At 39.1% G+C, this 219,202-nt stretch overlaps 1 protein-coding gene and 1 long non-coding RNA gene across 10 annotated transcripts; one reads left to right on the top strand and one right to left on the bottom strand.

The window, feature by feature from the left end:
* Nucleotides 1-2,026: 2,026 nt before the first annotated feature.
* anks1b (ankyrin repeat and sterile alpha motif domain containing 1B) lies at nt 2,027-192,663 on the top strand (the record flags this gene model as incomplete). 8 transcript variants are annotated; one of them, XM_036149151.1, is given in 26 exon segments in its annotated part: nt 2,027-2,179; nt 5,072-5,215; nt 15,049-15,124; nt 18,052-18,153; nt 23,756-23,878; nt 26,068-26,255; nt 34,875-35,006; nt 51,527-51,683; nt 67,780-67,916; nt 85,383-85,569; nt 110,444-111,072; nt 112,650-112,772; nt 115,509-115,578; nt 119,560-119,666; nt 135,118-135,216; nt 139,220-139,372; nt 167,946-168,053; nt 170,048-170,251; nt 172,483-172,608; nt 177,174-177,245; nt 178,764-178,847; nt 180,725-180,862; nt 183,493-183,660; nt 187,612-187,734; nt 190,295-190,386; nt 191,433-192,663. In XM_036149151.1, coding segments are annotated over 26 exon segments (3,744 nt in total), but the record flags the coding sequence as incomplete, so codon positions are not given.
* On the bottom strand, nt 191,673-216,816 carry LOC110368963. Of its 2 annotated transcripts, none has more exons than XR_004933140.1 (3): nt 216,694-216,816; nt 193,101-193,161; nt 191,673-191,778 (listed from the first exon to the last, which is right to left on the bottom strand). It is a non-coding gene; the product is annotated as an uncharacterized LOC110368963 (long non-coding RNA). The 2 variants fall into 2 exon arrangements; XR_004933141.1 differs by lacking the exon at nt 216,694-216,816 and adding an exon at nt 212,961-213,199.
* Nucleotides 216,817-219,202: the final 2,386 nt, after the last annotated feature.

Raw genomic sequence — 219,202 nt, 5'->3', positions numbered from 1 at the left:
CTTATTCTACAACTCGTGTCTCCTTTTGTGTGAGAGTGCAAATGCTGAGCTCCCAGGATTATGAGATGAAGTTACAGAGACTGAGCTCATCCTGTGAATCAGTCCATCAGCGTTACTGCAGACGATGTTGGAACAAATGGTCTCTCTGCTCCACCTGCTCTGGTCAGATTTCTGTCTGTGCATCCACACATCCGTCTTCTCCTAAATGGTCTCTTGATTTTAAAAGAGCTAGTTGAGTCCGGTTTGATTTGCCAGCGTTAACTTTATTTATGCCACGCTCGTTTGAGGGCTTTCCTGCTCAGCAGCCAACCTGCAGCAATGAACCGAGGTCCAGATGATATTGAGAAGCTGTCGGACTGCGCGTAATGGAAATATATAGCCCAATCTGAGAGCACACAGGGAGGATTTTTTCTCTTTTTTTCCCCTCCACTCCTCACCTCCTGTTCTGCTTCATCTGTGTCCTGTCACGCTGAGTCTGAGCTCATCTCTGTGTCACTCTCCTTTCTGTCGGGGAAATCACATTTTTCCAATCCCAAGCGGAGCTCGTGGGACACAGCGGATCCGAGCGCGAAGCTTTATTGTCCATTTAAGGCTGCGGGGACAAACGGGTCAGCACCAGCAATAGCTTCGGTTCGTGTCCGTCTGGTTCCCGGATCGCATTTGTGACGCTCGTTCCGTCTCTGCGCTTACTTTCTGGATTTTTATAACTTTAGAGCATAAACAAACATAAACCGGCCTGAGGTCAGTCATCAGTGCAATCCCAGAGGAGAATTATCTATCTATTACACGCTATACACTTAAAATGTAATAATGGAGGCACTGAGTTAGCAATGACGTGTTTAACTTTGTGTTGAGTGTTCACATCTACACAATTAAACGAGATTAAAAGGTTTGCCCACTGACACACACAAGCACTGTGTTTATCAGTCAAATTTGGGTCTGAAGGTTTGTAATTTTTTATCATGGCCACCCTTAACCCAGCAGAGCTGTGGCTCACATCCATCTGCTTCTACAACCTCCAGGAACAGTATTTAAGCAATTTATGGTTTATTATTTATGCTTTTAGAAACACTTTGCTGCTACCTTTGCTCTTTCTGGCTAGTTTTATTTAAGGCTGCAGCACTGCGGTGCCTACCAAGAATGTGGTTGATAGATGCCTTTTAGAGAGTGAGGACTTGGTCCGACATCCTCAGACTGTCCATGACCTTTAAAATCCACAATTGGGCAATAAAAAAAGGAAATGATCCATTTGTGAATATTAATATTAAGTCATGATAGGTTGTCATGGTAATTGCTATTAAGCGTTTGTCTAAGTTTGGTCTCTTTTTACTATTACTATTCATAAACCTTTTATAGCTTGTTTGTTGCAGCTATTTTATGGAGTAGATTTGGAGTTTTAAAGCTTTTATTTTAAATGAAGCTACACAATGCATTTTAATTGGTTAAGAACTTTTTATTGTTTGAGCTTTTTTTAAAAATTAAGATAATAAATGACTTCAGAGTACATCAGCTCTGTTGAATGGCAGCAAACCTGAAGGGAAAAAGTTGAATTTGAGCCAAATCTGAAGAAAAACATGCTTTATCCTAAGGGGGCGTACATATTTTCATTTGGGAGCACCTAAATAATCCAACATGGTTTGAAAGCTTTCTTGGAAACTGCAGACAGGTGCTTCTAAATGAGGCTAAAATCTGCCTGAAATCCCTTTTGTCAATAGGGGCTCAGATAAATCTAACCGTTTTTTCATCCTCTGTGTTCTTGCTCAACAGCTGAACTATTCTTGTCCTCTTTCAAAAAACCTATCTGTATTCTTTGCTGTTCTTCTCAAACCATCAGCACCTTTTCTTTCTAACCTTGTCTCCGGCTCCATTAATCCTCCAACGGTCCGTTTCTTGTACCCCGACCTTTTTCTTTTTCACCCCTAAATCCGCTCCACTACCTCTATGTCTCCCCGTTCACCCATCATTGCTCCCATGATTCGTATAACCATCGCTGCCCCTCTTGTAACATTTTCCTTCTCTTCTGCAGAACCATGAGAGGGAGACACCGCTCCACTGTGCAGCACAGTACGGACACACTGAGGTGGTCTCTGTGCTTCTGCAGGAGCTGACTGACCCGATGATGAGAAACAACCGTCAGGAGACCCCTCTGGACCTGGCTGCACTTTATGGACGCCTGCAGGTCAGTCACAATGACGTTTATCTGTTGTATAAAAATAAGACCGACTTTTACCGGTCTGCAGAGAGAAATATACACATCCGTCTGTCTCCAGCAGTCGCTGGGCACGAGGCGGGGTACAGGCGGCCGGTCCGTCAGCCATACATCTGCAACACTTTTCAAAAAGTATTCATGCAGCATTTTTGTTTCAGGTTTTATCCCAACCACTAAAATGTATTTTATTTTGGATTTTGTGCATTATTGCGACGCTCCGTGTTGACAGGAAAAGGATTCATGGTTTTCAGATTTTTGTTATTTTTTGCAAGAACCCTCCTTTCGCTGCAGGTTCAGCTGCAAGTTTGTTCGTCTTTGTTCCAAATTTGCACATCTGCAGACTGTTAATTTTCCTGTTTCTTTGTAAAATAGCCTTGAGCTCAGTCAAATTGGTGAGCATCTGTGAAGTTCTCTTATTAGGTCTTGCCACAGATTACGTTATATTTTTGTCTGGGCTTTGACTGGGCCGTTCTAACAATTGTTCAGGGTCACTATGCTGACCTCTGTTACAGGTCAGTTAAAGTATTATAAAATATTTTTCTTCCATTATTGTCACGTGTTAAGCTCCATCCATCTTCCTATCCATTCTGGATACTTTATCTGCTCCAAAAAATTAAATAAATCAATAATATATATATATATATATATATATATATATATATATATATATATATATATATATATATATATATATATATATATATATATATATGAATATATATATATATATATATATATGAATGAGATGGGCACCGTCCCTCCTTATAGTATGAGCAGGTTTAGACCTGGATTTTGTGAATATTTCTACAATTGTGAGTTGACTATTGTGGCAAACGACACACAGAAACACATTCAAACTGAAATGTTTGAATGTGTGTGTTTGAAAACTGCCACAAATGTCTAGCGGTTTTCTAACCCAATCACTCGTTCTTTTGCTAAGGTAACTGTTGCTGCAGTCAAGCCACGCAGGTTTGCCTTTTGTGCAAATGAATAATTTATGAAGGCATCGTGGTAGTCCCCTTTCTGCATTATAATGAAGGGAGCTCCCCGCGGTGGAAGCTTGCTGCTGAAGGAAGATGTACCTTACACTGAGCAAAAGTTTAATTTATGTCTAAGACTCTCTCTTTGTCACAGGCTCATTTAGAAAAACATGCATATTTAAATGTGAACATTTCAAGAGCCATAAAAAAAAAATCCCTCAGATTTGATCAAACAACCTCAGGTTCTGCAGTTCTCAGCACTGAAGATGATTTTGATCTGACATTTAATGCAAGAACAGTGAACCACATCCACATCAAAGTTCAGTGTGTTTGAGCTGATAATGCAAAAAAAAAAGAAAAAAAAAAGGTTTTCATCTTGTATGAAAGGGGGTTTCTAGGATTTAACTTATGCTTCTGTCTCTGTACCCTGCTCATCTCTGTCCCAGGAGAATTTTGGCCAGTAAAGTTTATGACGCTGATTATTGCAGTTCATGTAAAAAGGTGAAATTAATTTACTTGTTGTTTGCAAAGAATATTATCTGTTAGAGTAATAGCAAGCTAATGAGCTGGTACAATAGCTAAAGCAGCATCACTGTCAGTGTGCTGCTGTTCTTTATGACTGCTAATATTTTCAAACACCTTGTTTCTCTGCCTGGTAAGCGAGAGGAAATGTGTGGCATGAGCTTTCTTTCTGCCAGTAGAAATGGTTTGATGGTCTGTTTTAGCATTTTTTTTTAAGCCATGGCGTTTTAAAATCTTGGTATCTTTATACTAGTCACCATCCCAAGCCCTTTCTCTAATTCCCACATGATCATTGGTGTTGTCAGCTACGAGCCGGAAGCAATTAAAGAGGGAAATCTGTAAAAATCCTTATATAAGCCATTTCTTTAGCCAGCTGGCCAGCAGTGCACAGCAACAGATGGGAGAACAAAAGCCCTCTGCTTCTCTGTGGTCTATATAGAGAACATTCAGGTCACTTAGCCACTTTCTCTGGATGGAAATCCTTTGTGAGCTCCTATCTTACAAAGTATTAGACCAGTTAGAACATGACTTTGCCTGTTGTAACTGGTTTTTACTTCAGGTTTTTTTTTTATATATATGAACCTGGAAAGGGTTTCATTTCTGCTACTTGATTTTTATAATGTGTCTTTAATATCACTATCATATCGATTTATATTTAAATTAAAAAGTAAGCATGTTCCTCGCAAACAAAGCAGCGCTAACCTTCCTCTTGCTGTGTCCAGGAAATGCAGCACTAAAATACAGTAAATTTGAGCCAGGTGCACATTTGTAAGAAACAGAAACCAAGTTATCAAAGTAAGTGCGCCTTATAGCTCCATCAGTGGCTCCATCAAAGAAATACAAAGAGACTGGGCCAGGCTACTTTAGAGGAAAGAGAGAAAAAAAAACTGGGCTTCATGTGAGTCCCATTGTCTCTTTATAATTGGATACATGGGTAATCAATAGCACTATGAAGTATTCAGAACTGCAGTCAAATACTAATCAAGAATCAAGAATATTTTATTTGTCTTTGGCTACTTTGGTTCACATTACACATAATGAAGGCAAAAAGTGACAAACAGGCAATGAACAAGGGTTACATTTTTTTTAGGGTTCATGAAAGTCACAGATAACAGATAATGAAGTAGCAGGGTGCTTATTGAACAATGATGATTTGAGGCTTCGTTTACAACAATGTGCAAATAGATATTCTGAGATGATATTGTGCAGTAGGCGGTAACCTTAAGGTGATTGTAACGTAATTGTCGTGACACAACACAGTGTGGTATGTGGTTATAAAACACTTCTTTCAGAACCAAGAAGAAGTTTGGCATTTTTTTTGACCAGTAATATTTGTGTTTTTTTTTGTTTTTTTGCACAGGTGGTGCGCATGTTGGTGAGCACTCACCCAAACCTCATGACGAGCCACACCCGCCTTCACACTCCGCTTCACCTGGCCGCACGAAACGGGCACCACAGCACGGTCCAGACCCTGCTGGAGGCCGGTATGGACGTCAACTGTGTGGTGAGTTAAACTCCACTGGGACTGCGGTTGCCTTCCATCAGCATGAAGGGATGCAGATACTTGTCTAAATTGTCTAATATTGTCTGTTTTTATAAAACAAAAAAGTCCACGGAAGGACAAAGCTGTGATTACGGGGACTTCACCATCACTTGATTATATGATGAAATTTGACCCAGTTAAAAGTGAGAATGTAATTTAGTTCAATTGATAATGTAAACTTACTGATAATTGTGCTTTTTGATAATAAATGCAAATGCCCTATTGCATCATTTAGATGCCTATAGATGTCTTGGTGGTTAAAGTTATTTTTTCACATTAGTTTGCGAACGACAATAAACCTGAGACACAAATCACCAGCGCTGAAAACAGGGCATCAAATAAAAAGCTGGTAATTACTGGCTGGGCTAAAAAAAATATTTTTTATTTGACAAATGTTGTAGTTTAGCTTCCTCTATCAGCTTACATATGACCCTATGCTTTTTATGTATTTAGTTTTTTTTATTTGTTTTATTGTATTGTATAAACAACGCTTGTTATAAATCAGAGACCTGCAGTGTTGGTATTAATTGTACAGCCTTCAGTGCTAAAGTCAGCTTACAGGGAATCTCAATGATTTACATCTAATAAGTTGTTTATATAAAAGCTACCTTAGTACCTTGAAACATTACTAGAGAGTGGTTGTCTGAACTTAAAAAGAGAACCAAAATAATCTTTTAAATAGTTACTGAATTGATTCTTCTATTAGATAATTAATGTAATTATTAAATGAAAGAAGCATCACTTTAAACCATGTATCTATTTACATGTAATTACTTTGGGTGCTGACAGTAACAGCTCCTAGGTTTAAATGATACTAGGGGTATAATGTTAACGTTTGGGTGTTAACTTGACAGAATCAGCTAATAAAGACATCATCAGGCTAATTGACAGCATAAAAAGCACAGAGGAAGCCTCGTCCACGTTTAAATCGTTTGTAGGAAAGGTAACAGTGACAGAAAGAACATAAATGACCTTTAAACACAAAGTATACTGTTCCCAGCTAACCAGTAGTGGCTAACAATGATACAGTTGGCTTCTGCTTCAGGACCTGCTGTCGGTGCTAAACTAAAAGACTAAAAAGTTCCCTTTTTTTTTTTTTTTTTTTGTCTGGACTGCAATTGATTACTCTGATCAATGCATATTACTGAAAGCAGGAGTGGGAAATAGGAATGAAAGTGGATTCTTTGTTTGAACTGGAAAGCAAACTAAATGCTGTGGGGAAATCTTGGCTTTATTAGCTGAGGTATTTGGTAAGAATTAGGATCAGATGGTAATCCACGGTTTGGTTACATCCCGGCTGGATTTGTATGATTTACTGCTCCTTGGTGTCTCCCAGTCGGCTGTAGGTCACTTATAGCGGGTCCAAACCACTTTGGCTCGGTTCTAAATGGGCGAGAGAACGGTGAGCCAATTTGGGCCTCTCTAAAGTGGCTGCCAGTTCATTCTATGACCAAGTTTATTCTTCTTTGATTAGTTTTTTAATTTTCTTAAGTCCGCCGCTCCATTTCCTCTCTCTGAACTGCTACAGTTTTACACACCTTCTTGATCTCTGTTTTAAAAACTCTTAAAAACCTACCATTACTCCCTGGCTTTTAACGAGTGAGCTGTTTAAGGCAACTTTAATCTGTTATATTTTTCATATCTGCTTTTATGTCCGCTTTATATTTTACTGGTGTTTATTGTCATCCTGTTGGCTTTCTGTAAAGCACCATGGTCGAGCTTCTTGTTGTTTTGAGAGTGCTGTAAAGACACATCGGTATGGTAAACCTGAAGTGGATAATTCAACACTGGAAAAACAATCCTTATGTTGCTCCAAAGTGACAACACTGGCACGGCTTCCTTCAAATGGGCTCTTTAATAAACGCCGTGAAAACTACAGAAATGAAGACAAGCTTTAGAAATAGATACATTTACAGAAAGTCAGGTGACACATACTTTAACAAAAGTTACCTCGTGACCGCCTGCCACTTCGGAGGTCTTTAACAGATTAATTCTTCGTTGTCCACTCTAAATTAAAATATTAAGTAATTAAAACACCGTAACCAATAAATTTACAAAATATTACAAACATAAATACAAGTACCTTGACAGCTACAGGAAATACGAGACTGCTACTTGTAGCTCTTTTCCAGATTTCTGCTCCTTCTCTCATATGCAAATCTCGCTGCCTTTCTTATATACGCAAATCTCGCGATAACTTTCAACAAATAGTTTGAAAAGAAATAAAATACAATAATTTTACATAAACCTCAAAATGTGAACTAAACAACTTAAAATACATTATCTGAAATAAACATACATTTTTTCCAAGAAATAAATCATTTTACTGTCACTTACACCTTAAAATGCAGTTAGAGATTTATGAGGCTTTTTTATTGTGTTTCTGAAAACAAACAACATATATATATATATATATATATATATATATATATATATATATATATATATATATATATATATATATATATATATATAAAGTTTGTTTTATTTGTAAAAACAGTATGATAACTAGAGATTTTGTTATTTTCCCAAACACATTGATGAAATCTTGTTTTACCGAGCCAAATGTGTATTCAGACCCCTAGCAATGGCAAAAAATAAAATCTCCTGAATTGAAATGTGCAGATAATTCAAACTGAACTAAAGGTCAAAAGAAAAGAAAAATGTAATTTAGTTCAATTGATAATGTAAACTTACTGACAGTTATGGTTTTTCATAATAAATCTTATATCGTAGCGTATTTACAGGCTATGAGAAACTCATGGAGTCAAATCAAAACATTTTTTTTTTTAGAAATCATAACTTTAGGGCTGGTCTTTGTCTCTATCCGTGTCTTGTCGTCACCCATTGGGGGAAACAGTTGGACTTCTTAAAATAATGTACCATGACAAATGAAACATGACTGTAAAGGCATCACCATTTACCTGGATAAATCTTTTAATATCCCCTTCATCTTGCATTTGTGCAATTGAAGAAATGAGAACCTGCAGACGTTTGTGTTTCATGAGAAGTCAAAGGCAACAGATTAGCAGTCGCGGCGCGTTCCTTCTTTGATACTCTGCGTTTCTGCTTTCCTCTCTGAATGTGTTTCAGCGTGTAAATGCTCGACAGACCTCACATGGTTTGGTAGTTTGAAATAAATAATTGATTCTGAGGAAAGGGAGAGAGGAGGGAAGGACAGAGTGTTCCTGAGGGGGTCCTCATAGTTCAGGGTCTCTTTACATTTATATGAATAGATATAGACGTTTACTGGGTGCTCACATGATGCTTGGAGCGCTCTGCTGATGTGACTAAACAAATCAAACATGGGCTTTTGGTTGTTTCAGGGTCATTTAGTTGGAAAGAAGTCTTTTTAAAATCTTGCTGTGGTTTATGACTCTCTTGAATCAAGTCTAATTCTTTGTGGTAAACCAACTGCACAGCTTGGAAGAGAGGTCAGTTTGTCGACAATGTGCCTCGACAAATCAGTGATAATAAACATTAGAGTTTGGTTACAAGTTGATTTTAAGTTGATTTTTAGTTTGACAAAGATGATTTATGTGTAAAACCGGTTAGGTTCAGTATTGAAACTAATATCTTAAAGGAATTTACAGATGGGGAGTAAAATGTGCATCTACCTACTTAGATTAACAGAAATGTTTTTCCCCACACACTTACAAATGTATACATTTGGATCTGAGGCACCTTTCCTTTTCATTTTTCTACCTTGATTCTTTTGTCTGTTAACTTGATAATTTGTCTGTTTGGTAGATAGCAACACTCTTTGAATAGGAGTTTATTTATGCAATGTGTTCTATTGGAGCCGCAATCGGCACAAGTTCCACAGCAGGGGGACCTGCTGGACTCTGTGCAGGATCCTCAACCTTTCCACATTACAATCACAAAGTTTAGTATATATTTTGGGGATTGGTCAGTTCAGGGTAATGTTAATTGTTGGTTTTCTGGCTCAAAGTATATTGCATGTGGGTCAAAAATTTAAAATTTTGGTCTCATCTGACCAGAAAGCCCTTCTGCCATGGCTAGGTCTCTTATTTACGTTCACCATGAATGTAAATAAGACATCATATGCCCATTCCTATTTCTTTTGGTATTCTTTTGATCCATTGTATATATGAAGATTCACTGTATATAACTGAATGCACCTTTTCTACTCTGCACCTTCTTGTATGAGCCGATGTGGCAAGTGAATTTCTCCATTGTGAGATCAATAAAGCCTATCTTATCTTATCTTATCTCTTATAAAATAGTTTTTTTTTTATCTTAATGGGACTTCCTAGTTAAATGTAAATACAAAACTAATTTCCTGATAATGGTAAACTGAGGTAATTGTGCATCCCCACTTCATCTGCTGTGTACCTTAGGCTACATTGACACAGCATACAAATTTGACCTTAATCTGATCTTTTTGCCCATATTCAACTTTTAATGTCAGTGTGAATGGCTGATTTTTTTTTAACCCCCTAAAAAAATCAGATTTGTACCACTTATGGTGCTAAATTGGCTACTTATTGTAATAGCTGTGCTGTTTTTTTTCTTACCTTTGTCTTGTTATGATGTGGTCTTAATATTGTTTGCTCCCATTACTTAACAACTTCATAATAACACAGACGCTGATATCCACCGCTATGTTTTTTTTTTTTGGTACACTTCTAGTAACGGTTACTTCTGCAAACAGTGCACTGTTGTGTGACGTCTCCCTTGTCCTTCTGCTATCTGCACATGCGGGTCTCTTTGGGGCCTTGAAGTGTTCAGACAGAGGTCTGATGGTGATCGCATTCAATTAGTAGTATGAACGACCACACAACAACAAAAATCATATTTCAGTAAAAAAATTGGATATAAGCATCAAGACGTGCAGTGTCAGCATAGCTTTATGAATTTGTTTGTTCACAAGTGTTGTTCATCAAACATCTGAGTCCTTTACAGCAACAGCTGGAGTTATGCTGAGATTAACTAACTTAATTTACCAAATAGGTGAACTGAAGCAAATGATTGCATAGGCTAAAGGTGTGAGGTTAAAGGGGCGTAATACTAATCTACATCCATCTTTTCTGGCTATTTACAAAAAGTGTTGGAAACCACATTATTTTCCTTTTAATTTCCTAATTATGAAATATTTAAAGTTTGTCACCTAAAATCCCGATAAACTGTGTTGAATTGTATGGTTGTTGCATTTTAAAATGTGAAAAGGTGCAAAGACATACAATTGATTAAAAACACAACTAAAGATTTATGAGGAGGAATGGAGTGACCTTTGGTATTAAATTAAACAAATAAAAAAACTAAATAATATGTTAGGCTGAATAAGTCCAAACACCAGAAATGTCTTTACAAGTTTATTGATTGTTGTTACCAGTAAGATCCACAGGGCGCTCTAATTTTAACACTTGCTGGTGGATGTTCTTGTTTTAAACTTTAGATTATTTTTCACCCAATGTGCTCCGGTTCATTGATCATAAAGATATGTGGAGGAAAAATGCTTCAAGGGATTTATTACTCAGACAACATAAAAAATTCAAGTAGCTGCTGAGTCTGAAGCAGCATAAACAAGGAGATATAAAACTTTTCTCACCAAACTTGAGCTACTTAGAAATTCTACAAATCTCAGAGGAAGCTTTGAAAAGCCTTAAAAGACAGTTCTTTTTTGTTTGTTTCATTTCCCCTTTAAGGCAGGAATATCCAAAGTGTTGCCCGGGGGCACTTTGTGGGTTTCAGGACTCTTTTTGCTGCCCCCCTGCAATTCAAGAATGATTTAGACCCACCGGCAAAGGTGGTTGATGCAGATGGTGAATTTAACTTTTTTTATTAGTGCAAAATGATCACAGAAAAGTTAGTTTTCTTGTACTTGAAAGCATTTGTCTGTTAATAACCACACTTTTTACATTCTCTTTAATTTTATAGTATTATAGTATCTGTTTTTTTACTCAAAATCAGACTTGGGGTCACCAAAATCTGCTTTTAATTCATTCAAAAAAACTTGCCAAAAACCAGCAAGGATTTTCAAAGAAAAACCTGATTAAAAAAAAATCCTGTTTTTATTGCTGAGCATAGACAAAAGACATTTTAATGTTGTTTTTTTTTTTTTTTTGAGCACAAAAAGTTTCGGCACCCCTGGTCTAAACTCTGAAACCCTACTATTCAACTTGTCCAAAGTCCATCTTCTTCTACTTTTCCACAAAAACATATCGTATAATTATAGTTTCTTTAATTGGTTAATTTAAAATGAAGAGTGCACATCAGGTTTTCTGTTGTTCCCGAACAGATCATTCAGATTTTGTCTGTGTATAAATTACAGAATCATCTGCATACGGTGATTTCACACATGGCATTTTTGCACTGTAGATGAAACATATGCAGACTGTCTCATTGTCTCCCTGTTTTTACATATTTAGCCGTTGATTTCATTCGACGTACACATGGTTATTTAGGTGCATTTCATCTTTATTAGAAGCTGCTTCAACATGACCTGCTGAAATTGTGAATGATCTAATGTGGATTCCCTGATTCAGTGACATTGAACTCATTAATGCCTCCTTCAGTCCTTTCATGTGTGTCTGTGAGTTCATGCACTCTAATCTGAAGTGCAGGGGTGTTTCTCAGCAGAGATTTGGCCCCAGGCTTCATGTGTCTGCTGAAGATGAGAACTACAGTCTTCTCCTCTGCAGAATTCACCGCTGCAAGTTTATCAACCCTGTTATGAAAAATGTTGCGAGGCTTAAATACATTTCCTCCTTAATCTGTAGTCTACACTTTTATTTAGTTGAAAATGCAAATAAACTATACATTTGTGCTTGACAATCTAAATCTTGTCAGAATTTGGCTGCATTTAATGAAGTCTTTCTAAAGCTTTCTCTTTAGATTCTTTTAAAATGATGTTGCTGAAACTGCTTTAGCTACAGTTCAGAAAACTTGCTTCTGAAGTCTTGGAGGAAAGGTGCACTCGTGGTTAGAAAGCTTGGTTCTTTCAATGTTACATCATTGGTTGTGTCTTGTATTTAAAAATCCTAGTTTGTCTATAAAGGGAGATGCAAGTAGGTGACTTGGGTCAGAATGGAAAAGACAGAAATCGGCTAAAAAGATGCAGTGTGACACACTAAAACCGCCCTGCTGGTGTGTGTGATGCGTCTCCTTTTTAGCAAATGATCATACTCTGATGAGACTGATAAACTGTGTTTTAAAATTGACTAATATCTGCTTTATTTAATAGACTAATATCTTTTTTATTCCTGACATAAATTGTCCCTATCTGAAAGGAAGTTTTGCATGTGAACAGTAGTATAGGTCAGTATGTAGGTATGGGTATGAATGAATAATGTATGCAAGCAGCACGGTGTTTCTTTTTCCCCTCCTGTCTGTGTTCCCATACCTCTCTTTCTCCTGTCCCTCTGTTATCATTATAACAGAAGAAATACCCATGCAGGATCCCTCTGTATGCCGGGCAGGTAGCCAACACAGAGTAAAAGTCGTAGATTTTAACAACAGCGACAACACAGAGCAGCAAGTGTTTGGGTTATCTATGCAGAAGGTGTGACGCTCCAGCGTTTGTGCTCGTATATCAGCCGTGATGCGCGTTAGACTAAATAATGCGATTCGTGTGTTACGTATGGCTGCGATAATTATGTGGACATACTCAAAAGCTCAGCTGGAGTGATTGCTGTTGACAGGCTGCTAGTGTTTACTCACGCATCTCGTTTCAGCGCAGGCAACAGATCAGACTCTTCCCCCCCCCTGGTTTTCAATCGCAGGAAACTCCTCGAGGGTCGGAATCGCCTTTTTTGCTTCCTCATGACATCAGAGTATTATCGGCGAGGGAAACGGGACAGGAAGTGGTGTGGGAAGTTGAAAAGGGAAGGTCATATGTGTCAGAAGAAGGGGCGGCTCCCTTCCTGTGCCACGGCCTCCTCTTTAGCATGGCGTTATAAGACTGGCTGCAGAGACGAGGTACGCTTATTGAAGCTGCAGCCTTCTTTGTTGGACCTGTTGCAGGCTCAGGATTATTAGGATCCCACACATTGGTTCGTTTTTTTCCCATGCCTCATTGGTAATTGAAGTGATGCTTCAAGAGAAACCTTTGGGTCACAGTAAGTTTGATCTGCTGCAGCGTTGTGTTCAATCCGCAGGCCTGGCTGCCGTCCAGATGATTTGTCTTCATTAAGGCTGGGAGTTTGGTTCAAGGCGGCGTTTTCATCCGTGCTGTCAGGATGCCGACCATGAAGGATGCAATGTATTTAGCTGTTGGGCTGCAGACACGCCTTGTTGTTTGTGTGTTAAGATTGTTTCCAGTGATGACTGCTGGTCAGCATGTTTGATGTGCAGCTGAGACCTAGAAATCCAACCTGGACAACATTAAGACCCTTTGTTGCATTTGAAATCGGTCTAAAAGGCTTCATACACCTGTAAAGTAGTCAAAACTTTAACTAAAAGGCTTTCTTCTGGTAAAAAACTAAATATAAATGTTATTAAACAGAATAGTACCTTTACTTTGTTTCAGAAAAATCGTACTTAAAATCACTTGTAGCCTCATAATGAATAGCATATGTTGGATCTTCTAATGTGACTTAAAGCTTTGTGTCACTTTGTGGTTAAAAGGTTCACATCATTGACCACAAGATGCCACTCTTTGCCAGAGTGTTCAGTGAGATTTAGAGATTTATACCCTTAATGTACATTGGGGGACTTTGGTCCTTCATTCGACCTCGTCTGTCACTTAAATTAAAGTACCGGTGCAAATAGTATAGTTGGTTTAAAACACAAAAATGTTTAACACGAGCAGATAAAATATATATTAGCATCCATTGCCGGAGAGAAAGCTGCTTCGAGAGACGAGTACACCTGCATCTCCAGAGTGTTCTTACGGGACAGTAATTAATATTTTTTACAGTGAGAGATTAATGACGGTAAAAAAAAGCTCCTGATCAGCCGAAGAACCCGAGGAGCTTGAAGACAAATGCACCAAGTGAAGATTGCGTTGCAGCTAACACGGACTTTAGACTGTTTGGTTTTATGTTTGTTTTGTTTGAACACAACGAATGAAATAAAATTTTTAAATAAAAATAAATAAAAGTCAACAGATCAGAATCACATGCATCGATTTTTCTCCTTTTGAGTGGAGATGCACCTGATTTTTTTGAGATACTGCACAAGCAGAAGAAGGTGGTTTTAAAGACAATGTGTACTGACAAGGCTTTGGTCAAAAAGGTCCGCTAGGTTCCTCACAGTGGAATTAGGTTGACTATATATTATTATTTAAATTATGGGAGCAGCTTTTCACTTACACAGGTTCAAGAATTTCATATTGCAAACCTAGTTTCGCCCAAAAATCCCCAATTTGGTGTTAAAATCTGGTTTAGACGTTTAAATCTATGCTTTTAAGCTCAAGATAATAATTATTGTTCACAGCATCACCACAAACACCAGAATCTGCAAAACTCCACAGCTTTTTTTTGTCAGGGAGAGCCGTTTTGCCCTTTATCTGCCTCCCCATGCTGATTTCATTGTGTTGCATCATACCGGTAGTATTATTCGTGCTGAAGGCACACACCATAGAGTGGGTGAAAATGGGACATTTCTACACTAGTGTGTAATGGTGTGAAATCGCTGCATAACGTCTTTAAACATTTAAACTGGGAGCTAAATTATTATTCATATCAAATTAAAACAGTATATTTTGGTCGTGTGTAATCACCGTCTCTCTTTTACGTCGGCTTCTCCCATTCAGGTCTATTTCTGTCTCTGTTTTCAGTTGTAAAAGTTATGGAATATTAACGCGCACACGCTCTCTCCATTTCCTGCAGACGGAGAATGGGAGTGCCCTTCATGAGGCTGCCCTTTTTGGGAAGATGGATGTAGTCCGCCTTTTGCTTGACTCAGGTTGGTCTATAAATACGCTGTAATAAAACAAGTACCGTGCTTTTTATGGGCCACTTGTGGTTTCGTTCTAACCTGCAGTCAGATGCTCCATGTGTTTAGTCTTTATGTAGATGCTCGTGTAAGTTTTTTTTTTTTCTTTCCAGTGGATTGAAGTTAAACAGTTTGCTGGATTCTTCTGTACGGTAGAAATGTTTTATAATTGGCTTTTAGAATCGCTCTCTACCTGTTTGCTCTTCAACCAAAACAGCCGGATGTGATCTGTTAAAGACACTCGGTGTGCTGACGTGTGACGAAAAACACGTTTTATGAAAATTAAATACATTTTTAAGGCTACCTTCACTTGTGAACAAGACGCCAACCTACTTAAACTCCTCTGCTTGAGGCAGAGACTGACGCCTGACCCAGAGGGGGCAAGCCACCCTGTTCTGGTTGATTCATGCCAAAGTCCAAACACCTAAAACCACATTATGATGAAACAGTAAGTTAAAACGTACACCACTGTCTGGACAATGTGGTCCTTTGATCGGCCTGCCATCTTTCACCCACTTCCCTGCAGCGCTCGCTGCTTCCTGCAGGACTTCCTCCGGGTGGCCACGTTCCTTCTGGCCGGGGTTACAGTAAATCAACATCCTGGATTGTTGTCATGAAGCATCGGACTTCCTATCTAAAACTGTGAATAAGTGTGCAAACGGGAAGTAAAGATCTCTTCTTAACATCCCACCCCCTGCTTTTCATCACTACACTAGCCGCTTCTTAGTTACAGCTTTCTGCAGCGAAACATGATTTTCTCTGACAGATTTTACAGATGCTCGGTTCTCTTTGAAATGTCATTTAAAGTTCAAGCAATGATCAGCATCAATGTGCATACATTGCTTTGCAAAAATAGTCATACAGGCTGAACTAAATTCACACCTTGTCACAATACAACCAAAGACGTCCTTCGTATGAACTTTTATTCAGCCCCATTTTACTCAAAGACATCTAAATGAAATCCAGTGCAACCAATTCAATTCAATTCAATTAAATTTTATTTATATAGCACCAATTCATGAAACATGTCATCTCGAGGCACTTTACAAAGTCAAAATCAGTCAGATTATACAGATTGGTCAAAAATGTCCTATATAAGAGAACCAGTTGATTGCTTCAAAGAAAGAAAAAATTCACTGTCATTAGGGGGGGAAATGGAGGCCTGTGTGTAAATAAAGCCGTTCTGTAAAGGCCGAACACATCGGTGAACAAACAGCATCATGAAGACCAAGGAACACACAAGACAGGCAGGACTGGATTCATGAGAATGAAGGTCCTTGGGCCGGAGCCTTACGCACGTTTATTTTATGTCTGCAGTTTGCATTGGATTGATACACGTCAACTTATAGGTTTATAGGCTGTTTCCACATAAAATAGGTTTTTAAAAACAATCCTTTTATTTCTTTTTTTGAAGTTCCTTGTAAATACAGCATGCTTTATATAAATGTCTGACATGTTATAGCAGATATGCCCTGCTTGTATATACCAAATCAATGCGATTATTGAAATACACTCATATGAAAGGAAGAGGCTGGGAGCCTGGCCTTAAAGCTTTCTGTCATAGGATCCCCGTTTTCAGATGGTGGCATGTTATTTATCTGCATGAAATGTAAGGAAATAAAGCACTTGACATAATATGGGTTTATATTATTTCTTTGGAAAGGGTTAGGTTAGAAAATAATCCCCCGAACTTTGAACTTAGTCCACAGTGACAGCAGAGTTTTACCTTACTTATGATGCGTTGTGGCAAACAATAATTATTGAAAGAACTCCTGTTTAGTTTGGCCCAAACCCAACTCAAGGCCCGTGGGCCGAATCTGGCCCATCAAGACAATTTATCCGGCCCTCAAGAGCCAAAAAACCTATATCATGTCACAAAGTAGAGGCATATATCATTTTAAACTGTATAAAGTGGCTAAAACTATGCCTCTGGTAGAAAATGTTGATTTTTTTTTTTTTTTTTTTTTTTTTTTTTTTAAACTGTGTAGTAACAGCCTCCTGCCACAACCCATTAAACGACCCAGAATTGTCCAAAAAGAAAGTGATGCAGAATCATGAGAGTTTAAAGTGTAAATCACCCCAATATAAACGTTTTTTTTTGCAGATAAACTGTATAAACTGGCACATAGGGTGCTACATTTATGTTACTGTGTATTTTTTATATTTCTATATGAACTAAAATTAAATTATGAAAAGTATCATCTATACACGTGCAACCAGCACTTTTAATAACTTTATGATGTCAAAGTGGCCCAATATATAGAAATGGGCTTGACACCCCTTTTAGTTTTAATATGACAAAATATGTTATGGTTGTATAAATTGATTTGCAAGATACTGTAATTATAACATTTCATACAAATTCTTAGCACATTTAACTTTGTTCCCTCAAAATAAGAAAATAGGAAAAGAATAACAGTGGAACAGGCAACAGTAAGACATGACAGGAAAGTGACAAACATGTTCCTGTCATTTTTAGCTTTATTCATCGTTTCAGTCCTGTTGAGTCAAGAGACTTTGGATTTGCACTCGTTCAGGACGAAAGTCATTTCTTTCTGTAAAATTGTCACACAGTTATTTTTATGCACAAAATTAAGGTTCTTTGATTTTAATATTTTCTAATAATTTGTAATTTCTCACCTTCTATTGCCTGCAGTCGTAAAATTGGGTATTTCTGTGGTAGCCAGTTACTTGAAAATCAATTATTTTGTGACAAAAGGAACAATCATATAAGATTTGAGGCTCTAAAAACATTCAATCTAAGGGCTCCTCAAAGGGTTTTATTTTTAAGTCTGTTCTATCTTAAGTAAAACATTTGTAACGCTGCATGAGGGTTTGTCAAGTGTTATATTCTCACTTTAACTGTTGTGTAAATGTGTTTTGCGTGTGAACGTCAGGGATAGACACCAGTCTGAGAGACAGTCAGGGGAGAACAGCGCTGGAGATTCTCAGAGATCACCCAGCGCCCAAGTCCCAGCAGATAACGGCTCTCATTCAAGGTAAGAGAAGCACGCCGTCACCTAGATCTCCTGATAATGTGTGCTTGTTGCTGTCCCACAAAAAAATTAATAAATAAAGAAATGCAGTTAATTATTTCCAGATTCAGGTGCAGAGTTAGTTTTTTTTTTAGGTGAATTAGTGCTGGTGTTACAACTTCAAGGTTGCCCTGGATCTCTCCAACATGTATGTGCCCAGAGATCAGCGGCTTCTGCTCGGCTTTTATTGGCTGTAGGGTGACAGTTGAGATTGAATTTGCTGAATGGTGTGGACATATCGAGCTACAGAGCAACACAGGCTGCAAATATGACATTGTGACCTTTGGAAGTGGACGTGATCCAACTGAGAAATCTCATTTGTCGAGGAGGTTTGTCTTCCCTCTGGGAAACGGGGCAAGTTGTTCTGATATCCGCAATACGGCATTCCTTCCACGTCTCTTAAATTGTCTCGCAGGCCATGCCGTGACATGAAAAAGATGCTATCAGTAGGTTTCTGGGTCGTGTAAAGCAGTAAGCTTAAAGCCGCAATCAGGCAGGAGAGTCATATTTAGTAGGAAATGCACTATCTATACTTTGTGTAGAAAAAAAAGAATAATTGCAGGAGCGTGAAGAGCAACCTCTGTTCCCTTTTAATCTTTTTTTATTTAACTTGTATGCTGGCTGTCCCAATGTGGCGCCACTTTTTGGACCGCATGTTCAAAAAGTGGCGCAGCGATTCAGCGTTTTACTTATGAACAGATTTATAAAATGATCAAATTAATTACAGGATTTGTAACTGATCATGAATGTCATCAAGTTGCAACATTTGACACATTAAGCGCTTCAGTTCAAAGCAAATTTGGTCGAATCTTTTGACAGACGATTATATAATTATGAACAGCTTTCTTCTTATGCCGCACTCGTAATTTCCTACAGAGAGTGAACACATCACAAATATAAAGCATGCAACTATGTTGGGAAAATAGTTAAATATAGAGCTATGTTTTACAGAACACGGCCAATTTCTTCTGTAATGGAAATAAAAGCTAACTGTTCTGCAAAATAGGCTTTGGTGTTCAGGATGTTTAGTTCATTTAAATGTGAAAGGCTGGTTCTAAAACAGTTTTTGTGGGTGTCAAAAGACAATATATAGTGTTTTACACTATATATTGTCTATATATATTATATATATATATTATATATTTATAGAGTGTTTTTCTCTTTTTACTTTAAATTGACCATCATTCAACAGCATAAATCATTAGTTCACTAGTGCATAGATTTTATTTTTTTTTGCATTTTTTTTTATTTTCTTCAACCCATCCATTAAAATTCCTGTTTTTGCTCTTGTTTTCTGGGTTCAACCGATGATTGCTAGTGTGAATTTTCTCCAGTCCCCAGGGATCCAAAAAATGATATCTTCCAAAGACGGTGCACATTAAAACGCTGTAATTCTGCGGCTTGGAGGCCCTCTCTGTCTGTCATTGTGAGAGCTGTGGGGTGTATATCGGGCACGTAGTTATCGTTGAATTAAAGCAAGAGAGATAAAGGCATAGAGAAACCGAGGGGCGGTTGGACGAAGAGCGCACGCCAGAGCCAAAATCTACCACAAATGAGGTTTAATTAGGAGGCGAAAAAAGTAAAGCAGAGACGCGGGAATGTGACGAGCTGGCAACAAAACTGATAGTTAGGCAGGAACACACAATGCGATGGAAGGAAGACAGCAATTTAGAGTTAAATGTGCGAGAATCATGGATGAAAACAAAACAAGCCGTCACCATTATGTCTGTCACTCTTATGGCACCTGTATTTGTTTTAAAGAACATGTAGTGTTAAAAACACGACCATCAGAGAATAGACTCTAAAATACCTCTGTTAGTGTATAAATCCCTGAATACCTTAGCACCTAAATACATCACAGACTTGTTATCAACCCTCCAGACCACTAAGGTCGTCTGACTGCAGCTTACTCTGCAGAACCAGAACCAAATATGGAGAAGCAGCATTTAGATGCTCCACTTATCTGGAACCAACTTCCAGAAAACTGTAAAAGTTCTGAAAACCTTATTTCTTTTAGATCAAGGTTAAAAACACATTTGCTTTTAGCTTCCATTTTCCCATGTTCTATTTTGTTTAATTTTTTCTACATTTTATTCCAACTTGCTTTTATTCTGTTTTTATTTTCCTATATTTTAATCCTGTATAGCACTTTGCGTTGTTTTCATACTGATAATAAATTTGCCTTGCCATGTCTGTACATCATTTTTAAATGATACATAAACTAATTATTATTGATGGAAGAAACACGACTATTTTTACTGGTGTTAAGATAATATGCCATAGTATTACAGAGAATTATATTATATTCAGAGAATGGTCCGAAAAAGAGAGAATATCCAGTGAGGCAGTTCTGTGGGTGCAAATGCCTTGTTGGTTGCCAGAGGTCAGAGAATGGCCAGACTGACAGGAGCTGATAGAAAGGCAACAGTAACTATAAATAACCACTCGTTACAACCAAGGTACGCAGAAGAGCGTCTCTGAAGACGCGTCAAACCTTGAGGCGGATGGGCTACAGCAGCAGAAGACCAGACCGGGTGCCACTCCTGTCAGCTAAGAACAGGAAACTCAGGCTACAATTGGCTCAAAATTGGACAACAGAAGATTGGAAAACCGTTGCTTTGTCTGATGAGTCTAGATTTCTGCTGCGACATTCGGATGGTAGGGTCAGAATTTGGCATCAACAACATGAAAGCATGGATCCATCCTGCCTTGTTTCAACTTTTCAGGCTGTTGGTGTAATGGTGTGGGGGATATTTTCTTGCCACACTTTGGGCCCCTTAGTACCAATAAAGCATCGTGCCAACACCACAGCCTACCTGAGTATTGTTGCTGACCATGTCCATCCCTTTATGACCACAGTGTACCATCTTCTGATGGCTACTTTCAGCAGGATAACACACCATGTCATAAAGCAAGAATCATCTCAGACTGGTTTCTTGAACATGACAAGGAGTTCACTGAACTGAAATGGCCTCCACAGTCACCAGATCTCAATCCAATAGAACACATTTGAGATGTGGTAGAACAGGAGATTTACATCATGGATGTGCAGCTGATAAATCTGCAGCATCAGTGTGATGCTACCATGTCAATATGGACCAAACTCTCTGAGGAATGTCTCCAGTACCTTGTTGAATCTACGCCACGAAGGATTAAGGCAGTTCTGAAGGCAAAGGGGAGTCCAACCATATATATATATATATATATATATATATATATATATATATATATATATATATATATATATATATATATATACTGGGTCTCAATTCAATTGAGAATCAGTATATATATATATATATATATATATATATATATATATATATACTGGGTCTCAATTCAATTGAGAATCAGTGTATATATATGAGCTGGAGCAGTTTTCCCATGAGGGATGTGCAAAACTCCCAGAGGCAAGATGTTGCAAGCTCATGGAGACTTATCCAAAGCCACGTGCTGCTGTGATGGCTTTACTAATTACTAAATTTAGGGGTGCTACACAGTTAGGCATGTTGAAGCTTTCTGTTTTCTTCCTTTTTGCTACAACATTTAGAAAAAACTCTTCAAAGTTGTGGACATGTTCTGTAAATGAAATTAAATTTTAGTTCCACGTTATGAGGCATCAAAACTTGAAAAAATAGTGAAGGGGCTGAATAACTTTGCAAGGCACTGCATATGTGTGTTTGTGTAGTGAGGTGAAGGTTGCCATCAATACTAGAGAAAGTCCTGACCTAAGAAACCCTGCAGATTTCTCCATAATTAGGAGAAAGATACTGGACAAAGGTTTTAAAAGGGCTCATAGCAGCGCTGTACAGCAGCAATAACATGAAGATGGACACCTTTACTTTTACTTTTACATACAAAAACATCCAAGAGTGTCTAAAACAGAGAAACAGAAGAAACCACAGTAGTGGCAGCATCATTCTGGGTTACTTGATGTTTTTTTTTTTTGTTGTTGCATAGGGTGAAATTATAAACGGTGCTAAAAATTAGACAGTTTTAAGTCAAACTCTACCGGTGTCTGTAAGACAGATGGAGAGACGGTGTTTATTTGTCACCATCACATTGATTCCAGGTCTACTTCTAATTTAAGATGGAAAGGAACGCCTGGGATGACCTGTTAAGGGTCCAGAAACTTTAGTCGACTGCTATCCTCACAATCTGATTAGTAAACATTGCCAAGTCAAGATGTGTATTAATGACAGACTTATACTAAAGCAGCCTGAAGGCTGAAATTAAATAAAACTGCAGCTTTGTCTTACATTTTCTCAGTTTTTCCATTGATGTGTGCAGCCAGCATGGCAACTAGAGCTAGAGCACATTTTGAAATTGTGTTTGATGATGTTGCGTCACAAAGATCTGAAAATTTTAGCTTTTGAGGCCCTCTCTGTTTTCTGCACTTTATAAAACTGAATTTACGTTTTTAATAATTCAGCTTTTCAGGCTCTGAGTGAAGCAAAAGCAACCAAAGATGCATCTAAATGGACCGTTTTGTCTACTTAACTGGGCGTCCCTGTACTTATCATGTTTAAATACAGGGATGCTCCGTTTGTGCTTCCTGCTACTACTTTATGAATAGCCCAGTGTTAACAAAATCTTCACATAGATGCTTTTGGAGGAATCTGAGCATTTTGAATGTGAAAATTCACACTGTAGTAGATGTCTGTCAGAAACGGTGACCATCAAAATCTGATCTCGCCAAGCCAGGGGTGGATAGATGTGGGCATCAGCATAAACTGGAGCCTGAGTCTGTTTGTGTATCAGAGGAAGGAAGAAAAGGAGAGGGGGGGGGGGGGCACAGCTGTGGCTGGGTGAAAGGATCAGCTGCAAGCCATTTCCTGTCGGAGAGGAGATGGAGAAGGACACACATGCAGATGCAACGGGGTTGTAGCAGCTGAGGCCCGGTTTTCTGGCACATTGTTTACAGGACACCATCCATGCTGCAATTTCACTTAATAATTAACCAGCTGGCAGCAACTGGTTGTCATTACTCTGCATTAGTTAGCCACATTCTGCTTGATTTCTGCAGGTTAGAGAGAGAATCTGTGGCAAATACTATGTCCAAGATTTTTAGTCTTGAAATTGTGACTCATACCTGAATCCTTATATCGTGCTTCATGACTGTGAAGAGAGCTGGCCATGTTGGCTCAGCTCTCTGTTTAGGCTGTGACGGGACTCAGGCGTCTGATTTCACCATGTCAGCACTGTGGGCTGCTAATTTCTCAAGTAATTGTATTAATGATCCAGTGCTTGTCCCTGGATTTTTCCTCCTCCTCACTCGCTCCAGTTTCTTTTTTCCACATCCCTTTCCAACTTTTGCTCCACAAAGAGCAGAGAGCGCCGCTCGCAGAAGCCGTGAAGGGATTTCTGTGGCATAGGAGAAGGTGCGACTTGAATGCGGCTCAAGCTGTTTTCCATGCAGATGATTGCTCTCGTGTATTGATCCAGGAAAATAACTTAAGAATCTCTCGCCCAGTCTCGCTCCTCCACCGCAGTCGCTTTCAAACGTCTGTTCTTTCACCCACTGGACCACCTCTCTGTTTACCACCCTGTATCGCTGCCTCTTTAGAGTACATGATCGACGAGATGGAGAGGCTGAGTATTTTGGAAGAACCGGTCCGGATGTGTCCTGTACCTGCGCCTCGGACCTCCATCCCCTCACCTGCTGCCTCGCCGTCCCTCCGACACAAGAGTAAGTCTAGAAAAGTCACAATTCAATATAAACGATGCGTTGAAACATTCACAGCTCCTTTCCTCCTACTACATATTAATAGAAAGGCATCCACATATTTTTGGGATAGTAATGATCATGGAAGAAGGATGATTTTCTTTCTGGTGAACCATCCAACGTGCTTTTAATATCCTATTAAAGGACCTGATCAGCCACATATTACAATTATTCAGCAGTCAGTAGACTAGGATCTGGTTTAGTAGCAAGGGTCGACTAGCGGCATGCAGTGAGGCTAATGCTTTATTCTGCTTTCCTTGCCTCCTTTTCCATCAGCGTCTGACTCAGCATGGATTAAGACAGGTACGGCCGATTTAAAGCACTTTTCAGAAAAGGCAAAAAGACATGAACGGTCTTCCATTCACATGGAAAATGCACTGCGACCAGCCATGTTTGGGAAAATTAACATTTCCTCCCAACCTGGTGGAGGCTACAGGTCAGGGATCCACAAAGAGTTTAAGCCCCTCCCTTCAGGTAGGAGATACGGCCTACCAAGGTGTCGAATCTCTTTTGTCCCTATAGTCACTGGTAAGGTCACTATCTAATTGCTGTATTTTATCCTTAATTTTAACTTCAAATTAGGCTTTATTGTTAATTTTTACTTCAAGTCTTAGCTCCGGTCTTTTATCTTTTGCATATATGTTTTAGAACGATCTCCTTTTAACTTTTATAAGTCGCTTCTTATCCTTCTGTCTTGTCTATTGTCTGTATTGTTTGTGTGATTGTGTGATGGCTCCTATTATTACTACTATTACTTGCTGAATATGAATTGTCCTTCGGGGATCTAATAAAGGAAGGTTTAAAGTCTAAAGCAAGCACAATGAGGAGGTTGACCTATAAAAAATAGACTGTGTCAAGTTCTGTGGTGCATTTGAAAGTGAAAGCTCAGAAAATCTGTGTTTTTACAGGATTGGTGGATTTTTACCATTATTTTCAAAACCATCCCAGACTTCAACCACAGAGTTATTGAGAAATTTGGTTCTCTCAAAGATAGGACGGCAAAATGTATGCATTAAAAGTCGAACACTGTTTCTTTTACTGCTTTCATTCATGTAAATACACTTCAGTGATAAATTAGTATGTTTTGTCAGATATTGTGAATTGGCGGTATTTAAATAAACTAAATTGAAAACCCCACCAGCCAGTAAGAACTGGATCCATGCATGAGAATATTTCAGTAGAGCTGGAATATATCAGTGGACAAAAAAAAAAAACGTATCATATTTTTACTGTGCTGAACGGTTTTGATAACTATCTTAATAAAGTTTCATATGGTATAGTTCAGTTAGTATAGATAGTAGCTGTTTCATCAAAGTGCAAATTACAATAAATCGTTAAACAATGATAACCAATTATCTAAAAACTTAATTCTTTTAGGAATTTCAGGGCTTTATGGATTGAGAATTTTTATATATATATATATATATATATATATATATATATATAAATAAATTAATAAATAAATAAATAAAATGTATCAGTATATTTGTATTAAAATCCCATTGGCAGTAATGTTTTAGAAGTGGAAATATGTTTAAGTGCAACCAGAAAATAATGCAAATAAAATTCATACTGCTGTTTGGAGTCTCTTCTCCTCCTTATAAAATGTTTAGATAACATTTTACCCACATCCTAGGACACGTGTATTGACTGTTATTGAATTTTAGGGCCTATCTTTATAGTTATTCACATTTTCTCTTATATACGTATAATTGAATCGCTTTCTTTCCCACCACTATATTCCTAAAAGAAAATGCTAATTGTATCTGATTAACACAAATACATATAGGCTGCTAAATATTCAAAATGCTTTTTATTTTTAATTTAGTTATTTTTAAACGGTCATAAAAATCAATTCTTAGTGAACAGTTGCTGCTCACCAGTGCAGCCATGTGTTAACCCAGTCCAACACTGCCCCCTCTGTTAGAAGTAGAGCATAACACGTTAATTCCCTGCTCCACTATTCTGCATATTCAAAGACTGATTGAACAGCAAAACAGACTGAAAACAGACACATTTCTCCAATGGGAGACAATAACGTGAAATAAATATAGACCTTTGTTAACTTTTGGTTCGTTGCAAGACATATTTTCTTTGCCTTCACTCTCATGGTTTAATCCTGCTGCTTAAACTGCTTCCCTCTCCCTCCAAAGATGACGCTGTGACGAGCGAGCTGTCCAAACTGCTCCACGACATCAAGAGGTGCCGGGACAGGGACTACTCCTTCGAGGAGCTCTGCCACACCATCTCCTCCCACTCCATGGACAGCTTCGGCAGCGGACGGCTGTCTGACGAGGAGCGGCCGGACCGACCTAACGGCACCCTAACTAGAGTCAGCAAGGTACTTTTTTTTTTTTTTTTTAAATTAGCTGCTGGATCATACAGATGCATTTATTTAGAGCCCAGGCCAGAGCTTTCCATCCACTCATTATGGGCATGAATGTGGTATATCGGAGTGAAATGAAAATATAATATATGTAGAACTGCAACAAAATAAAAAAAAAAATTATTAGATTCACTATTTTGAATTTGTGTATTATCTTGTAAGATCGGCTAGGACAGGATTATAAAGACAGGCTGAAATGATTTATAGACTATAACTACACTGCAAAAACGGATCTAAAAATAAGCAAAATGTCCTTAAACATAGTGTTTTTGCCCTTGATTTGAGCAAGTAAATAAGATCATCTGCCAATGGAATGAGTATTTTGACCCCTAAATTAAGATAATTAGACATCCTGCACTTGAAATAAGATGGAGATGAATTGTTCCTATTTTAAGTGCAAAAATCTTAATCTATTGGCAGATCACCTTATTTACCTGCTCAAATCACAGACAGAAACTCCTATCTTTAGTTTGGTTTTTGCAGTGTAATATGTGGATACATGTCTTTCAGTGAGTTGCAAAGAAAGCAGGCATGATTTGTCGGTCATGTCTCTTGCTGGAAATGTGAGCGTGCCTTTAATCAGCACCAGTAAAGCTCATTTTATGTGCTGTGAATTAATACAATAAGCTAATCTAAACTTTTGGCCCAATCTCAAACAAACTGAAAATGTATTGAATATTTGGAGAGGTATTGTTGATTTAAATTAACTTTAAAAGCATGCCAAAAAGAGGGAACAAACATGCAGTGAGAATTAGAAAAAGCTTCTCTGCACCTTCCTAATATATCCAAATATTAGTGGGGGTGTTTACATACATATCCACATATAACACTATGTATGTATAATATTGACCCTTTGTGATTAAGAGGCAAATTCACACTAAATGTCAGCTTGGGTAAATGCATTAGTTTAAAAAAAGTCACTGTTGTGTGTTTTGATTTTAATTTAGTTCTACGCTTGAAGAGTAAAGGTTTGAATAAATCTTTTACAACTTAAAATTAGTACAAAAACAAGCTCCTGCTCATAGCGGGATGCATATGTGCTGAAACCTTGTACATTAAATAGGCATATCCAAAAGTTTAAAAGTAAAAGTAAAAGAAAATCCCTGGAGAATAAGTGTGGAACCTCACTGACACGTGGGACTGGATTGTGTTGCACCTATTTGCAGTTTACGGGAGGAAGAGGTGTACGATAAACAGATGGCATCTGAAAATCCTCCTTTATGTTGTGCATATTTAGCCCACACTTCACATATCATTACGTGGGCAGGAGGAGTGTTTTTGTTTCCTGTGCAAATTGAGATTGTGAGTAGAAACGCTAACCTGTACAGTTTGTATTCCTTGGACTTTCCAAGATGCAGACTGCACTGCAAACAGGGAACTAAATGTAAATAAAGTCTTCTTGAAATGAGTGTATTTGTCCTTTATATGAACAAGTAAATAAGATTATTTGCCAATGGATTACAAATTTTCTGACTTAAAATAGGAACAATTCCTCTACAGCATCTTATTTCAAGAGCAGTATATTTCATTTTCTCAGTTTAGGGGTCAAAATACCCATTCCATTGGCAAATAACCTTATTTACTTGCTCAAATCAAGGACAAATACCCTAATTAAAGATGACTTTACTTACTTTTAGTTCCATTTTTGCAGGGTGCAAACTTGAACAGTGCTTCCATGCACTATCAGAAGGATGTTTATAGGTTATAAGTTGATGGATACCCCCCCCCCCCCTCCTTTATTTGCATCTTGTAAAACACAGTGATCTGTGATCTACATATTTTTTATTGATGGTACGTCCGCCATATTTCAGCTTGGTTTACACTTGTCATCATTAAGGGTCCAAAGGAGAGATGCTTTAGTCCAGAGTTGTTGGGTTCTCGACTTTAAATATCTGGCGGCAGAGATGGTGACTTCTATTTTAGACTCTGCTGGAAAAAGCAAGAGATGTCAGATTCAACTTATAATAAAGACTTGAGACTTGACTTGGACTTGTGGTCTGAGAAATTAGTTTTAGTAGTTTTTATCTCATGTGATGAAGAGAGAAAGGAGGCTGGTATGTGAGCTACGGATTGCCGTGCATATTTTACTGTGATGTTGGTTTGCTGGTAATGGCCATATTAGCTGCAGCTTCAGAATATACCACATGAATGTCTCTCCCAATGAACGCTGTACTAAATTATTACTATTTAAAGAGAATACAATGACAGGGATAGACGGGTTGTAACTCGGTCGTTAAAGGGACAAAAAGAGCTTTGATTCACTCAGAAATTCCATCTTAATGTACTTTAATCTCTTTCTATTAATTTTTAGAGCATAAATTACATTTGATCAATTTTCTAAATAATATAAATCAGCCTTTAGCAGATTTCTTGACAGAAAATTATGTTTTTATTAACAGATAACTCTGAACAAATATTAAAATATAATTTTAAAATGTCTTTGTGGTAATTTAGGTCTAAGGACAAACAGTAAAGGTTTGGAATCATAACGTACAGCATGCAGGGCTGGAGGCGACTTAGTTGTTGTGGATTTGATAAGAAAACATGTAATTCAGTCAACTCTTTAGCTTTATTGGAGTGTAAATGTTGGTGGAATAGTCTGAAAGCTGTGAAATGAAATGATGAAATCCTTTCCACTGTTAAGGTCATTCTTTATTAATGAGAGCAGCCTTGTGTCCCTGCCAGATTCAGAGAAGCTGCTCTTAACGCATCCAGATAATAGGTTCCTGTTTTAGTTAAGCAAACTCAAAAACATCGAACTATTTTGCATGTTTTTAACTAATTGTTTTAGCATGTAGCATCATTAGCATCATTAACTGCAACAGCATCCTTTGTGTGTAAGTTCTAGGTTGGATATATTCCTACCCTGGCTTAAACCCTTATAACAGGTTGCCTACAGTAAGCTTGAATACATTTTTATGCCTCATAGCTGATGGAGGGTAAAAGCTCCTAAAGATGAAATAAAGCAACTTTCCATAGTGCGGCTGACTTGAAGCCTGTTGCCTGAAGCTGACTGATTCTCCTCTGTAGAGCTTTGGATGCCACTCCTCAGTTTTTACTATAAAAATATGAGATAACTAAACATTAGCAGGAAGACATCAGTTATTTATTCAGCAATTTCTTCATTTTAACTCTTAATATATCTGATCAAGGTGATACACGTGTGTGTATATTGGTTAGAAACATCTGGTGGTCTACAAATTTCACGTATATGTTAAATACAATTACATCTTTTGTTATTGCTAGATCAGATCCGCCCCATCTCTAGTCAGCATGCTGCTGATTGTCCTCTTCTTAATGAGGGTTGTACTTTCTCTGCTTCCCCAGCAGAGGGCGGTATCAGACAGATGCCAGAAAGCTGTTTAGTCAGTTCTTTCTCCAGTTAGGAAACAACTTTGGTGTGTTTGTTGAACAAACAGCTGCCCACAGCCTGCGGATGTTAGTTTTTTTCCCTTCTCATTCTTAAATACTGTAGTTTCCTCCCTGTTTGCACTCTCCGTCCCTAGACTTGAAAACTGATCACACGTGTTTTATACGAGCTGATCAGAAAGCTTCGGCCGTGAACGAGAGGCTTCACGCGGATCATCCGTCACCCCGATCTCCCTCCATGCCCACACAGAAAGCCGTGCGTGTCTGTGCTTTCTGCTCGCTTTATTACAGCATGTCTGTTTTGATTATTATCCTTTGGTGGAGTATTGTGGCACTGATCAATAGCTCATCATTTTCCCATTTCTGCTCACTCTGAATGGAAGCCAAATTGTGTTTACCTACAGCGAAGCATGCACTGAGACCATGAGGCCCACACACCTGAGCACGAGCAGTGAACCCACACACACACACACACACACATGCACCTCGGGTCATTTAGGCGGTAATTATCTCCATCCATCTTCTTTCCTTCTCTCAATAAGCACCAATTTAGATTGTATTACGGACATGCTTGGTGTGTGTGTTTACGTGGCCCCCTGGGCTAGTGTCTGGACATGTTTCCAGGGCCATTAGCATGTGATTTAGTGAGGCCATTAGTCATAAATAAAACTCAGAAGAGCTCTCTGACATGGCAGCCTTCTCTGGCTATGTGCAGTCAGAAAGAATACAGGTGATTCTTTTTAGTAGGTGGACCTTAGGGCTAAAATGAGAAGAAAAGATCAAAAGGAAGATGCAGAAGTCCAGAAATTTGGTTCGTAAATAATATTTTTACTTATTGATTTAAGCAACTCTCTAAGATCATGCTGTATGATTATAGTATTGTCTTCAGTGATTTGTACGGTGGCCCAGATGGTTCAGTGAAATACAAGATGCTTATGTGCAGTCAAGGTAGCACAGACAACTCAAAGTTTGAAACATGTTTCTAAATTCTGGTCGTTTGTTCATCATAAATGTAAATGCTGATGTTTAAATTTGATGTTTCTTTTAAAGAGGTTGCTCAGAACATCACCTGATTATTATAATTATTTTTTTGTTTCTCTGGGATTAGTTAAAATGCTGTGGTGCCACCTAGACAGCAGACAGTGGGCACCACGGCACCCAGCAGACTGGAGCTCAGGCAAAACATATATTACTAATAATTTCAGAGAGGAGGAGACCGCTTTTGATCATGTGCAAAGATGTTTAATTATTACTACTACTTATCATTTACTTTTGTGTATTTTCTAGTACACCAGTTTTTAATTGCACATGATGACAGTATAATGAAGCATTGCTTTTCAACTTGGTGCATTACTTATCTGGTAACTGTTAAAAAAACTTTCTGGAGTCTCTCCTGGTGTAGCCTCAATAATCTCATTTTCTGTCTAGGGACTGAATGAAGATCAAATGTGTCATCTGAAAACTATATTTGGTTCTCACTGTTTTCAGTTTTTTAAACTGAAAACCTTGTTTTTCAATCAGAAACAAATACTTTTTGTTTTCCTTATGAAATAACCAGTTTTAAGTTTTTTTTATGAATAAAATCTTTAAAGGGTAACCCACCCCCAAATCAAGTATTTATTTATGTATTTTTGCCAATAAACTATTAACATGGCAGTCTTATAGTACTGTCTACATATCCCGGTCATTATTTTGACAAATTAATTGAATTCCTGCTTTTGTGTCTAAAATCGTCAATGTGGCGCCTCCTAGGGTTAAACGGTGGTCTTGCATTGAATTTCAAATTCATATCGCTATTGGTTCAAACATTTTTGTGAAGTAATTTGGAGTAACATACATCAGTAGCTCTGCTGCTGTGGCAATATGGCAAGCAGTTTTAACAATTATTTTAAATAATAATTGAATGTAACCATTATAGAAATCTACAAAGTAATTTTGACTAGTTGTAATGTCACTGGGACTTGTATGAATTGTGATTTAGAATAAAACATAATTATGTTGCAGATGTCAGTAATTAATATCCAGCGATTAATATTAATATGTAGTGATTAAATGTTAATCGTCTTGCCATAGAGAGTCAGCTTTATTGTTCATTTTGGCATATATGCTGAACATACAACCAAATTAAAATGTTCATCCTCATGGACTCACGGTGCAAAAAACCACCAATATCTAAAATACAAACAAGCAGCGAATAAGCAATAAAATAGGCACAGGTAACAGAATCCAATAAGGTAGATGAATAAAGTGGCTGGTACAGTCCCCGACTTGTTTATATTTTTAAGCCTATGTGTTCATAAAGTGCGCTTGTTTCATACATAGAACACGGGAGAACCCTGGAGATGACAGGATCTTATTAGTTGAAAGGGAGGTGCAGGGTTTGTGGGTGGAGGGGGCAGAAAGGGCAGGAGGGGGCATTCCTGGGAGAAAGCTGAGCTTTCTCACAGCTCGATGAATGCGGCTCTTCTTCAGCCTGCTGGATCTGGCCTGGAGGCTTCTCAGCCTCCTTCCTGAGGACAGCAGGCTGAGGAGGCTGTGAGATGGGTGGGTGGGGTCGCTTGCAATCCGTAGGGCTTAGTGGGTGAAGCAGGTGTTGCAGATGTCCAGAGGGGAGGGGCACAAATTATGTGCAGGTTGTTATGACAGGACCAGGTGTCCACCTGTACAGGATGGTGCCACAATGTGTCCCAGTGCTCTGGACAGCTTTAGTTTCTGGAGGAAATGCAGGTGCTGATGGGCTTTCCCAGCCAGTGACTGTCTAAGAACAGCATCGGAGCATAAGAGTCCTTATTGTCCAGGTTTGTGAGGGTCATACCCACAAACCTGGTGTGGGGGGTTGTGAGTATGACCACAACCTGGGTAGAAGGGGAGTAAATTGATGACAAGACAAGTCAAGGTCTTATTTAAAATCAAATGTCTTCTTCTTTCCATCAAATGAGCCAAGATCATTTCTAAAAGGTTTTATGATGTGGACTCAGAGCATGTTTGCCTTCGAGGCTTTGACAGCCCGTGTAATATTGATCAGCTTCGCAGCCCTCCGATGAATAATTAAAGAGATCCTTCATACTGAGCACAGTCTGACATTAGGTTTGTACTGTAATGAAAGGATACACCTCCCATCCATGCGTATGGTGCAGCATGTGTATACGGGCACTGCGGTCCGTTTCAGATGGATCAATACGCGGTTGTTGCAAAGGGTCGTCTGCGCCGTACGCCGACCTTTTACTTTTAGCTTTACTCCTATCTGTCATTCCATTCCGTTGTCCTTTGCGGTCTTAAAATGTTTTATGCACCAATGCCCCTGCAGCTCTCCTCTCCTTGTGATCATATTTTGGTTATATTCTCTTTGTGCAACCTGCTGGGCTCCGTGCTCAGCTGCATGGTGTGGTATCAGGTGGGCTGTATCCGTCCTAATGCACCTCACTGCACAGAAGTCATCCACACACAAGCAGAGTCAAGCCCCCAAAGAAAACCTTGTGTGTGTGTGTGTGAATCGCTGCATCATCCTGCTCTTTCCCGCTTTGTCTCACAGACTGTATTATTTTGTACAGAACTTTGACCCATTATATTTGTAACTCCACCTTCTCACTTGCTTGTAAGATTACAGGGTTTCAAGGTGCAAAAGCATTCACAGTCAAGAGACCACAGCATTATAGATCTGGGTAAATTGTTAAGGACGTACTGCTGAGAGGTGAACTTCCATCCCGGTTTTGAGTCTTTTGCGACCTCTGATGTGTTTTCTTCCAGTATCGCCCTGAATTTATCCACATCCACCTTCCCGTGAAGTCTTATCCGCCTCCAAGTCCCAGCAAAAGAAAAGCATCTTCAAAAAGCTTGATGGTGCATCTACTGTGCGTCACTATAAGAGTCGCTTATTCAGGATTATGTGCTCCTCCATACGTAACGTAAGCCTGGAAGCAGCAGTTTGATCTCATGTGATCACATATCAGCTGACATCAGTAGCCGTTCCTACATGAGAGCCCCTTTAGGGAAGTCCCTGCTGTTGCCGCCCCCAAACTTATCAAAATATAAGAAATATGCTGGGTTCTGAGGTGGGATAAAAACAGGAGGTGCATACTCACTGCAAAAACAGAACTAAAAATAAGTTACAATTTTCTTTAAATGAGTGTATTTGTACTTTATTTGAACAGGTAAATAACATTATCGGCCAATGGAATGAGTAATTTTACCCATAAAATAAGATAATTAGATATAATGCACTTGAAATAAGTTGATGCAGATAAGTTCTTCCTATTTTAAGGTCAAAAATCCTATTCCGTTGGCAGATTATCTTATTTACCTGCTCAAATAAAGTACAAATACACTCATTTCAAGAAAATTTTAGCTTATTTTTAGTTCTGTTTTTGCAGTGCTCCCCATTGACTGTACATGCATGAAAGCAATAGAAAACTTGCTCAAGGCGCAGCTAACAAGTTGTTTTTTTTATGTGGTGCTTGTGCTGCCCTGGGCAAGTGCCCTAATGACACATGTCCAGAACTGCTACTGGCCAATCACTGATCAGTGCTTTAAAAGGAGAAATATGATGCCAGTTATTGTTAGTTTTAAATGTTAGAAAAAACAAAGAAACATGAATTATAAGAATACTTGATAGTGGTGTGAATTAGTCAGGATTTGCATAGCTTCCATTCATATTAAGGGGTCTCAGTCTCCCGTCATTCGGGGCAGCTTTTGTATTTGGATCTGCTTCAATATAACTGGATCAGATATTTAGATCAGGAGGAGAGGTAATTCAGTTTTTTGAATCTGGGTCTTTTGAATCTTGGTCTTCGGATTGGGATTGTATTGAAAAGTTGCACACTTGACCCAGAGGACTGGAGCTTGGGAAGACCGATCTAACAATGTAAGTGTTCAGTTGCAGTCTTTGGGAGCAGGTGGTTGTTATCGACGTTTCTCTGCTTTGTCACACCTGAGTAAAACGAATGGGTCATTAGCAGGCCTCGGCAGACCTTAAGGAGATGGTAAAGAGATAATAAGATCCATCTGAATCAACTGTGGTTAAGCAAAAACTCATGTAAAACATGCTGGCCCTGAGGACTCTCACTGTGTTAATAATGGGTTACCATGTTCTGATTCCTCACATTCCGCAGTAACTGGATTGTTAAATACTTAATTTTTTTCATTTTACCGTATCATTTTGGGTCACACCTCTTAAATGTAATGGTTTCCCTGGCTTTGTGCCAACAGCGGCCCACCCCGCCTCTCGCTGCAGCAGTGGAGGAAGACGAGGCAGAAAAGACGTGCGGCCCCACGGGATTCTGGGAAGCTCTCACCCCGTGCAACGGCTGCCGCAACCTCGGCTTCTCCAGCGGCTCTCAGGTACCGAAAGACGACACAACTCCACTGTTCCTACAACTTTACACTGATTCCCCCCCGTGTGCACGCTTTAGAAATGAGAAGCTTATGGCGGATCGTATAATATTCATATGCATTGAGCATATGTTTGTTGCACGGTGGGGAAGAAATTAGGCAGAGTAGTTGAGTGAAATGACAGACGGGTGTGCTGGGTGAGTTTTTTTATTTTTTATTTTTTTCACCGGTTACCTTGGGAACACAGTGAATAAGACTCTCTCTCCTGACAGTTCTGAGTACTCTGCAGAGTTTTCGTTTATTTCTTTCTAAAAAAACAAACAAAACAAAGCGTTTTTTATTGAGAGCAGCACTTAACTCGTTTGTTTGAATAAATAAACATTCAAATATCTCAAATCCAAACAATTCATTAAAGGTTATTCATTCCTCTGAGGGGCATGAATACTGAATATTGCATCAGAAAAATAACACAGAACAATGGGACCGTGACGCTGAGGGCTTTACGAACGGCTACTGTTCCTACCCAGTCTGCTCTGCATGCATCGCCTTTAAGTGTGGTTAAACGTGCTTCGGTGAGTGTTTAGTGGTTAAATGCATGCCAGCGTTAGCAGCAGGACACCTGACATTTACGACACAACAGACCCTGTGTCTTGTCCTCTGGCAGCCCGACTAGCAGACTGGCTCAGTGCCTGGAGAGGTTCGCACCTGCACGGGTTTGTGTGTGTGTGTGTGTGTGTGTGTGTGTGTGTGTGTGTGTGTGTGTGTGTGTGGCCGTTTGTGCTAACGTGGTGATGTCTTGTAAAAGAGGAAAGGAAAACCTCTCTGCCTATTAGTTTAATTGTGTGGAAACATGCAACGTATCATCAGATCTGATCATCATCTAGAGTCCCAGTGGGTGGATCTGTGTGGGAGAGTTTTATAGAGGAGGAAGAGGAAAGAAAAGTGAAGGGGGGGGGGGGGGGGGACGAGGTTGGCGTTGCATAATTTGGTTCTGCTGATTTGCTCGGTATAAATAACGTGATTCATAAAGCATCTGAAAAAGGTGTAAAAGTCAAGAATAAAATGTGGAGATTTTCTTGGTCTCTAATCGTGGAGAAAGACGAACATTTCCACAGATCCTTCCCATCCTCGGTGCCTGAAAGTTGGATCCATCCACCCACCAGTCCATCCTTCTGTCAGCTTCTCGATGCATTCATCTGTCTCTCCATTCATCTCTGCCTAACAGAAGGTGGACATAAAACAAGAGTAGGAACCATGCCTCGTTGACAAATTCAAATATGCTTATACGTATTTGTTTAAAAGCTCACAGTTTACTTTGCATTTCTGCTTTCAGTGTCTTCAATGCACACACGTTTCTGGTGGTCTTTACCTGTCGGTGCCAAATCCCTCTCTGTCCAAAAGCAGAGTTTACAAGTCTAAGATTTCATTATGTCATATAATGATGATGTTTTTTCATGTTGGGTCAGAGAGAAGTTAATTATTTAGTTTTTATAAACAGCGCATTAGAGCGCATACGCTGGGAGAGCACAGGATCCAAGATTCAATTTGTTCATCATTACACAACAGATTGCATAATGAAGTTAGAGGCGCTCTCCCTCCGGTTACTTGACAGAAACCTTGCAAACAGAAATACCAGGCCTGAGAGTAAGTCAGGGAATCAAAATTAACATCTGGAACAACTTTGTCGCTGCTGGGAACATTCGTCGGGGTTTGGACTCCCATGGGAACCTGTTAACATACCGGGAGAGAAGGTGAACACTGCAAAAACAGAACTAAAAGTAAGTGAAATTTTCTTGAAATCATTGTAATTTTCCTTGATTAGAGCAGGTAAATAAGACTATTTGCCAATGGAATAAGATTTTTGCACTTAAAATAGGAACAATTAATCTCCATCGTCTTATTTCAAGTGTAGGATGTCTAATTATGTTATTTTAGAGATGAATTGTTCCTGTTTTAAGTGCAAAAATCTCATTCTATTGGCAAATTGTCTTAACTACCTGCTCAAATCAAGACAAAATACACTCATTTCAAGAATTTTTTTACTTATTTTTAGTTCCCTTTTTGCAGTGAAGCAGTGGCGAAAAATAAAATCAGTCGTGTTCTCATGTGAGACCAACTCACCCATGTCATAGGCAGAAATCACGGGGGTGGGATGGTCTGCTGGGGTCAATATGAGGCAAAATTGTTCTGTCCTTCCAACAGATCAACAGAGCAGGGGTCACCAACATGGAGCCCGTGGGTGGAGCCCGCAAGCCTGTTCAAAAAATAGCACAAGCCTCCAGTGAGCTGCATTTAAAATGCTGTTTTATTCAGTTGCTCTTCCTTTTTAATCACACTTGTATTTACATAGATTTAAGGCATTAAAAACAAGTTTATATTACATGATGTTAAAGTGAGCTCTGACCCTTGTGATTTAAAAACAAAGCAATGCATATAATTGTTCTCAGATACTCCAGTGCACAGAAAGGAGCTTAAATGTCATAATTTATCTGTAGGTACATGTTCTTAAATCGGTGTTCTTCCCAAATCACTCACCTATAATGATACAGAAGATGTTTTTTTAACAAATTACCATCACCTTGACTCTCCAAAGACACTTACCTAGTACATGGGAAGCTTTATCATTTGGTTTGTAAAGGACTACGACTAGAGTAAACAGGCGTCATCTTCTGCTGAAGATCTTTGATGATGGAGGAGTTTACAGAAGCGGCCAAGGCTTCCTCCCATCCTCTGTTTTTGACTAGGAAGAGGTGATAACCAGGGTTTTTTTAATAACTGTGGCTCCTGTTATCTGCAACAAGAGTTTCTGTTCTTCTTCATAAACAAACTGCACCGGTGCAGCTTTGTGCTCAGCTCTCTCCCACAGCCGTCGGCCTGGGCCAGAGTTGAGCCCTGAGCAGCTCCCATCAAATGCACTGCCAGTTCAGGTACATTAAACACTGTCCCACTGTGCAGATGTCAATTTAGCTTTGGCATTGATCAAACCTACATCCACTTAAAAAAATTACCCACATTTGGGGAGTGCTATATGCTAATTTCCTCAACTCACCTAAATAAATTACAAAACATTAGGAATAATATCCTTTTGACAGATGAGACATTTTTGACCGTAATTGCCCAAAAGTATTTGGAGAAGCCAAAACCACGTTGTCAACTTAAACACATCATATTAGCTGTATAAAACGTTGTTTATGATACATAAGTAACAAATGAGTGTACAGACAAGCCAGGCAAGACTTACTGCTTTTTTTTACAGGCCCAATAGAGGAGGCAATAAAACTAAAAACAAAAGTAAATTAAATAAAAGGAGTGGGATAGCGTAAAAACAAGCTAATACCTGTAACATCTATAATTAAATGAAAAACAAAATGCACAACTACAAAAAGCACAGATAAACTACTGGTTGTATCTCTGACATGTTTCTGGCTAAGCAACAGAACCTCCCAAACCTCCCAAACCCATCTAAAACCTCCCTTCCCTGCCCCCTGACTGCTAAATTAAACATTGCCGAGATAGGAGAGTAATGGCTGCCAGATTCGATCAAAATCATTCATCTTGGCATAAATGGCATATGAAGTGAGTTTGTAAACTCTGAGCCACATCTTTAATGCAGGAAAGTCTTTGCAATAGTCAATGCTCACAGTATAAGACATTTTTTTCTGGGCGAAACCCTTTGCTGCTTTAGATATCTCAGTTAATTACTATTGAACTTGGGTTAATGTTAACCTCTAGGGCATTTGCCTTTTTTGTGGCACAAAATCAGCCTTCTTAATAACCACCTTAAGTCAAAGTATTGCTTTCATGGCCAACCTGGAAGTCCTCTACCCAATACTTCCTAGCGCGGCGGGGGAGTGATGATTTTTGTGTGGTTTGCTGCTACAGGAATTGCATTTTGCAGTCCATGAACCCTGCTGTATGACAAAGTATTCTAAATTAAAATATAAAAGCCTCTCCTTGACAGCTCAAGATTGGCCCAAACTGGTTTGTGCAAGCGTTGAAATTACGTTTGCGAAAAGAAACCTTTGAAGTAGCTCTGCGTTCTTTTTACAGTGCACACATGTCACTTGTTCTTGTTTGTGTGTTACATGGAGACAAACTGGCCTGACTAAAAAAAAAACATTTCCTGTTCAGAGCTGTCCTCACCATTTACAGTATTTCTCTTGTCATTGACTTTAGAAAGCTGTCAAATTCTGAGTGGGGGTTTCCCCATTTGACGTTAGCTTTGTGAAGAAGATTGATTAGAAAACCTTGAAAGCAGAATGAAGTCATAGACAATGGAGAGAGCAATTCTTTTTTTTACCACTTAAGAGAAAAAGATTCAGATACGAGATTGGCTGAGTTGCCAGGCAACAGAAATTTAATAGATGCCAAACGTGGGATGTCCACATTTTGAAAAGAATAAAAAAAAAAAAACCTGAGCCACATCAGCACAGGTGCGTCAGAGAGCTGCATGCATCAGCTTCTCCTGACTGTCTCACAGTTTAATTTCCATTCTCCTTGCTTTTCCCCTTCATTGGTTTTCTCTCATTTTCTACCAAACTTTCCTCTTATGCAGTCCTGTTTTAGTAGTTCAGAGCTGACTTTTACCGTTTACAGCCTTGGTGGTTTTAAAGATCAAGGGCAGGTCATATGAGCGCAGAATGAGACCATGAGCCGTCGAGAATCCTTGAAAATGTTAAAGATCATCAAGGCAGGTGTCTCTTAAGACCAGGAGAGCTTTCTCATTTATTTTATCTAGCAGCTTTAGATCATAAACACACACACATATAGGAGCAGTGGAAAGAACATTATATATAGTCTTTTAAATGTGTTTAAAAAACAAACAAATGTGTGCATTTGCTTTAATCTAACTGCCCTTAATAAAATCTAGGGCAATAATGGTTAGGTTATAAAAGAATATTCCCAAACTGTCCAGTCCATCATCTCAGCATTAAAAAACAATACGGCACAACTGCAAACATACTCAGAAATTAGAGCTGTACAATTTTGCCAAAAATCAAGATGGTGATATTTTTCAACCATAATTGCAATTTAATTTGAACATTTCTTTGCATTAACCACAAGCAACAACGGCCTGTGGATAAAGATGTTGGTAACGGGCTATTTAAAACAGCCAGGTTTCTTTATCAGGGGCTGTGGTGCAACCCCTGATAAAGAAACCTGGTCGGGCATAGCGGTCCTGCTGCAGGATTGTTGCCCTCCTGTGTCCTCCTCCACGTCTCCTGATGCACTGACCTAACTCCTGGTAGCGCCTCCATGCTCTGGACACTACGCTGACAGACACAGAAAACCTTCTCACCACAGCTCACATTGATGTGCCATCCTGGATGAGCTGCACTACCTGAGCCACTTGTGTGGGTTGTAGACTCCGTCTCGTGCTACCACCAGAGTGAAAGCACCGCCAGCGTTCAAAAGTGACCAAAACGTCAGCCAGAAAGCAGAGGAACTGAGAGGTGGTCTGTGGTCACCACCTGCAGAACCACTCCTCTATTGGGGGTGTCTTGCTAGTTGCTTATAGTTTCTGCCTGATGTCTATTCCATCTGCACAACAGAAGGTGAAATTTATTGTCAATCAGTTTTGCTTCTTAAGTGGACAGCTTGATTTCACGGAAGTGAGATTGTCTTGGAGTTACATTGTGTTGTTTAAGTATTCCCTTCACATTCTGAGCAGTGTATACAGATTGGAATGCACCAAAATAGGCAAAAACCTCGATGGTGAGAATTCTTCTGAGAGGCACTGAGGTTGTGCAAAGCTGGTAGAGACAAGCAGCTAGCATTGTCATACAGAGTATAGGCTAAAGCTTGCTTTATGTTTGACACATTCGCGGAGTTCACATGGTTAAATGACGTCGTTTTAGCTTCCACGCCCATCCGTACACCCGAAGGTTTCCTTTCCGTGCACATGGAAAAAATTTTAACTACGCAGACAGTCCCGCCAGAAAACATGGTGGACGAGCAAGCTCTTCTTCTGGCCAGAGGTTCGTAAATATAGATATTATGATTCGGCCCAAAAAGATCAAGTGTTAACAATTCCTGCACAGAAATCACAGCTAGTCTTGGAAAAAGGTAAGAGGCTTAAATGTAGAAAACAACTGTGTTTTCTACTTGTACGTCATGTGGGGTGTAGTACACTTGGCTTAGGAGCTCATCGCTGCCCTCTAGAGGCTAGGAGAATAATACTACTTTAGAGGAACAGCCACATGCAGCATAAATGCTGCAGACGTTGTGTCCTCATGTGTCATTTCTGTGCCGAACCTACGTCCGTCAAGCATAAAGCAACCTTAAGAGGGCTAAATGCAAATGCACAACGCACTTTTCAGATTTTTTGTTTTCAAGAAAAGTTTAAATCGTTGTATTGCTATCTTTCCACTACATTATTTTGTGCTACTTTGTATTGGTCTGCCACAAAATTAACAATAACATCTATTAAAGCTTGTAGTTGTCACAAGACACGCGGGCATGAATACTTTTGCAAGACAGAAGAAAGTATTTTTGTTGGAGTCTTTTCAGATTTCAGTTGCTCTTTGAATTCTAGTTCTCTGTTTTGGTTATTAGACATTCCTGCAGTTTGCTCTGAACAATATTATACCCCACAGGTTAGACTAAATCCTGTAATTGTTGTATTTTAGTGCTTTGATTCTCATTATTTAGCAGTTTTCCTTCATCACTGATCCTTCTCTCTGTGTGCCGTTGAACTGTGCAGCTCAGAGTCCACACAGTGTGCTTGTTGATGGCATTATTGTCTGGAGACTGCAGCTTTCTGCTGTCAAAACAACCTTCAGCACACAAACACCTCTAACCGTTGTCTTGAGAGCCCTGCTAACATGGATCAACGATATGCCTGCCTTGAAGCTGATGGTCTTCTTCATTACCGTCTAGTTTAAAACCAACTGGGGTTTGGATATATTATTCCCGAGTTGAAAATTTGTTGTTTTATATCGTAACTCTCACACAAAAACAGCCTTTTATCCACTTTTCTAACTAAAAATATTCAGCTCAGTCATATTTCTGGTGTTTTTACAAACATCAGTTTTTTAAAGTCTTGCCAGATTTTCTAAATTCGATTTTGATCAGGACTTTGACTGGGCCATCCTAACATGTAAACCATTGCTAGACCACCATCCCAGCCTCCACCATGCTTCACTATGGGGCGGCTGTGATCAGTGAAGTGTTCATCCTGATGCTGTCTTCTTTCTTTGCTCTTTCATGAGTTGACGCTAATTTAAATTTTCTGTTAAAAAACATTAAGGATTCAATTTTGTGCAAATGCTCCGTACAGGGGCATATGTTCTTTTTGCACAAAAAGTCTTTATTTTGCAATATTTCTCCAAAAATAAGGGAGTTCAAAGGTATACCTCATTAAATCATGTGCTACTGTATAGTCAAAATAAGACTGCAAAACAAAAACGCATCAGCTGTCAAGCTGTGCTGGTGGTTCATTATTAAGGTGTGGGAATAGTTGATATAGAGCCAACGGGAGCAGTAAGAGTCCTCAGAAGATATTTTCTGGCATCATTACTGAAATATAAAAGCAGTCTCTTCTGAATAAAAGATAGGATGCTGCGTTTAGCACCAGCTTAAATATACTCCTTTATACAGGAACATAATTGACTCCAGGTGTTCTTTAATTTAATTAAAAAGTATAGCTTTTATTTGTTGGGGAGATGAACACGGCAGGACATCTATTTTAAAATGGATTAAAAAAAGAAAACATGTTTTCACTTTCAGTTAAATTAAACTTTTCATGCTCGTCCTTACTGGGGAAAATTATTTAAGGGTAATTTTATGAAGTCATATGCGAAGCTTTGAACGCATCACTGCGCATTGAAATATGGCTCAACTACAAAGCTGCCAAAACATGGCCCGTGTCAACTAAAACAACAAGTAGGCCTGAGTAGAGTGGCAATCACCGATGCAGCCTAGTGGGCCTGGCAGCTCTGGAGGAGCTCCAGAGATCCAGAGCTCAGGTGGGAAAATCACATTAAAAATGCATAAGTGAGTTTGACTTTGTTGAATTTGCATAAACCCCGAAAAAGGTGTGACCCGTAGTTGCTGAGGCACCACAGTGTAAGCATTTTGCTTTATTAAAAATTTAAATAATTGTAATAACCTTCATTTTGATCTGTGTTTCAGTCAGGGCTTGCCTTGGTTGTAGTCCCATACGATTAGTGAGGGCTCAAGAGGGTCCATTGTCCTCTGGCGTCCGCCCCTCCCTTTTCTCTCTAATCAAATGTTCTCCATGAGGAAATGCCAGCAGATTATAGCATCTATTCATATCTGATGGCCTATGAACTCAGAACTCAGTGTAGAGGTTGGATTCTAACTCCCAACAATTGCGGGTCTGATGGAGGCTGAAATACAGGCTGGATTTAAGACTCAAAGATAGAAAATCTACACATAATCAGAGGAGAAGCATACTTCCACTCTGGGTTATCACACAGAAAAACACACAATTACAGTGTGGTACAGGACGGAAGGATAATCTTCAAGCTCAAAGTATGCAGAAAGCTGTCACATGATCAAACAAGGCATCTCCTGCTGCCGCGCTGCATTTTTGCTCGCATATAATCAGAAACTGTTTCATGCAGTCCTGCAGTCACATGCACGGGCGGCGTCACAGACACTCAGATGTTTAATTTGCCCATAGCGCTCGGATGGGAGCTGCATACGAACTGCTAATTAGTGGCCAGAGGAGGCCTCTGTTTGTCTGCTCTCTTCCTGTGTGCCTCAGAAACAAGCCTCTCTGTGTCCCTATCTCTGCCCTGAAAGATATAGAGGGGGGAGACTGAGAGGGCTGTTTTATTTCGAACCGCTTAGGGCTTCTTTTAGCACATTTAGAAGCTCAGTGATCTCTTCAGGGCTTAGAAGGAGCAGCAGCAGCCAGGAGAACCATCAGATTACCAGGTAAAGTGGCTGAACATGTTTTTTTTTATCTTAAAGTTGGAGTGCAAGGGACTGGAAATCAACTTCAAATTTTTTTATTAAAAGATTTTGTCTCTCTTCTCTCAGACTTAACTTGGTTTCTTTAGGAAACCGAGCCTTGTGTGTCTATACTCGCCTGTTGTTCCTGTCTTGTTGTTTTTTTTTTCTACATTTGTGTATGTGAGGAAATCCCTACTCCCTAACTCACTGCACTCCCACTTCCTCCGCTTCCCTTCCTCGGCAAAAACTCAGTTTTCCTCTTCCCGCTCTGTCTGTCCTGTGCTCATCTCCGTGGGATTCGCTGACACAAACCTCCAAAGTAAGTGTTGAGTTGGCTCCTGGTGTCTTTACTTCGGCTTGTGCTTTCTGCTCTTTTCTCTCTCCGTTGTCTTTCATTTTCTAGAAAAAACGTGGCCACTTGACCCATTTTTGTCCTTCTTTAATGCTAACTCAACAGGTGAGGTAGGAGCTGGAGATAGATTTGTTCTTTTTCAGGAAAAAAAAAACATTTAGAAACCTCAGATTTACTACAAACCCCCCATAAATGTTTATTTAATATAAATCCCTCCTCAGCTGGAATTACTTTGCACTACAAATGCTTAATTAATTTCCTGTGACATTTATTGAACCCACCAGGGTTCCTATAATAACAATCCTTTCTTCTAATGCATTTTAATACAATTAATATTTTATGTTAAACCAGGATTGAACATCTTAACTCTGTCACTTCCTCTCTAATGTAAAAAAAAAAATGTGTTTCTATTTCTTCTTGACTCTCATTTGACTTCCTGTAGCTGTCTTAAGCTAATAACTTCATTTGCTTTGAAGGACAACGCCCTCTTCCACTGCGTGCCGCAAAGTAATCTGCTGCATTTCCTGCCTCGTTTGACCTGGTGACACAAGTTCACGCTCACAAAAGAAATCCGGCGCTTTGTTCGTCTTTTCCCCATATTGAAGAGCTTTTGAATTTGTCATAAAAGTTTATAATTTCTTTGGGGGAGGGGGAAAACTTCTTGTAGTAAAAGTAACTTCTAAGCGCTATATTGATTACCTTGACATAACAGAGCTGATGAATGAGTCATGATGTAAACATGAGAGGGGGAAAGTTTCATTTGTTACTGAGCAAATTGGTTCGGCTGAGAGTAAAGTTAAGCTTCGTAATGGGATAATTAATTTAAATAAAGAAATAATTAGTTTAACTTTCATGTCTCATTGTAGAGAATAGAATAGAATAATCCTTTGTTGTCCCACAGAGGGCTGGGGAGTATATTTGGAAATTAATTATTCATCTTTTAACGCATGCCCGCGACAACAATACAACTGCTGGAGTTCTTGATGGATTAAAAAAAACAAACAAAGATGGAGCAGAAGTTCAGGCTCCATTTTTATAGCTTCACAGCTCTGCTTCATGCTGTCGTGGTTGCTGGATGGCAGAAGTTATGCTGAAGTAAGGGCGGGAAAGGTGAAGGCTAGACCGTCCAATTTCACAGCCGCTCACGTCCAGCCTCAGCAATCACTGCCACCGAAGGACCCGGCCAGTATAGACCGGGTCTATAGATCGATGGGTGAAATTGTTTGTCTTAAAGGTGGCTTCATTAAAACATTAATCCCAATGCAAATAAAAAATAGCCTACACTTGTACTGGTACACGTCTACTTCAGCTTGTCCAAAACTGGGTCAATGGGGCGGCAAACTCAGCAGAGACAAACTTCCTTTTCCGAGCACGAGACGTTCTCAGGCCAGCTGACAGACATAGGCTACGTTCACACCACAGGGAAATACGACCCAAATCCGATCTTTTTGCACAAATGCAACCCATATCTGTCTTTTTTTCACGGCAGTTTGAACGGCCCAAGTCCGATTTTTTTCACCCCCCAAAGAATCCGATTTGTGGTACTCCCATATGTGGTACTAATTCGGATACGTATTGGATTTTGTGTCCACAGTCAGAACGGTTATGTTGCATTTTATGCGTCTTTCGCTTCCTTCTCTTGGCTCCAACTACACATCCACACATAGCAGCATTTAGCGCTCCATAAAACACTGTTGTTAATATCAGTGCTGCTTTCTTCCTACCTCATCTTGCCATGATGTGGTCTTAATATCGTCGGCTCGCATTGCACAACCGCTTTCAAATAATACCAAGGAGAGATGCCGGGCGGTATCCGCGGTTTTAAATTATTTTTTTTAAACAAAACTTTATTGAACACTTCTAGAAGCAACTACATTCACCGTTACTTCTGTAATCAGTGTGCTGATGTGCGTCATCTCCTTCTCCCATCCCATCCGCTTTGTGGTCTTAAACCATTCAGACAGAAGTCTGATGATGGTCGCGTTTGAGTAGTATGAAAAAAAATCAGATTTCAACAAAAATATCAAGACCTGATGTGTGAATGTAGCCACTGTGTCTCCAGCGTGTCCTGGGCCGGACCCTGGACCTCCTCCTGGTGGGACATGCCTGGAATACCTCCCATAGTTGGAGTCTAGGGGTCATTTGAAACATATGCCACTCCCCCTCTCGATGTGGAGGAGCAGAGGCTCTGCTCAGAGCCCCTTCCCGGATAGCTGAGTTCCTTACTCCTTCTGTGGAGGAGGCTAATTTCAGCTGCTTGTATATGAGATTTTTTTTTAGTTCTGAATCAAATTTCATGACCAAAAGTGAGAGCAGGAACCTAGACCAGTCTTTGCCTTTTTGGCTCAATTCTCTTGTCACCACAACGGATCGATGCTGTGTACTCATTAACTAAAGTGTTCATTTAGCGTTTAACCAAAATCTTGGTTCTTGTACTTATATTTGAGTCTCTACTGCTCTGGAACCTTCTTGGTTTGACTCAGGGTCAAAGATGTACAGTTGGACCATTATGCATCTGTTTGCAACTATTTTTGCATTTATAAAGTGCAAGTGTATACATTGAGTTGGGGTACTTGGCCAGATACAGCTTATTTGCATAAAAGCGACAGAGTTCTTAAACAGCTCATTCTTAAAATAGCTTAAGATAGGCAGAACCAGGAGGTGAAATTTCATTATCTAAGAATAATTTTATGTAATAAATGTAATGAACATGTTTTATATAGCCTATAGACCTATCCTAACTTGTTTAAAAGGAAGCATAATAGGTCCCCTTTAATTACTCTCAATATAAATCTTAGTTTAAGTCTGTAGCTATTTGGTTGCCACTTCCTGACTTATAAAGATTATCCCCCTTCGTCTGTTATTTGTTTGTCTTTCTCATTTTGACTGAGATATTTTTCCCTGTGTTGAATTATAAATCATAGTTAATAGAGACTGATCAATTAAAGGCTTGGAGAGTAGCCTAAATAAAATAAAATAAAAAAATACATGTAGAAGTACCTTGAATTTCTTCCCCACCAAATAAACTCAATTAAAAGTTGGATTTTTTCCCCAAAATTTACAGCCTCGGGTTATGTTGCTGTAAGAAAAGATTTATTTATTTTTAGGTTTTCTTTTTTACACCATTAGCTGGTGTGCCAATATATGTTGTATCTGCACCATTGCCCATAGAGATGTCATAAAACATTTTGTACCTCTTCCAGTTTAATGCATAATTTATTCTTGACACAATTTTTCTAACATCTCACATATTTACTTAACAGTGGAAATTCCACAACAATGAAATAAAATTTGAAAACAAAAAACAACTTTAGTGTCAATAGTCTAAATTAAAGTGGGATTTACTCAAAAAAAAAATCACTTTTTTTTTGTTTATTACCATTATCTTTTTAAAGGAAATTTTTTTTTTAACTTTAAGCTTAGTGTATGTATGAAATCTGGGCCTAACCAGTCTGTCGAGCCGAATCAGTGTCAGCTCCGGCCGGCTACATTTGGAGCGAAGGCATATAAGACGTCTGACTGGATCACCATTAGCTTGTAATGGCAATCTAATTGAGTGCTGATGAAGACGGCAAGCGAGAAGGGGGAAAAAAAGAGAAAGATATGGCTCTGAGAGTTTGTTGGCTTTTTATTAAGTGCTCTGTGAAATACATTTTAGATTGAGAGCCAGTGATGTGAAAGAAACCATCAACGGACTGATTGCTCTCTCAGCCAAAGTGATTTATGTTTTTGGAGTGTGCTCTCTGGAAGATTTATGGCCTGGTGCAATGTGGGTAATGTAGTAGCAGATAATGACAAATAGACTAATAGGTTTTGAGTAAGGAGAAGGTGAAGGAGGTGATAATGGAGTCATTTCTATAATATATTTAAACCAATGGTAGGACGAGTTGTAACCACACACAAGTTGTCACCATAGTGACATGGAAATCACTGATCCTATTAGGAAGGTGGCAACATGAGCAGATAGCCAAGAGAAACTCCAGAATTGTACTGTTACGGGAAAAAGGATGTCCAACGGCGGTGTCACAGGGAAGAGAATGTTTTGTCTTGTTGGCTGAAATCACGCTGTCTCCTGTAACCTTTTCCCCCGCTTCACATCGCTGCTGTTTTTCATTCCTTCCCCGTACACATCTGCCTCACTGATAAGGGACATTTGGGCTTCGGCTCACTCCCAAAGCCCTTTGGGGCTCAACCTTTTCACTGCAGCTGCAGGAATTTGCATTGTGAAATCCTCCTCTAATATCCCATGAATAAGACTGTTACATAAAGGTCCAAAATAAGCATTTAGTTATGGTGCACTTTTTGTCGCGTTACAATCTCAAACCTTGTGTTTAATTGACATGTTTTATGTTAGACTTACCAAGTAGTGAGTAATTGTAAAGTTTAATGAAAGGGATGCGTGGTTTTGAATTTTTTCCCCCAAGTGGTAATCTGAAAAGTGTGGAGTGCAAATAATTGAAGTCAATACAGCAACTTTTTTTTCTCCAGTTACAGTCGCTTATTTTTTGGTATGTCTCTATGAACATTAATGCTCATGTTTTAAGGCTGGGTTTTAAAGATCAGGGGTCCAAACTTTTCGGTACATGAGCCAAAATTGTCAAGTCAAAGGAACTCGAGAGCCGAAAAATTAACACTTTCTTTTCAAACCAAAAAATGATGTTCATGTTTTACCTGCTCTACAAAATATACACATTTTTAATAAATTTGTCAGATTTTTTTGTTGGAAATGAATGTGTAAATCATTGTAGATACAAAATTTAAAGGGTTTTGCTCATTTGTTGTACTAAAAAATATTAATCCAGTTTGCCAATTATTTTGAATAATTTAATTAGACTTTTAACAATAACACATTTTACTCCTTTTGGCCTAGCAATATAAGAACCAGTTGTTCTTTGAAAACACAAATTTAATAATTGAATTCAAAGCAGAATTTAATGCACTAAAGTTTGCATTAGAGTAATTAAATGTCACTGGATAGATGTTACAATGAAATTAAAGAGAATGTCAAAAGTGTGTTTATTAAAAGATGAATACTTGGTGTTGTACTTAGCATTTTCAATTGTAGTATTTTAACTTTTCTGTTATAAATTTTGCCCTAATTAAAAACTAAAATCTTCCATCTGCATCGGCCACCTGTGCTGATGGACCAAATCTTTCTTGAAATGCAGTTTGGGGGGGGGGGGGGGGGCACCCAAAATCAGTACAGGGGCCACAAATGGCTCCTGGGCCGAACTTGCCTGGCCTAGATAAAACAGGTTTGGTCGTACAGTGTGTGGTGTCCGGTCAGACGGCAATCACAACACGCCACATATAAACAGATTTCACTCGGGATCATTCAGATGACAAAGGAGAAATCTTGCAAATCCCCACAGGATCAAACGTGAGTTCAAAGTAAATAAACATGGAGGGTGAGGAAGAATAACGGCGATTGGTTGTGGACTGATTTTAACGGAGAAAAAAAACATAAAAAGAAAAGGCGCTGGTTAAAGGAGTGGAGAGAGCAGGATGAGTTGGTGGGGAGGGGCTGATTGGCTACACGTCACATTCAGCAGGCTGCATGATCGTTTGTCTTCAGGAGACACCAGACACAGTAGGATATTCGGACAAGCCAATCCCACATGTTGAATATCCAAGATTTGAGGTCATAGTGGTCCTGACGTTCCACCGAGCAGACCCGATCGCTCTTAGCACACCACACACGGCAGGAATATCTCTTAAGATTATTTTAAGAGATATTCAGATAATCGTCGCCTCTCATAAGGGGAATATCGGGTCAAAAATCGGGACAAAAATCCTGCTGTGTGAGCCTTTACTACTGATTCTCAGTAAGATTTAGGACTTAACTTTGTCTACGTCATAAGAATCTGGTTTGATCTAACCATGCTGTGGCAGCTCTGGCTGTATGTTTAACAATGTATTCATGCTGGAGGGTGAACATCTGTCCCAGCCTCAAGTCTTCTGTAGGCTCTAACAGATTTTGTTTTAGGATTTCCTTGTTTCTCCATCAGTCCTCCTACCATCTCTGCCCAGCTGCCCAGACCCTGCTGAAGAAAAGTAACCCCGCAGCATGATGCTGACACCTTTTATGTTTGGTCCCATCTGACCACAGGACCTTTTTCTTCCAACAAATTGCCATGAAGGCCAGATTTGTGGAGCGCATATCTAATAGCTTTCTGTTGGCACTGTGTTTGGAAATTGCGCTTCATCCTTTTTTCTGGTATTGTTGGAGTGGCAGTCTTAAATCTTTGAATATTTTTTGAATTATCAAACAGTTTTTCTTTAATATGCAAGTGTAGATTAAATTTACTGGGGGGTGAGAGCGCAGTTTAATCGACTGCTAGTGAATTTCTGTCCGGTCTTGTTAGGTAAATATTATATATAACCGTACTAATCTTGTATAATTATGCAAATATCAGTGCTGGATGTTTTTGGTCATGAATTTCATGAATATTTGAAGAAAAATAAAGTTTTCTGTCAAGCTTTTTCAGTTGCTTTCTGAAGCTAAATAGGAGTTTGGATTCATCTCGTGCATTCATCTTGAGGTTTTGGGGAATATCAGAGATCTTTTCCAAAAGTTATTGCTTCTTTTTTATTTTTTATCAAAGCATGTGATGAGACGAGACACTGAAGCGTTTCAATAGCGATGGATCAACAGTCATGTCTTTCATCTGTATAAACAAGCCCTCTCCAGCTTAAAATTCGAATATCCTAAGTTTTTTTTTATCCCTTATTACCAGATACATCATATTTTAAAAGTGCATGGTTGTAATCTTGGGAATACAAATGTTAACGAATAAAACAAAGAGCGAGGAAAGTTCAAACCTTCTCCAGGCCTCTGTTTTAGGTGAACTCTGGCCCAGAAAGCTCATGATAATCCAACTGTGTGAAGACGTTTGAACTCGAATGGTAGCCTTGAGCTGAACTGAGAGATTACAGAACTGAGATGTTTGGCTTGTTTTTCAGAAGGAATGCTGTTCAGAGAACCATCTTAATGCACTCTGATGTTTTGCTGTCTGCTCCTTGGATCTTTGTTTTTTGTGCCAGATCCATTTTCATCACTGCGATCTACATTTTAGCTTTAGTTAACGGCATACTGCAGCATGTACTGTAATTACATCTGTTTGTACCCATGATGGTGCTTGAAAATAAATGATGGCATTGGAGAAAAGCCACCAGGGAATTGTCCTGGCTGCAGCCTCTGATATGTTTTGGGAAAAGGATGAACACCTCTGTGTTTCTCTTTGTCTTTATCCAGGATTTTAAGCATTCAGTGGAGCTGGTCACCTCCCCATCATTGGATGTTTTCCTGCCTGAAGACGAGGACAACCCGTACGAGTCCGTGACCACCGCCGTCACACGCAAACCTTGCTCCCTCGAAATCAACCACCGGCTCAACGTCTGCGCCCGTAACGGTAAGAGGAGACACTTTGTAGCTTTTCTTTGCCTGTTGTGCAGTTTAAAGTTTACTAATGAATTAATGGTACACAACTTTCCAAAAATTTAACTGACAGTGCTCTGAGGTTAATCTTATGCAAACGTAATTCCTGATGTACAATGAATTATATTTATTTATTATATTTATTAGGTTCATATCAGTTTACATTAATTTAACAACCTTAATCTTACCACACTTTAAATAGAAAATCTGTAAAGAATAAATAAACTCCCTGAGTTTTTATCAAATTCAGGCTTAACCACTTCACATTATTTTTCATGTATTTTCCATCGTTACATTTTAGGAAAGGAGTTGCTCCATGTACATCCACATGTGCAAGGGGATCACTTTTTAGATTTATGAAAAAAAGTTTGACAGAATAAATGTGAACATCTAGGCAGAGGCTGGTTGGAAGTTCTCCCAATATGTTTGTGAAACTACAATTTCATGTAAAACTTGATCTTAATGCTTTTATTTAAAAAAGAAAAGGAAACATTATCCATATTGCTTCTAAATTATTACCACATATTGATTATTACTGTTTATTCTATCAATAGTATTTATCTTGGTACATAAGCTTAAGCATAAATAGAATAAAACCTATTGAAACTACTAGCCATGTTTTTTGTAACTGCATGTACTACTAACACTTTTGCTCCTCAAAGAATAACACCAGGAGCTGATAGTACCCAGTTAAATATTCACTATTGGCTTCTTTCATCTTTCTGGAGTCAGCTGCTTAGCAGAAATGCGTGACCGAAAATATTTCCAAGCATATGAATTTGTCTTTTTGTTTGTAAGCAAGGAGCAGGAAAGAAATGTTAGACATGTCTCTCAAGTCAGCTGACCGATTCTGTACAACAACAGGTTGGGGAGGGGTACGGGCAGTGCTGCACTACTCCAGAACTTTTTTTATTAGGACTTTTAAACTATAGAAATGGTATGGTGTACAGCTTAAGCACTTTGGAAAGCATAATATATTCAAACTTAAGGTTGTTCAAACAGTCATGCAGGGACGGCTCGTTTTCTGATATCAAGGTACATCAAAGTCCCTGATCTTTTGCTGAGCCCTACAGTTTTTGTTTTTGAAGTGATGCATGAGCACTGGCTGCAGTTAGGGTTCTTACGAATGCTTGAAATTCTTTCAAAATGCTTTGTTTTAAATAGTGTTTTGATTGCTACAACTTTGGATGAAGTCTTACTTTGCTTGAAATATTAACAGATTTTTTTTTGTTTTTTGCCTCTTTCCACGTCTGCTGACCTGTACACATTTTGCGCAGCAGCTTATTTAATTCTGATCCTGTTAAAAGCATAACATACGTAACTACGTTTTCAAAATAAATTACTTTGTTGAATAAATATATGAAGTTTTAGTTTTTCTACCAAACATGAGAAATATTTGGAAATCTTTTTACCCTTTTATGGGGACACATATACATTTACATCTAAAAAAATGTATTTCACGAAAAGTTCAATATTTTTTGTCACTCATTTCAGAAAGGGAAACTTATTTATGCAATGAATTCAGTAAACATTGTAATTTTGATGATTCTGGCTTATAGGTAATGAAAACACAACATTTTGTGTGTCAGAAAATTTTATTCAGAAGGCTACACAATCATATAGAAGACTGGATTGACAGATGTCCGGAAAACAGTCACTGACTCCTACCACAAGGAGGGTATGCCACTAAAAGTAATTGCTAAAGAAACTGGTTGTTCACAGAGAGCTGTATCCAAACAAACATATTGATGGAAAGTTGAGTGGAAGGAAAACGTTGGAAAGAGAACATCAATTCCAGAATTTATGGGAGCTTCAAAAGGGGTCGAATAAGTCTGGAGTCGGTGCATCAAGAGCAATCAGAGAAGTCCGAAGTGTCTTACCTTGGCTAAGGACTGTAGCGCAGTAATACAGTTAGCATTTGGATGTGTGTACATAGATTTATTTATTTCCAGGACATTCTCACCCTAAAATATCTGTTCTTCCCAGCATTTCTAGCAGCACAATTGGAGAGTTGATAAATAGGAATTGGTCTTATAGTGGCAAGTGTTTTTGCTTCATTACATCTACAATGTTAATCCAAATAAAGAAATCCTTGTATTTTTCACACTTTGTCACTGTTTGACCAAATAATCCCTGCTGCACTTCCTCAGGCAAACAGCCTAATTCAAAAAGTAACCACCTTCATTGTGCCCATTTGCAACTGGGGGACAATTATGCAGCAAGCCTGATTTAGCACAACACCTGCAAGATGTGCTAATGCGGCATCTGACTGAGACTGCGGGGTGACTACACTAAAATCAGACAATAGAGTAAAAAAAACTTTGCATGGCCATTGTTTTACTGAATATTCTGAAAAAATGCATAAATATACTATTCTTTAATAAATTATTTTGCCTAACACCCACAAACTTTGCTAATTGGCAGTTCTTTGGCCTTAAATTGCTGCCGTGTGAAACCAAAGGAAAACCTACTTTGCATGAGAGGAAAAATATCAAAATGAGTGCATATACTACTTAGCTGTATTGAACGAAGAACTGAAATCCACATCTTGAGCAAATATATTTGACTTAAGAACAAGTATATGCAATATACACCTAGCAAGGTGTTGCAAAAACGCACAACTTCACGGTTAGAGTACTTGAAAAGTAGCTAAAGGTGTAAGAACTCTACTCTTTGCTAGTGGAGTTGATAATTGATATTAAAGTAACATTCTCCTTGACAGCAGTGTTGTGGACAAACTTCAGTAATTAACAACCAAACAATTCACAAACACTCCCACGACTTTCAAAAAAAAAAAAATGTTTTATGGGTCCTTGAACTCTAACTTTCCTATGGCAGCTAGCTGTGCTAACTGTCACGAGCAATGAGTAGCAGCATAACTATAGAGGTAGATCAGGGTAACTTAAGCCACTTTAACTATAGGCTTTGTCAAAAAGGAAAGTTTTAAGCCTAGTGTTAAAAGTAGACAGGGTGTCTGCCTCACAGTACCAAACTGGGAGTTGGTTCCACAGGAGAGGAGCCTGATAACTAAAGGATCTGCCTCCCATTCTACTTTTAGGAACCACCAGCAGACCTGCAGTCTGAGAGCGAAGTGCTCTGATAGGAACATACGGGGTGATATATGATGGAGCTTGATTATTGAGGGCTTTATACGTGAAAAGGAGAATTTTAAATTATCTAGAAAAGTAATAAACATCAAAACACGTGATCATATGAATTAGATCAAACAAGCGTGGTTTACTTAATAATTATTTGTTGGAATACTATTTATAAATGTGTTAATGGTGTTTTTAAAAGTTTTTTTTCCTTCTTTAAATCAGATATGTGTTTGACTTGGTATGAACTCATCCTCCAGTTTTAACTTTCTCTCCACATCGTCTGCTCGTCACGTTTGGTCTGCTGCATTGTAGTTTAGGCACCCACAATGCACTCTTCCCCTTTCACTTGTCTCCCATAGCAAAGCTACACACCGCAGGTTGTCAGGGCAACTGCCTCCCTGCCTGGTGAGTCACCTGTACGTTGCCATGGGAACTGTCTTGGTAGTGACATGTCAACCCCCACCCCCACCCCCCCTCTGCCCGCTCCCCCTCCCACCGATGGAACAGTAAGAGGCTGCCACAGAGGGAAGTCTCATCCCATGTTTTTTTGGTTGCGTCCTGATTGGCCGATTGCGTTGTCGTCGATTTACGGTCAACAGCTCATGTGCAAGAAGCTGAACGTTGGGCGCTTCCTGTCAGTTTAAGAATATGTTGGTGGAAAATTGCTCGACTGACGTAAGTGAGCTGTGTGGGTGCTGTTTGTTCTCCGCTCTCTAAGTGCTGTCTTACCTGACCAGAGGGGGAAGAGAGAGAGAGAGAGGTATGGGAGCCTGAGCTCCCAACATGAGTTCCTGCAGAAAAATGTGCCATAAATCCTTGCTGCCTGCACACACTTTGTTCTTGTAGAGAAACGTGGTTGGTGCAGATTGAGCTGATGAAATAGGAGAGCGGTATTAGGCTGCTACTTTTACATAAATTTGAACTTGTGACGCAGCGTGAAGGAAAATCCTGGATTTCTGCTCTCAGCTCAGTTGCATTTCAAGCAAAGCTAGACATGAATGTGAATCTGCCCCCGAAAGGATGGATGTGATGACAGAGCAGCATGGAGCCAGTAGGTTTGAGATGTAAAGGATAAAAATATACATTACAATGCAAAAAAAAAAAAAAAAAAAAAAATCACTTCCACGTGAACCAATTATTTTCTTGGTCTGAACACTCCTTCTCTGCAAGGGTTACGTAAGATGATTAACTGGCCAACACAAAGCAGAGCACATTACTGATGTCGAAGGACAAGCATACCTGGTTTTAAATGATTTTTGCTGTGAATTTGCCTCCTTTACTTTTATTCCACTAAAGAAAATCCCTTACAGCCCATTTGTAAATAGGTTGTAAATCAGCACCCCAAGATTAGGACATATGTTCTGTACCGACATCCCCAGGCAAGGGGAGGATTCTAAGAGAAGCAGCAATAAGGCCCGAGATGCCTCTGGAGGAGCTGGAGAGATCCACGGCTCAGGGCACTCATTAGTTGTTACCCTTATTAAAGAACGGCACGAGGAAAGCCATATGCCACAATTTTAGTTTGTTTCTATCCATGCTTGAGACACAACAAAGATACGGAAGAAGATGCTCTGCCTAGATGGGACCAAAATTAAACTTTTTGTGCTATATGCAAAAACTGGTAGGAGCATCATGGTGTGGGGTGTTTTTCTTCAGCAGGAACAGGGAAGGGGCTAAGAGCTTATGGGAAGATGGGTCGAGCTAAATACCTGGAAGTAAATCTGGTAGAGGTTCTAGAAGCCCTGAGACTGGAGCATAGGTTAATCTTCCAGAAGCAGACCTTAAAGACACGGACAGAGCTGTATTTAAATGGTCCAGATCGAGGCATATAGAATGACCCAGCATAAATCTCTGCAATGCATCGTAAAAGGCACCAACAATCTGACCCAACCACAGTCTGTGAGACAGTTGTTTTGCCAGTTCTAGATGAGGTGATGCAGGAAAGGGTTAAAAGCAGAGACAATTATTACAGTATTTGTCAGAAAATCACTTACGTTTTGTCCTGATACAATTATGTGGGGGGAAAAAAAATTAGATTTTATGCAGAGATGCAACATTTAAGGTGAATATTTTCTGAAATATCTCATAGGTTTCTGTGCAGGAGGAGTTTTTTTTTTTTTTTTTTTTTTGCAGGTGTTGCCTTCAGCTGCATTGCCACAGTTCTGGAGTCTCTGAAGCTCTTCTCTGCCTCAACAATCAAAGCAGCTTTATTGTATTCTCTTTGCTCACTGTCGCTCAGTCCAGCAGCCATAGAAACACCAGGGACCTGTTGTCACTGCATAAGAAAATCCTGTTTCCCGAGCTTCTCACCACTCTGATGGAGCCAGTCCTGCTTTGGATGCTGCAGTATTTATGGGAAAGTTGCTTCCCTCTGCACCACACTTCCTGCGACTTGACAGCCCGTCGTTCCTGACAGGAAATGAATGGAATTATGGTTCTTTGTGATGCAGCGTATATTGGGAGCCGAGTTTTTTTTGGCTTAATCCTCCCGACTGCATGAGTTCTAAAGCAGTCATTAAGTAAATTAAGCAGGGATTATACTTTCTGCATGGGATGGATTTGTTTCAAACAAGAGGATCTATTTCTGCCGCATTGCTAGCCTGCAGTTGCCGTTAGCCCTAATTAGTCACAAGCTCTTCAATTATTTCACATGCACAGGGCGTAATGTTTGCTACGATAGTAAGGATGTTGAGCCTTTTTCCAAATGAAGACCACAGATCCATAAATAGACGGATCATATTTATTGGCTGTGTTGTGCAATAATGTTTTTTTTTTTTTCATTTTACCCCAAGAATTGAGGATCTTTTATCGTTAGATTCTTTGTTTTGAGTTGGAAATATTTCTAACATTTTTAGTTTTGACTGGAACTTGTCTCAAAATTAGTTACGCCTACTGTGTGTAGTTAAATCTTTAATTATTGATTGGAAAGCAGCAAAACACTTTAAAATTTTTGCCGCACACCGTTAGGCCTGATAATTGTAGAGCAGTTGTGAATTTTCAGGTGGAAATTGCTTCTGAAACCCTCGGGGCTTAACAGGTTTAAGGGAGAAGAAGACAATCCTTCGCTCACTGCTTATCAAAAAAAAAAATCCCCCAAAACGAGGAAAAGGTGACATTTTCCGGTCACAGCTGTTTGCACTTGTTTGTAGCTGCAGCGTTAAAGACTTCCCACCCACATAAACTTTCCCTGGCTCTCCTCTGCGGTGGATGAATCTGTGATGCTGCCGCTTCCTGGCTCATTTATCCCACTTTGGTCGACACTTGCGGCTCAGTCGGGCTAATGGCAGCTCGTAGTAGCTCTGGGCTCTGACATTAAAAATGTTCGGGTCCATTGACTTGTCGGAAGAAAAAGCAATAAAGTGCCGTCTTCACTGGCAGCCAGAGGAAATCAGCGTGGAGGACGGTTTAGCACACATTCCCGCACTTTAACTCCACATTTTTGCTTAGTTTTTTTAGTGGAGGTTCAATTAAGTGTTAAGTATCTTATTTGAATAAGGTTGTTTTGGCTATTTGCAGTGATCTATTTGGTTAAAAGTAAAAAAAAAAAAAGTTTCCATAAACCTCCTTGTACATTTTCCTGACTTTAAATCATGTTCTCATAATGTATATCGATGGTGAAAAAAAAAAGGGTTTCCCCCAGGATTTGATCAAAAGATAAGCTTTAGAGCAGGGCTGTGATTTGGTCCACATGCACACAGAGTAAACATATGAAGCGTTGTCAGTGTGGCACAGCAGTAGAACTGACAGCCCGAAGAACTCATCTCGACAGGTTTCATCTTGTGAGGCACATATGAATACAGCATCTGATTAAACACTTGTCAGAACCAACCGTTCACTAACTCAGACATGTTTGAGAAATCTCAGCTCTCTCCGACAAAAATGCTCTACAACTCTGATCCACTGGAAGCTTTTAAATGCTTTACGCTTTACCAGTATGTGTTTTGACACTTTGAAGCCTTCCTTGGAAGATGTATACTGGGATACTTGAATTAGACGAGTTTTGGTACCTGACCCTGTTAATTATTTGTTTTATGGAATTGGAGGAGACTTAAAGTCGGAGGTTCTTTAGGAATTAGACATGCAAGGCTCTTTGATCTATGCCATTCATTGTATGAGCATCCAGACTGAGAGTCTTCTTCTGGCAGCAAGTCTTTGTACCCTTTCTGCAAAGCAGCTTCAGCTGCAAGCGATGCAAATGAGTAAATGCACTGCAAAAAGGGAACTAAAAGTAAGTCCAATTTTCTTGAAATTAATGTATTTTCCTTGATTTAAGCAGGTAAATAAGACTATTTGCCAATGGAATAAGACATTTTTGCACTTAAAATAGGAACATTTCATCTCTATCATCTTATTTCAAGTGCAGTACATCTAATTATCTTATTTTAAGGGTAAAAAAATACTCATTCCATTGACAAATAGTCTTATTTACCTGCTTAAATCAAGGAAAGATAAATTACTTTCAAGAAAATTTGACTAACTTTAAGTTCCCTTTTTGCAGTGTGTGAGTAAAATCCCGCTCAGAGCTGAACCATATTTTAGGTTAGAAGGCAGGTTTTTACCCAGATAGACTGAATTCTCCAATTAAATTAAAAGGGGCTTAAACAAAAATATTAGTTTTGTTGTGTCTGCATTTACTGTATGAAAGTAGGTTATTTCAGCTTGTTTTTGTTGTTTTTTACCCTCTACCAGATGTTTGTTTTTCAGTTGAATCCCACATGATGCATCTAAAGTTAAAGGGGTGGAGAGTTTTTCTTTACATCTCAAAAAGCTGACAGGGTGTGTAGACTTCTGAGATCCGTGCAGCTGTTCTATCAGGAGGCTCTGGGGTCGACCCATGACGCGGCGGAGGGATAATGTCTCATGTCGGGTTCAGGGATGATTTTGTTTCCCTCTCAGGTTTTTTTTTAAATGTGCAAGAGGAGATTTCTGTTCCTCTGCTTTGGTTTTTGTGCCATTTATGATGCTCTGGATAAGCAGCAGAAATGTGATGGATGAGCACACTCCTGTAGGTGGTTTATCACAGCCTCACACACACATGCATGTGAACTGGAAGGTTACACCTGCTCACACATAAACACACGTTTTCTTAGAGGACGCAGGTATTTCTGAGCAGTGAACCCCGGGCCGATCTGAAGGAAATACAGTTGCACACACACAGCCGCATCATCCATCCATCATCAAAGCCTCAGTGTTGACAAGCTTATATATTTTCAACCGCAAAACCCTCAGTATCTATATTTATCCCTCTGCTGCTTCCCTCCTTTTGTCTCGTTCACATTTTGGCCAGTTTTTTTTTTTTTTTTCTGTTTACACCCACATTAATCATTGATTCAGCCACAGGCAGTTGCTGGATGATTGCATGTCTGTCTGCAGCGCGGTGCTTGTGGCTCCTTGATAAAACCTCTGCATGGGTTTGCATGCACAGAAGACCAACAGGCACTCCTATGAGACCGTGATGTGAAGCTGTCGTTGCAGGAAAATGAAGCGTCTCTGCCACCACAATGGTACAACTTAGCATTAAATGGACCATGGTGGCAAACCTGCATGTTTTTACGAGGCGGTGCCTTGCTAAACTATTTACATCCTCAAACTTTTTCTTATTTTGTCACAAACTTCAATGCATAAGCAGATCACATCAGGACCGCTTACTTGGAACATGGTTATTTTGCATTTTGAAGGAAATCTGCACTTTCTACCCCCCAGACATTTAGGTATGTGTGTTCTGATTGTACCAACACACTCAGATCTAGTGATGCATGCGGGTTCATCCTGAAAGCAGATGGCCAGGTGCTAAAAGATCATCATGAGACTAAAAGCAGGCACTTCCTACTGTTAAAAACAAAAAGCATGCCTGCACGATCAGAAACGAACCGCACAAGTTTAACTTTCAAGGAGAGAACCTTTGCTCACTTAAAAACGGAGAACACACACCAAAAGAGAGGAACTGTTTGGGGAAAAATTAGAAACAGTATTTCTGAAAAAGAAGAAAGAGCTTGAAGTGTGATGGTGTTGGCAGCAAGTGGCCATCCGACCGTCATAAAGTCCTATGTGAGGTTTAGCATGTATACAGAAGCTGAAACAGGACTGGCCCACGACACTTTTAATGCTGCATGGCAACAACTTTGAAGATATGTCAGATGTTTTACTGTAAAGCAAGCAATAAATGGGACAAAATACCAGATTAGGAGAAAACTTCAGCGTGCATAACTGTTCACTCCGTAAAATCAGTACTTTTTAGAGAAATCTTTTGCAGTAATTTCAGCTGCACATGGCTTTGGATCGGTCTTCATGAGGTCGCCAGGTCTTGCCTCAGGGATTTTTGCCCATTCCTCAAGGCCAACCTGCTCCAACTCCTTCATGTTGGATGTGCTTCACATGGGAGAGACTCTTCTAACATCTCCCAATTCAAAGTAAGCATTGGGGCAAACTTTCCTTTAACAGATGTCAGAGACCTGCAAGATGGCTACAAGAAGCATCTTGCTGAAGTTACAGCATTTCAGCAAACTCTTTCCTTTGCCTAAAAATTCACATTTTTAATGGTTTTCGTTTAATGAATAAAATGGTTCATATTTGTTAAAGTGCAAGCTAATCACTTAATTTCCCAGAGACATAAAAATCAAATCAACAAGTGAATATTCAGTCTTTTTTTATTTTTTTGACATGACTGTACCGAGATCAAAGTATGTGCACCCGTTCACTGATTTGGTGACTTTTTAAGGCCGTTGCCCATCATACAAGATAATGTGTATAGCACATTTCAGTAACAAGACAATTCAAAGTGCTGTACATGAAATCAGCATAAAAATAGAAAACATACACACTGCAGTGGAATAGTAGCAGCAGGTTAAGAAATAAGACAAGTTTAGCAAACTTCAAAGGCAACTCTATATTTTTCTTACCTTTATTTAAAGGACTTCAGGGTTTCAGAACTTTTACAGTGTTTTAGAAGTTTGTTCCAGATATGTCAAGCAAAATAAGTAAATGCTGCTTCTCCTTGTCTGGTTCTGGTTCTATGAATGCAAAGTAAACTTGAGCCAGATGACTTGAGGGGTCTGTATGGTTGACACACAGTGACAGCGGTGCAGGAGCTTTGGAGTTCGTCCTGCAATTGGCGGGTTGCTGATGTATGGCATCCTCACCTCTGTCAGTCTGCCCCAGGGCAGCTGTGGCTACTAACATGGCTCACCACCGTCAGAGTGTGAATGGGTGAATGACTGATTGTAGTGTAGAGCGCTTTGGGGTTGTCTGACTTAAATAAGTACAAGCCATTCACCATTTTACACTGATAACAAGTCTGTGATATATTTAGGTGCTAAGCCATTCAGTGATTCATAAATATATAGTCTACTTATAGGCTAGTATTTTAAAGTCTAATCTCTGAGATACAGGGAGCCAGTGTATGGACTTTAGAACTGGGGTTATGTGCTCTACTTTCTTAGTCTTAGTGAGGATGCGAGCAGCAGCGTTCTGGATCAACTGCATGTGTCTGATTGACTTTTTAGGCAGACCTGTGGAGACACTGTTGCAGTAATCAATTCTACTAAAGATAAATGCATGGATTAGTTTTTCCAGATCTGAGACATTAGTCCCTTTATCCTGGAATTGTTCTTCAGGTGATAGAAGCCCATTTTGGACTTGTGTTTAGATGCTTTTGGAGGTTCAGGTCTGATACCATCACTACCAGATTTCGGACCTGATGGGTGGTTCCTAGCTGAAGCTGTGAGCTAACTTTTAATCTCTCCTCTATTGGTCCAAAAATTATTACTTCAGTTTTTTTTTTTATTGAACTGTAGAACGTTTTGGCACATCCAGGCATTGATTTCTTCTAGGCATTTACTCAGTGCTTGAACTGATTTATAGTCACCTGGTGACATGGTGATGTAAAGCTGTGTGTCATCTGCATAGTTATGATAGCTGATGTTGTTGTTGTTGTTTTTGATCTGAGCTAGAGGGAGCATGTAGATATTGAATTGAAGGGGATCCGGGATGGACGCTTGGGGAACCCCACATGTGATTTTTGTCATCTCTGATGTAAAGTTACCTACTGACATAAAAAGGTCTCTGTCCTTTAAGTAGGATTTAAACCAGTTGAGTATATCTCTCTTTGCAGGTGTAGAAGCAGACTCAGAGGATGTTATGTGGTCTTTCCCTTTCATCTCCTCTTTCTCTTTCACCTTTTCTCCCTTTTAGCATTTTGTCTCATCTGTTTCTCTCCTTTTTTCCCCTCATCTACCTTCTCGTTTCTGTGTCCATTTAACATGAAATAGTCCCAACAGAAAATCTGATAAAGCTTCTTACATATATAAATCAAACGGATCACTATGGTGAAAGCAGCAAGGTTTCACTTGTGAGAGTAAAATCTGTTCGGCTCTCTTTGGCATTAAGACAACAATTCTTAATGTTCTATCGCCAGACAGGACACAAAAGAAATAGTTTTCCAGGAACTCTGACAGAATGAGTGATCAACTGTGTCGAATGGTAAACTCGGGTCCAATAACACTACATTACAACAATGTTTAATTTTTCAGATTTTTCAGAAAATACAGATAACCTTGCACTTGACAATCAAGCACGGCAACATATTGCTATTATAATGTTGTTTGCCGGTGTAATGTGACAAGGTGTAAGAGGCAAAGGGATGTGAATACTTTTGGCTCATTCTTTAAGTAAACCTTTTCACAGATGTTGCATCTAATGTATGATGTGGTTTCACTGAGAGATATGTCACCGTGTGCGCGTTTGTGTGTGAACCGTTCCAGCTGGATGTCGCACCGTAATTGGATGATCCTCTGACCTCTGATTGGATCTTTGTAGGCAGGTAGCAGAAAACCGCAATTATATTTGTGTATGTATTTCGCCAACCATGCCAACACCATTGCAAGAAAGTAGATTGGCTTAATTTCTGTGTTTTCCAGCAGACTCAAATATGCTTTGACTATTTCATCAACACCCTCCACAGTCCTTCCCCCTTATCTTCTGTTAAATGGCCGTACACTGCGGAAATTAGCTCTAGACTCATTGGCCACACACGCTGCATCTGCATGTGAGTTACAGCCCAGAAAGACATCGCTGCACTGGCCAGTACTTGTATTCTCCTTGCTATGGCTCACAGTGGATTGCTTTAATCAATTTAATATATTAATCAATGTGAATGCAGCATAATCTAATAGTTAATTAAAAAAAAAAACCTTGAAAAAATGTATTATCTGCAAAGTGTGCAGCTTCTGTTGCTCCATTGCATCTTCCTGAAAAGCTTTAAAGAGCCTCTGTGTATGGAACCAGGGAGACATCTGGTTCATTTATTGAAAGCCGATTACAGGCTGCAAGATTGTCTCCCTGTAGCCTGTTGCGGATGTTTGACTTGATCAGTGGCGGCTAGTGATACAACAAACTTTCATCTGAAAACTCTACTTGAACACAAATCCTTTCAGTCACTTACCTGCGGCTGGATTTCTAAATATGGTCCGCTTTTTTTTTTTTCCCGTAAAAGCTTAATGAATTTATTTTGTAAAGGCATGACATCATTTTCTTTTGCTGCACTGTCTTGATGTAGTTGTTGTCAGCCTCTTCCAGCTGCATCCATATGTTTAAAGGACATGTAAGCTGCTAGGGGTTTGACTTTGACAATTATTGTGAATTCATCTGATTGGATCAAAGACGAAACAAAATCATTTGCTGATTGGCTGATGGCACAGAGAGCTGGACCTGGATGATAATCTTTAAGTAACCGATTAGAAACCAGCATGAAGTTACTTGGAAGCCAAAAGTTTAAGAACATACATACATGGCGCCACTTGTCACTGAAACGTATGTAATTAGGCCTACACAAGAAAAACTAGCCCAAATAAACCCAAAATGGAATGGAATGAGGCGGCGCCCTAGCGCCCCCTAATAACAAGCCGCCACTGGTCTTGATCTGCAAATACATTAAATGTTAGGCTTTAAAAGTGTTAGCTAATAGCTTCAAGTAATGGTAGCTTAAACAGCAAATGTCATGGTGAAAAGTATTAATTACCCCATTCAGAGTGGAAAGGTCCCTCTCGCAGTTGACACTGCTAATTGGGAGCCAGCAGGTTGAGAGTTTTATATAGTGTGCCAAAGTCCACATATTCTGAGGCGAGGTTGGAAGGAATGGCCACTTGGGTCTTTTTCTAAAAAACATCTTTTAAATTTGGACATTTTTAAGTTACCTTGCGTAAACCAGTAACCCATGGTTCCTTGAAAGAGGTCCGTTCTTTTAGGGGCATTGGCAAAATCTACACGGAGACAAAACTTCTCTACCAGCATCGTTAGGTTTGTCTGCAGCTTCGTCAGGAAGTTAAGCTGCTTGTGGACTTTCTATTTCTTTTTCCCTCCATTTCCCTATCTTATCTGTGTTTATCTGTTTCTCTCCATCTCTTTATTTGTTACATATTTGCTATGTTTACATGCTTTGCATACATCCAGTATAGCGACATGGGAAGTAGTGCTTCTCAAAGTGCAGAAAAACATCTCCCCACCACAGCCTTATGCTATCATGCCAGTGATTGCTAGTGTGGTGGGTGGAAGCTTGCAACGCGTTAAGCGTAGAGCTGAACTCCTGTTTTTTCTTTCCTGACCCAGTCCACACAACAGAGGATTGCTATGCCAACGCAACTGGTTCAGCTTCACTCTTCCTCTCATTTAGAGCCGCTAAAAACAGCGCTGAAATATCAGGTTTATCAGTCGTAACATTAAACTCTATACATACACAATATTTCCTTAAATGATCAGATATGAAAAGTTGATTATGGCTTTTTGGTTATAAAATCACTTGATTTTCCATTGTCATGCTTGAAGGTGTTGATTCAATAAAGATCTCTGCATTCCTTATCCAGGACAGGAGTTTCATCCACTAAATGCAGAGGCTTTCAAGCACCAAATGCTAGTACTTTTATTCTGGTTGTCAAAGAGGGGCTGTTTTAGTGTTTTATTTATTTTTAAACACAACCAGTTTGAGAACTGTTTAAATTTGTCCAGAGTCAAAAAGAGTAAAATAGCCACAGTTTGAGTATGCTATACGGATGATTTATATGTAAAAATCAAGTTATGTTGTAAATCAAATTTACATCACATTTAAATATAAATCAATGTAAAAATTAGGTGCTAATTTCAGCGGTTTGTTGATGACTTGTAAACATAAAAGTACTAAGACCTGACTAGTATTCAAGTAGATAATGGTAAATATTTTGTTGTGAAATGTCGAGAATGTTTTATTCATTTGAGAAAAAATCTGGCAGGTTGAGTGTAGAAAATGAAAGTAAAAATAAAGTGAACCTAAAATGCAACAAGACACATCAAAAGAAGATAGCAAGTCAAAACTTCTAAAATAAATTAGATACTCAGATAAAGCACTGTTGGCCTTCAGTGATCTTTCTAAACCAATTAAGGCGGCATTTAATTATTTTTTTCCAATCATCAAAAGTGATAAATGTTATTGATAAATGTTAATAACAATATTCTATATGTAATAAGCATTTTAGCAGCTTTAACACAGTGTTTTTCTAATTTAAATTAGATCTATTTGACTCCAAACATATCACATAAAATTGCTCCTGATGTCTCTATGTGCAAAATCCCAAAGAGACATTTGTATCTTTTTACTTTTGTAGTGTTTAATTAATTCAAGTTGAGGCGTACAGGTCTATAATTCTGGGTGGTCCCTGAAAATAAAGTATGCTCACTCCATTGCAATATATTTACTTTATTCTGAAATCTACTGCAATTCACTGAAATTTTCAAGCTGTATGCAAAATGAAATTTTGTTCTGTGCGCACTCTGTGCATACAAAATGACAAATAAAGTTGTCTAAGTCTATAAATTATGTAGCAAATTGCTACTGCTGTAATGTAAAGACATATGAAAACATAGTATTTTTGTCTTGTCATTGAGACGGTCATACTGGAGCATACTTAAAGTCTAATCTGGGTCCTCAGCCCTTCATTCATAAGTATAAAAAATATAAAAAATCATGCTGAGTAATTGTTAAAGAGAAGGCAATGCTACCTTTATTTGTGTAGCTCTTTCAAATAGAAAACAGTTGCACCTGAGTGCTGGTCACATAAAGTGAAATATATTACAATTAAAATAAATTATGAAAACACATGATCTTAAGCCTCAACCGAGTCAAAAGCTACAAATTAAAAGTGTACAATTATGCTTTTCCACAGAGGATTAATTGTAAGAGATAATAAATTAAATTTACAGTATATAGTTAGATATTCAAAAGAAAATGATATAATTATTTCCCTAAGATGCAGACAACTAAGATTTCTTGATGATTTCCTATCATTGGGACATTACAATGGATCTGACTTATAGTCATTTGCTTTTAACGATATTCTTAAACAGATGAATATCATTGGCCATACACTAGAATGAGACAACATATCTCCTAAATGTGGCCCCCCACAGGTAACATATATAAACAACATGGGCCCTAAACTTAGGCTTTGTGGAACATTTACATTTTTGGATGTTAAACCAATCTTTTGGAACCAATTTCAATGGTCAAAGCCACAGAAATAAGGGTCAATTCATTTTAATATCATCAACGCTGCAAAGGCTGCATGTATAATGAAAACAGTATGGGGTCCAACATAGTAATGTGGCTATATTTCTGCAAAATGCTTTTGCAAATTGAGAGGCACAGAAAACATTTGACATTTATTAAGGATGCCAAAACTGTTCAACATGTTCCTTGGTCCAACACTGTTGGAGACTTCATTATATTAACAGAAAAGGGTTGGATGAGTGTTAGATGTACTTTCCTCCCTTTTTCCCCAGATGTTTTAGTAAATAAAAAATACTGAAAAGTTTAGAAAATATGAGAGAGAGAGAGACATTGCTGTGGAGAAACTGGCTCTACATCCAAATCCTTTTATAATGAACTTTGGGAACAACCAACCAAGTCTTTGCTCTGTCTCTCTACCTGTACCCTTCTCTTGCTCCAAGGTCACTCGTCCCATGCAGCCTTGAGCGAGGAGGAGCACGGTAACCATGACGACTGCTCCACAGGACCCACACCAGACTGCTCGCCCCCCTCCCCGGACACGGCCCTGAAGAACATCGAGAGAGTCATCCGCCCACAGGTGAGTGTGTGCTCGCACACTTATGAATGTGTTGTAGGTCGCTTGATGCTTTGTTGAGGATCCCAGCATCCTCCCACGAGCATCTTGAACACACACACACACCCACACAAACAATAGTAAACAGCTTTCTTTATTTTTTGAAATTGAGTATTACTAGTAGAAGTCTTACATTTTATATTTGTGCATATTAAACATCATACACTGCAAAAACATGTCTGAAAATAAGTAAAGTTTTCTTGAAATTAGTGTATTTGTCCTTGATTTGAGCAGCAAGTTTAAATTATCTACCAATAGAATAAGATTTTTGCGCTTAAAATAGGAGCAACTCATCTCCATCATCTTATTTCAAGTGTATTTTGTCTAATTATCTTATTTTAGGTGTAAAATACTCATTTCATTGGCATATCATCTTATTTACCTGTTCAAATTAAGGACAAATACACTAATTTCAAGAAATTCTTACTTATTTTTAATTCGGTTTTTGCAGTGTAGACTGTGAATGAAAACCAATAAGATGCTAAAACTAAAAGCAAAAGCATGAACGCAACCTGTTTCAATAAGGGATTGATGTGCAACATCTGCCATTAGGGATGAACATCTGGCTGTTTAACTGGTCTCAGCGTTCCTACATGGGTTTAAACAAGCGGATGTGAGTGACACAAGTATGCAGAGCATCATCTGAGAAGCAAAAGTACGACTATGCCTCCTCTGTATTATGAAATGTAGTCAGGGAACGGACAAACTTGTTTAACCTTTTAGCAGCTATGAATTCATTTTAAAAACAGGCAAGCAAACCATAGCATTTAACTGATTCTTACCTGCACCAATGATTTGCATGAATTGACTTTTTTTAGGAAGGTGGCCATTTGATTTGAACTGGCACTATATAAACTGAATAAACTGACCTAGTGGCAGCGTATTCTTGGCATCTCAAATATCAATGTAAAAATGGATGCAGATACAGATTTTGCTCTAGATGTCATCGTACCAAGGTTTTAAAAGAGCACTGAGGTGGAACCAGCCTGTCTTGCCAAATTTTTGAGAACAATTGCAAAAAAACTAAAATTCTGGCAGCATTCATAATGCCATTGTAACTTTTAACTTCAGTTCTGATCAGCATTCTTAGCCATGCAGTTGTTGTGTGAATCATAGGATTAGTGAAAGGAAGCAGCTGAAAGTCTCAAATTTCTCCACATTATTTACTCTTGAGGATAAAACGGTGCTTAATAAGTATAGCTGTTGAAAAGATATTCTAAAGTCACAGAACATCATCAACCTAAGAACAAATCCATCTACTGTGTAGAACAATTGGCAGTGGCAGCCTGCCACTACATTGGTCCATATATGTTAACAGTGTTTCCGTCATAATTCTATTCAATTTTATTCATATAGCGCATCAAGTCTTGACAAGCACCATTCCCTCCTCCTGAAAGAGCGTAGAGCCACAGGGAGAGTTGTCTGTATTGTTGATGACTTTGCAGCTTGCAGCTGAGCTACTACAAAAATGTTTTTGTCTCCTACCAGGGAAAAATATTCTTATAAATATTCTTAAGATTCAATATTCTTTGCTTTCCTAAAGTCCCCGTGTTCTGCTGCCACCACAAGGGGGCGTTGCATCCCCATTAGCCATCCAGATCATCCTAAGCGCATTAGCTTGGAATTTAATTCAATTCAATTAAATTTTATTCATATAGCACCAACCCAGCAGATTGCATTGTCCGTGGCTTTGCAGCAATCCCGCATACTGAGCATGCATGAAGCGACAGTGGAGAGGAAAATCTTCAGCGGAAACAGAACCAGGCTCAGTGTGAACGCTCAGCTGCCTCGACTGACTGGGGGTTAGAGAAGACAGAGCAGAGACTCAGACACACTCAGACTCGCACACATTGATCCAGGAATCTTTTCTGTTAGATGGTAATAGCAGATGATCTCCCTCTCTGGATTATGTCACAGCTAACAGAACGCCAGACCAGGTGTACCTTCTGTGCAGAAAAGAAAGATAGAAGAAAAAGTTAAAAGTTGGTATAACAACAAACAATGTAAATTGGAGAACATTTGGAGAACTCAGCAGAAAGAGGAAGATAGATCCTCCAGCAGCCTAAGCCTATAGCAGCATAACTACAGAGGGTAACCTCAGTCACTCTATAGAAGATTTGTCAAAAAGGAAAGATTTAAGCCTAGTCTTAAAAGTTGACAGAGCCTCACGGACCAAAACAGGTGTTGGTCAAAAACCTTTTTTATAAACTCTGTTTTTAAATCACAAGCTTAGAAAAATGTGGGAAATTTTAGTTGGGAATGTGTCAGATTTTCGAGATCTTAGGTTTTCTAACTCTATAATATGATAAAATCAGTCAGTAGTTTAATATATTAAGTGAACATCCAGCAAGTTTAGCGTGGACATTTATAGTTTAAAGCGATCCAGGGGAAACGTGTAAAGAGATTATGGCAGGGTTCATGTTCCTCAGCTGATTTGACAAAACAAGAAATGACTTGCACTTGCAAGTGTAAAGCTAAACAAAAGATACAACATATTATTTTTTTAGTTGTCCAACATGTACTGTAGCACTCTGCAGAGTAGATTGATGGGTTGTTTCCTGTCATGAATAACTCATTTCAAACCCGGTGATTTAAATGCAACAAGTCGGCCTCATTAGTGACTTGAGCTAAATTTATTCCTCTCACTTCTAGCTCTGAGTAGATAGTATCAGATACAGGGGAGCGAACGGATGCTTCACACCTTGATAATTAAAGGCAGTTGTTTTCTCACTGAGTAGACGATGTGACACATAACATTAAAAAAACATCCGACTCAACTCCCAGTTCACTGCAGGGAGTCATAATCAGACTGTTTGGCACTAGAGCTTCGAGAATAAACTTTAACAGGCTACAATACAGCGGTGCAGAAATCAGAATCAAAGCAGTTAGGACATGTGTCCCATCACTGACCATTAGATTATGGTCTTAATTATTGCTAAAGTGAGGCACAGTTCTGCTAATTGATAGTCATTAACAAAGCAGTAGCATTTTTTTTGCGCAGCTTTCAAGGTGGTGAGCCAAAATGCTTCATGCTCCAGAAAGCCCCGTTTGGTTTATCGTATCTTCACAAAATTAAAATGTCACAGTATGTCCGATTTATTCTGCTGTCTTTAAAAAACAGCAGTTTTTCTGATAATGTACCGTATTTTCCAGACTATAAGTCGCTCCGGAGTACAAGTCGCACCAGCCATAAAATGCATAATAAAGAAGGAAAAAACATAAATAAGTCGCACTGGTGTATAAGTCGCATTTTTGGGGGAAATTTATTTGATAATATACAACAATAACAGACATGTCATCTTGAAAGGCAATTTTAAATAAAAATAGAACGGAGGCAACAACAGGTTGAATAATTGTACGATTAGCTTACGCTACATGACACAACTGAAAACGTGCCTGGTATGTTAACATAACATATTAAAAGCTATTCAGATAACTATAGCAATAATAACATGCAAAGAAGTTAACCAAAGCGCCCGTGTCACTCCAAATAACTAAAATCCAGTGAAATCTTCATCCTCGGTGTCACTTTCATGTAACTCTGTTAACTCCGGAGGTAGAAGATGCGACACTTCCGCTTCTACGTCGCTTACGTCTGATTCAACACAGGCCTAGAGCGCCCTCTTGCGGTTTGGTGTGAAAATAACAGGTGTAATGATATACCGGAAACAATGTGTAATAATTTCACACATAAGTCGCTCCAGAGTATAAGTCGCACCCCCAGCCAAACAATGAAAAAAACTGCGACTTATAGTCCGGAAAATACGGTAACATCTCTGAACGCTCTTTACCTTCTGTTTGGTCGCTGCCCGTCTCTTGAAACGCCTGATGCTGAAGACTTTTCTGGATACCTTAACCGCCTGTGACCCAACTGTGAGGAATTACACTCAAATCTTAAAGAAAATGTATAATAAAGTTGCTTATTCACGCAATTATTTTACAGAAGAGTTTTCAGATTTGGGACAGGACTTTTAAATTCCCCAATAAAGTCCGTGTTCTCCTCTTCCTCTGTTGTTCTCCCACCCGGACCTAGCTTTGCCACGTTAGACTGATCACATGCCATGCCCAGCAGGCCTCTGTTCGCTTGAAGTGTGCATAATCAAGAAGCACCAGAGTTCAGTTTTATAGCTCATAATTAATACTCTAGAATTCATTTCAACTGGTTTAAGTGCTCCCGCTGGCAGTTTCACCGGTTCACACTTTCAGCACACACACGACTCACAAGCCCAGATAGGAAAACAAGAGCGGCTGTATTCATTCGGATGCATATAGATGTGGTGTAGTAGCTTTCTATCTATAAAATGTAAATATTAATAGGCTGCTGTCTGACTCCTAGAGGGAAGATTCCAGTAAAAATATGGATTTCATGGCAGCTTCTAAACAGGATGACCTCGCATTAAGATTTGATTAAATTATTTACGCAACAGTTTTAACATTTATTTTTCTCCATGTTTGGCCAAAGCCGCAGATTATGGCCTGGAAATGGGAATTAAACACACATATAATGCAGGGTACAATGTTTTGTTCTACCCTTTTGGTACAACTGTCGTTAAAGGCTGCTGCATTTCTGTATTTTCAGAACAAAATCCTGCTTTAACCGTTCAACTGAGATAACACAGCCACTGACTTAAAAAGCAAACATGATCACACAGGCTATGTTGCTGGAACCCAAATTCTTCATGTTTTACTCATTTTTATGTCTTTATCCTTTGCTTCTTGTCCAAACTGTCAGCTAGACATGTCAGATCTCCAAAGCCTCATGTTCTGAGCCCGACTGAATGTGAATCGCTGAGTTAAAAGGCACAGAAAGAGGGGATGGCCTTAGATGACTGCACAACATCATGGGGTTATCAGCTTCATGCCCACTGGCTCTGTGTCCTACTTTGCTGCCCGTGTGAATCACTTGAAAGGAGGAAAAAAAAAAAAACCTTTCTTGCTCATGAGGCAGTTTTTGATTATGGGGAGCACATGATGGAACTCGTGTCTGTGCATCCAGAGAAGGAAGCTGCAATCCGAGGAGATCTCACGGTCTAATAAGATACCAAAATCAATCTACATAGTTAATGGGGCTTTAATATGTGTAAAATCTTGACTTACAGTCAAGTGGTAGGATTAATCGTTTTTTCATTTTGATTTATTTGCTCAAGAATGAAATTTTAAAAGTTTGATTATCTAATATGTGTAAAAAAAAAAATCCCTGAAAGTTGTTTTATGAGTTTGTTTAATAATAAAAAAAATAGAATAATAGTTATTGTTGAGAAACAACATTATAATATATCCATCCAAGTATTGTGTTTTGCTTATTGTGGACAACGTAGTGGGAGCAACACTAAAAATCCTTTTTGGCCCTGAAACCCCCCTGGAATAAATTGGAGAGTGCTGTTTGGGGGAGGGATGCTCCCAGTCTGGACTTTCTAGTACAAGTGGATTCAAACATTTATCAAACAGATGCGTCATATCATACCATGTAATTCAAAGAAGTAAATAACGTAGCTGCCAGCCACTGATTTGCAAAGGTAAATGGGAACCTTTTCATGGAGCCTGGTTGAAATTACATGCGGTCATAGCTTTGGAAAATCAGCAAAACATAATCAGCCTCATATGATTCTGTACTAGTCTGGCAACGCATACAAGCATCTAAAACTCACAAAACACATTTAATTACTAGGGGTGTGTCTGTACGCCACTTAGGGGTGTGTAAATACATCGATCCACATCAAAATATCATTTCAATGATTAATGATCCAATTACGTCAATGCAAAATGAAAATATTGATCCGTATCGTCATTTTTAAGATACGCCTTTATTTTGGTGATCTTTTCTTTCTTATTATTTTAAAATAAGAAGAATGATTTTTTTATTTAAATGCCTGATACCTGTAAGAGCATAGAAATAAAATGGTCAAATAACGTCAGGTAACTTTTAATGGTTATGTTGATTTGGTGTAAAAATTTTGTTTGTTTTAAAGGATAAAGTTAAAGAAAAAATAAATGTCTTACTTAATAAATTGTATTATAGTTTTTTTTAAAAAACAAACAAACAAAGAAATCAGATTTGCCAAATTTGGTAGACAGACGACATAGTATGCAACAAGAGGATGCCATAAATAACCAGAAGTATAACTGCAGAACCACAAGCCTCTATTTGAGGGTGTTTCTTCAATTAAGGAGAGTCAATGTATCTGTGCTTGCACACTGTAGTCTGCATTGCACACTTTAAAAGGAAGCGTTACCCCCTAGGAAAAGGCCTAGTGGCTGTGTGAGTAAGTGGATAACCCCCTCTGATGCGTGAACACAGTGATGCACAAACTCCAGGGGAGTTCGAGATAAGGCAGAACAGGTAGAAACCGGCCCTGAAGGGCAAAGATAAGATGTTTGTGCAGAGTTTGAGAAGATACGCAGACACAAAACACTCCACGTAACACAGGAGTCACATACAAATGTAGCTTTACCTGACTACACCATACTTTCGTTATTAACTTTATGATTATAAAGTTAATAACACACCAAGGTAGTGACTTCTGGTTGATTTTTATTTATGGATACCAAAGTAAATTGGTAAATGGAAGACATTTGAATTCAATTCACACTTTTCTAATGTAATTGTATAATTACTTACTGTACTTGTGCTGCTCCTAGACGTATAATCCCAATAAAATCCATAAAATTAACCATAAACGTGGACGTAATGAATCGAACAGTCTGAATACTTTAGCTGGCCTTATTGTTTGCAGCATCTTTGAACTGTAAAATGGTCCAAGCCTTAACATATTTTCAAGTTCCATTACAATCGAGTTTATTTAAAATCCCAAACTAAAATCACGTCATCAGCCTGGTTGGTTGCTATTCTGCTTTAGCTGGAGTATTACTTTCCATGTGAGAATAAGCAGACCTGTTTGTGTTTTTGTGCACAGTAAAAAAAAAAGAAAGAAAAATCTGTTTTTCCAGCCCTTGCCCCTCGCCTGAGGAGAGACCGCGGCCGTACGCAGCTAATTGAACAGACTCAAGCTAATGCTCAAAGCTCTCCAGCGGGAGTTAAAGTTCTGAGCTGTTTTCTGGCATTTCCCACCCGTATTAAAGGATTTTGCGTGTAGCATTTTGATGATTTCAACAAATCAGGGGGCTCATAGGCCTCATTAGTTTTGAGCCGAGAGATTTGGTAGCCTCAGCCGGCCCCCGTGCCGCATTTTGAAATATTCGCAGCCATAAACTGTGGAGGGAAAACCGCTTTATTGCTGTGTTGGAGCAAAAAGGCCAAATACTATTTGATGGAACCAGGCCGTATTGAAGCTTTCTGATCGAGATGACGAGTAAAAGCTTTATCGGGATTAAAGAGCACATAGAGGGGATTAGTAGGGGAATTATTTTGGTGTGAAAACAATGGAAATGCAACAGATTTTTCAATGTTACACCGGATCCTTATAAACTCACGCTGTTTTCCCTTTTTTTTTAAATGAATGAGTAAGTTATCTAAAGGGATATAACTGATCAAACCTTAACAATCAGTTGGTGGATCAAGTATGTTTCCTCATCCATGAGGTCTTCTAGTAGAGTTGTAGGATTCTTAAACAAGGCAACAGGAACAGTGCTTTTTTTCCTTTACCAGACACTGATCTCGATGTACCGGTCCGTCTACGTTCCGACGCTCACCCTATGGTGATCCCGGATACAGGTAGCCGGGCTCAGCCTTAGAGATAGTGTAAGGAGCTCTGTTATCTGGGCGTAGCTCAAAGTAGAGCCGCTGTTTCTCCACATCAAAAGGAGCCAGTTGAGGTGGTTTAGGCATCTGATCAGGATGCCCCCTGGATGCTTCCCTTTGGGGGGTTTCCGGACACATCCCATGAGGAGAAGACCCCGGTGAAGACCCAGAACTCGCTGGAGGGACTATAAAAAGTTGCAAAATATGAAAATATCACAATGGATTTACACTCATGCTCTAAATATTTGAGACTTAGACTTGACCTAGACTTGTGCTATAAACATTTGAAAAGTATACTATCGCTACGTTCACACTGCAGATAATAATACTGAATTACTTTCTTTTTTTTCCTTTTTTTTTAGCCTTTATCTGACTAGGATGAACTGTTTACGTCTGTAAACCTAACTGCATGGCCAAAAGACCAATAACAATAAGTTCACGCCCAGCATGCTTTGGTCCTGGAAACATGGAAGAAATAGTTTTTATGGTTTAAACTTTAAAGCGTCCTGATGGAAGCTGGTGCTGAGGAGGAATCGCACAAATAAAAACAGAGTGAAACTCTGTATTCTGGCATTTTAGGGAGCTTCGGCTGCCGATTGAGCAGAGCTCTGTTTTGATGCGGTGATGCAGCCAGGAACGGTGTGGCAGGGATGTCAGCAACTTTAGAGACAGAGTTCAGAACTTTAGGAAGCATCGCTCCTTTCTTACCGCATGCTGGGAAATCTCTTCGTCATGTCGTGGCCGTGCACCACGTCCAGTTTGGCTTAAATAGACATTTCACTTCATATATTAGTGAGGTCTAACATCTCACTTTCCCTCTACTGAGCGGCCGCCATCCATAGTTGAGTCAAATGTGGATGGAAAGTGACGTCAAGGTCACATCAAATCGCTTCGGTTGTTCCCACTAGAGTCGGATTTAGGAGCACGCTTAGAAGTGGCTCAAATCTGACATGAAAAAAAAATCCCACATGGGCCAGATCTGAGCATTCACACTTCGTTCTAAAACTTTTAACCTGGTGGATTAGTGTTCCTTTAAGGCTCATTTTGAGCAGATAAAACATGCAGGTTCCTGAAACATTTCCTGTAATTGAGTTTTTAACGTCGGTAATGAGGGCTTTTTAGTGAGACGTAGCATTGTTTTTGTTCATAAAAAGAGGAACGAAAAATCTCTGTGCTCCAGTGCAAGCTACCTTTCAAAGATCAGGATGATTTTTGATTAGCTGAGAGGTAAGCATTTAGCGTGCTTAGCTAAATTAGAGTGCATTTAGTGGGGATGTATTGAAAGAAAAGGGCACAGGAGCGACACATGAATGTGGACATGCCATGTCAATTTACACACAAAAAAGAAACTTGATAAAAAATGTTTAAAGACAAGAAAATAAGGTGCAACACTGCAAACACAGACTAAACTAAACTAAAAATGAGTAAACATTTTCTTGAAATTTGTGTATTTGTACTTTATTTGAGCAGGCAAATAATCTGCCAATGGAATAAGATTTTTCCACTTAAAATAGGAAGAACTCATCTCCATCAACTTATTTTAAATGCATTATATCTAATTATCTGATTTTAGGGGTAAAATTACTCCTTTCATTGGCAGATAATCTTATTTACCTGCTCAAACCAAGGACAAATACACTCATTTCAAGAAAATTTTACTTATTTTTAGTTCTGTTTTGCAGTGAAAAAGTGTGTTTTTGTGGATGTTGGGATACAAATTAGGGACGTGGACAGGAGAACAAAAGACATGAATAGTGATCCACATCCATCCTGATTAATGTTAATTTAATCAAAAAGAAAGTTGCCTGAGACGTCTAGAAACATAAATTACCACCATAACCATAAACACACTAACCTTTCAGGCGCCCGCTTGTATTTATCGCTGGCATTAAAGAAGACACGATTGAAATAGCAGTGATTTACAGTAAAGTTGTCTCTTAATGCAAATGCAAAATAAATCGTGTTTCTGCTGTGATTAAATTTTTGCAGCATTGTCAAAAATGTCTGAACATCTGATCAGCCTGATTCCACGCTAATGATCGCAGTCTTCACGCGTCAGCCGCGTTCGCCTTGTCTTGTTCCTCTTCCAGGTTTTTAAGGCAGCGTTGATTAAGATTTTCCAAAGCGCGTGTCATTTATTAGCACCCAGCCACATTAGAAAGAAGTTAAACAGCGTGTTTTTCCCCCAGGGGACGATGTTACAGCTGAGGAAGAAGGTTTCTCCTGAACCTGCGTCAGCCGGGGAGGAACCTGACTGCACTGTGCGCTCCGTCACTGCGTGTGCATCTGTGTCTAAGCTCATTAATCCCCGTCCAATCGGCCATGACATGTTCATTAGCCTGCCGCCCGTTTGCATTGTTAATGCCAGGCTTCATCCAGGGCGTCGGTGTGTTTTCAGGTGTGTGTGTACATGTTGTGTAGTGGAAGAGTTTAATAAGCTCGGGTCCAGAGCGAAGACGTGGAGGCCGAGCACACAGAGGAGGCTGAAAAGGGCTGTAATAAAGAGAGGTTGCGTTAAACGTGTCAGGAAAAATAACCTCGCAGTGTCGAAATCCTGCTTAAAAATGGCACAAAACCGCAGCGCAGTCACCAGGTTGGGTGGTGGTTTGATAAATTGTGTCCTTTGTTGTTCAGCCTGAGGCAAAGCAAAGACCGCAGCAAATAGATTAAACACCAGTTCGAATGAGTAAAAGTGAATTATCACTTTGTGGTGTTTGCATATTTCCTTTGTAATAACGCTTAATTTGCATCTGATCACTAATCCCTCGGTTAAAATGTAGCTCTTGGATATAAATACTTCAGCTTCACATTTCATAACCAGCAAGTAATTTTGAAGTGAGAGGAAAATGAGAGTGCATTTAATTCAGTCTTATTTCAGCATCTAAAAAAGATTGCTCTTAATTTAGCTCCATCCATCTTCCCATCATATCCAATAAGCTTCCCTGTGCACCATGTATTCGCTTCATTGGGACGGTGCATTCAGGTGAAGTTCAACTTTGATCTTTGAGCTCTTTCTTTCGTGTCTCCAGGCTTGTGGCAAATTCAGTCATTTTCTAATTTTTTTCCCTATGTTTTATCTCAGTAATATAAAATCCTTCAGGATTTGCGGTTGTAACATAACAAAATGTGACAAAGATCAAGGGGTGGGAATATTTTTCGAAGGCACCGTATCCGTGTTTTCATCCAATAAAAAGATGAATGTGTTAAAGTGGTGTTTTGGACAGCAGGCTTGTATATCCTCCTGCTCTGTGCCGACTCCGGGGGGTTCCCCCTGGGCCTCATATATCATTGTCATTATTCCCTGATGCCTCTCTGCATTGTTGGGATCTTGTCTGGTTGATGCATTGGGCCTTTAAACATCCCCGGTCTCCTGTTGGTTGCTGCTGCTCAAGTGATATTCTCCGAAAGGGACAGAGCTGTAAAATAAAAAAGGAGGCGTTTATTGCTGTGCTGTGCGCTGGAACATCAAGCTGTCTTTGATTTGTCTCTGTGCTCCGGATGTACAGCGCGTGCATTACATCTTCAATATTTCTATTCGTGGCAGGTGACAGAACGGAATTGCAGGACCAGACTTTATTGATATTGATTAGATTGAGATCTATGGTGTTTGTGGGCCATTTTATTGGATCTGTATGACATTAATGAAGTTTGAAGATGCAGGGATGGCATGGGAACTGTTAAGTGCAACCTGGTGACGCTTAGGCTTGCCGCTTTCTTTGGTTGGACTGGCCGCCCACAGATCTAGGCGAATTGTGCAAAAAAAATAAAATCTTATTATCTCTGTTGAAGATAAACTCAACACTTTTTGCTAGACGATAACATGCCTTATCATCATGAACAATATTTTTACTGTGGTCAAACCTGCTCTGGATTCATGAACTGAAAGAAGTGCCTAAAACTGTCCATTTCCAGCAGAATCGATGACAGATGAATGGCAGCGATCTTTATCTTCCTTATCTTATTCCTTTCACCCCGTGGTGGTTTGTATGAGTGACGTTCGCCACATATTGATGAGCATTCATATTTGTAAAAATGAGAAGAGCTCTTTTGCAGAGCAAATATAGATTAAAACATGTGGGAACAGGAGTGGATAATATAATCAGGGGGAGGATGACCTGATTAAAAATATGAGCTCTGATAAAATATACCAACACGTTTAGTTGCTTTTTCAGCTCCGTTGATATTGACTGAGAAGCCAATAACAATCCGTAAGAACCTCAACACCAAAAGTTACCTGTCCTGAGTCCTAGTGTCATCCTCTGGAGGAAAACGGCTGCTTATAGGTTGCAATATTATAAACGTGCAAAATCTGCAACTACTTTATGCTGATGCAGTAAAATGAGCAGACAATGTTCTTAGTGGTGGTCTTAATTCATTGACATTTGTCTTGGTTCCTCATCTGTTTGTCAAAGATGGAAAATCAGCCACTGATTGGGAGAAAAACCCATTTCACTTTGGGCCGATGTTCAGAACACGCACACTTCATCTGATAAGATATGATAAGATAAGATAAGATAAGATAGACTTTATTGATCTCACGGTGGAGAAATTCACTTGTTACATCGGCTCAATAATCAAAGGAAGGTGCTAAAAGGAGGAAAAGGTGCATGAGGTATTTACAGTGAGCCACATATACAGTGGATCGAAAAAAATATAAATAAAAAAAGGAAATAAAGCAGAGATTTAAGATGACTTATGTACATTCAAGATGACTTATATACATATGGATTTGACATTGTACATTAAAGTGGTACCAAGTAAAGAACAACAGTGAGGTAGTGAGATAACTCTAACAGCTTAAGTCTCTTATTTAACAGGGATATTGCACCGGTTATTGCACAGGGTATTAAATAGTAATTGTAAAAGTCATTACAGTTACAGTGCAGCAATGTAAAGTCTGATGGCAGCAGGGATGAATGACCTGCGGTAACGCTTCTTTTTACAGACAGGATGTCTAAGTCTATCACTAAAGGAGCTGCTCAGCTCCACTACAGTCTGGTGCAGGGGGTGGAAGGTGTTGTCCGTGATGGATGTGAACTTGGACAACACCCTCCTCTCAGCCACTTCCTCCACAGAGTCCAGAGTGCAGCCCAGGACAGAAGTGGACCTTCTCACCAGCTTATTCAGTCTTTTTCTATTCCGCTCTGCACTGCCAGGAGCCCAGCAGACAACAGCGTAGAGGAGGGCTGAGGCCACCAGAGTCATAAAAAGTCTTAAGCAGGGGCCTGCTCACTCAAAAGGACCTCAGCCTCCTTTCTGGCCCTTCTTGTATAGAGCGTTGGTGTTATGAGTCCAGTCCAGTTTATTGTTGACGTGAACACCCAGGTATTTGAAACTTTCCACAGTTTCTATGTCCTGCCCCTGGATGTTCACAGGTGAGTGAGGTGTGGGTCTTCTCCTGAAGTTGATCACCATCTCCTTGGTCTTACTGGTGTTTAAGCACAGATGGTTCTTCTCACACCAGTCCACAAAGTCCATGATGACCGACCGGTACTCCAGCTCGTTCCCCTCAGACACACAGCCCACAATGGCCGAGTCATCAGAGAACTTCTGAAGATGGCAGCTGTCCGTGTTGTAGGTGAAGTCTGAGGTGTAGAGGGTGAAAAGAAACGGAGACAGAACGGTGCCCTGGGGGGACTGACAGCCGTTCAACCGCACGTACTGAGGGCGGTCAGTGAGGTAGTCCATGGTCCAGTCAGCCAGATGTTTGTCCACCCCAGCGTCCACCAGCTTCTCCCTTAGCAGCACCGGTCTGATGGTGTTGAAAACGCTGGAGAAGTCAAAGAACAATACTCTCACAGCGCTCCTGGTGGTCTCCAGGTCTGTGAGCGCCCGCCAGGGTGGGGCTCACCACGGTGCGTAGGTGATTGAAGGAGCAGCTGCTGACTGTGCAAGAGACTTCTTTGAATTTTGCAAGGACATGTCCTAAGGTGTGTGATAATCAAAACAGACAAAAAAAAAGTAATTAGTTAAACTGGAAATGAGTTATGAAAAAATACTACAGAGTGCCCAAAACACACAGCTTTACTGCAACTTCCTGGAAGTGAAGCCCACAATCAGAAGCAACAACACAAGAAAAAGGGTTAATTTGTTGACTCAACATTGACTCCTGCTGCTGCCTGACTGCCTTTTATTTCTCCTGCATTTCCTATTTTCCAGGCTTATTACTTTTAGTTTTTTAATGCCCTGACTCTTTAATGCCGTCCTTTGTTTATCTGGATGTTCCCCTTTGTTTTTTCCTCCTTTATCCAGACGACTAACACCTTCTGTGTTGATTTATCTTTTTGCAAGAGTTTCATAATCCTTTCCACTGTTTAACCCGACTGTTGTCGTGTTTTCTTTCAAGGTGTCCAATCGCTCATTTAACTTCATTTGCATACTTAGACCTGCAGTTGTATTTTTTGCTCTTCAAAAAATAAATTACATTCCAGACCTGACTTAAAAAATTGTCCTATTATTACAGAGTAAATTATTTTTTTAGAAGAATGTTAAACAAAGCTTTAATATCCTTTGTGTAACAGTTTCTGTTCTTATTTTCATGAGTAGAAGTAGTCCTTGTTTTTATAGCCCATTAACTGCGTAAAAACAAATGCGCATATGTTTATTGGCTCTATAATCCAGTCGAGACAGTCAAATACAGCACACTGCTGCTGAATGTGTTAGATTTTAATATAACCGGTCCATAGATCTGGAGAATAGGAATTTTGTTACACTGCTTTACATTAAGTTTTACGTTTTTTCTTTCCCTAATTGCTATAAACCATCTTCTTCTCAATCTTTCTTTATCTGTTCTCCATTATTTCCTCAAATGTCTGCTCTCCATATCAATATTGCTCCTCCTCCCGTTTCTTTCCTACTGATACAGTCCTTCAGCTTTCAGTATCTTCTTTTTAGTCTCCTATTTTCATCTCTGTCTCTGGTCCAGCCTCTTTGCTGGCGGTTCATTTGCTCTGGTTTCTAATTTCCAGTCCGTCTATCGAGCGGCTCTATTTCAAATAAATGGTTCTTGGAGAAGAGCGTCCTCTCTTCCTCCTGTCACCGTTTCCTTTAATCCCTTGAGTTCCTTCGCCTTCCCTGAGACTACACCGAAGGTTTCGCGAAGGTTGTCGCGTTTCCGTCTCTGAACGTCTCTGAATTTTATTTTACCTTCATGGCACACATGCCTGCAGGGTTTTAAATGTACGAGCTGTTGTTGAGGCGCAGCAGCAGGTTTTTGGGAGCCGCTAATACCTCATTATGTAAGACGTGTTTGCCAGATGCCAATTTCATTTGTCTTCATCTTTGCTGTTGCTTTCTCTGATGTAAATTAGATTCCGGCTGTTAGTGCTATTTTGCTTCATTGTTTGCAGTCGTTTCATCTCGTTTGTTCTGCACATAGCTGACAAAACACGAATATTAAGGTTCTCAAGCTTTTTAACTTATGTACAGACAAACATGTGCATTAAAGATCTTTTAGTAACTACAGTGCTTGATTTGGACCAGCTACATGAAGAAATTATCATTTCTAAACTTTATAACCAGTTGTTTGTTTGTGCTGGTCCATTGCTCGGCTGTTTGATGTGATAAATACCTTTCGATGCATTGTAGTAATATTAAAATGTCTTTATTGCGTGTTCTAGACTATTCAAATTAGGCTGTTAACTGCAAAAGTAGGGTGGTTAAATAGCTTTCAAGGAACTGATTAAGCAAGTTCACTAAATCTATTCCCCCTGCCAGCGGCATGTTTTGCCTCAGTAGATGGAGAACTGCGACATGAGCTGAGATGGAGGTACATTCAGCGCTGTAACGCCGTCAGCTATGACAACATGAAGGATTACATTACATTGTTTCCTGCAGACTCTGTTGCACCCCAGTGTTTGATAACTTCTGGATAATTAGGCCTTTTTATTATCTTTGACTTAGCCGTGTAGGGCAGCTGAAAATGAAGTGCTGTTTGTTTTGCAGATTGGTAAAATGTATTAAAATCATCTAGTCAGCACAGGGTTAATAGTCTAAATACTAGCTGCAATAGTATTTAGTTTGGTGTTCCAAATGTTGCACCTAAACTACATTCCTCTTTGTAGATGGTTGTTTAGTGAATAGTTGTTGTTGTTTTTTTTTTTTGCTATTGAGCATCAAAACCCAGACTTTTTTTTTTAGGATCATTCTCCTGATATTAAGCAACCTGTTGTGTCTACGCTTCAACCATCTGACCTAAACTGGAAACTGCAGCAACACCTCAATCAATCAATCAATCAACCAATCAATCAATCAATCAATCAGCTTTATTTCTAGAGCATATTTTAAAAACCGCATGGGTGACCAAAATGTTGTACATTAAAACAAGAAAAGATTAAAAAAACAAGTAGAAAACATACACATGGTAAGTTATTCCATAACTTAGGGGGAGAAACAGCAAAGGCTCTGTCACCTCTGAGCTTCAGCCTAGATTTAGGGACCGTCAGCAGCAGCTGATCAGCTGATCTAAGGGGTCAAGGGTGGGCAGTAAGGCTGAATCAGCTCACATAAATATGGTGGAGCAAGGTTGTTCAAACATGTAAAAGCAAATAACAAAAGCTTAATATTAATTCTGTAGCACACAGGGAACCAGTGAAGGGACGCTAGGATGGGTTAGGGTTAAAAAACGAGCAGCAGAGTTCTGCAAAAGCTGCAGACGGGCTAGAAAGATTTGACTAATGCCTATATACAGTGCATTACGGTAATCAAGACCAACTGTGATAAAATGACAGTCAAAACTGTCACTGTATATGATCACGCCAATTAAACATTTACAAGGACTAGAAAGAACCAGAAAGAAGAACAACACCTTCACCTCACCTGACATTTGCAGCTGCACAAGGCAGAGGACTCCTGAGGAAAGGTTGGCTAGTTAAGATGGCACAAAGGTTTTACAATGACAAAAAGTATGTTGGTGATTTGTTGCAATGTCAGGATTTGCCAAGGCAGCGTCATGTTTGTGGTTTTCCTTTTCTTCAACTGAACTTCAAACTGACCTTCTAATTGAAACATTTACAATTAGATATTGTAAATATTCAAACAGGACAGTGTTCGCAAACACACATCTCACTCGTTTTGGGAAAATGCAGTCTGTTATTGGCTTATGGTTTAAAGACCTGACTTGAGCAACTTTGAAAATATTTTGACCGTGTTTCAAAGTCGGGTCTGTGCCAGTCAAAAACAACCACTTTAGATAAACTCTGCCGTTTCTGATCAGAAGAGTGGTGAAATGTTAAGCCAGAAACATACAAGAAACATGATTATGGCTACAAAAAAGCTTATGGTTCAATGCTTAGGGGCATTAAACCAAATGTTAGTGGGGGTGATTATATTCAACCCTGTGGGATCCCTAATAAATTCAAACCTGTGCCCCCAGTTCTTGTTTTCCAGTTATCTATAGTTCCATGTTGTATATTCATTCTTGCCTAAAAGATTTAGGGTTCTAGTAAAACTATAAAACCCAAGTTTATTAACTTTCATGCTTATGTAGAGCGAATGTAGCCTTTATTTTGGAAGTGTATGACTGAATATGTGTTTTGTGACATTATACAGCCCTAAGTGCTGCATAATGTCACCTATACACCCAGACATCATGTCTGTAAAGGTTCAGGCAGCACCCTCATTATTAAACATGGTGGGAGCAAATATGTATTTCCTGCTTAACCTGTTCAAAGCAACAACACGTTAGGTTTCATCTCACTAGACCTTGTCTCTATTTTTTTTTTTTTGTTCAGCCCAAGCAGCGCACCTCCTTGTCGTCTTCTCTGGATGTCCAGAGGCCAGTCAACCACAGCTGTGAACCCAGTGAGGTGAGCTCCTCTCTGGGCTACGCCAGCTTCAGCACCAGTCCCCCTGCCAGTCCTCCTCTCAGCCCCAACCAGGAGGACTCTGCAGGGTCCAACGACGACTGTCAGCTCACAGGTACAACAGTGGTGTCGACGTTTCAAATTAAGCTTCACTTCCCTTTATGTCATCAGAGAGGCTGTGCAGACGATCTGTAGATGGTAGCCTTCACTGTTTTAGTTTATCTTAAAATAATTACTTTATCCTGGGGAATGTCTCAGGGAATGAGTCACATTAATTAAATGTGGATGGACAAAGAATAAAGAAAGATTAAACTAGTACACTCCATATGTTTACCACCTGCCGACTTTGTGATTGTATTTTTAAGTTGATGACTTAAATCACTTTTATCTTTAAGGGTGATTTTTTTTTTTTTTTTCCCCCTCCTCACTGCTGTTCTTGTTTCACTGCATCTTTGTTGCCAGAGTGAACATAGAAGCCAATCTCTTTCAGCCCGAGGACCAAATGAGACTTTTTTTTTCCTTTTGCCCTCTGTGTCAAGGAATTGAAATCATATTTCTGCTCCTGTCATACACACCAGGGTAAGCCCAAAAGGCAGGTAAACACCTTACAGGCAGAAAGCGAATCTCTAAAAGAAATAAATCTGCCCTTGGATGGACTGTGGAGGTTTCAGAAAGCTTACCATTCAGACTGGATAACTCAGTGGGGACTTGGAGATATGTTTTACAGTAATCAATAATAATAATAATAATAATAATAATAATAATAATGTTCCAGAAGTAAAGAAACCCAGCCCTAATTTACTACACTAAGGAGTGATAGAGGTCATATGTAGACCGAGCTAGCTTTATCTACTCTCAGGAAATAAAGTTTATTTTATTGAGTAACCGTATCACTGTCTTGGGAAAATAGGCTTTGTGTTGTTGAAATCAGATAATGATATACAAAATTAAATTAGTTTTACTTAATTTGAATTGCTATAAGGTCACTTGGGGTTGATGAATAACAGTAATGGGTCAATCCTTCCTACTTGGTGTCAACTACCAACATATTTAAAAAAAAAATGAAAGCGTCTTAGGGTGTCCAAAAAGCGCTATATAAGTTTGATGTATTATTATTATTATTATTATTATTATTATTATTATTAACATTATTATTATTATTATTATTATTATTATTATTTACTGTTTTTAAATATCCTTTTCATTTTATTGTAAATTCAAAATGTATTTGTAGCTATACTGATTATTAGCTTGATATCTTGAGAAAACAATAATCATTGTTGTAAGATGTTGAAGTATCTACTCTTGAGATAGCATCACGCATTATCTGAGATTTACTCCCAGAGGTAATGAGTAGCAGATATCCCTCTTCCCAGCAACACAACCCAGCTTATGCTGGAGGGGGGCAAACATGTAACTTGTCCAGCAAATCTTTCCAGCAAATTCTTTATCAAGGGATTCTCCTTCATGTGGGATGCACTGTACCTTCAAACGGTTCAGCTGATCCCTTTTGATTTGAAGGAGTAGTATCCCATGGATGATGGAGTTCCTCAAGTCCAAGGTTGATTCATTTACTGAGGAAGCTCATTTGGCTGGAAACTCATTCTTTTGTTCATTTCCCATATCTCCCGACCATATATAAGGGGTGGAATGTTGACAGGCTGGTAAACCAAGAGCTCTGCTTTTGTGCTTTTGCTTTTCTTGATGTGGCCATATCAGGAATAGTGTGCACGTTACTACAGACGGTGCCCCAATGAGTTTATACAGCCACCACTCCTCATCTCTTGTAAACATCTCTTGATCTCTGCCTCAAACTCCCAACCTGAAGGGACCAGTCCTCATTTCTTTAATTGATAATCACATCCTCAGACTTATTGTAGCCGCCTCTCATCCCAGCTGTTTGCCATTTAGCTACTTGAAGACACCAGCAGACCGGATAACGTCACGACCACAGGCTACGTTCCCAGTGCAGGTCCTAATTCTCAGTTCTGTTTTTTTTTTTTATCGGATGTTTTTATGAGGTGGTTCAACATTACTGTGTTGCCTACATCTGACTGTAATGTGAACTGTTTTACTAACCCGCATGCACAAAAGAACAATAAAGTCTTCCCACCTAGCACGCTTTGGTACAGGAAACATGGAAGAAAAAGATTTTAATAGTTTAAAGTGTCAACAGAAGCCATTTACTGTCAGCGGGTGCTAAGGGGGAAATGCATGAATGAAGAAAGAGGGAAACTCTGTATTTAGGCATTTTACAGCGATATATCAGATATGAGTTGGATTTCAGAGACACATGTGATAGTGGCTCAAATCCGACTTGGAAAAATCAGATATGGGCCAGATCTGAGCATTCCTACTGGCCCTAAAAAGCCTGACCTGATCACTTGACCCCCAAACAATCTAGATTGGGCCACATTTGAATGCAGTGGGAACGGGGCCATGAAGTAGTTTTTTTTCCCACTTGTTTTCCATACACTGGAAAATGAGTTGTAGCTAACAATGACACTTTTCGCAAGTAGTATACAGTAATACTTGAAAAGATATATTATTTAATATAAGCACATGCACTTATATTAGCATGCTAACAACAGCTAACTGAAGTTAATATATTATTTTTAGCATGTTTGGCTAACATCAGCTAACACCAGCTGCTATGCTATTAGCATCTTATATTACAGAATGAATTAATGATGCTTTTTTATTGTACTAGGAAGTCTCAGTTTTTTAGTTCTCCGTTGGAAATACAAGGGTCTTGATTTCCTGTTTGTAAAATGCTGGTACATTCTACACTAGAACAGAGAAATTTCTCCTCTCCCCTTGTTCTACAAGTAAATAATAATTACATCAGTGTACTGTGTACTCAATGGACTGGTAAAATGAAGACTATTTGATATTTAAAATTCTGAAATAACTCTTAAAATGTTCAGTGTACTGCAATTGATGTCCAGTGTAGCCTATGTTTTATTAAGTTTTTGTCTATTCTGTTTTCTGGGAATTTATTAACAAATTAACAGCTACCAGTTTGACTAGACAGAGTTATTTATCAAGCAAAAAAAAAAAAAACAACATTTTGTAGCTCTTGTAAAGCAGATTTTCCAGGATTGAACCATTTGCCAACATTTGTTCTTCTATTAAATTAGATAACAAGATTGTTCTCCAAAGCGAAACTTTACCACATATCTTAAAATCAAGGTTTAAAAATATCAGCAAAAAAGTTCTGTTGGTTCAGTGGGGAGTCCTTTATGTTGTCAAAGCAGATAAAGCGTTGTTGGTTCCGTCTAATGAGGCTTGTTCTCCCCTGCTGAGTCTGAGTTTCATCGCCAAATGGAATAATAGCAGTAATGAAATGAGGTGGTTTCACCAACAACAGCCTAACGATTAAGTCAGTCATTTTAGGGCTGCACACAAAGACTTTTCAGTAAAACGGTCATTTTTGTTTAAAAAAATAAATTAAAAAAATTAAGTAAATTTAAAATCCTGCCAAGCAACAGATTTCATTTTCTGTCAGAAACCTTTGCTTCATCGTCAGATTTACTTCTGACCTTCAAGTCATTAGTGTCATTTCCTCATCAGGCTGCTTGTGTTACCATAGCAGTGGGACTCTCTGTTGTCATGGTGAAGCGGTGGCCTTGGTTACACTCGTTAACTAGTGACGTAATCATAGTACTTTGGTCTCTCACCTGGCTTTCAGTCCAGCTGTCCCTCACACCCACCGCTATCGGGCAGAAACAGAGGAGTGGCAGCAGGGGAAGTCTACCCAGCAGGTGTGTGTGTGTGTGTGTGTGTGTGTGTGTGTGTGTGTGTGTGTGTGTGTGTGTGTGTGTGTGTGTGCTTGTTTCATCCCGCTGCAGTTCAGAGACCCTGCTGGACTTTGATCGGTGTGGAGTCTGAAATGAAAGAAGCACGTCATCAATCCACGTGTGTGTGTGTGTGTGTGTGTGTGTGTGTGTGTGTGTGTGTGTGTGTGTGTGTGTGTGTGCGCGCTGCAGACACACTGTGACTTAAAAAGAGTAAAACCTTGAGACCCCTTCGGCTTTTATTCCCATTGAAGTACTGCAGAAGTATTTGTGCAACAACGTGTTATTTCCCCCTTGAACCCTCTCCCTTCTTGGCTTGATGCTGATGTCTTCTGAAGAGCAAATATTGCTCAAAGTCAAACATTTCCTGCTCTCACTTTCAACATCTTGCCTACGTTTTCCGTAGGAATACATTTGAAAAGAAATGCGTTCCAAGTCCCACTCGAGCAGTTCTTAATCCCCTGTAACCTGTAATGGCATTAATGTGTCTTTGGTGTATCGCTCTGTTTTTTTTTTTTGATCTGCATTCAGTTAATGGGATCTGGGAATATGCTAATGCATATCTTACATCTTGGCTTCACCAGTGCTCCCTCAGACTCTCTCTCCATGAAGGAAAAGTGAGAGCTCAGCTCCTACAGCAGAGGGCAAAGAAAAGAAAAATAAGGACATGTGCTCCATCTGAATACCTCTAATTATAGCTCCTAACTCCTGCATTTCACCTTTTATGAGTTCAACAGTAAGAGCTCTATCGTGGGGAGGAAAGGAGCTGTATCGATTTCGGACAGCCTTTAACTCCAACGTCATTACGTGCCATAAACGCACATGGAAACGCACAAGTTTATACGGCATGTCACGCAAAGGACTATGGGATACCTTAAGGCTCTTTAGCGTCTGCAAGCCCAGGATGTTCCTAAGCTAAACTAGCTGAGAGAAGAAGCATACAGGCTCCTTTTCCTACTTCCTTCCTTACTGATTACACTATTCGGACCACTGAAGCACTTCAACTTTAGCTAAAGAGTCCTTGCCCAAAAGAGGGACTCAGGTGGATTTATGGACTTTCTGACACAGGTGACAGGAATGTCAAAGTAGAGCGGGGCAAAGCAAAAAAAAAAAAAGTGCATGAAACATTTTAGGAATGCGCTCTGAGATCATATATGATTTTTTTTTCATCTAAGAACAACTTTAGTTATTCAATAAACATGTTTTGTTTACATAAAAAGCTCAACACTACAGACTATTATCTGGGTTTTCCACGTAGTCTGGAAAGATTTGCAGTTTGAAGTATTTTCCTGTAAAATCTGGACTTACGTTTGTTGCTAAGTAAGTTCTCTTCCCTCAGTTCATCCATCAGTCCAGACATAAATTCATCTATTGTACGTCTAACCGCCATCAGACCATCCATACATGTACATCTATCAAGCCTTTCATTTGTTCATTAATTCAATAATTCATTCAATTATAAATCAGTTTGTCAATCATTCATCCAGCAGCTGGAAATATAACCTTCCGTCTGGCCCTCTTTCAAGCCGTCCTTCCATCATTTCATCAATCAATTCAGCCATAAAATTGTATTTAGAAATGACTGAAAAAGTGTGAGAAGTGTCAGATTAGACAGGAACAATGTCTGCATCTGCAAAAGATATACCTTTAAAAAATCATATTCTAAATAAACATGTTTGGGAAAAAGCCGGTTAAGCTCTGTTGTGACCCCACTGTAGTAAAATCAGCCGAATTACTGTTTGACTTTTAATGAAAAAGATAAAATTGAGCTTTTTCATTTTATATTGAGACTCTGATTGTTTTCTGAAGATTTTTCATTTTGGTTTCTTTCTTGAGCTGACATTCTGTAATTTGCCCTTTTCCAAATTTAGTTAACATAAAAACATAGAAAAAGGCCTATCCCCTGGACCTAGCACCATTTATTTGATTAGGGTGGTTATTAAGGTTCTTACATGAAAGCCTCACTGAGCAAGCATGCCTCTGCATCCAGTGTACACAAAAGCAGATTCATAAAAAGAGATTTTGATTATATATGTTTGGAAAACTAAACATTCTCCTCAGATAATCAAAAGAGTCAGATTTCATAAAAATCTGTAAATTAGCCTTTTCTTGAAATGTCATCATCATCAAATTTGTAAACCAGCAGCACCTCATTATTTACCCCCTTATTTTCTTAGTGCACGACATAAGGAGAATATTAATCAGCCATGCAAATAAGCAAAAAAACTCAGTTGGGGCACTACTGAAATGGCTGTGTTGTTTTTCTGAGGCAGCACCGGTCCCGACCCAGAACAGAAGGGCGCCCTGGGTCAAAAGCCATATGAGAGCTCATTTAAGAGGCTATATTAAAAAATGTCCCTAATTAGAGTTTTTTTTTAATTGTTCAATAAACATATCCTGTTTTAACACATTTCTAATTATGTTAGCCAAGACAACAATGGACAATTTGTTTATAATGTCCATTAGACATGTAGCTTTATTTAAAAATTGCTGCACAGGCATTGAAGAATAGAAAAAAACAGCAACACCGCTGAGAAAAAGAGGGGCAGTGTGGTCATTTTTGAATTTCATAAAACACATTAAAACACATAGAATGATGCAACATAAATTTAAGACCAGCGTTGTTTAAATGTTTAGGACATCTTGGGTCGGACGTGTTGCGTTTCAAGGCACATTAATAGCTAATTTGTTTTTAGAGTTGGATTCTGGGAAAACTTTTTAAGTAATGAGGGGGATTAAAAGCAAAAAGTTATATTGATTCAAATCTAACTGTATAATACCTTATGGTATGTACATGCATGTCTTATCTCCACCTTTCTCTCACAGTTTGCTGTCTAAGCTTCCTGCACCAGGAATAGATTGACACCTATTTATTTATTTATTTATTTCGATTAAATTTATTTTTATTTTTTTTCACAATTTTTTCCCCCCCTCCCTCCCGTTGTGTTTTCTTCTGCCGCTCTGCTCGTCCCCCCCCCTCTGCTCTCTCTACTTATTAGCCATGTAAGGCTCATTGTTGGGTAACCATGGTAACAAGAGGCTAACAGGGAGAAAAGAGACGTAGACGGAGCGAACAGAGCCGCGCTACATGTATGTGGGTACAGAAGACAGAGTCTCGGGATTCAAAGGATGCCAGTGAAAAAAGCGAGTGGGTGATGGTGGAGAATGGGAATCTTGTGTTGCAAGGGGGGGGGGGGGGGGATGTGAGAACTAAAAATGAGGACAAGGAAGTGAGGAATTGCTTTTGTTTTTCTGCACACCATATAAGGTGCTTCCTTCCTTTCCTTGCCTTCACATCTGTACCTCTTCTTCTTATTTCTTTCCCTAAAAGCCTTAAACCAATCTTCAATATACACACTACAGACCTGAGCCCTTCAACAGTTTATGCTGGTGTCAGCCACCTGCGTAGGCTGCTGGACAAAAAGTAGCCCTATTTATAACCCAATCCTTCACCAGGGCTGCTGTTTTGCTGCATAACTCAGCTTTATGCAATCCTGGCCACAGACATCTCCTCAGTACCCAATGCGGTGCGGTGTTTATGCAGAAGCAGTTGCAGTCCATGAATTATGCAGCACCCCCCTTCAATAAGTCGGTGACAAACACGCGCCAACCTGCAGGTGTCAATTTGTTTATCTGGAAACAGTTTAGTTGCTGAAAACGTCACAGCTTCTTGTGGGCTCGCATTTTATTTCGTGTGCGGTTGTGCAGCAGTGTTGCACGGGCGCGAAACATTTTAGCCTTTAAATATAGACGTTAACCTTAAGAGTGCACACATTTCCTTCTTACTTGGGCTTTTTGATTAACTGTCTTGGGTTTGATTTAAATGTTACGTTTTAACAGAACCAGAGGCTCGTCGTTGCTTTGCGATGATGCAGTTGATGTTTGTTGTGTATCTGGGGTGAAAAAAGACGCGTTTTTTCGTTGTTGAAACTGACCACCGTAGTTAAAGACGGAACTGGAACGTCATTCTTTTAATGCTCTTCCATAAATGTTAGCTTTGAATTAGGAAAATAAACTTAAATACATCTTGTTGCTGTTGTTTTTGCCTTTTGTAAAAGGCAAAAACTTTAGATTTTATTCAACCCTAATTTTTCAGTGTTTGCTTTATTTGCTTTTATCACGGTCATCTTTTTGGGCTGAATCATAAAGATGTCTAATTATGAAAGTTTTCCAAACTGTTTTATGGCAAAGAAATCTCGATGTATATAAACTTGTGACTTTAAAGAAAGTAAAATAAATGTTGTTCCTACATTATTCTGGCAATTAGCAAATTACTGGAAATTATTTCAGTAACTTCCTGACCTAAAATGGGAAAAGGCTGTCATAATATTAAACAATGGTCCTGTGCAGTTACATATCCACCGTTTTTTGGTTTTCTTTCTGTGCCTCAATGCTCACCAGACCATCTTGGGCTGAAAGTGTAATGCTCCATACAGCCTGTGAGAGTCCCCTAAATGATGAAGTGACTTTTAGCTGAATTAGTCAGAGTAGGACTAGTTCCCATGCAGTGTCAACCACTCAAACTCTCTTTCACATCCATCTATCAATGAGCATTTATCAATGCATCCAAATTATCTCTGTAGTTAAATATAATGGCAGGGCAACATACAGTGCCTTGCAAAAGTATTTGGCCCCTTTGATCTTTTTGACCTTTTGCCACATTTCAGGCTTCAAACATAAATATATAAAATGGTACGTTTTTGTGAAGAATCAACGAGTGGAACACAATCATGAAGTGGAACAAATTTGGCGCGCAAAATTATTCAGCCCCCTTGAGTTAATACTTTGTAGCGCCACCTTTTGCTGCATATACAGCTGAAAATCGCTTGGGGTATGTCTCTACCAGTTTTGCACATTGAGAAATAGACATTTTTGCCCATTCCTCCTTGCAAAACAGCTCGAGCTCAGTGAGGTTGGATGGAGAGCGTTTGTTAACAGCAGTTTTCAGTTCTTTCCACAGATTCTCATTTGGATTCAGGTCTGGACTTTGACTCTGCCATTCTAGCACCTGGATATGTTTATTTGTGAACCATTCCATTGTATATTTTGCTTTACGTTTGGGATCATTGTCTTCTTGGAAGATAAATGTGCGTCCCTGTTTCAGGTCTTTTGCAGACTCCAACAGGTTTTCGTCCAGAATGGTCTTGTATTTGGCTCCATCCATCTTCCCATCAATTATAACCGTCTTCGCTGTCCCTGCTGAAGAAAAGCAGGCCCACACCATGATGCTGCCACCACCATGTTTGACAGTGGGGATGGTGTGTTCAGGGTTATGAGCTGTGCTGCTTTTATGGCAAACATAACTTTTTGCATTGTTGCCAAAAAGTTTGATTTTGGTTTGATCTGACCAGAGCACCTTCTTCCACATGTTTGGTGTGTCTCCCAGGTGACTTATGGCAACCTTTAAACAAGACTATTTATTGATATCTTTAAGAAATGGCTTTCTTCTTGCCACTCTTCCATAAAGGCCAGATTTGTGCAGTATACGCCTGATTGTTGTCCTATAGACAGTCTCCCACCTCAGCTGCAGATCTCTGTAGTTCATCCAGAGTGATCATGGGCTTCCCGGCTGCATCTCTGATCAGTCTTCTCCTTGTATGAGCTGAAAGTTTAGAGGGACGGCCGGGTCTTCGTAAATTTGCAGTGGTCTTATACTCCTTCCATTTCAATATTATGGCTTTCACAGTGCTCTTTGGGATGTTTAAAGCTTGGGAAATCTTTTTGTATCCAAATCCGGCTTTAAACTTCTCCACAACAGTATCTCGGACCTGCCTGGTGTGTTCCTTGTTCTTCATGATGCTCTCTGCGTTTTAAACGGACCTCTGAGACTATCACAGAGCAGGTGCATTTATACGGAGACTTGATTACACACAGGTGGATTCTATTTATCATCATCAGTCATTTAGGTCAACATCGGATCATTCAGAGATCCTCACTAAACTTCTGGAGAGAGTTTGCTGCACCGAAAGTAAAGGAGCCCATTAAATTTGCACGCCCTACTTTTCAGTTTTTTATTACTGAAAAAGTTTAAAATATCACATAAATTTCGTTCCACTTCTTGATTGTGTCCCACTTGTTGATTCTTCACAAAAAATTGTTTTATGCCTTTAAGTTTGAAGCCTGAAATGTGGCAAAAGGTTGAAAAGTTCAAGAGGGCCGAATACTTTCACAAGGCAATGTACAAGGCAACTCCCTGACCAATCTATGCATCACTGTGTATGTCTCCTCCAATATTTTCTGCTTTCGTTTTCAAAAGAAAGATCCAGCATGATGATGAGTCATGTTGAAAGCTCCCAACACAAAAGAGGCTCTCACAGACTCGCAGACGTGGTTCAGAACAACTAAATGGAAAAGACTGCAGTGATATATACCGTGAAATTCATCCTGCTGTTAGTCGCACTGAGAGACAATAAAAGTAGTACAAAAAATGGTTTATCAGGATAAGATAAAACTTTATAAGGCTGGAGGTTTTCCAGTTATGCTTTTCTAATTGCAGCTAAAACATTTTTCCTTGCATATTTCAATATTAAAAGGAGCTGTCTGTTTAGAGTTCATTGTTCAGAGGTTTTGATCTTTAATACAGGGGCCATAAATTAATTTATTCCTTGAAGTTTAAAAGCATCACAAGGTGTTGCTGGATGAAGTTAGTGGAGCTTAGCTGTGCTAAAAGAAAAGGCTAAGAGTGTATTTATAGTTGCTGTTTTTTATAACTGATAACTACCCTGAAATGAGAGCCGTATAGAAGAAAAACCTAATGAGCAGTCTGAAATGACCTTGCTGCTAAATACATTTAACTGTCACCATTCGTTTCTGTCTCACACCAGCACAAATGTAATTTCAGTGGCGCCAGTGAGAGACTTCCATCACTCTTCAAGGGACTTGAAAAATGTGTTACCACAGGAGACAAGCCTGTTGCTGTGGCAATAAAACTCTGGAGTCAGAAATGAAAGCGCAAATTCAGCGAGTAGAGAGTGGCTCCCCTCCACCTTAAGGCTGGCTTGAGGTACATACAGGCTATCAGCGGTAAAGTAATGCCCTCAGCGGGGAGTTGCTGTCTGCAGCTCTGCCCTCCACAGAAAAACAGTTGAGCTCAAGACTGTTGGTGCATGTTGCTGCAAAACCACTCCTGGTGTCATAAACTGTTTGACTCGGAACAAATACCAATGCATCTACATTTCCTCTTTTAAATACAATTCAGATATACAATTTTAAAGAAGTCAAACGAAGCCTGAATTAGATTCAAAATGTTATATTTTGACTCTTATGCAACTGCGTAAGGCATCATAAATATCTCCTATGTCAGAATCATAGGAGATATTTATGATGCCTTACGCAGTTGTATAAGAGTAACATCTGGAACATGGTAACACCAACACAGAAATTAGGAAACAAACAGACAAGGAACAAACTAAACTGTGAAAATAAGGGAGAACATTCTGTTTGAACTAAATGTTAAAGAAATATTTGTTGAATGGTTTTCTGTCAAGATGGTGAGTGGCTATAAACACTGCAAAGAGTAACGAACCATAAGATCTTTTTAGCAAGATATGACTTGAAATTGCTTCATTTACCAGTCAACCCCTCCGTCACACACAAGTTTTATGTAATTCTAATTATAAGAGATTATAAGAGATAAGTCATTACTTAATAATGTAAAAAAAAAATCCTACGTCATTTAAAGTGACTTATTTTGATTTCAGTAATAAAATGTCTGGTTTAAACAGGCTTGAAATTTATCAAACTTATTTTTAGGATGGAATATTGCTTTTAAACAAATAATTTTAAGTCACTTTTGTGGTCATTTTACCATATTGCTTCACCTTTAGCTTATAGGTGAGATTCTTTAGCATCCAGCCGTTTAAAGCCGCAGTATATAAGATTTTCACACTGGCGCACCATCTAGTGGTGGCTAAATGAATTACAAACGACATCGCCGTTAAGCACACTACTACTACTAAACTACTACGGAAGCCACGGAGTGTCATGAATGTGACAATGTTATCAAGTATTAGCTACTGCTAACAGCTACGTCATCTTGTGAAAGGGTTTTCGGCACTGTTGCCAAGTCCGCTTGTTTTTTTCTAAAGTCGCTAGAGGAGAGAGCGACGAATAAATGGCCGTCTATACCAGGAGTGCCAGAGTAGTTGCTGGATTACACTGTCCTGCTTCTAAAATAACACCAAAATAAACTTCACCGTTAAATTGAATTAACGTCTCTACTGTCCAGCAGAAAGCCTGCAACCTCCACATCCTCATGAATTATCTCCACCTGGTAAAATTAGTGTTACTTTGTAAGAGCAGAGTCAGTTTGTTTTGGCTGGGGTGTCACCATCTCCTTGTTTTCTTTTTCTGTCTTTATTGATTATTGAACCATCTTGAGCTGAAAGTGTAATACTGTTTTCTTGATCGGGGCAAACAGAGCCTCTGCATAGTGTAGCAGGAAGTTGTGTACCAAATTATTAGGTCATTGCTGAGAGGATTTTATAGCTTCTACATATATTATGTAAGTGTGATGTCTGAATTCTGGCCAAAATTTTTAACGTGTCCCAAATATCCCTGGCAGTTTGGCATAGCTAGATATCAAAATGAAGCTAGAAAGATAAATAAGTGTGATAGAGAATAAAAATCACCCTTTATAATTCACTTTATGCTTAACTCTTTGTAAGTTCCTCTTAGAAATCTGATGATTCTAACACTAACCATGCCCTTTTTATGTAATTAAATCTGAATTATTTAGTGAAAGTAGGATTCAAAGAACTTGTGTTTTCTGTTCAGTTGAGCAGTTTTTTTTTAAATATATGCTGCTATTGGCTGATTAAATTGAATAGCATGTTGGACGCAATGGAAATGTTCTACCTGCTTCTTGAAAGTACTTTTGTGGGTTTTTGCAAATTAATTTCCAACAACCCTCATAGGGGTTTCTTGCGAACTCTTTTTTATTTTTTTTATTTTACGTTTGCTCAAAGCAACGACTCTCTGTGCATTCAACCAATCGTCATGTGACATCACATCATCTTAATGCTGGTTTGTTAACACAGCCCTGCAGTAACTGGATATTCGCTTTAGCTCCTGCAGCACCAACTGCATGCAGCTCATCCTTTCCTCCAAAAGATGACTGACAGCTCAGATATTGCTCTGTAGTTTTTTAATAACAGTTGCCGCCACAAGAGACGCAGCAACGAACTCATCCCTATCAGATGTTTGGATCATCTCCCAGGTCCTTCTGGTGCCATGCAAAGACAAAAACAGCCCCATATATGAGGCAGTGGTGGGTTTTTCTTTTGTTTATAGTCTGCAGCTGCTTGTGCATTCCTTTGAGGCATTTCCAACAAAAATAGGGGATGAGATGGTGATGTGGCGAGACTGCTTGTCACATTTTTATGCTTAAGTTTTTGTTTTTCTGTGGACATGTAGTGTACTCTGAGAACTTCTATCTTTGTCAGAATCAATGATGAATTAGGCTTTGTTACATTTCTGATAACCTGTAGTGGATACTCAACTTTTAGAGGCCTGTTGTGATTATGTGTGAACTTACTTTGACAGATTGAACGTTATTTTCACCTAATTTTCTCCCCTTCCTCTTTCAGCATGTCTTCACCTGGTCTCTCTCTCATACCTCGTGTCATTCAGACCTTCATCCTGTCAATCATTTTTTCTCTACACACCTTCCCACTGGTCTCCTTCTGCCCGTCATTCCTTCTTTGAAATTCTCTTTCCACCCTTCACTTTACCTTCTTTTAAAATCTCAGCTCATTGCAACAGATTGTTGGTGCACCTTTTGCTCAAACAAATTTGCGAGACAGGCAAATAAGCCAAAAAACATAAAACAAAAATGGCTTAATCTGTTTCTCCCTTTTCCACTTCCCTTTTCTGTTACATGTTCTTTATATAAATTTTTCAAGTTTTGGAAGATTAAAAAAGGCCTTTCATGCAAGCTTAGACTTTAGGAAACTGTATCAGAAGAATAAAACATAAGATCATCCGTGATATGCCCTTTTTAAACATTTTTTTCTCTCTTTAAAATTGCATTACAGCTTAATGCTGTAAAGCAATTCCCCTGAAAATAAAGATCAAATTTGAATAGCTTTAATATCCTAGCATGATCTGGTAAAAAAAATCATAAAGTAATAGGTCCCAGCTAATATAACTTTTCATAGTTAAAGCTTGATTTCATAGCAAAAAATTAAGATACAATTAGAATTTTCAATTGCTTGTATGTATGAAAAATATTTTTATTAGACTAACTTCGTAATGTCAGAATTTTACTACAAAAAAATTGCATTTTCCTTGCTATGACGTACCACTTCTGCATCAACAGCTTTAAAACCCAAATTTGTGTTTTTTTTTAAAGTGGAAGGGGACAACTTTGTTCTGCTCTGCTTTTGTTGGTCATACAGCAAATGATTAGTGCCGTTAACATGTTATATTGCTGTTGACACATGCAAGTTTGGCACAAAGTAGTATTGCTTGCCCAGGTGGCAAACCACAAATGAAGCATGCAGCAAGTAGAAATCCCTGGTTGATGGGTTTGCAGCAATCCCTCACACTGAGCAAGCATAAAGTGACAGTGAAAAATGAGAGAACAAAAAGTTAAAAGTTCTTCTTCATGCTATGCATATTGTGTATAATGATATTCCAATAATTATAAATTAGCAATATATTGTGATTGAAAGCTATTCAAAAACATAGGAATGCAGTAGCAATCTGTGTTTTGTGACCTAAATGTGAGAAATTGGCAGAAGAAAACGGCTTTACTGTAAAGCCAGACCAGACATCATTAATACATTAATTGTATTCCACTAACTAATCTAAATAAGATGAGCCTCTAATAGCTGTTGAGCAAAAATATCTCCATTCTTAGTCATTTTCACCCACAGCCATGATATTATTGGTCTGAATCTGAATCTAATGTGGCCATGGGTTGGTGTAACAACAAGTAATGTAGTAATGGTCAATGATGTGATCATTTGGGAAAATTGAAATGTAAAAAAGAAAATATGATGAAAAATCCCTGTAATTTTAGGATTGTTTTGAGGCAGGTACATATACATTTTGCCCTTGTGGAATATGTTTACAATCGTTGTGGGGCTTTTGCAAATAATTTGAAAATAGATGGCCAAACACTTAAAAGAAAGTAATTAAGGACTCATCCATACAGATAACTAGGAATTTAATTATGTTATTTCTAACGTGCTACAATAAAAGTTGCCTCTTTGCAAAGGGGAAAAAACACATCTAATTTATACCCATAAATATTTTCATATCTAAAAGCAAAACTCTAAAATTTAATACAACATATCATTCTCAATTAGTTGAAGAGGCAGTGTGACATATTTCATATCCTTGATATATAAATATGAGGATGACACAATGCACTAAACCCATTTATAGTGACCTAAATGCACAAAAATGCAAGGAAAATTATTTCCAAGAAGTATATTCCTATATATGTATTATAACATTATCAGCTGCTGTTACATTTTAAAAGGATTTTTTTTTTACAATCTCATAAACATAATGTCCTATTACTTCACTAGGAAATAATTGCTAATCCCGTTATTCCAGTCAAAATGTCCATTATGAGTTTATTAGCAGGTATGCAATTGTCCATCACTAGAAAAACATTTAATAGAGGACATAGTTTGGTCTTAAAATAGTAAAAGTTTGTGAAAGAGTTAACAGTTTTACGATATGAAGCACTTTTACCAAAGACTCCTGTTAGGTGCACCTTTTTCTCTATGTCTTATAAGGCAGCCGTCATTGGTTGGTTCCATGTCTGTCATTCAACCTTGGATATTTTTTAATGATTTATTACTCAGGCACAATATCATTACTAATCATGTGAGAATAATCGGACCGTTAAAGAACCCAGGTAATGGCTAGTAAAGCTGGGCAACAAAGAAGGTGCTGTTATGCTGTAATTTCTCCTTCACTGATCAGCTTTAGAAAGCCTGGGAAAGTTTCAGTTGGCAAATTTAGTATTTATTAAATTATTTATTATTTATTAAAGTATTTAATTATTTTTGTTCTTTTCTTTGAAGTCTATGTAGTAAGATGTGTCTAATCATGTTTTTTTTCCATCTCTTTTTATTATAATATTTTTTTTTTTTTGGGGGGGGGGGGGCATTTCTGAGGGTAAGTAAGGAACAACATAATGATTTTTTTCTAGTTATTGGCACAGAAACTCTGTTTCCAAGCGAAAATTAATGTAACATTGTTTGAAGTTGAGAGAAAACAACATTGCACGTATGTGTATCTTCTGTTCTCATGCAAATGGAAACCATTTGCTTAGAAGATATTTTTCTATTTATCTTTAGAAGTTTAATACAAATGGATAGGGCTAAAGTTTACTTATATAGTGACTTCAAACATCAAAATATGTGCCCTTAGGCCCAGTAAAAAGGGGATTTCACAAGAGCTTTGAAATTCCTCGGAACATAATTACTAAAACAAAGAAATATAATTAAGCAATGGACAATAATACTTTTTAAACAGAAGTGAGATTGTGAATTCTGACTACTTAGTTGTCTGAGCATGTAATAAAGATGACGCATGGAAGCGGGATAACCACAGTCAGAGCTGATAAAGGTAATTATGCCCACATTCCAGTTCCACTCCTTTAATAACAAGCTTACAGGCTGTCATATTTCACAGAGCAGCTTGTTAATTATATTATGCATCTTTGTTTTCCGTGTCATAAATTTAATAATTATCTACCACAAGGCTGTCTTTTGGTTAGCGTTCTTTGAGTAAATTCCCAGAGTGTCTAGGCCTGATCATTTGGGGACCCACTGCCAGCGATTGGGCTAAATCAGAAAAGCATGCACTTTTTATGCATTAGGTGTAGTAAATAAAATTTTGCTTTGGCTCAGTTGTGGAACCAAGACAAGACCTCAAAAACTTTTTGCCTAAATTGGGTTTTTAGTAAAAAAAAAATAAATAAAATACTTTCTAAGTAAACAATCCTTTATTTGTAACACATCTTTGAACTAGTGTCCAAAACTATGTCAATTGTCCACTCAAATACTTTCTAGTGTTTACAGTTTTACCGTGTAATTTATTTTATATATCATTATCTAAGAAATAAAGATAAAATGCTATGAGGAAAGGTGTTTACAGCTATTTAAAGGGGAACTCACCCCTAAATTGATTGTTTTTTCCTCGCTAATCCTCCTTCAGGCAAGATCCTCTGCTGTCTCTGTAGCGCTAGCTCGACTGATCATAGATAATAGATAATAATCCATTGTTGACTTCCCTCCTTTTCATGGTCCTTCCGTCCTGTTGGAAAATGCGCCACTAAGCTTCACGTCCAGCTGCAAAAGTTCCGATTTTCCAACTCTAGCGTCTAACGTGTAAACCAAGATGCCCCTGATGCTCAAATCGCGTTCTGTCTGAATGCAGCATCATTGTGCTGTCTACATATCCTGGTCATTATCTTGACAAATTGCTGCATTTTACTTTAGAAATCCTGCTTTTATGTCTAAAACTACTTTGTGAATTCTGGTTTAGTGGTGAATCAAAACGCGCTGATGAGTTAATAGATAGATACCCAACCATGGTTTGGACTGTTTGCACAAACAACTGAGACACCATCTTTACTCAAAGCACCAGAGTCCCTCAGCTCACGCGATGTCAAGCTAGAACAATCTGCGGTATGCGGCTTTTTTTTTTCTTTATCACTGAAAGCATTGCCACAGCCTAAGACTGTGGAGAAGTCTTGATAAAGTTGCCTGCCTGTGATGTTTACTTACACAATCATAGATGTGTTACTGCTGTTGTTTGTGTGGACTTGAACACCTCCTTTTCCTAGCAGTCCGTCTCCAGGCTGTGCTGCTGCAGGTTGTAACCTGTTTGCAATAGTGTATATCGTGTCGCAATAAAAAACCCAGGTATGCAGCGGGATGCATCTTCTGCTCTTTCACCATTTCATTCTTAGATAGTTGCTGTACTTCAGCGGGGCTGGATGGAGCGTAACAATAAAAGCTTATTGCCGTACATAAACGTTGATAGCTCTTTCGTTTGAGCTGGAACCTCCAGTGGTTTCTCAGGTAAGCAATATAGCTTTTCTCTAACTCAATACTTCTGGAGGCCACTGACTGTTTGTAGTCAAATTAGAAGTATTCAGCGTTACTCGTCCTGTAATCTGCTGTCATGAAATGTAATTACATCTTTTTTTTCTTACAAAATCCATGTATTTTTACTTTACCTTTGCCTGAAGCTACAGAACTTTTGTATGAACTGTAATTTACCTTCTGCAGCGACAGATAATTTACCTTTCCATCTGCAATAGCTTTTTCAACTGTTTACTTCCAATCTACACTTTTCCCCCACTTTGCTGGAGGCTGAAAGCACTCAGATTGTTCCCATAGCTACTAACACGCTCACCTGTTGCCATTGGTTCTTAACTTTACCAAAAAAAAAGAAGACAGAAAAGCACAGAGTGAAGAAGAGGACTAAGTAGTGAGACTACTGTTGACGTACATAGAGAAATACATTTTAACATGAAAATTGAAACTTTTTATGGTTTATAAGGTGCTGGAAGTCTTTAAATGGAACAATCTAGAAAAAAAACATCTTTATTTATAGATTCCTTATTCACTGAGCTGTTTTGCAGATTAAATATAGCATTTAGTCTTCATTGAATGGAAACATTTCAGCCTTTTTCTTCATTTCCCCCAGATTTTAACCTCCAATCATACTGGCTTTTATGCACTTTATGAATGAGAAATGACTGTCAAAATATTTTGTTTTAGCTTTGCTGCTAGCTGCAAACTCTCAGCAAAAACATATTTAAATTTAGTAAGCAACCAAATCAGTAAATTAATTAGAAGCCCATGCACTTGGGAGGGTCCACAGCCCTCCCACCACGGTTAGCATGTCTCAAAACACATAGTTGTTGTAAACAGGTTTGAACAGTAGGGCCTTTCTGAGTAAAACAGTGTAAACATCAATCAATGGTCAATCCTGGTGAAGGTAGAACGAAAAGACATTGGGCTTAAATATCCAATTGCCTGAAATAACAATTCCAAAAGCCATTTATGAGATAAATACCTCTTGTAGTGTCACCTAATGTTTAATCTGCCCTTCGACTTGTATATGGCCTTCAATAGACCTCCTAAAGAAATGCACCGTTCCAAGCTGTCAGAACTCTCTGAGGAATTGGAATCTGAGGAATAAACAAAAATCTAGAAAGAGGGCATGGCTTTTTAAAATTATTCTCAGATAACAAAGTCTGCATGTCTGGTATAAGCTTGGTTCCTCTTTTTTTAATGCCTCTGTACATGGGTTGATTTTTAAAAGTTGCTACTTGTCACCTGATATCAATATGTAAAATAGTACTGTCTGAAAATGTAAAAAACTTGAGTTTTTACATTCAAGCTGGGAGGAAAAAATGTCATTGCAACAATTGGGTGTAATCTAGGCATACAGGCATTAGCTTTGATTAGGAATGTGAGAGAAAGCGCAATTACAGAGTTGGAAATGGACACAATTTGACTTGATCAAATGTTGAGGTTCAGTCAAGTGTACCCTTCAGTTATTCCCCTGCGTTTATGGACAATTTGGTGTAAATCTGTTTGGTCGCACTAGTCCTGTTGTTTTGACACCTAAGGATCATGTTTAAGATCTGGTTTGAATTGCATCTGAATATCTGCGTTAGTTTTCGTGACACTTATAAAACCTGCCATTACACCTTTATTCAGCGTCTTCTCTAGATAAGTTATGCAAATATCTTGGCCATTCAGGCGTCTTTGAGGTGCGTAACACAATTGTAAGTGGAAATGGGCGTGGCCTAGCTCATCTGATCCAGTTAAATTTGTTTTCCTATACAGACTTCTTCAATTCAGTTCAAGAAATACTTTATTAATCCCAAATGGAAATTAAATGCTGTTGCAACTCATGTGGTTTCTATGAGTTGTTGATGGTAATGGCTGCAGGCAGGAAGGATCGCCTGTAGCGGTCGATCTTTCAGCGGTTGTGGAGACGCCTCTGACTGAAGAAACTCTGTTGTTGTTCAACAGTCTGATGAAGACAATGCTAAGGGTTATCCATAATGTACTTCATTTCATGAAGAATCCTTCTTTTGTATCTCTAGACGTTGTAGAAGAGTCCCTAGAACAGTAACGTGGCCAGTCAGATTGATCATGTGTAGCACTCTAGTTCTGCACATTATCAATCCGGGACTGCTCCATTTGAAGCCGTTTCGGGAAAGGAGGGAATTTCAGCAGAACTCTCTGAACTGATTAGTGTCCGCCTACCAAAGGTTGGTTCTAGCCAATCGGCAAATTAAAACATAAGGAGCACACATAAAGAGAATCCACAACAAGGTAAGCTAGAGAAGGCGCCACTTGCTGTCCTACAATCGAAGATGAAATTGTGGATATTTACAAAACAGATGTGATAGCAGCAGCTACACCTGCGTCTTCCTGCGCTGCCGTGTTTGTGTCGGTTCGGCTGTGGGCTCAGACGCTCGTGCTTTCGTCACCAGTATGTCCCGCTTTAAACCTCAATACTGCAACGTGATTGACCCAAACCATGTTTGGTTCGGCCACAATCGGTTAAAGGCGGAGCGGGACAAGATGGATTCTCGTGTGTTTGTGAACGCAGAAATACCGCGAGAACTCATCTTTCAGGCAAGGTTACCAGTACAGAGCCAGCCTTCTTTATCAGCTTGTTGAGCTTTTTTAAGTCAGTCGCTCTTATGCTGCTAGCTCAGCAGATGATGGCAGAGGAGATCACACTCCTATTTGCATATTGCTGCAAACCTTGAAGGACCTAAGCTTCCTCAGGAGGTCCAGTCTGCTCCGTCCCTTCTTGTAGACTGCTTCCCAATTGCGTCTCTGGTCCAGTCTGTAACTTCTTATAGTTACAGATATTTGCAAGTTTTGCTGAAATCAAACAATGAAATCTTGAGATTTGAATGGACGCAATAACCAGTTAGGGGGCTTTATCAGAAACCATTTGTATGTGTGTCGTTTTAACAGCATGGGCCAGTTAAACACAAAGCATTTACAGGACCAGGAAATGTAAGTGTTTAGGGTTGAAATGTTGTCACTTCGCTGAGTGCTGCCTGTCAGAGCTTGGTTAGCTGTTTGTGCTGAGATACTATCGCCTCTGTTTTAAGGGTTGTGAAATGTGTGTGTGTGTGTGTGTGTGTGTGTATACATGGCAATCCTAAAAAACACACACCCCGGGGAGAAACGGGAGAAGTGGAGCCAAATATTTCACTGCACCTCCTAAAGTCAGCATCAAAATGATAACTGAAAAGATTTATGTACTGCACTGTTGTACTTCACTATAATAATATCAGTACATTGTGTGAGGACTTTATAGAATTATTATAGTGTAGAAATGTGGCATTTTGTGTCTCGTTTAGGGACGGACAATTGTTGGTTTTCTGTCTGAAGTAAATGTGAGAACCTGCAAAAATCAAACCCCAGACAGTTTGTCGGCTTCTCAGTTCTCTGTTATTGTTACTGAGGTCAACAATGCAGCCAATAATAGCGTTGTGTTCCAATTGTTAGTTTGCTGGACTTTCAATCACTTTGCAAGTCAAAATTGCAGGTTCATCTAAAAAATTTTTTTACAATATCATGAAAAGTTAATTATTTTTGGCACCCATTTCAAAAGGTGAAACTTCTATAGATTCATAGAATAAAATTCCTAATTTCAGACCCTCTTTTCTTGTAACTTTGATGATTTTGGTTTACAGATAATTAAAAACCAAAGATCTGTTTTTCAGAAAACTATAATATAAAATAATACAGAATTAAAAAAAAATCATTTTTATTGTAAAACTGTTTGGTAATAGCCATGTTCTGGCCTACGCAATCATGGGGAACTAAAAGTACAATTTTCTTGAAATGAGTGTATTTGTCCTTTTTTGAGAAAGAAAGTGTAAATAAAATGCCAATGGAATAAGATTTTTGCATTTAAAATAGGAACAACGTATCTCCATCTCATTTCAAGCGCATTATATCTAATTATCTTATTTTAGGGGTGAAAACACTGATTTCATTGGCAGATAATCTTATCTACCTGCTCAAATGACAGACAAATACATTGTTTAAGAAAACTTTACCCTTTTTGCAGTGTTGTTCAGAGTCCTGTATCAGAGCATATTCATAGAAAGTTGAGTGGAAGGAAAAACTGTAGGAAAAGGTCCAGCAGCAATAGGGACAATCACAGCCTTGAGAGGATTGTCAAGCAAAATCTGATAAAGAATGTGAGGGAGCTTCACAAGGAGCGGACAGAGGCTAATCTTTTCAAAGGAAAGAGAAGTCTGGAGGATGAGTGGAGAGGCACAAAATCCACGTTGCTTGAAGCCCAGAGGGAAGTTGCCACAGTCAGTGATGATTTTTGGGTGTCCTGTCATCTGCTGGTGTTGGTCCACTGTGTTTTCTGAAGTCCTCAGTCAGCTCAGCCATCTACCAGGAAATGTGGCATTTCAAGCTTCCTTCTGTTAACAATGTTAATGGAAATGCTGATTTCTTACACACTGCCACAGGTTCCAAAAGTGGGTTAAATGCCCAAAGTGTTATTTGTCTTGACTGACCAGTAGACGGTCCTGACCCCATAAAAATGTGTTGTCAAGAGGAAGAGGAGACACTAGACCTAACAATACAATTGAAGGCTTCTACCAAAGCAACCTGGGCTTCCATTTCACCTCAGCAAAACCACAGGCCTGTCTGCTACATGCCACGCCGCACCAATGCAGTAATTCATCAACATTTTTCTGTTTAGAATACCCTATTTGTTGATTTTATGAAATATTCTCATTTCTAGTGACACCTGATTATAATTTCCGTTATCTGTAGCTCATAAGCATCAAAATGACAAGAATTAAGCCTTAGATATTTCACTCTTTACACAGAAACTATATATGTTTCACTGTATGAGTGACAAAAAATACTTTTTTTAACATATTCTAAATGTTTTGTTTTTTGTTTTTACACGCACCTGTATTTGTACCAAAAACACCTTTTTAGTTTCTTTTGTAAATCCCATTTTAAGTCGACCCAACATTGTAGATGAGTCATGTTTTCAGGCCTGATTAATGGAGGACTGTTAATGGATGTTCTTTGTGCCTTTATACACAGCAGACAGCACAGTGCCGAAGCTAAAATGCGACATTTACTCTTGGAATGAAGTGGCTCTCTGTTCGAGGACTAACATCATTATTGTGCCAGTTAATCCCTGTTGGTTCAGTTTGTCACTTCGCTGGAGATTTCTCTGAAAAACACGCCGGCTTTGTTTCGTGTTCACGGCTCGTCTTAAAAAGATGCTTAAAGTAAATCAGTTTTTCTGAACCTTAAATTAATTAATCATGGCTTCTTTTTCCATGAGATGTGGTGCAGAGGCCTTTTTCTCTTAGCCTTTCTTCAAAATGGGAAAGAGAAGAGAATCCATTCTATGAAATCAGGAAATTGCAACCAAAAATAGACATGTTGCCCAAACTTGTTAATACCAGCAATTAGAGCAATAGTTAAAAAGTTAAGAGCTAGCAATGTGACAAACAAGGCTGGACTTGGACCAGAGTTGGTCTCGTCGCCACATACAGTGATCAGGATGCTAAGGGAGGTTCATTTTTCCTTTCCTGCAGAGAAAAAGTTGTTCTCCAGCTTCAGAAACCCAGCATCTTGATTTGAACATCTGATCTCATAACGTTATAATTTCTACCTTTCTGATCCCTGAACATCATTCTACAAATATTTGAGTATTTTGATGGAGGACAACCTTTCTTTTTTTTCAATTGTGTGCATTTAGTTTAAAAAAAGCTAAAAGTTAGACATTATCTTTATTTTCTAAATCTGGCCAGTGAGGAAAAACTTGTTCAGGCTACATTTTAGGAGGTTCTGGATTACATTGTCTTTTATATCCGTGGTGCTTCTGGTTCTGTTCAGACTCTGCATCTTTTAACAAGTTATTTATACAGAAATCATCACTGTATCCATAAGAATCTGGTTTCTTGAGCCTTGCTAAGCCTAAGAAGACAACAGCACTGGTATGTTGTCATGCACAAAGCCTGGCTGAGTAAATCTAGAGTAATCTAACATTTCCAGACCCTTGCTATGATTTCATCGAGTTTTCTTCTCTATCGACTATCCAGAATGTTTTAGTGGAACTATGTTCTCTTATTTTCCTATGAATTCATGGAATAATCTTCAGAGCACACTATTGCTTAAATGTTTGCCCTCTTGAAGCTTTCAGATCTCCTTTAAAAGCTTCTTTCTCTAAAAACTGGAATTATTCTTGCATCTGTGTATTTATGTGTCATGTTGACTCTGACTTGTTTTATTGTATGTGTTGTAAAACTTTTAGCTTCTATAACATTTTCATCTGCAAAAAGAAAAAAAGCTAAATCAGTCTCCCCCCAAAACATCTAGTTTAAATAATCCTTATGTTGTTAAATTATAGCCTGAATTAATGCAAGTCCTTGGTAGGTATTAGTCTTTTCAGGATTTGGAAAAAAAAATCCACAGTAAGATTAAAAAGCATTAATGATGGACCTTGAACCTCAACAAGTTGTGACCTCAGGTGTTTGCTTTGAAATGCAGACACGCATGCTTTAGAAAAGACGAATTAAATCTCTGCATGTAGAATAAAAAGCAGCTTTCAGCAGCTTCTCCTGCATGGCTCCCCACAGCCAGTGAGTGGGCTTTCCTTTCACAACATCCCCTAATAAATGGTCGGTGGTCCTAAATACATCAATCATGTGGTCATTCATAAAGTTCAAACTCTGGAAGCACATTGTTTGCAGAATCTTAAAGGAGGTGAAAAATCAAACAGCACACTGCAAAAAGGGAATTGAAAATAAGTAAAATTTTCTTGAAATGAATGTATTTCTCCTTGATTTGAGCAGGTAAACAGGATTATTTGCCAATGGAATGAGTATTTTTACCCCTAAAATAAGATATATTGCATTTAAAATAAGATAATGGAGATGAATTGTTCCTATTTTAAGTGTAAAAAACTTATTCCATTGGCAAATAATCTTGTTTACCTGCTCAAATTAAAGAAAAATACTCTCATTTCAAGAAATATTTTCTTATTTTTAGTTCTATTTTTGCAGTGCATAGATTCTTCTACAGAGAAAAAAAAACACATTCTAGTTTTTTATCAGCAGGATTTTAATATCTGCTGAACTATAATTTCCAGGTAGTTTAGTAATTTTCCCCCGTGTCTTTTCTCTAGACGACGGCGCGTACCAGCGGGAGCCGCCCGCGCCTCCTCTCGGCTCTTCCTCCAGTTCCAGCCACCTCGCGGGGGACAACAGAAAAAGCCTCATCCCAGAGGAGTTTGCAGGCCTCCTTCATGGATCGTCTCCAGCGTGCGAGCCCCCAGATACGCCTTATCACCTTTATAGCCCCAAACACTTTAATTATGCTCCTTCAGAAGTCCAGAGCGGCGCGCTGCAGACTCCAGAGCTCAGCGCTGTGATCGGAGGGGGAGCCTCTCAGGGCTTCTCCAGAACTGAGAACGAATCGTCCCCTCAGAGGACCCAGAAGCCCCAGATTGTTTACCGCACCATCTTCCACACCAGGGTCAACCAGGACCAAATTCAGCCCAAGAACTGTGAACAGGTGGACGTGCCTCGTGGATGGTCAACCCTTAGCCACCCGGCCTCTTGTTCCCCGGGACAGAACGGAGGATTTGGCGAGTCGCAGGGGAACCAGGCAGGAGGCGAGGCCAAGGACGGTTACGAGGAGAGAGCCTGCACCCTGGGGAGGATGAGATCCGTCCCACGCAGTGTGTTGGATTTGCAGCTGTCCAAGTCTCTCTCCAAGTCCGACTCGAACCTGGTGGCCGTGTCCCCCATACAGGTGGGACTTTACATTTTTGTGTTGGCTTTTCTCTGGTTAGCATCAGGTACAGGGAAAAATAAGGAGTATACATACCCGTTTTTGTGATGTAATATGACAGATGGCCATCTCAGAACTTATTTTACATCTAATATGACATATTTCCTCCAGAAAGAAACTATATAACCTAAATAAATCCTTTATGAGTGGGTGCTACAATAAAGTACGGTTGTGACAGCTTCATACACTGCAAAAACAGAACAAAAAATAAGTAAAATTTTCTTGAAATTAGTGTATTTGTCCTTTATTTCAGCAGGTAAATAAGATTATCTGCCAATGGAAAGCGTAATTTTACCCCTAAAATAAGAAAATCCAATACAATGCACTTGAAATAAGTTGATGGAGATGAGTTCTTCCCATATTAAGTGCAAAAATCTTATTCCATTGGCAGATTATCTTATTCAACTGCTCACACTGCAAAATCAGATCTAAAAATAAGTAAAAATGTTCTTAAAATTAGTGTTTTTGTCCCAGATTTGAGCAGGTAAATAAGATTATCTGCCAATGGAACGAGTATTTTTACCCCTAAAATAAGATAATGAGACATTCTGCACTTCAAATAAGATGATGGAGATGAATTGTTCCTATTTTAAGTGCAAAAATCCTATTCTATTGGCAGATCATCTTATTTACGTGCTCAAATGAAGGAAAAATACAATAATTTCAAGAACATTTTACTTATTTTAGTTCTGTTTTTGCAGTGTACTTCTCTGTAATTAAGTTAGGGTTTTGTGAAAGTGGACAAAATGATAAACAGCAAGTTTGTTTTAACTGTGGGGTGTTTACTAGAAAGCTGGAAAAGAGGGATTTTTATTGGTCACCGTCACAGAGAGTCCGGTCACGCATCCAAGTAAACAAAAGTGACTTCACCAGAAGAAAGTCAAAGTTGGGCAAAAGTCCTGAGCTAAATCTGGAGGAAAGTCTGTGGAGCAACTACTAGACTACTGTGGAAAAGGGTTGTGGGTAATATGTGGGTTCATGATGGACTCCTATTAAAATACTAGGATTAATCTAACCCAGATTGCTGCAGCTCTTTCTTACACATTTGTGTATTTTTCACTTAGATTATCACAGGATGTATGTCGTATTAAAAGTGGAAACAGTTTCCCCTCAATAAATATAACATTTACACAGAGGAGTGAAGACTTAAATCCGCTGTAGGTGAGATCAATGAAAGCCTTGTCTGATGTGTGTCCCATTTAAAAAAGAAAACAGTTCCGAGTTGGGTGTGGATTCAGCTCTGTTGAATATTCATGTGCATAAATTACAGTTTCTATGAAGCGACTTCAGAAAGTGAGTTCAAACCGGTTCGGGCAACGAGATAACTCCCCAATCTGGGCCACAGTGTTCCAAGCCTTGTGCTTCGTTTGAGATTTGTTTAATTCACTGTAAATAAATCATTAGCCACAGAAAATGCATAGTCTGTTTGATGAAAATAAAGCTATTAGTGACGTAAACTCTTGATTAAAATTTTTTTTTGCAAGTCATAGGTCACGTGTGGAAGTAGTTTTGTCATGTGCCGTTTTTTTCTACTTCAGGAGGAGCACAGTTGGGGGTCTGGATCACGGGGCCAGGGGCCTGGAAGCCCCGGCTCTCGGGAAAGCGCGAGCCCTGAAAAAAGACTGGAGCGGACCCCCTCTTTCACCGCCGAGTGGGAGGAGGTAAGCCGATGCGAACAGCTTAACATCCAGATGATCTAATCAATGGCGACATTAAGGAAGGAGTGCGGTCTGTGCCTGCGCTGCGACTCGTCTTGGATGTTTCTGTAAAATCGATTTAAGGCAAATAAGCTTTTCAAAGCAAACGGCCTCTGCAGGAGTGAAAACTGCACCCTCAGCACTGAGCAGCATCAGTGTTTCCTTTGAAACGTGCTCATTTTCTACTGTGAGGAAAGAGAAAAGCGCTCATTTACAACGGTCTCACTCTGATGTTCTGGGAAATCCAGGGAGGGACTGGATCTTTGAAGGTAGTTTCTGTTGTTGAGGGTCCAGACATGTTTCCGTGTTTCTGGCCCGACGGCTCAGCCTGTTAAATGGAAGTTATTCCCTGACTGAAACCCACGGCTTATCAGACATACCTTTAAGAGATATTAGGAATCATCTAGCCGTTGTGCACTACGTCCGTTAAAGGAAACATGCAAATCCCATCAGAAGTAATCATTTAAATAACCTGGGCTGTATTTAAAATCATTCTAATGATGTGAGTGAAAGCCCATTAGTTTATGCTTGGCCACATTTGCATTTGCATGCTAATTAATTAGTCAACACAACTCCTGACTTGCTGATTCTGATGAATTACTATCAGGTTATTATGTTTTTTTTTTTTAAAGGAATCTTGCTATTTATGGTAACCTTTCTTGTCGAATTGCATGTTTTCTGAAGGGGAAAAATTAGCTGCTGTATCAATATAGAGAAGCTGTCCTATTTGCAGCACATTGTTAGCAAGAAGCTGGTCGCATGGGACGTCAGTAATCTGAAGCTCCTCATTAACGCAACAGGCTTCAAGCAGATGTAGTTTGTGACTCACATTTGGTATTTTAACCGGCTCCTTGTACGTTATTACTCAGGTTTTTAGGGATAACAGATGTGATCACCATGGGTTGGTATGAAGCTGCTTTAATTTAAAGTAAAATATATGTATTTACAGTGGATCTCAAACGTCCACTCCTGTTAAAATGGCAGGAGTTTTGATTTTAAGATAATCTTCAATAAAAAAGGGAATAAAATTTTATTTTGAAACCTTTTCCACCTTTAATGTAACACATATGGCTCACGGGTAAAAAGCAAACAAATATGTTGGTAAGTTGTGAAAAATAGTCTGGTTGCATTGTGCAAACCCTTAAAATAATAATCAGATGTAGAATTTCTACTTTTAGATTTCTCAGGTACAAAAAAACCTACCGTCAGTCAGAGTGAATATAATTAATTTTAAATAAAGCTCAGTTGTCCGCGTAGAATTTGTTTTGACCTGAACCTTTTTGTCCTTTGCAAACTAAAACGTTTGCAGAGAGGTTAAAAGGACATAATTGTACAAAGTTTTAGTAACACAAAAGGAGTATGGAGTGAATTTTTTTCCGATTATTGTTGCAAGAAAAAAGCATGTTTTGTAAATGTAAATTTGAAAAAAAAAAAAAATAAGTGCAATCCAGCATTTAAACTTTGAAAAGCTTCTTAATCAAAAGATTTTGAGAATAACTTTGCTGTTTTCTCAGGATTTTATTTTTTCAAAAACAGAATTTAGGAAAAATTTAAACTGCGTCCCCAGAAGTGAAGAGAATGTGATCTCTACAACTCAAAAAGAGAAATAAAAATATATATATATATACAATTTGACCAAATAAAATGTGTAAAAATGATTTTGGATTTTTTTTTATGAAAAATAAAATTAAAAAAGTGAAATTATAAAATATGAAAAAATAACTTTTTTTATTGCATTGTTTTCAAATTTCCATTTCCAAACATGTTATTTGTTTGCCACAATAATGGATTAATTCCATAAAGGAGCAGGTTGTGCTGAAAATCAACAATCACCTTTATTCCCCTGATGTCGCACTAAGGAGCAACGCTGCAAAACAGAGGAGTTTTCCTAAACTTTAGGAATGTTTCTAGCCAGATTTGAGAACTACATCTGACAGAAACTGTGTTTGCACATCTGGATACTGTGGACTAGACTGTCTGTGCGTTAAAACCCTTTAAAGGTTTGCTTTATCAGTATTGGTTGTGCTCCTTAAACACTTTTCCTTCCACTTAACTTTCCATGGATCTGCGTGGACACAGCTTCTTTAGCAGTCTGGCTCGCCCTCCTTGTGGAGCGTTTCAGTGACTGTCTGCTGGAATACTGTTAAAATCAGCCATTTTGTTTATGATGGTACATGGAGATATTATAGATAACATTTCTGTATGGGAAATTCCTTCTTGTTGGTCTTACGTAATATTAAAATTTCTGGAAGAGCTAGGTTTTGAGTCTGTGTTAGCTGTAAGCTGAAATAGATCATTCCTTGTGTAATTGATCTAAATAACAAGCTTTTCGAGATGCACTTGTAAACGCACCATGTGGCACTTTCTGAGACGCTGTGGACGGCGAGCTGCGCTGCCTCGTTGACAGATGAGCAGGTTGTACAGTTCAGCGGTTAGCAGCATGTCCAGTGCTGCAGCCAGCAGTCTGTCTCCTTCTGTCTTCATCTGTGTTCAGCTGCCTGAAAGGTTCCTGCTCCCTCAGTCCACAGAGGAAATGGCTGACACTCAGCAGCCCGGGTGGTACAGGGATCACATTATGTGACGCGCGAATCCAGAAATAGGAATTATGCCTTATTTCTGGTTATTAGAACTTATCCCCCGCCCCCAATGTATATGTCCTGTACACATTTTTACCCGTTTAACTCTTTTTCATCTGTTTAGATTGACAAGATTATGAGCTCTATTGGAGCGGGGATCGGCAGCGGATTGGCCGTCAAGGAGGTCAGCTCAGGTAAATAACATCCGAGTATGTGTGAGGGTGCATCTGCGAGCGGGGGTGAAATAATCTGACTTAAAGGATAAATCCTGTGTAAAATACAGCTTACATTAGCTGGCTGTTATTTCTGCAAGGAGGTTAAAGCACACAACATATTAACTGCTAAAATCCTAAAACTTTTGAGAAATACAATCAATATCCAGAACATGTCAACCGCCACTGTAAATTATATAAAAAATTAATTATATATTAAATTGAATGAAAATTTATACAAACTGTCTAACAATTTTGCCAATTATAGGTCCTTTGTCCTTGATTTCTGCAAGTAGATTAAGATAATCTGCCAATTGAATAACTAATCACCATTATCTTATTTCAAGTGCAGTATATCTAATTATCTTATTGTAGGGGTCAAAATACTCATTCCATTGGCAGATCTTCTTATTTAAATCAAAGACAAATACACTGATTTCTAGAATAAGTTTTGTTTATGCAGTGTGGGGAGCATTTCTCCTCATCCACAATTTCAGTCAAAAAAACCAAAACAAAACCCCCACAAAAGACAGTTTAGGATGGTTTGGCTTTAAAACCCCATAAAACCAGAAAGTTTGAAAACTGGGATTGGCAGCACAGGCAAAAGAGTCTAAATCTGTTGGTAACCTATAGAAATATATATAGTAAATTAAAATAATTTGCAATATTTTGGAAAAAGATCTCTAACTTATGATGACATAATTGAGCCATTGAAATCATAATAAATGACACATTAAAGGAGCTGGGAGAGATAAAATTCTACATAAATTTGAATAGACTTCAAGATTAATGCCATTTAGTGGTGTGAAAAACTTTTCGAGATAAAAGGAAATTAAGACCCCCACTGGGTCCCACCTGCAACCTTGGACACCACCGACTTTATTCTTTTAGAGGAATTTTTATTACCTTTCTCACAATTTTATGATGACACAACTCATATGATGCCTTAGTGTTATTCTCGCCAATAACAGTAAGCAAATGTACGACTTTCTAACATTTCAGAACTTTCTTTTGTTCATGAATGTTTGATTTAGATTTTTCTCGTAATTTTACCTTCTCTCCCAACTGTTTATTTTTGGCTACAGTGGCTCTAAAACTATCAAGACAAAAAGTTACAACCAAATTGCTGAATTACATACTCAACACCAGTAGCTGGAGTTAATGTTTCCATAAATAAGAAGATTTGGAGTACAGGTTGGATTTTCTGCTTTTTAGCAAACAATGGACGTTTTATTGCGACTGAGTCATGAGTACAAACAGGTGAAACTGCTAAATTGTTACTGTGGGTTTTTGGCTTTAATGGAAAAAGTGGGCGTAGTGAACTTCTGCATATTTATTTCCTAAAATCAAACCCACACATATGCACAGAAAAGTGAGTTTGTAAAATTCTCCAGTGTGGATCAGGATTTCAGAAAAAAACTCTATTTTTCCTACATTTATTGCCAGTTTTATGTGGATGAGATTTGCATATGAAGCAGAAAACCGTTGCTTTTGAACACCTTTGTGCTTGTGTGGAAAGTCACTGGAGACGAGACGCAAATTTTTCTTTGGGCTCTTAATGTGAAAGTCCACTGTAGACATGTCATGTCTATTAAGGCAAATTGTCATGCTTTAGTCGCATATATATATATATATATATATATATATATATATATATATATATATATATATATATATATATATATATATATATATATATATGCTTTTCTCCTAATAAAGGAGAATATTAAAATGATTTCTCTACACTCCCTTCTGACAGTGGCTCATATCAAATGGGCAAATTTTCCTAATCTTTTGACATAAATGTTTAGAAAGAACATGAAATTAACCCAAGTTTCTGACATTGTCACACAATTGGTAATCTTTGTTTGAAATGTGAAATTAGACAGTTTTATTTTCAAGTTCTTGATAGAGTGTCTTGCAAAAGTATTCACACCTCTTCAACATCTCCATGTTTTCCCCCTTTAAATTCTATGAAATGGATTCCACGTTATTTTATTTTATTTTAAAAAATGAAAATATTAAGTGATTTGATCAGGATTTCTCAATGTGATACTCATTAGTTAATACATATGCTGGTGATGTAATTAGAATATTATGAAAAAGTTAACTAAATGTTATTTTTTAGTAATTCCATTCAAAAAGTGAAAGTTATATATTATATTCATTCATTACACACAGACTGATCTATTTCCAGTGTTTTTATTTTAATTTTGATGACAACTAATGAAAACCCCAAATTCCAGATCTCAGAAAATTCTAATATTTCTTAAGACCAACACGAAAAACAGATTTTCTGAAATGTTGATCAAATGAAAAGTATGAACATGAAAACTATGAGCATGTACAGTCCTCAGTACTTGGTTGGGGCTCCTTTTGCCTGGTGTAGGATATTATCCAGAGCTGTTTGAGCTGAGATTCCCATCCCAGCAGGACAAGCCAGACACACGGCCAAAGGTGTCAGGGAATGGTTAGAATCGAGGCATAGAATGGCTAAGTCAATATCCGGACATCAAATCAATTGAGCATATGTGGCATAACTTGAAAATTGATGTTCACGGATGCTCTCTGTGCAATTTGTGATTTTGAGCTGCTTTACAAAGAATTGTAGCGTCTAGATATGCAAGGCTGGTAGAGCCTCCCAAAAAAAAAAACGTGCAGCTGTAATTGCAGTGAAAACAAACGATTCAGCCCTAGCCCTCCAGGTTATAATTGTGCACTAATTTGTTTTGGTCTATCACATCAAATCACAGTAAAATACATCAAAGTCTGCAGTTGCAACAAGAAAAATGGTTAAAAAAAATGTTTAAGAGTGTGAATAGTTTTGCAAGGCATTAAAAAAAATTATATCTACAAATTTTTCTCCACCTGCACGCCTTGGATGCTCCTCCAGTCATCCGTTTGCTGCATTTAGCCCCCATCGCATGTATTAACTTCCACATCCCTCCACCTCCCCTCATCCCTTGTTTATTTCCCTTCTTCTCCTCTTTTCATCCATTGATGCGAAGCCGCTTCTAACCATCGTTATCGTAGCCAGAAACCTGGTTTGTGCCAGAGCAGCTCAACCTCGCCACCAGAGCAAAACGTATCGCACCACATAGGCACACACGCCTATCTATTCACTCAGGATGCTGTGTGCGTGGGAGGCTTTCTGGCTTAAAGACAAAGATGCTGGAGCTGTTGTGGTGGCTGGTGTCAACGGAGCGAGGCAGATATATGTACAGCAGCAGAGACGGCAGGGTGTCGATCGCCACTGAGGGAAGATACAGACCAGAGGGAAGTTGGTGAGGAGGGGGGGGGGAGGCAGAGCTGAGAAAAAAGGAGAGAGAGAGAGAGAGAGAGAGAAAGGAGGCTGCAGAAGCATACAGATGAGAGTGGGAGTACTTGATAAAGAGAAACCTACAACGCAGCAGCTCTCTCTCTGCTGCGCGCACGCATATACACCAGCGCAAGGGAGCGACGGAGCGAGCGAGCGCAACAGCTGAACCGAGAGCGGCTGCCGCTGCGCTTCGCACGTCAGACACAGAGCTACACTTCAGCTAATCTCTGGAAGGATTTACCCCCGCAGGAAAAAAAAAAAGGAGCTCTTTTTCCGGATACAACTTTCAGTTTCACGCGCGCGCCGCCTCTCGTTCTACCCTCTGGCTGGATTCGGAGAACATCTGGACCTCTGCACTTTACCTGCTCGGCTTCTTTGCATGCTGACCCCATCACACCCCACCATGCCCCTTGCCTAGCCTCTCCCCTCTTCCCTTTCACCCTCTCCCCTCCCTCCCTCTACCTGCCCTCCCTTCATTTTTTCCTTGCCAAAAGACTCCTTAAAAAGCATGGCGGGCTCCTTCGACAGCCACTTTGCCCGCCATAACATGATGTGGCAGTGCCAGCTGTCTCAGCCGGACTGCCGCTGCTACCGCGTGGACGGCTACTCCCTACTGAAGCGTTTGCCCCTCCACCCCCTCATAGGTCCCCGCTGCCCGCTGCAGTCCGTCGGACAGTGGCTGGACTCCATCGGTCTGGTCCAGTACGAGAACCACCTGCTGGCCAACGGGTTTGACAACGTTCAGTTCATGGTGAGTGTTTTTCAGGTTTTTATATTTGACTTTTAGATTAGCCGTTGAATGGAAATCAGCTTCTGTTCTGCAGGCAAGAGAGTTGGTTGCATGTTTTTGCATCATTTGGAGTGTTATGAGTGGCTGGATGTCTTTCTTTTTGTGCATTTCCTCTGTGTTCATCAGTCCTTTGCGATCACTGCTGCCTCTCCCTACTGATGCCATGTGAAGTCCCTCCTACGCACAGAAATCCTTCAACATATCTTCACCACTAGCTCTATCTGCACACATGACAGACTCGTGCTGCATTGACATTTTGGGAGCACGAGTGGTTTCTGCAGAGATTTGGTGCTTCCAGCCACCTGTAGCTGGTGGATATGAAAACTAACTGATCCTCAGGTCCGGCGATCCCAACCTGTGACGTAGGAAAGGGGCTCGTTGGGTCATTTTTCCATTTTAAAACGCTCTGGATAAACGAGGGTGGCTATGCAAGCAGAACACTGAACAATGAAGATTGAAATGAGGAGGGCTGAGGAGATGCATTGGAGGTGAATTAAAATTGCAGCAGGGGCAGATAGACACAAAGTGCAGGGATGCTGACTGCATGAGTCTCCCTGGAGATTAGCGCCGCTGCACTGAGGTGGAGCTAACTTTAAAATGTCCAGTTTTGACTGATTGAAATGAACTGACTGCTTTTTTAAATTGACATTTTGCATAAACCAAATGCCCGGGAATTATGCTGTTACTAGTATGAGAAAAAACAAATGTTATCTGAAAGAAATCTCTTTTTTTTGCACATGCTGCTCTGGTCCTCCACTCTGTGCGACTTGCATCTATTCCTTTTGTTGCTGCGGGAACAAATTCAGTTTTCTCTATCTCTCTGTGTTTTCCCACACGTGATCCCTGTATATTATAGACCCAATCATCAAGAAGTTATTGCAAATAATTTGGTTTAGCAATATTTTCACCTTATGTTCTTAGTATGAACTATATATTCTCAACCTTTGAACTACAGTAATATTTTGTAACCCATCTTATAGACCAGCCTTAATTATATTAGAAGCACAATGTCACACTCTTCTTGTAAAATAAGGTTTTATTTTTTATTTTTTTAAAACAAAGGTAAAATGATAAAGACTTGACATTTTAAGCTTAATCTTTAGCATATGATATTAATAATAAGCATGATTATGGCATGGTAAGAAGCACTACTACTAACTGTGAACAGCAACCTTTAAGTGTATTCACTTTAGAGTGGAAACTATAACTTAACCCTCAGGTTTTCCAAAAAGCCTACATTTCCAAATCCATAAATTTCCCTTACAGGCAGAGGTGAAAAGCGTAAGGAATAACATATATGTTTTGTAGTCTCTGCTCAGCCTTCCTGTTAGCTAGTAGAAGTTTTGTTTTCTCTGGTAAAGGTACAGTTTTAGCTGGTAGTTTTTTTTATGTCCTCCTGTATAACAGTACAACAGCAAATGTTTTGTTAGTATCTTTGCTTGTGAAAAAGCAATGATTTGCTGCTTCTTCAGCAACATTGATATTAGGTTTGCTAAACAGAATTTAAACAAATTCACAACTTTAGTTGCAATGACTTATGAGTTAGAAACTACTTTCCTAAGTTCCTGTTTGAGATAGCTGTGCTGCAATGCAAACGCTAGCCTGTACGTAAACATAAACAACCTGCGGCGATTTGGGTGTTTCTTTCCTTAATGTCAGCGCTTCAGCTAACATCTTGTGTAGTTACCGTTCAGTAACTACAGTTGCTGTTAATTAAGTTGCTAAATCCCTCATCCCTCCCAAAGGGGCCTAAAGCCCCTTTCACTCCTCTACTATTGACTTTAGCCGTCAAAGAACGATTATTAATCATGTAGGTAAACACGAACAAGATAAAACAATTTAAATTTTCGTTTTTATTGCATTTATTATCTCAATTTATTGCTCTTATTTTAGGGGACCTTTAATTTATATTTACTTTAGAAGATAACATTGATCTGCCTACATGTTTTAGCCAAAGTCTTTGGAGTTTAGGTTAAAGAATCTCAGTTAAAGGTTAGAATAACTGCAGCAGCTGTTCACTTGAAAAGGTACCTTAATTTAGAGCTCAAATGTATTTTATTCTTTGAACTTTCTATAGTTGATCCCCATTAATTAGGCTGTTTGCTCCCTATTTTATATCACTCAATATTTATACGGGTAAGAGAGATTTGGTGATTTTCTTACCTCCTGGTTTTCCTGGTTGATTCTAGAATTTTTCTAAATAACTCCATCATCTACTCTTCAATATACTCTTATTACAGTATAATTTTAAAAGAGCTTAGATAAAAAGCCTTGCAAACATTAGTGACCTTAAAGGTTCCTTTCTGCATTGTATTGTTTTCTGCTGAAGTCCCTTTAGCTCAGCGGAGGTTTTAGCACCATTATTAATGACTAAACACAATAAACAAATCTAATCTGACTCTTGAATTCAGTATAATTCTCAATTTGTGCTGCAGATATATCTCTGCAATTCAAAACACTAGCTAACTGTAGCTGCTGTTAAGAGAGCTTAGGGTCATATTAATTTTGTCATGACACAGTTGTGGGAAATTAAGTTAAATGCCAAGTTCAAACTACAAAAGTCGACGGATTTAAAAGTAAAAGCTTCTTGTCTTGTATTTCAGGGACTGTTAAAGTTCATCTGTGGACTTGATTGCTTTTGCAAATGAATTTGACCTCGATTTTCATCCATGTCTCTGTATGAACAGGAAACGCGTGCTGCTGGGGTGCACATGCAAATGAGCACAGTGATCCAATCTGCCATTACTGCTCTCTGCTAAAGGGGTCGTTAAAGTGGGCGTGTCTGACCGCTTTAGCTAGCCAGTAGAGGACAAGTGAGGCTGGATTGATAGTCAAATAAAAAAGAAGTGGAAGGATATTGACTGCATTCCTTCTGAAGGACGCAAGGCAGAAACTAATAATGTGAATTAATGTCACCAGATAGATTATGTGCAAAAAATCTGATATATTTAAAACATTTAAAAAGCTTTTAAGTTGGCAGTGTGGTTACTGAATGTCCCCTTCACCCATTCCCACATCCATCTTGTACCTACTCTCTCTTATTTCATCCCTTGGTAGTCTCATTTGGTACCCATAAATAAACCATTTTGTACAAGCTTCCTTAGGCGATTAAAAGTTTTTTTCTTTTGGTAGCTTTTTTTTTATATATAGGAATTTAGATGAATACCCATAAAGATGCTCACAAGTCTTGTAGAATTTAACTTTATATAATTTCTTATTTCTGAGAGGTGTAAATCTACTGAGACATATTTTAACTTAATTCTTCTGAATAGTACAGATTATGACCCCCTCACCAAATCAGAATAAGTCTGAGGAATTTCAAGCTGATGAATAGGATTTATTGGAGTCTACATATATTAGACGGATCAGTTCATGGAAACCTATATTTCCCAATAATCAACTGACAAAGCAGGTCTGAAATGTCCAGAAAGCCATGTATGAAGGCAAGGGACACGTAGTTGGTACGAAACGTCATATGGCAAAAGTCTCTTTCTGAAAAATATGGGGATGAAATTACTAAACCTGTTAAACTATTAAATGGCAAAGGGGCAAATTGACCTGCACCTAATTTTAGGGCTCTGAACTTAATATACGGTAGGTATTTTGAATATAGCTCTTTCTGAAAATGATGCAGATGATAATAAAATAGAAGCTTGTGGCTGTAGACTTGTAGACACAATAGTATACTGTGATTCTCTATTTCTTTTATATATTTTTTTATACTGTCTCCCTAAAATTGCAAAAATGCACTACTACCACGATAATTTCCATTATCTTTTTTGGGTACATATTGCCTGGTTTCTGGTTTCACTTTTTACCACAGTTTCTAAAAGTCAAATTTCGAGGCCTCAAAAAAAACTTTGTTCCTTACTGTTTGTGCAGTTTGATATTCATTGAATTAATCTTCTTACATCTAAAGTCAAATCTAAAGCAGCATCCACTTGTTGCACTGAGCTGTCAGTCAGCTACGTATGATGGCATAAGCATTGAAACGTCTGCTAAACATTTCCCATTGTTAATAAAAGCAAAAGTCAGCTTTTTTGATAATTTTCTGAGTTATAAAAAGCCCCTTTAATCCCTTTGTTTGGCTACAAGAGAATAATAAGTCCCAGTTACTCCAGTAGTCTAAACTGTTTTTAAAGCAAATGTGTCTGTTGGAAAAACAAACAGCATAGTGTTGACTTAAACATCCAACCACACTAATTAATTACCTCATATACGTCTGTCACGTCTCGGGGTATTACATTTTGCTTGTAGGTTGGGGAAAAAAAAGGTTTCTTACAATTGAATATTAATCAATAAACTTGTAAGATATGGCGTAACAACAGTAACCACTTTATGCAAATATACAAGTCAACATGGCTTGATACCATCTGTGGAGTACCACAAGGATCCCATTTGGGCCCTAAACTATTTATTTTGTCCTTTGGCAACTTCTAAAAATCGAGGGTCTCAAATCTAATAAAACGTGTGCAATTTGCAGATGTTGACATGTTGGCTTCATGGAACAATTTGGAAAAACTTTGGCGCTGCTTTTAACAGAAATGTGCAAATATATTTCTGGGTATAATTTTCCATCACAGAGTTGTCTGGAAACAACTTCTTAAAATATGTTGGAGCAAAGTGCAGGGTTTTTGGGGAAGGCAAGAAATGTTTTTAGGTAAAAAGCAATTTAGAAGTTGTACATACAACATGTAAAAAGGGAGCCATGAGGAGAGTCATGTTGGACACCATAGAGGTCAGATAAGAACAGATCAGTACCGTGGTTAACTGGAACATCCAGGATTAGACATGCTACTATTAAATGTAATTTCACCCAGAACTGTTGTCCAAAGGAAAGTCCAATAAACTGTGTTTTCAAGAAACATTCGTAGCTAGAGATTCAAGTGGGAGAGTCATCTCTAACACCTGTCAGAACTAAATATATATGTTCTCTAAAGGAGAAGTTTTTGGGCCTGCTGTGTGGTTAAAGAAGTAGGACGAGCTTGCTAGGTAGCAGAAATCTGATAATAAACTAGATATGAAGACGACAAATGAAAACAACCATGAAAAGAACTAGACGGGTGGATAAAAAGCAAGACACATAATGGGGCAAGCATAATTGTAGCTCTAATTTGGTATGTGAATGACGGTGATGTAGGCTGTCATGATTTTTAGTGGTTACACCATTTTTAATGTTGCCTCAGCGCTCTGCTAAGGTGTCTGATTTTAAATTTCTGTGTTGGGGAAATTTGTTGCCCTCTGTGGATCTGTTTTCAAGCAGTGCGGTCAGTGGGAGCTTTGCCATTGCTGAAAACGGAGCTGTAATATTTCTAAACACACTGTTTACCTAAAAGTTAGTAAATACAAACAGGAAAAGCTCATCTAGTGGTGGGTTTCCCCTCTTAATAATCACTCTGGCAATGGACAGATATGGCCAAAGCTAATGTAAACATCGAGGAGCAAACTGAACAGAATAGGTTTGATAAATTCAGGATCTTCATGTGTCTGTGTCAGGACTCTAGCAGGGAGCAATTAGTCATGCCTTAGATCCACACTCCGCCACCAGCACCCTGGTCTCCTACAATTTACTCTGCTCTCGCTCTGAGAGTCGTTACTCTGCTGTGAAGTCGTAGCACGGTGACTCCACCTCAATTAATCAGCCTGGGAGCTGATCTGTGAACTGCGCTCTTCTTACAGAGGAGCCACGCACAACTGGGAGGAATAGAAAGCTAGAGCAATAAGTTGAGCTGTGGAAAGAGCCCAATCAGCTGCTGCGTGTGGTCACTTAGTTCAGGCGCAGGCTGGTGGAGCCCTGGAGATCAATTTGGACTCATTTTCCCTGAGAAAATACCTCGGCTTTAAAGGATCATTGGAGTAAGAAGATATAAGAAATTCCTTTATTGTCTCACAATGGGGAAATTCGGGTGTGACGGTGTCAAAGACACAGAGTTACACACAATTAATAGTAATGAAAAAAGAAGAAAAAAGAGCAGGCTAGTTTAGTCTAAAGTTAGCTATAAAGAAATGGCAAGAATAAAAAGTAAATGCCAGTAATTAGAAATACATATGTGTGCAAATGTTTTCAACTTACAGCAAAAAAAAAAAAATCAAATCACTGTCTCATGTCACACTGGGGTAAAAAAAAGGTAAAATCGAGGTCAAATTAAAACCTTAGCTGAATTTTGTCTAAGCAACAAAGTAAAATGAGTGGTTAACTAATTTGTACATGCCTCATTTTCTTTGAGGAAATAAAATAAATGGCCTTGACTACATGCATTCCTGCTTTTAGCCAGCAGGAACTGTCAGGACCAGAGGTGATGACACACTGTGTGAGAGAACTGATGCTGTATGGCAGGATTTTATTATTTTCAAATAGGCAGCGTTATTACAGCGTTAACATTTCACATTGTCTTTAGTATTTTACCCCAGATGGCAGAACTATGATAATGCAGATGAAGTGAAATGACCAGCATCTGCCAAGCTTTAGCTGTGTTTATAGTAAAAGTTTTTTAAGCTTCTATCCTTCAGTAATGACGTCCATACCAAACAGTGACATGTTCAGCTCTTAGTTATGGTGCATTCACTGATCAGGAAAAACATAGGAAACTCTCCAATGGATGCTGTTTGTGCTCAGCTCAGTGGAACTGTGAACTCTGACCTTATCTGCCATTTGTTCCGCTTTCCATTAAAGCAATAAACAGTATCAAACAATAAATAGTGGAACAGGCAATGTTATCCAAAATCTTAAACTAAACTCACATACTTCTTTTATGTATTCATTATGTCTTATAACAGATTTTATAGATGGGTTTTTATTTAAAAAAAGTATTTTTTTCATTTTTTTTATTTTGTTGTGAATGTAATGTAAAATGCTTCTTTTATGTATTTATTTTTCTTATAATGGAATTTCTATAGAAGTGCTTTTATGTGTGAATGTAGTGTGACACATAGTTTGGACTATGAGTCTGTACCTAAGACAAATCATCATCATCTGAGGCAAGCGAGGCCCGCAGTGCTGTAGATGTTGTTCTGGGGTCCTTTATGACCTCCTGGAAGAGTCGAAGATTCGTTCTTGGAGTAATTTTATGTTGACTGGCCAACAATCTTCTCGATTTGGGAATCATGGCTCTCACCATGCTTCACTGCCTTTAAAGCCTTTAAAAATTGGATCCAAAACTTTGAAAAGGTTGTTAAAGCTTTGATCGTGAAATTGGATAAGTATATTTGTTACCAGGGCTGGATGATTATAGAAAAAAAAGCATATAGATAAAATAGAAATCATGTTAATATCGATAATTATCAACAAATTCAAAATATATATGGCCATTTTATACTGTTGCTTAGCGACCTATTTTTAGATAAAGAACACATGAAACACTGAAGTCAAACTCAACCTTTGATTCAACCAACTTTTTACCAAAACTGCAAGTTTTTAAAAAAGTAAAAAGAACGCATGCTCTCTGAACAATCTGAAGGGGCGGAGCTTGGTTCCTGGGCCTGCGTTGTGATTGGTTGGGAGGATGTAATATTAATGTACACAATAGGCTAGAATATAAAAGGAAGGAAAACAGTTATTCTATTGAACTTTTTATTGACCATTTTTTCCATTATCGATATACGTCTATCAATCAACATTGTTATTGAATTATCATCCAGCCCTATTTGGTAGTTGGTATTAATGTTGAATTTGCAAATATCATGTGGATGTTTACCTGAGATAAGACTAAATATTAATATGTGGATGACACAGTTCGTTTGATTTCCTGTTTATTCCCATAACTTGTGAAAACGTTCCAATCTGGAATCATTTCCTAATGAATGGAAACATGGAAAGTGTTTGAAAGGTTTTCTAAAATAAAGGTGAATTTTGCACCTCTTTGAAACCCTAGTTGTCTGTGACCCTATGAACCCGGTCACAGACCCAGAAAAAAAACTGTTCTTTACTTTAGTTAAAAAAATAGCACCAGTTATATGCAGTGCAAGAAACTGTGGCTTTTTGGTAGAAAAACACAAGGATCTATTGCTAAGCAGCACTGGCCCTGGTCCGGTATCAGAATTGGTTTGAGTGGACCTAACCCCACTGATTTATTGTGTAAGCGATACCACTGAGAAGCGCCCGGTGATGACCTCCTCAGTTGGGTCATCTAACTCCAGAAGAACGGATCCACAGAACCTCTCACCTGGTGAAAGTACCGAAATAAAATCACTGCTTTTTATAACGAGCAGAAACAAGTCGTGTGATGGTTCTTCTCTTTGTCCAGTGTAGGACTCCTGTATTTGTCACAGGTTGCATCAGACACTTTTTACAACTGCTTCTGGACATAACTTTAAAAGATATGTATAACCATAAGTGCATTATCTATCACAATGGCATTCTCTGCAGACACAATCACTCTTTACATTGAGACTGAAAGCCAGAAGGGAAAGTAGTAGGCTGCATTGCTCTCTTCCAACCCCCCCCCCTCCCCCCCAAAACCACATATAAAACTCTAGCTGTGGCAGTTTCACCCATAACAAAAAAACTGTGTTGGATTTTTCACTGATCTAACACTAACCAAATACACTCAACTTATTCTGTCAGGACCAGAATAAGCTGACATGTTGGACAGACTCGAATATATTCAGCCTAACGAGATAAATCTGCATTGCTGTTTTTTTTATTCGATAAGGTTTGGGTTAAGGGTGCAGATTGTAAATGCAAACAGATCAGACCCGACTAATCAAACCTTTTTAGCATGTTGCGTTGTGTTTGTCCCATTTTTACTAAAGATATTGGATTTAAGTGATTTAATTGGAAAAGTATCACAATGGTAGACATTTTGACTGAGATCTTATAGGTATTTTATTTAAATGAAAAGACTCGTTTCAAGATTGTAAGCACATTCTAGAAGATTCACATTTAAATGCACACGCTTAATACTTAGCATGTTTTATAATAGAGGAACTGGAATACATGCATTTCTGTATCAGGTTGTTGTGAGCTGCTCGCGCAAATGCCTAATTTCTTTAGGCAGAAATATAAAATATTGTGATTAGTTTGAGACCATGAAAACTGTTCTTTTATCTTGCAGTACTTTATCATACTCAGAGGATTTATGCATGTTTGCTAATTCTTCTCCTGATGTTTGCAGCATCATCCTAATCCTTGTTTAAATGCCCATGATTCCACATATACAGCTTGAAGTCTTGCAGCAACAGAAGAGCTTTGCTTTTTCTTCCCCTGACTTTTCTGTTCTTACACCCAAAAGAGTCAAGATTTCTGCGAACAAATCGCTTGATCACGTTTGTTTTTTATTTGCTGGTTTGTTTTTAGATCCATTGCTCCCATATGTCACAGCTAACATGACAGGACTGTCTCAAAGCCATCTAGGCACAGTGCTAGTGAGGTTGCACCACTTGCAGTTCTGGTCAGAAGTTTCCATGCACTAAGCAGAGAAATCCCACGCTTTTTTGTTTCTATCAGCAAACATCTGGTTGGGTCATTTCATAGCGACCCAGAAGGACGCCTCAATTCCAAGATCCATACATTCAAACTTTACTAAAACTTGCAGATGCCCAGATTGACAACCATATTAGTGGGGGTGTACAGTATGTATATATTTAAGCCTGTACACATTCTGACATCTTAAGATTTAGAGCGAGTTGTTTCTTTTTGTACAAGTTACATATTATTTTGTCACATATTTTAGAAGGTCCTTACAGATTAAATACTTCAAGCATTTATTTCTTGTAATTTTGATGATAATGGTTTGCAGATGATGAAAACCTGAAATTCAACTAACCAGAAAATTTGAATATTACATAATCTCAATAAAACGAGGATATTTCAATCAGAAATGTCAAGCTTATGAAGAGTATGTTTACGTCTGTGCTCTCTGTACCTAGTCGGGTCTTCTCGTGCATAAATTACTGCCTCATTGCCGTGTGGCACGGAGGCGACCTGTCTGTGGTTCTGAGTAGGTGTAATTGATGCCCAGGTTGCTTTGATAGCTGCCTTCAGGTCATCTGCCTTGTTGGGTCTGGTGTCTCTCATCTTCCTCTTGATAACAGTCCAGAGTCTCTGTTGTGTTCAGGCCAGTCTGCTGGCCAGTCAAGCACAGGAACACCATGACCAGCTTTTGGTACCTATGGCAGTGTGTGCAGGTGCCAGGTCCTGCTGGAAAATGAAATCAGCATCTCCATACAGCTTGTCAACAGAAGGAAACATGAAGTGATCTGGCAGATGGCTGCATTGACTCAGTGGACCAGAACCATCACTGGGTTTGACTGTGGAAACCTCAGCCTGGACTTAAAGCAATGTGGATTCTCTCCAAACCTGGATTTCCAAAGGAAATGCAAACTTTAGTTTCATCTTAAAAGAAGGCCTCTGGACCACTGAGCAACAGTCCGGTGTAGGTACCAGATCTGCTCAGGCGCTTCCCCGATGACGTCACTATATGGCAACTCCACTCAAACAAACTACATTACGACCGCAGCCTCCATTTGTTACAAAAAATTTTTATTTTGTTAATTTACGGTTATTTTCCAGTAACTTAATCGAGGCATGAAAACCTTTTGCATCATTTTGGTATGCTTGTGTGACAGGCTGACAATTTAATCGGTAATTTTGCAGGATCAAAGTTACATCTTAAGAGAAATGTCATTCCTCCAATTTTTTAAAAAAGTTGTGAAGGGAAACTAAACCATAAAATCTTTTCATTTTTAATAAAAGTCTGCAGCAATTATAATTTTTTCACGACATTCATCACTTCAAAATCAATAACGTTTATTCCTCCTTTTTCTACTGATTTTACTACGTCGTTCTTTCTGATCACTAGAGGTGGGCGGATCGATACTATCGATACTAACGCGGGTATTGATATTGAACAATATTCTTTTAACAGGATCGATCCTTTTTATTCTCTCCCGCGCGCGCTGACTGCAGCAGATTCACCAGACCAGTCTCCTCTTCTGTGCCAACACCGGGACTCTGCTGTTCCCCCTCCCCTCTCATACATGGCTCAGCGGCGCCAGCCAATCAGCACGCAGGCTCAGCCTGTCCCGCCCACTGTGCTCTTTCAACTCAACATACACAAACAACCGCCGCGCGCGGCGCGCGGCTCCTGTTCAGACACGGAGAGAGAGACCGCCAGAGCGGAAAAACATGAAGAGAGAAATATGTTTTATAAAAAGCCGGTTAAATTAAGTAGAAACACAACAAATTTATCTAAGCACGTGAAAAACCACGAGGAAGAAAACGTCGAGCGACAGAGGAAACTTCTCTGATTGCCCCGACAGACCAGACCCACAGACTGACGTCACTGACTGAGGCGTTTCAGTCCTCCGGAGGACATCCAGGTAGATCAGAGCAGCAGTTCATGTTAATTTTCAAAGTAGATATTGTCTATCATATGTTACTGGAGCCCACACAGAAAATGTAATTAAGACCTTGAAAGAACCCAGTACATATATCGTATTAAAAAGTGTTATTTAAGATAAGATAACATTAGCTAATCCTTTATTTATCCCATGACGGGGAAAATTATAGGATTAAAGCAACAAGCAGGTGCACACAACACAGACAAAATTACATGAGGATTGAAAGATATAAGAGGTGGATTAGGAAAAAAACACTGAACATAACATTATTATTATTATTTAATTGTAATAATAAAATAAAAATCAAATGTTAAAAGTATCGGTATCGGATCGATATCGGCGATACTGCCCCTTGTATTTACTTGGTATCGGATCGATTAAAAATTCCCGGTATCGCCCACCTCTACTGATCACATGTTGTTTATTATTCCAGAGGAAATTGTGATGAATTTGATAAAAAATGTTATCGTAGTTTTTGGTATATTTAATATATATGCTGGATATATTAATTTGGCTATCCCTTCCATTTTTGTTAACAATATTCTTCCAAAAATTGAAATGTTCCTTTGGAGCCAACTGTCAAATATTTGTTTATTTTTTTTATTTTTTATTTTTTTTTGTAAAATGGGTTGTTGGGTCATTTTCAGTGTGGTCTTTGTTAATCATTATACCTAAATATTTTACCTAATTTTTATCAATTGAAGTAGGTTGATTATTTTGAATTGCTAAGATTTCACTTTTTTGCATGTTCATCTTTAAGCCTGAAGCTTTTGATAAAAAAGATTAACTAAATAAAAATGATTCGTTCCAAAACAGACCGCGGGCTCAATGTAGTTTGTTTGAGTGGCGTTGCCATAATGTGACGTCATCGGGAGGCGCGGGGACCATGGAGAATTTCTTCGTAAAAATTGTCCGTTTACAAACCGAAATCCCGAGGTGGGTGTAAATAACTGTCAAATCAGCAGTCACCCCTATTATTGTGTAGGTCATAATATAGCCATTACATACCTTTTTTACACAAAACATGCCTGGAGTGTGTAATATTCAAATTTTCTGAGACACTACATTTTGGGTTTTCATTGTCTGTGGCCAAGATCAAGACTACATGAAATAAAGGCTTGAAGTAATTCACTCCATATGTGATGAATCTAGATATAGTTCCACTTTGAAATGACTGACAAAATATAATTAATTTATATAGTTAATTTAATTATGTAGTGTTCAAAGATAAATAAAACAGAATTAAATGAATACATTTTGATGCTACTAATTTGAAGTTAAGAAGATGTAAATCAACCGATGGTGCTAATTATCGAGTCCTTGACCGGTATCCAGGTAGTTTAGGAGTTGTTGGTGGGTGGTTTGCCCTCGTGCTGCTCCGTCCCTCCCTGGATCCGTTTCTTAATAATCGTCCTCCTTTTTTCCGATGATATTTTTAGCAGGAGTTGTCTGTACTGCACCACTCTGTGCTGAATCCTGCCTCGCCTGTAATTATCTGTGTGCCTGAGAACCCCTCTCTGTCTCTCCGGAGGGGTGAGGACTGATAGCTCTCTCACGGCTTCCCGCTGGAGTAATTAAAGGTGAACACTGTGTGACACCTGAGCAGGCTCCGGTCTACATGAACAGTGGATCTGATTTAAAAAAGGATCAAATGTTGCCTCTGTTTAGCTTCATTTGTCTTTCGTTGCCTTTTTCTCACACTCTGGTTTATTTGCAGCAATATCGTCTTAAAGTGTGTTGATGGCAGAACCTTTTTGGTAATTGCTCTTATGTTGTCTAGTGCACTAAACTGCAAGATATTGTTCTTAATTATGGACCAAAGGTGGCAGGAAAAATAAACCTGTGCTGCTAGTCACCGATCAGTGATGTGTTGGACTTTTTTATGTTGTTGCTTGTAGTTGTCCTGATTGGGGGGTTTTCATTTTGGTTTATAAATTTGTTTAAAATGTTAAACGTCAAAGGGAAAAGGCTACAATGCACCAAAAACTTCAATGGAGAAAGAGCTTGATGTTATATATGGTCTGTAACCAATTTTAGGGCTTGACAATATTAAATTTAGCCCCTAACCCTTTATCATGAATGTAAATTCATCCATCAGACCCATTAAGTAAATGTTGAAAAACTGTTCAATTATGAAACAAAATGATTGATAGCTTGTTGAAGTTTTTCAGGTTTATTCAGGAAATTGAGATTTCCTTGTTCTTCTTTGCCTAATATTTCATACTGAGTTAAATAGGGCAGACGTGTCTCTGAATAATAGAAGTCTTTGCCACTGATTCTCAGTTGGATTTAGGCCTGAACTTTAACTAGGCCATTCTAACGCACAAATGTGTTTTCATCTAAACCGTTCCATGGCAGCTATTGCGTTGTTTGGGATTGTTGCACCGCTGGATGTTGAACCTTCGGCCTAACCCCAAGCCTTGCAGCCTCCAAGCAGTTTTCTTTCCTGCCTCAGTTTGTTTAGTTCCCCCCATCATCTCTGCGTATATTTTCTGACCCTGCTGAAGCAACCCCCCCCCCCCCTCCCACAGCATGATGCTGCCACCACCATGTTTTACCATGGCGATGGTGTTAGTTCTCCACTGTAGATGGGCCAAAAAACTGTATTTTCATCATTATCTTCCACGTGTTTGCGGTGTCTCCCTCTGTCGCTTTTAGTAAACTTCAAACAAGACTTTTCATGTTTTTTTTCTTGTCACTCTAACATACAAGTCGAATTGGTAACACTTTATTTGAAGGGGTGTACATAAAACTGACATTACACTGTCATAAACATGACATAACACCTATTATGAACATAAATGACTCTTTATGAATGTTTAGGACTGTTGTCATTAATTGTCATTCGGTAAATTATGACACTATTAAAGCAAAGTTGACATTGTTTAAAATGTCTTTGTAATGACAAGTCCTTAACTTAACAAAACCCCAAATCAAGCACTTAAGTTAACCAAATCCAAAATCAAGACCTTAATTTAACCTAATCCCAAATCAAGCCCTTAATTTAACCTAATCCCAAATCAAGCGCTAAACTTAACCTTGTCTCTGTTAATGTCAAGTTGTCATAACAAAGACATTTTAAACAATGTCAACTTTGCTTTAATAGTGGCCAAATTTACCGAATGACAACAGTCCTAAACATTCATAAAGAGTCATTTATGTTCATAGCAGGTGTTATGTCATGTTTATGACAGTGTAATGTCAGTCTTATGTACACCCCTTCAAATAAAGTGTTACCGTGGAATTTTGCAAGTTGCATGAATGACAGCTAGTCGACGGATATTATTTTTACCCAACCCTGCTTTAGACTGTATCCCTGATCTGTCTGCTGTCCTCGTCGATCTTAATGATGCCGTTTGTCTATGATGTTCTCTAACAAACCTCTAAGGCTTTCATGGAACAGCTGGATTTATGCTGATATTAATATACACACAGCCAGACTCTACTAATTAGATGCTCCGAATGCAATTAGTGGTTCTGGAATTGATTTACCAAAACCTCCTGGTGACGGTGTTGCCACCGAAACACACCGCAGCTTCCTGGCAACTTGATCAGCACGACACTGCGATGTTTAAATTCTCAAGTCTGGATGAAAGTAAAGGAAACATCTTAAAGGATCCTAAACATGTCGATGTTCTTAGTCACCACCTGTGGTTAATTTGGGTAACAGCTATTAAAGGCACATTTTTCCATCTGTTTTTAAAATATATTTCAACAATTAGACAAATAATTGTTTTTAATAAAAGTGAATCTATAACTTTAACCTTCGGTGTTTGATTTACCGATCATCACTGTCTTTAAAATGAGCAGGTTTGTGATTGGCTGATCATGGAGGGAAGACATATTGTCTAAGAGCAATTTAAAATAGGTAATTTACTCAGACATAGTTACAGGGTTTTCTCAAATACAGAGTTGTCCATCTAACTGAAACAGCAGCTGGTGTTTTTATCTTGGATATGTTGAGGCATAAATAAAGCTGTTGTGATTTCCTTTTTGCCTGAAAACTCTGTCGTCTGGATGAAATCGTCAGTTCCAACTCTTACTTTGCCCATTTTCTTTGTTTTTTTTACAGGGGAGCAATGTGGTGGAAGACCAAGACCTGCTGGAGATTGGAATACTGAACTCTGCTCACAGACAGCGCCTCCTGCAGGCCATACGGCTGCTGCCCAGGGTCAGTTATACACATAATTAACATCTTCTGGGTTTATTGTGTCATTATAACGTTATAAATCCTGAAAGTTAATTCTTTTTAAGGTTCATTCATCGTTGGTAATTTTTTATTGGTTACTGTTGTTGTTTTTCTCTCTGACTCCACCCACCATCTTTTTCTCTGTTTAACTGTTTTGGCTTGTCCACTTTGTTGCATGAGCCGCAAACTGCCTGTCATGCCTTTAAGTCAACGAAATGAATCCCGCAAAAGAAGGAATACCTCACGTTGCGCCTTTAGTTGGGGTAAACTATCCTGACACTGCAAGGCAACTTGACCCAACGTGCTGTTTGCCAAAGGAAATAATTTAGACTTTTCAATATGAGAATCTGGAGCTTGTTTTTGCTCTCTTGATTAAAAATTCAATTAACCTGCAAGTCCGAAACATAAAGACCCAAACTCACAACTTACAGGACTTAAAAGATGTACTGCTGACTTCTTGCTGCCTGATCTCACATTAAACATCTTTATCACAGGATCAGAGCAAAACAAACCATTATGCAGGTGGTCATATGTTTATATATGTTTTTGATGATTTTTTTTATTATTAGTTAAAATTTATGAAGAAATAAGTTCCTGGACTTGGGTGTATATTGTGTTGCTGCATTAAAACTTGAGTTTAACATGTTGGCTTTCAAAAACAGAACTTAAAAGTAAAAATGTTAATTCAAAAGTCCAGAAAGGTGTATTTTACAGCTTTTTTTGCCTTTAGACACTCTTAGGGTTTGGAGCTGGGTCCACTTTCAATTCAAAACGTAGCTTTGACACCTCTGTGTCTTTTTAGTTTCAATAGACAGCATAAAGCCATTGCATTGTCATAATTTTTGCTCTAAGGCAGGGATTCTTCACTGGTGTGGCTATCGGGCCCACAACCACCCCCTAATGACAATTTCTGACACATATTGAAGTATTATAATTTCACAAATCTATTTAATGAAAATATAGTAGAAAAAAGCTCAACTCTTGGTATACTATTGCTCTAACCACTTGAAGTCTTAATGCAGCCCATGTGGTCGATATATCCTGTTAATACCAGGTGATAAATATTCCACACATGCCAAGGATCAGATTGGAAATATCGTTTGTAGTGTTGGATTTTGTTAAAGTTTACCTAATTGGTTTTTTTTCTGCCAAGTTAATTAGAGTTTGCTATATAAATTCAGGCAGTAAGGGAGTGATGATGGTAAAACATAACCACCAACAGGTGGCGACGCTGGAAAGGGAATAATCCCCTTTTAACACTAAATTATCTACATTTTAATTCAATACCAAAAAACATTAGAAACATCTCCTGTTTTAACTGGGTTAGCTGTGCTTTTATGCATAAACATGAGATAAAGAAGTCCAACCACTGAGCATTAGTTAAAGACTCAGAATGTGTAGCTGTAGCGGAGCACCCACTATTCAAGCAATAACCATAAGACTGACAGAACAATAATTTCTAGTAGACTCAGATCTTGTTTTCATGCAAAATAGGTAAAAACGTGCAACTACTATTACAGTTTATGACTGTTGTTTAGCATATATAAACAAAAAGTATGTATTCTTCTATGGTTTGTAAAGTTGGGTGTCAGTGCCAGTGTCCCACTGAAAATGCCTCGTGGTTTCATGTTTGAGGTCTGACCCGACACTTGGGAATGACAACTCGAAGGAAGTCCTGTTTAGTCTGAGATTTAATTTAAGTTATTAAGTCTATATTTGGAAAATCTCTGTTATTATAAGTTTTTAAAAAAAGATGATTTGCGTTGCTCCAAATACCAAAGGGCTGCACGCAGTGTGACATCCCCAGTGATTTAATCAGTAAAATATGAGCCACCATAGGACAGGATGTACTAAGATTTACCAAACATAGAGTTAGTAAAGCCTAGATAAGTAAATGTTTTATAATCAGAGGTCTAGAATCTAAGAGACGGCTGGAAAAATCTACAAATTTGAGTCTGTGGAAAGGTATGAATTTTGGAAATGGAGAATTGGCAGTAACCACTAGTGAAATTTCTTGCTCTAAATCAAGAAATAATGTGACTTGCAGCAGCCGTTACTGCAGTAAGTGAGCACAGTGAAATATTGAGGGTGTGCAAGTGAGGCTTTCAAAGTCAGATCAAAGAGGAGGAAAAGGGAGTCAGAGGAGTGTGCGCACCGAGATAAACTCAGATCTCCAGTCAGCATTTTCTCTCCCCTCACTCACACTAAACTTTTCCAAACAGCGCAGGAGATGAAACCTTTTAACTCGGAGACGTGCCGTCGCACACATCCTGACTGTGAGAGGTGGAGGTTGTGGGAAGCTTTTCAGAGCAAAACAAACTCTGGAGCTGTTTAGGCTGTCAGAATAAAGGTGAATGAATAATTAATTATCCGCTCCACTCCAAGCATTCTCCCTCTGCACACTAACCCCCTACTGTTAATGTCACATTCAGCGCCACACCAAAAGCAAAGCTTGTTTACTTGGTTTTACTATAAAAAATATAGAAGCACTAACAAAGAGTTGCATTTGTAGCCCGGTGATTGTTTGGAAGTTTGTAGCACGAAGTGGAAAAACTGCAGCAAAAAAAAATTATTTAACTTTCTGAGCTCTGCTGCACAGGAAAATTGCAACTATCCAACTATTAAGGATCATTAAGAGCATCAATTAACAGAATAAAATAAAGGATCAATTAACAGAATAAAACATGTGGTCACCCTTTTGCAATATCTTTGCCTTAATATTGCCTTTTTTTGTAATGTTGATTTGATGTTTTACCCCATAAAAGCCCATTAAATAATTGCTCGGTGTATTAAGTTGCAAGTTCTTATACCAAAAGGGACAGAAAGAAAGTCTGTGGGGGATTCTGTCATGAATGTGCAGAAATTAGATGTAACGTCTCTGCATTTGGGGCCAGACCCCACTAGATGTCACTGTGGAGCTCTATGTTCGCAATAATCAGTGGGAATCGATCGTTCTATATACAATATTGTAAAACTGATTCCCTTACCGATACAATTGTTAGAAACATTTGTGCCTACATATCTAAGTCTGTTAGAATCAAGCTTGGCGCCCTGATATCGGGTCGACCCACCAACGTTTGTTTTAATAATGGACATCTGAAATCGCATTTCAGATGGCCATTATTAAAACGTGATGGGCATGCTCATCAGGTGAGCGTGATGAGCATGCCCATCACGCTCTCAGTAGACAGCCGTGGGGCACAAATCCTGCAGCCCCAAGCTCGGATCATCCAATCAAAATACCGGAAATGCACACGTTACGTTTAAATTCTGCTGGAAAGTACGACCATCTAGGCTAGGCAAATTTATTTGTACAGCACATTTCAGTATAAGTCAATGCAAAGTGCTTTATATAATTAAAGCACTGACAAACAAAATGAAAACAAGTACAAAAAAACAGTTGGAATAAAATGTAGAGAAATCTAAAGAAGATAAAACATAGCAAAATGGAAACTAAAAGCAAATATTAATCTAGTGTTGGTTGCCCTTGCTAGCTCCAGGAAGGATTCATGTGAATCTTTTCTGTTCAATAAATTAACATTATGGGTGAGCCTTTATTTGTAATTTTATGTATAAAATTAAATGACATTTAGCTTATATAAAATGGATTTTCTAGTGTGTTGGTTTTTGCAAATTTATCAGTTTAATTTAAAATTGATCAAAGTTAGGTTGTATGCTTTACATAAAGATGTGTTGCTGCTAATAGGTGTTGAGTTTTTGTGCCCCACTCAACTTATCACACCAGAGATGCCACTGCTAACAAAGGTTTGTAGTGTTTTCCCCAGATTTTAAATTGAGCATTTTGGCTTTAGAAACAAGCTGTATTTAGCATCCTTTCTCCTTCCTGTCAGCTCTGACCAGCCTGTTCCTGCTGTAGAAAAGCATTCCCATACCCTGATGCTGCCACCGCTGGGTTGTACTGTGAGAAGGGCCATATGAAATCTTTGATTTAGTCTGAAAAATTTTGTTTTGTCTCCCTCTGAAGGTGCGACCTGTGGGCTATGATGGCAACAACCCCACATCAGTGGCCGAGTGGCTGGAGTCTTTGGAGCTCGGCGACTACACCAAATCTTTCCTTGTCAACGGGTACACCTCCATGGAGCTGGTCAAAAAGATCTGGGAGATTGAGCTGATCAATGTAAGTGAAACAACTCAGCGGTGCTGAAAGATAAAAATGTCTCTTGAACAATGGCGGCTTGTCAACGGTGGCGTTGGGGCGCCGCCCCCATCGAACTTGAGGGGAAAAAAGCATATAGCCAGTAAACATAAATCACGAAGTTAAAAAGTAATGATTGCATCTATTTTCTGATAAGATGTGTAAAACTTTTGACTTTTCTGCAATCCTATGCTGTTTTGTGTTTATTTAGGGTTGTTTTTTTGTGTAGCTTTCCTAATTTTAATGTTTCAGTGCCGTGGGGCATCGGACAGATTAATGTCTGTAAACACTTGGCTTCCCTGGGACTTCTTACACTGCAAAAATAGAACTAAAAATAAGAAAATATTTTTTTGAAATGAGAGTATTTTTCTTTGATTTGAGCAGGTAAATAAGATTATTTTCCAGTGGAATAAGATTTTTACACTTAAAATAAGAACAATTCATCTCCATCATCTTATTTCAAATGCAGTATATCTAATTATCTTATTTTAGGGGTAAAAATACACATCCAATTGGCAAATAATCTTATTTACCTGCTCAAATCAAGGAGAAATACATATTTATTTTTAGCTCTCTTTTTGCAGTGTAATAATTTCATGAGGGGGATAAAAATGCTGTATTAAGGAATTTAGACAACATTGACCAGACTTAAAAATCTACCAGCAGGCAAGTGACCTTGGACGGATTTATGTTCAAGAGTTTACTGTTTGGTAACAATAAAGAATTGTATCAACAGCATCCAATGAAAAACTTCACCTGCTAACCCCACATATTGTGCTTTTATAGAGAAGGGGCACAACAACAGCAGTTATCCTCTGCCCTCATGGTTCTGCTGAATCAACAAAAGTCGATCCATGTTGGAAATAATCCAGAATAAAGCAAACACACTGCGTATTTTAGCAATAGATATTCAGTAATAATATATAAAAGGTGCAACCCTCAGCTTTTGGGGGAATAAAGATGTACAGGTTCTGTAGGTAGCTTGCATAAATAAACTCAACACAGGCATGGATGTCATAATCGTCTTTGGCCTTCAGTGATTTGTTTGAACAGTTCCTTTTTTCAGGCTAGAATTAATATTCAACATATAAATTCTTTTTAAAGAAACAATTAAAATTACCACAAATCTGGATTTATTATGGATTTTCTAATCCAAGTCCAAGTTCTCCATAAAGGCTCACATTTATACATACAGCCTCACTAATACTTTGTTAAAATCCCTTGGCAAGTTGTGAGTTAATTACAGGCTTTGTGTTACAATCATCACTCAGCTTAGATAATTGACCGCTTTGCTTAACAGAAATGGTAAAGCGGATTGAAATTGGCGTGTTTTCTGGCACAAATCTGCCTTTTAAGCGCGGTGTTTATCAGGTTTGAGGTCAGGGCCGTTACAAAGGCTTAATGTCAAAGGAACGAGACATTTGCCAAAAGCAACTTAAGAACATGGCAACGTTAGTTAATATTTGATCGTTAGTGTCATTACCGATCAACTAGTCTTTGATTAGCCTGCAGTATCCGATCCCTACCATGCTCCTTCAAACCTGATGAGATATCCTGCGTCTGTCTGCTTGGAGCTGCTGTGGCCCTCCGGAGCCGGGTCCGTCTGCCTTTGCTGCTTTTGAGCGCTGCGTATTTCAGGTCTACTACCTTCTCGTTGCACCTCCTGGTGACAAGCTCACACTTAACACAACAACACTTATTTTTAAACGTATCCCCCCCTCCCTAAAACACACTCACTCCCACATACGCTCCTAAACAAACCAACGCCAAAGTAATCCAAGAGGTTCAATGCAGAAGGTCATACAAACACAGGTTAGTGCTGAATCAATGTGGCCTTCCTACTCTGATGCTGGATCGTCTGGATTTAATAAAGTCAGTCTCCCAATTAGGATTCTGTCTTGAAATAACCTGTCAGTAGAGCAAATCTGCCCTGGCACATGCAGGCGACCAGTTTCTCTGTTTGGTATGCCTGAGATGCTGCAACAGGAAAAATGCTGCAGAGGAGAGACGGATGGGAAGATTACCTGTGTGGGAAGGATGCCTTTCAGCGCTGAATACCCACTGGGCCTTTCTCATTACTGTGCAATGTGTGCTGACAATGCAAACAGAGCGTGTGCAGCGTCACTGGCCTATCATTACTGTGTAATGCTCTAGTTCTTTAGCACTTCTCTTGAGCTCTGGTGATGTTGTTATTCAACGTTTAGGACACAAAATCTTCAACGGAGCTGTGATTTACAGCACCTTGATCCCATCTGATTTACGGGGGCCTTTGATGCCGAAAGTTTAATGAAATCATGACCGACTGCATGGGACGGGACGGCGGCTCGGCTGATTTGACTGAGAGCGATGGAAAGCAGAGCTTGAAGTGGTGTTTTTCCTTCCCAGCAGTGGATAAAGTGATGAGCGATCAGCTGGAGGAGGTAGAGAGGGAGTTATATAAGCATGTGGGATGCAAAATGTTTCATCGCGCTGGGGATATCGCCCACTCACTGCGCTGCTGCTGCTGCTGCTGCTGTTTCTACTCCTCTGAATGCATATGTGACATAGGGAACGTGTTAATACGTCCTCGTGTTTACGTGTGCGATAATGATCTCATTCCTGAAACACGAATGCAGCTATACGCCCGTCATCTGCCACGGCAGGGACACACGGGAGCTGTAAATTCTCCATGCTCTCATTTATGTGGCCGCTGTAAAACAGGATCGCTTCAGTTGTGGTTGGTGTTCGGCAGCTAGAGGGTGCAAAAGTACGCAGCATGGAGACAGGTTGTGTGAATGTAGTTTTGTTTTTCAGAACCAAGATAGCTTTTTATCTTAATGGCCAAAATGGTCTGAAAATGAAGAGAAACTTGCAGATGCTCTTCCTTGTTTGACGTTGTATTACCACGGTGTCCCAAAACCAGTCTGAGATTAACATTGTTGGATGTTAGTTAATAGGGTTCTAACAATAACTCCACGTTGATATATCAATTAAAAGAGCAATTATCCAATTAAAATTAAATTAATTAAAATATCGATCCATACACTTTTATTTTGAAATTCAGGTATGAGACAACAGTGATCTAATATTATCATTATTGATATTATTTTAATATTAGAAAAATGCTGTTTTTGATTTTAATACCTGATACATGTAGAAGCTTAGAAATAAAAGTGTCTAATACATTTCTTTGTGAGTTGATATTAATGTAAATAATATCAGATGATATCACATATCGATAGCATCGATTGAAAATCATGACACTTTGTGATATCTGCAAATATATCGTATCTTCATCCAAACAAATCAAACAAATCATCGTAATGTGATAAAGCTGCTGATTTACGCCACTATTAGTAAGGGGATTCTGATGCCTTTTTTCCCTGTAAAAAGTCACAAACCTTTCCAGACTTAAATTACCAGACTTCTTAGTCCTTATTGAGTCTATTTTTGTATAAAACATTCACAGAGCTTATGGCTGATATTCCTACAGTGGTTGGGCATTAAATACAGAAGATGCAAACATTGCATAAACGACAGACAGATTGATGACTGGACGGATGAATGTAAAGTTGCATTTAGAGTAATGGATAGACTGACAACTGAATGGATCGATGTAAAATTGCATTAATAGGGAATGATGAACAGAGAGGGGCATCACTTTTAAGTAATAGGAGGAGGGATAAAGATAAATACATTTACTCTAATTTCTTTTTCCCAACATTATCCAGACCAGAATAATCAAATTCTAGACTCTTCCAGACTGCTTACAGGATGCGGTTCCATGGCATGTGTGAATGTGTGTGGGATTCATTTTTAGAAAGGTCAAAGTGTCTTGATTAGAAACATGCAGTTAGTTTCCCTGATGATGCATGATAAAAGTATGGTGCTAATTTTGGAGGAAATGGCCATAAGCTTTCCGTTACTTGCCTTTGAAAGAATTGATTACAGTTAATGACAAACATAGAGGAGGCGTTACAGGATAACTACATTAAGTTACAGATCATACAGACAAATTTTCTATCATCTTCCACATGGAATCACAGGAACTCCCAGACTTTTCAGTCTGCAGCCCCCAAAATAATAATGCCAGAGACTAGCGACCCCCTTTTGGGTGTAATTTTATGAGAACAAAGAACTCTTCCCCCTGTGATAAGAAGACTCAACAACATGTAAAGTAATATTTTGGTATCAGTTTTACAAATAAAAACTACGTAATGTTTTTAGTACATCAGCATCAAATTATTATTAGTATTAGGGCATATTATAAATGTTATTTATTCTTTTACACAATATTATGATTTTATTGTTATAACTTCCACAAAGGTAATCGTATTAGAGCCATTGTAAGTTAAAGAAAATAGAGTATTGGCCATGAAGGAACAAATCTCCACCAAAAAAATCTCTGATATTTTGAGATTATTTCACATATTTGTGAGAGGGAAAAAAACCTGGATGTTCTCTGATGTCGAAAAGTTGTAAAAATCCAAGAAAAAACATTTCCCATGATTAAAGGCATGCATTTGCTATATTAAAAATAGGATATTATCTAATATCTCATCTCACGACCCTCCTAGGGGTCCTGAGCACGGGAAAGGTTGCGTCAGAAATAGGATCTTACCTCCAGCTTTGTTTGGGAGTAAGCCACCGCCCACTCTTTAATCTATCCTGGTCTAAGTAGACTCATTACTGCATTAAAAATACTCCTCGTCTCCAGGCACGTTTCAGCATAGCTTCTAGTTCTTAATGTCATTTAAGGGAATTCTTCTTCAGTTAAAATCTGTTGCTGAACTTTAAGGAAGATGCTACAAAAAAGCAAAAATTTGTGTTTTAGCAAAGGATTGTAGATACAAAATCTAAAGACTGCAAATGTTGTTGTTTTTTCAGAACATCAATATGTTTCTATTGATTGTGAATGCAGGGGAGTAAGTGTGTGTTTGCTGTTCAGAGTGAACTCCAACAAGGCCAACAACGCCACAGCAGCACAGCGGATAGCTGCAGTGCTCTCTGGGGTGATGAGGAGGTCACTGCTGAACTCCAAGGAGATGCTGCACAGAAACAAGATGACACAGAAAAAAATCAGAGAAATTGTTTCCTGGAACACAAAAAAGAGAAAGAATCCCGAATTACCAAAAAAAAAAGAAGAAAGTTTGACTCCTGCTTTCATGTAATTGCCAAGGGCAACAGATGCTGCTGCGTTCACAGAGACGGGAGAGGACCCTGTTCTGTGCTCTGTGTGTGTCCTTGTTACTGGGCACATATGTGCCGTCCTGCTGTTTGGTGGATTAGGTTTAAAACGCTGCCTGTTCCCACACATTCACAGACGACACGGTGTGCACCTTCCAGCTGACCAGTAATCCAAAGGTTAGCCTTCATCGGCCAAAATATGTTTGTTAGAGTCTTTGTGCCTGTTTAAAATAACTGCAGGGGGCTTTTTTTGTTCAAAAAATACTTTGAATAATACCGAATGTCTATAGTAAAGGTTAAAAAAAATCAAATCTAAGACAGGATTTGTCAGTTTTATTATGGGAATGGGGGATATGAGTGATAAAAATGGGGATGAAAAGTATTTAAAAAGCACTTTTTAGCTTGAAATCGGTTACTGCATACAGTCAGAATCTTATAAATGCTTCTGTAAAAATAAAACTGGTTAAACAGGCTACTTTACTAAACTTGTTACATTAAATACAATGACTGCTCTCAAACAGACTTTGAACTCTTACTGTCCCAATCATCCAGTCAGGTTTCTGTTTTTTACCTTTATTATAACAAGACTCATTTTTCTCATGGTCATTTTACACCCAGCGTACAAAAAATATACTTTATTGCCCCTCAAACCATTTTTTTTTAACTTGTTAATCTATTTTTCAGTAGCTATCTGGTCACAAAGGAAGTTGAAATTAACTTTCAAAGACTGTTCTGTCATTTATTTTATATAAAATAAATATCTTGATAGTAAAAACATTACTCCCATAAAATGATTTGTAATAAATGTTCAGAAACTAAAAGTAAAATTTTAATATTTAACCTCTGTTTTACAGAGTATACAGTGTGGGACCCAGTGATTAACCCCTTAAAAGACATGTGGGGGATTCATGAGTTTCTGTGTTGTGTGATGATTCTATGGTGAAAACATCAGGAAAATAGATAAACCAAGTTTTTTTTAATTTATTTATTTATTGTTCAACCGAGTACTCCAGGTCCTGTGCTGACCAAGGTACAAGAACTACATCTGTATTCCCTCCACTGGCTGCCAGTTTCTTTTTCAATAGTTTTGTGAGGTTTAGTCTCTAGTTTTTAAATGTCTAGATGATCTTTCACCTTTTGATCTCAGAGCTTTTGCAGCCACATATCCCGAGTATTTCTCTAAGATCTCTACATCAAAAGCTTTTAGTTTTTCCAAGGACTCAGAAACTGATCAGAGGGGAGAGAGAGAACGCTTTCAGCCGGAGGTTCAAGGATCTGGAATAGTTTCCCTCGTTCTCTGTTGTCTGTTGGCTCTTTAAATGATTTTAACAGGCTTTTAACTCCAGAGAGCACGACCATTAGGCCGGACTTTGTGTCTTCTTTGCTTTTTATTGCTGATTTTATTGCTTATCCTGTCAACTTTGTATTGCTTACTGCGCTTGTATTATTATCATTAGTAGTATCATCGGTATTATTTTAGCTCCTATGTAGGCCTACCTGGACAGAACTTTGGCTTTTAATGCACTTTATGAATAAACTATGGTGATGAGGATCTGAGTGGAGGAATCGGGTCAAAAGGGAGTTTCTAAATCGACCCATGTTGTAGAATAGAAGGCAGAGATCTTTGCATTTCCATCACGGATTCAGTCAGAGTTCAAATGTAGCGGAGCCTGGGATTTTAGCATGTAGTGTTTGCAAACGATCTAACCTGCATTTATGCTGCACAATCAGAAGGCTTTGTATAAAAAATCTAGAGTTTTATTGTCATTATGTAACCCTAATGAGGTTTTGGTGAGACAAAGGCTCAGAAGCCACACATATTCACACATAACACAGACACAAAACAAGACATGATGTTAAAATAATAGAATGCACCTACAACACTTCAATAGAAGCTAAAAGTGAGCAAATAGTCCTTAGTGTCTGATAGTTATGTGCTCGATTTAAAAAAAGGAACAAAAAAAAGACAGGTAGCAGTCACTTTAGGGAACCATGTAAATTACTGTGCAATAAAGCACTCCCTGAGAGGTTGAGAAGTGCGCAGATAGTCATTTTGAATCTTCAAATTAATTGATGGTATTAGACAAACATTACCGGAGAAGTTAAGTGTGTAAATAGTTGGTAACAAAAACGTGATCTTAAAGTTAAAGAACTGTGTAAATTGCATAGCTGTTCCAACAAACACTCACTGAGAAGCTGAAATCTTGAAATGGACATTAGCATGGGAGAGACCGTTTGAATAATTCCCAGTCGGATCAGGATCCAGTGGAACCAGTAGGCTCCAGGAGTTTCCTTGTTTGAAAAAGTTCAACACGTCGCTAAAAGAGTTCCTAACTTCCTCTAAGATCCATGCTGTAAAATGAACAACATGTAGCAGGCAGTGTTTTTCCTTTCTATGCAGTCTGCTTAGTGAAAGCTTTCCAGTATAAGTCATTATACAACTTTTACTCCTTTAAATATGATGTTTATCCAGTTTAGCTCAACTGAAAACAAATCTCATAGATTTGTAGTTTTTCCAAGGCAGAGGCAGCAAATTGTGATTGTGAAGGACTCCTACCAACAAGAAGGTGCTTCATCAGTAAAGGGGTGTGCTCTCTTGCCCCTGGTTGATTTATATTTTTGTTAAATAACACAGGATACATATTAGGTTTAAAAGGGGAAAAGAGTTCTGGAGGGATTTCTTTTACCGTCTCTTTTTGGAGGCTGATTTTAACAGCAGTCTGTCCTCTAAATACATGTTTAAATAATCCCTCATTTAAATGTGGGCAAACAGAATGAGCGCATGCAGGGATGCTGAAGCTATTTTAGGAGCAGAGATGCCTTTGTGTTTTGTTTCAGAATTAGGACACATAAACTCAGGTTTGCACAGATTTAGCCCCAACAAATACCTTAGTGAATTTGTAATTTGAGCACAAGGGAAAGATTTGTGTCTACAAAGAGATGCCGCAGAGAAAACTTTACTGATTCTAACGATGTAAGTAAGAGCTATTAATGTAATAAGAGTTTACATGTTAGATTCAAATTGTGTTGTTTAGTAATAAAACCTCCGAATTTAGGTCCATGAGACAACAGGGTGAACTGAGTGTTTACTTTAAATAATTTTTATGTCTTTGCTAACTCTAATTTTCTTTACCAACTTGTAAAAGACACTAAATATTAACACTTTAGAAGCAATGTACTTTAAGTTTGATGCTTTACAGAAAAACTAACTTTTCTAAACAATAACACAATCCATGCAGGTCAAATACTGACGTTTATAGAATGTATTCAGAAAATGACGTAGTGGAGTAAATTAGATAATCTAGAACCACAAAAGAAAATTATTAAACCGTAATTAATAATTCGTAATAGATTAGATCTGTTTAGATTAGGATTTTGTGCCCTCTGTTTCAATTTAAGATAAGAAATTACTTTGTTGTCCCAGAATGGGGAAATTCAGGCGTGACTGTGGCAAAGACACAGAGCTGCACACAATTTTTATTAATGAAAAAAAAAAGATGATCTAATCTAAAGTTGGTTCTAAAGCAACAGAGCATGAGCTTTATCAGAAAGGTCAATATAAAAGTATAAATAAACACCAGAGTAAGTATAACAAAATTACGAATAATGCAGCATATTCAGGTAAAAAAAAGGTGAAATATTAAAGTTAAACAGTGAAAAAACAGCAGCCGTTTTCACAGAACAATATGAGATAATATGCAGTAATATTGCCTCAGATTTCGTCCTTCTAGATGTATAAACCAGAAAGATTCATAAACTTAGCAGTTTGGCAGCACACTGGATATTATTCTCTTTAAACTGAGTAGAAATAGTAAATATTTGGTCATCGGAACCGAATGAATACATCCTTTCTCATGTAATATAACATATTCATCTTTAATTTGTAGTTGCAACTTTGTACATAACATTGAAATGTGTCCCCTGCATGCCCCTGGGGAGATTTATGGAGCTAAGTGCCTTGCTCAGGGACCCAGAGTGTCAGTCTGTGGGATTTGAACCAGGAAACATGGAGCCTTGCAAGGACATAAGTGCCCATCTCCACCCACTAGGCCACCACCACCCTTTTCTTGGCTTCCTTCACATGTCGTTGGGTGTTTTTATTTATTTTTTTCTGTGGAGTTGAGGTGTTTTAGTTTTTTCCCAAGCTAATTTTATAGTGAATTTCCCTCTGTATAAATAGTTTAAAGCAATACAAATGTATGAGTCAGCTGTTCCTATCACAAGTGTCCCGATTTTAGGCGTCAGCTATCTCCAGAATGATTTATTGCGATGCTTAAAGGAAGCCTTTATCCAAAAGCTCCTATATCCAAACAAAGAAGTAAGTCAGTCCATCTTTTATTGTTAATCTGGGGAATAGTAGCTACCAAATCTTGCATGTAAGATGTCAAATCTCCTCTATGTAGAGCCTTGGAAACCGTAAAGTGCGCAGAAATACATTTACATTGATTAGAATAATAAATAAAATGACATAATGTGGTCTACAAACATCTTTTCTCTCTGGTGCTGTTACAAATGATCACATACCCATGCATATTAATTTTCCTGCAGCACTGCAAAGTGCATGCACGTCGTTTTGTGATCCACTTGGTGGCGCTGCTGCCCCGCCGTTCAGCCCAGACCTTGTCTGGAGGTGAGAAAGCACATAACAACTCTATAAGGGATCCAAATTGCTCTCAATTAAAGCGGGTCCTCTGAGGACGAAGAAGCCAGGCAATTACAAACGGATTTGATTTTGGAAAGATGCGTTCGCGGTGGTGAAGTGCAGATAGTTTCAGGCAATTCCCCTAATGTTTTCCAGATGAGTGCTTCCTGGTAGAAACCTTCAAGTGTCTGTTGTGTCCTCGGTTACCTGCGTGTTGTTAAAAGAAGAAGAAAAAAAGAGCTTTTCTGCGGCCCCTTTTTGTTTCAAGCATTTCAAATCCTGCTTGTACTTAACCAACATGTCAGTCGTTTCATTGAATATGATGACGCGGTTAAAGATGAACTCGTACAGAATCAGACTCAACATGTTGGGATGGAGAAAAAGCTCTTGAGTCATTTTGTTTGTGGTTTTATTAGCCTGAAAAGAAAAATCTGTATAGAATTCCCTATAAAAGGTTGATTGGCTCTATTTTCTCTTGTGTGCATAGTGACACATTAATATTTCCCACTTTTGTTCTCGTGGGGAAAAAGTGTAAAAGCCTTTCCTCAGCCTGGTGATTGGCGGTGCACAGTAACATGTCGGGGAGGGGCAGGTCTTTCCGGTGAAAACTGAGCGGTTCTGGCGCTTTTGTGGCGTCGCACTAAAAAGTAACAGAAAACCTTTGCAGTTTTCAAATAAGACTCTTATCCATGCCTAATTTCCATTCACCAGGCAAATGTTGAAGTTTCATGTTCAGAGGAAACTTGCATGGGTTGATGTTTCCCCCCCAATATAAGCCGTTTGCCATCTTTGGTGAAGAATTGAAGCAAAGATTTTCCTCCTTCATGCCTTCCTGTTGCTTGTGAAGGCTTGGAAATGCGCTCATATTGTGTTGCGTGGGTGTACGAGTGTGTTATTCACCTACAGGGCCGGACTTGTACCTGCATTCCCCTCTTTTATGAAACCCTTTAACCCTTTAAAAGACTTTTAGTTGTTTTTAAGAAAGACCCGCGGAGCAACAGGCTTTGGGTTTGTTTTCTGTACGAGCGATCAAAATCAAAACTGAAAACGGTAATCAGAGTTCAGTTTTTTTTTTTTTTTTATGTCATTTGTACTTGGTTGCCATGACAGCTACTAGTTACCATAGAGACAGTGCGATTGGTTTAAGTGATCTAGAACGTGTTTGTGTGTATGTGCACAGCGTTGCGTTTTCTTGACATGATTCCAGGTCCTCTGTATGTGAGATTTCTTTGCTTACCGCCGTTTCTGTCACCTCTCCAAGTGGACAGATTGTCCCACATCCCATCACCAGATGGTTGGACACCGCAGGATCACATACCTCATACATCTCACACCTCTGCGCATCCATAACTTAAGCGAGTTTAGCTCAGTGCTCACAAGTTTTCACAACCACCACAGACGAATAACGCAGGATTTCTCCACTGTGGAGTCGGAGCTAGCTTTTGTTAACATCTACAAAAGGACTCTGGTGTAGTTCCCTGCAGGCCAAAGATCAGCTTTGAACGCATCGTCAGCTGACGTTGTCGGCTAAACAGGTTCACGATAAAAGATAATGGTAAGGGATGTTAACGTAAAAGCAGGCTATGCTGTTATTTACATTCTCTTCTGTAGCTGATACGGTTCGGTTTAGAGTTGGACAACTCCGGTCCTCAAGGGCAAGCGATCAGCACGCCTGCATTTCCTTCAGCCTCTCTCCTCGTTCTGCAAAAGCCTGCTGGTGACTCACGCATTCAAATCAAACAGGAAAAAATTTTGAAGTGGCAGGGGGCACTAGTCCTTGAGGACTGGAACTGCACCCCTGTGGTTGTGAGGTAATATAGTTCATAAAACGTACCAGAGACCAGATTTCTGCACCTCCAGTTGAATAATTATCATTCATGGGTTAAATGGTAGTAAAACGCCCTTTTTGTGGTCAGAAGTCCGTATTTCCAAGTTCAAAGTGAGAAAATCATCAGAAACAGGCTGACTTTTTAATCCAGTTCCAATAAGGCCGCCTTGTCTATAAGATGTACTAAAGGTTGCAGGGAATAAACACATCACTGTTCATGAATTGTATTTGGTTGAATAAATTGGCCTTACACGTAGTACTTCTGTTTGAAACATGCTCCCTTTGTGTTTGCATGCATAGAATAAAGGTAAATACACTTTTGCATTGGCTTGTATTGCTAAAAGCAGTAACGATGGTCAATTACCAAATGCCTCTAGTTTTTTCGACCTGCAACTGATAGAAAATAAATCGGTGGATAATGCAGCAATATTCAGTCGTTGTCTTAGGACTTTTGATTGTTTGTGAATCTTACTATTATGCAGATGAAACACATAGTTTTAAAATCGTATGCTTGATGCTTAACACTATCTGTTGTACTTGGTTGTAGTAAATATACTTTTGGAGGTGGTTCCAGGACTTCCTTGTAAACTGGAGTTTTTTATTAGCATTAAGTGTTGTGAGGAAGATTAGATGAGGAGTCATGTTCTATGTTTGGTTCAGCCTACTGGATCACAGAAGCAGACTCTGTAAAGCTAGAAATAGCTGGAATGACGTCCAGCTTCGTAGGCTGACTTCCATCTGAAATGTCAATAGATACCGTTTACCTTTAAACTTGTGCACATGCTTTTTATAAGGCATCACATGTCTTCTGTTGTTTACCTGATTCTCCAGTTTAAATCAATTCACCACCTGGGTAATCCAACCTTTAGGAGTAGAGAAAGAAATCACGACAGCATTTCTCAGCAATAAAACTCTGACGCACCTCAAGCTTGAAGGGACGTGGTAAAAGAATGTTGTTGATCAGATAAAGGGGGGTGTTCAGCTTTCTGAGCTACTTTCTGTCCATTGCCCAAACATGTGTCTATAACGCAACTAATGAAACCTTAAAGCACAGAAAGTACTGATGACTAATAAAGGTGAGACTGATAAGAACCGATTTTACAACATGTCCTTTTAATGTATTAAAAGGATTTTTAGGCTTGACAGACTCAGATCCGTGATCATCATGTCTCATGTTTTCCAAATGAGTGAACACCACACATAAGGCTCAGTTAGCATCTTTTTTTTTTTTATCAGTGATGCGTTTAAATGTAAAAGATGTAAGAAAACTTCTAGAAAAGAAAATGTCTTTTTAATAGAGAGTTTGATATTGGCTTAACACCAGAAGTCAAACATATTAAAGCAACGCTATTCTGTTTTATTCTTTTTTTTTAGGGTTCAACTCTGTCGGTCATTTGGCAAACTGAAGAATACGCAGAAGCTGTTGTTAGTAATGTTAACCTAAAACACTAATGTAAGATCCAATCATGTGGTTTTTGATTTGAAATATAATTAAATTAAATCCAGTTTAACTGCAGAGCTGTATGAGATGGACTGCTCTCTCTCACGTCAACGTTGCCTCATATAAACAAACATTGATCCCTGCTCACAGGCTGCTGAGGGCTCCTGAAGTGTAACTATTAATAAAAGAATGATGAGGCTAATGCATAAATGTAAATCAAAACGTTTGCAAATATGAAGTTGAGCATAGCTGTTATCTTTTAATTTTGCAGGAAAAAAAACATTTTATATCTTATAAAAGGTTGCACATTAGACTTTTAAGTATGCAAAAACTTTGTGGGGAAAAAACACATTATTTTAGACATGGCACGTTTATTTGTGTTGCACATTTGAGTAACGGGACAATTCAAAGCACTTTACATGAACAGAACATAAAAGAAAAACAGAAAAGTAGATTAGTGGCAAAAAACAACAGGTAAGTAAAAGTCAGACTACAAACCTAAACTAATAATGTTTAATTAAAACATTTATTAGCAACTCTAAAAAATAGGCTTTTAACCTTGATTTAAAGGAACTCAAGGTTTCTGCAATCTTACAGTCTTCTAGAAGTTTGTTCCAGATTAGTGGAGCATAAAAACTAAACGCTGCTTCTCCATGTCTGGTTCTGGGTATGCAGAGTAGGCTGCAGCCAGAAGTCTTTGTGGTCCAGAGGGTTGATTCACTGATAACAAGTCTGTGATGCATTTAGGTGCTAAGACATTGAGGGATTTATAGACTAACAGAAGTATTTTAAAGTCTATTCTATAGATACAAGGAGCCAGTGTAAGGAAGTAGCAGTGTTCTGGTCTTTTTAGGCAGACCTGTGAAAACACCGGTACAGGTAATCAATTCAACTAATAATAAACACATGGATTAGTTTTTCCAGATCCTGCTGAGACATTAGTCCTTTAATCCTGGAAATGTTCTTCAGGTGATAGAAAGCCGACCTTGTAACTGTCTTTAGATGCTTTTAGACGTTCAGGTCTGAGTCCATTACTACTCCCAGATTTAACTTGAGGAACCATGTAGGCATTGAATAGGAGGGGGCCCAAGATGGACCCTTGGGGAACCTCGCATGTGAATGTTTGTGGTATCTGATGTAAAGTTATCTATTGTCACAAAGTTCCTCTCCTTTAAGTAGATTTAAACCAGTGGAGTATCATGATGTCCGATGATACAGATAGTCTTAGTCAGGCTTTTTAAACGGATACCTCTGCCCCAACTTTTCAAGGGTTTTACTTAATTGGCAGGTTTATTTTGTGAAGAGAGACAGCTCTGCAACTTTAGTCTGTTTTCTTAAACAATAAAACTTTGTTTTATTTTACTGTATGTAGTATATTCTTAAAACAGAACCATGTATTCAGAATGAATAAAAAAGGATTTTATTTTTATACTTTTTTAAAGAGAAGTCTGCATCTGTCAGGATCCTTCTCTGTAGCCTTTATAAAATAGTTTGCAAATCAGCCTCCAAATCTCTGACTGGAGCATTTCTGCTGAAGAATACACAGAAGCTGTTAGTAATGTTAAGCTAAAACACTAATGTGGTTTTTGCCATAATTGCCATAATTGTGGGCTATACCTGTTCAATTTGCAGTGTTTCAAATTAAAAGTTCTTATCAGCTGAGGACAATATGAGTGCACAGCTTGGTTAAATCCTCGTGGAGAATTGTTGGAATAACTTGAATTATCCAGGAATAGTTTGACATTTTCAATTCCAGTTAATTGAAATTAAAAGGAAATGTGGACCAGAGGTTTTACGACCCACATTCTGCAGCTTACAATACACAGTGCTGTACAGATTTCTCCAGTTTTCATCACGTTTAAATATTTCAGATCATCAAACAGGCTTGAATATCAGACACAGATGAGCTCCATAGAACTAAGGGGAAAAAGCTCAATAATGCACACACATTTAAAATCGGGTTGTGCCATCCTTGGTAGCAACAACTGCCATCAAGCTTTGGCGATAACTGGCAGTCAGTCTTTCACGTTGCTCTGGAGCATTTCTGGCCCACTCTTCTTTGTCGATTTGTTTTAATACAGCCACATTGGAGGATTTTAGTATGAACAAGCTATTTAAGGTGAGCCCGGACTTTAACTAGCCATTCCAAAACCTTGATTTCGTGTTTTTTGAGCCATTTAGAGCCAGCCTTGCTGCTGTGCTTTGACTCCTTGTTGCACTGCAGCATAACCATCATGTTCCTGAGCTTAAGGTTACAAACTGACTGCCAGACTTCAGAAGTTAGGGAAGATTACTTATTAAGACATGTCCAACATGTCCGAGGATTTTATCTTGTTCTCTTTTTCCTCTCCTCCATGTTTGTCACATTTTCTTCCCTTTAGCATTTTTCTCATGTTTTTCTGTTTTTGTGTCCAATGTAGCACCTTTTGTAAGCAGGTAATAAGATCTCATTGAGTCCAGTCGCATGACTCTTTATTTTACCAATACAAACTAGCAAAAACATGCTTTTCCCTTATATGCAACTGGTGGAACAATCTTCCCATGGTGCCAATTTTAACAGTTACAAGTGAAACCTCCAAAACATAATGTAAGCTTAGCATAAATTACCAACATAAACAACACCAACACAAAACTAGGACGACATGCCAATGTTTTTCCCATTTTAACATTACCCAGCAGCCCTTGCTGCCACTCCAGCCTCACAGGACATTAGAACATGAAATATGCCCAGAATAATATCTAATAAAGCTTTTTGCATATATATATATATATATATATATATATATATATATATATATATATATATATATATATATATAGATAGATAGATAGATAGATAGATAGATAGATAGATATAAGCAATAATGTTTGGCTCTCTTTGGCAGTAACACAACAATTTTTAATGCTACACTGCCAGAAAGGACATGTTAAAAAAAGACAAGTCCAGTTTGGTTTGGATAGTATTCTTTTTTTCTTTAATAAAAATTATCGTTTTATAACCACATTTTGTATTGATTCAGATTATGTGTGTATGATATTATAAAAAGTCTCGTGATCTTTAGAAGAAACATGAGAGAAAAATAGCAAAAGATCCAGTAAATCTATAAGGAGCCGAATACTTTTTCACAGCTCTGTCACATCCTAATTAAATTTATGTTTTTGAACCTCAACAAACCTCCCAAATGTGAACTCTTTTAACTTGGGCAGCATACAAAACAGATTAGCTTCCACTCCTTGCGAACCACAAGCTTGTCTCGGTCAAAGCTCAGCGTCTCCATAGTGATGAGCTAGAGAGGAGGAGGAGGAGGGCGAATGTAAACCTGGTAGAAAGAGAGAGCGCAGGGAAAGGGACTGTGCGTGCAGCAGCAGAGGAAAAAAGGGAGAGCTCAGGCAGAGACATGTAAGAGATGTAGCCCGGCTGCCGCAAGCTGAAGAAAGAGGAGGAGTTGTTGAGTACTGGAGATCTGCAGCGAGGAGTGAGGGTGAGAGAAAGGAAGACAAAGCCGGCGGTGAGGAGGCGAGGAGTAAAGATAGGACAGCGTGGATAAGAGAGAGGAAGGAGGAGGAAGAAAAAAAAAACAGTTGTCCTGCACGGCAACAAAGCAGCGGTCAAGAGGAAATAAGACGAGGGAAGTGAACTGCTGCTCGGCTTTCATTTGGAAGGAGAAGAGGAGGTAGGCTTGTTGGGACAAGATGGGGAAAGGGAGATAACCTATAGCTGTGAAACCCAGATACAGTTGATCCAGATACTGCTGGCAGTTGTTTTCTGTATCTTTAATCTCTTTCCCCATTGAGGCTGAGATGATTACAGCACAGCAAACTGCTACCAGCGTACTCCATCCCCACAGCTGGGTGGGCTAATTTACTGGCTGTGCATGCAAGCGGTGGATGTGTGCTTTAGTGCACATAGTAGGCAGGATTTGCATTTGAAGTGTCAACGGCACGATGTTTGATGATGCAACAATCCGTCTTTGCACAAATTTGAACTCTTTGTCTCCTGCTGGTAAATCCAGGTCTTAATTTCCTTTTTAGTGGAAATTTAGCTGAAGTGACTTGTCACTAATGCGATGGGCTGTTACGGTGACAGATTCCTGCTTTTTTCTCAGTTATACGTATTATTAGTGCGGTGGGCCACATTTTGACATCTGTAGTTGTCACAAGAATTTCTGAAATGTTTAATTTGAACATAAAAATGTCAAGTCTAGATTAGCTTCAAGCCAATTCCAGATATATATATATAAAAAAACAAACCAATAAGGTTAAATCTACCCCTTGTTCAATTATTTGTTCACGCATGTTATCACCAACAAGGTGGCCGAGGCAACAAGATTGCAATAATCGACATGATAAGTTCAGTTTATGGGTCACAGGAGGTGATTTAACTCAGACATGTTTAAAATAACAATTAGACCAAGAGTTTGACATTTTTTAGCCTGTATGAGCTTGTTCCACAAAGTTCTGAAAGTGAACGGAGCAAGATTCAAATACGCGAGTAAAGGAGAGTAAAGCTGAACCTTCTGGGAGGTAAATGGAGGGAAGGATGAGACACGTCCCAGCAGGAGGAAGGAAAGGCAGCTATTTTTCACTCATCCAGCTGTTGAGAAACAGGCCAGTGAGCTGAAAAACTCAAAGCAGATGATCCGCCAGATATTTACTGGTTAGTTGTGCTCTGATCTCCTGTTCATCAGATCGTTACCTTTTGATAGCAAAGGGTGGTTTCAGTGGAACTGAAGTCGAATCCCTTATTGTTGTGCGCCAACTTGGAGATCAAATCCAACTCTGGTTTACGGGAGGAGGTTTTTATTTTCAGTAGTGTTCAGAATTACGCAGCCATGCATCATTTTTATACAGACGACGCCGTTATTTATTGCTCTTCAAATCCTCTTGTGCTAACTTTTAAATCTCTTCAGTATGGCTTTGATCAGATTCAGCTGCAGCCGACACAGCTCAAACTAAGCTGACGCCTTTTTCATGCCATCTATTATTTTTACCATCTATTATTCCCGCAGCTAAAACTGCTTATGGGGGCTATTCTTAGAAGTACCTTGAAGATATATAGATGCTTAACTTTCTTTTAAGGAGCAGAATAAAAATCTTCTCTAAATTAAAATCTAAGTGGATTTTCTTCTATAGGAGCAAAGCATGTTTCTCTGAAGTCCAGATTTACTCAGTCTCAGCAACCATCCATCCTCTTCTGGACTATGGTGACTTCCCGTTTATGAACTCACCTGAATCTGAAAATCTCAAGAATTGGACCTTGTGTATCATTGTGCTCTGTGTTTTATTACCTTTCTGTATGTAGACAGACACACTTGCTCCTTTTTGTGTAGAAATGTAATTGGTGGTACTGGTAAACGGTCCCACTGTCCTGCCAGGTCATTCTTGGAAAAGAGATTTGCATCTCAGTGGATAAATAAAGGTTTATATACGATTTACCAGGCATGCTGAGACAGATACTTTGGGTCTGATCTGTCACCGCTACCAGCCCCCTTAAACTACTCTGATCTGATTTGAGCCCCAAAAATAAATAAAACTTTTGGAGTTTATTTTTGAACCATTTATTCAACTAATGGCTCACAATAGTATTCATCCTCTTTAAACTTTAAACCCAAAATCAATGTTTTCTATTGTAAGTGTATGCAGTAAAACAGCACAAAGCATATTAGCACTGCCATTACCAATTTTCTTTTATGGATAATTCAAATTTTTTTTACATCTTCTAAAGTAGAATTCCTGTTTTGTTAAGTACTGCGCAGCCGCATCCCTCTGCACAGACTTCACGAGCGGCCATATGGCTGCTACAAGCGTCCTATTATCCTGATCGTGTACATTTAACCTTTTCCATCCTAAATTATTGCATGTACTGTATGTTTAATGCTTCGCTGACTCTGACCTGACTGCAAACATCTGCCGAATGCACGCTGCGGAACCGACGCAGTGTAAATATCACCAACCTGGACGCTCTGCTGCTTTTTAACCTTAAACGCACCACAGTATTACCTGCAGACTAATGAAAAATGTTTTTTAGTCTGTTCTGAATGCCGATGTTTTTCTGTTTGTTTTTTAATGTAAAGACCAAAGGTGGCTAAACTCTCATGCAGCCACTTTTGTACTTTTCTAAATACACAGAAGCACATGCACAGCTGAGCTTTTTGGGCTTCTCTGCAGTGAGAAAATTGGTTCCAGCGTGAGGCTTTGAAGCATTTATTAACCCGGGGAAATATAGACCATTCCCTCCCATCATACTGGGAATCCACGAGCTCCTCTGTGTACAGTAGGGTGTTTACATGTGTGCAAGCTTGGAGATATCTCCTTTCAGTCAAGATCCTGCAGCATTTGGCTGTGTTTGCACACACACACACACACACACACACACACACACACACACCCCTCACTCAAACACGCACACGGTCTGTTCTCCAAGTCATAGTTACAGTTCTCATGCTATTAATGGAGATATATCTGTCTCCATGTAGGCAGACTTATTAACAGGCAGGTTTCATTGGCTGCTTGTTTTCGCAGCAGTGAAACAACCCATCCCATTGGTTCCTGCTGCACATAATTTTTTTTTTTTTTACACATTTACTCGTAACTTCCCTCCGGTTGCTAAGAAACCAGCAGTCTCTAGTTTTCCATAAGCCAGCCCGGCAAGAATGATGTGTATGTGTGAACTGTAGGCATGTATATCTTGTTTGTTTGCTTTGTGCGCGCCCCATAAGCAGCAGCTGCAGTGGAGCATCGGGGCAAAGCGTGAAGATCACTGTCATGAACTCCGCCAAGACCAGTGCTGCTTTCCTTCGGTGGTGGTGGTGGTGGGGGGTGTTATGTTGTGTCCAGGAGCTTATGTGTGCAGTAACTCGTGAGTCCAGACAAATCGATACTAATCATTCCAGCCAGAAAGCTCCAAGGAACAATAAGAAGGAAGAATGAGCGGGAGCGGGGCAATGATTAAGTATTTAGGAGCAGGAAAATGTCAATGACCTGGGGAAAAAAAATCACACGAGCATTGTTTTTTTTAAATGCATTTGCTAATGCACAAACTTTTAATCAGTGCAAACAAATTAGATCAATGCTTTCCAACAGAAATACTAATTATTAGAGATAGGATCATTAGGCGCTTTTTTTTTTGTCTTTGAAAAAGGCAACATGACGTTACAATTATGTCTCACAGACAGTGTTCTTGAGTCCTTTTTCAGTTTTTACTATACATGACAAAGGAAATTATCAACAGAAGCTTTTCACATAGAAGCAATGCACTTAGTTTATGTAAATCCAGCATGTTAAGACAAAAATTATACTAAAGGAAACTAACGAAAAAGGATCGAAAGAAAGGGCCAGACCTTGAGGAGTCATTCACAATCTGCCTGAGTGGAGGATGTAAATGCAATCCATTTATACCTAACATTTCTTTATATCCAGAGTTTAGAGAATTACATGGTGTTACCATCTGTGTTCCTTTTTGCAGAAAATTTTAATAATTGCGTTGTCTTCATAATTTCAGAGCACAGTTTTACAACTTCAGCGGGATTGTGTTTCCTAAACATTTTTTGATTTCAAAACTCCAAACTCAGAATTTTAAACCAATAACTTAAATAAGAACCCAAATGTCATGCAGAGACATTTTGATGAAACTACAATTGAACAATCTCACCATCTTGAAATACCAGATACTTTTTTCACTAGTGTGAAAACTCTAGAGCATGGGTTCACAAATGGGGGGTTCAGACACTCTGGGGGGGCCGCGAGATGATCCAAAGTTCCTGACTTTACAATGTCAGAGGTATTCTTCTTTTAATACAGAACATATATGCCCTTAATCACAGAAAAATATTTTTTTCTTGAAAATGTTACCTTTCAACATCAGAAAACAGATTAATCTCAAAATTCCTTTGGCCAATAATGTATTTTCTTTCATCTACAATGACCATAATCCTTTTTCTTTTGGAAATAATGAAAATAAAGTCATAATTAAGTGTACAAGAATAAAGAATTTTACACAAATAAAGTCAGAATATTACAAGAGTAGTCACACAGGCATTCCTAAGTCCTCACACTAATAATAAATCGATGCCAATTTGTGAAATTGATATCAAAATATAACTTTACAAGATGGTCAGCATTCCTCATTTTAACCAGGGGGAAGACTGCACTTTTTTGTAAGAGTTCTCTTAAAATGATGACTTTATTCTCGTAATTTTCCAAAAATAAATAAAATCCCCCTCCGGCCCACAAAAAGGGGGTCGCTGGTGTGTGGCGTTGTTATTTTAGGGATCGCAGGCTGAGAAGTTCAGTAACTCCTGCTCTGGAGTATCACCATGTGATTCTAGTCTGCATATTGTATATTTTAGAGTCCTTGCGCCGACAACCATGAATAAAGCTTGAACGATCTCTGTAATATATCATAAAGTTCTGCTGAGCCCTGCTAATGACCCATTCATTTGATTCAGGCCCTTAAAGGCTGAATCAGACACCCCTGAGCTTTCGGGTTGTGCAGATGATACTATTCTGTTTACGGACAGCCTGCATTACCCACTGTGCATAATCTTGTTCCTTTCTAAATGTGGAAAACAAGACGAGCATCAGAGGAAAGTGGCACGTTGTCTTGTCCAAAATGGCCGCGGTTTTAAATGCTCTAATAAGAGTTTAGCCAACAACTTCCACCCTCACCTATAATCATCAGGGTGTGACCTCCTATGTTTTATCCCTCACCTGTGGGTGTTTCTGTGTACTTTCTAACCGTCACCTATGGTTATTAGGATCGATCTGTTCATGTTCCCACCCTAATGACCAAAGGTCAGTCCAGCTACGCTCTGACAACCTCCTGTGGTCATCAGGGTTGGTCCATCCATGCACGTTCTGACCTTCACCCGTCTCGTGGTATTGATCATGACTTGAAAGAGTCAGATCCTGGATGCAAAGAGTTAAAGCAAGCTTCCTCTACAGGGTGGCTGGACTCCGCCCAAACAATGAGGTTAGGAGCTCTGCCATCCGTGGTTGCTGCTTCCCATAGAAGATTTTTAGGCTCATCTCAGCTGGGGGAGACCATGAAGCAGACCCAGAACTCCCCAGAGGGACTTCACATCTATTCTGGCCTGGGAACATCTTAGCAGCAGGAAAATGTTGCTCTGCAATGTCTTGTCTGTCCTCTGCGAGTTGATCTGAGATTATCCGAAGACTACAACTAGATGTAGTACAGAATGTGCTCCCACCAGTATAAAATGTATTAGCTTGGACAGTTAAATATCTGAAAGTACTGTTGCCTGCTGGTATCCTTACAGGAAAAGTAGTGACCTTGGTGAATTGAAGGCAGTCAAAGCCATGTAATCAGCCTCCAAGATTGCATTCAGACAGACCCGAGCTATTTACTGATCAATACTAGCACTCAGTTGTCCTGTAATGCATTCTGACCAAGGCAATTAAAGGCAGCTTACGCCGGTGATTCTTTGATCTGCAGGAATCGATGCAGGAGCCTTCAGAGGTTTGAACCCCAATTAATCCTTTAGGATCAGATGCTGCAGGCATTGTCGCCATCGCAGTGAACTAAAACCTCGTAGCCGGTAAAGAAAGGGTGACGGGTCATATCGCTACAAGATACCCAACAGTGATGTGGCTCCCAGGTGCAGTTTTCATGGCTGAACGATAGAAACAAACGTTACTGCTTTGTTAGCAGAATTTACCAAGACATGTCTTCTTGATTGTTCTTTTCTTTTATTAACTGGAACAAAAAAAGCCTTGAATTGAGCTGGCAAATGAGGTAGTTGGGGGTCAAGGGAATCTGGACAGAAAGTGAAGGGAGGCGTAAGGAAAGAAAATATGAGGGTAATGAGATGGATAGTTTAGCGAGTCGGTGTAAATGAAACAAAGGCTGAGGGGGGGAAAATGTCCGTTTCTTCCTTCTCCCATCATTAAAACGGTGTGCTAGCTTGAGCACAGACAGCGGCTGGACTGTCGGGTCCCTCGCTGCGTTTCATGCTCCAGTAAACCCACCAGCTCCAGCGTCCCCTCCAGTAAGACGCGCAGAGAGGGCTTTCTTTTTTTGTCTTCGGCGTCCTGAGCCAGAGGTCACTTGTGAATGCACCGCGACGTGACGCTTTCTGCCTCTGCTGCTCTGCTCTTCTTCCACAATGAGCTGTCATCATCCGGTTTTCGAAGAGGCTGATGTGTTCCTGTGATTTTATTCGGTGTCCTGAAGAAGGTGGTAAAAATAACCAGTTTTATTCATAGTTATAGCAGAACCATTCCTCTGGCTTTTAGATGTTCTGTTTAACATCCTGATCAACCAACTCTAATGACTTGGAAGGTGAAAACACTTTCAGAAATGTCCAAAGTTCTGCAGTGTAGTTTCTGCAGGGAAGGGGGGGAAAAAAAAGTAAAAGCATGTGTTCAACTGAATGCACGGCGGCTAATTTGTTAATCAAGCGCGTTCAATCTGGGCTAGCGGGACCTCTAACGGGATTAGCGCCCTGATTGGTGCACAAAGAAGACACACAGAAGAGCTGAGCAGTATTGTGGAAGCAAACGGTGACCCAGATGACTTCATGCTACAGTGATAACACCAGTGGCGCTGGGTGAAGTGAAGCAGCTCGGATGGCCAGTGTTTCACGTTTCTGTGTGCAGTCAGAGCCATGCGGAGAACAATCGAAGGCCCGGTACGACTTCTGTACCTCTCTGTGCTTTTAATGAGTGCTGTGGTAAAGGAAGACTTATCCCAAACCTTGCAAGTAGTTGTGCTTAGAGCAGTGAAAGTGGATTTGATGTCTTCTGGATGCTTTACTGTACCTGTTCTCGAAGTTTGAAGAAGCCCAAACATGGTCCAGGACTGTGACAGTTTAGTAATCTCAACATCCCAAACCAAGCTGTGAAACAAAGGCCTTTTTTATTTTATTTAAGCACAACTTCCAACGTGACAAAGAGGGATAGAAACCCTGTTGAAAAAGGTGCCTGGGTCGCAGATGAGACCAAAATGAAACTTTGTTAGTCCATCTAACGCATAGCAGTGACGGCATCATGCTGGACACGATGCTTTACTTCTGCTTTTGCTAAACAGTGATAGAAAACATGGTTGGAGCTAAACATGGGGAAACTCTGGTCTTGAGACCTGAGGTTCACCTTCCATCAGTGAAAATATTAAAGATACAACCTCAAGCTACAGTTGACTGGATCAGACCAAACCACGTCTGTCTGTTAGAATGACCTAGTCAAAGCCCAGATCTAGAGAATTTGTGGCAAGACTTGAAACCGTTTACCATCCATCCATCCATGGTTTGAGCTTTTTTGCTAAGAATAATAGGAATCATTTTCATTTTCTAGATGTGCAAAGCTGGTAGAGATGTAGCTCAGAAGGCCTTTTGTTCTTTAACAAGCTGCCAGACTGAAGACACGTGTCCTTTCTCTCCACTTCACCACTGTGAGCGTCATTCTGTTGGTCCACGCTTCGATTGTAACAGCAAAAACTTGGAGTGGTTTGATTACTCCTGCGCTTTATTTTTACCTCCCATCATTGTCTCCTGTTGATTTGAGCAGAGTTTGACTATAATAAAGAGCCGTTGTGTTAGGACGTATATGTGCCACACATAAGTGTGCACCGGCGTTATTTAAACTAAATGGGGCTTCTGTTGCTGTTAGGCATCACAGAGAGAGCAAAGTGTGCGTTTTAATAATAGTTAATTCTCATCGATTTAACTGCAACGATGTAATCTTCTCCCCCACACTTTTAACAGCTGTTTAGGCTGTGGGCATGTGAGAGAGCGCCCAGATTTCTTTTTTGTTTTTGGGTGTGTGGTTTTTTAAAAAAAAGAAAGGATGAGTGTGTGTGTGTGTGTGTGTGTGTGTGTGTGTGTGTGTGTGTGTGTGTGTGTGTGTGTGGGTGACTGCTGCAGCAACCATTGTTGCTATGGTGAGCATTGAACTCCAGGCTGAGGTTGAGGCTTCTAGTGTATCTGAAGTAGATGCTGTTGCATAAGGCAACAAGTAGCACACCAGTTCACACCATGCGGGGCAATTACTGAGCGTTTTTTTTTTTTTTTTTTCAGGAGGTGTGTGCGTCTGTACTTATTTAACTGCGATAACACAGGATTGTGAGAACTGAGTCATGCTGCAACCTCACAGGAGACACTATAAAGGCTGGAGGTTTTATAACCTCTTTTTATTGGCTGTAAATGTGCACCATCCAGGTCATTTTCTACTTTACAGATTTTCAAAATATACATTTTTTGTGCTGAAATATAATTTTTGAAAAGGTTCGGTTGAATAATATTGTAATTTTATGATTTTTTGGGGGAGGAAATAATTAGGAATGAAGAAAAGCTAAAACTGAAGTGCAATCTGGACATAAAACGCCTGCAACCTGCCCATCTTCTGCATTGGGTCAAAAATAACAGATTTGATATGTGATTTCAGCCCTTTAACAACTTTCTATAAGATTTTTATTTCTCTGGAATTAAGTATAACAAAAAAAAAGCACGATTCAGTATTCATTTCAAACCATGTGTCCATGCACTGTACGGTAAAGTTTGTTTGTGATTGCTTGTTTACTTCCTTAAGGCTGTTTAACAGATGTAGAATAATAATTTATGCAAAGTTATTTTATACTACGCTTTGTCCTAGAGACAAGCACACAGGCCTTCTTTTTCGTGCCTTTTGAAAGCCTTCAAGCAGCAGCAGTTATATAAAAGCTTGCAGACATTTATTGTGTGTCTGCGTGATGCCAGAAGATGCAGATGGTGCCAACGACATCCTTGCAGACGGCTGCCGAGTCCCTGCTTGTCTCTTTAGAAGATTCAGTACCTGGCACAGGCGGCCCCTGCTGCAACCAAGGGCAGAATGAAGGCGTTTCTCCGAGTCTGTTTTCTTTTCTAGACAATTACAGACCTGTCACAGTCTCGTGCATCTTACGGCCTATTATACGGGTCAGATCTCGTCAGGGAACTCGCAGTCCTATGAAGGAACCTTAGTCAGAGAGTAGAACCAAGAATTAGCTGCTCGTCAAAGATGAGAAAGTTGCAAAGTCAGTCTCAAGTTTAACAAAATCAAATTATTTCTAAATGTTGTCAACAAAATATGACGTCCAAGTAGTTCTGACTGCAGAGTTATTCCCGTTGATGTCTCAATATTATGTTGTTTAAGTAATTCAACTCAATTCAGTTTACATTTAGTCACATTAGGCACGTTCAAGAACATGGCAGCTGAGATAAAAGAGAGAGAAGACATCAAAATATGCAAATATATAGATACCTCCTATTGCACACACACATGCACCGACACATAAATATCAGCTTTCACAAGCCTATGATGACCTCAGTGATTTAAAAAGGACTTTTAATTAAACTAATTAATGACTGCATATGTTTTCTCTTCTTGAAAATAACCTACTTCATGGTTTTCTCTCATATATTCATAATTATCGAGAATTGCCGTCTCCCAGTGATAATCAAAGGTCCTGGCTAACAGGAAGGGCAGAGCTGTGGTTATATAAAATAGAAATAACATCATTTGTCAAGCGACTTAAAACTTCATGAAGACATTTTTTTTCCCCCAAACTAAAATATCCATGCGTAAGCAGCTGGGAAAACACTTGTTCAGGTCTGGATTTGTTCGAGACAAAAACAACCGACTTCCACCTTTTATAATTAATGGCAGCCTTGGTAAAGATGGCCTAAAATGTTGCTGTAGCCAAATTATGTTTTATAGGAATTACAATGAGATAAACTAAAAAAAAAAAAAAAAGGCTTAGGGAAGTTTCAAACTACATGGAAGCCAGGTTTAACAACAAAAGCCTAGTGTCCGCAGTCTCCTATCTTAGCGTAGAACGTCCTGCCTGGAGTTTTAGCTTAAGAGAGATGCAGATAGTTGCTGAGACCGACGCAGTCGTTTAAGAGCTGTGATTGGTTGATAGGAGAAGAAAAACACACAAATACGCTCCTAGCGATCAAAGGACAGATATTAACCGATTAGATGTTACATGATAATATTGCAAAGTTAAATAATTGTCACACAGCCTGAAAATGTTTGATCCTCGTCATCATTTTGATTAGCTTATGTTCACTCATCATATTGCTTGTTTTACTACGTCATCTATTTGATATTAACGTGCTCTCACCTGTCAGCGTTTTATTGTGATGACCTGTTGTATTTGGCAAACTGACCACAATAAAACATGGAGCACACTCTATTCTCCGGGAGGAGAATAGAGTGTTGAAAGGTAAATTGGTCCCTGGATCACGTTGCAAATAGGCACAGATTAATGTGGTTCTTGGTGCTTTTACTCACCAACCAGGAAAGTGAGAAGCGCTCCGTCCAGTAACCAGGAGCCAGAAAGGAGAACATCACACAAGCAAACTTCTAGATGATAATTTAGGCTGCTGACGTCATCATGTACAATACAGAAAATACTTTCTCACCTCTTTTATCTTGTGTCTGCGGTGTGAATTTGTGTGTATATTTTTCTGTGACTTTTCCCAGTGCATCTAAAATCTTTATTTTTGTGAGCAGTTTGTGTAAATAACATTAGAAATTCCTCTGCACAATATTCTTTTTACCTTTTTCCATTTTCTTATTCATGATTATTCATAATTATTCCTATTATTTATTTATCCTCATTAAAAATTACATTACTTGAGCTGCGCCTTCAACCCTTCGGGCCGCTGAAACGAATTAATTTGCCCCTACGGGGATGATAGAGTTTATCTTATCTACATATTTTAAGACAGTTGAAGTTAACGTGCTCATTTCCTCCATATTTAGGTGGTGGATCAGCCAATCAGCTCTCTCCGCCGTCTTCCCTGATTAAGACACTCTTTGTCCTCCTAAAATTGTTGTCCTTTAGGAGCTCTGTTATGGTCTAAGATGCTTTACGAATAGCTTTTATCCTACTCAGGTAAAATTCAAACAATTCTAAGATTTTTCCTAAAATGATGTCACTAAGAGCTACTTTTAGTCTTGGGATTCTTTAAAAATACGGGCATTATTTTTACATTTCACTGTTTAAAATTGACATAGCTCATTACCTGCTCCAAGAAGGAAATCATTCCTGACCAGGGTTAAAGGAAGTAATGCAAAGTGTAGTAGTTTAATCCAGTTGACAGCTATAATCATGTTTGCTCACAGGCACCTTACACTGTTTAGGGCTCATTTTTGCTCGTTAGGTGCCTTTGCCGCTCTACCATCTCTGGCTGAGAATGGGAGTGTGCAACTGTTTAAGATGTAAAAACTAACTAATTGTTCCATGCAAAAGCAGCTTAATTGATACTTCCTTAAAAACATGTTTAACTTATGTAAATTAAGACATAAGTCATCAGTTTTTACACCACCAACCTCAGTGTTTTTGCATATTTGCAGTCTCAACATCTCATTTCCAGCGTTGTGGTGTCAAAATGTAAATCTACTATGTGCCGATTGTTTCACCACCACTTATATTGATTGATTTTATTTCCCCCGCTGAAACACATTTCATTGCTCTACTGTCTCTGTGTTCGTTTAGGTGTTGAAGATCAATCTCATCGGACACAGAAAGCGGATCCTGGCATCACTGGGGGACCGGCTACACGACGACACACCACAGAAACCTCCGCGGGCCATCTCCTTACGGGTACGTTGTCAGAAACACGGTGAACAGGGTTCTTTTTTAGTCCGAAATTCTAAATATTACTATATAACTATTGTTGATATTTCTACAGGAGTCAGGCTTTAAATAGAGAACCTGCAAACGTGGCGAGCGGATGGATAAATTGATGGTTTGATTAGTAGATGGAGGGAAGAACGGTAAAAACAGATGGATTGATTAATGGACAAACTGACGGATTAATGTGTACTGAATTCACGGATGATGGATAAATATATTGACAGATGGACGGACAAACAGAACGACAGATTAATAATGTAGATGGATTTAGATGATGGCTGGACGGACGGATGAGAGGAAGTACAGATGGATGGAAGCACGGTTAGTTGTATGGATGGAGAGATGAACAAACGGATGGGTTGGTGAATCGGTCGACGAATGCATGCACAGAAGAATGGATGCGCAAACGGATTGGATACTTTTAGCGACAATTTATTTTATTTTATTTGTCTATGGCTACAGAATGCCATTTTAAAAAAGGTTAGTGCACAAAATCTAGACTAACAGAGTAAATATTACTCCATCCAGTGCTGTGGGAGAAGCTAGTCCTTGTTTGTTGGTCCAATTCCATTGGGGAGATGAAGCATCGCTGCTGTTGATGATGCAGCCTAAAAGCCGTCTTTCTCTTGGCGTGTTTTTTTCTGTCGGCAGAGGAAATGATGAATGATACCACATACTAGAATAAATATTCTACCTCTTAGTAAGAATCTAGTTTATATAGTTAAATTATTATTTGCCATTTGAAATGATTTTTGCTCCTTCATTTTCCATATCGCTTGTATTTGCTTTTCTGCAACCGGCTCCAGTCCCACCTCTGTTAAAGACCACATCTGCTGATTTGTATGCAGAAATAAAGCCGTAGCTCCTTCAAAACGTCGAACCTCAGAAGTTATTCAAATATAAGCAAATGGCTTGATTTGTCCTCTATAAAGTCCCGCTGAATAACGGAGCCATTATATGACCTGCTTTTTCAGCCCTGTGGTAATTACAAATATGTGCAGACAGCTTATGATTGAAGCCAAGGCAGATTATATTGGATGTCTTAGATTATAATGTATGACTCTGTTAAGATGATTACTCTAAGCTTCATCATCTTCCAGTGTGTAAGCATGCTGCTGTGATAAAAGAAGCAGAAACCAGCCCAGGAGAAGAAACGAAGGCTTTTTCACTCATTACTCTACATTGAAGCGTTCCTATTCCAGTTATTATTTAATGTTATAAGGTTGGGCCTCATTACTCTAGAGTCATTAGAGTCAGTAGAGCAGCAGCTCTATATAACACGGTTCCTATGGGGTCTGCAAAAACAGAATTTGATTTTAGATCTCTCCAGATATATATAAATATTTGAAGTTCCAGCATTAGTGCCTAATATCACTGGTCTTTTAGCTTTATCCACCTTTCCATCCAGAAATTCATCTTTCTATTTCTCCATCTGTCTTTCCTTTTGTCCATCATTGGTCAATCTGTCCGTCCATCCATCAAAACATATTTTTATCCAATCATTTATTCATCCATCTATCCTTTTCCATGATTGATCCGTCCATCCATCAAAACACCTGTTTATTTTTTTATCCAACCAGTTATTCATCCATCTATCCTTTTCCATCATTGATCTGTCCATCCATCAAAACACCTGTTTATTTTTTTATCCAACCAGTTATTAACCGTTCTATCCGTCCAGCCATACATCAATTTTCTAAGAATATTTATTATGAAAAATGTGCAGGAGCACTGATATTATCAACCATTGCTGCAAAAACTCTTACATTTTAATGATTGTGACTGATTATTCTGCATTTTAGCTTCCAATTTTCAAAGCAATAGTTTATGAAGGTAAATACAAAATGTGACACTGTTGTGCATTCATTTGCTTGACTTGCAGTAGAAGCGGTAGCATAGCACATCATTAAATGATAGACGAAGCCTCTCATGCTCGCTGCCTTTCTTCTCTTTTCCCCCAGGAACCTGGAGGAAACCACACTCCTCCTCAGCTCAGCCCCTCGGTAGGCCAGGCAGCGTATACGACGGGGGTCCCCGGCGGATCTCTGGACGTGCAGCACCTCATTATGCAGGCGGACGCTCGGCGCAGGCAGCGCAGCACCGAGAACTACTTTGACGACGTGCCGCGATCCAAGCTGGAGCGACAGATGGCTCAAGTCAGCATGGTGAGGATGGGAGGGATGAATGGAGAGGGAGGGGATGCACCAGTTTGGAAATGGGATCAGTAATGGGCCAAATTTTCACCAGAGAAAACAAATCCTATAGATTAGGACAATTAGTCCAATTTTCCTAAAATAAACCTTTTTTTGTTCATTATTTCACTGAAATACTTTATTCTAATAATGTTTTATTCCAATTTCTGTTTTAGCCTTCTTGTTGTTGATCATTTGTAATGTTGTAAGACAAATTAAAGTTTAAGACAGTGTTACATCTGTTTTTATAATGCAGTAAAGTGAAAGTTTTTAGTAATTAAACTAAAGATATCAACAAAATGTGTTTTCTGAGGAAAGAGGCAGGACACCTGACCCCATCTCCTAAAGTAACCTCTGTGAGACGCTTCTTTAGCTCTCTAAAGGTCTCTGGCGTTTATCTGAGGAACGGTGTCCCGCTCCGCAGCTTCAGGTGTGAAACTCTTCAGGGTTTTCCTGCATTTACGGCTCGTTTCAAGTCACTGCACAGACTTTCAATCAGATCTGGGCTTTTGACCTGACCCAGGACTTTCCAATCCTTAATTCTCATCAATGCGTTGGGATCATTCTCATGTTCCTGGGTCCAGTTCTGCTCAGGTTGATTTTTTTTTAAGAAGAAGAAGCTCTATCATTTTCTTGACGCACCCTCTGATGCTTGGTGGAGTACATGGTGGTGAGCTGGCCAGGTCATGCTAAAGGAACTAGTCCTAAATTATGACGCTTCCACCTCCAGATCTCATAGCTGGATTCTTGTTTTCCTGGTGTGGGCCAAATATTTCTAGACCGACTCATCCAAAGAACATTATCTATGAAGTCTTTGTTTTTGTCTAACTTCTCTGTGCCACACTTCAGTCTTACCTTCATGTTTCCTCCTTGCAGCCCTTCTAATAGAAGTTAAACTGTTGTTGTCTCTTCCTGGCTGTACAGACTTCATTTTTTGTATCAGTATTATTTGGCTGTAGGCGTGTTGATGACATTTTAGGGTCTCTCAAGTCTGCTTTTACGTTGCAGGCGGCTGTCAGGGTGAACTTACTTGGCCGGCCAGACATGGGCGTTTTGTTTTGAATTTTCTCCACTTGTAGACTATTTTTGGTGCAGTGGAACGGCTGATTTCACTTTTCTTCTTTAGAGTTTTTCAAATCCCTTACCAGCCTCATAAGCTGCTGCCGCCTCCTTTCTGTGGGCCTTCAGCTCCTTGGATCTAGCCATCTGTCTGAGATTTAGGTCGTGCATTCACATTAGGCGGGTATAAAGTTGGGGGTGTCTTCATATAATCTAAACAGAACTTCATTATTTTGTAGTTTAAAGTCCTCTCTGTGGCGTTTGTTCATTTGTAGTACCCCAGTTTCTCCTTATTGTTAAAATTCATATAAAATATTAAAATGTTGCTAAACACACAGGGCCTATAGAATGTCCTATTTGTCACCATAAAGGAACGTTTTCCAACAACTTTTAATTGCATCCAAACTGTAAACTGAGACCTTTTGACTTTTAATCAACACAGTGCAGTGATTCAGACACACATGGAACTCAGCAGCTGTGTTTTGATTTCCTGTGATTGGGGTCTTTTTGTGAATCACAGAGCTCATCAGTGCAGATGACCACACTTGTGGTTATCCCTCTGAATCCCAAACGTGTGTTTGTGTCTCAGTGCGTCTCCCCTCCTTTCATGACTCCAGGAACGACACTTTGAGGTGGTTTGCGTGAGTCAGCTTTGCGTGAATAGAGAGATCACCGTGACAGGAGGAAGGATCGTTCTTCTGTGCCATTACACCTGTTGTTGCTCTCGCATTGTTGCTGAGATTAGTTATCTTAGTCCCAGGAGAGCAATTATTACAGCTGACGTCTCTGTAAACACTTCTTCTTGTTCTTTAAAGTATTGCTCAACCACTTTTAATAAAAGCTGACTGTTAAAGCTGCTGAATTTGCAACAGATTTCCACCTTCCCTTGGTTTGTGAGTACATTCTCAGGCAATAACGATCTGGATTCAGCGATAAAGGAACGCTGCAAATGATAAGCTTGATATGTGCCAATCTTGCATAAGTATGTAGTTTGGATTTAAAAAATCCCATGTTTAAATCTTAAGCTAAGCTGCGGTTGGAGAACATGCAGAAGAGAATGTTCTTCTCCCCTAAGCTTTGAGGAGCATCTGTGGCAGAACAAGCCAACCCATCAACACTACCGTGTTTTCGGTTGTCGTTTCCAGGCTGGCGAATGGTGCGAGCCGATCACGTTGCGTCCGCCCAACGAGGCGACATCCTCCACTCCCGTTCAGTACTGGCAGCATCATCCAGAGAAGCTCATCTTTCAGTCCTGTGACTACGAAGCTTACGTGAGTCCAAACCCTTTCGTCTGTTTTTTTTACGCAGGTTCAGAAATGCACATATAACCCAATCAGTATCAGATGAAATGTTCCTTAGAACAAACAAAAGCAAACGATTTTAGTTCAGACGGACATAGTTTGAGTAAATAACTCCTGCAGTTCTGCTCCTAAATGTGAGCAAGATAAGGTATAAATTAAAGGCTACCATCACACACAGGGAAAGGAATAAGCTGAATTTAAGTTGTGCATTATTATCATTAATTGGTTATTAAACTATTTTTTAAGTTTGGTTGGTGAAAGCATTATCTTGGATTATCTTTTGTTTCTGCTTGCCTTCACATTAAGACGTCTCAAACATGCTGTTGAGTGCCTGTTTCACTGATAAAGACAAAAGCAAGTTTCAGTATCAAACAGTAAAATGCACAACTGAAAATGCATCAGCAATATCGGGCCCAATCATCCAAACACCACTTAGGTCAGAATGTTAAAGAATGATCTACTGAAAATAAGAGGATTCTCCTTCAGCGTGTAGCGAGTTGATCTAAACGCCAGCACGTTACTAGAAAGGCAGGAAGAGGAGGACGAAGGCGGCGAGGAAGAGCCCCTCTTTGAGCCCTCTCTAGCCCCGTTGAGCTGGCCGTGTTCAGCAGTAATGTTCGCTAAGATGGAGGCGGCGCGGGTAAATCCTGTTTCTTACACCGTGCACGCCAACACTTAGGACCGCATACGAGCGGATCTGTCAAACAGGGTTCCTGCAGACCCGGAACAATTCATTGGCCCGCATGCTGAAGATGTCTAAAATGTGCTGTGAAGATCCCAGCTATGTTGAACAAAACCACCAGTAGAGCCACAATTATTGGCCTCCCTGGTGGCAATACTTTGTACAGCGCCCTATTGGCAATGGGACAGCAACTAGTCCTCTCCTGTAACATTTGACCAGGATGGAGCGCAGAAAGGGAGAGATTTCCACTAGATTTAGGATGGAGGAATCGATTAATCTGTTCAATCCATGACCACCTGATCTAACCAGGCATCCTGGGCAATTTGGAGGAGAACAAAGCCCACAGCATCTTTATTCCATATCCCCTGTAGCATTTGTTACCAACGAGTTTAGGTTTAGACTCATCTGACAAAAGCACGCGGTTCCAGTTAAAGTGTAAGCTGAGTCCAGAAAATGCTTCATATTTGTGATGGTAGGACTGAAAATATTTTTTTCTTTGTTCTGGTACACTTATTTCTCCCTTTCCATCATTCTCACTGTGTGGAAGCTGAAAGAAGTGAAGGTCCTGGTCCAGCCTAAAAGAACCGGGCTTCTTTAATGCCACATTTAAAAACTGCAAATACAGCATGTCTTTTATTACAGATCAGCAGTTTCTAAAAACTCTGATATACGTGGAAGCTAAAGTAAAGAAATGCTTGTTAGTTATTTTAAGGAATTGTAAAATGTACTTATGCGTGTTTCTTTATCCACTCTGTATAAATGTGCTTAAATCAAAAGCCTTAAATAAAAGATGAGTGTTTTTACACATCTTCATCAGGGGAGCCAACAGATTTTTTGTAAAGATCTTTAAATTCTTTATATTTTTTGTGCTCAGTTAAGCTTTTAGCTGGTATAATTAATAATATAAGATTTAGCTTTATGCAAGTTACTACCTGATCATGAGGAAATATTAAATTTTAACTCTCAATAGGAGGAATAAACATATAGGAATCTGCAGAGTCTAAACCTTGACATTACACCCTAACCCCGCCATGTTTCCCTGGTGAAACATGGCGGGGCTTTCAAGGAGCACCTCCGTCTTTCTGTTCGTTGTCCAACAGGCTGAAGGAAACTCAGAAAGCGAGATAAATGAGGGAGAGCCAGAATGGCGTGAATGCCAGCAAGGTGCCAGGAGCTGGTGGATAGGAATAAATAAGATGGAGAGAAAAAACACAGATAAGGCAGCATTGTGTTTGTTTTAATGGGAGGATGGTAAAAAGCCAGGATGGGACTGAAGCATGAATCGGTTCTTGTTCCTCGGCTCTAAATAAACAAAACACTCGCTGCTACCTTCAGGACCGACTCTGATAGCATCTTCATTATGTCAGCTTATCACCACAGCACGGAAAACAATGTAAGGCCATAATTTAACAAAACCCCGCAGCCAAACATCCCTGCAGACGACAAATCCAGTATTACAGACACAAAACTGAGTGTAGACTTTAGGAGAGGTTAAATCAGTACGTCTTGAAAACAACGAACCCTGATTCTCAAACAGATTTTTTTTTTTAATTAACCAAAATTACCAGAAGAGTAATCATAAAAAAGACAAATTGTGGTTTTGGAAAATAAAAAAAACACGTCATGTAGCGTATCCTCTGGTAGAAGCAAATTAGATGAATTTGCCAAAATCGTCCACAAATGCCTCTTTTTATTTTCCTACCAACATAAACTCTGGGTCTTGTCCAGCCTTCGTGTCACAGTTCTGGCAGTTTTGAACTTTTTAGTATTCCTTACTGGAAATGGCTGGAATACATGTAGTAAAAGCTTTTTTACTACATGTACTGCATGTTCTCTTGTCCTTCCCCCTTTTGAATCGTGGTAATAAATAAATCTTTGCCACAACTGATTTGTTCCCCAAGGAAAACCAAGAAGTAAAGGGGTTAGTAACTAAAATTGGATAGATTTAATTAAATCTCTAACAGATTTCAGATCAGAGGGATCATCTGAAAGACGGCACATTTAGATTTAATGCTTAGGAATATAGTTTCTAATGTCAAAACTTCTTAACGTTACCAGATTTTTTTTTTTTGTCATATATAAAGATTCCCTGGGAAATCTGGAAAGTTGTTTCCACTGTGTTCAGACTTTAAATAAGATGCACAGACAAAAGGAGTTAAGATAACATCTGTAAAAGCAAATATTTTCCACATGCTATTTTCCCAATCCAGATTTCTCCAAATCTGGAATTTAAAATAACTTGGTTCAAGATTATGCTTGTCAATGAATAAAGGCACTCAAAGGGAAGACCAGGTTGTTTTTTCCCCCTTATACACATATTCAAAAGGCTACTAATATGAAGCTATTTAGAAATAATTACTGCAATAAATTGCCAAATTAATGAAATTCAGTAGATTCATGCTATCATATGCACAGAGTACAACAGCTTAACTTTACCAGAGTACTGTCCTACACATGAGCCCTGCGGAGGAAACTTTAACCCCATAAAAAGAGCTTTTGATGCACAACAAGGCCTGACACGGAGATCTGGTGTAATGCGATTTCCAGGACAGCTGCCATCAACTCTGACACAACCGTGATCTTAATGTCATTATCTTCACTCAGGGAAAAGCATCGCCGTTTTCAGGCGACCCTCTGGATATTTTAAGAAGCATAATTCAGGAAGAGAAACACTGATTCTTCTAGATGTAAGATATATGAAAAGAGGTCAATATAAAGCGCTTCATCTGAGTCATTTGGTGCCAAGTTGAACAGAGGAGACCAGACATCTTCAAGTAGTTCCCATCTAATTGACTAAAAGCCTCGTTATGATCCCACTTTAGAGCCAGGGTCTCTTCCATAAGCTGGACGGGTTTGATGTAAACATGGACGCTGTTAAATCCTGTCACCATTTGGTTTAAATTAAATTCTGCTTGTTGTGAATGGCTGACAGTGAAGTGACATCCAGACTGAATGATCGGTGCTGATGGACCTTCAGACGCCTTTAAAGGTTCATTTAGTCACTGCTGCCAGTGTTTGTGCGCATCTAAGAACACCCTGTTCTAAAAGCACTTTAGTCAAAACTTTAGACGTAAAGACAAAGAGTCATTAACCTTGGATTTGTTGTTTAAGCCAGATTCACTCGCTTGCCTACTACACCAAAGCTGCTGTCAATGCGGGGACCCAGGAGGAGCGTCATTACTGTCAGCAGGACGGTCTGTTCATCATTTGACTGTTTTATCAGTCGTAGACGGGGGAGGCTTTTACATCTAAATCAGTCATTTCTGCCCGGATCAAACTGCAGAATAAAAGCGGGTTGTACACGTCGTGGTCTTAGAATATAGGTTTGCTTTTAATAAAGAGAAACAAATTAACTATCAAACAAAAAAATTTAGTTTTTTCCAGACTTGTTTGGAGATGAGAGTTCAGACTCTTCTTTGAAAACTTCTTGACAGTTTATTTCAGATATTTCTACAGTGGTTAAAAATAATAATAAATGAAACACTCAGACTGCAGGATGGACGAATAAAGACAGATGGAAGGATGGAGGATCTGACAGACTGATGAATTATTGCTGGTTAGATAATTGGATGGTTGGATGAACAGATGAAGGGATAATGCAATTTTTAAAACAGGATAAGACATAAAGCCTGGATATAAAAATATTCCCCCAATGGTAAACCTACTTTAACAGAGTCTAATTAGCGAAGGAATCCTTTAAGACCAAAGCCGTCTGAACGAGGAGACTGACACTTCTTCCTTCTTCCTGAGCTTCAGTTTGTTGACCTGCCAATGCATCCAGCTGAGCACAAACAGGTTTTATTACGCGGCTGTAATCTGCTCTAAAAACATGCCGTTTGTGTGTTTTCAACAGTACCTGGGCTCCATGTTGGTGAAGGAGCTGAGAGGGACGGAGTCGACGCAAGACGCCTGCGCTAAAATGAGGGTAAAGCTCAGTCTAATGCGCTTCACTTCCTCCATTTTAATATAAAACTGCCGTAATTATGAGGACGTTCTGTACTGGCTGAGAAGAAACCACACATGGACATTTCTATAGACATCGGTAGATGGCTGCTGTTACAGGCTATGCATTCACAACGGGACGCCTGCTGCGTATTTTAAGAGGCAGAGTTTGTCGTCAGAGAACATTATTCAACATGAACCAGAATTTCCAACCAGAACTGACAGAAACTGGCAACAGTGTTCAATTATAGCAAACGAGAGACACACACCGATCAGTTTGGAGGTATAAATCTAAAGTGTTACACCAATTTAATTATTTTTAAAAGAAACTGTGATTTAAGAATATAAAAAAATCAGCACACAAACCATTTTCCAGCCTTCTTGTCATGAGCAGAGGTAATCCCATGACAGGAAGTAAATAATGTATAACTGATGTCAGTCCAGTTTAGATGCATTTCCTATAAAAAAAAAATGTTTTGATCATGTTTACCTTTGGAAAATCTCATGCCATTAAATAGTTTTAATGCAGGCAAAGGTTTAGATTTTAGACAATTAAAAAGTAGCTAAATGGGTCAAATCAGGTCCCTATTGTTAAAAATGAAAGTTTTCTTATAGGCTGTAGCCTTTTAAAACTCACTGTATCTTGTTAGTCTTACAGCCTATCTGCTCTTTATTTTTTCCTTCTTTGTTGCCATTATTATCTGCATTTTCTTTCACCCTAACACAGACACCTCTCCTTTTGACTGTTCTTTTCACACTCTCATTCTGAGCTACTGCAGTGTAAAGTTCGCTTTTAATATTCATGAGCACAGCACCATGTCCTCTTTTCTCCATTTTTATTGCATCTAAATGTCTTTGTCCTTGCTGTACTCACCTTTAGCAACACGTCAAGGTTGTAAGCAGGTGTACGTTGTTGATGTCCCTCCACTCCTTTCCACCCTCACCTGTCCTGTTTCCCAGCGTAGCTCCTTTTATCCGTGCCTTGACCAAAAACAGGGGGTTTAAATTCGAACTTCACAGACAGGCGAGTGAAGCTGAGCAGCTGGTGGCAGATTTTTGGCATTACCAGTTCCTAACAGGGTCGGGGTGCAGTGGTGATACATAGTGACAGAAAGGAAAAGAGAGAGAACTTGTGTGTGTGTGTGTGTGTGTATATATATATATATATATATATATATATATATATATATATATATATGACACTTTCTGTCAGCTAGGGCTTTTTGCTGCATAATGGCTTCAATATGGGTATGTAATTAAAAGGAATTAGATGAGATATACTGTAGAAGCCCTGAATCTGGCTGCTACTGTTAATTGGGTTCAAAATGCACTTTCTGTTGATTCTCCTGAGTGTGACCCATGGAGATGATATGGTTTTAATCTAGAAGGAAGTCATGATTGAAATCCGCTTCATTGAGGCGCGTTGAAGAGTGAAGTTTAAAAGTCACCGCTGCCTTTTCTTTTTGTTTCCACATCTTATGCCCTGTGCCCTCACAAGAAGTCGACAGAACAGATGAAGAAAGTACCGACCATCGTCCTCTCCGTGTCCTACAAAGGAGTGAAGTTCATCGATGCCACCAATAAGGTAACAACACAGAAGCGTCGACGCCTACAGTAAATAACACGTAAAGGTCAGCGAACATGAAGGAAAGAGTGACATTCAGAGGTGCCATGTCTGACTCTGAACAGGATTAAAACGTGTGGTTGCACACAAGGGCCACAATCTTCAGGGACTACATGAGGGTGAGCTACGGGTAAAGAACAAAGACAGGCATTTATAAAACAGCAGATGACATGAATTCGTCTTCCTTATCTGGACTTAAAGGAGCATTTTATTACGTAAAAGTTGGCCCTCAGGTGATGATGATAAAGATCTCAGGCAGAATGTCAAAGCACAGATCTGGAAGACAAAGTATGGTTCCTGGTGAAAGGTCTGAAAAAGATAGTGGATGGAAGAAGTAAAAAATCACCAACTGTCTGCCCAACCAGAGTAATGGACCTAAGAGCCTAAAACTACACCCAGTGTGTTAGATATGAGGTTTGGTTTAGGAGATGGCCTTGTGGATGGATGCTCATTCATGGGGCATCCCAAACCATGCAGCTGGAGTTACACTACGTCTGAATAATTTTATAAAAACGACGTTTATCTCATGCATTCATATTTAAGAGCATTGAACAAGGAGGAAATTCAGCCATGTTCCTATTTTATCAACGGGAAATATGGAAAACTTTAAATATTATAATGTTCACAACAGGTCATTTTTGTTAATGCAACGTGGCTATATAATAGATGAACCATAAAATAAAATACAGGTCTAAAATATTTATTCTTTATGGGTATACAAATGGAGCCTGATTGTTCATGATGCTGAACAGGAAAGAAAGCAATCCCAGTTTACTAATAAATGCAACTTGAAGAGAAAAACACTTTGTCTGGATTAACATTAACTACCACGCTAAATTTAATTAAAACATGCTGAAGTAAATTTTTTTGGGCTTCTGCAGAAACAGGCAAAGTGTTAAACGTTTAAATGTTTCTGTTATCTCTTATTCGGAGAAAGACGACAGCGTGTCTAACTTTAGCAGATTTTACAGCTTTAAAAAAACAATTATGGTGGATTTGTCTTTCTGTTTTATTTATTTTTTAGCGCCTGGGTGTCGTCTCATCATGTTTGTGATCACCCGTCTTGAAATACCCCCTAACTATTTGATAGGGAAGCAGACTGAGCAGTATGGCAACAGGCATAAAAAAAAACCTGCAGATACACAGACAGACAGCAGGGAATCTCCTAAAACACAGCAGTTTTAAAAATAAATATAATATTTCACCACTATAATGTCCACTAAAGATTTATATTATTGTCGACACAGATTACGACACGCTCATCTATAATCTGTAGCATTGTAATACTTTCCTCACAAAAGTGCTGAAATTGCTTTAAAAAAGAGCAATTGATAAAAATAATAAGACTGATAGATTAGAAGAAAGTGATGTTTTAGTTTTTCACAGGAATGTTGAATCAAAATCCTCCTTAAATCAGCTTCTCTGTCAAAGCGCAGAAGGACGGCTGATATCCAGAAACTATCTCTAACTCATCCCCCGTGATATTAATAAATACTTAGATCAGGTTTTCCTCAGAAGAAAGATTTAATTTTTAGTTTGAAATTTCCTTCACTTAGCACAAAAGTTACTGCTAAAGTAAAAGAAATCCCTTCCTTTAAGGTTTTGATGATGTATAATTTAGTGCCTTAATTAACACAACAAAAAGACTGAATTTCTCTGCTGATTTAACCAGAAGAGAAATTTCAACAGTAACTTCTAAAAACTTTCAAAACCAAGCCTTTGCAATATTCATTTTGATAGTGGGATAAATAATAAATCAGCTTGTTTTTCCTCAGACTGTGAAGATTATAAATGCCTCTTTCCCCCCTTTTTATGCTCCTTTTCCTCTCTCTTAGCAGAACATCATAGCGGAGCACGAGATTCGCAACATCTCATGTGCAGCTCAGGATCCAGAAGATCTGTCTACATTTGCCTACATCACCAAAGACCTCAAATCCAGTCACCACTACTGCCATGTCTTCACTGCTTTTGATGTGGTCAGTCCTTATACTCTTGGTTATGGCCATATCGTGTGTGTGTGTGTGGGGGGGGGGGGTATTAGGGAAAATCAGAGGGCTGGGAGACAGCAGTGCGCTGCAAAAAGGGAACTAAAAGTAAGTATTAATGTATTTGTCCTTGATTTGAGCAGGCAAGTTTAAATGATCTGCCAGTGGAATAAGATTTTCCATTTAAAATAGGAACAACTCATGTCCAGCATCTTATTTCAAGTGCATGATATCTAATCATAATATTTTAGGGGTAAAAATACTCATTGCATTGGCAGATAATCTTATTTACCTGCTCACATCAAGGACAAATGCACTCGTTTCAAGAAAAAATTACTTAAAACACTATTCGCGAGGGATTAGTTTTACCTAGGGATCTCATGTAATAAATAAATTAGCCCCCTACACCAGCTCAAGCCTGAGATTTGAGGAGATTTACGGACATCTCTGCTGCATACTGTGAATGTGAGCAGCTGTGAAACAGAAGCAGTGCTGCCTACTTGGGACTTTGGGCTCTCTCTTTAAAGTCGCTTGTAAAAAGTTGCAGGTTCAGTGCTTGTTTTTGGACATGCAGTCGTCTATTTGGGCTCGTCACTTTTCCAACAGAACCCATTCTCCTGTCCGTCGCACTGTGCAGCCTCGCTAGAGACAGCCAGTTAATATCTGTCCGGTTACATTCCCAGACAGTTTCACTGACAGAAAATGCAACATTAAGCTTTTCCACAGTACAGAAACGGGCTCTTTGATGCTTATTGGGCTTGTTTTGGGCTTTTTTCCAATAGGGTTTTGCTGACCAACAACTCAATGCAGTCTCCGTTCTTCACCAAAAACAAATAAAAATGTGCCCAGGGAACAAAAACGTCCTATTACCGCATCAGATCCAGCCAATTTTCAGTCCAAATCATAGAGATGCCGATTCACATTTGATTAGTATGATCACAGGACCTCTGAGTTCAGCAAAATATAGTGGGTCATTTGCGGGGGTATGTTTACTTTACATATCACTGATGTGGCACATTCGCACAGGATTAACAACACAGACAATCTCGTAATTATTGAACATCACGTGTCGTCCCTAGGTAACACTAATCCCGCACAAATAGGGCTTTACTTTTTAGTACATTTTTTACAGTGTGGGGAAAATGCCCTTCCTGAACCTCCTTGTTCTGGTGCGGCAGCTTCTGTAGCACCTCCCAGGGGGCAGGAAGACAGTCTCTGTGCTGGGTGGCTAGAGTCTTTCCTGATCATAACATCCCTCCTGACACGGCGTTTCCTGTAAATGACCTCAGTATCAGGAAATCGGGGCTTCCTGGGGTGTTTTCACCACCCTCTGCAACACCTTCTGGTCTGCGACAGAGCAATAACCGAGACAAGCTGTGATTACAGAAGGTTAGAAAGCTGAATGGAGTTGGTTTGTCCTTAGTCCTAGACACTGATGAGCCTTCTTGACCAGGTTGGAGCAGTGAACTGTCCATGTGAGGTTATGTGTGATAACGTTTCCAAGGAATTTGAAGCTGGACACACCATGGATGGGGGGATAAATGCCAGCCTTCTGTCTGAAACCATCAGCTTCTTGGTCTTCTGAGTGTTGAGCAGCAGGTTGTTGTCCTGACACTACAGGGCCTGCTCCCTGTAGGCTGACTCATCATTATCCTTGGTGAGGCCAATCACGGTGGTGTCATCAGCAAACCTATTCTTTGAACAATTATTTGAACAATATGTATTGGTCTGTATTCGTTAGTTAAGAGGTAATAGGGAGACGGACTCGCCACATGGCCTTGTGATACAACATTGCTGAAGGTCTGGGTGGAGGAGCAATGACAGTCCCTACATATTGGGATTGTTCGGTCAGAAAGTCCTCTAATTAGTCGCAAACGGAGGTGCTAATGCTCAGATGTGTGAGTTTGGTGATTGACTTTGAGGGAATGACCGAGTTGAATACTGAACTGCAGTCAGCGAACAGGAGTCTGGCATATGTGTCATTACTGTCCAGGTGTGACAGGACAGCCCAATGGAGACGGCCTCTTTGGTGCTCCTGTTCTAATGATGTGTTTATTGGGTAAGAAGGATTTGGAGTGGCGTGTTTAGGTATCTGCACGATAGAGATGGGGTTAATACAGGTCAGTACCACAGAATGGGCCAAAGACAGATTAAACACCTCAGCCAGAACCGCCACCAGCTTCCCAACGCGTGCTGAGCACACGTACAGGAATGCCATCAGGACCTGCAGCTTTGCAGACATCGATCCTGCTTGGCACAGCTCTGACTTTGGAGAAACAGCGAGTATTAAGTGCTGTTGGTCAGGAGTCAACACTGCCTTGGTTGCAGATGCCTAGGACTGGGGATATGGGCTTGTAGTCACTGATTATCTGAATGCCCTGCCACCTACAGTATGTCAGGGTTGGAGTTGGAGAAGAGCTTCTTAAGCTTTTAGCAGAACATTGCTTTTCTAATGCCTCTGATGCCCTGCTCTATAGCATGAACTTCAAAACATATTTTGTTCACCCTCAGCAAAGGTGAACATGCCTCCCTACTCATCATGGGCTTCTGAATATTATAAAAATGTAATGTTTATAATAATAAAACAATCTTATTCTCATAAATGTTTCCTGTCTTCTCAGAATCTGGCCTATGAGATCATCCTGACACTTGGCCAGGCCTTTGAGGTGGCCTACCAGCTAGCTCTGCAAGCCAGGAAGAGCGGCCATGGATCAGCGACGCTTCCGGAAAGCTTTGACAGCAAGCCCGGCAAGCCTGTCCCCAAACCCCGCGTCAACATCCGCAAATCAGTAAGCATCGGTACAGCAGCAAGAGAAAATCCATCCAGAACTTGCAAAAATTTACATTCAAACGTGTAAACTGTTGAAGTGAAAGTGGCTTAAATCTTATTAGCCGGTTCTTCAGCAATCAAAAACTACTCTAGGGATGGATTTTCACTTCATATCACCTTTTAACCCCCTGAACTCAAGTTAAGCGTTGTTTTAATAGCTTTTAATGCAACACTAACATCATTCTATTAACCCCCATTTTCACCCGACCGTCCATGAATCCGAGCCATCCTGGCATCTTCTCCCTGCTCATTTCCGACTCCCTCGTCTCTCATTCCTGATCTTGTGCTGCTTGTGTCTTCTGTGTGTGTCCTGGCCCAGTGGACAGTGTGGCAAAGGTTTATGTGGACGTTTAATCTGTTAAGCTTCTACTCGGTCTTGCTGTCCCTGCAGTCTTTTATGCGCTCGGCTGATTGATGAGGCTTGTTTGCATTGTGCTCCTTGGAGGCTTGCTTGCTCACTTTGGGTTTGTGAGAGTTGTGTGCTAAAAAAAAAAAAAAAAGTTTAAAATACCTTGGTGCTAAGTTGCCAGTCTATTAAATGCTTATTAGATTCTCATTGAGAATGCAGTATTGTGCAGGGCTTTAAAAGACTAATATTTTCAATGCATTTGCATCAGCTCCATGTAGTTAAGCTTGAATCCTACCACTGATGCTGCGCTAGTTGTACCTCGTGAATATCTAATGAAAGTCTGTCAGCCTCAACAGAGAGCTTTGCAACTCAACCAAAAATATGTAGACTAAAGGATGTTAAAATCTGGCCAGAAATTAGGTGTCAATATGTAATTTTGTTGAAAAGAAGCATGGTTTTTATGGGATTGCCATCAAGAACTCTATAATACTACCAGCCTATAGTAGTGCTACTATCAAGTGCCCACAGTTATCCAGTGTGCGCAAGGCTAACGGATGACTGAGCATGGATGAACATATGAATCGATTGATGGAAGGTGTAACAAAAAACAGAAATTTTATCTTTCATTTGTTACTAATAACATTCTCCGTCAAACTAAGTGTAGGTATTGACAGCCAGGGTGATATAAGCATTGGTCTGTGTTAAAGTGGCATGTCTCTTGTAGTCATAGCACCCTTAAGTGAGTCTGTCAACAATGCGCTAACCCTCCGCCGGGGTTTTAAAATAGTCGCAGTAACATGCACGTCTGCAGGGCTCAGGTATCTTGTTTCAGAGGGTGGCGCATGATGGTGGTGAACAGTGGCGTCAGAGGGATGGCCCCGCCGTCTAAAGTTAGAAGTGAGATGCTGCTGAAAGGGCAGCGAGCGGAGAAAAGACAGTTAATGAGCCCGCGTGCTGTGTTTGTGAGCGATCACATGGCTACAGTACAGAGATGATGGACGACGGGGAAATGTGCACGCATTCTGCTGAGTCTGCAACCACCACATTAACCATTATTAGTTTTTTATTTATTTTTTTTTCCTCCTTGGTGTTCATGCGTGTAAATGGGACAGTTAATGGCTTGTGGTGTGCAGCAGGCCAAAAAAACACTGCAGGATTCTCTGTTATATGGCAGCATGTGTGGGCTGGTATTAGTGTCTCCCCTAAGCTAGGCTGAACTTGCATTTAGAGCCTGTTCGATGCTGGTCTGATGCAATTTTGCCCCTTTTAGTCAAGGCGGGTGCAGAACAGTAACGCGAGTCTATTTTATTTTAAGGCAGACGTGTAATTCTGACTCCAAACGTAGATGGGAAAGCTTGCCAGCGCTGTAATAAAGGCTTGTTGCAAAGCTGCTGTAGTCTGTCGTGGCAACTGAGCTTCTTGGCTGCCTAGAGCTCCATAAATAATAGCTATAAACAGAATTGGGTGGTATATTGACTTCCTAATTTATATGGGATATAAAATTAACACTTGTTATTTGCCAGCATGGATTTCTCCACAGTCACTGCATACCCCCACCCGTTGGTGAATTAAAGGGGCTGATGATTTACTCCTTCTTACTGCTGCTAACCAACTTTGTTGTTAAATCTTTAGCTTGGAGTCAACCTTCTGCTGCGGCTCATTAAAAGAACCCAGGTAGTCCAGGGATCTCGTTAGGATGCCTTGTGGGTTCAAAACTTTAAAAGTCTTCCAGGCATGTCTGTATGTTAGAGGGCCCCGAGGTAAAATTTGTAGGCTTAACGACTTTATAAAGCTCAGGAGTGATATAAAACCCTGAGGAGAAACTGCTGGTAAAAAGGTTTCTCCAGCAGTTGTCTTTGGATAAACGGAGGACAGTGGGAAGAGCAAATAACAGAAATATAACCTTCAGAAACATAGATTTATGCAGGTTAAAAGCTGCTGAAAGAAATTCAGGAACTCGTATATGCTAATTATCAGTAAGAGTGAATTATTAAAAAGCCGATCCATCTGAGAGCTGAAACTGCAATGTTCATTATTTATAATTGTGGATATTCTCAAGAAAACAAACAGTGATACGCCTTAAAGTGATAATTAAGAATTCCTTGACTCTGTCTTAAAAACATTGAATATGTTACCCAGAGTTAATAACCTTCTCTGCATTTTCATTTAGTTTAAATCCAGAATAGTTGGCTATGGAGGCAGAATCTAGCCAAGATCCAACCTTAAAAAACGTCACAGCTTTTTATGTGCCTGCTGTTCTTTGAACCCTTAAACTCTCATTATATTTGTATTGGGTTGTTATTTATGGGAAAGCTAAAGCTAATTTCTGTTAAGCTGTAAAGGAGGCCACCAATGATCTTCCTGTGTGAAACAGTAAACAGAACCTGTAGAGCATTTCGGGTCAGAATAACTACCAAAAAGAAAAAAAGCAAGGCATACACATTTTTAAGAAAACATAATATTTTTAGTTATCAATATACCCAACTTATAAGAAATCTAAAAGTAATATGATTCTATCCAAGTGTTACCAGTTCAGTCTCATTTAAAAAAAAAAAAAAAAGTACAATTTCGATCAAAATTAACATTAGGTCTGTTTAATCAGTCAACCTAAAAGTTAAAGCTGTTTTGCTTTTGCTTACAAGTGAGATAAATCAGTGAGTTATTTAAAAGATGTAGCATTTTTGATTATTATTTTTTTTACTTACAGTTGTACACATGTAAATGTGGAATAAGGATCTGCTGAATTCCCTAGTTTTTATGTAAACATGTTTATTGTGCAGAATATTTTCAGATTTTTCTCTTTGTAAAATAACACTGGGGTTATTTTATTTAATAGCAGGGTTTTTTAGGCAGCACCCCTTTAATTTCTATGCCATGACTTTTCCAAACAGCCATTTTCTTCCTAGTAAACAAGAGAAATGTGTGAGTGAACAGCAGTGAGCTCAAACCAGTAAACGAAGAGCAACACCTCATTAGAAATACTTTAAACAATACAAAGAAGACAATTTTAGTAGTTTTGAAATGGTAAATTTTTAAAACCAGCCTTTGCCTGGGCGATATTTAGCAGATCCAGTTCTGGTTCATCATAAGTAATGCCCTGGAGAGATAGAAAATCTTGGACTTCTTAGGGATTCTGGTTCAAAGCTGCACCATTTCCTTCTCCTGGGGACACAGAACAATTAAAATATAATTCAACCACAAAAACAGAACAAAAAAAAAATGCACATATATAAAAACAGATTTTTTTTCTCTTTAGGAAGGAGACATTGACACTTTGATGTTAGGGTTGAAAGGACTAATTTTCCAAAGTCTCTTTAGCTGTTGCCATGCAGAATTTGGTGGATTAATGTGGCGTAACATCGCTTTTTCCAGCTTGAGTTTGGCTGAACTGCTGTCCTACGCTGTTGCCAAGGCAATGAATTTGCTGCCACATCGTTGCCATGGTTTTGCTGTGATTTTAAGTGAGCTGCTGTGTCATTATAGTTTTGCAGTGCTGCCTGCTGATGTCAGTGTTTGTGGAGCTCGCCCACTTTGACTAGTATGACCTCTGCCCTCCTGTAGGTTATCATGTCTCCCTGCAGCCGCTGGTCACTGGGCCATATTTACACCCCTCACCGGCCTCCTCTTCACCCTCCTCTTCCACCCCCTCGACTCTTCCATCTTCCTTACAAAGCTCAGTTCCAGGTCCTTCACACTTTTCCTTCTTCTGTTCTTTATTTCCACTTGATTTCCTACAGTTTTATCCATTCAAAACTGCTATTTTGTTTGTCCCGTTTGCTTTTTTTTCCCTTACAATCTCTTCTCCATATTCATATTTTAGTAACATTGCTGCGTTGGCTTTGGTAAAGCCGACCTTCATTAAAGACATTCATATTGTAGAGTTTGAAAAAGCATAAATGCAGCAGATTCGTTTCCACTCTTTGTAAAAAGCCTTAATATAAATGCAACAAACCTACTGATGCCAGTATCACTAGTGTATCTGCTGTTAATATTTGAACAACCCACTTTAATCAATGGAGGAGCACTAAATGTAGAATTTCACCAGGTTGGTGCACACAGGCATCTTAGACCAATCCTTTTTGTTCTTCTCTTCAGCTCAGCCCACAACGTTCCTGTAGGATTTGGGTCATAAAAGAAACTGAGTTTTGTGTCATACAAAAGCATTTCCGTGTTGCTTTCTACAAGAACAAATTATAAGTAATTCTCAGTTTAATTGCAGAGTCCATTTTTGTACTTAAAAATGTCCTTAAAGGTTCATGATGCCATGCGCGAACAGGGATCCTCAGGGTCTTTAAAAGGGGAACAGGTCCACAGTGTTACAGATTTTCCATCGTGCTCGACAGTGGTCATTATCGTATTTTTCGGACTATAAGTCGGACCAGACTATAGGCATTTATTTAACTACACAGCTGCATCCACAACTGGTGGAATATTATGGAACATACCCGGGAAGTTGAATGGGGTAAATTAGCAACCCAGCAACTCTAACCGGGAAAGTTCTCATTCACCGCATTTCAGTGCTGAAGTTGTCAAAATTACGCTGAAATTAAACCGTGAGCCTAACGATGCTACATGCTAAGCTAACAGTACAACGCGGATGTTTGAGAGCAACATAAAGCTCACGTGCATCAGTGAAGTTGTAGAACGCCTGGACAACAGACCTGTAAGCTAGCGCTAGCTGGTATTAGCTTAGCGTACAGCCTATTAGCAGGGTTCTGTCTCGGTCTGGGCCCTTTGAGCTGTATGAACGCAGACTGACACAGTGTAACAACATATAAACATGTTCAGGCTTTGTTTTCTATAAGTTAATGTTTCAATAAATTTTTAAGTAGTACAAGAGCAGCATATAGTATTCACAAGCGGCTATAGACGGTAATGTTTACTCCTTGGTTCATGTTGGTCTATATGAATTGCTATTTAAATTTGATATACAAGTCACAGGACCGGTTAAACTATGAAAAAAAAGTGCGGTTTGTAGTCCGAAAAATACGGTAGTTGCTTCTTTTTTCTTTTGCCTAATTTCACATCAGACTTACCAGTGATGTCTGTTGCCTACCTGAATAATCTTGGTATCAAAGCAGCAGGTTCTTGTGAAGGTCCCAGTAGGATTTAGTCATCTCCACATTTACATTTGTGATAGTAGGAAAGAAATGTGAAAAATATTTGAGCAACCATTTGGCTTTAGATAGCATCTACTAGTTGTTATGGTGACTTGGTGAACCAAAGATGTTATTCTTGAATATAACTTTCTTAAACCTCCTCTTAAGTGTTCATGGTGACATTAACAATACCTACAAAAGGCCCGATAGCTGCAGCATCTTTGCAGAACCACAGCAAAATGGTCTTTAGAGGTCGAGGAACCAATGTTCCTGCATTTGGTCTAGTTCTAGTAGTGGGCTTTCTTAGCCCACTCACCTGGCTTGTGTGGAAGGTATAAATGTTTTAAGTTAGAAGTAAGTCAAAGGAGTTGTTTCAGACCAAATCTGTATATTAGGTCGATAAAGCGCTGGCCAATTTGATTTTAAATTTGTAGCAAAGAGGCGTAAAAAATGCTGGGATTAACGATTATTTTTAATCCAGCCGAGTGACCAATGGCTGAACAAATGGGCCTCAGTATCTGGTTATATTTAAAACCTCACTGCTATAGAAACATCAGCCAAGAATTCAGAAAGAACTTTGTTTTAAAACACTAAAGGATTAAGAACAATGGTAAGTTGAATATGCACTAGAGTCCCTTCTATACGACAGAGAAACTTAAAGTCCCTGATTACTATGTTTCTTTAAATAAGGCTCAAGATATTTTGTTACTTTTTCCCCCATTACTGAACACTATTTTTAGAGACAAGGACCCAGGTTTATCTGGTCATCACACACAGAGCACTGCAATAAAGAAGGTCACCAAGTCTCCATTGCAACTATTACATACTTATCTACAAGCCAACCAGCTGCTTGGTGAGGGTGCTAAACTCCACGTGGACATTCACTGGAACGGCGTAACCAAGATTGAACTTTTCAGCTGCGTTTGGTGTTAAACAAGGGCTTAATAGGTGAAAAAGCCCCATAGGGACCGGGAAAGCTTGTTGCTCTCAAAGTAAAGGATGTATTTTTTTCCCCCTCATCTTTCCTAAGGGTGTCCATCGTTGCAGAGGACTCTCTAAGATAGTTATGGAATATTTGCTCAGCAGATCAATGCCAAGAAAAATGTCAATATTCCCTGTTTTGCATTCTCCTTCCTTTGCACCAGATGGAGCAGCCATCAATGGACCAGAAGGGCCATGCAAACGTGCCGTGGATTGTGGAGCCCGGACAGGAGGCAAAGAGAGGAGTCAACACCAAGTACGAGACCACTATTTTCTAACATACACCCGCCTTGTCCACTCCTGTGTGTGTGTGCCTTTCAGAAGTTGCCCTGTATCGGGGCCCGGCCCCGGAGTTGGGCACGAGCTTCGCACGCCGGCGCGTCACCTCACCGGCTGAAAAACAAAAATACTATACACCTCGTCTCGTCCCCTCCCCGCCCCCCTGCATGATGACGATTGGCGCTGCGTTCTCTTTTTCTTTCTGCTCTCCCAGGCCTCATCCTCCTGCCTGCAGGGCTATCGCATGACCTTTGAATCCAGGGTAGTGGTGCGTTTCTATCTCCACCTGTAGGGGGATGGTCAGCTCAGTTCTGTTATTTGTTGCTCTGCCTTTAGCTTCTTGTCTTTTTTTTAATTATTATTATTATAGTTTTCTTCCAATCAGGAGGTCTGGCTTCGTATCCCTCCTTTTTTTAAGCTCCATCCCTCGCTTTTCTCTTCACATCAGCCCCTATGTCTGACTGTTTCTGACAACTTTAACGATTTAACAAAGAGTACTGCTCTAAGAGCTGTAACAGTGTTTTAGCTGTCTGTTAAGCCGAGTCTGGGAGCTGACAAAGACGAGGGACGTTGTCTGAATGCGACAACAGGCTTTTACAGCATTTTTTTAAATAAAGAGAGCTTGTAGCAGAGTGTAACTTTGGCTGAAGCTGATTGAGCTAGCAGGCTACTAGAATGTATTTTAAACTTTTTGATTCTTGATATCAAGTTACTTTTTTTGGAGGAACTAACAAACTTGTGAATTTCTTTGTGAAATTAGACTTTAAACTTGACCTGTGGCACAGGAAGACAGATTACTTTTTGTTTTTCTAAGGTCTTTTTCAACATGTCTGTGTACGTGTTCAGAATAAATCTACTCGCGTTGGTTTTACTCGAGGGAGGGGGAGGAAAGTTGTACGTAAACGGAATAGCATGTGGCTTGTGGGACGCATGATGGCCATTTTGGATTTGCTGAGCTAGGTGGCCAGTGGAGAGGCGGGGTGTGAGGGCTCTCTGGATAAGTGATGTCATCTCATTTTGCAGGGCAATGGCGGACGCTCATGTCTATTACTGTGGAATGCAAAGAATGTAGCCAGCCCTAAACATGGACCTTGTCACACTTACAATGCAAAATGGACTACAAAAGGACCCTCTTGCTCACTTTTTAACACGGACGCTGTTCCACAATGTTTGGGGTTGACTGCGAAATGTTCCCATCCATCCATACACACTAACAGAACTGCATCGCGACAGACGACCCGTCTGCTCTGAATGTACACTTACTTGAAAGCAGCCTCAAATTTCTGCAACTATAGCGGGATCGGTTTTATGAAGCCCACCAGGGAGGCGGGATGGTTGAACTCTGGGGAGGTCGGCTCCTCCATGGAGTCTGAAAACAGGATATCAGTGGGCATGTTTTAACATATTGGCATGGGTTCCAGGATATCTGGCTGGCTAATTTCTTTATTTTCTTTAATGTCAGAAAAAGAAAAAAATCATATGCACAACAGTGTAAATGTGTTTGGATTTGCTGCAACAACACGCTGAAGATGCAACCGATTTGCCATGAGAAGCCAATGTGAACAAAATGGCATCTAGCGTTAAAAAAAAGTATTGGTATTGCCCGACATTTTAATGTTTATTATGAGAGTATTATATTACCATGATGATAATCCTTGTGCAATTCTTGTCTACTGTTGTCTTAATGTTACATTATTTTTCTATGATATGCTGAGATGAAAATTTGAGCCTGAGAATGATGGCAATCCTTTAAAAAAAAATGAAATAAAACCTGAATTTAGATGTTCATACTTGTACAGGGAGTGAATGTTGCAGGTTGCTTGCTAATTCCTAGGTCAGGTCAACCTCCATTTCTCATGGGGCTCTACTCTTATCTTGCAGATGTACTATTTTAAATGCAGTATTACTGTATTATTTGGATGAAACATTGTCCAATTACAAAATGTACATAGATATTTTGCCAACTCATTGTTAATACATGAAATGTAAAGAGAAAAGAATAAAGACTTTGCAGTAAATGGCACTGGAAACAAGGTACCAAAATAAAGGTTTGACATGTCAAAACGTCATAGATTGTAGAGGTTGTATTTTGAGTGAAAATATGGATCATATGGTGACGTCACTGCTGATTTTACCAATATATATATACATATATATATAGGCTTGGGCTTCCAGCACACTGATTTTTGTAATTTGGGCCATTATTTATATCCTTGTAAAGCACATGAAATAAAATCTGACTTGTACAACCATATTTATTCTCAAGTTGTCATGAATTACAGGTAAATGTTTAAAGGGTTTATGAAAATAAAGTTCTTGGTGTCGTTATTGCCCTACGTAAGGTATTTTGCCTAAATTTGGGGTTAGCAAATTACGAAACAGAGCAATTAACAAGATTGGACCTCTGGATCATACTAACCCATTATTCATCTACAAACAACCTATGTTTAAAGCTAATATCACATTTAAGGAATAATCTTTTTCATCATATTAATATATATGTAAAAGAGGTGGGATTATATATATATATTAGTCAAACTTCAATTATTCCCATGTTAACCAATAAGGAAATTTAGGAGTGCAACCTTATTGTCCAAGAAGAAAAATAAACGCAAGTTTAACTTTTATTGCCCATTTCCTTCTGTTTTTATGTGAAATTTGAATTACAAAAGACCGATAAGAGACACTTACTGCATGTTGGCTTTTAAACCAGCCGGTGATAGCAGAAACCTCCCGTCCTTTTGGCCCACCACTATATGAAAAAACAAAAGTTATTAATCTTCTGCACATTTTTTATCCATTCATATTTATACTTCAGCTGATAAACTGTCCTTTGCATTTTACTTTGAGCAGTCCTTTTACTCACACATTATGGGCATGGATGTCTTTAATTTTGGGCTTTTAGTGATTCATATAATTAATGATTATGCAAAAAAAAATTATCTCCAAGCTCAAAATGTGCAGCTGCTCTTCCACACAACCTGGGGAAAGGTTTCATCAGGCAAGAGGAAGCTTAGGTTGTTTGGATGAGTCAAACCCAACTTTATTTATCCCCAAGGCAGCTGTACAGCATGGTGGTGGCAGCATCATGCTGTGGGGTAATAAAGAGAACCATTTCCGAATGTCTTCAACTTTAATCAACAGCTAGTTCAAAGGTGTCAAACTGGTCAATCAAAGGCTGAATTACCTCTACGTCTTGCAATCAAGCTGACAGAGTCCTGGGATAAGCCTAACTATTTGATTCAGGTGTACTGAAGTAGAGACGCTCAAAAGCTGCAAGACACCGACCCACACAGACTGGAGTCCGTACCATCTGAGTTGGATGGTTGAAAGCAGAAGCCTATTAGGTGTTTCAACAAGACAAAGAGTCCAATCAAATAAACTGGTTCTGGAATAAATAAGGCTACCATCCAACCTCTACAGATGTGTGAACCACATAAACAATCAGGCAGATGAAATCAGCTCTACAAAATGTCCAGTGGTTCACTGTCCAGCCAGAATTGTGCATTAAGCAGGTTAACTATAACAAGTAAGTAGTCTGGGTGAACCTTGCAAAGGGAAATTCAACCAATGAACGTTTTCAGCAAATTCCTGCTTTTAAAAAGAGGAATGTATACATCAACCCTTAAGAAATCAAGTATAACCTTCAGGGAAACTGGTCAGTAACAATAAACCAGCGACTCAAAAGGTGAAAACTAGAGCTATAGGTTTTGATAGGACTGCATTAAAACTGGCCACACTACATAAAGTTGGATTTTGCTGCTTAGAACAGTTTCAGATAAATTACTTATTGCAGGTCAGCATTTAGCTGGCTTCTAATTAACAAATACATCTAAAAAAAAAATCTGAACATTGTGACAAATTGCACAATTTTTGTCACTCCTTTCTGAAAGTCAGATTCATAACACTGAAATATCTAAAGCCTTTATTTCCTGTCATTTTGATGATTTGGCCTCATGGATAAAGAAAACCCAAAAATGTGTAATATTACATAAAACCAATGTAGAAATTTTTTTTTAATGTACTACACAATCCTGGAGACCACTTGGCAGGACAGAAGACCGGTATTTACAACCTGCTACAGGGAGTGTAGGCATCAAAAGGTCATTGCTAAAGAAGAAGGTTGTTCAAGCTGCTGGTTCCAAGTATTTTCATAGAAAGTTGAGTGGAAGGAAAACGTGGCAGGAAAAGGTCCAGCAGTAACCTTGAGAGGATTGTCAAGTAAAACCCACTGAAGAATTTAAGGGAGCTTCACAAGGAGTGGACTGAGGTCAGCACACCAAGAGCTACTGCGCACAGATGAATGGGCTACAATATGGAGATGCTAATGTAATTTTCCAGCAGGACGTTACCACAGGTACCAAAAGCTGGTTCTATGACCATGACTGTGCTGGAATCATGAAGGTATTGTCAAGAGGAAGATGGGAGAGACCAGACCCAACAATGCAGATGACCTGAAGGCAGCTATCAAAGCAGTCTGGGTTTCCTTCACACCTCAGCAGAACATCATGCTGGTCGTCTTCATCTCACACAACGTTGATGCATTCATTCGTGCAAAAAGAATGAACGCATAGAAATGGATAAACGCCTCAAAACCCTGACATTTATGGTTAAAATACTCTATCCTATTATATATTAAAATTTCTGAGACACCGTATTTTGGGTTTTCATTATCTGTCAACCATAATCATCTCAAAAGAAAAGAAATAAAGGCTTGAAATATTTTACTCTGTCATCTATATTATATAAGAGTTTTACTTTCTGAAATGAGTGACAAAATATATTGAACCTTTTCCCGATGTTCTAATTTTAGGTGTATTTTCACACTTCAGCAGACGTGCCTTTTCAATGTGTTGATAGAAATAAAGAAAAACGTTACCAAATACACAATTTTCTATAGAATCTGTCCATTAGGCCCACTAGTTGGACAACAGCCTAAAACCCACCTAGCTATAGATGCCAGAGGAATCAGATGAGTCAAAAAAGAAAAAAAAAGAAAGCTAATCTGAACTCATTATAAACACGAGGCCAGCATGTAAACGTGTTTATGCGATAAAACGATCAAAGCCAAGCAGTGAGGGATTAGCATAGCAAAGATCAAGAGGCTGGCAAGGCTGAGCCCTCACAATCTACTGCTTTGAAAAGGTAAGTGCACCCTAATATGAGCTGCTGCTAATCACACATTTCCATCACAGCATGCTCACTTAGACCTTCAGTATCCAACACCCGGGGGGGGGGACTGCATTTGATATGATGCCATACCGACAGCAGGCTGGATACGGGTCAGTGTGAGACTTTAGGACGACAACTTGAAGCATTGAAACTTAAGAGATAAACGGAGACATCTGCTGGTAACTGGACACCAAGCTGGACCAAAGTCGATCTGTAATCAGCTGGTTGGAAAGTTGAAATCGTGTCTTTTTATCATCAGCGACAAACCAGGCCCAGAGGTTTCATCTGGGAGCAGGACAACGGCTAATGCAGATGCCAGTGGATGGGAGGGAGATCAACAAATGGCAGCAAACTTGCTTGGTTTTATTATTTTGTATTGTCAAATTCTGTCTATTATGACCAACTCCTCTCTCTAACACACAAAGTATAACGCCACCTTTAAAATGATTAATAACTCATCACAGAAACGTTTCTGCAGCTTTTCTACTTAAGCTGTAAGTTGGAAACGATAATGGTGTAAAATTAGATTTTTTTTTCTCCGGTGTGCACGAGAAATAATATGATGAGCCGCTATCTATCCTGTAAAGGATTAAAGAAGGTATCCAGTCATTTATTTAGGTACCTTTATCCCATAAATCAGAAGATTGTTAAATTTGTAGATTTTAGGAGGTGCTGATGGTTTTAATATAAATATTTTACAGTCCAAGAAAGAGAAATTGGAATGGACTAAAAGTCCATATGGGCAGGTCAGAGCTTTACAGAAAATGGGTTAGAGGAAATTGGCCACAACGTCTCTGATCGCTGCATCCCTAGTAACAGAAAACAGGCCACAGCATACAGACATTAGGAACCCAGACAGTTTGGACTCCAATATTGCTACTTTTAAACAACCTTGCAGATGCATCCTGCCTTCAAGGTCTGCAGCTGGGGGAACACTACCTACTTCCTACCAGCCAACCTACACACAATCAGCATTTGTTTGCCACCTTTTCCTAGCTCTGCACTCTGTTGCATCAAGTGGGACACAAACTGCTCACAATGGGACAGGATAGTATTACAGTTTCATGCTAATGCTCATCATGTTTGTTTTTATCTTTAAAAAAAAAGTTATGTATGCTGACTTGAAATTAATATAAAACAAAAACTGATGCAACACGAGCGAGCACAGATGAGTGTCTGAACTATGACGGCATGATATTTACAGCCAGGCTTGCTGAGGATGTTTAAGGGCAGCAAACAGCAGAATGAGGGCGCCGGCTGGACCGTTCCCATCTGCCACCAACAGATCTGACCATTTAACCCTTTTGGACCGCAGTGGCTGCTGTAATTTGACGCTTTATGTCAACATAAACGTAATAACAACGCTGTTTATTGTATAAAGAGCAGACCCGTCCTCAAGTAGTCAGGAGCTCATATTATTTTTTCTGATTTAGTCAGGAGTGATGCAATGGCTGCTGAATTTAGGCTCCACAAATCTCCAGCACTTACCGCATCACAAAGCTACTTCAATAAAGCAAAAAAGGAGAATTTAAGCACATTTAAAAACAAAACCTGCTATATTAAAATAGCTTGCCACCTAGCTGCAGCTAAATCTAAAACAAGGGAAATGTTTTATTTCATTATGCGTGTCAGACTGTGGGACTGGGCCAAGGCTGCAGATGGTGTGCACTGCCCACCGCTACCGACTAAATGAGACAATAGGAAAAAGAGCTGCTAATGTAACAGTCACAATTATATCTGGCATTTGTTCAACACACACACAGCTTTATTCTACTAATGCACGACAATCACGACTGAGGGACACGTTTAGACGTACACATACCGATTATCTCATGTATTACACACCCAAAGAATCAGGATCTGCACCAAGAAACTGTTTTCCATAAAGACAATTTCAGCAGAGTACAAACATCTTGTTATGCACCTGGCAGATGTTGTGCGACGCCAAAAATCACATTATCATAATATGCTGGAAAGTGCACAGAAAGGGGGAAGTACAGAAACCTTTTCACCCTGCTCAGCTATAGCCTGTGATGTTAATGTGAGGAGCGTCGGGTAGGAAAAAAAAAAAAACAGTCTACAGATAATCAGGTTGTGGCTACGTTAAATCCAGGAACAACTGGGAATTCACAGTAAACAAAGCAACAGCTCCGATAAGCACGCTTCACCAACCTCCAAATGACATAAAGCAGACCTGCATACTGAAGTCCGTTCAGGTCGTTCCTCAAAGGACAATTTAGATTCTTAAGTATTATGCCTGTTGGTACGACGATTAAAACTATTATAACTGAGATTTCTGATTTTCCTGAACCTTTAAAAATGACTTAAAATAAGTTAAAAGGGACAGTGTGTAACCAACTTGGCTTTTAATTGACAAAAATAAAGTATTGCTTTTATAAATACCTATTCTGGCAAAATCTAATAACCTCACATCAAAACTTAAAGCCTTCTAATAACTTAGAATTAGTTTATAAAGACATAGGTGTTGGTGAACCCACTGGGTGATTTCAGAATCCAAAAGGGGCCAAACTTGTCAGCCATAGGCGTTTTCCCGGTCTTTGTCCTATATGAGGACGTGCTGTCGGTAAAGGAAAGCAAAGACGACCGTAGATCATTCTATTTTCTGCTTTTTGTTGAAAATGAGGACCTTCCATACTCCTTGTCCAGCTAGAGGGAAGAGAAAGTAACCAAGAAAAGAAAAAGAAGTAATAACTGGGAGAAAACGAGAGTCTATATTGGCACAGCTATTATTACCACGAAGGAGTGCGGAATCAAAACGGATGCAGAGGTTGCAGACCATCTGCTGGACAGGTGAGTTAATTCAATATAAAACGTGAAGTTTACTTTTTGCTGTTATATTAGAAACAGGACAGAATAGTCCAACAACAACTCTGACCTGTTAAAGTGGGTTTGCCTCCACATGGAAGGCAAGAGAGTTGTAGCCGTGAGATCATCTAGTTTTATAACTTGTTTTACAGTTTATATAATTAGACTTTTTTTTTTTACCAGAAACTTTCAGGAATCTCATCATAGCATTAAGTACTGACTTGTTTATTGGTTGCACTTTATGTTCAACAAAGACTGATGTCCAACTCAACAAGATATTCTCTTGAATAAATAATATTCTGATTAATAATAGTTACATTTCTTGTTTTAAATAGTCATTGTTTACAAACATCTTTATCTACAGGCCATTTGTGTTGCTTGTGGTTAATGCAGAGAAATGTCTAAATTAAATCACAATTATGGTTGAAATACATTGCAATTTTGATTACACCCCTAACAATTCATTATAACCGTGACGTTTACTTTCAAATGACAAAGCAGACGTGCAGACTGAAGTCCGTTCAGGTCGCTCCTCAAAGGACAATTTAGATTGTTAATTACAATTAGGCAAAAACTGTAACGTGGAAAACTAACAATATGGCCAAAATCATAAATAAATTTTATCACATTTTATTTCAGCTAATCAAAGATCCCAGAAATGTCTACAAATTTAGATATTAATATAGTGGTGAACCGTGCACCAAATGTGGTTTGGATCTGCATCTGTGGCTCAGAATCCAGAGTGTTCCCAAATTAAACATGGCTGCCGTCACCGTGGCTTTTCTCCTTGGTACCAAATGGTGCCATGTAAAGCAGGATGTTTCATAACAACCATGCGTCAATGTATACCCCCCAGGGGGACGTTTCGTCTCCCCCTCCTGCTCTTCTTTCTGTCATCTGCACTTGAGCTGAATTTTTAAAGCCAGGCAGAACAAGTATGTGGGTTCAGCTGAACCGGGCATTAGTTGGGAGGCATTACATAACAAGAGCATATTTGTAAGGCAAAGAAATTGCATACGTAAAAAAAAAAAAAAAAAAGACAAGCTTTGAACCATGAAGTCAGGATATTGGAGTTTTCATCTACTTCTTAGATGTTCTAGTCAGAATAAAGAAGACACAATCTGTCAAAACCTCAAACCTCAAGGAAAACCAGAATCGGTGCATCTCTACTATTATTAACACAACTGATACAGAGAAAGGAAACTAAACAGTCTAACAGAAGCCAGAAATAGCTCAAAACAAGTGCTGGATAGCTTCAGACGAAATTATGGCTTCTTCCTGCAAGGCAACGGATGCAGAACAGAGTATACTTCCAAGTCTGGTGTGTGTCTCTCCAGAAATTGATGGGTAGTGGGATAAAACAGTCAAATGGTAGCAGAGAAGGAGGAAAGTCAATGTTTAGGTTCTGGATTGCTATTCTAAAAGTGTTCTGATGGTTAGCTGCTAATGTGAGGTGAAGCGCCTGTTTACAGCTGCATGCCCACTAGAGAGGAAGATGATAGTGCCGTTCCGGAGTTAAATATGCCGTTAAGATCTGGAAATTGTGAACTAATATTTAAATAAATTCAGTAATTCAGAAGAAGTAAAGAATACTGCAGCTAAAAGACTGAAGTCTGTACAGCGGTAAACTTACAAACTGAACTAATGAATTTCCTGTAAACTTTTTGGAATAACTTGATCTTGACAAACATTTACATGCATTTCGATTAGAATAAACCACCCGTCTCATTAGCTATGTTTTTTACAAGCACAAAATTTCATCATTGGATTGAAATGTATTCGGATTAAAAACAAAACACAACCGGATTGTACCGTTTATATGGGTACACCTGGCTTTATTCAGAACACAACCACTTTGACATGTGCAGTTATCAAATTCCCCTGAAAAACACAAGTAGTAGTACTTCCATCTTTGCTGAATAATAGTAAACAAACCAGTATTAAACGAGTTCTATTTCCGAGCACCCAGGCTGGACTTGCACAATCTTCTAATTACGGTTGAAACGTAATTAGAAGATCACACAAAAACTTTTGTTCTCTAACAAAAAGGTTGTATCGGGAGCCCTGACAGTTTCTCACGTACTTCGGCCTCTCAACAAGGCAGAAATACACAATGTTTTCATTATGGCAGCAACAACAAATCCATAAAAATCCACAATTAAAAGCGTTGGCATCAAATTACGTTATCGATTTGTTGTGTCGCGCAATTAATTCGTCACTCGCCATGTCGCGGAGCCGTTTACCTCACATGCAGGCAGTCGTCAATGGTAGCTGACTGGCTGCAGAGTGATGCAAACACAGCGAGGCGGAGTGTAGGCGGCATTCCCTAATGTTGCTTTTTTGTAGTAAATTCTACAAATGACGACACGGAGAAAACCAAGTTCTCAAAAGATAGGAGCATGTTGCGCGTCACAAAACCAAAAAATACGTAACATGCGAGATATGACATGACACAGGGGCACCACAGTGACACAGGACCTAATATATAGTAATTGATGAGGGTGAAGAGAGCTTAACGGCAGGGTAAATCGTTACAATATCTGACGTTTGATCCGTTTTAAAGCGAGGAAACCCTGGCAGCACTTAGCTTGGGGCTGTGAGGGCTCGTCTAATGCGGTTTTTAGCTTGTTAATGACAGGAGCTCGTTAACATGCGCAACTTTCCCTGTTGTAATTAAAATGTGTTCAGATTAAAAGAAAAGAAAGTACTCTGAAAGCACCGTTCATACGGGCTGGAAATCATATAATCTGATCATGACGTGCGTTTACTTGCACCAAGAATTTCATTCTGATGGTAATAATTTGTTAATTAAGGTTTAAGTTTTAGCTGACGGCAAACAGGAAACTCCAAAAGATAAACTAGACATTTTTGAAAAGATGCTGGGGAATTTCATTAATTATATCAAGAAAGAGGACCTGACCCATATGTTGGAGTCATCTGGAACAACAAAGCCTTCCTGATGCAGATCCACAAACACGTGCTGTATTTTGTAAACTTATCCTCTGAGGACTCTAGAGAACCCAAAAACTGCTGTGTAATGTACCTTGTTGTATGCTAGTTAAAGTGTTTGTGTTTATTTGTGTGTCTATACAAGGATTCTCTTCAAACTTTTAGAAAAATGTAATAAATTGCCCATTACTTTCACTTTTGGAAAACAATAAACTCATCCCTAAACAGTACCCTAACAGAGGTTTGCATTCAGGAAATAGCTACATAATTCAAGATTCTTAAAGGTAAATCCACGTACTATTTTTATCATTTGGTACAAAGAAAACGGGTCATTCCTGCTAAATATGTATTGACAGTACAGCAGAGAGCTCAGAGAAGTCTTTTCCTTTGGTCTGGCTACATTTTTTGCAGATGGACTGTGAGCTGATGTCTTCCTCTAAGGTAAGCTTAGCGGTTCATCCACTCCAAACAACACGGACAGCTATTGGCATGACTGGGATGACAGCTGACGTCCGGGCCTGGCTCTCTGGATCAGGTTTGACATCAGCATCCAAAACGCCCAAAGCTGATGTGACACGTCGGTGTCGGATCAAGTCGTCTTCCAGCAGTCAGACATCGGGACAGCAGAGACGGTGCGCCATCACAGAAAGCTGCTTAAGTCGCCTCTCTGGCGGAGACGGGAGTCGGCAACGCAGAGGGAGCAAACGTTTCACGCGAGTTGTCGTCAAAAGAAAAAAAAAAAGTTCCTCATAGTACGAACGTCCCTCGCTCTGTTGACCTAATTCACCAACAGTGTTCTATGGCAGAGAGAAACATCACTGACGTGTTATTGGAACATGCTCGCAGCCAAAGACCCACCGTGGCTTTGGATAATCTGTTGAATACATTTTTATATTAGACGAGTTCGGGGGAGGACGCATGATTGCAGCAGAAATGGGCACAAGATTGTTGCTTCCAAGAGCCGTGTGCAGAGAGGATTAGGCCTTTTTAGCATCAAGATTGTAAGCAGGAATAATTTTGGCTTTGCCGTTTCAAATGCAAACTAAAGCATTTTGATCTTGTAATACATTTTGTTTTAATGCTTGTAGAAGAGTCTCATACGGGCCCATCAAGCACTTTCCTCCATCCCTAAAAGCTAAAAATCTGTTTGAGGATTTGTTTTTGGGTGCCTACAAGTATGGGAACGAGTATTTTTTTTTTAAAGCATATTACAGATAAGAAGATAAAGGACACAAACACAGAAGATTCTTAAGGCTAAGCAGACTACAAGCCCGCACAGCTCATCCAGCCTTTCCCTCTGCTCCAGATCTGTCTGCCTTGCTGAGCATTCAGCAGCAGCGGCAGCAGCAGCACTAATTGTTTGGGACAAGCTTTGTTCATGACTAAATGGTGTGAAGAAGCTGGCACCAGTAAATATGCTAACAAATTCCTTAAAAAAACAAGTTGATTGTGACTCAGTTTGGTTCCTGGTCTAAATCTGAGCACAGACAATGAGCTGCCTGTTCTTTGTAGTCAAAACATTGTGACTAATTTAGGATTTCTGACAAACGTCTCTATGCAAAGTTGAGCTTGCTCCAGGAGTGGCTCAGACTCCGGCAGGTTGATCATGGACAGAATCTTAGGATGGAGGGTGCATTTTCTAGTTGATGTGGTCCCGCTGTCATCTTGATGTTTGGCCGTGCACCGGAGCAGTTAGCAGCCGGGATGAGAGTCTGAGACCCCAGACCTAGGGTGGACTGCCCACCCCAGGTCTGGAGTCGGTCCCCGCCCCAAACAGAGGAGTTCAGGTATCTTGGTTTCTTGATCAGGAGTGGAGTGATGAAAGGATGGAGCACCAGAGGGAGCAATGGACTGGTATGATGCAAACATTGCTCTGTCGAGATGAAAAACTAGGCACGCTCCGAGTTACTGCTCCATCTACGTTACAACCCTCATCTATGAGGAAATGGGTCAAAGTAGATGAAATTAGCTTCATCTCTAGTGCTGCTGGGTTTCCCTTCAGCGACAGAGCGGCACTCCTTCTCAACAAAGGGAGTCTGATAAGTTTAGGCATCTCATCACGATGCCTCTTGGCAACCACTCGAGGTTTTTTTTTTTTTGGGCACATCTACTGGGATGAGAACCGCAGGGACCCAAAACTCAGTGGACTGACAACATATTGGGACGTCTTAGGCTACGTTCATAAAGCAGGGAAATGCGACCCAAATCCGACCTTTTCGTTCATATGAGAACCATAGCAGTCTTTTTCACAGCAGTATGCAAAGATTCTTTATTGTCCCTGCGTGTTCCTGTGGTGAAATTTCCCTTTGGCCACTCCGGCAAGGAGTACACATATGAGACAGAAGCTGTTTATGAGTTTATTAGTTCTGGATTTGACGCTTCTGAAGCGTTTATCTGAGGGGAGAGGGGCAACCAGCGCATTGTCTGGGTGGGTGGGATCAGTAGAGATGCGTCTGGCCCTTCTCTGGACTCATTCTGCATAAACTGAGTTGAGATCCTGCAGACGGCATCCCACAATCCCCTGCTCTGTTCTCACCACCCGTGCTAAGTCCTTCCTCTCTTTCGCTGTTCAGCTCCCATACCACACAGTTATGGTTAGACATAAAACACTCTCTATGGTAGCTCTGTAAAAGTTTTTTAGCAGTTTAGAGGAAAGTCCAGTTCGTTTCAGTTTCCTGAGGAAGAAGAGCCGTTGTTGGGCCTTCTTCACCAGGGGGGAGGTGTTCACTGTCCAGGAGAGGTCTGAGGAGATGTGAACACCCAGGACACTAATGTTGTCTAATATAATTTATTTTCCTATAATCAACCAGCTCTAATAGATCTAAATGGCTGGGAGTCTGAAACTTGGACATAAATGACTGTTTTAATAATGGTTTTGGACCCGCCTTCAACTTTACTGGGAGAAAAGGCTGCCCAGTGTTAAACAATAAAAGTAGAAAACAGAATTATCCCTGAAGCTTGTTTGTCTGCGACATGTCATGGCTCAATAATCAAGCATTAGTAGAGACGATTGTATATATTAGAACTAGGGTTGGGTATTTATCGGATCGTTTTATCATTATCGCAAAACTTTTTTTTATTATTGTGATAAGAATTGGGATTCATTTTGACAATGATAAATTCCAACTAGTGGTGTCTGAAATCTCCCAAAACTGCCAATATTGTCAGGATTGTTATTGTTTTTGTCGGTTTATTGAGAGTATCAATACATTTTAATAAATTCAAAAATATAAATTAAATGCAGTTACTGTGTAGAGTTAGGTAATAAGAAAATAATTTATGTAACCAGTGTCCAATTGTGTTTTATTATAATTTTTTATGTTTTTTAAGGACAGTATTTGTGCTTATAGGGCTATAATTGACATACAGTGACAGCCACACAGTTATCTGAAAAAAACTGCAAAATAGACTTATCATTATCACAGCATAACCAGAATATATTGTGATAGAATTTAAAATCCATATCACCCACTCCTAATTAGAACCTGTATAATTTTCATCCCACGTGGATTAGAATCCAAAACTTGGTCTAATTTTTTAAATTATCGATGTTGTCTACAGTATAATCATTCCATGCAGAAAACAAAGCGGTCTAAATGTATCCTTCAAAGCCTAAAATGGATATGACATTCATGGCCACGATGAGGGTAAAAAAAAAAACTTCCGCCAGCGACTTTAAACAATCGTAAACCCTTTGCCTGAAACGTATGTCATGGTAATCAGATAAACTTTAAGTCTTCTATTTGCTGTTGGCTAAAAAGAGAGGAACACGTCTTTATGCCACTGTTTCATTTTGTTGCAGTTACATCCAAAGTGCAGCTTTAATCCAGCGCTCTCTAAAAAAGACACAAGCTGCTGAAAAAGATTAGTAAATGCATCTCGGGACTTGTAATCTCATCAGAGCGCAATATGCAGATTCCAACCAAAACGCTGGTAAAATAAAATACAGTCTGTCGGAGCACTCTGCCAAAAGATGACTTTAATTATGCTGTTGAACTTTAGATGGCTTCCACTTCTCTGGCAGCTGTGGGTTTTATTCACAGCCACAAAACCAGATTAAAACCAACCACCTTTACTGGAGGTATTTAAACGTGAGCATTTAGAGTTTAGCTGTAAGGAGCTCAACCTTTGTCCTTAAAACTGCTCTTGTTCAGGTATAAATCAGAATCCACAACCTGTGACACCGTGGCAATTTAACACAGAGAGAGAACAAATTAAAGAGACTCCATTTAAATCAAAGTTTTTCTGTCTTGTTTACAGGTCATATTTTTAAGCCGATATCAGTAATTCTAGCACAGTCGTACCAGTTATCTTTATGTTGTCAGATTTCTCTAAAGCCTTTGATGCAGTCGGGAGTCTAGATTAAATTAAATATAGAGGTTTTTTATTTTTAGAAACCAGGCACTTCTACATCAGTATTATTGTAAATCCATATGGATGTTCCACAAGGTTCAGTTCTAGGCCCGCTATGTTTTGCCCTTACACACCGCTCAAAAATATTAAAGGAACACTTAATAAAAAAACACATAAAATCTTAATTAGAATTGTTTTTATTGCCAAATATCCGTACTGATGTGGATGGTAATGTTAGGGACAAAGCAGGCAACAAAATTAAAGTTATCAACCCACAGATGACTTAACCGAAGTCACTGAGAAAGTGAAAATGAAAAATTTATGCGGCAGGCTAGTCTAGTCGGGTGTAAAGTCACTGCAGCAATTCAAAATGGTGCAAGAACGTTTGCTAGTGCAACTAAATTACTGTATGTAGTAGGTGTGTGCTGTTGCATTTGGTGTAGAGGTTTTATAGTATTAAAAGGTATAGTGGACAATCTTTTCACTGTATACGTTGAAAATGGTTGAGAGTCACAAGAAGTAAAATGTCTTAATAGTTTATGAGGAGAGGAGGAAGGCCTCAGAAGGTAGAAATAAGACCAGAATGGATTTGGAAGATTCTTTCACCTGACCCACCTTAAGGCCTTAGGGCAGTTATTCAAAAATGGACTTGATCATATCTTAGCAACATTTACAGAAAAATCCTCCACTATGCCTTTAAATTACATATTTTTTTAAATTCTGATGTGCACTTTGTAACAATTAAAATTAAAAGTTTACATTTTGGTCAACGCTGGATTCGATTTATTTGATGAAACCTGGGTGTTTTTCTTGGGGCCCTATTAGACCCTTGCAGCACCACTGGTTCTAGGGTATCTCCTCCCAGATCCTGACCAGAGCGTCACTCCAGGACAGACTGAGACTGAAACATGATGTCCCAGAGATCAAGCATCCGGAGGAACCCAGGACCCACTGCAGCAGGGAAGGGTCTAACAATGTCTAAGGAAATTAACCGTTACCTAATAGCACTCAGGTTTCCATCGTTTATCCTGTACAGGTCTGTCCCTCCATGGAGACGCCTCCCCAAACCGACACTGACCCACCACCAAACCGATCGTGGGTCAATTGGAGAACTACAGAACGTCGGACCCTCAGCCCACCCTCATGCAGTCTGTTTCTAACGGTTTGGTCAGAGATATTCACGCCAGTGACTGGAGGTCACATTGTACTCATCTTGATCCTCCCTGCACAAAGGAGCAGATACGGGTCCTGCTGATGGGTGAAGGACCTCAGACAGCCCTGTCCAGCTCTCCCAGACTCTGTCTGTCTCCTGACTCTCCTCCAAGCTCTGGAGACCATGCATGGGGAAACCTTCTGACGACGACATGTAGGGATGTGTCATCCTGGTGGTCCTGTGCAGCCTCTGTAGGGCCAGGCATCGCATCATGCTGACCCTGATCAAATGCAGGAATACTGAAAAGCAGTGAAAAAAGACTGAGCGGAAAGAAGTATGGGGCCTACTATTTTTGGGGTAATTTTATTGGTGCCACTATAGTGGACCCGTTAATAGGTGGCACTGCTGATTAACAGCCCCTCTACTACTTACAGAACACTACTTTTAACCAGTGTATTAATGAAGTTAAATTTAACTCTATTTAAGCAAGTTAAATGCTTTATAATATAGATGTGATCTTCATAGGACAAACCGGGTTATAAAATAATATAAATAAAATGATTGAATTCGGACTCTTGATTACAAATCGAGATACATTGAATGTAGTTTTTAGGTCTAATCACTTATATTAGTCAAGTCGGGACCTGCCACAAGTCTAATTCACAAAAACTGCCATTTCCAACTTCTGGTTTATATTTTTAAACAGTGCTCCAAGTGGGAATCGCACAGTTTTCTAAACACCAACCTGTGATAACCAAAGCTGCAACAGGGTTTATGAATTCAGCTAAAGCCGGAGTTTGGAAGAGCTGGTCTGTGTGGTTCATTCACCTTCATTCATTACTTGAAATTAACAACGTGCACTAGGCAGGGTTTCATTCACTGATTCCTTCCTGCGCGGTTATAGGAGAGGTAAGCCGTGCCCCGTCCTTTTGCCCTGCGTCCTGCGGTGCGTCGGCGTGGATGCTGCTGGTCTGGCAGGGAGAGCAACAGGACCAGAAGAGGAGCGACTGATCACAGCATCTGCTCTTTCTGGGATCTCTTCCAGTTCAGTCTCCAACACGGTGCCCCGTCTCTGACCGATAGTGAAAAGTTATGTCTGCGTTTGTGCCATATCTTAGTCAAACTGCAGTGACATGCCTGGGTTTCTTAAATTAGTCCAAACCATCTGGCCAGATGGGCGAGGGGAGGTGAAACGGCTAAGGAGAAATGGGAAGCGGCCAAACGGTGACAAGTTCTGGCTCCGGGCCCTCTGGCTCGACACGGCAAAGCAATAAAAGGTGGCGTGCAGCTGAGCTAACAGCTGACAGAAACAGGAACCGATGCCTGGCCGAGGTCAGGAAACAGAGCGTGCACATATGCACCCAGGTCCACACAGGGTTGGAGAGTAACGGCAAAACAGGGTCAAACAGAACCGCTGCGACCCAGAGATCAACGGGGGTCCAAAGACGTGATGGACGCAGAGCAGCAGGACAATACAGTCTGTGTGGTTAAAAACTAAACTAATTAAGCAAGGGCTAGTCGACTACATGCGTACAATAAATAAGATTTTGATCAGCCCTTTAATTCAAGGTATTTTACATGCTATGGATCAAGTTTGGAAGGAAAATGCATTTATTGCAGAGCTGAAGAGTGAAAAATAGCAAATATAAAATTTTCCAGGATGATGTTTAATTAATTTAAAAAATTAGTTTCTTTTGTGGAAATGTATTCCTCTGTGGCCATTGTTTTATTTTATTAACACTGGCGATGATTTTTATTGTTTAGTAATTTCTGAGAATAAAATCGGAATATTAGGAGAATAAAGTCACACAGTGGTTTGCACAATCATTTCAAATTTCTGATACTAATAGTAATTTGATGCTGAAATAAGGCAGGACGACAAAGCCAACAATTAGAATACAATATATTTCTTAATTTTGATCGATACAATATAATTATAATATTGATATCAACAGAATAAAAGCTTCAGAAAGACAGCCAAGAATACCCACGAAAGATGACTGTACACTCTTATGACAATTATTTTACTATGTTTATAAGACTCCTCCAATATAACATTTTAGAAATATTTGCGTAATAACATAAAAACCATATAAAAGCCGGAACATCAGTCAGTGACAAATTCTGTAATCACAGACTGTAATGTCTATCAAAATATCGGAAATGTCAATGTCAATGTGTTATTGAATAAAGTTATATTGTGGTATATATTGAATTATTGTCCCACCCCTATTTGCTAAGAAGAATTACTATTTCCTTTTTTGTAAAACCTATAAAAGTATCATTTCACAAAATGCTCAACATTCCTCATTTTAACAGCGATTTTTGGAGTTCACATAAAATTACTACTTTATTCCCGCAACTTTATGACGACTTTCCAAAAAAAAAAAAAAAGAAAAAAAAAAAAGAAAAAGCCCCACGCCCCCCTTTTGAAAATTGCACTGTGGTAGCGGGAGCGGGTCTATTTATAGCTCTTAAACTAGTTGTTTATTTGTTGCCCAAATAAGAGACTTCACACAAAAAAAATAAAAAATAAAGCTCAATAAACCGCAACCTGCAACTCATGAAATTTACAAGAGATAAAGAAAAATAACAAGCAGACTTGGTAACTAGGGCTATGTAAAAAAAAAAAAAAAAAAAAAAAAATCCAATTATGAATCTATTCTCATATTAATTCCTAAAAAATATTCATATAACCAAATTGTATATACTCGATTTTAAAAAATACATTTGTTTTTCACTGTGAACTTAAATGTGTGAGCCGGCATTACTTGACAGGCACGCGCAGAGCTCCATTTTTACATTTTTACATTTTTACAACGCATATGCGGTGTCACGCTATAAACTGTTCGGCGGCAAAAAGTCTTCACACTGAACCGCTAAATATGCGACACTGAGCTGCTCCAAGCAGGCGGTCTCCAGGACGCGCAGCTTCACAGTCTCTCTCTGTTCTCACTGACAGATGTATGGTGGGAGCCTGCTGGAAAGGAAACGGCTCTACAAGCTCAACTAGCTAAGCTAATCAAACATTTAATCATCCCTTCCCTCACTGGGAAAAAGTGTGGCAATTGTAGGAATTTGTCACAAGCGCTCATCAGATGGGAGAAATTGCTAAATAAAAGCAGACTAGACAAGCCCTAGACATTATATATTAATTTGTTTGGAAACAACATTATTTTGGAACCAAAATTGGAAATAAAAAAAATACAATCAATTAGACGCCCCTATTTAGTCACAAAAGAAACCTGATTTGGACATTATTTTGTCAAAATTTTAGTCAATCCTCGTGATTTAAGAAAACATCCAATTTTTTTACTTTGTACAAACAAAAGCCTGCATCAAGTCCTGGTTCCTGAACATCTACTATATATCTGACAGAGAATAATCCTCAATAAAAAGATCAGACACCAGGTTAAAACTTCAGTAAATCGTGCACCTAAAACGTTCTTCAACTAAACTAAGTCTCAACATGATCTACAGATGATTTTATTAGAGAAAATGACCTTCAGAAAAGGCATAGCTAATGTCCTTATAGATTAGGGCTGTGCATAAAAATCAATACAAAGATTTATATCGATGTTTTTAAAAAAGACTTAATATCGATATTCTGGCTTTCAATATCAATATACCTCCCAACCCCTAGGTGGCGGTATTGCAGCGCGCCATTACTGTCAGTGAGACGAATTTGCGGAATGGCCTTCGTCGTTAAAATCAGACGTTTGGGGACATTTTTTGGTTTCTGTAATACGTTAAATGCATTGAACCAAATGCACTTTATTTTCCTGTTAATATAATCAGTGTTCAATAAATTGAACATAAATATAATATTTGGCTGATTTTGTCGATTCAATGACTTTGAGCATTAATTTGAAAGTAATAAATATTGATATTGGAGTCAAATCAAGCTGAGCTATATTGAGAATAGTAGCGCATCGGCTCATCCTAGATGATACCCAGCCCTACTGCAAACCCCACACAGCCTGCACACCAACATGTTAGACTTTAACCACCAGGTCGGCGCTACAGAGCAATATTTGGTACAACCAGCCGTCACAGAGACAGTTTCTACCCCCAGGCTGCCTCTCTGATGAACAGTCGCAGCACCCATACCAATACCGTGCTTCTTTACACCAATCATCTTCTGTTAAAACGGATTGTACATATTCATATTTACAAGAAAAATATCTCAAACCTTTTGATCAAACAAGTCAAATCCTTTAACCAACTTAAATATGCTTCAAATATATAAGCCATGATGTTAAGCATCAGCTGCATTCAGACCCTAACCGCTGCAGCTTGTTCACATCCTTTTTATTGTCTCCTGTCCTCGTAGCTGGCAGAAACGGCTTGCTAACAGTTTCAATGACGCTCTTTAGTTTTCAGAAAGCAAAATAGTCTGAAACTAGAATGGCTGATCTGGACTAGCTTATTAGAGCCCCTTTCAACCAAATGCTGAAAAGAATCATCATGAACTAAATACAATGTTTGTCTCCTAAGTTCACAGTTTTTTTTTCTTTCTAATAAAACCGAACAGGTACGGTAATAGATGATGTTATGTTTTATTTGTTTTTTTTAGCTAGTGTTATAGCACAAACCCACCTGCATTTAAAAGCTCCATGATCCATTAATTCAAAATGGACACCAACTCTTTGGATTTCACCACTTATACGACTGTTTGAATATCCCTCGTGTGTTTTTGGACAAAAATGATTAGAAAGATGAAATTATCTAATGTTAAATACTTAGAAAATAACGCTTTCAAAACATTATGTGCAACTATTCCTCCAAGTTAGGCCAAATTGGTGATGCACTAAAGTCTGGTTTGTTAGATTAGGGTTTTTAGAAGTGCAAAAGACCAGACTAATAGATATATCAAAAATCACCCAGTTACTGCTCATACCCGTCTCCCCTGAGTGTTTACATACCTAGATAAATATAGGACTATATTAATCAGTGCACATGTGCCGTCATGATTGGTTGGCTCCCATTAAATCTGCATCCACAATTGCACTTTGCATTCCCAGCAGCTTGAGAGATGGCAAACACTGAAAAATTAATGAGAACGTGTGAGAGGGGGGAACGAAAAGAACAAAATAGGTGGCAGACAGGAAGCTAGAAAGAGTGCTTAGCTTGTTTGAAACAGAACATTGTTTGGTACCAATGTGACTGCAGACCTCATACTTAAAAATCAGAAAGACTTAAACATCCTCCCGTTACTCAAACATCCAATTAATTTCCATTAGGTTTTTTTGCTTTAATAGATACTGTTTTCCAGGTGGAGATTGCAACCTAGAATTTAAAAATAAAACTCTAAACTTAGCACAAAAAGTAGCAATTTTGCATATTTTCTTCCTTCAATTAAAAAAAAGCTATCATTTTAAATCTGAAAAAAAGAAAAAGGTATCCCAGTGTGACTTATAGATTCATGTCCTGCGTGCCATAATTATGAGATAAATGGCAAAGCTAATTCACATTGCGTTAGTTTACAGCAGGACGGACATCTGAGACAGCTTTAAGGGAACCCGGCCTGACGCGGCCGTGAAAGGGAACATGGCGTTGGTAACTCCAGATAGCTGTAATTACTCTGACAGAGATTAATTAGGCAAGAGTAAGCTGAATTAATGAGGTTAGCAGACGTCTCAGACGGGCTTTGAAAACTTCACACCATTGTGAAAGAGTGTGAACGAGTTACTGAATGAACGAAGACACAAAACAGAAAAAAAGGGGGAGAAAAAGTTGCAGATTTCACTTCATTTCACAAACTTTTTATTAGAACACAAAAACTCTAACCACACAAAAGGTGTGAATAGCAAACGGGATCAAATCAGAACCGAATAAGCATTCTCAGCTACTCCTCCTGTTGCCTGAGGGCTGAAATCAGAAATCTTTTCTCTAAAAAAAAAACAAGAGCAGAACAACAGCCTGAGTATCATCACAGCCCTCTGAATCACTCCAGGATAATCCTGCCGTCTATCAAAGGGAATCTGCGACGCATCCGACTGCAGCAAAACACCCGCGACTCTTTACATCACTCCACAAGCGCAGCATGTAAAGCGAGCCCGCACAAGTATGACGCACGGATGCCGACTCTTCATTACCCTGCCACATATCTGCTCCAAGTGCTGCGCCGCGGCTGATCCAGTTTCCTAAATCTGACAGTCACCGTGCTGCGAGAGCAGCAACAGTAACCAGAGAGCCGCCAAGATAGATGGCTGCGAGTTCAGTGTCAGGGAGCGGGCAACTAATGTGGACCTGTTCGGACCAGATAACACACTCTGCTGGTGTGTGTGTGTGTGCCTCGGCTCGTTGGCTTTCTAAATTTATACAGGAGACATTTACCACAACTATACAAAGCTGGTTCTCATCACAAAAAGCAGCAGGCAAGGTCGCGGCAGCCATATTTTACCCAGGAACAACTCTAGTGGATTCATTTTCCTTGACTATTTTCTAACAGCAGCTGCCACTGCCAACCACTCTCTCTTATTTCTCATCCCTCACAAATAACAGGCTCCTCGTAGAAGTTAGATAACGTCTAAAAAAAAAAAAAAAACTTAGGACGTAATCTGGTTACCAGACTCGTGGCTGGACAGTCATAATCGTCGGTCGTCGTGGAAGTAAAACTGCACGCTGCGTTTAATTTATACAAATCACTAAATATATATACTTGTCCTGTTAGATCTCAGTGCTGCATTTGATACAGTTGATCACAATATTCTCCTACAAAGACTTGAGCATACTGTAGGGATTAAGGGAAAAGCATTAGGCTGGTTTAAATCTTATCTGTCGGACAGATTCCAGTTTGTTCATGTTAATAATAAATCTTCCTCAAACTCTAGGGTCACTTGTGGAGTACCACAGGGTTCAGTCCTTGGACCAATTCTATTTACTATATATATGCTTCCGATAGGCAAAATTATCAGACAGCATGGGATTAATTTCCACTGTTATGCTGATGACACTCAGCTATATTTATCCATAAATCCTGATGAATCCAATCAGTTACTTCGACTGCAGTCATGTCTTGATGACATCAAAAGCTGGATGACTTTAAATTTCCTGCATTTAAATTCTGACAAGACAGAAGTTGTAATCTTTGGGCCAGAGTCTTCAAAAAATAAAGTTCTTAATCAATCCCTTAATCTGGATGGCATTAACTTGGCCTCTGGTAATAAAGTTAAAAATCTTGGTGTTGTTTTCGACCAAGACATGTCATTTAAATCCCATATTAAACAGGTTTCCAGAGTTTCCTTTTTTCACCTCCGGAATATCGCCAAAATTAGAAACATTCTGTCCAGGAGTGATGCTGAAAAACTAGTCCATGCATTTGTTACTTCAAGGCTGGACTATTGTAATTCTTTACTATCAGGAAGTCCACAAAATGCAGTTCGAAGTCTTCAGCTGATTCAAAATGCTGCGGCAAGAGTTCTGATGAAAATCAACAAGAGGGATCATATTTCTCCAATTTTAGCTTCCCTTCATTGGCTTCCTGTTAAATCAAGAATAGAATTTAAAATTCTCCTTCTAACGTATAAAGCCCTTAATAATCAAGCTCCATCATATATCAGAGCTCTGATTACCCCGTATGTTCCTAACAGAGCACTTCGCTCTCAGACTGCAGGTCTGCTGCTGGTTCCTAGAGTCTCTAAAAGTAGAATGGGAGGCAGATCCTTTAGCTATCAGGCTCCTCTCCTGTGGAACCAACTCCCAGTTTTGGTCCGTGAGGCAGACACCCTATCTATTTTTAAGACTAATGTTAAAACTTTCCTTTTTGACAAAGCTTATAGTTAGAGTGGCTCATACCCTGAGCTATCTCTATAGTTGTGCTGTGATAGGCCTAGGCTGCTGGAGGACATCAGGGTCTAATTTTCTCACTCTACTGATTTCTACTGTTCTTCAGTCTACTGTTCTCCAGTTTTGCATTGTATTACATTGAAATGACTGTCGTCATTTCAGCTTTTAACTTTTTGCTCTCTCTCTTTTTCTTCATAGTAGGTACACCTGGTCTGGCGTTCTGTTAACTGTGACATCATCCAGAGAAGACGGCTCACCCGCTACTACCATCTAATGTAGAACAGATTACTAGATCAATGTGTGCTTCTGTGCTTGTTTGTCTGTCTTGTTGTGTCTCTGTTCTGTCTTCTGTAACCCCAGTCGGTCGAGGCAGATGACCGTTCATACTGAGCCCGGTTCTGCCGGAGGTTTTTCCTTCCCGTTAATGGGTGGTTTTTCTTCCCACTGTCGCTTCATGCTTGCTCAGTATGAGGGATTGCAGCAAAGCCATGTACAATGCAGACGACTTTCCCTGTGGCTCTACGGTTCCCCAGGAGTGACTGCTGCTTGTCGGGACTTTGATGCAATCAACTGGTTTCCTTATATAGGACATTTTTGACCAATCTGTATAATCTGACCCAATCTGTATAATATGATTGAACTTGACTTTGTAAAGTGCCTTGAGATGACATGTTTCATGATTTGGCGCTATATAAATAAAATTGAATTGAATTGAATATTAGTAGTGGGAGAGTTGTATGGCATTTGTGTATGAAAGACCAATTAAGTCACGTAGCTCTGCGTCGTGCACATTTAGCAAAACGCATTTTATAGCAGAGCACTCAGCCGAAGGTTAAAGCTAATAGTCGCATTCTGTTTTACCTGCAGTCACAGCTCTGTAATCATATAAAACTCATCACTCAGGCATTAATGACTCAAATTACAGCAACAAGATAAAAAAGAGCCATATTCCAGTAAAACGTTCACCTAAACTCCAGGGGAATATATATATATATATATATATATATATATATATATATATATATATATATATATATATATATATATATATATATAGCCATCACAATACTTGTTTCAAGTACTGCACACCAGCCGCACCTCCGGCCTCAGTGTAAAACAACAAAGACAAAAGGACAGAAGGAAGAAAGGAAGCAATAAAGGAAGGACAAGAATAGAAAGACGTGGCGGGTTAAGAAGGTGGGGAGGGAACTGCAGCCCAAGGAAGGAAAGAAGGAAGAAAGGACAGAAGAATGGGAATAATTAAGAATACAAAGCGGTAAAGAAGAACGACTCAAGGGAGGACATGAATAAAACGGACACAGAAAGGAAAGGAGCCATGGACAGAAAGAAAAGGTCAGTGTGTGAGGATGGCAGGTGAGGCGGGTAGGGAGGAGAGAAGGACCAGCAGGGAAATAACAGGGGTACAAGGAGGAAAGGGAAGGAGAGAGGGAGGAACAGGAGAGGAAGAAGGGAGTTAGACAAGCTTAGAAAGACAGGGCAGGGACAAGAATGACAGGATGGACAGAAGGAAGGGGAGAAAGGAGGACATGAATGTTTTCCCATACTGGTACACATGGATACCACTGAAATCAAACTCCACACTGCTCCAGACATCATATGAACTCCTTGATCGTACTGAAAGTGCTAAAAAAAGGGGGCTGAACACAAATCCACGCCGCACTTTTCAGATTATCATTCACACACAGCAACAACAAGAACTATTATTTCCCTGTCCTTCCACCCAACAGCTACGCACAGGTTTGTGTCGGTCTGACAAATAAGATCCCCCATGAATATTTTCAGGTTTGAGGTTTCAGAGGCATGAAGACACTGGCACTGCACAATATTTATTTACATGCGTGTAAAAATGAAGATGGAATCCCAGTTCTGCAGCCATGAACCTTTTAAAACCTGCTCTCAACTAAAAAAAAACACCCTCCAAAGTCAGCGAGCCAGCACATGTGGAAAGCACCAACGATAGAAATTATGTCTACAAATTAAAAATTAAATATTTTAGTACGATGAACCACGCTGTCTTACCTTAATGTGAGTTCCCCATATTTCCAGAGGACTCGGGAAATGTCTGCCTGTAATGAAGACAGGTGGTTCCAATTAGTCAACATGGAGGTCAGGCGTGGTTGTGAAACATGTCTAAACATTAAGTAGCTTTACTATCTCTGCCTTTACTGTATTCAGTCGTTTCGTCCCCAGTTATTCAAACACGTCACGACTTTATAGTCCTGCACAATATACTTACTTACTTAGAATTAATCCGTTTTGCTTTCAGGGAGTTTGCCAGCCGAAGTCTAGTCGCCGCCGCCGCCGCCGCCATTGCGTTCGCGCATGCGCGGTCTATTTTCCGATATAATTTAATGATATCACTGGAATTTAAATAATGAACTTTAAAAAAAAAACACATAGAATACCACAATGTAGATTATTCGCGTAAATTTCCGTTGTTAGTACTTGTAAATGTTAGTATTAATAGGGTCTACTTCTTCCTTTTCTTAATAGCGGATTCGCAAACTACTTCAGAGGTGCACACCGCCACCTACTGTACATGAGTGTGTAGCGTCACGGCCTCCAACTACTCTGTTTTAGTTTTGTATTATGTAGAAATAAAAACAATGCTTTATTTATAATCCTGATTACCTACTTATTCCCGTCTGTTCCTAAATGTTTTCTTTAAACTCGATTATTTCAGCTTTTCCCTCATCCTCTGTCTTTTAGCTGCATATTTAAAACTCATCCTTTCATTTTCTCCACCAACCTCACTTTATTGTTCCTTTTCCTGATTATAAATACCAATTGGTATGACCTACTCTCAAACTTTCTCCATAAGCTTTTAATTCCATTTTTTGTGCCATGTTTCTTTCCTTTTGATTATTGATTTACCCTCACCTTTCCCAAATGGAATATGCTCTGATATTTCCTTCCCCAGATACTTTTTAGCAAGTTTGTCTGCTGTGTCATTTTATATCGCCCCCTTCATTTGCTGGCATCCAACAAAACTGATATGGTGAGATTCTTGACAAGAAAACAGGGGAAATAGTGGAAAATATGCTTTTAATCTGTCAAAAGGTCATTGGAATCCATATTCACATTTATTGACCATGATAGATGGACAGACTGAGAGAAAGATATAGCCTGTAGTATGGCAACTGTTTTATTACATTAAATTGAACACATATGGAATACATTTCATGACTAATATTTTGATAACAAAGCACTATGTGTAATAGCAGGAGGCCAGCTATTAAATATTTGTTTCATGAACTGACTGACAGATTTGGTGTTGAGTTAATCAAACATTTATTGTGTAGAATGTTAAATTAAAACAACAAAACATAAAATATAGCACATCTATTTCAGATTGATAGGTATTTTTATGACCCCTGCGACAAACAGCCCTGTGCTTAAAACTTGGGTACCAATTGCAGCTTTTACCTTGAAACCATCTATTCCTGGTATGACTCTGTCTTCACCCCTTATTTTAAAACTTCTCACAACTCCTCTAACAGAGAGAGAGAGCCAAAAAAACAAGGTGCAGCCATCTGTTTCGACCAGTAGCAGAGAGGGCACAGGAAGAAAGGAAAGAACAACACAACAAACAGTATGGGGGTGAGAATAATCGCACACATGACTGCAGCAAGGCACACCGAGAGAGAGAGAGCACAGAGCTTTTATGGGGAATCATTTTCGTGCAAAATTTGAAGCAAAGATCATAACTTTTGGATGAAACATAGAGCTGGTTTCATAAGAGGAGGCTAATAATAGAGGGTTCTGGCTCTAATCCTGCTTAGGGGCTTTAATTTGATCTGCAGCAGAAGATTGTACAAGAAGATCTTTGGGACTTTGTTAGTCCTGATGTCTTTATTGCTCCTATCAGACATGCTGCTGCATTATTTTTTAACTACATGGGGATCCTTAGAGTTTATTCCACTCTGAGAGCAATAAAAAAAGCATAAATTATTATTATTATATGTTGTACTCTGAGGGAATATTCTGCATTCGGGATATAATACTAGAAACGTGTTACACGTGACTAATCCTGGCCGTTTTCAAATGTTTAAGATGGACGTAATGAGATATTTGTTTTTTTTTTTAAGGTAGTTAATTAAGCTTTTGCTCTGCAGACTCGCTACATATTGTATGTACTGAGCAGTAGAGACCAGACTTTTTTTTTTCTTTTTTTTTTTACAAATGCTGCATAGAAAGGCGTAGCCATATTATCACCATTTAACATTAAATCAGATTGAACCTTTCCTCCTGCTGGTCAGATAAGATTACAAACATTATTTCTATTTTGATAAATATCCAGAATTATGAGGGATAATTTTTTTTTTTTACTTTTCTCACAGTCGGGTGTGGGAATTTTGAAGCAGACAGAACCAATGTAACTGGGTCAGGTTTGGAGCCTACTTTGACAGCACACGGCCTCTCCTAAACATCCACTTTGTTGTTTTTAAGCTAATTCGTAACTCTTTTGGCATATGCTTTGTGTGATTGTCCACTTGGAAGACCCATTTGAGCCTAAGCTTGTAACTTC

The sequence above is a fragment of the Fundulus heteroclitus genome, chromosome 17 (assembly GCF_011125445.2).
Source record: "Fundulus heteroclitus isolate FHET01 chromosome 17, MU-UCD_Fhet_4.1, whole genome shotgun sequence".
NCBI lineage: Eukaryota > Metazoa > Chordata > Actinopteri > Cyprinodontiformes > Fundulidae > Fundulus > Fundulus heteroclitus.
Note: the sequence above shows the minus strand (reverse complement) of the source record. Positions and strands in the feature narration are given on the sequence as shown.